At 44.2% G+C, this 242,069-nt stretch overlaps 6 protein-coding genes across 10 annotated transcripts; 1 reads left to right on the top strand and 5 right to left on the bottom strand.

The window, feature by feature from the left end:
• Window positions 1–27,885: 27,885 nt before the first annotated feature.
• Window positions 27,886–61,917, top strand: LRRC38 (leucine rich repeat containing 38; the record flags this gene model as incomplete). The annotated part of the gene is made up of 2 exons (XM_082424871.1): window positions 27,886–28,528; window positions 60,448–61,917. The coding sequence occupies 2 exons, from the start codon at window positions 27,886–27,888 to the stop codon at window positions 60,699–60,701; spliced, it is 897 nt and encodes a 298-aa protein (XP_082280997.1). The 3' UTR covers window positions 60,702–61,917.
• A 54,285-nt stretch (window positions 61,918–116,202) lies between these two features.
• On the bottom strand, window positions 116,203–183,336 carry LOC309639717 (PRAME family member 8-like). 3 transcript variants are annotated; one of them, XM_082417305.1, is made up of 5 exons: window positions 179,625–183,336; window positions 120,933–120,960; window positions 119,700–120,019; window positions 118,682–119,254; window positions 116,203–117,669 (listed from the first exon to the last, which is right to left on the bottom strand). In XM_082417305.1, the coding sequence occupies exons 3-5, from the start codon at window positions 119,984–119,986 to the stop codon at window positions 117,111–117,113; spliced, it is 1,419 nt and encodes a 472-aa protein (XP_082273431.1). In that variant the 5' UTR covers window positions 119,987–120,019; window positions 120,933–120,960; window positions 179,625–183,336; the 3' UTR covers window positions 116,203–117,110. The 3 variants fall into 3 exon arrangements, with proteins under 3 accessions (XP_082273431.1, XP_082273429.1, XP_082273430.1); XM_082417303.1 differs by lacking the exon at window positions 179,625–183,336 and adding an exon at window positions 135,858–135,869 and having other exon boundaries at window positions 120,933–135,779; XM_082417304.1 differs by having other exon boundaries at window positions 119,700–120,960.
• On the bottom strand, window positions 137,358–146,494 carry LOC309639683 (PRAME family member 15-like). 2 transcript variants are annotated; one of them, XM_082417218.1, is made up of 4 exons: window positions 141,462–146,494; window positions 140,381–140,700; window positions 139,340–139,912; window positions 137,358–138,316 (listed from the first exon to the last, which is right to left on the bottom strand). In XM_082417218.1, the coding sequence occupies exons 1-4, from the start codon at window positions 141,657–141,659 to the stop codon at window positions 137,758–137,760; spliced, it is 1,650 nt and encodes a 549-aa protein (XP_082273344.1). In that variant the 5' UTR covers window positions 141,660–146,494; the 3' UTR covers window positions 137,358–137,757. The 2 variants fall into 2 exon arrangements, with proteins under 2 accessions (XP_082273344.1, XP_082273345.1); XM_082417219.1 differs by having other exon boundaries at window positions 140,381–146,494.
• On the bottom strand, window positions 154,433–165,231 carry LOC309639773 (melanoma antigen preferentially expressed in tumors-like). Of its 2 annotated transcripts, XM_082417429.1 has the most exons (3): window positions 158,960–165,231; window positions 157,991–158,300; window positions 154,433–157,539 (listed from the first exon to the last, which is right to left on the bottom strand). In XM_082417429.1, exons 2-3 carry the CDS (start codon window positions 158,275–158,277, stop codon window positions 156,963–156,965), a joined length of 864 nt encoding a protein of 287 aa, XP_082273555.1. In that variant the 5' UTR covers window positions 158,278–158,300; window positions 158,960–165,231; the 3' UTR covers window positions 154,433–156,962. The 2 variants fall into 2 exon arrangements, with proteins under 2 accessions (XP_082273555.1, XP_082273554.1); XM_082417428.1 differs by having other exon boundaries at window positions 157,991–165,231.
• Window positions 172,577–212,487, bottom strand: LOC309658869 (uncharacterized protein). Its single transcript, XM_082457960.1, has 7 exons — window positions 204,855–212,487; window positions 203,843–204,415; window positions 202,271–202,815; window positions 190,415–190,422; window positions 178,504–178,814; window positions 177,479–178,051; window positions 172,577–176,463 (listed from the first exon to the last, which is right to left on the bottom strand). The coding sequence occupies exons 1-7, from the start codon at window positions 205,208–205,210 to the stop codon at window positions 175,890–175,892; spliced, it is 2,940 nt and encodes a 979-aa protein (XP_082314086.1). The 5' UTR covers window positions 205,211–212,487; the 3' UTR covers window positions 172,577–175,889.
• A 2,793-nt stretch (window positions 212,488–215,280) lies between these two features.
• LOC309639713 (PRAME family member 15-like) lies at window positions 215,281–240,267 on the bottom strand. Its single transcript, XM_082417292.1, has 5 exons — window positions 236,337–240,267; window positions 235,413–236,295; window positions 234,113–234,432; window positions 233,110–233,682; window positions 215,281–231,977 (listed from the first exon to the last, which is right to left on the bottom strand). The coding sequence occupies exons 3-5, from the start codon at window positions 234,397–234,399 to the stop codon at window positions 231,404–231,406; spliced, it is 1,434 nt and encodes a 477-aa protein (XP_082273418.1). The 5' UTR covers window positions 234,400–234,432; window positions 235,413–236,295; window positions 236,337–240,267; the 3' UTR covers window positions 215,281–231,403.
• Between the last annotated feature and the right edge of the window lie 1,802 nt (window positions 240,268–242,069).

The following is a 242,069-nucleotide window of genomic DNA, read 5'->3' on the forward strand; positions in this document are numbered from 1 at the left end:
CCATCCAACAGAACGGGCACTTTTTCTGGTGGAGTGTGGGTAGGGATGCCCCACCAAGCTGCACACCCCACACTTCCAGGGAGCATCATTCACATAACCTACTGTCCCTTGAAGTAGTGCTCTGGTTAATTGCAGTGGCCCTGAGTTGAGATTCACTGCCTTAATGAAGTTATTCAAAATATAGGGGCAAGAGGGCAAAAGGAGCTTGAGGAAGGAGGAGAGAAATTGTCAAGTGTGGGTACCACCTGGCCAGGTAAGGTTCAATGCCCACAGTGAGGAAGCTTTGAAAAGGAAACAACTTATACCAGTTTTCTATTTCTGCGTAACAAATTACCCCCAAACTAACTTAGCAGCTTAAAACAACAAACTCTTATTATCTCACAGGTTCTGTGGGTCAGGAATCTGGGAGTGGCTCTGCTGGGTGGTTCTGACTCAAGATCATTCTGGGGGTCGCAGTCGCCATGTGGGATGGGGCTGCAGTCATCTGGGGCTGGAGAACCCACGTGCAAGCTCACTTCCGTGCTTGTTGGTGGGAGGCCTCAATTTCTTGCTGACCATTGGTAGGAGGCCTCAGCTTGAAACCAAGCAGGACCCTGTGGGGCTCCTGGGCATGGAAGCCTTTCTGTGTCCCCCGTTTCTTGATTGTAGGGAATAGACTCCAGCCTCCATGACCTTCCCTGAGTTCCAAAGGGCAGATTCGAACAGTTGCTAATCAGGGAAGGGAGGGAACGCAGAGACAAGGGAGGAGCAGTCGAGAAACAATAGTGCAGCCTTGGTGCAGGGTCCTGGTTCCTCCTCAAAGGATACACATAACAGTAGCTTTGAGCTCTTCCTCGGAACTAAAACCCCCAACAACTGGAAGATGAACTACTTAATGAAAAATTTTTCATTCGAGAGAGAAGGTCATAGTTTGCTAACCTTGAGAAACACAGCTCATCAGGAGACCACCTGAGACCAGATTAAAAGAATGCAGGCCCTGCACACACTCTGATCCTTATTAGCAACCCCACCCTTGAACCATTCCTATGATACTCCGCACCAATCCCTCCAAGTTGGGACATACGGTTTTTGAGGTCATGAGCCCACTGAGCCCTTTGCCTGACAAAGCAATAAAGCTATTCTATTTCACTCCAAACTCTGTCTCCTGGATTCAATTCAGCACTGGTGCACAAAGGCTGAGTTTTCAGCATCAAGTTCTTTGCCATGTTGCAAAGCTCACTATAGGCAGCCTGAGTGTCCTCACCAATGGCAATTGGCTCCCCCCAGAGAGTGTTTTGAGAGAGAGAGAGATCTGAGATGGACACTGTAGTCTTTTTTTTTTTTTTAATAAATTTATTTATTTTATTTATTTTATTTTTGGTTGCGTTGGGTCTTCGTTGCTGCACACGGGCTTTCTCTAGTTGCCGTGAGCGGGGGCTACTCTTTGTTGTGGTGTGCAGGCTTCTCACTGCAGTGGTTTCTCTTGTTGTGGAGCACGGGCTCTAGGCGCGCGGGCTTCAGTAGTTGCGGCACTCAGGTTCAGTAGTTGTGGCTTGCAGGCTCCAGAGCGCAGGCTCAGTAGTTGTGGCATACGGGCTTAGTTGCTCTGTGGCATGTGGGATCTTCCCGGACCAGGGCCCGAACCCATGTCCCCTGCATTGGCAGGCGGATTCTTAACCACTGCGCCACCAGAGAAGTCCTGACACTGTAGTCTTATAACTAATACCAGAACTGACATGCCATGAGCTAGTGGTCACAGGGACCACCTCAGTACAGTGTGGGAGGGGCCACAAAGGTGAGAAATCCATGAAGGGGACCACTAGGGGCTGTCTTGGAGGCCAGCTTCCACACAGCTGTAAAACAGGAACACCAGCATCCTTAGAAAATCAACATGCAAAGCCAGTAATTGCTCCCCTAGCTTGGGCTCCCCAGACTCTGCAGGCCTTGGGGGTTTTCGGTAGTTGAACCCTTTCGTGCCTGATACATGCTCCATGGATGGGCTTCACTCTTGTTCGTTTCCAGTTGAGCTCTGAGTGGTGGGGTCTTTGTCTCGTCACCCATTTAGCCTCGCCCATGCTGTTTTGAAAGCCAACAAATTCCATCAATGGTTTGGAAACGACATCTGAAAGGCAAAAGGAGTGACTGGTTTCTCATCTTCCTGAAGGCCTCTGGAGAAAAGAATGTGTTAGAATCTGGGACCTTGTTCTGTTTCATGTAGCAGCTGAGGTTGTTTACATTGGGGGTATTGCTTGTTTGCTTTCTTACTTAAGACCTTTAAACCAGGTATCTGAGGTGGAGGGGGAAATATACCAAACCTAGGGACATCCAGACCTGGTTTGAATCCCAGCTTTGCTACTTCCATTTCATGAGCATGGGTACGTTACTTAATCTCCCTAAACTTTATTATTACATTAAAAAAATGGAAATAATGATCTAGTTCACAGAACCATTGTGGGAATTAAATTAGATATCATGTGAAAATGCCTCACTTGGTGCCCCAAACTTAGAACCTACCTAGGAAATGGTGGTTGACATGGAAACTATTGTACCATATAGAGAAATAACCCTAGCTATTTTATTGCATGCTTTTCAGCTTTTTTGAAATGTAACTTTTTTAATATAAGAAAATGGTCAGTTTTAGCTATAAAAGTGATCATGTTAAAAGGTTTTAGCTGTGGTTTTATTACATCCTAGAACTTAAAATTTTCTGTGGACCCATTTTTTTTCAAGGATGGTATTGGGAAAAGCATGATTTAGGTCATAAAAATTCCAATTTGCAGTTAACTTTTCAGGAACACATCTCTTCCCTAAGATGAGGAGCATGTGTATCCCAGATGAATTGAAAAGTTCCCTGTTCCCTTTTTGTCCCTTCATTCCTTCATAATCAGACACTACTGTAGTGTCTTTTGGCAAAATAGCTGCCTGTCTACAGGTACAATTTCTCAGAAACACTTGCCTCAAAAATTGTTTTTCTGAGAGTCTCATCTGCAAGGTGCTTTCTCATCAAAGATACATTCCTATTTTCAAGGCAGCAATTCTGCTTTTTTTTCCTTTTTTTAATATGCATTGTCATTCTGTGCAGAGGGTTCCCTCCCTGAGTTCTACACTTCAGGATATTGAAAGTCGCCGTAATGCCAAGGCAAGTGTCACCCATCAACAGCTCTGGAATAACTAATCAGGAGTGGGAGATGGAGCATCTCAATGCAGAGTTCATTTTCTGCTCTTTCAGGGCTCGTGATGAAGCTGAGAAAAAGGCCTTGAGTCAACCTCTGTGTTGGGGTGTGTGTGTGCCTTGCATTTGAAGGTGGAGGGTAGACTAGATGTCCAGAGGGACTTTGCCTGTAGGGTCTGGAAATGGAATGGGAAATTGGTAATTAGGTGTCATTTCTTATGAAGCATTTCCCTTTACCTCTTCCCATATTTTCAGGTGATAAAAACCACCCTCCACTGGGGTCTTTTGCTCCCTAAAGAATCAGACAGCTAGCCTCCTAATAGACTCTGGAGAATTTCCAAATGCAGCATCTCCAGTCTGATTTGAGTGACTCTGCCTAAGTGCGTCTCACTGAAACCCAGTGATGCTTAAGAGCGTTTCCATGATGAACTAGCCACTGAAGACTAGAGTTTAGTGACTGTTGAGAACCAAGGACTCACACCTGTGGCTCAGAACTGTGTCTTCCACTGCCTTCCTCTCCTTCTGAGTTCCTGTTCTAGGGCTGGTTTAGGGCTCTGCGTGCACAGAGGAGGTGCTCAGTAAATGCTTACTGACTGACATGGTTCTTTACACACACACATACATAGCTCGTTTAGTTTAGTCTATTCCTTTCCTTGAGTGATTGTAGGTTTAACTGTGTCCACTCACCTTTCCATTCCACCACCTGGTCACTTTCTAAAAATTAACTAATTAATTAATTAGTTAGTTAATTTTTGTCTGCATTGGGTCTTCGTTGCTGCGTGTGGGCTTTCCTCTGGTTGCGGTGAGCAGGGGCTACTCTTCATTGTGGTGTGCGGAATTATTGTGGTGGCTTCTCTTGTTGTGGAGCACGGGCTCTAGGAGCACGGGCTTCAGTAGTTGCAGCACGTGGGCTCAGTAGTTGTGGCTCGTGGGCTCAAGAGCGAAGGCTCAGTAGTTGTGGTGCACGGGCTTAGTTGTTCTGTGGCATGTGGGATCTTCCCGGACCGGGGATCGAACCCGTGTCCCCTACATTGGCAGGTGGATTCTTAACCACTGCACCACCAGGTAAGTCCCCACCTGGTCACTTTTGAGGTCTGTTCCACTTCATTCATCAACAGACCCAAATGTACCTCGTCTGTAAACTGCTAGGGAGAAGGTTTGTATCAATGAAAAAACTCATCAAAAAGCTCTGAGAACTCTTCCGCCCCTTAGAGGCAAAGCACAGTTATATAGGTTTTTGAGACAGAGGGCTGTACATTAAATGGCGTAGATAGTTTGCACAATCCAGATCTGTAAGTACAAAGGTGTGAGTCACGATGACCCCTTTACAAGATCAAGAAGGAATGTTATTTTTTAAGGAGTTGTCTTCTTGGTCCTTAGGAGAATATTGCTTTTTATAGTTGAGCAGGTATTTCTGCCGATGGGGAGGTTTGGTTGATGCGTAATGCAGATACACAACAGCCGAGGGGAGAGAGGGGGCCAAAGGGCAGAGAAAATTTTCCTATGTTTAAATTTTTCTTGTCTTGCCATAAGATATTGTTACTGAACTCAGGTTTTATTGCTCACAAAAGCCAGTGCTCAAGAATCACGTATTGGTTGGGAAGGAAAGGCTGCTTTATTCAGGAGGCTGGCAACTGGCACCTTGTTCACCTTGGTTTCTCTGGGAAAGAGAAACCAGAAGTGAGTGTGCTTCCTGGGACATCCCTGAATTCAATTTCTAATCTCATGAGCAGATTGCAAACTGCTAGTTATTAATTTCATGTTTTCTTTACTTGGTTAATTTACTAAGAATTAGAAATCAGTGAAGGGAAAGATTATAACGAACTCTCTCTTGTGTCTCTGGTGTGTTTTCTCTGACATCACCCAATTCTCCAATTCTTTGGACACCAACAGTGTGCCCAGATATTCAGTTCAGTTCCGACACTATCCACCTGGAGTTCTTGAGTCTCACCTGAATTTCTGACTGACGGGCTGTAAATCCGGGGTTCCCATGACTCCCTCAGGTTTGACAGTTTGATGGAACATCTCACAGAACTTAAAAAAACGCTTAAGTTTACCAGCTTATTATAAAGGACAGCTCAGAAGTAGCCAAATGGAAGAGACGCATAGGGCAAGGCATGGGGAAGGGTGTGCAGAGCTTCCTTGCCCGCTCTGGGCGCACCACCCTCCCAGCACGTGATGTGCTCACCAACCCAGAATCTCTCTGAATCAAAGTATTCAAGAGTTTTTATAGGACTCAATCTCTAGCCTCTCTCCCCTCCCAGGAGGTCAGTGGCGGGGCTGAAAGTTCCCACCCTCTAATTACTTGGTCCTTCTGGTGACCAGCCCCATCCTGAGGCTGTCTAAGGGTCCCACCCTAAGTCATTGCATTAGCACCAACTCAGGTGTGATCTAAAGGGGCTCGTGTCAGAACTGAATTGAATGGGAAAAGAACTGGAGAACTGTGTGGTGTCAGAGAAAACACACCAGAGATATAAAAGAGGGTTTTGTTACGAATAGCAAAAGATACTCCTATCACTCAGGAAATTCCAAGGGTTTTAGGAACTCTGTGCCAGGAACTGGAGACAGAGGCCAATATCCAAAGGTGATTTTTTCAGCCCTCTATACGTGCAGCTTACACTGGGGATGGTCTTTCTAATTGTTCCCACTGTTTCCCCAGGACCTCTTTAGGTCAAGAGCACTGACCACAACTGGTCTGAGATTGAAATAATAGTGAAGTTGCTGGTTCCTGTCAACTTAAAAAATATGCACAACCTAAAAGTTGAGGGTTATGTTTTATTCGGTGGGAATTTTTAGGACTTTACACCCGGGAGACAGCATCTCAAGTAACCCTGAGAATTGCTCTGAGGAAGTGAGGGGGAAGCCAAGATATACAGGAGTTTTGCAACAAAGGGCAGGTAGTCAGAACATCAAAAGATTATTGTTAAATTGAAGAAAACCAGATATCCCAAGTTAAGGAATTTAGCGCTTTTCTATATATGGGAAAATGCAAGTGTCTGGGCTCACTGAAATCATTGCTCTGATATGCACCTCAGCTATCTGGGGCCAGTATCGTGTGTTTTCTTATCGTGAGTTTCCTCAGGGCTCACCATGGGGAGTGGCTGCAGTCTGTCTGATGGCTGCTAGGTGGCAGGTGTTCTTTCCTTCCTGAGTTTCCTCAGGGCTCAACGGCTCATATTGGAGGGCTGCAGGTCTGCAATTGCTGATGACTGTGGCGTCCTTTGTTTACTGATATGGCAGGAAATATTCCATTTCTCATTCCAATGGAGGTGGTATCTATTGTTTGCTGTTATTGTTGTTTTTCCAGTTGTGTGAGGCAGAAAACCCAACTCAAACTTCAAATTGCCTCAAGAAAAGTAGGACTTTATTGGCTCATGTAACTGAGAGGCCCAGAGAGACTGCACATCGTCTCACTGGCCCTCCACTCTGCTTCCCAACAATTCGTCTGCAAGCTCCACACTGGTTCAGGGCCCTGCCTGCACCCAGAAGGTGCTTAATAAATACTCACCATGGCCACAAAATGGTCCCAGAAACTGCAAGCACCACATACTCACACCACAACATCTCAACAGAGGCTGGGAGAGGATGCTTCTCTTTCCCACAAGCCCCAGCAAAACAACCTCTGGCATCTTCTTGGAGCCAATTGAGTCATGTATTCAGGACCGAACCAGTCACATGGAGATGGGGTGTGGTCTGTTAAACTGTTCATGACACTTGTTAAAAAAGAAAGGCAGGGGCTTCCCTGGGGGCGCAGTGGTTAAGAATCCACCTGCCAATGCAGGGGCCACGGGTTTGATCCCTGGTCCAGGAAGATCCCACATGCCGCGGAGCACCTAGGCCTGTGTACCACAACTACTGAGTCCGCATGCCACAACTAGTGAAGCCCATATGCCTAGAGCCCGTGCTCCACAACAAGAGAAGCCACTGCAATGAGAACCCCGTGCGCTGCAATGAAGAGTAGCTCCCGCTCGTCACAACTAGAGAAAGCCCGCACGCAGCAACGAAGACCCAAAGCAGCCAAAAATAAAATAAATAAATAAATTTAAAAAAGAAAGGCCGACTTTATTCAGGACTGCGGCAATAGGTATAGGGACTGCTCCCATGGGGTTTTGCAGCAGGGGAGAGAAATTGTGCTCAGCTCCCAACACAGCAAGGAAAAGTGGGAATTTATAGCCAAGAAGCAGGGGCCAGGGGTGGTCAGTGGATGGAAAATTACTGAGAGGAAGCATCAGAGTTAAGGGGGGATTCTGGGTAAACTGACCTCACAGGATCTTGCTGAAATCAGGCCAGGGTGATCGGACATCACCTGGGGGATGGTGGGGGGGGGGGTGAGGAATTTGGTCAGATATCGAGAGTGAGGGTTCTGGCTAAACTGACTTAGCAAGATTCTTGCTAAAATTAAGCTCTTGAGGACATGCCCAAGGACAGGACCTGGTGGGAAAAGAGGTCAGAGGAACCTGACTAGAATTTGGTCAAGAAGAGAATCTTTTCAGGTCAGTGCCCAAAACACAAGTCTGAGAATGGGGGAGAGGCTGATTTCACCAACAGGAAAACTCTCTCTTTTTTTTTTAAAGGATTTTTTTTGTTTAATTATTTATTTATTTATTTATTTTTGGCTGTGTTGGGTCTTCGTTTCTGTGCGAGGGCTTTCTCTAGTTGTGGCGAGCGGGGGCCACTCTTCATCGCGGTGCGCGGGCCTCTCACTGTCGCGGCCTCTCTTGTTGCCGAGCACAGGCTCCAGACGCGCAGGCTCAGTAGTTGTGGCTCACGGGCCCAGTTGCTCCGCGGCATGTGGGATCCTCCCAGACCAGGGCTCGAACCCGTGTCCCCTGCATTGGCAGGCAGGTTCTCAACCACTGCGCCACCAGGGAAGCCCAGGAAAGCTCTTGGGAAGAGAAGAGAAGAAGGGATGGTGGGGTGACAATCAAGTGTGTCTACGACGGGGATGGAGCCAATGCCCCAACCTGCAGAAGAGTGACGCTCGGTCTCCTGACCTGCTGGGCTGGGAGGCGGTTAATGTGAGTTTGTTTCATCTATTTACCTGGCACGGCCACCCATTAGAAGGTACTGTTACCCAAAAACTGGATTCGCCTCTTGGTGGGTGTCGAGCCAAAAGAGACAACCAAGCCAAGATCAGGAGAAGGAAGGATTTATTCCTTGCAGCGAGTAAGGAGAACACCAGGGGTCTTTCCCAAAGCAGTGTCTCCCCTAGCAGAAAAATTGGGGAAGTTTTAAGCTAAGGGTACATGCATACTCATGAAGGGGCTTGGGCAGCAGGCAGAGTCCAAGCTTTGGTTGATTGAAGTCACGAGGGTCAGAAAAGGTCACCATCCTCATCCCTCAGGTTCCAGTTGACCTGGTGATTGGGCACCTGAGGGCGGTTTAAATTCTGCAAAATAGCTCAGAGAATAGCTTTAGGCTCACCATCACCACTGAAACAGAAATGGGAGTCTTTATAGCTGATCTGTTATCTTTGCTATCGTTACTTCTTTTGCCTGATAACAGTTTGTTCTTTTATTCCCTTAAGATCATTTTTACTGAGACCTGTTTCAGGTTAAGGATTGTGGCCAGGCTTAGATCACAAAATGGCTTAGGCAAAAATGGCTTCTCTTCTGTCAACAAAGCCATGTCTGGTTCTCTTTCTCCAGGGGCCACCCCCTCCACCCTATCTGTTTACAGAACCCCAGGAAGGGATGTTAGGTATCATCTAGCCTAAGAGTGTCATTTCAGAGATGAGACCGAGGGCGAGAGAGCTTCATGACTTGCTTAAGATAACAGTGAGGGGGAGGCTGCACTGACCCCAGAACACAGATCTGCTGGCTCAAAGTTCAGAACTCTGTCTCCTGCCTGGAGCTAGGTGAACAATGATAACAAGTGGTCCCCCTGGAACCAGCTCCTGCCTGCTCCCAAGAACCAATCATTAAATGATCAGGAATTTTGCAAGCCGGTGGTAAACACAGCCATTATTAAAAATTAAATGCTATAAACTTACAATTAAATAAATTATATCAAAAATGAAGGCAATTGCAACTGTTCATAGCAGCACTATTCATAATAGCTAAAAGGCAGAAACAACCCATCCACAGATGTCCTTTCACAGATGAATGGATATATGAAATGTGATCTATCCACATATGGGATGGAATATTATTCAGCCATGAAAAGGAATGAAGTACTGACATACAATACCATATGGAAGAACTTTGAAAACATTATCCTCAGTGAAAGAAGCCAGACACAGAAGGCCACATATTGTATGATTCCCTTTATATGAAGTATCCAGAGCAAGCAAATCCATAGAGACAGAAAGCAGATTAGTGGTTGCTGCAGTCTGGGGGTGGAGGTGGGGGAGTGGTGATGGGAAGTCCTGCCTGATGGGTGTGGGGTTTCAGTTGGGGTCCTGAGAAATTCTGGAACTAAATAGTGGTGATGGTTGCATAACACTGTGAATGTACTTAATGCTACTGAATTGAACACATTAAAATGATTTTTTTAAAAAGGCAATAAATACTCAAAACATCATTTTCTAATTAGTTAACTACATTTTACTATTATCTATGCTTGGGAGGTTATTTATATCTCAGATGTCTGCATGGCAGAAAGTCTATTAAACAATGTTCTACTTACTCTACATTTCTCCGCAGCTCCACACTCAGTAATGTCATGCTGGTTGCTAGATGTTACCATGATTGGAGTATTTGTACCACAGAAATTGGAAAACATTTACAAATCAGGGCTTACTTGGCTGGGTTTTTGAAAAATGCATAGACTTAAGAAAGTGATGGGAAAACATAACGCAGATTCAACTGAAAAGGGTTTTGCGTCTGTGGTTATGATATTGAGACCAGCCAAAAAAATTAAGGAAATATTTTAGTTTAGGAAAACAGTTACCTGATTCAGCAAAGAAGTTGCTTACATGATCAATGGAAGTCTCAACATATACCTTCATTGTTTAACTTTTATTTTAGTTACTAATGCAAATGAAGAGATCAATCAATATCCACGCTAGAACTATACCCAACGGCCAACTACAGGAGTGACTGCTTTGCTGAATCAGATAGTGATCAAGAAGTTATTTGTAGTCTGATTTTGCCAAATTATGGTTGAATTGCGACCAGAGGTTTGCTACAGCTCAAGAGTTCTATAAAAATCAGTGAAAACATTGAGAATTAGTTGGGTGTATGGAATTTACAAGAAAAGGTATTGCATAATTTATTAGTAGTAGTAAATTGTGTGCTCTACATCCTTTATGTCAGCAAAATTTTAACTCGTTTATGCATAAGTATATTTGGAATATGTTTTTTCTGGAGAGGCAGATGGTTAAACACTTACCAACACATCACTGGCTACAACACCTTTCTAACATGATAGGGCCCAATTTAAATGGGCTAAGCACTTCAGAGTCCTTCAAATGTGATAATCCCATTAGAGCTATCATAAATTATCATCAAGACTCAGAAACAGAATGTTGGCAGCACTGAGAATAAGGGGGGCTGGTATTTCTTGGAAAAAGTAGGATAAATTGAGTAAGAGACTTCTTGTTCAGAATTGGTTCAATTTATTTCCACCTGCCAGTTGAAATATCATTTTCTCCACTCAGAGAACCAATCTGCAGTATATTCTTTCAATCTTGCCTCCCAGAGTTCAACTGGGAAACCAAGTTGTTTGATGTTTAAATGAATAAGCAAAATGACATTTGTTTAGAGTATGTTGCAGAAAATTCAGAACAAAATATTTTGGTATCCCCCAAACCTATGGGTTCCTTGTATGCTTGTCAAGAGAAGTACACAGTCTTCTAGGTAAGTAAGCTGGTAGGATTCCCACCAAAGGACCGGTACAAAGTGCTCCAAAGGGCTCAGAACTCATCTGATTTATCATGCCATCCAAGGAAGGGAACATTTTCGGTGAAAAACAGGTTTGTCCGACTTTTCTGCTCTTTCATACTTGAATGAACGATGGATGGATCACAATTTTCAGGGGCTCAGGAAAGAGAGGACCCGATATTTGATTATTTTAGAAACAATCAGGAGCTTCACAAATGTTATCCCATCTAATCCTTGTGGCAAACTTGAAAGGAGGGTGTTATTGAGATACTGCATGTGAGGTGAGGAAACTGGGGCTCAGAGAGAGAAACTAATGGTCTAGCCTCAAGCAACTTTAGGAAAAATCAGATTTGAACTCAGCCAGGAGACAAGCAAGGGCCAGCGGGTAAAAAGGAGAGAGAAATAGCACTATGGATTTTCTATTGATTACTGATGCCTAGAGATGAAGAGGGTTGCTCTGGGCAGGAATGGTTTAAACTAACTCCTGTATAGCTTAGAAAAGAAAGTAAGAAAACGTGGTCTGCACTGATTAGGCTGCTGGGAACAGAAGGAAGGCTGAGCAAGGAGGTGGTGAGGCTCAGGGAGGCTTGATAAATACCATCCCTTGTCCCGACCTGAGTTCTGGATCAACTGAGAAACAAGAGAACCGTCAGTGGACAGAGGTCTGGAACATTCTCTTTATTACTAAGACTTCGGAGAAGGTGGCTTAAATCTGAGAGCAAGTGGACATCCCACATGGAAACAGGCAGACGAAGGTGCCAGGTATGTGCAGAGCTGAGCCAGTTTGGTGCTGCCTCTGTAAACCCCCAGCTTGGAGGCGCACAGATCCCAGGGGAGAGCAAGGGGAGGGGCTGGGTTAGCCAGACTCAGTTTCTCCAAGCTGCTCTTCTTCCTCTGCGGGGGATGGGTGAACCCACTGAGGACGGCTCCCTCCAGGTCGCAGGAGACATTGCCCACCATCAGCCGCTGAGGGCTGTGGCCACCATGGCCTTGGCTGGTCTGTGTGTTGCATGGCCCCTTTCTTAGCCAGCCTTGAATCTGCGGCTCACCTGTCACGTGACAATGTGCATTCCAGCAACTGGAACTGGAAAGGAGCAAGTCCCTTCCCACCTGCACAGCCCGGGAGCTGAGGAATGATTGTGTATTCACCTTCTCAGCACTTCCTCTCCATCTGCTTGGGAGGGTTCTGTCCTTTCTGGGCTTTTGGGATATCAAATTGGGACCATGAGTAGAGAAAAGCAAGAGACAGGACAGGAAAGGACAGAAAAGGCGAGCGGGCTGAGGCTTCAGAGAGCGTGGAGAGTGAGGGATTTGGAGTGTGGAGCGTTCTGGAACAGCTGTGCGGATTTTTGCTTATACGTGGAATCTAAAAAAAAAAATGGTACAAATAAACCTATTTACGAAACAGAAATAGAGTCACAGATGTAGAAAAGAAACTTATGGTTACCAAGGGGGAAAGGAGGGGGAGGGGATAAATTGGGAGATTGGGATTGACATATATACACTACAGTATATAAAATAGATAACTAATAAGAACCTACTATATAGCACAGGGAAGTCTACTCAATACTATGTAATGACCTACATGGGAAAAGAATATAAAAAAGAGTGGATATGTGTATATGTATAGGTATAACTGATTCACTTTGCTGTACAGCAGAAACTAATACAACATTGTAAATCAACTATACTCCAATAAAAATTAATTAAAAAAAAAAAAAGAGAGAGAGAGTTGGGGAGAAGAGAACCAGAGAGAGATTTCTAAAGAGCTGCCCTGGCGTGTTACTTAGATCCCCTTTAGTGTCACTGCAGAAGCAGCAGCAAGGACTGAACCTGTAATGTACTTTCAGGGACAGGATGGTGCTTCTTTGAACTTGACACCATAGAGCCTCTTTACACGTATTGCTGGCTTATAACTGGAGTGCCCTAGATAGTACAACGACAGGCCTCTACGTGCCAGGAGCTGATGGTTAGGGTGAGTCTTGGAATCTCTCCTTACAAAGCTCAAGGTTTCATGCGAGAGACAGACAGGTGAGCAAATAATTGTAACTCAGTGAGGCTAGAGTTGCATCTGAGGATTTACCAAGGACCAGGAGGACACAGGTGAGGGAAGGAGCCATTCTATCCTGGAGAGCAGTGCAGGTGGAAGGGGGCCCTAGGAAGGAGGTAATACAGAGCAGGGAAGAGCATTCAGCATGGAGATAACAGCGGGATAGAGGCACAGAGGGCCAGTGGCCAGTGTGTTTAGAAGCAGGAGGGAGGGTGGCTGGAGATTAGGGTGGAAAGACTTCCCAGGATGAGGTCACGTCTGAACACTGAAGGCCTCGATATGTGCTCAGACTTCCTCTAAGGACAAAAGTAAGCCATCAAAAATTTTTATTTCGATTTCAGTACCCTTTTCCTCATTATAAAATGCCAGTTAGAGATAAACAGTTTTATTTTATTCTTTTTTCTCTGTGTGCATGTCTGTACAACAAAATTGGGACATAATGTTTTGTAAACTGCTTATGTTCACTTAATATTTTCCATGTCACTGAATAGTCTTCTAAAATAAGATTTCTAAGAGCTGCATAGCATTTCGTTAGGTGGACATTTATGTAATGAATCTTCTATTGTTGGATATTTGCCATGGTCTGAATGGTCCCCCATCAAATCATATGTTGAAATACTAATCCCCAAGGAGACAGCCTTAGGAGGTGGGACCAGTGGGAGGTGATTGGGTCATGAGGGTGGAGCCCTCGTGAATAGGATTAGTGCCCACAGAGCTCCCAACCCCTTCCACCATGTGAGGACATAGCGAGAAGAATGCCATTTATGAACTGGGAAGCTGGTCCTCCCCAGCTATGGAACTTGACCCTGTGGGCACCCTGATCTCAGACTTCCAGCCTCCAGAAATGTGAGAAATCAATTTTGTTGTTTATAACACCACCCTCCCACTGCCCACTGCCCTGGTCTCTTGTATTTTGTTATAGCATTCCAAATGGACTAAGACAATATTTCAGATTGTTTCTAAAAAATTTATGTCATTATAAATAACAATGTAATGAACATCTTTGTGCATATCTCTTGTCACCAGAAGGCTATAGGCAAAGGTCAGCTCTCTTTTGAAAGATCACAGCGATAGGAATGTCAAATGTGATTTAGGTTGTGGCAAAGCCTGGAGACAAGAAACCAGTTAGGAGAAGAAATGTTTTACAACCACCGAGAATGTGAGGACAACATTCCCAGACCAGGACTGTGGTCAGCTGGGAAGCAAAAGGATACAAGGAAAATATGAAGCAAATCTCCAGGACTTGGTGTTAATGGCTTGGGATTGAGGGAGAAGCAGCAGCCAGGGATATAATAGTGATAATGGTGGAGACGATAATAATAATAATAATAGAACTCACACTTATCAAGGGTTGCTCTAAGCTTATATTATTTCTTTCCACCCTCACACAACCCTCTGAGGGAGGTACTATGATTCCCATTTTACAAATGAGGAGAACGAGGCACAGACTATTTAAATAACGAGCCAAGATCGTATAGTTAGTAATCGACAACCTGGGATTCAAATGCAGGCAGGGCGACTGCACAATCTGCCAGCTTAGCTCTGTGCTCACTGTCTCCACCCGGCCGTCCCAGCCTGGACCACACGTGATGGAAGCGGTCCGGCTAGCACGAGAGAGGAGGCATGGGGAAGAGCAGGCCTGTGGGCATTTTATCCCCAAATGGAGCACAAAGTCTCCATGGCCCTGAACCAGCTCGTAAGATACTTGTTCACCCCACCGAGGGCAGAGCCTAGTAACTGGTTTGCATAGCAGGTATTAGGTAAAGATTTGTCCAACGAGTGCATGGCCAAGTGACCAATGATGGGCTCTGCCCAGAAACCAGGTGTTGCTGGAGGAAGACAACTCCTGACTGGGACCAGCTGGGCTGCGGACTGGGTCTGCAGGAGTCCAAGTGTATCTGCAGAACCACATTCACGGAGCGCCACCAGACCAGAAGACTCAGGATGCAGCGGTGGGCAGCTCGCCGCCCAGCTGCCCCAGGGCTGTGGCTCTCACTGTGACGGCGGCCGGGATGAGATGCCGCAGAGGGAAAATGCCATCAGCCAAGCAGTTGACAGGTAACTTCCAGCATCTCCCTGCATCTTTGCCTTCCTTTCCTGCCCCTACCTCCTGCCAAGGAGTGGGGGTCAGCCATAGTTGAAGTAGGCAGTCACTGGAAATGCAGTGACCTCCAGGGACACCCAGGAGCTTCCAGCCCCCAATCCCTCCACCCCCTCATCACTGCTCCGTCTTCATCTTCCCCTGGCTCAGATTCTGCTCTTTCCAACTCCACTGGGCCAGCTAGAGTGCTGCTTCCCGAAGCTCCGGCTGTCCTTACCAGTGTCAATATTGGCCATTTCCTTCTATGTGCTTAACTGTTTTCCTTACATAAACTCACACTTTTAAACCCGATTACCGACTTCTGCTTTGTGGTAAACAGTAAGATCTATGAAATGCCTAACTTATCCAGTGAGGATCAGGAAACGCAGGGCTGTGGGTCTCTGGGGTTCAGAGCACAGGTCAGTGGGATTGCGGTGGGCAAATCCTCCCTCCATTCTCTCCCTTATGTCTTTCTGTCCTCTCATCCCCCACGATCAAGACCCTAGTTCAGGACTCCATCATCACTCTTGTTTTAAATAACTTTATTGAACTATAACTTACATACCACCAAATTCACTCATTGTGACTGTCCAACTCCATGATTTTTAGTAAATTTATAAGTTGTGCAACCATCACCATGATCCAGTTTCAGACTATTTTCACCACTCCAAAAAGTTTCCTCATGCTTGTGTGTGTTAATCCCCACTCCTACCATTTTCTGTGGGCAGATCTGCTTACTGTCTGAAGATTTGCCTATTCTGGACAATTCATGTAAATGGAGTCATACAATATGTGGTCTTTTGTGTCTGGCTTCTTTCACTTAGCATAATGTGAGGTTCATCCATGTTGTAACATGGACCAGTAGTTCATTATTTTTTTATTTTGTTTTATTTTTTTTTCTGCATAGGGTCTTAGTTGTGGCATGCGGGATCTTTGTTGAGGCATGCGGGATCTTTTGTTGTGGCACTCGGGCTTCTCTCTAGTTGTGGCGTGCGGGTTTTCTCTCTTTAGTTGTGGCGTGCGGGCTTAGTTGCCCTGCAGCATGTGGGAATCTCAGTTCCCCGACCGGGGGTTGAACCTGCGTCCCCTGCATTGGAAGGCAGATTCTTTACCACTGGACCACCAGGGAAGCCCCTCATTATTTTTTTATTGCTAAGTAGTATTCCATTGTATGGACATACTGCACTTTGTTTATCCATTTACCAGTGGATGGACATTTGGGCTGTTTTCAGTTTTGGGCAATGATCAATAATGATTCTGGGAGCATTAGCTTAGATGTTTGGGGGGTAGACTTACCTTGCTCTTTCTCTTGGGTAGAGTCCTAGGAGTGCTGGTGACATCATCACCCCCTTGAATTACTGTGAAAAAGTCTTGCCTTCCCCCCAACTCAATCTCTATGCTGTTCCCACAGTCATCTCTCTAAAAGGCACACCCAGTTATGTCTCTTCACCCCACTGAGGGCAGAGCCTAGTACCCGGTTTGCATAGCAGGTATTAGGTAAAGATTTGTCCAACGAGTGCATGGCCAAGTGACCAATGATGGGCTCTGCCCAGAAACCAGGTGTTGCTGGCGGAAGACAACTCCTGACTGGGACCAGCTGGGCTGTGGGCTGGGTCTGCGGGGGTCCAAGTGTATCTGCAGAACCACATAAGCAGAACAGAGTCCAGAATTCTGACCTCAAAATATACAGTGGCCTTCCTGGTGCAGCCTGCCCTCCCCTCTCAAGCCCCTCTCTCATGTTGGGGATCAGGCCAGGTGGGGGTGTCACTGTGTCCCCAGCGTTCAAGTCCATTTAGAATGAATGCACTCAGTCAGTATTGTTCGGTGAATGCATGGAAATAGCAACTCTGTGATCAGAGCTTTTAAAATGCTTGTACAAAAACTCAGAGATTGACCACCAGACCCTGGGACAGCTGCAAAAGAAGATCCAAAACCAGTGTGGTAGGAATCAGGAGGCCTGGGTTACTTTCCAGCACTGATTTTAGAGGTTTAGTAAGGCTTTCTCAAACGTTCATGGCCAAATTCTAAATTATTTCATAAGACCTCTATGTCTTTATGTACACAGCTCCCTCTTTCTGGAACATATTTTCCTTACCTGGAACAGATTCCCAATCTGCTTGGAGAATTCCCGTTCATCGTTCAAAACCTTAGTCAGCTATATGTGTAGTAACCGAATCACTTTGCTCTACACCTGAAACATTGTAAATCAACTATACTTCAATAAAAAAACAAAAACAAAAAACCAAAACCTTAGTCAGGTGTCACCCCTTCTGTGATACCTTGTCTGATCCTTTCTATCCAGGTAGAATTATCATTCCCTTCTTTTGCCATATGATTGTATTTTGTACACAGTTTTATCATTGTTTGCTCTACAAATCTTTTGCTTGTATGTCTGCATACAACACTAAGCTACCTGTCAAGGTATCTGAGGGAACCACGCCCCATTTGCCTTTTTAAAAAATTTTATTTATTCATTTATTTATTTTATTCTTGGCTGCGTTGGGCCTTAGTTGCGGCATGCAGGATTTTTCGTTGTGGAGCACTGTCTCTTTGTTGCGGCGTGAGGGCTTCTCTCTAGTTGTGCCGTGAGGGTTTTTTTCTCTCTAGTTGTGGTGAGCGGGCTCCAGAGTGCATGGGCTCTGTAGTTTGTGGCACGTGGGCTCTCTAGTTGAGGCACACAGGCTCAGTAGTTGTGGTGCGCGGGTTTAGTTGCCCCACGGCATGTGGGATCTTAGTTCCCCGACCAAGGATCGAACCCGCATGCCCTGCATTGAAAAGCAGATTCTTTACCATTGGACCACCAGGGAAGTCCCCCCATTTGCCTTTTTATTCCAATTCCTTAGCACAAAGGAGTTCAATGTAGTTTATTTTCTAACTGAACTCATCATTAAGTCTCAAGTTCCCCCGTTGTCAAAGGCGGATGACAGTACCTGCCCTACCTACCTTAAAGGCCTTTTAAAAAGAGAGTAAGATGACTGATAAATAAAAATACCTCAATAAGAGGCATGAGGGACTCTATGAAGGTCAAATCCAATCACCTCTTGCTTAGCCAGAGCCCCTGGTTTCTCAGCTGGACGGGAATTGACTTTGGTTCAGGGAGTGCTTGGAACTCCCTAAGCCTCACCCTCACTGCAAGCATGGGTGTTTGTTAAGGAGAGTGATTAAGAGCTCACGATGGTCTAAAAACATGACCCTCCAGCCCCTTCCCCTGCTTTGCTTTTCTTCACTGTGCTCATCACTCTCTGACATTATCCAGTAGAGTCATTTGCTTGGTGGGTGTGGTTCCACGGCAAAGGCGGCTGGTCGCCCACCTAGATCCATCCTCTCCTCCTCCTTGGTCCCTGGCCAGACCCTGGTCCCTAGCTCCTCTTGAGGTTGGATGTGGCCAGGCTTTCACTCCCAGAGAGGAAACGGAAGTGATGGTTACCTTCCCCTCCCCCACCCCCAGCCTGGGCTTTAGCTGGGGTGGCCCCGGCATGTTCCCTTCCACCCTCCTTGACAGCTACACAGACGTGGCAGCAGCCCAGCTCCGCTCAAGCAGGAGAGGACAGCCTCGTATGTGCTCATCAGAGCAAGGACTTGGAAGGAACCTGGGTTCTCCCCAGTGACCGGGTGGAGCGGGGCTGCCCACCAGTCTGGGACACACATCTTAAATTACTACTGCTTGAGAGAGATTCACTTCTTTGTTCTTTAATTTTTTTTTTTTTTTTTAACTTTCTGGCTGCATCCCACGGCTTGCAGGATCTTAGTTTCCCGGCCAGGAATTGCACCCAGGCCCCAGCAGTGAAAACACCGAGTCCCAACCACTGGACTGCCAGGGAATTCCCTCTTTGTTCTTTAATTTAATGAATGTTGGTTGGTCTCTTTGTTCAGCAATCCAGCCTCACCTTAACTAACATATCCTGATGCTTTCTAACAGCTGGGACTTTGTCTTTGTTCACTGCAGTGTTCCTAGTGCCTAGAATAACACCTGGCTCATAGGAGGTGCTCAAACTAATATTTGCTACAGAAACGAACTGAGCCAGACTGCCCGTGTTTGAGTCACTAACAAGACATTTGACCTTAACCCCATGGAACTCAGTCTCCTCACCTGTAAAATGGGGATAGTTATTGGACCTTTTTGATTACTGAGATTAATATATTTAGAGCTCATAGAGAAGTGCTTAAGACACAGTAAGCACTCAGTATGTGTTAGATATTGTTAGCATGATTATTGCATAAATGTTGTGTTTTCCTTTGATGTTTTCAGTAATTCTGAAAACAATTTCATGTTAAATTAGAAGAAACTTCAGGGATAAAGAAGCCATGGCAGCTTGGATAGTAGATGTGTCCATATCTGCCATTGGCTGGCACAGATGAAGTGGATTTACCCATTAATTGTTCATTTCGTGAACTAAGTGTGATGGCTTTGGGAAATGCATGCATGTATGTATGCAAATTACATGCAAATCCACATAAAAATAGCCTGCTTTGTGCCTCCGCATTTACTAGAAAGAATTCTGGTGGCTTTATACTCTGTTCAGGTTATGTCACGTTCCGTTCCTCATCTGCACTCTCAGAAAGACACACCTGGCTGGAAGGAGGGAGGCGTGCGCAGGTGGATGTATGCCTGTGGGGTTGTGCGCACCTCTGTGGGATGGAGGGCAGAGGTGGCTAGTGAGGGCAGCTGAAATACTGCTCTGCAATCAGATATATGTGGCTGGTCCAAAATAAACTTTAAAATTCCAGGCTCTGAGGCCCTATATCCAATCAGTCAGCTGTCCATGTAATCAACAGCCATCTAACCACCACCCATTATTATTAAACAGCTCCCTTTAGACCACAAGAGCTGCAAAAGGAGCACAGGAAACTTGTTCCTGGAGCGGGAATGTCAGATATCCTTGGAATTCCCCAGCCGTGCAAGCTGAGTAATCAGTGAGCTATCTGAGGCTCAGTTTCTGTAAAATGGACACAATGACGCATGGCCTGTGTACCTGACAATTGCTTTGAGGATCAACTGAGATTATGGGTGTAAAGGGGCTTTGCAGTCCTGTGAATGGTTAATGAGAGGCCTTGGGATCACCATCATTATTACTGGGGAAGGAGGATGATTTGCAGGGAGCAACTGCCACGGGGCCACAGAACAGTGTTTAGTATTTATGGGGCTGAATGAACAATTCTGTAGTATAATTACAGAGACTCATACCTCTTGAGCTTTCCAAAGCAATTCAGACTTCAAATAGTCTTCGCCCGATTATCATTCCACATGGCAGAATCATTCATTCATACAGGCATGCACTCATTTGTTCTTCTAGCAAAGACATTGAGCATCTGCCCTGGGCAGGGTCCTGTGCTGGGTTCCAAGATTACAAGATGGAAGAGACACGATCTTTGCTCACAAGGACCTTCTCCTGCTGTCCTTGTTCCTAAGGACCTTTTTCCTTACACCAGAGCTCACTAACCGTCCAGCAGGGGAGACAAACATGTCATCGATAAATGCCACACCACATGCAAGGGACAACGATAGAAGCCTGGGGAGCAAGAGAGTGAAGGGGGCTGCACCTCGGAAGGTCAAGGCCACCTGGAGAAATGCATGGTGTCTTGAAGGGCAAGAAGGAGCCTGCCAGGTGGACCGGCAGAGGGAAGGCTGCATGCCAGGGTACAGAGCATGAAGCCACACGGTCACGTGCTCCAAAATCGGATTTGGAAAATATGGTTAATGGTGTCAAGCTGTACCTTTTCCCAGTCACATCAATCCAGGCATCCCTGACTCCTCCAAATGCCTGTGACATTTATAAACTCATAAGGCTTGTTGGCAGTTATCATACACAGCGAGTCCTTGAATTGTCTGCTCTCTGCTGCTGCTGTGTGTCCCGCCTCTTCAAAGAGATTGTGAGTCAGCGGACAAATGAGGCTTTCTATTCTATCTTTAGCTCCCCAGAACCCAGGTCAATGCCTTTCTTGTGAATATTAAGCAGGCAAAAGACGTTTGTTGCAGGAGGCATCCAAACGGATGACAGTGTCAGGATGCTGCTACTTTTGAACATCCACTTGGATGTTGTGCCACATGCTAATTTGTACATTATCTCATTTAATCCTCACAGTAACCCTAAGAGGTGGATACTATGAGTGTCTATTTTACAGATGAAGCAACTGAGGCTTTGAGAGATTACTTGCAGAAGAGATGCAGTCTAGAAGTGATGGAAGTAGGATTTGAATGCAGGCTGACTGGCCCAAGGGCTGATGCTTTTAGCTCTGACTCTACCCAAATTTACTGCCCCTATTTCAGTGTGCTTAATAAAGCAGTGTGAATTGGAGTTTTCAGGCTGACAGGGAAGTCCTGAGCTCTAACCAAATTGTGATTACCTCTTCCTATGGCTGCCTCCTCAGCCAGGGGCTCCTTGAGCATGGGGCTCTGCTTGCTTCATCCTTGTACCCCCATACCTAGCATAGCACCTATTCTCCTGGGATGGATAATAAGGGGACCAGGAATTTGTTCAGAGCAACTCTGGAAGGCTCCCTGGAGGAGGCCAAGTTTCCTTGAGCCAAACTTGGAACATGGTGAGAGGCAAACTGGAAAGAGAGTGCATGTGAAGGCTTGAAGGTGGATGTGTTAAAGCGATTTATGGGGTACTGTGGGCTTTGATGGAGTAGAGAGGAGCTAGAAATATGTTGGGGGGAGCCCCAAACACCCAGGCTACTTCAAGGGTACAGCTGGCACACTTTGTGCTCCACACATGAATCCCTCCCCCTCCATGGGCCCAGAGCCAAGGCCATCTTTGGAGGGATGAAGGTCCTTGCTCCCCCAAGGAGGTAGATAGGCATCTCCAGGTGAGATACCACTGGAAGCTGTTGAGAAACTTGTGGCCTAGTTGAGAAGCATCATTTGTAGGTGGCAATTAATTAATTAAACATTTTTCAAATGTCTATTATATTTTTGGGGTGATTCTAGGAACTGGGACAATGTAATGGTTCTCATAGAAGTTCTATTTTAGTGCCAGGAGGTAAAGCAAGTAAGTAAACTAACAAGCAAGCTAGATAATATCAGGTGGTAACAAATGTTCTGAAGAAAATAAAACAAGGTGGTAGCACAGAAGTGATGGGGGGGAGAGGGAGGTCAGTGGAGGCCAGTCAGAGGAGGTGACATTTGGGCTGAGAAGACCCGAATGACCAAATGGCACCAACCGTGCCAAAAACTGGGGGAGGTGGGGGCGGGAAGTATTCCAGCCAGAGGGCACAGCACAGGCAAAGGTCCTGGGGTTGGCACAAACATGGTGAATTAGATGTATGAAAAGACCAGAGTGGCTGGAGGGTGGTGAGCCAAGGGGAGAGGGGTCCAAAATGGGGTGAGAGAAGCATGTGGGGCCAGAGGATGCAGGGTCTGGTGGGATGATTTTATTCCAAGTGCCAAGGTGTATTAGCTAGCTGTTGCTACGTAACAAATTCCCCAGAAATTTAACAGCTTAAACAAAACACATTTTCAATCTCACAGTTTCTGTGGGTCAGGGGTCTGACGGGCCTTTGCTGGGTCCTCTGCTTAGGGTCTCTCACAGGTTGCAACCAAAATGTTTGCTGCTCTTATGTGGTTGTTGGCAGGACACAGTTTCTCATGGGCTGTAGATCTGAGGCCACCTTCAGTTCCTCACTATGCAGGCCACTCCAACACGGCGGCTTGCTTCATCAAAGCACACAAGCCAAAGAGGCAGCAGAGTGAGTCTGATAGCAAGATGGAAGTCACCGTCTCTTGTAAACTAATCATAGAAATGGCATCCGTCACCTTGGCTAAATATGTTAGAAGCAAGTTATGGGTCCTGCCCTCACTCAGGGAGTACCAAGAGGTGGGGATCACTGGGGGTCATCTTAGAAGTCTGCCTACCACTCACAGGAAGCCACTGGGGGTGTCTGAACTGGGAGGTAACATATTTTCAAAGGCTCACTTTGGCTTTCTTGAGTGTTGGGAGCATGAGTGGGGAGCATGACTGTTCCCTTGTTGGGAACAAGGCTGGAAGCAGGAAGGCCAGCGGGACTTCTGTAAAGGACGATGCCAGTTTGGACTAAGGAGGTCCCAGTGGAGGCAGAGACATAGCACCAAAGGGCCTGGCTAGTGGACAGGAGGTGGGTGTGAGGGAAGAGGAAGCAGGGATGAGTCCCGAACTCGCTGGAGAACACGTGCCTCCTGCCTGTGGGATGGTGGTGCCCTTGACTCTTGGGACGCGTGCTCTGTGTTTTTCTCCTGGGAGAGACAGGGTGGCAGTATCTCCATCCTCCTTACCCAAGGTCACTCATTTGCTGGATGGCTGGCCAGCATTAGGAGCACCGGCTGTGAGCAGAGAACAGATGTCTCCTTGTGCCAGGCTGAGGGACTGACCCCATGTCCTTGGTCTCATTGGTCTGCCCACGCTCAGGCCAACCAAGCCAGGATGCTGGAAGCTGCTCACCTATAACTGTGCTCACAAAGTCAGCCAGAGCTGGAGGGGTGGGGATGTGTGTGTGTGTGTGTCTGAGAAATGCTACATTTGGAATAAGGTTCAGGGCAGGGAGAGTTACTAAACCTAATCCTAGAATGTCGAGCATCCCTAGCAAATACATTCCAGATAAACACTTGTAATTCTTTACCTAAAGAATACCACTTCCATTAAAGATTTACCTGCTATATGTGAAAAAACAAAGAAATAATTATGTGGCCATTTATGATGTCAAGACTCACTGCTAAGCACTTGATAGATCTCATTTAATCCTCATAACAACCCAGTGAAATAGGCACTAGTATTATCCCATTTCATTGATGGGAAAACCGAGGCTTAGAGAAATTAAGCAACTTGCTCAAGGTGACAGAGCCAGGGAACAAGAGAACCAGGTTTGACCCAGGTCTGTCTGACTCCAAACCCATGTTCTTAAGCACGAGTACCACCCCGCCTCCATTGAGGCTGGTTAAGGATTCGTTTCCTAGTACCAGGGGTGAAACAGGGGCAGGAGCTTTTCTTCTAAAAAGTGGGTCCAGCCTTGCCAGAGGAGAGCAAAACAAAAGCAAGTTTTATGGGAGGAGACAGAGCTGCTGCCTTGAGAGAGGAAGGGTTCAGCTCTCACCAGTACAAGCGGTGGATGGTGCCCCCTGGTGGTGGTGGTGGAGAAGGGCAGTGGGTGGGAACAAATTGGAGTTTAGGGTTTGCCAGTTAGTGGGGGGACAGATACAGGGCAGCGTCCTCGGGGCAGAGAGCCGGTTCCACTGAGTCAGCCTGCCCCCAGGCAAAGGGCCAGAGCACGTCTCCCTTCCTGGGGCCCACGGGGTGCCAGGTCAGCCAGGCACTCATCACAGGTGACACATGCCAGTAACCCAAGTGACATCACCAAACACCATCCACAGTCTTATCATTCAAACCTAGCCTCTGCACCTAAATTCAGATTCCTGCACATACCATACTGGCATCATCTTGTTTACAATTTAGGGCCTAGGATTTGGGCTAATTTAGAGGCAAGCAAAGGGGAAGACCTCACGCCCGGTTTGCTTTTGCTTAGGGACCAGCCACCACGTGGGGGATTTCCTGCGGACCCCACCCACGTAGCTCCCCAAGGCCCAACCTCAGGGGGAGTCAGACAGGGGCCACTTACAAGATAAGATAGGAGGTGCTCTGTAGCTCAGGGAGCATAGAAGAGGGGTGAGGGATTCTGCTTGGTGACTTGGGGAAGGTTTTGAAAACATCAGGATACCTCGGATATTGGCCCCACCCCTGTTCTGAACCTCTTGATCAGGCATCACAAAGTGTGTTGACTCTGGGAATAAATACAGAAATGGAGCCGATAAACTGAGTCTCTGAAGGTGTCTCTCCACATCACCTGCAGTGTTTTTCCTCAAGCTGTAAGAGGTCTCCTTCCCAGGGAGGCAGCAGGGTGAGTGGGGTGGCAGGGGAGCAGGGTGCCTGTGTACTATTTCCAGCAGCCACCACTGACTCATGGTGTGACCTTGCTGAGGTCACAGCTATGTCTTCCTTGTTGGGGGAAAATCAGAGGTGGCAAAGCTTGCATTTTCCCAAGGCATGGGAGTCTTGGAATATGGGGGGCCTCCCTGCTCGCCACGAACCCCAGCCATGTCTGCTCCTTCTGCTATTCAGGAAAAAAGCCTTTCGATTTGGATTCAAGGCACTTTGGGGGACACAGAGCAAGAAGCAGGGCGTTCCTGCCACAGCAAGACGGCCACTTTTATATGCAGTGTCTCTCCAAACACTTCTCAGCTCACGTTCCAAACCAACATTTCCCCACGTGGCCTTCACACTGGCTGTGGAAGGGGAGAGGGAAGGTACTTTCTCTCTAGTTTCAAGATGAGGCAATCAAGGCCCAGAGTGTCATTTCTCAACATTTTCATTACTGGGGATCCCTTTGATTATTTTACAACCGTGCAACCCCCTGTTCTGCAGGCCCTTGCTAAATGCTCTGAATTTATTAGGTAGAAATTCATCTGTTTCCATTAATCAAAAAGTCACCAGTTTCTCCTCAACACAAAAGAACTAGGGCTATCACTGAGTTCATTGCCAAGAACTGCGGCATTTGCTGTGGGTTACCTCCTCATAGGAAAAGGCCCAATTTTCACCAGAGTTTTTGAAATTCTGAAGAGTTGATCCTCAGGGGGCCCAAGGATCCCCGACTGGGAAGTATTTCCCTAGAGAGATCGAGTGGCCTGTGAAAGGTTCTGTGGCCAGTGGTAGGGCCAGGACCAGGTCCAGGGCCCTGACACTCAGGCCAGGGCTCCAGCCAACCAGACCACTTGGCAGGGAGGTATGGTGCTCTCAGACACACAGGCGCAGGGGGGCATGTGTGTAGGATGGCAGCCCAGCCAAACGCAGATGCCCTGAGCACCGATGTTAGGGGCTCAGACGGGTAAGGAATAGGTTCCCCTCAGTACTAGAGTGAGGCGCCGGAGCCAAGCCTGAGGCTGGAGGGGTGGAGGGTGTAACAGATCATTCCAGGGTGTTCCTGGAGAGTTGTAACGGGGGGACCTGTTTGTTCTGCCACCTGCCTTTGCCTTGATACTGCAATAATGCATTATTTATGCAGCCTGGGGTGTTCACCCACTCTGGGACGATTCAGACGTTTCCCCCAGACCTGCCTCATCAAAGGGATGAGACCAGAATGGGGGCTGAGCCCTTGCAGCTGGGGATGACAAAGACAAACTGGGGACCCTGGGAGAGTGGGGACACAGACAGGAGACTCAGGAGGTCTGGTGAGGAGGCCTGGGGTGTAAGCAGGACCCCAAGTGCCTCAGAGCTTCCCTCAGGGCTCTGTACCCCTCCTCACCCAGGGCTCTATTGAGCCCTTGGCTCAGTCCCAGAAGCTCAGGTTTTTGATCCATCGGAAGGCATCAAGCTGCGTGTACCTTTGGAAAAAGGCCAGGGCTTAGCTTTGTGGCTTCAGAATTCAAGGCTCCATCAATCTGCATGGGGCCAGGGGCCAGGGCAGGGGCTCTGGGGGCCTGTTGCCCAACAGCTGTTCCTGGGTTATTTTGGTCCAGGGGGAGCTTATCAATTCCAGGACACTTGGACCAAAATAGCCAACAGCAGGACAATCTCTTGGTGGCTCTGTGGGGACTTCTCCTTAGAAAAGTTTCTAAATGGGGCTGGGAAGGGAAAGGAGTTTGACTTGGGGGTTGGTGAAGGGTCTGAGGCTAAACATACCCACTCCTTGCTGTCCTGCCAGCCTTGGCACCTCCCTGACCACCTTCCTTGGGGAACAAAGCTGGGGGTTTGTTGAGGATGGAGTAGAAATTAAGAGGGAAAAGATCATTTTTAAACTTTGTTTCTTGCCTCTGTGTTCCTCCCCCAAAGCTGGTGTCATACATATTACCTTTTCCCATCTTACAGATGGGCCACACGGGGTCCAGAGTGTGGAAGCACTGGAACTGAGGCCACACAGCTGGGAACCCTGGCCTCTGAGGGTGCGTCTCGGCTGGGCCTCGGTTAGATCAGCAGTAGATCCGCGCCCGGGTGGCGGCCAGTTCCCCGACAAACTCAGGGCCAGCGTGGAAACGGCTGACTGGCCCCTCGCTTTCCTTCGGGCCACAGCGGGGACCCTGGCAGCGCCCACTGGTTGACCCCGCCTGCCTCACTGAGATGGGTTAAGCGCCGGTGGAGGAAAGGAGGAAGGAAGACCAGCCACCCTGGAGCTCCCTGGAGCCCTCTGGAGCCCCGCCCAAGCCCGGATCAACAGCCCCTGGCGCGGCCCCCGAGAGCCCGCCGGGAATGCCCTGGCGCAGAGCCAGAGGGACCCAGGTCGCCCTCCCTTTTGCAAGGGCTGGCTGGCGCGGAGAGCGCGCTTTGGCACCAGGCGGGCGCGGGAGTGCGGGGCGCACGACCCTGACACGCCCTCTGAAATCCACTGGGGCTGGGGGCGCTTGGTCACTGAACTCGGTCGCCGAGTGTTCCGCGCCAAGTCCGCGCGACAGGTCTTATTGCCCGGTGTCGGAAATGAGGTGCCCGGGCGGGGCCGAGTTTGGGACGGCCACTCCGCCACCCCTGCCGCTCCCGCCTCTCTCCCGGGATTTTCCGGCGGGTTAATTTCCTGTTCGGGTAAATCCTTCGCGAGTCCCTCGCCCCTCCCTCCCCGGAGCTCCCCCTCCGCCCGAGCCTCCCGGGCTCCCCTAGTCGGTCTGCGCTGCGCCCCATCGCCCCCGCGCGCCCGGGCGCGAGCCCTCCCCGCCCCGGCAGCCCTCCGGCTCCCCGCGCCTGGCCTCCGGGACCCCGCGCGCCGCCCCGCGCCGGGGCTCGGCCCCGGAGCCGCGTCCGCGTCGCCGCCGTTCGCGCGGGTCCCGGCTATGCGCCCCCGCGCCGCGCCCCGCGCCCCCGCCGGCGCCGCCGCCGCGCTGGGGCTCTGCAGCCTCCTGCTGCTGCTCCCGCCAGGACCCGCGTGCCCCGCGGGCTGCGCCTGCAGCGACCCGCACACCGTGGACTGCCGCGACCGCGGGCTGCCCAGCGTGCCCGACCCCTTCCCCCTGGACGTGCGCAAGCTGCTGGTGGCCGGGAACCGCATCCAGCACATCCCCGAGGGCTTCTTCATCTTCTACGGCGACCTGGTCTACCTGGACTTCAGGAACAACTCTCTGCGCTCCCTGGAGGAGGGCACGTTCAGCGGCTCGGCCAAGCTCGCCTTCCTCGACCTCAGCTACAACAACCTGACCCAGCTGGGCGCCGGCGCCTTCCGCTCGGCGGGGAGGCTGGTCAAGCTGAGCCTGGCCAACAACAACCTGACGGGCGTGCACGAGGCCGCCTTCGAAACGCTGGAGTCGCTGCAGGTGCTGGAGCTCAACGACAACAACCTGCGCAGCCTCAACGTGGCCGCCCTGGCCGCGCTGCCTGCGCTGCGCACGCTGCGCCTGGACGGGAACCCCTGGCTCTGCGACTGCGACTTCGCCCACCTCTTCTCCTGGATCCAGGAGAACGTGTCCAAGCTGCCCAAAGGTGAGCCTGCCGGCCGGACCGGGAAGCGGGAAGGAGTGAGGGAGAGCGCGGGGAGAGGCCGGCAAAGGCCGGGAGCCTAGGGCAGCGAGCGGCCTCGCGTTGAGCCTGGAAGGGGAGGCCTGGGCGCTCACGGCCACTGCCCTGGATGAGACTTGCTCCCGGTGTAACCCTCCCAGGTTCCCAGTCTGAACTTTTCCTGGGACTCTGCTAGGGAAGGGGAGTGGGGAGGGACACATCTGGAATCCTCTGGAGATTCTGGGCCTTGTTGCCCGGCTTTCCGCCCTGTTTCTCCAACAGTGTTCGGGACCTGGATTTCCGAGATCACCTTGTGGGGCTTTGGGTCCTAGTACCGGTGGATGTGGGTTATTTCTGGGCCCCTCGTAAGTGGAAGACACCCTAGTCTGTGGGCAGCAGCTCAGCACCCATCTTACTACACTGAGCGTGGAGGGAGAGCTCGCCAGCTCTAAGCGCTTCTGTCACCTGAGTAGGTCTTCGTCTCTCAGCTCCCAGTTTGCTCCTCTGTCTAACAGGGGTGAGAATATTCCCGGTGAAGGAAAGCAGCAGCCTGCTAAGAGTCAGTCATGCAGTAAAGGTTTGCCGTTCAGTAGCTTTTCAGCCCAGACGTGAAACTGCTGAACAAAATCTTGTGGGCTGGGGCACCCTTTGCTTGCCTGGTGCACTTTCCTGGCAGTGACATGGACATACATCCCCACGTGGCAAACAGGAACATAAGGGCACAGCAGGTAAGAGACCCTGTGAAGGCCAGTGGGAAGGAAGCAAAGGCAGAGCTGAGAAGAGGGGACCCCAGCATCCATAAGGATGAGCCCCAGGACGGGCAGCAGGTGAAATGCCCCTACTTTCAGTGGATTCCAGGCTTCCGCTGGTGAGCGTGTGAGCGTGGGTCCCAGCAGTGACCTTTCAGAGCCAGACCCCACCTCCCACCTTGACCCCGAGGGTTTGTCAGAACAGGAACCAGAGCTGAAAGACCCACAGTATAAAAGGTGACATAGATGTGGACTTATCATGGGTAAATATATATTTTTTCCATTTATTGAGAATTCAAAAACGCTGCCCATCTATATCCTGAAGTCCTGTGCTCGCTTATTCATTCTGTACTGTCACCAAGCACAAATCCCAGGCATAGGGGCTGTCACTTCTCTGCAGACACGGGCCCCTGAGCTGGCACTTTAAGCCCAGGCTGGCTCTCCCACATGAACAAGTCCTAAAAAGATCTGACCTGCAAGGTACAGAGTCGCCTAACTTTAAACTTTGCCTTCATTCACTCCCCAGACCCTCCCCACCAGAAGACAGGAAGGTCCAGATGCAGACCTCACTGTTGAACGGGGGTTCCCCTTGGTTCTGATGGCTTCTGCCTTCGCTTCTTGGTAGAGCTGGCATCGTGAACCCCAGTTGTCAGTTGAGGTGCTATGATTGGCTCCCACCAGCATTCACTCGAGGGCTAGGTGTTATGGGTCAGGAGCTGTGGATGTCAGTCTCAGTTCTGCCATGGATGGCTGTGACCTTGACCAGGACAGGTATCCTGTCTGGGCTTCGGTTTCTTCATCTTTAAAGTACTTTGGTTGACCTCTGAGGCCTCTACAGAGCCCTGGATTGGAAGGTATACACTGGAGTCCTGGCTTAACAACCGGGTGACTCTGGGAAAGTTCTTTGAACCTCCTTTTCCTGCTGTGTGAAATTGGGACACAGTAATGCTGACCAATCCATCTGACCAGTGATCGTCAGGATAATGTGGGTAAATGAAAAAGCAAAGAATATAAAATGTTATCCTTCCTACTGTCTGTAATATAGGAAAGCGAAGAGCCACCAGATGAGGATGTGTGGCTGGGGGTAAGGATGGAGAGGTCCAGAGCAAGAAACAGTGTCCAGGCCCTTGGGAAGGGTTGGTCTCATTCAGGGGGAAGAGGATGGAGCCAGCAGCAGGGCAGCATGGGGGCTTCCGGCATCTCATGGGGTGAAGCACCAAGAGCAGCTCTGACCTTGCTGCCCATGTTCTGTGGCCACAGCAGTGTCCCGAGCTCTGTGAACCGAAAGTGGGGTGGTGTGGAGCACCTAGCCCAGGGCTTGATGTGGGAGAGCTGAGTTCCCGTGTAGACTCAGATTATGACCCTAGACAAGTCCCTGACCTCTCTGTGCCTCCGTTTCCCTGCCTCTAACTTCAGACTGAAGATCAGAGTCCCACAGCATGTTTGCGGCGAGGGTTGTACGAAGTCAGCTCTGTCAAGGGCGTGGTAATCTTAGCAAGGAGTAGGTGATCGCTAGGTGTCAGTCACTCCCTTCCCTCCTCCTCCTGCATTCGGGCCTCTCATAGTTTCATAGATGCAGCAGGCAAGGGGGCCAAGTGCCCAGACTCTGGCACAGAGCTGCTTGGTTCAAATCCTGCCTCTACTTCTTACTAGTTGGGAGGATGAAAAGGGTATTATCTATAAAGTACTTAGAACAGTGCCTGACACACAGTAAGTACTAATAAGCATTAGTGCTGTTACTTTTACCCCGTTTTCTTTAGAAGGCCCAGAGAGGTGATGGGAGTGACTTGCCCAAGGTCACAAGGAGAGTTAGAAACAGCTGGGAGTGCACCAGGACCTCCTGGCTCCCCCCCACCCGCCCCTGGCCATGCTGACCACCCACTTCCCACCAAGGAAAGCCAGGCACCACGGGGCACAAGCTTCAAGGCTTTCTAGGCAGGCACCCAGGGGAGGGAATTCAGAGGAAGGAGCAGAGGGGACCCACCCTCATTGTCTTTCCTTCACCTCCCCTGTCCCTCCTCCCCCAGAGAAGCAAACTGAACAGAGCAAGTGACCTTGACTAGCTCTGACAGCACAAAAAATGTGATTGTTTGCCAGCGAGCCTTCTCGCTGATGGGAGCGCTCAGTCACCCGTCGAGAGCAGCCGGTCCCCTCCGTGCGGTTCCTCAGGGCTCGATTGGGAAGGGGGCACGGAGGCATCTGGGTCTGAGGTCTCAGGGGGAGCCGGCCTGCTGGTGCTGGGTCTGAAGGAACAGAACAAGGGGACGCCTGCCAGAATGCCCACTGGCCAACTTAGCAACAACAAGCAAGCAAACAAACCCCAAACAAGAAAGCAAACAAACAGAACTCCAGGATGCCTAATTCACTCTGAATTTCAGATAAACGAGGCATAATATTTTAGTATAAGTCTGTCCCGTGCCATGTTTGGGATGTTCTCACACACAGGATTACTTGTTGTTTTTCTGAAATTCACGTCACTGGCCGTCCTGTGTTTTACCCGGTGGCCCTACCTTATGGTGGCGGTTAGTGGTTTACAAGTGCCATCTGTACCTTCACCCACAACTTACCCAACAAGAAGCAAGCGAGGTGCAAAGAAATGAAGTGGTTTGCACAAGGTCACATCGTTAGTGACTGACATGAGCTTGCACTCAGGAGTGTCTGACCCCACCCCTAATTCTTTCTGGAGGGTGAGAATAGCCCCAGCCCTGTCCGACCATCCCCGACTCTCATGGGTGACAGCTGACCTTCCAGCCCCAGATTCTGTACCTGGTCAGGTGCTTCTCCCCGTAGACAGTAGGTCCTGGGCCAAGTGGGACAGTATGCCATCCAGGGAACAGTGATCATCCCTCTTTCAGCAGAAGGGCTCCAGACCTGGAAGCAAGAGACCTGGGAAGTCACTCAAGTGACCAGCAGGATAGGGAGGGAGAGATGGGGAAGGTGTGGGGAGACAGGGAAGCATCAACACCTTCTCAGCAGACAGTGATCTTTAAAAAGCCCTCCAGTTCCTCGCATTGCCTTCCCTTTGCAGCAGCCCAGTGAGGTGGGTAGGGGGTGAAAACACACGGGTGATGAGAAACCTGTGTGCTGATCACCTAGGGAGCTTGTTTGACATGCAGATTCCTGGGCCCCCAGACCTACTGAATGTGTGCCTGGGGGGAGTGAGGCCCGGGGGTCTGCATTTTAATTCCCCCCACCCCCAGCCCCTGAAAGGGGCTTGCAGTGCACACTCACTAAAGCTTGAAAACCCGCGCTGGAGGGAGAAGTCATTTTGCTGCAGCTGTGGAAATGCGGTGTGACGTTATATGACTTTCCTGTCTCTCTGTGTCTCAGATTTTTCTTTGGTAAACAAAGGAGTATGGGTAGGAGGATTTTAAGGTTCCTTCCAACTCTGAAGTCCTATGGTTTCAAGGGAAGGGAAGACTGTCTGTGTCTTAAGGGTTGGGAAGTTGAGGCCTGGGGAGACCAGGTCCCTCCAGCGACCCCTCTGCTGGAATCCAGGTGGCCGTAGTCTCTGTGCGGTAGGGAGGGGGCAGAGCACTCAGGCAGCCCGGGGCTGTGGGCTCACAGGACATCTCATGTGTCCCAGCCTCGAGCCTGGAGCCTCAGGCAGGAAAGGCCACTGGGTATGAGGAACCGTAGCCGGCAGGCAAGGGGCTGTCTCTGTGCTCAGAGGTGCATGGAGTCAGCAGGCTTCCCCGGGGACACAGACCACACCGAGCCCTGAGAGTGTATAGTGGGAGAAGCCCGAGCAGGAGCCGGGGCCTGGGGGTGAGGGGTGCCGAACAGTGAGGCACCTTCTGTCACCTCCCTTTGCAGCCGTGGCTTCGTGTGGCCTGCAGGACACAGCCCACAGTCCCAGGGGAGAGATCTGAGCTGCAGCTGGGACCTTGACAAGGGAGGTTGTAGGGAGGGAAGGGCTGGGAGAAGCGGGGACTGGGGGAAAATTAAGCACGGCTGCATGTCACGCCTTGAGTCTGCTCACCCTGGCCCCTTGGGTGGGTACAAGCCTCCGAGACAAGGTCCACTGTGGTGCCTGGAGCACCTGGGCATTCTGTGGCTCAGCCCCTGCAGGGTGGACCCTGCAGGCAGCGTCCTGTCGAGGAGGGGGTTCATGGCAAGTGGGGCGCCCACCAGTTATCTCACTAACCCTGCCTGCTTAGCAGGCCAGACTCGCGGCCTTCTGGGGGAGCCTGCCCCCCATCTCCCAGTAACTCCACCTCCCTTTCCTGACGTCAGATGCCGTGAGGGCCTGGTTTGGTCAGATGAGTGGGGACTTGTTGTCATACTGACTAAAGAAACAGTAATTCAGCCAAAGGGACACAAGTTGATGCTTGCCTGGAGGTCACACAGGTCCTTTTCTCCCAGGTGACTCCAAGGTGACTTGTTTTCTTTGAAAATAAAAGCATTTTATTTTTCTGATGATAAAATAACAGGTTCTTTGTAGACTTGGGAAATGTAGATAAATATCATGAAGAGAATAAAAACCACCCAGAATCCCACTGCTACGAAAGTTTTACTGTGTTTAGTTCTGGTTGTATTCTTATGCACATATATATATTTTAAACAAATTGGTATTATACTATATAGCTTATTACTGACTCTTTTCCTCTTACTGAGTTGTGAGAGTTACCTGTCATTATAGCTCTTTGAAAATTTAACTTTTTATGGTCATGTGAGAGGTCATGTTATATGACTAGTCATTGAACCTGTTGTTGGAAATGTGCATTGTTTTCTTTCTTTTTTGTCTATACACGGTGCTGAACTGAACATCCTCATTCATGTAAATTTGTGGACATCTCTGGTTACTTCTTTGGGGTGGATTCTTTGAGGTGGAATCGCCAGGTCAGAGTCTATGGTTATTTTAAACCTCTGGATACATTTTTGCCTAATTGCACCCCAGACAGCAGGCTCTGTTGGCAAATAGAAAGTACCTGTCTCACCGTGCCTTTCCCAGGTTTATGTATTGTTATTTTTAAACATGCTTTCCAATTTAATAGACAGAACAATGACATCCCCTTATTGCTATAGTTTGCATGATTTGCTCGCCAGCGGAGTGGACCTCTCCCTTGTGTTTATACACTTAAGAGAACCATGTTCCTGGCAGAGGTTGATTGAAGTCTCGCTGGCTCTTGCAAGTGGCCTCCTCCAGCAGTTGACAGGCCTGTACATGTCCTGGTGCCATAGGCTCATGTGTTTTTAACTTGTGTCTTAATTAGAGTTGAGTCCCCAGTGTCACCTTTCTCACCATCCCCAGTGTCCCAGCCAGGTGTCAGCTCTTACAGACACCACGATCTGGAGTCCGGGGGAGAGTCAACTGCAAACATGGCCTGAGACAACCCTGCCCTCCCTGGAGAGCCCCACCCGGTCCTGCTACTCTGTCCCAAACGTTGGATCTTTCTGGAAATGTCACCTTCATCCTGCTGTTCTATCAATTAACTCAAAGGGCGACCTCATTGCCGGGCTCGTGGACAGAGGACCTGCCTTCCTGCCCAGCTAGGACAGCCCCGGGAGAGCACAGGCAGCTGGGGATTTGCTCTGGAGAGGCCAGTGTCACTGTTACCGGAAGCTGACAAGCTGCCATCTGACTCCGATACCCAAAGGCTTAGGCCTTTCAGCCAAGTGGCCGTCCAATGCCCGCTGTCCCAGAATCCTGTGGTCTCCGAGGTAGCTGGGAATGAGGTGCTTGGCAGGCCTTGTCACCTTCAGGCTGGCAGTGTGATGATGGCCCAGAAGGACCTCCTCGTGGGTGGGTTGTCGCGAGGACTGGAATTGCGTGTGTTCACGGTTACGTGAGCCAAATCGTATCCTGAACTTGGTCACTGTAGGATAACAGCAGAGTGTGTCAGTCCAGTCCTGGGAGTGTCCTGGGCTCCTGCCCTCAGGTCTTTGCCCAGACGGTGCCAGCCAGGTCCCCGATTCTTCCCTCCCGCCCTTCCCAACCTCTACTTCTCTACCTTTCTGGTTTTTACTTAGCCTTCCAGCCTCCAACCCTCTGGGCCTCGAGGCTGGGTTGGGAGTCTGGCCTGTGTGACCTCATTGGATGCTGTGGTATCTCTATGGCCACTACTTGAACTTGCCAGTTCACAGGTCTGGCCTGTTTGGAGGACACAAACTGTGTCTTTTTCTCCTTGAATCCCCAGCAGCTGGTGCAGTATATGGCATGTTTGGAAACCTTCTGGTGGCTTCCGCTGCACTTAGAACAAGCCGGCTCCCTCCTGTGTCCCACGTGGCTCCATCCCCACACCAGCCACGCTGGCCTTCCTCTGTCCCGTGAACACGCCCGGTGCCAGGGACCAACCAGGGCCTCCTAACTTACGGCTCCCTCTCCTGCTAAGACGTTTCCCACCCCAAGTGGCTGCGTCTTCCTCATCATCACGTCCCCAGGAGATGTCCCCTCCTCAGAGAGGCCTTCCCTGACCACCCCGCCCAAGCAGTCCCGTCCCCACCCTCTCATCGTTGTCATATCTGCTTGTTGTGTCTGTGGCGTCTCGCTCACTAAGTCCACATTATCTCGTTCACAAGTCTTGTCCCTCTAGAAACATGAGCTCAATATCAGCACGCTCCCTGCCGTGTCCCTAGCGCCTGGGGCCATGCCTAGTGTAGAAGGGGCTCCGTGAGGCAGTAAGCATGTGTGAATGAGTGGATGAATGCACACTCCCGAGGGCTGTGTCACAAGGGCCATCGGGGGGACAGGCCAACATCGCTGGCCTTGGCTTTTGTCCCCACCAAATACCCCGTCTCCGACTTTGGTCAGCCAAGGATATCCAGATCAGCTTTTAGCAAAGACAGAGGCCCAGAACGGGGGTTCTCTGAGCTCCTTGCGCAGATCTGTGTGATCCTGGTCAAATCCCGAGCCTCGGGCTCTCCACTGTGAAGGCGGGAGGGAGCCAGCTGCGCCTGCCCCATCTGTTGGAGCAGTGCTGGCGAGACGGCGGGGCGGCCATTCGTTCTGGGGGTCTGTTAGCCTCTGCTCTGCGAGGTGCAGTGAGAATGGCTGGTGGGGAGAATTCAGGACACTGAGGCCGCCGATCTCAGTTTACCCCGATGAATCGAAAACCAGCTGCCTCTGACATAAGCAAACCGAAGGGTGTCTTGTAAGCATGTGGGTGTCACCAGGAACCCAAGTCCTGAACAGTCAGGTCTCAGGGAGCTCGTGGCTGAGACCCGAGAGGCTGCAGGGAACACAGCGCCTCCTTTTTTCACCCTCTGCTTCTCACACTTCTTTTACCCCTCTTCATATACTGATGGGCTTGCTGTATTTTTCCATCCATGTGGCCAAAAATGCGCTGCTCCATTCACGAGACCAGCTGAGGCTGGGCGAGACTGTGCTGTCTTGGTCCCAATTTCCAGGTCCTGGGAGGGGGCTCTGGGGGGCGGAGCTTAGGGATGGGGGCTGGGCAGGCCATGCACTGGACATCCAGCTAGGCAGCCGTGACCGTGGTCGAGCTTCCAGTGAACTGTCTGACGGCAGATAAATCCCCCGACATTCCTGGGCCCTGGTGTTCCCTCTGTCAAATGCAGGTGTTAGCATCTGCCCTTTGACCTCGAGCGATATCATGGGAAGGTGCTCAGAGTGCCTCCTCCAGCACTGCACGTAGAGGCTGTTCTTCTCTTCGGTATCCAATTCCTAGAAATGTGCATGCAGGTTTACAAATCCCACCGGATTTAAGCCTTTTCTGTCAAATCCCAGATGTCTACAACCCGCGTAGACGGGCATTATCTGTGTGTTCACAGCCCATCCTCCCAGTGGCTCTCAGCCTGGCCCCTCTGCTTCAGAGGCTGCCCATCAAGGAGCCCCCGGGTGCCTCATCTCTTCCATCCTCTGGGCTGGTCATGGGATAAATGCCAAGGGCAGAAGTCAGGACCTTGAGGGAGCTGTGGGTCACTCGGGACCCAGAGAGCTAGGAATCGGGGTCCCTGTCCCCATTTCCTTGTTAGCCAGCAGTCGACCTGTGTCATGTCCTGTTTCTCAGTTGCTCTAGATCATGAGTGGTGACCCCAGATGCCCCTGGGAGCTGTAGGTGGGAGTCATCAGAGAGGGTGGGGCAGGAGGAGAACCACATGCACATGAGAAGCAACTTAGGGCACCGCGCTGGCCGGATTCCCCGGAACACGGGGAATTCCTCTCCCCAGCCACCCGCCCTAGACCCTGGGGCTAGATGACCTCGAAGACCTCCTCTAGCTCTGAATTTGGCTTGCTCTGTGCCCTCCCCAGCCAGCCTCCTCCAGGTCGTGGGATGAGAGGGTCTGGAAGCCGCTCGCCCCCAGCTCCCAGCACAGGTTTCCTGGGTGGGTTCCCTTGGCATATAGGCCCAATCATCCCGGTAGCTCTCTTTCAAATCAGTAGGTGCAAAAGTATGTTCCTCTCTTCTCCCTCTTCATGTGAAGAAAAGGCCCTCCCCTCACATTATTAGAAAGAATGGCATTGCTTTTGCACAAGACACCAATGAGGTGATGTCTCTTTTTAAACATAACCAACATAAATGGTCGTCTGCATCAGAAATGAAGATGTCACATGGTCCCATTGAGGGGCTGAGAGCTTAGAGCTGACAGTCGGGACACCCTGGACCTGCTGCCACCTCCTTGACCTGGGCAGGTCACCTGACTTGTCTGGGCTGTGGTTCCCTCATCTGTTACCCCGAGGTTTATTTGGAAGATCAGGGAAATCCTGATGTAAAAGAGCTTTAGGAGAAAATGGGGGCATGCAGAATAACTGTCTTGAAGGATGAAGTTTTATACTCACAGATCTCTAGAAATAGGAAGAGTGGAAGCCGTGCAGGGCCACACTTGGAAGCACTAGGGATGGTCAGGAGACAGAAGGAATGAAAGGAAAAACAGGTGAGAGTCTTTATTGTGGTTTTTGCAGGAAGGAATGGGCAAGGCAGGGTAAGCAGAGGAGGCAGGTTAAGGGTTGGCTAGTTTGAATAATTTCAGGAGGCTCTGGCTAAAAGGGTGATCCTTAGCTGTCTAGTACCTGGCCCTGCGGTGATTTAGGGCAGGGAGATAGTGTCTCGGACTGCAAGAACCTGATAAAAGGAGGTGGGTGGGGTATGGACTCGGGTTGGTAGCTTTGCATGTCGAGGGTTTACTGTCTCTAGGAACTGGCCAACCCCGGGAGGGACAGTCCATCCCCGGTGGCAAGGCCCCAAGATGCCAAAGCTAAATAAAATATAGAATGTAAAAATCATGATTAATACAAGGGTCATTGCAGATATAATTGAGCAGGATGAGGTCATTAGGGTGGGCCCTAATCCAGTATGACTGGTGTCCTTATAAAAAAGGGGAGGTTTGAACACAGATGGACACAGAAAAAAACACCAGATGAAGGTGAAGGTTGAGCTCAGTGATGCATCTACAAGCCAAGGAACGCCAAAAATTGCCAACAAACCACCGGATGCTAGGAGAGAGGAAGCAGCCTCTCTCTCACAGCGCTCAGAAGGAACCAGCCCTGCCCACACCTTGATCTCAGACCTCTAGACTTCAGAACCATGAGACAATACATTTCTGTTGTAAAGCCCCCAGTCTGTGGTGCTGTGTTACGGCAGCCCTGGGAAGATACCGCAGGAGATAATGATAACCACCCTCTTTGCCAGAGGCAGGGGGATGGATTTGGTAGCCTCCAAAATGGCATCCAGCCCTTGGATTTTATGATGTCAAGAACCAATTGCTTCACTTCCTTTGCACGTGGGAAAATAAGGTACTAAAGGAACAAATCGGGCTCTTGTTTATGTAGTTGAGGGTTGTCCCTGCTTCCTGCCCTGAGCAGGCTGTTCCCATTGGCTCCATTTATTGCGTGTCTACTATGTGCCAGGCCCTGAGCTAAGCGCTCCAGGGCAGCTCCACCCGGTAGAAATAGAATTCAAAGCACGTCTAGAATCTTAAATTTGCTAGTAGCCACATTTAAATAAATCAAACGAGTAGGTGAAATGAATTTCAGTATTTTATTTAATCCAGCATATCCAAAATGTTATTCTTTCAACTTATCAATAGAAAACTCATTCATGAGATATTTTTCCATTCTTTGTTTCATACAAAGTCTACAAAATCTGGGTGTGTTTTATACTTACAACACATCTAAGTCCAGACTGGCCGTGATCAAGTTCTCAACATGTGGCTGGTGGCTACTGTAGTGGACAGTGTAGCTCTAAGTCTGTGAGTGTCTTTCCAAAGAGGTCAGTGCCAGACGCACCCCATTTTACAGGTGAGAACTCCAAGGCACAGACAGGTTAATGTAACTTGGCCAAGGTCACCAGCCAAGAAGTGATAGAGGGAGGGATGAGCCAGGGTCTTTGTCACCAACCATTGCATGGCTTCTTAAATATCATGTCAGAACCAGGTCCTTTATCCGCAAGCCCACCCTCTCAGGTCCACAGCTCCTGCTTTAGGTGCAGAACCAAACTTAGTGAGTCTTGCCAACTCAGAACCTTGACTTGGAGGAAATCAAAGGTGACTTGAACATATTAGTGGAAACCAGAGTAGACTAAACACCTGTTGAAAGCAAGTTCAACTCCTACTTTCTGCTCTTCTGAGAGCTTTTTCTGGAACAATGACCCCTCCCTGCTTGCCAGACAGATATCAAGTCATGTCCTTCCTCTGCTCAGAACTCTTCAGTAACTCCCATGTCACTGAGATTAGAAGCCAAGGTTCTTCCAGGGGCTTATAAGCAGCCCCCCACCCCCATGATCTGACCTCCTCCTTTCTTTCTGGCCTAATTTCCTACTACTCCCCTTTCATTCACTCTGATCCAGGCACCCAGACCCCTTATTGTTCCCCAAACACACCAGGCATATTTCAACCTCAGGGCCTTTGCACTTGCTGCTCCCTCCACCTGGAGCACCCTTTCCTGATGTCCACATGACTTTCTCCCTCATTCCTTTTAGCCGCTTGCTCAAATACCATTTTCTCACCAAGCCTTTCCTGCCAGCCCCACTGAATCCTGAGACCCGCCGCTTCCAGCTCTCCTTCCCTCCCCACTTTGCTTCTCTTTCTCCGTAACACCTGTCACCATCTGCTGCATAATACATATTACTGATTTACTCGTGGTCTGTCTGGTTCGCCTCACTAAATTGTAGTCACAAATGATTTTTTCACTGTTTTTACCCCAGAGCTGGCCTATATTAGGTGGTCGATATATATTTGTTGACTGAATGAATGACTCAGTGATGGGTGCTAACACAAGGTAAAGGGGAGAAGAGCAGAGAGGAGATGGCCTCCAGAACCATTGGCCTTGCTTAGAGAAAACAGTTTGGTAAACTAATTCTCAGCGTTAGTGTTAGTGACTTGAGGGTTAACCAGGAATAAATACAGTAAAGGCAGAAGGAAGGGACCTCTGCTCACTATGGAGGCACAGTCTGTGTAGAATTTCAGATGCGGGGAGGCCTGGAGGGAAGGTCGGAGCCCCCAGGCCTCATCAAATTGCAGCTTGTAAGCAGTTACCTGGGCTTCCTGTCTGTTGGAAATTGCCAGAGACTCTTTGTATTTGGAGAATAAAACCATACTGACATAGAAAAATGGATGTTTAAAGACAGACGTGGAAGGACATAGGCCCTGTCTCCTGATGTCTGAAGAGCTGTCACTGAATGTGAGAAACTTGTTTTGGCCTCCGAAGATGGACCCACGGTTGCGAACTACAAGGAGACTGATTCTGACACTCTATAAGGAGGAACGGCCAGCTGGTGGGCTCTGCAAATGGCCCCGAATTACTCTGATCTCCGTTTCCATCCTCACATCTCCTCTCTGACTCTGACCTTCCTCCCTCTTATAAGGACCCTTGTGACTACATTGGACCCACCTGTACAATCCATGCCCTGAACTTAATCATATCTTCAAAGGTAACATTTTCTCAGATTCCAGGGATTAGGACGTGGTCATTTGGGGGGCATTTTTCTCTCACCACGGGGAAGTACCTTCACTTCACTTCCCCTGGCCGGTTTCTCCACCTGTGAAAGGAGAGGGTCAGATAACGGTGCATCCTCTCCACCTGCACAGGTTGTTTCTAACGACCACCCCCCCCAAACACCGCACCCTGAAGTCACTTCCCAACAGCCCACAACTCTGGCCCCAGTGACAGCAGTTGCCACAGTGCCAGGACCTGCTGAAAACTGCAGGGTGAAGGTGTCTGCCACCGGGATCCTGGGACTCCCCCTGGTCCCCGCTGCCAGAGGAAGCATAAATCTAAAAAAAAAAAAACCGAGCCTGGTTCCTGACTTCCCAGAAAAATCAGAATTTCTGTGTTGGTAAATTGTTTCGGAGCCATCCGGGGCATAGAGAGAGCTTTATGGGTTGAGAGGGAAGTGCCAGCGCTCGTGGGAAGACGTGCTGGAGTGGTTGTCACAGTAGCACAGATGGGGCAGCTATCAGGTCACTCCGGAGAGAGGCAGGCAAGTGAAGTCCAACCAACGACCCATATGTGAGTGAGCCTGGTCAAGACTGAGGACACCGTGGTGTCGTGGAGAGAGGATGGGCTGTGGTGACAGCCAGGCCTGCCCTTAAATCCAGACCCTCACAGACGAGTTGTATGACTTCAGGTAAGTCACACAGCTTCTTAGAGCCCCAGTCTCTGCATCTAAAACCTACCCCACGTTTGCATCCATGTTCTAGCAGCATTATTCACAATAGCCAAAAGGTGAAAGCAACACAAGTGTCCATCGATGGATGAATGATAAACAAAATGTGGTCCATCCATACAACAGAATATTATTCAGCCTTAAAAGGAAGGAAATTCTGACACACGCTACAACATGGATGAACCTGAGAACATGATGGTAAGTGAAAGGGGCCAGTCATAAAACGGCAAATACTGTGTGATCCCACTTATCTGAGGCGCCTTGGAAGAGGCAAATTCATAGACACAGAGCTGTGGTTGCCAGGGTCTGGGAGGAGGGAAGAATGGAGGATTAGTGTTTAATGGGAACAGGGATTTAGTTTTGCAGAACGAAAAGAGTTCTAGAGATGGATGGTGGTGATAGTTGCACAACAGTGTGAATGTACTTTATGCCACAGAACTGCACACTTAAAAATGATTAAGATGGCAAATTTTACGTTATGTATACTTTACCACAAAATTTAAATTAGAAAAATGGGACTACAAAAAAATACTCCAAAGCAGGCATCCCAGCCTCGGCACTATTGGCATTATGGGCTGGCTAATTCTTTGCCTTGGGGGTCATCCTGGCACTGTTGGGTGTTTAGTAACATCCCTTCTTCTACCCACTAGATGCCAATAGCACCCCACCTAGTGTGAGAACCAAAAATATCTCCAGACATCGTCAAATGCCCACTGAAGGGCAAAATCACCCCCAGATGAGAACCACTCTTCAAAAGGGCTGTGGAGAAAGAGGAGTAAATGACACGGAAATGGTGAAGTACTTATCGTAGTTCCCGGCAAATGATGAGTTTCAATAAATATTACTTCCCCATAGAACGTCATCTTCACAGTGAAATCTGAGGGGCCCGCTCAACACACACACCCCTCCTCACCCCCAGGACGGCTTCGTCCAGCTGGCCAGTGAGCCCACTGACAGAGAGTAACTTGGGACACTGGGTGCTCAGAGGGGCGGGTCTAAGGAGGGAGGCCCAGTGGGTGTCTCTGAGCAGCGTGGAGCGTCAGTCACCATGAGCAGTGGGAGGTACCAGACTCACGGGGCCAGCCTTAGACTTCCTCATGCTGGCCTTGCCGGAAGGTTCTAACCAGTTCATCAGTTACAATAACTAGACACAGGTTGGTATCCTCAGCCCAGGGCCCAATTTGCAACAGATGTCTGTAATGGATGATGGAAGTGGCAGCGCTGGTGGTGATGGTGGTAGAAATGGTGGAGGTGGGCATCAAGGTGGAGATGGCGGACGTGGGGAGGTGGACATCAGGGTGGAGATGGCGGACGTGGGGAGGTGGGCATCATGGTGGAGATGGCGGACGTGGGGAGGTGGGCGTCATGGTGGAGATGGAGGATGTGGGGAGGTGGACATCAGGGTGGAGATGGCGGACGTGGGGAGGTGGGCGTCAGGGTGGAGACGGCGGACGTGGGGAGGTGGGCGTCATGGTGGAGATGGCGGACGTGGGGAGGTGGGTGTCAGGGTGGAGATGGCGGACGTGGGGAGGTGGGCGTCAGGGTGGAGATGGTGGATATGGGGGAGGTGGGCGTCAGGGTGGAGATGGTGGACACGCGGAGGTGGACGTCAGGGTGGAGGTGGAGGACATGGGGGAGTGGGCATCATTTTGGAAATGGTGGACTTGGCCGAGGTGGACGTCACGGCAGAGATGGTGGATGTAGCAATGGTGGTGATGGTCAAGATGATGGCAGTGGTGGTGACAGTGGGAATGCTTGCAAGCTTCCCAGAGGATAAAAGTGTAAGCTGTCAGGATCATCTCTGCTCATTTCTTCCCGGGGGAGGACAGTGTGGGGAAGCGCATTGTGAGTCAGTCAGTTTTCCATGCTCGTGTGTGTGACTAATGTCAGTGTCCTGAGGTTCGGGGTGGGAGTCAGGCTGGAGCGGAGGACAGCAGACACAGGTCCAGCCCTGGTGCAGGGTCCACTCTTCCGTGCTGCGCTTCTACAGGACATGCTCTGCGGAGCCAGGACCAAGCAGGTGCCCTTGACCCAATGCTGCAGATGCGTCTTCCTCTAGTAGAAATCAGCTGATTACTTAATCAGGTGAAGTGTCTGCCGGCTGATACAGTGAGGAGAGCTGGGAATTTTCCCCTATGTGGTGATACTTAATGAAAGTGGTGGTAGGGAGCAAAGATCAGCACTATAAAAAATGTGAGCTGGTGTTCCCCGGCTTCCTGCTCCCCAGAAGCATGAGCAAGCCCTGCCTGCCATCTGTGATGCCCCCTCGTGCAGTCTTCCTGTGTAACACGAAGTGGCTGCAGCAGGGGCCACAGCACGTGCAACTCCAGGTGCTTGTAGTGAACTAAGAACCTGATGCCTCAAAAGAGTACTAAACGGGGAGTCAGGAGACCTGGGTTCTGTCCAGACCCCATGTGACCTTAGACAAGTTGTATAACTTCTCTGGGCCTCTCATCTGTAAAGTAAAGGAGAGAGGTTGGGGAGGGGTATTAGCTGTCCAAGGCACCTTCAAGTCTAACTTTGTATGATGCTGTGAAATCAGGAGGCTGAAAGTCTGGCTGTGCATGTGAAAGAACCAAAGCTGCTGCTTTCTCCCGGTCCTTTGGGTTTGGGTTCCGGAAGGCTGGCAGGGAGGGCCTGGCTGGGTGTTTCACCAGCCCAGGCTGAGCCCTCTTACTCCAATGAGCAGAAGAGGAGGGTGGAAGAGCCAGTGGAGAACTCCGGGCAAGCGCAATGGGACCGGGCTTCCCTGGTGGCGCAGTGGTTGAGAATCTGCCTGCCAATGCAGGGGACACGGGTTCGAGCCCTGGTCTGGGAAGATCCCACATGCCGCGGAGCAACTGGGCCCGTGAGCCACAACTACTGAGCCTGCGCGTCTGGAGCCTGTGCTCCGCAACAAGAGAGGCCGCGACAGTGAGAGGCCCGCGCACTGCGATGAAGAGTGGCCCCCACTTGCCGCAACTAGAGAAAGCCCTCGCACAGCAACGAAGACCCAACACAGCCAAAAGTAAATTAAAAAAAAAAAAAAAGAGCCATGGGACCACCAGCAGCGGTCCTGGACAGTGTCCTTCCTCTGCATGTGGGACAGGGAAGCCCCTTCCCTGGGAGTTGTAGCTCCAGCAGTGAGCTGGGTGGAGGGGATCAGCCTGACTCTCTCCCCAGTGCCTCTTGTCATCAGGGCCTTCTCATACTTTGGTAAGACTTGCGAAGCTCTTAGCACAGGTCTTGGACGGGCACTTTACAGAAAAACAACTCCAAGTGGGTGGTGAGCACGCTGTACAATGGTCAGCTCTCCTGGTAATCAGAGAGATGCAAACTCAATCACCAGTGTGCACTTTTATGGCTTATCAGGTTGGCAAAGATGAAAAAGTGACAAAATCCATTGTTGGCGTGAGTTCAGGGAGCCTCACACAACCTCCAACTTGGCAGAATGTGTCTTGGGGAAATAATTAAAAATGTGTACGTGGTACTCATAGCAGCTTTGCTTCTAGTAAGATAAAAACTGGAAACATTCTGTGATTGGGCAAGTAAATCATGACTCATCTGCACAATAAAATACCCTGTGGTCATTACAAACGATGTTTGATGGTTATATTGGTGGAATGAAAGATGCTCCCAGAATGGTGATCCACCAGAGTGGCGGAGTGTATTTCTACTCTGGGGATTTATGTACATGCACACACAGAAGGAAAAATCTAGCAAGGTGTAAGCCAGTGTGTTAAACATGTATTTATGAGTTCCTTTATCCTGCTTCTTTTTGTTTACTTCTATTGTTTCAGTGTATACAGAGGCTTTGCATAATAAGTGGAATTAGGAAAGCAAAAATATATTTTTAATGACAAAAAGCGCTTAGGAGAGCCTGTCATTAGGCAGTTCCCGAGAGGCCAGATCAGGGGAAAGGCCCCAAGAGAGCCTCTGGCTGCAGGCCTGTTTGTTGGCACGGGCGAGAGATTAATCTTAGTCTGCCTTCTGCTGTGTCACCATCTATTTCGGGAGAGTGGCAGCAATTCACCCTCTCTGGCTCAGGTGTCAGCTGCTGGGGAGAAGTCATCAGTCAGGGGGAGAGGGCCAGGAAGGGCGGCAGCAGGCAGGGAGGCAAGCCACCCCACACGAGGAATGGCCCACCTCTTCGGAGTGTGCCTGGTGGAGAAGAAAGATCTAGTTCTGAAGCAAAGGAGCGGCGAACCACGTTCTGCCTGGACCTAAACGAGCCAGAGCCCACTTGGTTTTAGTGGAAGGTCAGTCTGTGTTGGAGGAAGACCCCTAACAAGACAGAAGGTAGGAGCTCAGCTTCCCATCAGTCGTGCCTGTTGCCTGGGTTGTCTCCCTAGGAGGGGAGATGGGTTGCACAGAATCAACCGCACTTCCTCGAGAGCCTGGAACCACCAAACACGTGGTTCTGTGGGACAGCAGGGCAGAGTGGGATGATTTGTGACTGTGGAGCAGGGGCTGACAGGACAGGTGTCTGGCTCAGCCTCGAACTCTGTTTTCATATAATCCATTGGTTAATTGGGCCTCTTGACTGTAAACAACAGAAGCCAGCTCTGGTTAATGTAAGCCAGAAAAGGACTCATTGCAGGTATGTCAGGTAATTCACAGGACTGAAGAGAAAGCTGGGGAAGCAGGCTCAGAAAAGAATGAGGCAGCCCTGGGAGTCTGGAAAGCAAAAACCAGTTGAGGAGTTCTCCAGGGTGGGGCTGCTGAATTGAATGTGCTCCGGCCATACTTTTTGGTCAGACCACTCAAGATTCAGTGTATTGGGACAGAGAGACGCTGGTGAGGGGCCATGCATTTGAAGAAAGTCGCACTAAGACGTACCCACAGGATGAGAGGTGATTGCCCAAAATGAAATCTGGGAGCAGACTCCAAATGAGGAGAGATGGAGGTGGGAAGCTGAAGGACGACCAATGACTGTTACACATGAGACACCTGGACCGGGTTGAATTGCATCCTTCAAAGGGATACGTCCAAGCCCTAATGCCTGGAACCTGTGAAGGCGACCTTATTTGGGAAAACAGTCTTTGTCCATATAACTGAGTTAAGGATCTCGAGGTGAGATCTTCCTGGATTTAGGATGGGCCCTAAATCCAATGACAGGTGTCCTTATAAGAAAAAGAGAGAGATATGAAAGAGATACAGAGCAGAAAGCCACATGAAGACAGAGGCAGAGATCGGAGTGATGCTGCCACAAGCCAAGGAATGCCACGAGCCACCAGGAGCTGGAAGAGGCCAGAAAGGATTCTCCCCTAGAGCCCTCAGAGGGAGCCTGGCCCTCTGGCACTTTAATTTTGGACTTCCAGCCTCAGGAACTACGAGAGAACGAATTTGTCTTAAGCCACCTGGTTTGTGAAAATTTGTTACCGCCGTCCTAGGAAATACGACAACACCCAGACCCTTTAGAATGACCTCTCCCCATGGAGTACTCTGGGCTTGGGCCACCCCTGGAGGTGACGTGGGTTCCAAACTGGGTTTACAAGTTTCCTATGAAGCTTTGTCTTAAGTCTGTGACTCACTGGGTCTCAGTATCCCCACAATAACTTGTGCAAGCATTTTTAAGACAATAGGGGAGGGTAATAGCTAACAGCATAGGCTCTGGAGTCAGACCGCCTGACTCCGAATCCTGGCTCCATCATTTCTCAGCTGGAGAACCGGAAGCACGTCACAGAAGTAGCATTCCGTTTCTTTGTCTGCTGACCGGGGTCACTGTAGTACTAGCCACAGTGCTTGTTTTATGGATTAGAGGAGTGTAGACAGTGCAGTGCTTAGAAGACTATCCAGCATTCTGTGTTCTGCTCCACCTGTGTCCAAAGAGCGGTGAATGTTTCCACCTCCCAAGAGGGAAAAGCACGGGAGAAATACATACAGCTTCTTCCTCCTCCTAGCGAGCTGCAAGGTATATGGCGATGAATTTAGGGTAAAGGACTTCTGTCCTGCAAGGGAGGGACCTGTGCTTGTCCAGCACCATCAGCCATTAGGTGGGATGGACGGTCTGTTTGGGGAGGTGGTCTAGGAACCCCTCTGTGGCCACGCAGCTAAGCCACACTCTCCAATCCTGTCTTTATTCATACATCATTCAAAAATACTTTTGGAAGTTCTAGGTACTGGGAATACAGCAGGGAACAAAACCAAAAGCCCGACCTCCCAGAGCTGACAATTGAGTGGAGGGGGCAGGGAAGCAGGAAATAAACAGATAGATACACATATACCATGTCAGGTGGTCCCATAGAGAAAAATAAAGCCAGGTACAGGGGATGGGGAGTGATCGTGGGGCTGGGGAGAGCATCTCTGATAAAGTGACATCATCTCTGATAAAGTGACATCTGAGCAGAGACCTTAAGGAAATAGAGTGAGCCAGGCAGAGGGAACAGGTGCAAAGGCCCTGAGGTAGGCCTGTGCATGGGGTGTCTGAGGAATGGCAAGCAAGGTGGAGTGAGGGGTTTGCGGAAACAGTGGTAAGGATCGTGGATTTCACTTTGGGAAAGATGAGGAGCCTTAGTGGCGGTGGTGGTGGGAGGTGTTGAGCAGGAGAATGATGGGATATAAGCTTTTCTGTAAAAGACTCATTCTGGCTGCTGAAGGGAGAATTGGGGCAGCCAATAGGGTAGACACAGGAAGACAGTGTAAGCTCCTGCAGTTTTATCAGTAACAAAACTGACGTTCTCACCTATTTCCTCTGAGTCCCATGTCTCTCAATCATTCAGTTCTAAACTCAGGGCGGGAACTGAGTTATCTATTGAACCCACTAGCTATTACTAATATTATTTCAGAAATCATGTGTAATAAATAGGAAGAGGTCTCCGCGTCTTGGATGCACTTCACTGAAGAAGACAGAGAAATCACAAAAATTGATAGCTCCTAACATTTTTGCCACTAAAGAACGTATTGTATTAATGTTTCCAGACCCTGAGTTTGAAAGATTTTTCTACCAAATTGCATGTTTGAGTAAATAGCCCCTGCGGCCTTCTCACAAACAAGTGACTGATTGGCCTTTTGACAACTGGTCCTTGCTTACAGAACCCCAGCCCACCTGCAGGACCCCGGCTGGGAACCATGCACCAGGATCCTTCTCACCCAGATATTTCTGAGTTGTTTTAGATTTTCCCAGTTTTCCTGATGTTCGTGTGCTGTGTGCCAGGCCCTGAGCTGGCAGCTGTGTCTGCAGACGTGAGAGACACAGGCCGCCCCGTGGAGGAGTTGACTTTTTTGGAGGAGGTGTGGGGGGCCAAGAAGGGAGGGGTCTGATTCAGGGGAAGGGGGAACACAGGAAGCATTCAGGGCAGGCTTCCCAGAGGAGGTGTTTCCTGGGTTGAGTTTTGAACAGGAGTTGGCAAACTTTCTATTAAGGGCTGGATAGTAAATATTTTAGGCCTCGTGAGCAATAGAATCTCTTGCAACTACTCAAACTTGCCATTGTAGCTCGAAAGCAGCCTTAGATAATGTGTAAACCAGTGGGTCTGTCTGTGTTCCAATAAGACTTTATTTACAAATACATATGGGAGAGGGAAGGAAGGGCGATTTGGGCCTGGAGCTGTAGTTTGCAGCTGTACCTCTGGTCTTGAAGAATAAGGAAGCGGTCCCCGGGCTCTTGTTCCAGGTGGGATAGAGAGTACGGAATATGATGATGCTTCCCAAATGTGGCCCTTTATCAGTGGTCATTTCTTTCCAGGCAAAATGAGAGCAATGAAGGCACTGTGGTGAGTGTTTTTTAAGGCCAATGTATTAACTGATTTGCTGTTATCCTGCCTTTCTTAACTTTAATGGTGTACAAATGTTCTCTCTTTTATAAAATGATGATGGCATGTGTGTGTTTAATGTCCTGAGAAGAATTATCAGCTGCAGCCCTGTGTCAGTCTCCTCTAATTTCTTATTTTTAAAACAATTTTTGCCATTATGTAAAAGTCAAAAGCCTGAGGATCATAGCTGTAGACTCTAGGCTTCCGAGAGATATTAGTCACAGGCGGATGGTCTTACCCTAAACTTATACCCATGCCTTGCAATCCCTGGCTGCCTCTGGGATGCAGGACAGGCAGAAACCCACTGCCCCAGGGGGTTACAAACTCACATGCCTGCACAGGGGCCAGCAGGTGACATGAATGAGTGAGCAGGCTCACAGCATGTGTCCTGTCTCATTAGGGCAGCCTGACGGTTGTCTCCATGTGACAACATTGCCTTATCTGCTGATTTGAATGTTTTTTTAGATTCTTAAGATAAAAGACCACTATTGTTGCTTTGACCAAAAAAAAAAAAAAAAAAAAAAAATCTTCTGCAGCCTGAGCCTGGCTCAGGGTTGCCATCCTTTCATCTCTTAATCCAGATTCTCGGATCCTCAGATGCTCCATCAACTCCACACGCGGCCACTGGACATCAGCCAGTGGCAGCCATTTGGGAAGATATTGTATTTGGGGGGCGCTATTCTAGCCCAGGAGGGCGCCTGTAATGTCATTCTCACCCACACTTCCAGATTCCACCCGGGCCTCTTGCCTGCAATGCCTTTCTCATTCCTCCCCAGTAATCCCCTGAACTCAAAGGTACGTGTTCATTCCATAAATAGGGATGCGTATTACCAGACCTTCCACACACCCTGGCTCTTCATTCTCTGAATTTGTAAAGCCCAAAGTCGATTCTCAGTCATATATTGTCTTCCTTCCCCATTGCTTGATGTATTTTAGTTTGGGCTCCTCTGTCAGATTATAAGCTTCCTGAGGCTGAGGATGTCAATTTCTTCAGCATTACAGACAACATAGAGTGACGGGAAAAACTCAGGCTTTGGAGTAAAACAAACTGAGAGGATAGTTTGAATTTGGCCTTCCCTATTTAACAGTACGTGAATTGCCAAAGATTTCTGAGACCTGCTTCCTCAGCTGTGAATTGAGGATAATGCTGCTCACCTCCCAGATGGAGGTCAACTATAAATGACGTGTGTTAAGGGGCGTGCACCGCATCAGAACATAACAGGTGCTCAATAAATGCTACCCACCCCCTGCACACACATTCTTCCCAGCTTAGGGCATGGATGAAGGCTCAGGAAGTAGTAGGTGAATGATACTGGATTGGGAGATACGCCTAGTCTTCCTTTTCAGAAATCTGTCCAGCGTGCCTCTGGGTCTCCCCCAGGGTTTCTCAGCCCTGTTTTCTACCCAGGTTTGACTTACCTGGGACCAGCCTTTTGCAACATGGCTGCTAATCCTTGATGAAATGCCCCATGCAGGCTGTTTAGGAGACTATGGCCTTCATTTAAAAAGAAGGAGCAGGCCAATAAACACGTGAAAGGATGCTGGATATCACTAGTCAGTAGAGAAATGCAAATCAAAACCACCAAAAAGATGAATACTACTTCACTTCCATTAGGATGGCCATTTTTTAAAATGTAAAATAACACGTGTGGGCAAGGATATAGGGAAATTGGAAACTTTGTGCACTTTGTGTTTTTTTAAATATTCATTTATTTATTTTTATTTATTTGGTTGTGCTGGGTCTTAGTTGTGGCAGGCGGGCTCCCTAGTTGCAGCTCCAGGGCTCCTTAGTTGATGCTCACCAGCTCCTTAGTTGTGGCAGGTGGGCTCCTTAGATGCAGCTCGCCAGCTCCTTAGTTGTGGCACACGGGCTCCTTAGCTGTGACATGCAAACTCTTAGTTGCGGCATGCATGTGGGATCTAGTTCCCTGACCAGGGATCGAACCCGGGCCCCCTGCATTGGGAGTGTGGAATCTCATCCACTGCGCCACCAGGGAAGTCCCCCCTTGTGCACTGTTTATGGGACTATAAACTGTGTAACCATAGCGGAAATCACTATGGTGGTTCGTCAAAAATTTAAATGTAGAATTACAATATGATCCCGCAATTCCACTTCTCAGTTATGTACCTAAAAGAATTGAAAGCAGAGACTTCAACAAGTCCATTGTATGCCAAGGTTTATAGCAGCATTATTTACAATAGCCAAAAGGTGGAGACAACCCAAGTGCCCATCAGTAGATGAATGGATAAACAAAATGTGGTGTCACCATGCAATGGAATATTATTCAGCCTTAAAAAAGAAAGAAATTCTGATACATGCTACAACATGGCTGGACCTCATAGACATTATGCTAGGTGAAATAAGCCAGTCACAAAATGACAAATATTGTATGATTCCACTTATATGAGTAGGCAATTCGTGGAGACAGTAGGGAGTGGTTGCCAGGGGCTGGGAATGAGGCAAGGGGAGTTACTGTTTAATGGGTACAGAGTTTGGGGGATGACAAAGTTTTGGAAATAAATAGTGGTGATGGTTGTACATCATGGTATATGTACTTAATGCCAATGAATTTATACACTTAAAAATGGTTAAAATGATAACCATTATGTTATGCATATTTTACCAAAAATTTAAAAATACAAAGAATAAGAAAGAGAAGGAAAAGGAAAGGGAGAAGGAGGAGGGAGGAGATGGAGGAGGAGCAGAGAAGGAGCCTCCACCGGCTCTATAGTCAGGATGACTCTGGACATGCAGATCTTTCTGACATTGCGAATCCTTAACGAGTTCCACCTCCCTATCTCAGATGTCTTGAGCAAATAGAGGAAAGGAGAGTTTCATTTAAATTTCTGCCTTAGCCTAATGTAATTAGAGAAGCATCTCTCTTGCTGCTGCTGGAAGTGTAAAGAGCACTGTGATGGTTGATTTTATGTGTCAACTTGACGGGGTCGTGGGTGCCCTGATATTTGGTCAGACATTATTCTGGGTGTGTCTGTGAGGGTGTTTTGGGATGAAATTAACACTTGAATCAGTAGACTGAGTAAAGCAGATGACCCTTCCTAATGTGGGTGGGCCTCATCCAATCAGTTAAAGGCCTGATTAGAGCAAAAAGGCTGGTCCTCCTTCCAGTAAGGGGGAACCCCTCCTGCATGACTGCCTAGGGCTGGAACATCAATTCCTTCTTGCCTTCGATTAGAACTGTAACACTGGTCCTCCCTGGGTCCTGAGCCAGTGGGCATTCAGACTGTAACTATACCACCAGCTTTCCTGGGTCTCCAGCTTCCCGACTGCAGATCTTGGGACTTGTCAGCTCCATAGTTGCATGAGCCAATTCCTTATAATAAGTATCTCTGTGTATACTCATCCTATTGGTTCTGTTTCTTTGGAGAACCCTGACTAACAAAGGCACCCTCATCAGATACCTGGAGTCAGGCTTGGGCACAATTTGAAACCTTGAAAATCTGAATGACACTAACAGTGGCTTTTTCAAGCTTGAATGGTGGCCAGGCACCCTGGTAAGAGCTTTTCAGATACTCAGATACCCCTCATTACATACTCACAGCATCATCACAAGGCAGTGCTTGGGGAGACAGGGCCTGGGCCAGGGTCATAGGATATCAGGAGGTAGAGCCAGGGCCCCCCCCGGGGGTCTGTTCGAACACTCACAGGATGGTTTCCCTCCACATCTGCACTTCACAGTACCCACGGAGCACGTCTCCTGACCAGGGAGAGGCTATGCCAGCACCTTGACCTTTCCAGGCTATGCCAGGTCAGGGCCTGGGGACCAGGAGGGTTGCTGGAGAGTTCCAGAACATCTCTTTAAAAGACCATTGCAACAAAAAGAATAAACTACCTAGGAATAAACCTACCTAAGGCAACAAAAACCTGTATGCAGAAAACTATAAGACACTGATGAAAGAAATTAAAGAAGATACAAACAGATGGAGAGATATACCATGTTCTTGGATTGGAAGAATCAACATTGTGAAAATGACTATACTACCCAAAGCAATCATCTACAGATTCAGTGCAATCCCTATCAAACTACCAATGGCATTTTTCACAGAACTAGAACAAAAAATCGCACAATTTGTATGGAAACACAAAAGATCCCAAATAGCCAAAGCAGTCTTGAGAAAGAAAAACGGAGCTGGAGGAATCAGGTTCCTGGACTTCAGACTATACTACAAAGCTACAGTAATCAAGACAGTATGGTACTGGCACAAAAACAGAAATATAGATCAATGGAATAGGATAGAAAGCTCAGAGGTAAACCCATGCACATATGGTCACCTTATTTTTTATAAAGGAGGCAAAAATATACAATGGAGAAAAGACAGCCTCTTCAATAAGTGGTGCTGGGAAAACTGGACAGCTACATGTAAAAGAATGAAATTAGACTGCTCCCTAACACCATACACAAAAATAAACTCCAAATGGATCAAAGACCTAAATGTAAGGCCAGACACTATAAACTCTTAGAGGAAAACATAGGCAGAACACTCTATGACATAAATCACAGCGAGATCCTTTTTGACCCACCTCCTAAAGAAATGGAAATGAAAACAAAAATAAACAAATGGGACCTAATGAAACTTAAAAGCTTTTGCACAGCAAAGGAAACCATAAACAAGATGAAAAGACAACCCTCAGAATGGGAGAAACTATTTGCAAATGAAGCAACTGACAAAGGATTAATCTCCAAAATTTACAAGAAGCCCATGCAGCTCAATATCAAGAAAACAAACAACCCAATCCAAAAATGGGCAGAAGGCCTAAATAGGCATTTCTCCAAAGAAGATATACAGATTGCCTACAAACACATGAAAGGATGCTCAACATCACTAATCATTAGAGAAATTCAAGTCAAAACTACAATGGGGTATCACCTCACACCCATCAGAATGGCCATCATCAAAAAATCTACAAACAATAAATGCTGGAGAGGGTGTGGAGAAAAGGGAACCCCTTGCACTGTTGGTGGGAATGTAAACTGATACAGCCACTATGGAGAACAGTATGGAGGTTCCTTAAAAAACTAAAAATAGAACTACCATATGACCCAGCAATCCCACTACTGAACATATACCCTGAAAAAAACATAATTCAAAAAGAGTCATGCACGATGTTCATTGCAGCTCTATTTACAATAGCCTGGACATGGAAGCAACCTAAGTGTCCATCAACAGATGAATGGATAAAGAAGATGTGGCACATATATACAATGGAATATTACCCAGCCATAAAAAGAAACGAAATTGAGTTATTTGTAGTGAGGTGGATGGACCTAGAGTGTGTCATGCAGAGTGAAGTAAGTCAGAAAGAGAAAAACAAATACCGTAGCTAACACATATATATGGAATCTAAAAAAAAAAAAAAAGATTCTGAAGAACCTAGGGGCAGGACGGGAATAAAGACGCAGACCTACTAGAGAATGGACTTGAGGACACAGGGAGGGGAAAGGGTAAGCTGGGAGAAAGTGAGAGAGTGGCATGAACATATATACACTATCAAATGTAAAACCGATAGCTAGTGGGAAGCAGCCGCATAGCACAGAGAGATCAGCTCTGTGCTTTGTGACCACCTAGAGGAGTGGGATAGGGAGGGTGGGAGGGAGGGAGATGCAAGAGGGAAGAGATATGGGAACATATGTATATGTATAACTGATTCACTTTGTTATAAAGCAGAAACTAACACACCATTGTAAAGCAATTATACTCCAATAAAGATGTTAAAAAAAAAAAAAGAAAGAAATGCTTTACACCATAAAAAAAATTAAAAAAACAAAGACGCTGCCTGGAGGAGGGAACTTGTTCTGAGGCACTGGGTGAGGCTGGTGCAGCCTTAGGTCTCCCTGCCTGGGAAGGTGGGTGGGACCGCATAGTGGCTGGTGTCAGTCTAGGCTCTGTCTGTTTCCTGGCGGTGTGGCCTTGGGCAAGTCACTTGACTTCTCTGTGTCTCAGTTTGAACATCTGTAAAGTGGGGATGACTAGAGGCTCCTCTTTGGGTTGGCCTGAGGATTCAGTGAGCTAATGTGTATAAAGCCCTAAGAGCAGGGCCTGGCACACATGAAGTGCCCCATAAATACTGGCTCTTGTTCACTATTCTTAACTCAGACACCTGGGGAGGTGGGCTCAGAAAAGGAGGGAGAACATTCCAAATCAAGTAGGGGCATCACATGGACTCCCCTCCTCCCCTCCACGTGCTCATGACCACCCATCCTCCCTCTGTCCCTCTGGGCCTCCCCCCAGAGACCCCTACCCCGCACTCTCCTCGCAACTTCTCTCTGGCTTTCACTGGACCTCTTGTGCGACTTCTCACTCGCTCTCCTAAAATATCACTATTTATGCTTGTGTCCTGCTGCCCCTATTAGACCTAAGTTCCTTGAGGCCAGGACTGCGTCTTCCTCTTTTTTTCTCCTCCCTCTTTCCCTCCCTCCCTCCACACCTCCCCCCACCCCCCACCGCCCGCTTCCTGCCCTCTTTCTTTTGTCCTTTCTTTCTCTCTCGCCTTTCTTTTCTTTTTTTGGTATCTAGCATTAAGCCTTACCCATTTTGCTTAATGCATGAATTAAAAAGCCATTTAACAACTAAATGTCGGCCTAGTAGCTAAGAGCAGCCCTGCCTTAGAAGCTTACCTACTTAGCTGAGCATTTCATTCTAAAGCAGCGGTTCTCGACCAGGGAATTCTGTCTCCTTCCCCGACCTCCTCCTGGGGACGTGTGGCGCCGTCTGGAGACATTATTGATGGTCACACTGGGTGGGGGTGCTAGTGGCATCTAGTGGGTAGAGGACAGGGATATGATAAACATCCTGCAGTATATGGGACAGCCTCCTACCTCAAAGAATTATCCAGGCCCGAACGTTGGTAGTGCCGAGGTTGAGAAACCCTGGTCTAGAGTAGCTCCTGCAGGAGAGAAGAGGGGACCCCAAAGTCAGATTACTCCAACTCCTGAGTTCTGCAGTCGGCCTTGACTGTGTCCTTAGAGCAGCCGGCAGCGGTGCCCTGCCCCCTCTGCTGGGTCCTGCTGACTGTCATTTCTCTGCCCTTTGTGAGCTACGAAAACCCATTAAGTCAGTGTATCTTGTGATGGCTCCAGTGAGCGTGGGTCCAGAGCCTCCCACTCCTGGTGGGCTTGTGTGCGGTGTTTTCCAAGCAAGCCTGTTTCCTCTAGCCACAGAGAAATGTGAGATGACAGTTTCTAAAAGTGTCGCTTTGTAAAAATGCCAGGCATAATCTCAAGGGACAAAGAACACCGTAGAAATCAGAATCGACTTGAGGAGTCGTGGCCAGCAAAAGTTGGATTTAAATGGCAGGCTCTGTGGGCTTCTGTTGTTTTGTTGGGGTGGTGTTTGCCAGTTAATGCAGCTCATTGAAAAAAGGACTTCTAGACCTTTTCTCTCGGTAATAATGACCTGTTACGGGTTTGAAAATGGCAAATACTATCTTTGTTTTAGAAACTGCCTGAGCTTCATGTAGTCCAGTGGTGTCCATCTTTTTTATTTTTGTAACATCTTTGGCTGGCGGGGAGGGGTGGGGTGGATGTTAAGAAGAGGCAGGTCAATTGATTTTCCTGCTTTTCCATTGAAGAAAATAATGTCTGCAAGGGAACCCCACAATAACTCTGTCATAAAGCTCTCCTGTTCTGTTCAAATGCATTTAAAATGCTCAGAAGTAAACAAAGTTTGGCTTAAGAAAAGAAATAGTCAAAAACGTAGTCAAGTGTAAACTGGAGAAACCTGCAGAGCTTTGGTCCAGCTAATTCCTTGGATATCTAAGGTAGGCATCCATTCGGGGAGAGGAGGGAACGTGTGTGCGTGTGGTTGCTGAGCAACGGTTCCCATGGGGAGAAGAGCATCAGTGGGTTGGCTATAGACTACATAAAAGATGGGTCAGGACAGAAGGAAGGAGGAAGCTCAGTCATTCTTCCTCCACCTTCTGTTTCTGAGCTAGAAGGAAAGATACGCAATAAAGACCCAAAGGGTGGTGGCAGGATTGCTGTGCAATTAGCAGGGCTGCTCTTTGCAGAACAGAAACCAGCTAATTAGTGAGGTGTGAGGAATCATTCTGACTTTCAGATTATGTTGGATATGGGTTGAAGGCAGCTTTCTGAAACCAGGAAGCACTGAAAAAGAGAATAATTGAAGGTTTCCTGAGAACTGAAAGGACGCCAAGGATAAACAGAAATTGCAGGCAGGTGAGCTTAATGTCAAAACGGTGTCTTCACATCCCTGTGAAGCTGTGTTGCTGAAGGCAAGGTGTGTAAATTCTCTGTGCTTCAGTTTTCTCATTCATAAAATGGGTGTAATAATAGTTGTTGTGAGAATTAAGAGTTAATATGCATATAGAACTTAGAACAGTGTTTGCATGTAGTAAGTGCAATATGAATGTTAGGTACTATTACTTTATTTTTCTCTCCTCTTCCAGATCAAAAACAGGTCTGACCTTTTTATGCATTTTAATATCATGCATTTTCTTATATTCGAAGTTTGTGAAATTATGACAGTAACTTGACTTTGTATGTAGTTCATATTGTATATCCATCAGGATGTGCAGATTATGCTTGATAACGAACAGTCTTTAGAGCTTAATACTAACACAAGTCTGTATCTTTTGTTCTTGTCCAGTGAGGATTGTTGTTAGTCTACTAGGGTTGCCATAACAAAATACCACAGATTGGGTGGCTTAAACAACAGAAACTTATTTTATCACAGTTCCAGAGGCTAGAAGTCCAAGATCTAGGTGTGTGCAGGCTTGGTTTCTGCTGAGGCCTTTTTTCCTGGCTTGCAGATGGCCACCTTCTTGCTGTGTCTTCACATGGCCTTTCCTCTGTGCACACACAAAGAGAAAGAGAGAGCTCTCTGTTATCTCTTCCTCTTCTTATAAAGACACCAGTCCTATTGATCAGGGCCCTAGCCTTATGACCCCATTTAACCTTAATTACCTCCCTAGAGACCCTATGTCCAAATATAGTCACATTGGAGGTTAGGGCTTCAACATATGAATTTGGGGTGGGGGGAGATACAATCCAGTCCATAACAGGGTTGGGGGTGGAGGTGGGCTGCCTTTCTTCATACTATTTATTTGAAGACCCTGGTTCTCAAGGACTTCATCTCAGCACATGCCCATCTCTCCCACCCCAGCTCATGCTGAATTCCCCTTGGCTCACTCTGATGCCCCAGCTGCACGGTTCCCCGAACTCCGAGTTCTTTGCCAGCTTCCTTCTTCTCTACCTGGACTGTTCTTCCATAACTGCTTCCATCTCATCCTTTAGACCTTAGCTGACCCCCTATCTACAGATGGTCCTTTGTCCCAGGCAAGCCTCAGCTTTAGGCTCCTACGAGTAAGTAGAAGGGGTAAAATTCACCAGCCTGCAATTCTCGTAGCTGCCCTCCCATTTCACTTGATGGCAGATGAGGTACCCCGAGAGGAACAGCTAACTGATAAAGGAGCAGTCATACAGCGGTATCTCTAAAATGCCATAAATCCATTACACGAGGAACATGTCCCTCACCCCCAGGTGACCGACAACTGCTGTCACCACCACTCCTCTTGGTGGCAGCCACGGGAAGATGGCGTTGGCTTCCTGTGCCCCTGGCCCCTGTCTTCCTGGCTTTCCTCTCCAGCCCCACACCTGCTTTCTGTTCCGTTTGGAGGCACAGTGGCTGCAGGCCAGGTCTCTGGAGGCAAACTGTTTGAGTCAGAGTCGCCACTTACTAGCTGTGCCGCTTTGGACAAGTTACTTTACCTCTCTGAGCCTGTTTCCTCATCTGTAAAATGGGGATGATGGCAGGACCTGTCTCACGGAGTTGTGAGGATTAAACAATTTATCATGTGTGAAGTGCTTAGAACAGTGCCTGGCCCATGGTAAGCTCTAGATTGCATTTATTGCTGTTGCTAAGAAGCACTGTTTCAGCACATACCCAGATGTAACATTTGTTTTGACCTGTGGATTTGAAACTTCTTTTTAAATTAGCCAAACACTTTTCAAGTGAGATCTTAAAGGGAACCTCAATATATAAAACAGAGTTTACAAGGGCTCTTCTGGGTGTAGTGGGGTGGGTGTCCCAGGAACTCTCTCAAACCCCTCACAGTCTCTCTCACCAACTAGAAGATAATGTTTCTCACGTGTGCCTCGTGGGCCAGCAGCATCAGAATCACCTGGTTTTTAAAAATGCAGAGGCTGGGGTCCCAGTGCAGCCTGCTGAATTGGATTCTCCAGGGGGCGGAGCCCGGGCATCTGGATTTCAGTATAGTCGTCAGGTGACTCTCAAGCACAGAGGAGCTTCATGCAAGCATCATACCTACATATTTATTTTCCCCACTCCTGCCAAGGGAAAACCCTTCTACGGTAGTGAGTGGAGTTTCTACAGTGCTACACTGATCCTCTGTTCAGTTTCTCCTGGGTGGCAGTGGAAAGGAGACTGGCATTCTTCTTGGAAAGCTGCCTTACAAACTGGAGGGTACTGCCATTGGTTGGCACTGCCCCCTCCGCATCCCACAGCCTTGCCCTGCCCTCTGCCCTGAGGGCGCTGGGTATTACCAGATCTGGATTACGGTCTACAGAGCTTCTAAACCCTTAAAAGATTAGGCTCCCTTCCATCACCACCTTGAGTGATTCAAAAATCAAGAGTGCCATGCTTTAAAGTAAGGGAGACCAGCACATTCTGGTTTCTTCCATGTGATTACCCTGAGGTTTTTGAAAACGTTTAAATTGCATTCAAGTCAACTTTTTCCCCCTTTTGTGTTTGGGGGCACGCGCCTGCTTTGCACCTGGTAAGCACTCCCCTTGCTAACTTGTAGGCAATCCTGGGCTGCAGCCTAAACCGCTCTCTCATTCTGCCTGCCTTTCTCACAGGCCTCGACGAAATCCAGTGCTCCCTGCCCGTGGAGAACAGGAGGATATTCCTGCACGAGCTGTCGGAGGCCAGCTTCAGCGAGTGCAAGTTCAGCCTCTCGCTCACAGACCTGTTCGTCATCATCTTCTCTGGCGTGGCTGTGTCCATCGTCGCCATCATCTCCAGCTTCTTTCTGGCCACCGTGGTGCAGTGCTTCCAGAGGTGCGCCCCCAACAAAGACACTGAGGACGAAGACGAGGATGAGGACGACTGAGCCACCCGCACCCCTTCCTCGCTCTCCAGAACCCCAGCCCGTGGCTCTCCTCCAAGGGAAATGCTGGAAACGGAGAAGAATTGACCATCAGTGACCGGAGCAGCGCCTGCTCTGAGCCTTGCCCCCTGGGCGCACCCGCTGAGACCTCTGATCTCAGAGTTTAGAATCTGCAGAGCGAAGGAGCCCAGGAAGGATTCCCGGAGGAGAGCCTGCCTCTCGGCTTGAGGTGCGTGTGGGGAGAAGATGACCGAGTCAGGTTTCAGAGCCGACAGCTGAAAACAGCGCAGGGGATGTGAAGACTGGCAGCTCTCACCTGCACAGATGACTTTGTGCCGTCCATTTCTCTGACCTGGACCACAGGACCAGGCAGCTTCTCCTTCCTCCTGAGAGGCAGCAACCTAGACGGTGGGGATTGGAGTTCAGGTCCGTCTCCATGGGAGCAGGACTTCTGCCCCTTCTGGAATAGGCTTTGGCCATCTTAGGGTGTTACACAGAGAACAACCCCACATCTGGCTAAAATGGCACCGAGGAAAAAGCTAAGACCTGGCCAAAGGGTGTTTGTTGTTATATTTTGGTGAGCAGGTCAGAAAAACATTTGTTGACAGAACTCCAACCCTGATCCTCATCCTAAGAGGTAGCAACTGGTAAAGGAAGAACAGTTGTTTTTGTACAATCGTGATGGCCTTTGCTCAGAGTCACTCTTCCCTCTGAAGTACAGCCAAGTTGCTTCCATCTTGCCCCGCCACCTCCTTCAGCCTTGACTCCCCCCTCAACTGAATAACGCCTGTTCATTCTCTGTGCTGGCACCGTTCCAGACTTGTCATCTCCGGAACTTGTGATAAACTTTCCTGGAGGCCAGGATTCCAAAAAGCAGGTTATATCGGACCAATAAAATGTTAAAAAAAAAAACAAAAAAAACTGGGACTTGGCTTCTGAAAAACCTCCATCAGTGGCCTTAGGGTGTGTGTGACATTCTTTGGAGCATAGGCTGTGACAGGCAGTGTTTTCCAGGATGTGGACTGCAGCACTTTGATTCAGAGACAGTATGAAACAATGCCATGCACCCAGCAGGTTGATGCAAGATGATGGGTATCAGCAGTGTCGGACCTTGCTGGGGACTGACACTTAGACGAGGGGCTGGTGAGAAGCTCCTGGGATATTTGGGGAAGCATCTCTCCGTTGTCTCCCATAATATATTCCTTATGTTTCTTCCTCATTGCTCTCTTGCATCTTTGCCTCCACAAATAATTACTGAGTGCTTGCTAAGTGCCCTGGTCCAGGAATTGTGGGTACACCTTCCGGAAGGAAGGTGGGGCCCCGGCTCGCTTGGGCCTCAATAATCTTATGGGTAGAATATAAAACAAACAAGTAAACAAAACTATAATTGCAGGTAGTGATAAGCGCCATGAAGGAAATAAATGAGGCCTTGTGACAGAGAGTAACTGGGAAGGGCCAGTCAAGAAGGATGGATAGGTGTATTAGCCAGGGCTCTCTAGAGAAACAGAACCAATAGGAGCTCTGTCTATCTATCCATCTAGATTATAAGGAATTGGCTCAGGCAGTTATGGGAACTGAGAAGTCCCACAGTCTGCAGCCAGCCAGCTGGAGACCCAAGGAATGCTGGTGGTGCACTTCTGATCTGAGTCCAAAGGCCTGATAGCCAGGAGAGGCAATGGTTAAGTTCTAGTTTGAGGGCAGGAGAAAACTCAGCTCAAGTAGTCAGGCAGAGGGGGAGGGAAGGGGGAGGGAGAGGGAGGGAGAGGAGGGGAGGGAAGGAGGGAGGGAGAGATGGGGAGGGAGATAGAGAGAGAGAGAAGTTCCTCCTTTCTCCGCCTTTTTGTTCTATTCAGGCCCTCGATGGATTCGGTGCTGCCCACCCACTTTGGGGAGGGGGATCTGCTTTACTCAGTCTACAGATTCAAATCCTAATCTCATCCAGAAACACCCTCACAGACACACCCAGAAAGAATGTTTAACCAAGTAACCGGGCACCCTATGACCCAGTCAAATTGATGCATAAAATCAGCCGTCGCTCGGGGGCCTCTGATTGGGTCGTTTTGAGCTGAATCCTGCCTCCTTCTCCCACCTCCTTGCTTCCCTCTCCCCTTCTCTCCTTTCCTCCTCTTCCACCCTCTGTCTCGACTCTTCTTTGTCCCCTTCACCCTCGAGGAGACTCTCGGTCACCTTTCTAGCCCCCAGCATTGCTGGCTCCAGCGGAGGAGACCCCTGGCTCAGAGGGGCTGTCTTCTCAGAGTCGCTGGGCAAATGGAGAAGTGGGCCAGCATCTTCCCAGACTCCATGGCAACCTCCGTGGGCCCCACCCTCAGTGCAGGTAACGCTTCCATTGAGGAAACAATATAGGCAAACCAATTGGTCATCACGAACCGTTAGGTGCTGCTCGAATTCCTGTCGAAAGGTTCCAGCCATCATTTGTACTTTATTGTGAATGAAGGTTCCTGGAGACAGTTTTCAATCAGGAGAGAGAACTGCGCTGATGTTGGGCCATCATAGGGGAGATAGATAGAAAAGACCATGGAGTAGGGGGCCGAGGGCTCAGAGGCTGGGAGTTTGAGACACGAAGCAATCTAACACCAGCACCTCCCCAGCCTGGCCACAGACTCAGCTGAGACTTGTGTGGGGTTGGCATTGCGGTCTGTCTTCACAGTCTCCAATCGCCATTCCCGGGAGCATCCTACCAGGGACACAACTAAAGGCCCTGGATCCAACTGGGCCCCCACCAAAGGCACACTGTGTTTCTCCCAGAATCCTAGGGAGGTGGTACCCCAAGTTGTGGAAACAGCACTAGACCCTTGTTATAATAGGTCCTGGTAGATGAATTCCCTGTTAAGGAGTCTATTTTAATCCTTCGGTCCACCTCAAGTGGTTCACTGTGGTCAGCAGGCTCAGCTCTTTGCTCGGAAGACACACACCCTGCAGAGTGTAGGGACCGGTGGTCATTTACTGAATGAATGAGTGAGCAGGGGAGGGGCCCCCAGGCTTGCTGGGTGCCAATTAACCATCATTTGTGCAGACTGCAACCTAGAGTTTTGAAAAGAACATGATTTGAGGGAAGAAGAAGAGTTTTTAAGTATTGGCAGTTGAAACAATCATCTCCTGGATATAAAGTTCCTGTGAAACACTGGGGACATGGGGACATTAGGGACATCTGTGGTCAAACCCAAGGAAATATATTGGCCAGGAGCCACAGCTCAACTGGGGAAACGCCTTTGAGAAGTGACATTGCACAAACAGTAGGTGATGATTTAGTGCTCTCTGTTGCTGTAGCATCTCAAGTTATTATTAACAACAATGGTAATGCTGCATACCAGTTGAGGGCCTCCTGTGCTCCGGACATCCCCCTCTCCCAGATCTCCACTAGTGTCATTTGGGTCTCGAGTGTCACCTCCTCAGAGTCACTCTCATCACGCCATCCTGTGTTATTTTTTGCACAGCATGTACCATGGTGTGAAGTTATCCCACCTGTTTCTTTACATGTTTATTGTCTACCTTTTCTGGACTAGAACATGAGCTCCCCTAGGGCAGGAACTCAGGCCCTTTGTGTCTCCAGCGTTTGAACAGTAGTGGCACAACCAGTATGCATGTGGGGTGAGAGAGCAAACAAATGAATTCCAGGCACAGTACTAGAAACTCTGCAAACCTGAGCTCTACTTAAGCATCCTCACAACTCAAGTGGAGAGCTGCTATCATCCTCTTTTTGTCGACTGAAAAAAACTGCGCAACCTAAAAACTGAGAGATATGTTTTATTCGGTGGGAATTTTTAGGACTTCAAGCCGGGGAGGCAGCATCTCAAGTAGCCCTGAGAACTGCTTCAAGGAGGCAACGGTGGGGAGCTAGGATATATAGGAATTTTGCAACAAAGGGTAGGTAGTCTGAACGTCAAAATATTATTGTTAATTAAAGAAAAGCAGACCTCTCGAGGAATTTAGTACTTTTCTATATATGGGAAGATGGAAGAGTCTGGGCTTACTGAAATTATTCCTTTGATATGCACCTCACCTATCTGGGGCCAGTATCCTGTGTTTTCATATCCTGAGTTTCCTTGGGGCTCACCGAGGGGGAGTGGCTGCAGTCTGACGGCTGCTAGATGGCAGGTTTTCTTTTCCTTCCTGAGTTCCCTCAGGGCTCACCAGCTCACCATCGGCAGTGGCTACAATCACTGATGACTGTGCATCCTTTGTTTACTGATATGGCAGGCAATGTTCCATTTCTCAATTTCATAGGTGAGGAAACCAAAGCTCAGAGAAGGTGGTGGACGACAGGACATGACAGAGCCAGACAGATTTGCAGCCGTTGGACTCCAAAGCTGTGCTCTCGGTTATAGTAATAGTTCACGTGTATCGAGAGCACTGTCCATGCTAGATGCTGAACCAAGCCCTTTGTGCAACTCACCCCTGTAAGGCAGTATATTCGTCAGGGTTCTCCAGTAGGATGTGCATATATATATATATATGAAGGGATTTATTTTAAGGAATTTGCTCATGTGATTGTGGAGACTCACAAGTCCACAATCTGCAGGATGGGCCAGCAGGCTGGAGACCCAGGGAAGAGCCAGTGTAGTAGTTCAAGTCTGGAGGCATCTGCTGCACACACCCTCTTGCCCAGGGGCGGTCAGTCTTTTATTCTATTAAGGCCTTCAACTTATTAGATGAGGCCCACCCAAATTATGGAGGGCAATCTGCTTTACTCAAAGTCCACTGATTGAAATGTTAATTTAACCTAAGAACACCCTCATAGAAATATCCAGAATAATGTTTGACCTCATGTCTGGGCACCGTGGCCCAGCCAACTTGACATGTAAAATAAACCATTACAGGCAGGTACCATTATTGTCTCACCTTTATGGATCCATCACCTCCATGTGGTTGTTGAGAGATCTGATTTGGTCTTGGGAATAACTTATACCTGGTGGGACAAAGCTAGTTAGTGATGGAGTAGGCTTTGTGCTCTGACCACTGCATGCCCTCTCTCCACCCAACTGCATATTCTCTTCTTGGGTCAGCAGGAGCTGGCCTGGCAGGGACAGAACAGAATGGCACATTTCCTGGGGTTGTATGCTAGACTCCAGGAAAAGCAACTTGCACTTGCTAGGTGCACCCAGAATGAGTTTATTTTAAGCCTCAAATTCAATATCTCAGACCCAGGAGAATCAAAACTACCAAAGTATCTTGTCTTACCATCTTGCTCTCCTTAAGATCTGATGACCAGAAGGTTCTGGCAGCATCACAAATGAATTCATCTCATCGTGAACACAGCAGGAACCACCAGTGTGGCCCTTGGACCTGGGCAATGGGCCCCTATTTGGGGTCCAGTGCTTTAGAGGGCCCTGTTCCAGCTCTCCTCCAGTTGTCCTCTTCCTCTGGGGTAAAGAATCTGTGAGGCCAAGGGCACACACCCACCCAGAACCAGTGCCCTATTTTAGCACATCCTCAGGGTCCCAGAATTCTCTGCACAAATGACCCCAAGCTCGGGGGTGGGCCCCTTCCCGACATCCCTCCTCCAGGGTGAACTGAGTGTCCAGGCAGTGGATGTTGGCGGGGCATGTGAACAGAGGCTGGATGTGTAGGCTGGGGCATCCACATATGGGTACACAAGACCCCTAGAGGCTCAGGATGGAGCCAGGGCTGGGAAGAGAAAGGGGAAGGTCCTATACGGCTCAGCTCCCCCACACTGCCATATTCTGGTACAGATTTCCAGAAATTCAAGAATCATCATTTAAACCTGGGTCTTCCAAGTCATTAAGAAGGTATTTTTGTCAAGGTAGCTGGGTGGAACGTTTTCTTAGCAATTTATCTTTATGACTTATGAATGTTTAGATATAGGTGTGTGGAGGGTATTTGTACTCTGGTCCTGGCTTCACAGGTGGTACAGGTAGGCCTGGGTACCACAGTAGAGACCAAAGGGTGGCCACACACCCTCGCTCTGGCCCTAGAACTGAATATCGCTTCTTCCCTACGGGGCTGGTCCACAGGAGCCTTTATACAGAAAGGCTGAAAAATGCATGCACACTGACTGCTTTCACCAGTGATGGAGAGGTTTGCACTGAACATCCATGCTTCCCCCTCTCCATCCACCCATCTTCCTCCTTCTCCCCCCTCCCTCCCCCTCCTCCTCTTCCTTCTCCTCTGCCCACCAATGCTATAGGCTTGAACTCTAGGTGCAGTCAGTGGCTGGAGATAGGTGGTTTTTACACCTTTATTGCACTTAACTGGACCCTGGAACACATCAAGGCTCTATTTCCTTAACATCTCACCACCACCGACTGAGTCAGCTGCAGGCCCTGGGCCTTGGCCATAAAATTGTTTTTAGTGGTCTCTAATGGCCTTGAAAGTTAGGTGATTTATTATTTGCAAAGTGGTCTACTCTCACCAAAACCTCCCCAAAGCAGACCCCTGTGGATTTCATTTGCCTGCAACCAACAAGGTAAGCTTGTTCTTTAAGACTCCAGGCTAATAAACACACATCCAAACTTTACATTATTTTTCCACATAAAAGAATTTTTAAAAACAGAAAGGAACATTGTTCTCTGTTGTTTGCAAACGTGATCCATTTTCTGAAAACATGCCTTTCCAGGGTATAAGTGAGACAGCCTTGGAAAAAATACAATGTGCTATTCTGGTAAAATGTTGCTCTCTGGAGATCTTTGGTACCAGAGCTAGGAGTGCTTTTCCAGTACAGATCCACCACCCCCAAGTGAGCCCCTGACTGTGAATAATCAGAGTGAGGCAACCGCACGTCAACCAGCCTCAAAAGGAGCCCTCGGGGGTGGAGGGTCAGTCTCCAGTGAAGTGTCCACCTATCCTCATAGCTGATGCCCTGGGCTGTGCCAGGGACCCTCTGGGAGCCTCAAGCCCTCCCCTGTGAGCAGAGAAACACTGACTTGTTGGCAGAGTTGATGAGAATACAGTGAAACGGTGGGAGGGACACTTTCCCTCCTCTTCCAGAATCTTCCTGCAGAATCCTTGAGCATTCATAGAAGAGGGTGCTGTCTAAAGAGAACAGTAGGATCAGAGCTCGAATCCCAGCATCAGATAACAGGAGCTGAGTTCCAGCAGTCTGAAGACCTCAGCAGGTATCACAGGAGCTCAGTTCTCATTTCTACATGTAATCAGCCCCCAGCCCCACTGCCAGTGACCTAACAGTCCCAGCTGCATCTGGGGCTCATGAGCCTGCATAAATGTCAGAGGCCACTTTTGCTCACATGTGTCCAGGGTCCACTCACCAGGAACACACATGAGGCCACATCAGTACTCAGATTATGTTGTCCTGGTGGATCCTGCCAGCCTGACTGCAAGTCAGCAGAAGTACCACCACCCCAGCCTATCCCCCAGCCCACAGACACTATGTATTTATGGGAATGAGGAGCCTCTCTCAGGCTCGAAATCCAGCGTGAACTGGCATCCGCCAAGCATCCATCACATCTGCTGAGGGTTTGCGCTTGCCTTGGGCAGTGTGGCCTCCACCAGCCATCCGGTGGCTCCTTGGGGGGCCCCTCCCCACACCATCCCTGCCCTGTCCAGCTTTTTAATCCCAGACTGCCATCCCTCACTCACCCTGCAGAACCACAAAGTATTTCCCATGGAAATGGGGACAACGCCCCAGGTGTGGGGTCAGACTAGACCGTAGGCCAGGCTTAGAACCAGACCCCCTGAGAGCCTCCCAGTTTCCCCATCTCTCCAGCCTCCTCCCTCAGGTTTCCACTCAGGTTTATCAACATGAGCAAATAGATTCCCTGGGAAGGGCTGCCACCACCTGCAGCCACGGCAACCAGCCAGCTTCCGAACCAGAGAAGGCTCAGGTAGGATGGGGATATGGACATCAAAGCCATTCAGCACCTACTTTCCTTCCTGATTGATGGGGGAGGCTGCAGATTCTGCTGAGACTGAGGGAAGCCCTGGGATCTCCACACCCTAAGAGCTGCCTGAGAAGGTAAGAAATGCAGGGGCAGTTTAAGAAAACTGAAATTGTATCAAGTATCTTTTCTGACCACAACGCTATGAGACTAGATATCAATTACTGGAAAAAATCTGTAAAAAATACAAACACATGGAGGCTAAACAATACACTACTTAATAACCAAGAGATCACTGAAGAAATCAAAGAGGAAATAAAAAAATACCTGGGAAAAAATGACAGTGAAAACACAATGACCCAAAACCTATGGGATGCAGCAAAAGCAGTTCTAAGAGGGAAGTTTATAGCAATACAATCCTACCTCAAGAAACAAGAAACATCTCAAATAAACAACCTAACCTTACACCTAAAGCAATTAGAGAAAGAAGAACAAAAAAACCCCAAAGTTAGCAGAAGGAAAGAAATCATAAAGATCAGATCAGAAACAAATGAAAAAGAAATGAAGGAAACTATAGCAAACATCAATAATACTAACAGTTGGTTCTTTGAGAAGATAAACAAATTGATAAACCATTAGCCAGACTCATCAAGAAAAAAAGGGAGAAGACTCAAATCAACAGAATTAGAAATGAAAAAGGAGAAGTAACAACTGACACAGCAGAAATACAAAGGATCATGAGAGATTGCTACAAGAAACTCTATGCCAATAAAATGGGCAACCTGGAAGAAATGGACAATTTCTTAGAAAAGCACAACCTTCTGAGACTGAACCAGGAAGAAATAAAAAATATAAACAGACCAATCACAAGCACTGAAATTGAGACTGTGATTAAAAATCTTCCAACAAACAGAAGCCCAGGACCAGATGACTTCACAAGCGAATTCTAACAAATATTTAGAGAAGAGCTAACACCTATCCTTTTCAAACTCTTCCAAAATATAGCAGAGGGAGGAACACTCCCCAACTCATTCTACAAGGCCACCATCACCCTGATACCAAAACCAGACAAAGATGTCACAAAGAAGGAAAACTACAAGCCAATATCACTGATGAACATAGATGCAAAAATCCTCAACAAAATACTAGAGAACAGAATCCAACAGCACATTAAAAGGATCATACAGCATGATCAAGTGGGGTTTATACCAGGAATGCAAGGATTCTTCAATATACGCAAATCAATCAATGTGATACACCATATTAACAAATTGAAGGAGAAAAACAATATGATCATCTCAATAGATGCTGAAAAAGCTTTTGACAAAATTCAACACCGATTTATGATAAAAATCCTCCAGAAAGTAGGCATAGAGGGAAACCTACCTCAACATAATAAAGGCCATATATGACAAACCCACAGCCAACATCGTTCTCAATGGTGAAAAACTGAAACCATTTCCACTAAGATCAGGAACAAGACAAGGTTGCCCACTCTCAGCACTATTATTCAACATAGTTTTGGAAGTTTTAGCCACAGCAATCAGAGAAGAAAAGGAAATAAAAGGAATCCAAATCGGAAAAGAATAAGTAAAGCTGTCAGTGTTTGCAGATGACATGGTACTATACATAGAGAATCCTAAAGATGCTACCAGAAAACTACTAGAGCTAATCAATGAATTTGGTAAAGTAGCAGGATACAAAATTAATGCACAGAAATCTCTTGCATTCCTATACACTAATGATGAAAAATCTGAAAGAGAAATAAAGGAAACACTACCATTTACCATTGCAACAAAAAGAATAAAATACCTTGCTTAAGGAGACAAAAGACCTGTATGCAGAAAACTATAAGACACTGATGAAAGGAATTAAAGATGATACAAACAGACGGGGAGATATACCATGTTCTTGGATTGGAAGAGTCAACATTGTGAAAATGACTATACTATCCAAAGCAATCTACAGATTCAATGCAATCCCTATCAAACTACCAATGACATTTTTCACAGAACTAGAACAAAAAATTGCACAATTTGTATGGAAACACAAAAGACCCTGAATAGCCAAAGAAATCTTGAGAAATAAAAACGGAGCTGGAAGAATCAGACTCCCTGACTTCAGACTATACTTCCAAGCTACAGTAATCAAGACAGTATGGTACTAGCACAAGAACAGAAATATAGCTCAGTGGAACAGGGTAGAAAGCCCAGAGATAAACCCACGCACGTATGGTCACCTTATTTTGATAAAGGAGGCAAGAATATACAGTGGAGGAAAGACAGCCTCTTCAATACTTGGTGCTGGGAAAACTGGACAACTACATGTAAAAGAATGAGATTAGAACACTTCCTAACACCATACACAAAAGTAAACTCCAAATGGATTAAAGACCTAAATGTAAGGCCAGACACTCTAAAACTCTTATAGGAAAACATAGGCAGAACACTCTATGACATAAATCACCGCAAGATCCTCTTTGACCCACCTCCTAGGGAAATGGAAATAAAAACAAAAATAAACAAATGGGACCTAATGAAACTTAAAAGCTTTTGCACAACAAAGGAAACCATAAACAAGATGAAAAGACAACCCTCAGAATGGGAGAAAATATTTGCAAATGAAGCAACTGACAAAGGATTAATCTCCAAAATTTACAAGCAGCTCATGCAACTCAATATCAAAAAAACAAGCAACCCAATCCAAAAATGGGCAGAAGACCTAAATAGACATTTCCGCAAAGAAGATATACAGATTGCCTCAAACACATGAAAGAATTTTCAACATCACTAGTCATTAGAGAAATGCAAATCAAAGCTACAATGAGATATCACCTCACACCCGTCAGAATGGCCATCATCAAAAAATCTATAAACAATAAATGCTGGAGAGGGTGTTGAGAAAAGGGAACCCTCTTGCACTGTTGGTGGGAATGTAAATTGATACAGCCTTTATGGAGAACTGTATGGAGGTTCCTTAAAAAACTAAAAATAGAACTACCATACCACCCGGCAATCCCACTACTGGGCATACACCCTGAGAAAACCATAATTCAAAAAGAGTCATGTACCACAATGTTCATTGCAGCTCTATTTACAATAGCCAGGATGGAAGCAACCTAAGTGTCCATCGACAGATGAATGGATACAGAAGATGTGGCATGTATATACAATGGAATATTACTCAGCCATAAAAAGAAATGAAATTGAGTTATTTGTAGTGAGGTGGATGGACCTAGATTCTGTCCTACAAAGTGAAGTAAGTCAGAAAGAGAAAAACAAATACCATATGCTAACACATATATATGGAATCTGAAAAAAAAAATCGTTCTGAGAACCTAGGGGCAGGACAGAATAAAGACACAGACTTAGAGAATGGACTTGAGGAAACGGGGAGGGGAAAGGGTAAGCTGGGATGAAGTGAGAGAGTGGTATGGACATCTATACACTACCAAATGTAAAATAGATAGCTAGTGGGAAGCAGCCACATAGCACAGGGAGATCAGCTGGGTGCTTTGTGACCACCTAGAGGGGTGGGATAGGGAGGGTGGGAGGGAGACGCAAGAGGGAGGAGATATGGGGATATATGTATATGTATAGCTGATTCACCTTGTTATAAAGCAGAAACTAACACACCATTGTAAAGCAATTATACTCCAATAAAGGTGCTAAAAAAAAGAAAAGAAAGGAAAAGAAAAAAAAATGCAGGGGCAGGACATCCCCACCTGGTGGCTCTGAGCTGGCACTGTGGATGTCTCCCGCTGCCCCATGGTATCCTCTGTCCCCAGAGATGCTCCATGAGGTCAGAGCCAGTGGGTCACCATCACTAAACGCCAACCCTTGACCAGGCCTGGCAGAAAGGAGCCCTCAACTGTCGCCTGAACAGGGGAACACACACTTTCCCATCTGAAGAGGGCCACACCATGTGGCCTCCCTCAAGGAAGGAAGTCCAAGAGAGGGAGGAGGTGGGACAGAGTCCAGGCTGGGGTCCAAGCCAGCTTATTGCACTTGACCTACAGCCACTGAAATGGTCCTAACAGAGTATTTGGGAGGAGTATTACTGGAGCATTAAAATAGCAGAGTAATAAAAGTTTCTGGTACGTGAGTACCAGGGTATGCACGTGAGTATTGGGAGGACAAGCAAGCTGGTCCTCAGACTGTGTGGTGCTGCTGTGAGTGGTCCCTGAGTTTGCTGACTTCTCCCCCTCCCCCCACCCAGGTCCCCATCACTCGCTCTTTTCAGCCCCTTGGCTTCTTCAGTCAAGGGCCCTTGCAGTTGGCTGTCCCCTCATCCTGGGATGCTCTCCCCCTAGATCTTTTCTCCTTCTTGTCATTTAGCTCAAAGGTCACTTTCTCAAAACGTCCTTGCTGCCCATCCCAGCTGAAGAAACCCTTACCTGTCACCCTCTAACCCATTATCACCCTGTTTCATTCTCTTCACAGGACTCGTTGTGTGGGCTTCTCAGGTTTTGTTTGCTTGCTTGTGTGCTGTTTCCTCCTCTCCGGATTGTAAAGTGCAAGGACAAGGTCCATGCTTGTCTTGTTTGTCTTGTATGCCCAGAGCCTAGCCCTGTTGTGGGTTTGGCGGGAACCTGATAAACATCTGTGAAGTAGATGGATGAGGTGGGTGGGTGGATGGATGGATGGATGGATGGGAAGGTGGATGGATGGGTGAGTAGGTGAGCAGATGAATGGATGAGTGGGTGGATGGATGGATGAGTGGGTGGATGGATGGATGAGTGGGTGGTTGGATAGATGAGTGGATGGAAAAATTTCCACCATTTCTAAAGACTTGAAAACCACACATAACGTGTGAGGAATACAACCAAGGAAGGATTTATAAGACATACTGAGTGCGTTAAAGTGCTTCTTCACCTTGCAGAGGGCACAATTCTGAGCCTTGGGCTGCAGTAATGTCAGGAACCACTTGTATTTCCTTCCTTAGCAGTTGCCCATCTTTGTTGTAGCTCTGAATCCTTCCCCTCTGCCCGGTGTGGGCTGCTGATTATGGATGCAAACCCCCAGACTTCACAGCTTGCCTTTAGTCTGAGAGCCGGGAGAACAAGCCCCCCTCAGATCACCGCATCCTGCGGGGCGATGGCGGCGGCTGCCTCTTCTCCTCTTTGGACCCTCCCCCCTCCCCACCCCCCACCCCGTGTTCGCCTCTCCTTGGCATGACCAAGCTTGGCATTGGTGGCTGGGTACTGAAAGGTTTCCATTCGTGACCACCCGACCCCTAATTACTTCCATTAATTACTTGGACAGCTTTCCCTGCAAAAAGGACTTACACCCAGGGAGGGCAAGAAGAGGCTGTTTTTCACCTGCCCTTGCCCACCACCTGCCTCAAGAGGGAGGAAGCTGTGTACCGTTCAGGTTATTCACTTTTCCAGAGATTTGCTCTCAAAGGAGATCAGTCTGTCACTTTGATGAGTTCCCTCTAAGAGCTTATTCTCTCACTAATTCTGCACCTTCTAAAGTGCTTGATTGCTTGTTGGGGAAACAAGTGTGATGGCAGGAGAGGGAGGGGAGAGCTGGTGCAATGTGGAATTAACCGACTCATTGATTTCTGGTCCCTGCTCTCACTCCCACATCCCGGGAAAGGCCAGCATGGGGCTGCCCAGCCCGGGACAGAAGTCCAAGTGGGGCATTAAATGCCTGCAGCTCCCATGCCCCTCAAACCATCATCTGACACATTTGTCAAACCTCACTTCTCTCTGGTTCTAAAGAGAGTGTAACAGGCTCCCAGGTTGTCTGGTTTTTCACCTTCCCCTCATTTCCCCCAGTTTGTTCTGTCTAAATCCACCTTGTCTTAGATGCTTCTTCCTTGGGACTCATTCATTCATTTAAACATTCATTAATTCATTCAACATTTCTTAAGTGTTTCCCCCTGGCCAGGCGCTGGACATACCGCAGCACAGGACAAACAGGCTCTCATCACCGGCAGTTTTCCATCAGAGAACACAAATAAAACAAGTGATCACAATAATGTGATAATTTTCTCCAGGGAGTGCCAGTGCCTGGGGAACCCAGAGCAGGGACCAGCTCAGGGTGAGGGGCCAGGAAAAGGGTCCCTGGTGAGAACTAAGGACTCGGTCCAAATCCCTGCACTGGGAGAGGACCAAATCCTAGCAGGGCTTCTAGGAGCATAACGCCTTGTCCCTAGGAAGACCCTAGCCCCCCATCCAATGCCTGCCTGGGCAAACTCCAGGCCGCCAAGAAAATTTACTACTGTTCTAGCCAACACGAGACATAGACTCCAATCTCCATTTCTTAGAGATCTATTAAAAAGGGCTTACAACTGTTAATCTTTCCTCTGTCCCTTTGAGATGTATATGTATCTCCTACAACTCAGGGGTGCCTTCTCTAGGGCCTGGGGAAGATTCCTTTGAAAAGTAATTATCAGGAAGATAGGGCCTCTCTCCCAATCTCCTGGGAGAATGGAATCCTGACTTCCATAGTTGTCAGCTAGCAGACACAGCTGTCCTAACCGTATGGACACTGACCAACCCAAGAAAACCAGACATCTCAAGTTAATGAATTTCGCACTTTTCTATGTGCGGGAAGATGCAAGAGTCTGGGCTTACTGAAATTATTCCTTTGATATGCACCTTAATTACCTAGGGCCAGTATCCTGTTTTTCTCCATTCTGAATCCCCTCAGAGTGCACCGTTGGGGATGGCTGCAGAGGCTGGTGGCTTGATGGCCTCAACATCTTTTGTTTACTGAAATGGCAGGCGACATTCTTTGTTCACACCGACATTGCAGTGGGTTGGGGAGGGACACGTGCTGTGGCATCACCAGATGCAGTTTCGGGTTAGTTAGGCTTTGCCCATCCTTACGTTCCTGCTGGGGCTTCGCCTAACAGCTATAGCCTTCTCTAGTGCTTACAGTTGTACTGTTTTTTTAATTAATTAATTAATTAATTTGGTTGCACCGGCTCTTAGTTGCGGCTTGCCAGCTCCTTAGTTGTGGCACATTGAAGCCACCACCTGGGAGTCACACAGCCCTCTCCCCAGGGGTGTGCTGGAACAAGGGCTCACGGAAAAAAGTACTGGTTTGTAGCATTTGCCGATTTCCCCAGTGTAAATAGTCCCCCCTTGGCCAATTTCAAGCTCCCAATGTGATGTCACTGAACTAGTGCAGTTGGTCTCACCAGCTGATAGGAGTTGACAGCAGCACATCACCGCTTTCCTCCCCAAGGTCCCCCAGACCAACAGCAGTGATTGATGCGGAGAAGGTAGTCAGGGGTACAGAAGCCCCCCTCCTTTGCCTCAAGGTGGGAAGGGTCCTGGGGGTCAGGTCGTGCTCCCTGAGGACATGCCATAGCTAAACTTCTGCTGAAACCAGACTTGTGTTCCTTCCCCTTACTACTTCTGCTTCCCTCACTCCCTTACTGGTTTCTTCCAAGGGCTCTCACTCGATAAATCACATGCCCACAGACCCCGGTCTCAGGCTCGGCTTCTAAGGGTCCCAACCCATGACAGGCCTCTTCGCCAAGCGGTGGCCCAGATCAGGCTCTGTCCTGAGGTTGGCCGGGAGGTCTCCCCACCTGCATACCGGTTTCTGAGAGTGGCAGGGAGGGAGGACATGACCATCCCTGATATTTGTGAGGTGGTCAGAATAGCCCTGTGCTAGGAAGCTGGAAATCTGGGTCCTGACTCCACTGCGGACCCTGGACAAGGTCCTTCCACTGGATCTTCTTAACTCTCACCAGGAGAAGGACGGGTGCTGACTCCATCATGCCAAGAAGCTTTGAAATTCTTGATTAGGCCCCATTCGTGGAAACTCGGGTTCCTTATGCCAGGTGGGGGTGCTTTCTTCTTTAACAAACACCTCTGGACAGTCTGTTATCAGGTGAGGGGGGGAAACTGTGTTCTCGGGCAGGATTTCTCAGCCTTGGCACCACTGAGATTTGGACTGGATCATTCTCTGTCGTGGAGGCTGTCCTGTGCCCTACAGGATGTTGAGCAGCACCCTTGGGCTGTGCCCACTAGATGCCAGCAGCTCCCTCCTCAGTTGTGACAACCAAAAATACCTCCAGACTCTGCCAGAACATCCCCTGGGGGCCAAAATCATACCCCCAAATCTATGAACCTTGAAATGCCATGGCCACTTGTCAAACTATGGTTAGGAGACCATATGGATTGAATTCCCCACAAACCTCTTTACCCTGAAAAAAAAGTCTATTTATATCATACTTTCCAATTACATGTGCGTAGAAGTGTACAAATATATTTCCTCTTATTTTTCTTAAAGTTGTCATTACTATCATTATTATTTTAAGGGAAGGAAAGGAAAACTACATCGAATTCTTTTTCTGGGGACACATCAGTTTTGCTTTACCTCCCTCCCCTTCATGACTGTGTCCCCTCTCAACCACTGTCTTTAGATGGAGGCAGTTCCCTCTGAATCACTTGGTTTGTTCTCACTGCTATAAGCAGAAGCTCCTACAAGACCTAAGGGTGGGAGAAGCAAGCAGAAGTAGCAGAAATGTGGGAGGGGGCAGCAAGTCACCATCCCTGGGGGGAGAGGCTCATAACCAAACCCATCAGTGACACAGCACTTTCAGCAGGTCCTAGTTGAGTGGCAGGTTCCAAGGGGTCCTTCAACATGGGGGAACCCCAGAGCCAGAGCGCCTGGCAACCCTCAAAAGATGGCCCATTATAAGCAGTCACTTTACATCCCAAATAGAGTCCCTGAAAGCCAGACAGAGGAGTTTGGGCTCATTATGTAATGCAGTAGGGAGTCACTGAAAGTTCTTCATCAAGGGCATGGTGACACCGGCTAACATGCTCCAAAGTAGGAAGGATCCTGACATTCGCTGAATCTCTAGGCTTTCTGATGCCTCTCCAGCTTACAGCAAACTCTCCTGACAGTAATGAGACGGTAATTAGAGGAGGAAGTGCTCCCGGGCCATCCATCAACTAGACAGAAATGATCATGTAGTCAGTTCCTGGGAATTTCCTGAACGTCACGTTTGTATTGTAAAGTCCTTTCCCATCCAGGGCAGAGTCTAGGGGAGCAGGTGCTCTTAGCAATGGGGGTTCTAAGGGAGCAGGCAGCTTACTACAGGTGGAAGTGCTGATGGGCGCCCTTGGTCAGTGTCTGTCTGGACTGTGTCGGGCTGGCCTTTCCCCACTGTGAACAGCATCGGCTTTGTAACCCCGGCTCTGCCGTTCCAACCAGTGCCTTCCCAGCACGCTGATGCGTGGGGCCCAGGGACTTTCTCTGTAAGGAGAGGATTTCCTCAGACTAACCAAAAGAGACAGGCGTAAGTGGCACCCTGGATGAGGCCCTTGGGAGGACATCTCTGCCTTCCTGAGGCATAGTGTCTCAATTCTACTGGATCCTCCTGAGTGACAGGGAGGTTGCTTCAAACAACTACACACACACACACGCACACACCCCTTATTTAATCCTCACAACATTCCCATGAAGGAGGGATCATTAGGCTCATTTGACAGATGTGAAAAACAGCTCAGAGAGGTTAAGTGGCTCCTCCAAAGCTGCACAGCCAGCAAGTGGGCTTGAATGCACTTCTGTCTTGAATTCAACCCCAGTTTTCCCTCTTGCCCCATCCAGGCAGAACAGAGAGAGTTGGAGTTAAGACGAAAACCAGGATGGAGGTGGCAGGGTAGAAGATTATGCTCAGAGAGGTCATGCATCCAGCTCCGCTGAGCAGAGGAGCCCAGAGCCCCCCTCCTACCCTCTCTGGCTCCACAATCTGCCGAGGGGCCTCAGGAAAAGTGAGCAGGCCTGCTGCCTGGGGCCTCTAGGGCTGAGCTGCAGAGTGGGTGGTCGGCCTGGGGCTGGCTGCGCTGCGGGTGAACAGTTATATATAACCGAGGATTGATTGCCACTGTCTCTCTGCCCTCCGTCTGCCCACTCAAGAGTGGTATCCTTCATCTTTACACAAATCCGGCAGCTGGCAGCCTCGCCCTGCACCACTGCCCTAGGCCCCAGGTACTGGCCAGCATGTCCCTTCACACGGTGAAGGGTGCTGGCCACGGTGGAAGGAAGAGGAAGACATTCACCTTTGGAAAAATATAAAAACAACAGACGGCGAAGGCAGAAAGAGCTTATGTTGTTTCATGGGGAAAAGAAAGACTTGGAGGAAACACTGAGATGGAAGCAAAATTAGCATAGCTGTGGGACCCTCAGAACCAGCAGGTAGAAAATAATGGCTTTGAATGATTCTAAGTATTTCTTATCATCGGTATTTTGCCCCCCACGTGGAATGGGCTGCCTTGCCCACTGGATTTCCCATGGGGTTTGACCATTGATGATTGGTGATGTGGTAGGGTCCCTGTTGGAGCCTCACTAGTAACATTTCGCAAGGCAACATCCATTCTATTTGGGCTCTGTTCTAATTGTTAGAAACCGCTCTCGCTTGTAGGGAGAGGAAGGGGAGTCATGGACTAAGAATTCACATTGCTCAGATCTCTTCCAACCCTGGGACGCTTCAAGTAAAATGGCTACAAAAGGTATGTCCTAGGGTGATGCTGGCTCTGGATGGAGAAGATGAAAAGAATAATGATAATAATTACCTTTTGAGCTCTTACCACGTGCCAGGTACTTTCCACACATTTTTCAAATCTCTGTGACAGACAGGTCACATTATCTGTGACATAGATATTATTGTGTTTTTCCCTTGGGGACATTGATGCTCAGACGGAAAGCCACGTGCCCAGTGAGATGCAAGAGTCAGTGGTCATGTCTTTCCCATTATGCTGCCCCGCCATCAACATCAAGAACCATCCAGAAGCTAATAGCTCTGGATGGGATGGGCAGGGAGATATAATTCCTCTGTAACAGTGAGTTCTTGATTAGAAACAATTCCTTGGGCTTCCTGGGATGAAAGGGGGACCATGTCATCTCTACCAATGATTTTCAACTGTATTTAGTTTTAGCAAAAAAAAAAAAAAAAAATTAAAAAAATCTCCAAATAGAACCTGACATGGAACCCTTGATGCAAGTGGGCTGTGAAGAAGCCCAACAGCGTGGGATGCCCTGTGATGGGCCGCCCAGCACATCCTTGTTGCCTGGCAGGTGTGTTCATCACCGTTTGCTCCCTGATATTGAAGAAGTCAGCAGTATCACCCATGAATGGTCCTGGTGGGGCTCATTTGTGTACCCACTACCTCCCTAGCACAAGCTCCCCCTTCTGGGCACCTGGCTGCCTAGGGCCACCTCTTACCTGTTCTCCTGCCTCCTCTCTCCTCCCACATCCTATTTCCCCAGGTCCTGTCCCCAGATCACCATTTGCCAAGCACAGAGAGGCACACAAGAACCTCCCAAGACTCTTTCTGTAAAGGGTCAGGCAGTCAACATTTTAGGCTTTTCCAGCCACTTGCTGCCTCTGTTATATAACTTTCTTGTTTTTGTTTCTTTTGTTTTTACAACTCTTCAGAAATGTAAAAACCATCATCAGTCCACAGGCCAGGCCTGAGAACAAGTGTGGGCTAGATTTGGGCTGTGAGCCATAGTTTGTTGACCCCTGGCTTAGAGAATAAATTACAGTTTGAGCTTGGCATTCAAGGCCTCCTGTGATCTTCTTCAAGCCCTTTTTTGAGCCTTATCCCATATTACTGCCCTTCCCTTTCCTACACACCAGCCAAACTAGAGCGCTCACACTGAACCACACAAGCACTCCCACCTCTGTAGTGCTCCCTTACATCTTCTACCTGGAAATCCATCTACCAATCTCTTCCACCCGTCGAAATCCTACATCTCAAATGCTATCTCCTCCATGAAGCTTTCTGGATCCTCCTCCTCAGGGCGTGTTGCACATGACTGTGAACGTCATCCCCCAGAGTTGTACAGTGCACAACCTGTGCAACCAAATGTAGTAGCCTGCCCTGCCCCCAGATGCAAATTACTTCTCCTTTCTCTGAACTTAAAAAAATATACTTTTATTTTAAGAAGTATTGTTTCTACCTAGATTCAGAGTTTTCCACACAGGGGTGTTCAAATCTCTAGCTCTTCTGTCTTTTACTACACTATTCTCTTACAGAGTTTACCTCCTAAAAAAAAAAGTACCTGGGATGTGTCCACTTCTCTCTTCTCCGCTTTCCGTGTGGCTGATGGCAGTTTCTGAAAATGGCTGCAATGACATCTCCCACCTTATATGGCCTTCTGCAATGTGACTTTGTCATGCTTCCATCAAGAGGTGGGGTCCATCAAGAATGTGAGGGATCTTGAGAGCTCTGAGGAATAGACTATGGGGAAGCCATGCTGGGCTAGTTCCTGGAGAGGAACTTAACTGGTCTGGCAGGCTCTGCTTCCTGCCTCTTTCGAAGCAAGCATGATATAGAAGTTCAAATCGCCTAGGACCACCAAGCAGTGGGAAGCCCAGCCCACTGGGAGGAGGAGGAACTGGTGGGTCACATGGAGAGAGAGAAGAAGAGGCCAAGAGCACCAAGGAGCCAGAGAGGGGAGACAAGGAACCATCTGGACATTCCAGCACCATGGACACCTCATGGCGATACTTGGCCACAGACACTTGGTCCCAATTGAGCTGATCAAAGCTCCCCAGATGAGACTCGGGGAAGCAGAGACGGTGGTTCCTGCTCTACCCACCTGAATTCCTGAATAATGAGCACCAAAAAAATGGCTGTTGATTTGACATGACTGAGCTTTAGTTTGTTACACAACCATAGCCAGCTGGCACATCCCCCATCCTAACCTGCGCCAACATCATCTCTTGGCCTTCCAGAACCTATTAACTGGGCTCCCCTCCAATCTGTCTTTCACTGAGGCGCCAAAGCCATCTTAATAATCGGATCACACTGCTTCCTGCTTAGAAACCTCAAAACCTTCCAAAGCTTTTCCATTAGTCTTAGAGCAAATCTGAACCCTTTACCATGGCCTCCGAGGGCTGGTGAGCCTGTTGCCTCTCCAACTCACCTCTCTTGTGCCAAGAACTGCCCCAGCCACATTCTCTCAGGTCCTGGAATATGCCGGGTTTTTCCTGCTCCGGGGTTTCAGTACAAGCTCTTCTCCTGGCCTGGCCTGCTCTCCCCAGGTGCTGAGAGGGCTGGCTTCTCATCAGTCAGCTTGAGCAGCAGGTCCCCAGAGAGGTCTTCCCTGGCCACTGGATCCAAAGTAGATCCTCCCGTCTGCCCCCCTCATATCCTCTGCCTTACGAGTTCCTCATCTCGTCTCCCCTGAGCTCTTTCCCACATCTTGTGATTGCTTTGATTTTGATTTGCTTGATAGTCTGTCTCTTTTGGTAGAACATAAGCTTGTGAGTACAGGAACAGCATTTGTCTTGACCACTTGCAGCCCGAGTTCTGGACACAATGCTGGTCAAGGAGCGGATGCTCAGTTTGTAGAATGAATGAATGAATGAATGCCAATCCTCAAGGCCTGGCTCAGGCCTAACGCATCTCTGGAATCCCGCAGGGCTTAGCCGTTACCTGACTCTCAGCAGATATTTGCTGAACAGACGTGGTGATACCCTCATATAGATTCTACATGTGCCCCTTCTGTGGGAGCTGGGTGGGCAGAGGGGTGGGGAGATGGAAGACAATTCTCATTTTCCCACCCCTTGGGGTAACCTGAGGGGGCATCTCAGTCTTCAGAAGGGTCCTAGGTGAGGGGACAGAGAGCTGAAAGTGGTGGTACTGCCTCCATTCAATGAAATCTGGGGGAAAAGAATGAGTGATGCGATCAGCCTAGGCTACTCTTGAAACCCACATTGTGACATGAGTAAGGCAGACAAAGGCTTCCGGCCGCAGGTCCCACACCAGAGAGATCCATAAAGAATTATATTTACAGTAGCCAAGACATGGAAGCAACCTAAATGCCCATCAACAGATAAAGAAGATGTGGTATATATATATACAATGCAACATTAGTCAGCCATAAAAAAAGAATGAAATAATGCCATTTGCAGCAACATGGATGGACCTAGAGATTAGTGAAGTAAGTCAGAAAGAGAGACAAATACCACATGATGTCACTTATATGTGGAATCTAAAATATGACACAAATGAACTTATCTATGAAAAAGAAACAGACTCACAGATATAAAGAACAGACTTGTGGTTGCCAAGCAGGAGGAGGGATGGGGGAAGGAGGGAGTGGGAGTTTGGGATTAGCAGATGCAAACTATTATACATAGAATGGTACTACTGTGTAGCACAAGGAACTATATTCAATATCTTGTGATAAACCATAATAGAAAAGAAAAAAGAATTGCTGAATTGAAGGTTCTCAAATCATCATGCATTTGGCCACTTGATCAAGGTTGACAGGAGAGAGCCCAGAAGTGGGAAAACTACTCTCTCCCAGATCCTCAGGTTTCCTGGAGGAAGACATTGGCTCTCCACACCTTTGGCGCACACTTCCTCCCCTTTCTCCTCCCTCCTCTACCTCCCCTCTTCTCCTTGCCTTCCCCCTCCATCACCTCCACCCTCATCCTCAAAGCCTGCAACTCAGTTTGCGTGGGTCAGTTCAAGTGGAGAGGGTGGCCTGGAGTGCCCGTCTGGCCGTAGATCCAAGCCACAGTCTCTGGTCACAGTGTTATCAGAACAAAGCCAACATTTGGACCTGCAGTCTCCTAGCTCCTGCATCTTCTCGCTCAGTTCTGAATATGGGGGTAGGGGGAAGAGGCATGACCCCTCAAGTTATTACCCCTCAAGTCTCAACAACAACAGCATCAGCAACATGTATTGAGCGTCTACATGGGCCAGACACGGGGTCACTGCTGGGTCAGCGTTGATGAATAAGATGGGTGAGGTCTTATGCCCTCCTGGAGCTGACCTTCCAGAAGAAACAAGAATGCACATCATTTCAAATTGTGATATGTTTGTTCTGTGGAGGAAACCAATAGGGTGAGTGATGGGGAACAGCAGAGGTGATCAGGGAAGGCTTCTTTGAGGCGGTGACATTGAAGCTGAGACCTGGAGGATGAGAAGGAGCAGGTCTAGTAAAAGGGGAAGGGGGTGGGGGAGGTGTAGGAGAGGATTCCAGACAGAGAGGAGAGGTCCCCTGCCTGTCTCCTTCCACTGCCCCCACCTGCCAGAGCCAAGGTTATGCAGTCCATTGAAGCTCCTGCACCAACTCCCACCCAGCCTCCGGCAGTGGGAGATTTTACCCAGAGACAGAAAGGCCACCTCTGTCTTGTTTGGAGGTGAGTTAATGTCCCCTGTAATGTGCCGTGGAAGGTGACAGCTCTTTGATTTATCTCTCGCTGACATTCCTCCCAATCGGTGACAAGGCAGCACCTAAATAGACCTGAAGTGCATTTGGAGAAGCCCACTTGCATACGTATTTACTCAGGAAGCAGAAACTGCTCCGGACAAAGAAGAAACGATGCGATAGCAAAATGAATTGTTGAGAAACTGAAAGGGTTTGGCCAAAGCCGTGTACAGAGGATGGATGCAGGACAAGTTGCCAGCTTGATTACTTATTTATCACACTGACTAGATTCTCTTCAAGACAGCCTCATTGAATAATAATATGGAAGATCAATTTTGAGCTTCTCTGCAAAACAAAAACAAAAACAAAAGAAAAAAACCCCACCACCTTTAATTGGTATTTTATAAATAATGTTCCTTGATTATACCAGAATACAGATTTGAACCTCCAGTGCTATCTGAATTAGGCAAAATAGTGGTTTTTTAATGCTTGTTTATATGGAGCACTAGAGTAACATTCTAAAGTGCCTTCAATTTTTATCTTTCCCTCTGACCTCGGAAATGGCATTTGCTTCCTCAAAGCTACCTTTTCCCTTTGACTTTCCTGCATGACCCTGGCAGATAAAATCGCTTTATATCTTCTCTTTCCCTTCTTTGTCTTGCTCATTATCTTGGATTTACTTCTTTGTCCCAAATAGAGACAATCACAAGAAAAACTGAAGGACTCATACCAGACTTGGTGAATTTGTGGGTTATGCTCTGTTAACCAAAGGATGAAAAATAACATAACTTTGCCTCACTTAAGGAAAGAACAAAGGGAAAAAGGTAGTAAATCTTTAAAATGACCTCTCGTTTTGTTATCATGTCTTTTTTCTGGAGGGAAAAAGGGTCTAACGAGGTTGAAGACTTTTCAGAGAAGTACAGCGGCCATCATTAAAGCCAACGCAGTTTCTGCACTAACTTTCTCCCTCAAGGGAGCAAAGAGGGATTTGAATTTTCAAGGAGGTTGAGCCCTCCATCTGTAACCACATCAAAGTGGGTCACAGATCTGCTCTAACAGATTTCACTGTCAAATAAGAAGCTGGCGCCAGGCCCAGCCCATGATGGAAAGTTAATAGAATAGTTCTCATCCTGGAGCCTTTGGATCGCGTGGAGATGTTGGGGACATGAAAGCAGGCCACAGTGTTAAGTGGAAGAAAAAAATGTCATGTTTTGACAGCGAGTTAACTATCAGACAACCTCTCCCACTGCCCGCTCATGAATATGTATATGTTTAAAGAGCAGTTGAGTGAGAAGTAATTACCTCCAGCACATTCCTCGGTTTTCTTCAAGTGTCTTCTTGAAACGCCATCTCCCTTTGGCACTTCACAGCTTTCTCCAACAGGCTGAGTGCCCAGGTCCTAAATTCCTGGAGCAATGCTGACTATTGGCATTGTCGTCATAGTCTTTTGTCCTGTGAATCTGATGTCTACCTCTCGGTCACTCAGCAGTGCCCTCAACTAGAAGCAGGTTTCGTTAGGTGTAGTGGGCTGTTAGAGTCCCATCCAGACCCCTGTGCTGGGCACACTCATCCCCAGCTGCTGTGAGGGTTGATGACCTATGCTCCTGCTTCTTCTAGAGAACCACCCCCAGCAGAAGTAGAGCTCTCTTGACAGCCCTGACCCAGGCATCCCACAGCCATGACTCACTGACACAGGAGAACAAAAGGCAGCCCCCTGGCCTCCAGTTGGGATCCACACTGTGATACACTCCCAGCTCCAAATCACCCCCACGTGCTGCGGGGGGCGGTGGGGGGGGAGGTCAGGTGGAATCGTGCTCCAGCCAGGATCTTGTCCTTGCTTGGCTCTTCCCCTGCGTTGTCCCGTGTCCCTCATGCTCTTCTCCTCCCCCAGTCAATCCTCTGTGCCTTCATCCCTGTGTTAATCTCTGCTTCTAGGCAATGGGACCTAAGACATTTGAATATGCAGGTACCCAAAAGTCACCAACAAGGCACACTGACCAACAGAGAGAAAACTCATCTTCATTATCTTTGCAGAAAGGCTTTTGCACTTGAAAGCACGGAGCCTGACGATGAACATCTAGGGCGTTTTCTCATCACATGGGGGGATTGCAGATTGCAGCTGCAGCTCTGTTCACGTGGGGAATAAGTAACTTTCTCATAAGTAAACTCTTCTACCAGTAATGGCTATACAGTAATATGAGACTGAGTGGGTCAGGATTGGACATGGCTGGAGGATAGTGGCAAGGGTAACAAACAGCCAAGGAGGTAAAAATGGGCATCTCCGACAGTGCTTGCACTATTTTGGGGAGTAGATTCAGTAGTGGTCTGAGAACCTCAGAATGTACCCAGTCCCTGATATCTCTATGGAAATCTCCATAGTACCATTGCTTATGTTTGTATGATACATATGTTATACCTAAGGTAAAAATTCTGGCTTATGAAAGCATTAGCAGAATCATTTAACATCACTTGAGTTATATGGTGAGCGTTAAATTTTATAGGTTCAGAAAAGTTTTTTTTTTTAATGCATTTTAAAAAATTTATTTATTTATTTATTTCTGGCTGTGTTGGGTCTTCGTTTCTGTGCAAGGGCTTTCTGTAGTTGCGGCGAGCGGGGGCCACTCCTCATCGCGGTGAGCGGGCCTCTCACCGCTGCGGCCTCTCCTGCTGCGGAGCACAAGCTCCAGACGCGCAGGCTCAGCAGTTGTGGCTCACGGGCCCAGTCGCTCCGTGGCATGCGGGATCCCCCCAGACCACGGCTCGAACCCGTGTCCCCTGCATCAGCAGGCAGACTCCCAACCACTGCGCCACCAGGGAAGCCCAAGTTTTTTTTTTTTTTAATAAAGAGCATCTTCCAGAAACCTACAGCAAATATCATAATTAATGGTGAATCGACAGAAGCATTATGAGCTATGTGCATTAATATGTCTTTGCTATTATTCAATATTGCACTAAGGGTCCTAGCCAATTTTACAAGAAAAGAACAAATAAATAATAGGTATAAGGCAAATAAATAATAGGTATAAATATTTGAAATGAATAATGTAGATGATACGATTGCCTACATAGAAAATCCAAGAGAATCCACCAGTAAACTTATTTGAACTAATATGTCAGTTCAGCAAGATGGGTAGGTACCAAATTAATGTACACAAATCAGGACCTCTCAGACTTCCAGTTCTTGAACAAATACCTAACTACAAGTTTAGGAATATTGGATAAACTATAATACAAACTGCTTTTAATGCATAGCTGAACCCATAAAAGAAAAAAGGAAGTATTTAAATTCTGGAAGGAAATGGAGCTTGAAACTAGAGTGGTGAGAAAGTGAACTAACAGAATGTCTGATGGGGCAAAGGAGAGGTAGTGCAAGGAATCATTATGGGCCCAGGAACCTAAGTGCCTGGGTTTTAAGACCCACATGGGGGATCAGTAGGAAACTAGTCTGCAAAAGACAGGCAACTGGAATTAATATCACTACATAAAGCTGCACCATCAAGATCTTACCTTAAGTGAAAGAATGGATTCTGGAAGTCCACCTGCCACTGTGGGAATGGTTCTGGGTGGGGAAAAATTGTCTCCCCTCATAAATTCAATCATCCAGCCTGTTCCTTAGGAAGGTTTGCAGCCTATTTTATACTCACTATGTGGTCTAGAAAACTCCAAGATGAGAAACATAGTTAAAATTTGTCCCATGCCGCTGACATCACTGGGACACTTGAAAAACACAAGAGCAAATGACCTTGGAGGATGATCCAAGAGCAGGAGCTACGAGAAATTCCCACAAATAAAGCCTGGTGAAGATGAGCCCACAAACCAAAATTAAAACACTCATTCTAAAATATTCCTCCAAGAGTCAGGGTCAGCAAACCATAATAATCAGGAGGATTAGAACCCTGGAAACTACAGATAGAACAATCTGGAAAAGGCTCTAGAATAAGATTTTAGAAATAAATAAAAACATAAAGGAATTGAATGCTTAAAAAATACTAGTTTAAAAAAAAAGACAAATTTTTAAAAATAGAAGCAAGTAGAACTCTTTGAAACTCTTCATCTGAGAGATAAAAACTAAAAATTTCTCAGAATTGGTAAAACACACCAACCCTCAGATTCAGGAAGCCCAATAAATCCCAGGCAGAATAAAGGAAAATAAACCCATACCTAGATAAACTATATGAAATCCAGAACACCAAAGGCAAAAAGCTTATCTTAATAGTGCCAGAGAGAAAAAACAATTACCTACAAAGGAATGGCAGTTTGCCTTACAGCTGGCTTCTCAACTCCACCAATGGAAATCAAAAGTCCTTCAAATAGGAGTAGTATCTCCATATCACTAAGAATGTAATTGTCATCTTAGAATTCTAAATTCAGCAAAGCTCATTCAAGAATGAGGTGGAATAAAAGCCTTTTAAGATGAGGATTGAGAGAGTTTCCCACCTTTAGCTCTACTAAAAAAGAAAAATCTCATCTATAAAAATGTCTGAGATTCAAAAAGGAATAGTAAGTAAAGAAATTTAAAAACAGGCTGTTAATCTAAACAAATTTCAACTGTATAAAACAGAAATAATGACAAGGTTGGGATACAAAAATAAGGGCCAATTAAAATCCTAAAACCCTAGCCAACAATGTAATGTAATGTAAGAAGGGAGAGGGGTAATTGGCATTAAATTTTTTCTATTGTTTGGAAGGAGGATATCGGCATTAATTTTATATTTTACTTCTTTTCTTTTCTTCTCTCTTCTTTCTTTTTTATTTCTTCTTTTCCCTCCCTTTCCCCTTCCTCCATCTTTCAGAATTGAACTATTCTAGATTCTTCATTCATGGCTCATTATCATAATTGGTCCACAAGAGGCCCCTCTCTTGCAAGTATATGTGTATACATTTGTATATATTCCCTTTTATTCCCCTTATTCCCTTCCACTCCCTTCCCCACCATAGATAACTACTGTACCATTTGATCTAGCTTTAAATTTGCATGTGTCCTTATAAAATATATAGTGTCATTTTGTGTGTGTATTTATTTTAATTCACATACATGGTATAGTACATAGTGCTACAGACAGCTTGATCCTACAATTAGCTGCCCAATCCAGAAACACTCTGGAGAGTGAACAGAAGTGCTGTTATTATTAATACTTCCAGAACAACAGGGAAACCCTGTTGGACCTATAATCATCTTAACTGTAGACCTTGTTCTTTTACTTAGTTTTTTTCACTTGGTAGCATATTTTTAAGATATAATAATGACAATGACAATAATATTACTTGCTTTATGGAAAACACCTTTGCAATTCTGTAAGGTAGACATTGTTATTATCCCCATTTAATGGGTGCGTGAACTGAAGCACAGAGAGATTAAGCAAATTGTACAAAGTCACACAACCAAAGAGGACTGAGCCAGGTTTGAACCTAAATTAGTCAGTCTGGCTCTGGAGTCTCTGCTATTAACCATAATACCATAGCTGCCTCTGAATACAAAGAGAATATTCTGAGGGCCTTTGTCAGGACTGGTTGCATAGTGGTGAGCATAGCTGCCTTCCAACTGTTCTGAGGGTCTTAGTTCATAACTCAGGGGGAAGGTAGCTAAGGTTCCTACATTGCATCTGATTTTTTTTTTTTTTTAAGAGATATGCTCCCTGTACATTCACAGTAATTATTTTGGAATCTAGTCTTTGTTTTCAGATTCCTGGGGGTTATTTTTCTTTTTTTTTTTTTAATTTTTATTTATTTATTTTATTTATGGCTGCATTGGGTCTTCGTTTCTGTGCGAGGGCTTTCTCTTGTTGCGGCAAGTGGGGGCCACTCTTCATCACGGTGCGCGGGCCTCTCACTATCACGGCCTCTCTTGCTGTGGAGCACAGGCTCCAGACGCTCAGGTTCAGTAATTGTGGCTCACGGGCCTAGTTTCTCCGCGGCATGTGGGATCTTCCCAGACCAGGGCTCGAACCCGTGTCCCCTGCATTGGCAGGCAGATTCTCAACCACTGCGCCACCAGGGAAGCCCCGCATCTGATGTTTAATATGAGTTTTTGGTATATGACATTTCATTTTCCAAGAATTTTTATTCAAAAATAAGGTTTGATTTCTATAAAATTCTTTTCTGAATTTTTTAGGAAACTATACTTTTCCTTCTTTAGTCTGTCATTGTGAATTATGCTGATAGATTTTTCAGAGATTGTCTTATATTCCTAGAAAGAACTTTAATCATGATATATTACTTTTTAATACACTGTTGGATTCAGTTAGCTGAATTAAGAATTTTTGCCAAATGGGCCTATAATTTACTTTTCTTCTAATGTACTTATTCAGCTTTGAAATATAAGTTACAGACAGCCTCATAAAATTAATTTCACAGTTTTCTCTGTATTTTCTGGAACAACTTGTGTAAGGCAGGAATTTCCCAAAGGTGTGGAAAAATCACATCAAACATCTGAGCCTGGAGGTTTGGGGGAGGGAAGTCTCATTGATTACCGTTTCTATTTCTTTAATTTGTCTATTCCAGTTTCTGTTTCTTCTGGCACCAAAATTGTCATTTCATATTTTTCCAGAAATATGTCCTTTTTGGTCTTGGTTTTCAAAACTTATTAACATATTGTTGTTAATATTTTTATTATAACACATTTTATTATGAACTATACATACAAACAAGACTATATGTAATTTATATGCACATGCACACACACACACACACATATATGTATACAGTTGAAAAAAATAATAGTAAAATGAAGGCCCATATGTATGCATCACCCATCTTAGGGCTGCTGTGTGTCCCCATCCCTCCCTTCCTGCCAATTCCATGCCCCTATATCTCTTCCAGTGATTTAAGAGAGATTTATTCCAGGAATGCAAGATTGGTTTAACATTTGAAAATCAATCAGTAGAATTAACCATTTCAATAGAATAAAAGCAAAAAAAAAAAAAAAAACCATATGATCATCTCAATAGAAAAGCAGGAAAAGCATTTGATGAAATTCAATTATCCATTCATGATTTTTCTAAACTCTCAGCAAAATAAGAATAAAATATAATTCCTCAATATAATAAAGGCCACTATGAAAAAATCTATAGCCAAATTCATACTTAATTATGAAGGACTGAATCCTTTCTCCTTAGGCACAAGGTACAGATGTGTACTCTCACATCTTTTATTCAACGTAGTTCTGTGGTGGCTCTACCCATTACAACAAGGCAACAAAAAGAAAGAAAATCCACACAAATTGGGAAGGAAGAGGTAACAGTCTTTATTTGCAAACAATATGAATATCTACAAAGAAGAGCTTCCAGAATCCATGCCAAAACTACTAGAACTAAGTGAACTTAGCAAAGTCACAGGATACAAGGTCAATCGATAAAAATCAATTGTGTTTCTATGCTAGCAACTAGCCACAAACAACTGGAAATTGAAATAAAACTTCCATTAACAATAGCATCCAAAATATGAAATACTTAAGGGTAAATTTAATAAAATATGTTCAAGACCTGTACACTGAAAACTATAAAACATTGTTGAAGGAAATTAAAGTATAGCTGAATAAATAGAGAGATACATCATACTCAGGCACTAAAAGACTCAATATTGTTAAGATGTCAATTCCCTCTAAATCTATAGATTCAATGCAATCCTAATCAAAATTCCACCAGATTTTTTGGTAGAAATTGGCAGACTTATTCTAAAATTTGTATGGAAATGCAAATGACCATGTTTAGCCAAATCGATTTTGTAAAGGAAGAATATTCTGGAAGATTCATACTACCTGATTTCAAGACTTAATACAAAACTGCAGTAATTGAGACAGCATGGTGTTGGCAGGAGGATTAATGGACTAGAATAGAGAATCCATAAGTAGACCCACACATATGGAAAATTTTGATAAGGTCCCAAGGTAATTTGATGGGGAAAGAAAAGTCTTTTCAATAAATGGTGCTGGAAGTAACTGGATATCCACATGGGAACAAAAAAAATATTAAAACTTGCCTCATGCCATACATAAAAATTAACTTGTAATGGACCACAGATCTACATGTAAAAGTTACAACGATAAAATGTCTAGGAAAAAATTTAAAGTCTTTGCAAGCTTGGAGTGGACAAAGATTTTTTCAAATAGGCCACAAACTCACAAATGATGAAAGAGAAAACTGATAAATTAGACTTTATTAAAATTAAACATTTTTAGTCTTCTAAAGACACCACTAATAAAATAAAAAGACAAGGCATAGACTGGGAGACAACATTCACAATACATATATCGAACAAGGATTTTTATCTGGACTATGTTTAAAAATTCTTGCAACTTAATAATAAGAAAAAAATTGGCCGAAAAAATTGAACACAAAAGAAGATATACAAATGGCAATTAAGCACATGAAAAGTGCTCAACATCATTAATTATCAGGGAAATGTAGTTTCTTATAAAGGTAAACATAAGCTTATTGTTTGACCCAGGAATCCCATTCCTAGGCAGTTACCCGAAAGAAATGAAGTGATATGTCCACACAAAGAACTGTACATAATGCTCACAGCAGCTTGTTTTATAACATTCACAACTAGAAACAACCCAATTGTCCACAAGGAGATGAATAGATAAAGTGTGTTATGTCCATACAATGGAATACTACACTGCAATAAAAAGAAAGAAACCACTTATACACACACAATGTAGGTTGTTCTCAAAAGTATTACGTTTAGGGCTTCCCTGGTGGCGCAGTGGTTAAGAATCTGCCTGCCAATGAAGGGGACACGGGTTCGAGCCCTGGTCTGGGAGAATCCCACATGCCGCGGAGCAACTAGGCCCGTGAGCCACAACTACTGAGCCTGTGCGTCTGGAGCCTATACTCGGCAACGGGAGAGGCCGCGACAGTGAGAGGCCCGCGCACCGCGATGAAGAGTGGCCCCCGCTCGCCGCAACTGGAGAAAGCCCTCGCACAGAAATGAAGACCCAACACAGCCAAAAATAAAATTAATTAATTAATTAATTTAAAAAAAATAAATAAAAATTTTAAAAAGTATTATGTTTAGTCAAAGAAGCCAGACACAAAAGACAACATACTGTATGATTCCATTTATATGGCATTCTAGAATGTGCATCTATGGTGACAAAAAAACCCCCACATTAATTGTTACTGGGGGCCAGGGTAGGGGTGACTGACAGCAAAGCGTACAAAGGAACTTCTGAGGGTAATGGAAATGTACTATGTCTTGACTGTGGTGCTGGTTTCACAGGTGTATACCTTTGTCAAAACTCATCAAACCGTAGACTTTATTTTTTTTATTTTTATTTTCTACATACATACAAACACACGTTTTATTGGACAGACTATTAAGTGGTCACAGCCCACGTGTTCACATACAATATGATATGTACGCACATCCCCTTTACACTGTGCAACTATAACAACTCAATGGCATATTTTAAAGAATGCTTTCATTGTTATTTAAATATGTATGTTCTTTTTTAAAAAACATCTTTATTGGAGTATAATTGCTTTACAATGGTGTGTTAGTTTCTGCTTTATAACAAAGTGAATCAGCTATACATATACATATATCCCCATATCTCCTCCCTCTTGCATCTCCCTCCCTCCCACCCTCCCCATCCCACCCCTCTAGATGGTCACAAAGCACCGAGCTGATCTCCCTGTGCTATGTGGCTGCTTCCCACTAGCTATCTATTCTACATTTGGTAGTGTATATATGTCAGTGCTACTCTCTCATTTTGTCCCAGCTTACCTTTCCCCCTCCCCGTGTCCTCAAACCCATTCTCTACATCTGCGTCTTTATTCCTGTCCTGACCCTAGGTTCTTCAGAACCTTTTTTTTTTTTTTTTTTAGATTCCATATATATGTGTTAGCATACGGTATTTGTTTTTCTCTTTCTGACTTACTTCACTCTGTATGGCAGACTGTAGGTCCATCCACCTCACTACAAATAACTCAATTTTGTTTCTTTTTATGGCTGAGTAATATTGCATTGCATATATGTGCCACATCTTCTTTATCCATTCATCTGTCGATGGACACTTAGGTTGCTTCCATGTCCTGGCTATTGTAAATAGAGCTGCAATGAACATTGTGGTACATGACTCTTTTTGAATTATGGTTTTCTCAGGGTGTATGCCCAGTAGTGGGATTGCTGGGTCGTATGGTAGTTCTATTTTTAGTTTTTTAAGGAACCTCCATACAGTTCTCCATAAAGGCTGTATCAATTTACATTCCCACCAACAGTGCAAGAGGGTTCCCTTTTCTCCACACCCTCTCCAGCATTTATTGTTTATAGATTTTTTCATGATGGCCATTCTGACGGGTGTGAGGTGATACCTCATTGTAGCTTTGATTTGCATTTCTCTAATGATTAGTGATGTTGAAAATTCTTTCATGTGTTTGTTGGCAATCTGTATATCTTTCGTGAAATGTCTATTTAGGTATTCTGCCCATTTTTGGATTGGGTTGTTTGTTTTTTTGATATTGAGCTGCATGAGCTGCTTGTAAATTTTGGAGATTAATCCTTTGTCAGTTGCTTCATTTGCAAATATTTTCTCCCATTCTGAGGGTTGTCTTTTGGTCTTGTTTATGGTTTCCTTTGCTGTGCAAAAGCTTTTAAGTTTCATTAGGTCCCATTTGTTTATTTTTGTTTTAATTTCCATTACTCTAGGAGGTGGATCAAAAAATATCTTGCTGAGATTTATGTCAAAGAGGGTTCTTCCTATGTTTTCCTCTAAGAGTATTATAGTGTCCATTCTTACATTTAGGTCTCTAATCCATTTTGAGTTTATTTTTGTGTATGGTGGTAAGGAGTGTTCTAATTTCATTCTTTTACATGTAGCTGTCCAGTTTTCCTAGCACCACTTATTGAAGAGACTGTCTTTTCTCTATTGTATATCTTTGCCTCCTTTGTCATAGATTAGTTGACCATAGGTGCGTGGGTTTATCTCTGGGCTTTCTATCCTGTTCCATTGATCTATATTTCTGTTTTTGGGCCAGTACCATACTGTCTTGATTACTATAGCTTTGTAGGATAGTCTGAAGTCAGGGAGCCTGATTCCTCCAGCTCCGTTTTTCTTTCTCAAGATTGATTTGGCTATTAGGGGTCTTTTGTGTTTCCATACAAGTTGTGCAATTTTTTCTTCTAGTTCTGTGAAAAATGCCAGTGGTAGTTTGATAGGGATTGCATTGAATCTGTAGATTGCTTTGGGTAGTAGACTCATTTTCACAATGTTGATTCTTCCAATCCAAGAACATGATATATCTCTCCATCTGTATCATCTTTAATTTCTTTCAGCAGTGTCTTATAATTTTCTGCATACAGGTCTTTTGTCTCCTTAGGTAGGTTTATTCCTAGGTATTTTATTCTTTATGTTGCAATGGTAAATGGGAGTGTTTCCTTAATTTCTCTTTCAGATTTTTCATCATTAGTGTATAGGAATGCAAGAGATTTCTGTGCATTAATTTTGTATCCTGCTACTTTACCAAATTCATTGATTAGCTCTAGCAGTTGTCTGGTAACATCTTTAGAATTCTCTACGTATAGTATCATGTCATTTGCAAACAGTGACAGTTTTACTTCTTCTTTTCCGATTTTGATTCCTTTTATTTATTTTTCTTCTGTGATTGCTGTGGCTAAAGGTTCCAAAACTATGTTGAATAATATTGGTGAGAGTGGGCAACCTTGTCTTGTTCCTGATCTTAGTGGAAATGGTTTCAGTTTTTCACCATTGAGAACGATGTTGGCTGTGTGTTTGTCATATATGGCCTTTATTATGTTGAAGTAAGTTTCCCTCTATGCCTACTTTCTGGAGGATTTTTATCATAAATGGGTGTTGAATTTTGTCAGAAGCTTTTTCTGCATCTACTGAGATTATCATATGGTTTTTATCCTTCAATTTGTTAATATGGTGTACCACATTGATTGGTTTGCATATATTGAGGAATCCTTGCATTCCTGGGATAAACCCCACTTGATCATGGTGTATGACCCTTTTAATGTGCTGTTGGATTCTGCTTGCTAGTATTTTGTTGAGGATTTTTGCATCTACGTTCATCAGTGATATTGGCCTGTAGTTTTCTTTTTTTATGATATATTTGTCTGATTTTGGTGTCAGGGTGATGGCGTCCTCGTAGAATGAGTTTGGGTGTGTTCCTCCCTCTACTATATTTTGGAAGAGTTTGAGAAGGATAGGTGTTAGGTCTTCTCTAAATGTTTGATAGAATTTGCCTGTGAAGCCATCTGGTCCTGCGCTTTTGTTTGTTGGAAGGTTTTTAATCACAGTTTCAATTTCAGTGCTTGTGATTGGTCTGTTTATATTTTCTATTTCTTCCTGGTTCAGTCTCGGAAAGTTGTGCTTTTCTAAGAATTTGTCTGTTTCTTCCATGTTGTCCATTTTATTGGCATATACTTACTTGTAGTAATCTCTCATGATCCTTTGTATTTCTGCAGTATCAGTTGTTACTTCTTTTTCATTTCTAATTCTTTTTATTTGAGTCTTTTCCCTTTTTTTTTTTTTTTTTTTGAGGAGTTTGGCTAATGGTTTATCAAGTTCGTTTATCTTCTCAAAGAACCAGCTTTTAGTTTTATTGATCTTTGCTATTGTGTCCTTCGTTTCTTTTTCTTTTATTTCTGATCTGATTTTTATGATTTCTTTCCTTCTGCTAACTTTCGGTTATTTTTGTTCTTCTTTCTCTAATTGCTTTAGGTGTAAGGTTAGATTGTGTATTTGAGATTTTTTCTTGTTTCTTGAGGTAGGATTGTATTGCTATAAACTTCCCTCTTAGAACTGCTTTTGCTGCATCCCATGGGTTTTGGGTCATAATGTTTTCATTGTCATTTGTTTTTACGTAGTTTTTGATATCCTCTTTGATTTCTTCAGTGATCTCTGGGTTATTTAGTAGTGTATTCTTTAGCCTCCATGTGCTTGTATTTTTTACAGTTTTTTTCCTGTAATTGATATCTAGTCTCATAGTGTTTTGGTCAGAAAAGGTACTTGATACTATTTCAATTTTCTTAAATTTACCAAGGCTTGATTTGTGACCCAAGATATGATCTATCCTGGAGAATGTTCCATGAGCACTTGAGAAGAAAGTGTATTCTGTTGATTTTGGATGTAATAGCCTATAAATATCAATTAAGTCCATCTTGTTTAATGTGTCATTTAAAGCTTGTGTTTCCTTATTTATTTTCATTTTGGGTGATCTCTCCATTGGTGAAAGTGGGGTGTTGAAGTCCCCTAGTATTTTTGTGTTACTGTTGATTTCCCCTTTTATAGCTGTTAGCATTTGCCTTATGTATTTAGGTGCTCCTATGTTGGGTGCATAAATATTTACAATTGTTTTATCTTCTTCTTGGATCGATCCCTTGATCATTATGTAGTGTCTTTCATTGTCTCTTGTAATAGTCTTTATTTTAAAGTTTAATTTGTCTGATATGAGAATTGCTACTCCAGCTTTCTTTTGATTTCTATTTGCATGGCATATCTTTTTCCATCCCCTCACTTTCAGTCTGTATGTGTCCCTAGGTCTGAAGTGGGTCTCTTGTAGACAGCATATATATGAGTCTTGTGTTTGTATCCATTCAGCCAGTCTATGTCTTTTGGTTGGAGCATTCAATCCATTCACATTTAAGGTAATTATCGATATGTATGTTCCTATGACCATTTTCTTAATTGTTTTGGGTTTGTTATTTTAGGTCTTTTCCTTCTCTTGTGTTTCCTGCCTAGAGAAGTTCCTTTATGATTTGTTGTAAAGCTTGTTTGGTGGTGCTGAATTCTCTTAGCTTTTGCTTGTTTGTAAAGGTTTTAATTTCTCCATCGAATCTGAATGAGATCCTTGCTGGGTAGAGTAATCTTGGTTGTAGGTTTTTCTCTTTCATCACTTTAAATATGTCCTGCCACACCCTTCTGGCTTGCAGAGTTTTTGCTGAAAGATCAGCTGTTAATCTTATGGGGATTCCCTTGTATGTTATTTGTTGCTTTTCCCTTGTTGCTTCTAAATTTTTTTCTTTGTATTTAATCTTTGATAGTTTGATTAATATGTGTCTTGGCGTGTTTCTCCTCGGATTTATCCTGTACGGGACTCTCCGTGCTTCCTGGACTTGATTATCTGTTTCCTTTCCCATATTAGGGAAGTTTTCAACTATAATCTCTTCAAATATTTTCTCAGTCCCTTTCTTTTTCTCTTCTTCTCCTGGGACCCCTATAATTCGAATGTTGGTGCATTTAGTGTTGTCCCAGAGGTCTCTGAGACTGTCCTCAATTCTTTTCATTCTTTTTTCCTTATCCTTCTCTGCAATAGTTATTTCCACTATATTATCTTCCAGGTCACTTATCCGTTCTTCTGCCTCAGTTATTCTGCTATTGATTCCTTCTAGAGAATTTTAAATTTCATTTATTGTGTTGTTAATCATTGTTTGTTTGCTCTTTAGTTCTTCTAGGTCCTTGTTAAACGTTTCTTGTATTTTCTCCATTCTATTTCCAAGATTTTGGATCATCCTTTCTGTCATTACTCTGAATTATTTTTCAGGTAGGCTGCCTATTTCCTCTTCATTTGTATGGTCTGGTGGGTTTTTACTTTGCTCCTTCATCTGCTGCGTATTTCTCTGTCTTCTCATTTTGTTTAACTTACTGTGTTTGGGGTCTCCTTTTTGCAGCCTGCAGGTTCGTAGTTCCCATTTTTTTCGGTGTCTGCCCCCAGTGGGTAAGGTTGGTTCAGTGGGTTGTGAAGACTTCCTGGTGGAGGGGACTGCTGCTTGTGTTCTGGTAGATGAGGCTGGATCTTGTCTTTCTGGTGGGCAGGACTGTGTCCGCTGGTGTGTTTTGGGGTGTCTGTGCCCTTATTATGATTTTAGGCAGCCTCTCTTCTAATGGGTGGAGTCATGTTCCTGTCTTGCTAGTTGTTTGGTATGGGGTGTCCAGCACTGTAACTTGCTGGTCGTTGAGTGTAGTTGGTCTTAGCTTTGAGATGGAGATCTCTGGGAGAGCTCTCACCAATTGATATTACTTGGGACCAGGAGGTCTCTGGTGGTCCAATGTCCTGAACTCAGCTCTCCCACCTCAGAGGCTCAGGCCTGACACCCGGCCAGAGGACCAAGACCGTTTGAGCCACACGGCTCAGAAGAAAAAAAGAATAAATAAATAAAATAAAGTTATTAAAATAAAAATTTTATTAAAATAAAAAACATAATAAAAAAAGGAGAGAGCAACCAAACCAATAAACAAATCCACCAATGATAACAAGCATAAAAACCAGAAACTAGTCCATCACATACAGCAAACCCCAAGTCTACAGTTATTCCCAAAGTCCACTGCCTCAATTTTGGTAATATTCATTGTCTATTCAGGTATTCCACAGATGCAGGTTACCTCAAGTTGATTGTGGGGATTTAATTCGCTGCTCCTGAGGCTGCATGGAGAAATTTCCCTTTCTCTTCTTTGTTCGCACAGCTCCTGGGGTTCAGCTTTGGATCTGGCCCCGCCTCTGCATGTAGGTCGCCCTCTGGCATCTTTTGGAAAGTCTGAGGTCTTCTGCCAGCGTTCAGTATGTGTTCTGTAGGAGTTGTTCAACATGTAGATGTATTTTTGATGTACTTGTGGAGAGGAAGGTGATCTCCACGTCTTATTCCTCCGCCATGTTGCAGGTCCTCTATGAGATGTACATTTCTATGCATTCTTACTTTATATATATTAAAATTACTACTTTGGAAGGAGTTCAGTGGAAGAAATACTTCACATTAAGTACAAAGACGCCACTGTGTACAAATAGCATATGGAATATTTTTAAGTTTTTATTTAGAAATCCTAACTAGTAAAATCACAAAACTACAAAGTGTTTGAGCTATAATCTAAGTGCAGAAACTAACTACTTAAAATGTCAAGGAATAAAATTCCAAACAGTTTTTCATTAAAAAGAAAATCTGCTTCTTAAGACATTTAAAAATGATATAAACCAAAGCACACACAAAAAGTTTGGGAATAAGGTAAAACTACACTTAGAGGCAAAACCAAAGCCTTAAATCTGTTCATCTGAAAAGAAAGAAAAAGGATGACTCTTTTTGCCATCCTGAGCTGTAAGCCACCATTCAAGACCCACTGACCATGGGTAAGATGAGGGTGTCCTTAGCTGAGGTTGGTAACTCACTAGCTCTGAGGTGGTTGGCAGGGTGCTTTGACCTCAGACACTTTGTAGAACCCCGGCAGTGACTGTACATCTCTTCTTTGGTGCCTGAGGCTTTTATAGACCTTTCTAATCATTTCTTCCCTTTTCCAGCAACTAACTTCCAATTGGAAAGTGATACTTGATTAGATACCAGAATATCCAGCAGGTTAATCCTGATACTTATTTATCTTTCTCCAGATTGATTAAATCAGATTTTCATTTCAGGAAAGAGAAATACTTAGGTTGGAGGGGAAGTCAAAACACATTCCTGGATTCACTCCACAAACATTGATTGAGTTTTACTAATACAGACAGTTGTAGCCCTGGGTGTGATCAGGGAAGGGATTAGTCTGTTCCTGACATTGGACAGAAAAAACAAAACCGGAAAGCATCATTGTTGGGGGACCTTTGGCCATGTCAATATTATCAAAACGTTCTAGAAATAAAACATCTTCACAGGGACAGTGGTGTTACCCCAAAGAAAACAAAATAAACTTCTCCGTGTATCAAGTTGTCACTCAAGTGTTATGTTGGAATAATAGCAGATGGCGAGCTTATTCAGGGAGCAAGGGCAGTGCTTTTGGGGATGTGGTTGGTCCTCCAGGCTTAAGTCATGGCTTCTCTGATGAGGAGCAGTTCAAAATCACAGTGAGAGTGACTTCCCTGGTGGTACAGTGGTTAAAAATCTGCTTTCCAATGCAGGGGACGTGGGTTTGATCCCTGGCTGGGGAAATAAGATCCCACATGCTGCAGGGCAACTACGCCCACGTGCTACAACTACTGAGCCCATGCACCACAACTACAGAGCCCACGTGCTCTGGAGCCTGCAAGCCAAAACTAGAGAGCCTGCATGTCACAACTACTGAGCCCGTGCACTCTGGAGCCCGTGCACCACAATGAAAGATTCCGCCTGCCGCAACTAAGACCCAACACAGCCAAAAAATCACAGTGAGAAATGAGAGTGGGGTCGGGCAGCGTGGAGCTGGGCATTCCTAAAGGGACCCTGTGAATGACTCAAGACAGTGTAAAATATGGTTATATTCTTTCTCAAATATGATTATATTGTTTCCCGTTGTTTCCCAGGAGGGAGATTAAAAGATTTTTCTCTGGGTGCAGTTTAGAAACTAAAGGGTTGGGCTAAGAGGAGACAGTGTCACCTTTGAAGGTGTTTCCTCCCAGAAAGATAGTATCAGACTAGCAAAACCATTTGAAAGACTAAACCTGAGAATGTGAGCAGAGGGAGAGGTGACCAGCCCTGGGAAGTGAGACATTCCCAAGTCTGAGAACCACTGATGGAGGTGCTGTGGCATTTTGGGAACTTGGACCAGGGGGAGAAATAAACATGGATCAGTCACACATAACCCCGTCCTCATCATGGCAGCTGCTACCAGAAGTTATCTTCCAGGTGCTTCCCACAGAGGATGCTTCTCAGAGGGCAAATAACACCAGCCGTTTTCCAGGGGCCTTGGATGTGGAACCATAATCCAACTGGCCCCTTTCCAAGTGTATTTTGATAATTACTGTTTCCTCAAACTTAGGTAAGTTCAGTACAGATTCTGATCAAGGTGACGCCGTTAGGCACAGAAATAGAATCTGTTTCCCCTTCATATTAAGCACTGTTCACAAATACCAACACTTTTCCCACACAAAATTCAGAACTTATATTTAATGTTTAATGGTCTGCCATGTTCGGGGATGTCTCCCACCCTGGACTAGATCACATGGAGATTTTTTGAAGTTCCGGACCCTAAGAAAGTGAGACCCTCCCTCTATCCCCAGGATTTATTATGCTTCTCTCTCCCTGCTCTATTTAATGTGATGCCCAAATGATTTTTATATACCACTGGTCACCAAGACTAGGATTCTTTGAAGAGTGTTCTCCATCTTGATAACTTTCTGGAAGATTCCTTTCACCACATTTCTAACTCTGGTAGGGCCTTTGCGTAAAATTGGGTTAAACTGAATTGCACTCAATAGACATTTTAACTCCCAGGCCACCAAACACCTTTACTAATAAGCTGCAATAGAGTGAGATTAGTAACAATGATAATCATCAACATCTCTGTTTATTGAACACAAACTGGGTGAGCAATGGTGCCAGTACATTTTTTTAACACTACCTCAAATAACCTTCACAGAAAATGTAAAGTTCTCTGCTTTTTTCCCAATTGTTAGGTTGGTGGATTCCCGGCTGGCCTTGGGAGAGGAACCTGCCCACTTCTACCCAGTGAATAACTGGTAGATTCCCTCAGGTGAGTGGTTCAGAAGGTCACCGGAATTGTCAGACAACCTAAGTGTTAGGAAGGACTGACAGACAGACTTCACGTGACATCAGTGGAAATGGGGAAACTGCAGACTCCAAGCTGAGGATGTTTCTATGGGATCCCAGCTTCCATGAGATCCAACTAGGTAGGAAGGGTCAAAGTGTTGGAATGTTCTAGAAGTTATAAAAGCCCAGCAACCTCCCTTCCCCCTGAGGCTGGGGACCACCTCTGTCCTCCTTCATTGAGAGCCTGTTTGCTCTGGGGACACACTGGGTTTCTAGGAGGAGGGAGCACATGTGCACAGAGGTGCCATCCTTCCTGCCCAATTCTGGGCCAGCAGGACTCCCAGGGTATGGTGAGAAGCCTGGGTTTGGCATTTCTATCCTGTCCTGATTCCCTGTCCTCATGACCTCGTTTGCTGCCCAGGTCAGAGCAACTGTCTGAGCCCACCAGGGGGACATCCTGATCCCCTTCTCCAGTCAAAGGGTCTGAAGTGAGATTTCAAAACATCTGTTCCTGGGTCCCTGCTTTGGGTTTTAGAATATTTCTGTGCCTCCAGTTCCCTCTCCCAGCATGAACTGACTCAGGAGTCCTCTCATTCTGCAGCCCACCAACATCACCTCTCCTGGAACCTGAAGCCTGGCTTCAATGTTGGGACACCCTTCCACTGGGATCAGCAGAAATCAAGGAGTTCTTCTCAAGTTCTACTGAGTTATTATGGAAATATGACTAACCCCAAGGCATAGGGTTTCCCTGCTGCATTTCTGGGTCAACTGAAGCACCCAGGAATGCTGGAGGTTGACCCCTCCTGGGTTACAGAGGTGGACCCTGACTCCTCTGGTCTTCCTGGAGGTGACAGCTGATGGGAGACCCTGGGGACCAGTCCCCTACAGAGGCTCTCCCCTCTGTGGCTCTCTTGAGCCAGTCCTTGAGCTGACAAAGTTCTCCTCAGGCCCAGTTAGCCTTTTTTCTTTCCCAAGTTAGATCTCTGCTGGCCCTGAAATGTCTTGCCCTCTGTGCCTTTTAAAATGTCCAGGTCCCTCTGTTGACCCTCCTTGCCCCCTCCAGTACTTAACAAGGTCTGGCTACACTTCAGATCCACTATCTTGCTATAAACAAGGAGCTGTTGATCTTTCTTCCTCATCAATGAAGATTTGATGATGACATCACCCTGAGTCCAGACAATACCAAAGGACAGGCTTGTAGATACCTGGTGGGTGGGGATGATGTCTGTGACTCTCACCTGGCAGGATTGGGCCACAGAGAATGAAGGAAGGGAGAGGTGTTACTGAGTCAAAGCTCATACTGCTCACCGCATGACAGGCTAGAAAATTGAGAGACAAGTTGCTGGGGCAAGGAATAGTGACTTTACTGGGAAAGCTGGCTGACAGAGAAGATGGTGGACTCATGTCCCAAAGAACCATCTTGCCTGAGTTAGAATTCAGACTTCTTTTATATTAAGGGGAGGCAGTAAAGTCGAACATTTCCTGGTTCTGTTCAGACTCTGGAGGGGATGTATTAATTTCTTCCTTCCTGTAGTCATTCACAGGTGGGCCTGGTCAGGATGTTTTCTGTGAGCTAAACAAATCAGCTTAATGCTCACTACCTGGATATGTGCCATTATGTATAATTTAAGTTTATAGGCAACATTGCTTTAGTGATTCACTTGTAATAGAATGCAAAAGTTTCCACCCTGTTACAGAGGGACAAGAGGAGGGAATGTCCATAGGAGCTGGTGTGTTGCTCAGAATAATGGGGAAGGAGGGAAATCACAGACAGCCTGGAGGCCATGTCCTCTGGCTGTCACAGAGCTGTGTCCTTTCAAGTCTTGGGACTTGTGTCTAGATCACTGTGGGTCACTGAGGGCCTGGATTTGGGGTTGTGAGTTCCCAATGAACTGGATTTGCTTGCCCTGACCTGCATTAGGCTCCAGTGGCTGCCCCCACCCCCTGCCCAAGGGCATGGAGTCTGACCAGTGGACAGTCTGGAAAGAGAGAGAGTGAATAGCATCCATTGTGGATGCAAAGATGAGGGGCAGGTTAGGTGGAAAGTGGAGGGTCCCCATCTTGGCATTTAGGCCAGGAAAGGATGCTCTTTGGAAATTTTTAAGTCTAGTCTCCTTACTCATGACAGCCTCCAGACTTTGAGAATTGTGCTTTTTAGGAGGATGTCTTTCTCATCCAAGTGACACCAGATTGCCTACTTTGATCCGTAGAAAGGTCATGGGAGATGAAAGTCAAACCAAGACCTATTGGTTGCCTGGCACAAAAGAAGGAGGAGCACAGTGGCCTCAGGGGCACTGGCCTCCTTTTGTGGGAAAAATCTTCTAATGTCAGGGTTGAGGACCTGCAGAACCCCCTGAGGGCAGGGGCTCTGTGGACAAGTTCCCTGGGATGTCCCCAACACATGTGACACCCCCTAGTACTCAATATCCAATAATGCCCCCTCACATCTCTCTCCTTGATTCATTTAAAGCTTTTATTTATTCTTTCTATAACTGAAAATGTGTACCGTTTGGACCTATATCATCCCATTTCTCCCTTCTCCAGCCCCTAGCAACCACCATTATATTCTGCTTCTGAGAAATTTCTTTTCTTTTCTTTCTTTCTTTTTTTTAGATTGTACTTGTAAGTGATACCATATGGTATTTGCCTTTCTCTCTCTGGCTTACTTCTCTTAGCATAAAATCCTCCAGGTCCAAACATAATTTTACAAATGGCAGGATTTCCTTCTTTTTATGGCTGAATAATATACCATTATGTATATATACCACTTTTTCTTTATCTATTCATCCATCAAAGGACATTTATGTTGTTTCCATATCTTGGCTATTGTGAATAATGCTGCAGTGAACATGCATGTTCAGATATCTCTTCAAGTATCTAATACACCCACAGTGACTATAGCTATTAATATAATATTGTATAGTTGAAATTTGCTGACAGTGGATCTTAAGCATTCTCACCCCCCCCCCCACACACACACACACAGAGTCAACTATGTGGTGATGGATATCTTAATTATCCTGATCTTGGTAATCACTTCACAATGTATATGTATATCACATCATCACATTGCACATTTGATATATCTACAATTATATTTGTCAATTATTACTCAATTAGAAAAATGCATTTACTGAGTATCTAGGGTGTGCCAACTGCTATGCTGGGTGATGGAGAAACATCCAATGAATATAACATGGTCCTACTCTCATGTTATCCCATATGTACAAACCTCACATTCTATTGAGGCAGACAAAAAAATCACATAATCAGAAAAATAAATTTAATACAGGCAGACCTGTACCTAGACTACAGTATTTCAGAATGAGCCCCTCTGCCCCCAAATGTGCTACTTTGGTATGCATATTATTTTGAGCTGTAGGCAATCAAGACCCAGCAGACTGAAACAAACAAAGAAAACCTTTTACCTCTCTCTGAACTACCTAAATAAATTTAGAAGGGGGGCCTGGGCCAGAGAGAGAGCTATTACCAAGAGATAACTTTATCTGAATGAAGTATCTATATGGCAGGACAACTATCTAATTACCAAACATCTGCTCTTCTGTGAATCACCCTCCTGCCCTCTGAAGCCCAGGCCCCCATTCCGTGTCCTGAGATCCCACATAAGCCTCAACTGCTTGGCTTCTCCTTGGTCTTACTGTGCTTGTGGGATGCCTGAACATTCCCATTTAAACTTCTTTTTTTCCTCCTGTTAATCTATCCTATGTCAACTTGATTATTAGACCAGTTGAAGAACCTATAAGGGTAGAGGAAACATGTTTCCTCCCCAACAATGATAAAAATGAATGTGCAAACTGAAACTACAACCCAATCTTAATAATCAAAAAGAAGAACTATGGTTAGTTCTTTAAAAAATTTAAGAACTTTCTTGCTGTGGTTATAAATATATAGGTAAATGAAAACTAGTGCTTAGTACACTGTAATTTAAAACATTTAGAGCTAAAGTATTTTGTTTCTTTGTGAGAAAATTACCAAGAGTAGTGTGAAAGGGTGACTGCCTTCTTCTTATGGCATAACTGATGACAGGGAGCCAACATCTCTTCTATGCTTTGGAAATTGTCATCCTCCTTTCTAAGTCTGGATCAGCCTCCCACATTTGGTCTTTCGTCCATCTGATATCATGGGTTCTGTGAGTGTGAAGGACAACTATTCCTTAAAAGGCTAAATTCCCTAATGACTTTCAGGGAAAGTCTTTTAAAGACAGGAGACTGTTGTGGGGTGGATGATTAGCTCCTGGACATTCTTCTGATTGGCTGATGGTGATATAATTGGGAGTCAGCATCATCAACCTTCTGGTTCCAACTGGTCTGTGGTGTATGTGCTTGTGGTCTGGATACAATTAACTTCTTCCACCTGATGGGAGGTTCTGTATGTGCAAAACAGCTCAAAGGCTATGGCTCAGAATATTATCTGTAGCTTGTGAGGGGGAACTAAATGTTCTTTACTTTGTTTAATGGCTAAAGTATTATTATTTTGTCTTGCTTGACTGTTTTCCTTTGTTTCTGCATTTTCTCATATTTTGTTATTCAATTTATTCTTTGTAACTTGGGGAAGTCCTAGGAGGCTAAAGATTTTCTACAAACAGGAGGCAGGAGGGGAATATGGTGGGGATCTGCCCCGAGAGGGCCTCAGAGAGTCCTGCTTGCTTACACTTTCATGTACAATTTATAGGTACAAATAGAACACAAGTGCTATTTCTTCCATATCCAACTTACTTATGTTATCAGTAGCCTGCTAATGTTGACTTTCCCCAAATTTGCATTGCAGTGCAAAATAACATTTGGCTATAAACTGATGTTAAAATGTTCCATGCACCTGCAGTTATAGACATTTACTTCCTCACCGGGCTTCTTGTTCAGTTGTGGGACCACAAGGTGATAGAGACACAGTCCCTTCCCTTTATGAGATAATCTCCAACAGGTAAGATTGTCAAGATAGAAAAATAATTGTAATACATAACTTTTCATATGATCCAGCAATCTTGCTCCTTGGTATCTACCCAAATGAGTTGAAAACTTATGTCCACACCATTGTGCACACCGATACTCATGGTGGCAAACCAAGAAAGCAACCAAGATGTTGTTCAGTAGATGACTAAATAAACTCTGGTATGTTCAGACAATGGAATGTTATCAAAACATGAAAAGACATGACGGAAACTTACATGTATATCATTAACTGAGAAGCCAATCTGAAAAGGCTATATACTGGATGATTCCAATTATATAACATTTTGGAAAAAGCAAAGCTCTGGGGAAATAAAAAATACAAGTGGTTGCCAGGGTTGCAGGAATGGAAAGATAAATAGCAGAGTAAAGAGGATTTTTATGGCAGTAAAACTACTCTGTAGGGTATACAATTATATATTTGCCAAAACTCAGAGAATACACAACACCAAGGGTGAACCTTAGTGTGAACTGTGAAATTTGGGTGATAATGATGTCTCAATGTAGATTCATGATTTATAATAAATCTACTCTGGTGGAGATGTTGATAGAGTGGCTGTGCATATGGTGGGGGCATGAGTTAAATGGGAACTCTCTGTAATTTCTGCTGTTTCACTATGAATCAAAAATTGCTCTAAAAATTAAAATCTGGGGCTTCCCTGGTGTCGCAGTGGTTGGGAGTCCACCTGCCAGTGCAGGGGACAGAGGTTCAAGCCCTGGTCCGGGAGGATCCCACATGCCGCGGAGCAACTAGGCTCGTGCGCCACAACTACTGAGCCTGCACTCTGGAGCCCGCGAGCCACAGCTTCTGAGCCCGCGTGCCACAACCGCTGAAGCCTGTGCGCCTAGAGCCCGTGCTCCGCGACGGGAGAGGCCGCAGCAGTGAGGGGCCCATGCACCGCAGCGAGGAGTGGCCCCCGCTCGCCGCAGCTAGAGGGAGCCTGCGTGCAGCCACGAAGACCCAACGCAGTCAAAAATAAATAAATAAATAAATAAATAAATAATAAAATTTTAAAATAAAATCTACTATTATAAATATAATTGTAATCCTTCTAGCTCTAAAATTTTATTAATTTAAATGTGTTCTAAAGGAGAAAAAATTAATGCTCATTGTTTGTTTTTGGCTGCGTCAGGGCTTAAGTTGTGGCCCTTGGGATCTTCCTTGAGGCACGTGGGATCTTTCGTTGCAGCGCGGGCTCTTTGTTGTGGCACACGGGCTTCTCTGTAGTTGTGGTGTGCAGGTTTTCTCTCTCTAGTTGTGGCCCATGGGCTTAGTTGCCCTGCGGCATGTGGGATCTTAGTTCCCCAACGAGGGATCAAACCCATGTCCCCTAAGTTAGAAGGAGGATTCTTTACCACTGGACCACCAGGGAAGTCCCAATGCTCATTGATTTTTAAAATCAGTTTTTAAGTCCTATTTGTTTTGAGACTCCAAACCAAGTTAAACATTGTTTTAAAACCCACATGCATTCTTTAAAATACTAAATTTCCTTTATAGTTTTATAAGAACATTTATATCTTTAATATTTAAATGAATCACAGCACAATTATTTAGTCAACTAGCATTTACATAACAGCAGATTTTTTTTAAAATACTGAACTGTGCTGTCCTGTCTGCCAAACAGGCCAAATTTATATCCTCTGGCCTGATCAACCAGCAGGTGGCCTACGAGACTTGAGGCTCAGAATGTCTATAACTAGAGATGAATCCAATCACTCCTATGTCCATGCCCAACCCTCCCTGCACTGGCTACTAGAGCAGCTTGGTAAATAATGATTCATTGGTGGCCACATGTAAATGCTGAGACACATTTCATGTCCTGGGTTTGTTCTCCTCCCTGTTGTAAGGAATAGAGGGTAAGCTAGAGGGATAAAGAATCCTGGGGGCTTCTGCTATGAAGGAAAAGACTCATTTAATAATGTCTTACTGTTTGCTAGGTTGGGTGCCAAGCCCACAAGTGCATCATCTCATTGGATCCTACAAAAATCCCAGAAACTAGGTTTGTAACATTGTCTTTCTTTCACAAGAAAACTGAGCTTTTACCTAAGGTCCCCCCAACCCTATATCCCCTCCCTTACTGAGTCAACAACACCAGCCCATGAATCCTCAGCAGGGAGCTTTGCTGTGAATGCCCTTTGCTAGGGTCACTATGATGGTTAAATTTTTTGTGTATGAATATTGCTGTGCAAAAAAATGATGGTAAAAAATGAATTCTGGATGAGGGTGTTTCTGGAAGAAATTAACATTGGAAACAGTAGACTGAGTGAAGAGATCTGCCCTCATCAATGTGGGTGGGCATCATGCAATCCTTGGATTCTGAATGAAACAAGGAGGGCAAATTCTCTCCTTCTCTCCCTTCTTATCCATGAACATCAAAGCTTCTGGCTCTCAAGCTTCCGTACTGTGAAACTTAAACCAGTGGTCCCCTGGTTCTCAGGTCTTTGGCCTCAGACTTGGAGTAACACCATCAGCTTACTTGATTCTCAGCCTTAATCCTCAGTCTGAGTTATACCACTGGCTTTGTTGACTCTCTAGTTTACAGACAGCAAGCTGTGGGACTTCTCAGCCTCTGTAATCATGCAAGCCCATTCCCATAATAAATCTCCTTTAATATACATACAGGTGACCCTGGAAAACACTGGTTTGAAATGGTCAGATTCACTTACACACAGAGTTTTTCAAGAGTAAATATAGTTCTACAGGATCTAGTTAGTGGAACCAAGGATGTGGAAATGAGGATACGGAGGGCAGACGATAAGCTATATGGGGATTTTTCAACTGAGAAGGGGGTGGTAACCCTCACTAACACATTGCTCAACAATCAGATGTACGCTACTTGTTACTCAGGAGAACCCTGACAATACAGTCTTACCACAGGCAAGGAGGTCACATACACCCACAAGTGTTTTGTTATACATTATACATCCTGATTATCTGATGGCAAAACATGCTATTCTAGTCTTCCCTAGTGGTGAGAAATAGGAGGTTTTATGGGAATAAATTCAGTCTCTCAATATAATCTAGCCCCTGAAAGGATATAATTTTTTAAAAATAAATTTATTTATTTATTTATTTTTGGCTGTGTTGGACCTTTGTTGCTGCTCTCGGGCTTTCTCTAGTTGCAGTGAGTGGGGCTTCTCATTGTGGTGGCTTCTCTTGTTGTGGAGCACGGGCTCTAGGCGCAGAGGCTTCAATAGTTGTGGCATACAGGCTCAGTAGTTATGGCTCGCAGGCTCTCGAGTGCAGGCTCAGTAGTTGTGACACACAGGCTTAGTTGCTCCGCGGCATGTGGGATCTTCCCAGACCAGGCTCGAACCCATGTCCCCTGCATTGGCAGGCAGATTCTTAACCACTGCGCCACCAGGGAAGTCCTGAAAGGATATAATTTTTTTTTAAATGTCTTTATTGAAGTATAATTGCTTTACAATGGTGTGTTAGTTTCTGCTTTATAACAAAGTGAATCAGTTATACATATACATATGTTCCCATATCTCTTCCCTCTTGCATCTCCCTCCCTCCCACCCTCCCCATCCCACCCCTCTAGGTGGTCACAAAGCACCGAGCTGATCTCCCTGTGCTATGTGGCTGCTTCCCACTAGCTATCTATTTTACATTTGGTAGTGTATATATGTCCATGACACTCTCTCACCCTGTCACATCTCACCCCTCCCCCTCCCCATATCCTCAAGTCCATTCTCTAGTAGGTCTGTGTCTTTATTCCCGTCTTGCAACTAGGTTGTTCATGGCCTTTTTTTTTTTCCCTTAGATTCCATATATATGTGTTAGCATACTGTATTTGTTTTTCTCTTTCTGACTTACTTCACTTTGTATGACAGACTCTAACTCCATCCACCTCATTACAAATACCTCCATTTCATTTCTTTTAATGGATGAGTAATATTCCATTGTATATATGTGCCACATCTTCTTTATCCATTCATCTGTTGATGGACACTTAGGTTGCTTCAATGTCCTGGCTATTGTAAATAGAGCTGCAGTGAACATTTTGGTACATGACTCTTTTTGAACTATGGTTTTCTCAGGGTATATGCCCAGTAGTGGGATTGCTGGGTCGTATGGTAGTTCTATTTGTAGTTTTTTAAGGAACCTCCATACTGTTCTCCATAGTGGCTGTATCAATTTACATTCCCACCAACAGTGCAAGAGTGTTCCCTTTCCTCCACACCCTCTCCAGCATTTATTGTTTCTAGATTTTTTGATGATGGCCATTCTGACTGGTGTGAGATGATATCTCATTGTAGTTTTGATTTGCATTTCTCTAATGATTAATGATGTTGAGCATTCTTTGAGGTGTCTGTTGGCAATCTGTATATCTTCTTTGGAGAAATGTCTATTTAGGTCTTCTGCCCATTTTTGGATTGGGTTGTTCGTTTTTTTATTATTGAGCTGCATGAGCTGCTTGTAAATATTGGAGATTAATCCTTTGTCAGTTGCTTTATTTTCAAATATTTTCTCCCATTCTGATGGTTGTCTTTTGGTCTTGTTTATGGTTTCCTTTGCTGTGCAGAAGCTTTTAAGTTTCATTAGGTCCCATTTGTTTATTTGTGTTCTTATTTCCATTTCTCTAGGAGCTGAGTCAAAAAGAATCTTGCTGTGATGTATGTCATAGAGTGTTCTGCCTATGTTTTCCTCTAAGAGTTTGATAGTGTCTGGCCTTACACTTAGGTCTTTAATCCATTTTGAGTTTATTTTTGTGCATGGTGTCAGGGAGTGTTCTAATTTCATACTTTTACATGTATCTGTCCAATTTTCCCAGCACCACTTATTGAAGAGGCTGTCTTTTCTCCACTGTATATGCTTGCCTCCTTTATCAAAGATAAGGTGACCATATGTGCGTGGGTTTATCTCTGCGCTTTCTATCCTGTTCCATTGATCTATATTTCTGTTTTTGTGCCAGTACCAAAGTGTCTTGATTACTGTAGCTTTGTAATATAGTCTGAAGTCAGGGAGCCTGATTCCTCCAGCTCCATTTTTCGTTCTCAAGATTGATTTGGCTATTTGGGGTCTTTTGTGTTTCCATACAAATTGTGAAATTTTTTGTTCTAGTTCTGTGAAAAATGCCAGTGGTAGTTTGATAGGGATTGCATTGAATCTTTAGATTGATTTGGGTAGTAGAGTCATTTTCACAATGTTGATTCTTCCAATCCAAGAACATGGTATATCTCTCCATCTATTTGTGTCATCTTTAATTTCTTTCATCAGTGTCTTATAATTTTCTGCATACAGGTCTTTTGTATCCTTAGGTAAGTTTATTCCTAGATATTTTATTCTTTTTTTTGCAATGGTAAACGGGAGTGTTTTCTTAATTTCACTTTCAGATTTTTCGTCATTAGTGTATAGAAATGCAAGAGATTTCTGTGCGTTAATTTTGTATCCTGCTACTTTACCAGATTCATTGATTAGCTCTAGTAGTTTTCTGGTAACATCTTTAGGATTCTCTATGTATAGTATCATGTCATCTGCAAACAGTGACAGCTTTACTTATTCTTTTCCGATTTGGATTCCTTTTATTTCCTTTTCTTCTCTGATTGCTGTGGCTAACACTTCCAAAACTATGTTGAATAACAGTGGTGAGAGTGGGCAACCTTGTCTTGTTCCTGATCTTAGTGGAAATGGTTTCAGTTTTTCATCATTGAGGACAATGTTGGCTGTGGATTTGTCATATATGGCCTTTATTATGTTGAGGAAAGTTCCCTCTATGCCTACTTTCTGCAGGGCTTTTATCATAAATGGGTGTTGAATTTTGTCAAAAGCTTTCTCTGCATCTATTGAGATGATCATATGGTTTTTCTCCTTCAATTTGTTAATATGGTGTATCACATTGATTGATATGCGTATATTGAAGAATCCTTGCATTCCTGGGATAAACCCCACTTGATCATGGTGTATGATCCTTTTAATGTGCTGTTGGATTCTGTTTGCTAGTATTTTGTTGAGGATATTTGCATCTATGTTCATCAGTGATATTGGCCTGTAGTTTTCTTTCTTTGTGACATCTTTGTCTGGTTTTGGTATCAGGGTGATGGTGGCCTGGTAGAATGAGTTTGGAAGTGTTCCTCCCTCTGCAATATTTTGGAAGAGTTTGAGAAGGATAGGTGTTAGCTCTTCTCTAAATATTTGATAGAATTCACCTGTGAAGCCATCTGGTCCTGGGCTTTTGTTTGTTGGAAAGTTTTTAATCACAGTTTCAATTTCAGTGCTTGTGATTGGTCTGTTCATATTTTCTATTTCTTCCTGGTTCAGTCTCGGCAGGTTGTGCATTTCTAAGAATCTGTCCATTTCTTCCAGGTTGTCCATTTTATTGGCATAGAGTTGCTTGTAGAAATCTCTCATGATATTTTGTATTTCTGCAGTGTCAGTGGTTACTTCTCCTTTTTCATTTCTAATTCTATTGATTTGAGTCTTCTCCCTTTTTCTCTTGATGAGTCTGGCTAATGGTTTATCAATTTTGTTTATCTTCTCAAAGAACCAGCTTTTAGTTTCATTGATTTTTGCTATTGTTTCCTTCATTTTTTTTTCATTTATTTCTGACCTGATCTTTATGATTTCTTTCTTTCTGCTAGCTTTGGGGTTTCTTTGTTCTTCTTTCTCTAATTGCTTCAGGTGCAAGGTTAGGTTGTTTATTCGAGATGTTTCCTGTTTCTTGAGGTAGGCTTGTATTGCTATAAACTTCCCTCTTAGCACTGCTTTTGCTGCGTCCCACAGGTTTTGGGTCGTCGTGTCTCCATTGTCATTTGTTTCTAGGTATTTTTTGATTTCCCCTTTGATTTCTTCAGTGATCACTTCGTTATTAAGTAGTGTATTGTGTAGACTCCATGTGTTTGTATTTTTTACCCATCTTTTCCTGTAATTGATATCTAGTCTCATAGCGTTGTGGTCAGAAAAGTTACTTGATACGATTTCAATTTTCTTAAATTTACCAAGGCTTGATTTGTGACCCAAGATATGATCTATCCTGGAGAATGTTCCATGAGCACTTGAGAAAAATGTGTATTCTGTTGTTTTGGGGTGGAATGTCCTATAGATATCAATTAAGTCCATCTTGTTTAATGTATCATTTAAAGCTTGTGTTTCCTTATTTATTTTCATTTTGGATGATCTGTCCATTGGAGAAACTGGGGTGTTAAAGTCCCCTACTATGATTGTGTTGCTGTCATTTTCCCCTTTTATGGCTGTTAGTATTTGCCTTATGTATTGAGGTGCTCCTGTGTTGGGTGCATAAATATTTATAATTGTTATACCTTCCTCTTGGATCGATCCCTTGATCATTATATAGTGTCCTTCTTTGTCTCTTGTAATAGTCTTTATTTTAAAGTCTATTTTGTCTGATATGAGAATTGCTACTCCAGCTTTCTTTTGATTTCCATTTGCATGGAATAGCTTTTTCCATCCCCTCACTTTCAGTCTGTATGTGTCTCTAGGTCTGAAGTGGGTCTCTTGTAGACAGCATATATATGGGTCTTGTTTTTGTATCCATTCAGCCAGTCTGTGTCCTTTGGTGGGAGCATTTAATCCATTTACATTCAAGGTAGTTATCGATATGTATGTTCCTATTCCCATTTTCTTAAATGTTTTGGGTTTGTTATTGCAGGTGTTTTCCTTCTCTTGTGCTTCTTGCCTAGAGAAGTTCCTTTAGCATTTGTTGTAAAGCTGGTTTGGTGGTGCTGAACTCTCTCAGCTTTTGCTTGTCTGTAAAGGTTTTAATTTCTCCATCAAATCTGAATGAGATCCTTGCTGGGGAGAGTAATCTTGGTTGTAGGTTTTTCTCCTTCATCACTTTAAGTATATCCTGCCACTGCCTTCTTGCTTGCAGAGTTTCTGCTGAAAGATCAGCTGTTAACCTTATGGGGATTCCCTTGTGTGTTATTTGTTGTTTTTCCCTTGCTGCTTTTAATATGTTTTCTTTATATTTAATTTTTGACAGTTTGATTAATATGTGTCTTGGCATGTTTCCCCTTGGATTTATCCTGTATGTGACTCTCTGTGCTTCCAGAACTTGATTAACTATTTCCTTTCCCATATTAGGGAAGTTTTCAACTATAATCTCTTCAAATATTTTCTCAGTCCCTTTCTTTTTCTCTTCTTCTTCTGGGACCCCTATAATTCAAATGTTGGTGCATTTAATGTTGTCCCAGAGGTCTCTGAGACTGTCCTCAGTTCTTTTCATTCTTTTTTCTTTATCCTGCTCTGCAGTAGTTATTTCCACCATTTTATCTTCCAGGTCACTTATCCTTTCTTCTGCCTCAGTTATTCTGCTATTGATCCCATCTAGAGTATTTTTAATTTCACTTATTGTGTTTTTCATCGTTGCTTGGTTCCTCTTTAGTTCTTCTACGTCCTTGTTAAATGTTTCTTGCATTTTGTCTAGTCTATTTCCAAGATTTGGGATCATCCTTACTATCATTATTCTGAATTCTTTTTCAAGTAGACTACCTATTTCCTCTTCATTTGTTAGGTCTGGTGTGTTTTGACCCTGCTCCTTCATCTGCTGTGTGTTTTTCTGTCTTCTCATTTTGCTTAACTTACTGTGTTTGGGGTCTCCTTTTTGCAGGCTGCTGGTTTGTAGTTCCCATTGTTTTTGGTGTCTGTCCCCAGTGGCTAAGGTTGGTTCAGTGGGTTCTGTAGGCTTCCTGTTGGAGGGGACTAGTGCCTGTGTTGTGGTGGATGAAGCTGGATCTTGTCTTTCTGGTGGGCACATCCACGTCTGGTGGTGTATTTTGGGGTGTCTGTGGCCTTATTATGATTTTAGGCAGCCTCTCTGTTAATGGATGGGGCTGTGTTCCTGTCTTGCTAGTTGTTTGGCATAGGGTGTCCAGCACTGTAGCTTGCTGGTCGTTGAGTGAAGCTGGGTCTTGATGTTGAGATGGAGATCTTAGAGATTTTTGCCATTTGGTATTACGTGGAGCTGGGAGGTCTCTTGTGGACCAGTGTCCTGAAGTTGGCTTTCCCACCTCAGAGGCACGGCCCTGATGCCTGGCTGGAGCACCAAAAGCCTTTCATCCACACGGCTTTTGGGAGGTGTGACATTTTCTGCCAGCGTTCAGTGGGTGTTCTGTAGGAGCAGTTCCACGTGTAGACGTATTTCTACTGTATCTTGATGAGGAACGCCACGACGCAACGATGGCGTGACCAGAAGTGCTCTATAATTTTTAATGAGGTATAAAAACACTAAAACCATGTTACATGCCTGTATGATTTTAGTAGTTTGCTAAAAGAAATTTGTATAACTTCCCTGATCCAACTAGATTAATTCAGGAAGGACCATTACTCACCATGGGTCCAGAGGTTCAGCTTATCTGCAGTGTGGATGACCCCTTCCAGAACTGGGAGCCATGCCTTGTGCAGTAAAGCCCATTCCCCCTACACTGAAAAGTGAAGAACTGAGACTTATGGACCCACCAAGAGAAGCATGAGGACTGCTCACGTCCAGGGTCATGGCCTGAGCCAGAAGTGAGGGCCCTGCCAAGAGTTCTTCACTCCAGTGGCTCACTGACCACTGAATATGTTCCTCTTTGTGTGTATTAACCCACTGAACAGCCACAGAAATAAGCAAGGAAGTAAGAGATGCCCCAGACTAAAGAACTGGCAGGAATGGTAAGATTAGAGATCATAGACAATTCAGAGCCATTTTTTTCTTCCATCAGTATCTGGAGATTCCTGCAGTATAAACTGAGAAATCAGGATAATACAGCAGGGAGGGCAGCAGTCAGTTTACACTGAGGGTCTCTTTATTTCTGACCATTCGTTTACAACCATCTACCCAGGGATAACTCCAACACGTGGGTCTCAAGACTCAATCCACCTCCAGAAATTTAGGTTCATATTTCTAACTCTATAAGACACATTTCCCCAAAAGGCCTATTACCTGTCAGAGTCAACTTTTCCCTCTGCATTCCTGCACCCTCCCTTAATCACTTTTTCTTCTCCCATTCACATTGAGCAGATGTCTGAAACCATGGCTCTGTTTTCCCTTCATGATGGAACTATGTCCTAGATATCAGTTTCCAAGTGCTCAGAAGAAAGCTTTTAGATGCACCCAAGTAGTTAGGGGTATTTCAGAGGTATATGATGGGCTGGGGATGATAGAATATGTTATCTCCACAGTGCAGACAGGGGCTGGAACTAATCCAGATGATCCTGGGATGTCCTAAGACTCTCAGAATCTCAAACAGTTCAGCCTGACACTGGGCAAATTTTCCCAGTTGGAGGATCCCCTGAGAGCTGTAACTCTCCTGAGGGACAGGATACAGCTCTTGACTTAAACTGGGCAGCCCGGAGGTGTGTCGCAGCAGCTTCTCCATGATGGCCATGGAGATGAGGTTTCCACGCAGGCTGAAGAACATGAGCTGAGAGCAGCGGCTCAGGGATTGCAAGATGGCTTCGAGGTGAGAGTCCCTGATCCCACATTGCTCTAAATACAGTTCCTGGAGGGTGGCTGCAACTTTCTCCAACAGAACTGGGAGGAGCTCAGGACTAGAGTAGGTCAGGGTGACGCCACTCAGATCCAGGCCCTTTAGCTGACTGATGTTCGGACACTGGGACAGATGACTCAAGTCTGAATCCGAAAGGAGGCAGTGAGTTATTGCAAGGTTGTCCAAGGGGGTCATCAGGCACCTGGGGAGAAACAGAGCAATTAGGTCTTAGAAACCGATGTGGAAGTTGACCTCAAGTAGGGAGACAAGTGATTTGCCCAAGCCCAAGGTTAGTCTGATCATCTGATAATGATCAATACCCAGAATGCCCCGTCTCATTTTAACCTGAGTCCTTTCACCTTCCTGTGTGACTGAGTCAAGTTGAAAGCTCTCTTTCCTCATTAGTCAAGCATACAAAAACTTACTACACTTCTTATGAGAATGAACAAAGATAATGGAGTACACTAGAACACACTCAGGGGAGAGCCTGACACCTTGTCTCAGTAAAGAGTGGGCATCACTGAATTTTAATAGTAAGATACATACATAAAATGCTTCCTACTCAGGTTTCCTTCAGCCCATGTTTGGCCCACAGGCACGCATATCTCAGGCCAGGTAAGCCTTGTGGTTGACGTGTATAGTGGACAAACCAGGGCAAGATCTCACAACATCAACTGAGGTTGCCAGTCTGCAAGAGCTCAGTTACATTCCTGCATCATCTGCAAACCATCTACCAATTTTTATTCTGCTTTAGGCTCCTGCTCTAGTATGATCATCTCCAGAATCTCTCATTATCCATATATTAATTACCTTATCAGGAGAAAAAAACAACCTTTTACAAACAGGGAATTTGAGACAGGCTCATTGTGGTCACAACACTGGTGAGCACAGAGCTTCCATTTAGAAATGCTCAGGCCTGATGGAGTTTTCCCTCTTCAATGCCCCCTTCCCTTAGTTATTTTCCTAATTCATCTAAACCAAGATATCTCTTCCTAAAGAAGAAATCATATACCCACACCACTAGATCCTAACCCCTAGTCTATAGCTTCCTAGCAGGGTGTCCCTTTCTAGAGCCTCTGTCCCAGTTTGGGCCCCTACCTTGATTTGGGTGGTTATGTGATACCACAGTTCAGGATAGAGAGAAGCAAAAGGGACAGTGCTTTTGATATTCTAGTGTTGTGTTCGCTGTTACCTGGCCAATGGTGCACACTCACCTGAGTATCTGGTCCAGGCAGCCTTCAAGGTAGGAGGGAGATTCCAGATGGAGATCCCGGAGGTGGTGCAGCCTAAGGAACTGAGAGGTAATCTGGGCAAAGTGTTGCTGTTCCTGCTCCCCAGGTGCAGACAGGTGGATGTGGGAGAGAAGGAGTCTCTGCACATTACTCATCTGGCCCAGGAAAGGAGCAAACATGGCCAGGGTGGACAGATGCCAGGTGCAATTCACTTGCACCTCCTGGATACAGTCCAGCTGCACCATACTGAGGACCTTCCTAGTATTTTCCATGGGAAATGAAAGAATCCTCAGCTTCTTACAGCACAGGTGTATGGAAGCTTTTCTCTGCTCCACCCACCTGATGAGGTAGGTGAGGAATCCATCCAGGGTCCTCTCCTTGAGATGAAGTTCTATGAATACCTCCAAGGGAGCCACGGGCTGTTTTGTCCTTGACCTGTCCTCAGCCACTTGTGCCATCAGTGAGCTTGAACATCCATGGGCCCTGTCTCCAGACCACATTTTCCAGAAGTCCTGGCTGGTATTCCTTAAATCCAGCACCCGCAGTTTGCACCTCCTGTGGGAAAACAGCAGATTGGCAGCTATGGTTTAAGTTCCACACAAAATGAAAGCACAGTCTCAGAATTTAGGCAACACTCAGACTTCCCACCTGAGCTTTTACTTCACATCCCTGACATCACCTGCTTTCTTGCCCTCTTCTTCCCTCTCTGCCTCACATTCCTCCATCTCCTTTCCCCTTCCATCCTTCCTGGCTTTCTACACCTATTACCCTTACGCATCCCTGGCTGAGACACGTACTTTCAGGCTCCCCTGCATCTTAGGCACTCCTACACTCCTGGAAGGCATTTCCCAAAATGAGCTCAGCAATGGCCAAGTCTCTGTGTTTCTTCATTGGCATCATCAGAAGCCTCTGTTCCATCCCTTGTCCATCCACTCTCCTGACTTCAGCTTTCTCTTCAGGGCTGCCCTAAACCTTACTAGACTACCTTGATCAGACTCACCTGGGATGATCTTTCTGGGCAAGCAGGACATCAAGCCCATCCAGCACTGCTTGTAAGGTTCCCAGATGAGGCATCTTCATCAGGCCCCCCAGAGGCAGGCGGACAAAGGGCCAGGCTTGCACCATGGCCTTCAGGGTCTCGCTGTATCTCCCATAGAAGGCCTCCATGAACAGTGGGGGGAAGAGCTCTGTGGGCAGATCCTTCAGAGCCGTGATGGCCGAGCCCTCATCCCTCAGCAAGCTCATTCCCGCCAGGTCCAGGAGTCTCAGGGGGTCCTGGACACTCATCGTGACTCTGCTCCTAAAGGAATCCTGTGGAAACTTGCAGGGAACAAGGAATCTTTCTCAGGTTAAGCATGATCACCCCTTACTCGGTCTCCCCACCCTTCAGAAGAACCAACTCAGAGCCAAAGTCACTGCTCTAGCAGTGGTGGAAGAGCTTCAGTTTAGCAGAATTCCACTCTGGGCTCAGAGGGCCCAAAGCCATAGCTCTGCCCCTATGGGCACCAGAACAAGCTTCTCACAAGTACCAAGGAGGAAGAAACCCAACCACTCGTCCATCCATTTCTATTCACTGCTTTGCTCAATTAGGTTGCACTGAAAAGTGGGTACCATGAGCCTGAAGGCTGACCCCAGTATTTTTGGGGGAAAACCTTTCAGACCACCACTTAGGGCCCTAAAACTATGGGAATAGGAGCATCTTGTGGCCCAACACAGACTCCAATCTCAGTTTCCACAGTTAACTGAACAGGGAAAGATGAAGCAGATATGCCTAAAATGAATGCCGTTTGTGCAAACTAAATCTTTTTCTTTCTTTTTTTTTTTTTTTTTAATCTTTTGGCCACACCACAAGGCATAGGGATCTTAGTTCCCCAACCAGGGATTGAACCCGTGCCCCCTGCATTGGGGGCGTGGAGTCTTAACCACTGGACCACCAGGGAAGTCCCTGTCCAAACTAAAGCTTTTTAATATAAAACAATAAAATTCCAAACAGATGTTTTCATAAAAAATAAAATCTGGTTGGTTAAGATATTTTTAAATGATATAAACAAAAGTACACATCAAGATGTTTGGGATTAAGGCAAAATTACACTTAGAGGCAAAATCAAAGCCTTACATTTGTACATCTGAAAAGAAAGAAAATCTCCCTGCCATCCATAGCTGCAAGCCACCATTCAAAGCCTGCTGACCATAGAGAAGATGAGAGTGCCTTTAGCTGAGGTCTGTCACTTACCAGCTCTGATGTGGCAGGCTGCTCAGAGCTCAGATGGGGTGGAGAACCCAGGCAGCGACTCCAGAGAAAGAAGTTTCTGCATATCTTCTTTGGTGCCTGAGGCTTTTATAGGCCTTTTTAATCACATCTTCCCCCTTTGCAACTACTACCATCCAATCAGAAAGCGATGCCTGATTAGATTCCAGACCGTCCATCATGTTAATCCTGATTGGATCTTTGCCTATAACCAGATGAATTGATTGAATCTGGTATTCATTCAGGAGGGAATAAATGGGGGGGAGGGGATTCAAGGACTCAATCATTGATTCACTGCACAAACATTGATTGAGTTTTACTAATAGGGTCAGTTATAGCCTTGGGTGTGAGACAGGGAAGAGATTATTGGTTCCTGACATTGGAAAGATAAAGCAAAACTTGAAAGCATCATTGTTGGGGAATCTTTGGCCAGATCAACTTAATCAAAATGTCCCACAATTAAAGCGACTTCAAAAACACGTTGGGGTCATTCGCAAAGGAAACAACATAAACTCCTATCTGTATCAAGTTGTCACTTAGATTTTACATCAGAAACATAGCAGATCATGAGCCTATTCAGGGAGCAAGGGAAATGCAATTGGAGATGTCCATGGTCCCCTAAGCTAAAGTCAGGGCTGCTCTGAAAGAAGTCAGGTCAAAATCACAATAAGGAGTAAGGGTGGGGACTGAGCAGTGTGGAGTAGGTCATTCCTAAAGGCACCCTTTGAATGACCCAAACAGTGTGAAATATTTTTTTTTCTCTTGGGGAAGAGGGAGACTAAAAGACTTTTCTCTTGGTGGAGTTTAGAAATTAAAAAGGGAAACAGTGTCATGTTTGGGGTGTTTCCTTCCAGAAAGATGAGATCAACACAGCAAACTGGCATGAAAAGACTAAATCTGAGAATGTGAGCAGAGGGAGAGGCTGTGAACCCTGGGAATTCAGGCATTTCCGAGACTGAGAGCCACTGAGGGTGGGCACTGTGGGCTGTTTGGGAACTTGGACCCAGGGGGAGACATGAACATGGATAAGTTGCACTAAACTCTGTCCTCATCGTGGCAGCTGCTACCAATAAACATTTTCTTTTAGGTTCTTCCCACAGAGGACGATCCCCGATGGCAATTAGCCACAGCCTTTGTCCAGGACCTTTGGCAGCTGAACCACTACCCCATTGGCTCCTGTCCAAGTATATTCTGATAATTACTATTTCCTCAAAATTAAGAAAGTTCAACACAAGTTCTGATCAAAGTGACACCATTAGGCACAGAAATAAAATTTTGTTCTTCTCATATTAAGCACTGTTCAAAAATACCAACACCTTTCCCTACAAAGTTCAGAAGCTATATTTGGTGTTTAATGATCTGCCATAGTCAAGGATGACTCCCACCTTGGGTTTCATCACATGGAGATTTTTTGCAGTTTCAGGATGCAAAGAAAGTGTGACCCTCCCTCCACCCCTAAGAGTTCTTCTTGCCTTCCTTTCCTCCATTCACTGTGATGTCCAAGTAATTCAATTATAAAACTGCCAAAGAAGGCTAGGAGTTTTGAAGAGTGTTCTCCACCTTGGTATCTTTCCGGAAGATTCCTTTCACCACATTTCTGCTATGGGTATAAATAGCCTTTGCATAAAATTGGGGTAAACTGGATTGCACTCAATAGACATTTTAACTCTCAGGCCACCAAACCCCTTTATTAATAAGCTGCAATAGAGTGAGATCAGTAACAATGATAATCATCAACCTCTCTGTTTATTGAACACAATGTGGTGAGCAATGGTGTCAGCACTTTTTATCCACTACCTCAGTTAACCTTCACAGGAAATGAAAGGTTCACTGCTCTTTTCCCATTTTTAGGCTGGTGGATTCAGGTGTGGGCTTGGGAGAGAAACCTGCCCACTTCCACACTGTGAATAATTGGTAGGTTCCCTCAGGTGAGGGGTTCAGAAGGCCCCCTGAGTTGTCAGACAACCTAAGTGGTAGGAAGGACTGACTGACAGACTTCAGGTGATGTCAGTGTAAATGGACAAATAGCAGAGTCCAAGCTGGGGATGTCTCTATAGGATCACAGCTTCTGTGAGATCCAAGGAGCTATGAGGGGTCAAAGTGTTGGAATGTTCTAGAAAAAAGCTCAGACCTCTCCCTTCCCCCTGAGTAGAGTGTAAGCTCCTCTGTCCACCTCCACTCAGAGCCTGTTTGCTCAGGGGACACACTGAGCATCGAGGAGGAGGGAACACAGGTGCATAGAGGTGCCGAACTTCCCACCCAGTTCTGGGCCCAGCGGGACTCCCAGGGTCAGGTGAGGAGCCTGGATTTCGCATTTCTACCCTGTCCTGATTCCCTGTCTTCATGACCTCATTTGCAGCCCAGGTCAGAGCAGCCCTCTGAACCCATCAGGGGCACGTCCTGTCCTGCTTTTCCAGTCACAGGATCGCAAGTGAGATTCCAAAACATTGCTCCAGGGTCTTTGTTCAGGGGTTTAGAATGTTTCTGTGCATCCAATTCCCTTTCCAGCATGAACCAACTCAGCAGTCCTCTCTTTCTGCAGCCCATCAACATCACCTCTTCTAGAAACTGGAGCCTGGCTACAATGCTGGGACACCCTTCCACTGGGATCAACAGAAATCAAGGAATTCTGCTTTAATTCCTCTGAGTTATTTTGGAGTTTATGACTAACCCCAAGGCATAGAGTTCCCCAGTGCTCCTCTGGATCCATTGAGGCACCCAGGAATGCTGGGGGGAGACCCCTCCCAGGTTATAAAGGAGGATCTTGACTCTTCTGGTCTTCCTAGAGGTGACAGCTGATGGGAGGGCCTGGGGACCAGTCCCCTGCAGAGGCTCTCCCCTCCGTGGCTCTCTTGTTCCAGCCCTTGAGCTGACAAAGTTCTTCTCAAGCCCAGTAAGTATTTCTTCTCTCCCAACTCAGATCCCTTCTTACCCTGAGATGTCTTGTCCTCTGTGCCTTTTTAAAAGTTCAGGTCTCTGTGTTGACCCTCCTTGCCCCCTCTAGTTCTCAACAGGCTCTGGTTCCACTCTAGATCCACTAATATCTTGCTATAAACAAGGAGCTGTTGCTCTTTCTTCCTCATCAATAAAGGTTTGATGGCAACATTACCCTGGGTCCAGGCAATTAATCCCGAGGGACAGGTTTGTAGAGACATGTTGGATGGGGAGGATGTCTGGGACCCTCTCCAGGTGGGATTGGACCATAGGGACTGAAGGAAGGAAGAGGGAGAGGGCAGAGAATTTCCAGAGGAGCTGCTGCAGGGCCCAGAATGAGGGGGGGAAAGAGAAATGGCAGCTGAGCAGGAGACATGTCCTCTGGCACTCACAGGGCTGTGTCCCTTCAAGCCTGGGGACTTGTGTCTGAGGTCATTGGGAGCACTGAGGGCCAGTGCTTGGGGCTGGGACTTCCCAAGAGACTGGATTTGCTTGGCCTGACCTGCATTAGGCTCCAGTGGCTGCCCCCAGCCCCAGCCCAAAGTCACAGGGTCTGGCCAATGGACAGTCTGGAGAGAGAGGGTAAATAGCATCCATTCTCGATGCAAAGACGACGAGCAAGTTAGGTGGGAAGTGGAGGGTCCCCGTCTTGGTATTTAGGCCAAGGAAAGGGTTGCTCTTTGGAAATTTTGCCATTTAGTGTCCTCGCTCAACACAGCCTCCATACTTTGAGAATTGTGCTCTTCAGGAGGAAATGAGAAAGAAGGAGGTCTGACACTGTGTCTTCGTCATCCAAGTGACACCAGATTGTCTACTTTGACCCGTAGAAAGGTCATGGGAAATACAAGTCAAACCAGGATCCATTGCTTGCCCAGCACAAAGGAAGGAGGAGCGCAGGGACGACCTGCAGTGGCCTCACGGGCACTGGCCTCCCGTTTGTGGGAAAACTCCTCTAGTGACCAGGGTTGCGGACAGCAGGAACCCATCGAGGTGGGGACTCTGTGGGCACCTTCACTGGGAAGTATCCAGCACACATGACACCCCCTAGTACCCAACACCCAATATTGCCCCCTCACTCCTTTCTACTTGATCCATTTAAATGTACTTACTTATTCTTCATATAACTGAAAATTTTTACCCTTCTCCCCATACCCCTTGGCCGAGTGCCTGGCAACCACCATCCTATTCTCTGTTTCTGTGAAATTGTTCTTTTCTTTTTGGATTCTACATATAAAGATTGCATATAATAGTTGTCTTTTTCTCTCTGGCTTACTTCACTTAGCATAATGCCCTGCCGCTTCATCCATGTTTTCCCAAATGGCAGGATTTCCTTCTTTCTATGGCTGAATAATATACCATTATGTACCTGTACCACCTTTTCTTTATTCATTCATCCATCAAAGGACATTTAGGTGTTTCCATATTGTGGCTATTGTGAAAAATGTTGCAATAAACATGGGTGTTCAGTTATCTCTTCAAAAATCTAAGACACACACAGTGACTATAGTTAATAATATAATATTGTATAGTTGAACTTGCTGAGAGTAGATCTTAAGCATTCTCACTACACACACAAAAAGAATTAACTATTAGGTGATGGATGTCTTAATTATCCTGATCTTGGTAACCTTTTCACAATGTATATGTGCAATATATCACATCATCATCATTGTGCAATTTAAATATCTACGATTATATTTGTCAATCATTACTCAATTAGAAAAATGTATTTACTTAGTATCTAGAGTGTGCCAACTGCTACTCTGGGTGTCGGGGAACCATCCAAGAGTGAATGTGACCCACTCTTACGTTAGGTCACATGTACAGACCTTACATTCTATTGAGGTAGACAAAAAACACATAAGCTGAAAAATAAATTTAATACAAGCAGAGCTGTACCTAGACCACAGTAGTGCAGGAGGGTGAAGGGATTAAAAACACCACCCCCCAAATGTGCCACATTGGTATGCACATTTTTGGAGCTATAGGCAATCAAGACACAGCCAACTGAAACAAAGAAAACCTTTTCCCTCTCTCTGCACTACCTAAAAGAATTTAGAAAGGGGGCCTGGCCAGAGAGAGAGTCATTACCAAGAGATAACTTTATCTGAATGACGTACCTGTATGGCTGGACAAATATCTAATTACCAAACACCTGCTCTTCTGTGAATCACCCTCTTCCCCTTTGAAGCCTGGGGCCCCTTTCGCATTCTGTGTCCTGAGATCACACATAAACCTCCATTGCTTGTCTTCTCCTGGGATCTCACTGTGCTTGTGAGACTCCCAAACATTCCCATTTAAACTTCTTTTTTTCTTGTGTTAACCTGTCTTATGTCAACTTGATTATTAGATCAGTTGAAGAAAGTAGAAGGTTAGAGGAATTATTCTTCCCCAACAATAAAAAAATGAATGTGCAAACTGAAACTACAACACAATCTTAATAATCAGTAGAAAAAATTATGATTATCCTCTGACCTTTAAAAAATTTAAGAACTCTCTTGCTGTGATTATAAATATACAGATAAATAAAAACTAGTAAACTACCATTGACTTAGCACACTGTAATTTAAGATGTTGAGAATTAAAGTGTTTTATTTCCTTGTGAGAAACTTATCAAGAGTCGTGTGAACAGTGACTGCCTTCTTCTCATAACTGATGACAGGGCGTCAGCATCTTTTCTATGTTTTGTAAATTGTCATCCTCCTTACTAAGTTTGTATCAGCCTCCCACATTTGATCCTTTGGACTTCCAATGTCATGAAATTCCCCAAGCGTTCTGTGAGTGTGAACTTTCTGACGAGTGTCACCTCGTTTGGGGCTTCTTCATTCTTTTCTTCACACACTTTCCTCTTTCCTGCATCTCTGGGAGATACGGGGTGTGAGCCTGAGAGGAACAGAGGCCATGGGGAGAGGGGATCCCTTGACTGGTTCAAGGTCACACGTAGGAAAATGGAGGGAGAAGGGTCTGGATTTACCTGCATTTTATCCACATGAGGGGCCTCACCAGTGCAGGTTGGCTCCATCTGAAGGAGAAAGGTCCTGGATCAGCAAGTCCCTGGAACAGCAAATGGGAAACATTCCTAACAGTATTAGTGTGGTGTACCTGATCAAAGCTGGTTTCTGTTTCCCGGTGGAAACTCACAGGACCGTGGGGATCAAGGACCAGATTGACCAGGGAGTTGGGAGGAGTTTGTTTCCTTGGGCTGGGAACCCAGGGGGTCGGGGCAAGGCTTGAGGCCACACCCACTGGACTCCGGATCTCTGGAAGGGAGAGGATGAGACGCTGAGACCAGGACCCACACCAGGACCTGCAGGGCAGGTGAGCCCTTTCCCTCTATCAGGTGCAGAGTCAGAGCCAGCTGGCTCTGGGGTCCTCACATATTCCTGTGTCCCTCCTCTAGAGAAGTCTCAGCTGCAGGACAGCTGCACCTGTCCCTGTGCAGGAGAGGGCCCCAGCACCCACCTGGGTGCAAAGTCCATAAGGGGACCAGAGGCATTTGGCAGTGGGTGGGGGAGTGCGGGAGAGGTTGTCTCCCCGGCGCTTTCTCCTCCCTTGAGTTCACGGCAGGTTTCCTTCCCTACAAGTCCTCCTGGGATACTTGCACCTGGGAGTCAGGCCAGGGTCAGCCAAGGTCCAGTGTGGAGGAGAGCTCTACTTAATATTCTTTCATAACCTATATGGGAAAAGAATCTGAAGAAAATAGATACATGTATATGTATAACTGAATCACTTTGCTGTACACCTGAAACTAACACAACATTGTAAATCAACCATACTCCAATATAAAATAAAAATTAAGTTACAGAAAAAGATGAACTGCATAGTAGTAAATTATATCCCAATAAAGAGTTTATATTTTTTAAATGAGACACTTCACATTACTTTAAAAAATTTTTTATCTATCTATTTATTTATTTATTTATAGTTTTGGAAAACATAACATCTTTTGGTAAAGCTGTGTTATTTATGTCATGGGTTGGTATTGTGATGCATAATTGAATTGATAAATGAGTTTTAAACATTTTCCCATTGTAACTAGCATGACAAATATTGATAAATATAACCCAGATACTCAAAAGCTCTTTAGGATCATCGATATATTTTAAAAATATAAAGGCATCTTGAGACTGAAAATTTGAGAACAGTGGCTCTAGGAAGAAAATTTACCAATAATGAAAGCAGTGGTTTTTCCCTACTGGTAAGAAAAGTGAAGTTCCTTTCCCCCTTATACTGCTATTTAATCCTGCACACACCATCCAAGTGCGCGTGTTATGGTCTGTGTGGTGAGGGTGAGCTCAGGCTGGTACGGCCACACTCTCTCTACTGCTTCTCCGCTGGCTGTCATAGTTTACACAGCTAAGCCAGTCAGACATGCAAATATTTGTGGGTTTTTCTTTTTCACTGTAAAAGCCCTGTCTCCTTATATTTTTTTTTCATTTTTCTTTCGGCATATTTTCCTAGAAGAATTTTTCCAGTTTTATTGAGGTATAATTGACCTATAACATTGTATTCCTTTTCCAGTGTACAACATAATGATGTAACATGTATACATTGTGAAATGATCACCACAAGAAATTTAGTTATCATACATCACATCACATAAATATAAGTTTTTTTTCTCATGATGAGAATTTTAAAGATCTACTCTCTTTGCAATTTTCATACACAGCATACAATGTTTTTAACTTTTGTCACTGTGCTATGACAGACACATTACATCCCCTTGACTTATTTATTTTGTAACTGGAAGTTTGTACCTTGTAACCACCTTTATGTCTTTCCCCATAGGTCTTTCTTTACTTATTTCACTTAGCATAATGCCGTCACGGTCCGTCCATGTTACCGAAAGTGGCAGATTTTCTTTCTTTCTTATGGATGTATGGGTGAGTAATATTCATATATATATATATATAAATAAATACATTCATATTTTCTCCATCATCCATTGATGGACCCTTAGATTGTTTACATGCCTTGCTACTGTAAATAATGCTTCAGTGAAACTGAGGCTGCAGATATTTTTTGAGATACTGATTTCATTTCACTCATATATCTACCCAGAAGTGGAATAGCTGGATTATATGGTAGTTGTATATTTAATTTTTTGAGGAACCTATGTACTGTTTTCCACAGTGGCTGCATCAGCTTACATTCCCAGCAACAGTGTTCAAGGGCTCCCTTTTCTCCATGTCCTCATCAACACTTGTCATCTCTTATCTTTATAACAGCCATTCTAAATGTTCTGAGGTGATATCTCCTTGTGGATTTTTTTTCTCTTTTTTAAAATTTTTATTGGAGTATAGTTGATTTACAATGTTGTGTTAGTTTCAGGTGTACAGCAAAGTGAGTCAGTTATACATATACATATACATATGTTCATTCTTTTTCAGATTCTTTTCCCATATAGGTCATTACAGAGTATTGAGTAGAGTTCCCTGTGCTATACAGTAGGTTCTTATTAGTTATCTTTTTTACATATGGTAGTGTGTATATGTCAATCCCAAACTTCTAATTTATCTCTCCCTACCCATTTCCTCCTTGGCAACCATAAGTTTGTTTTCTACATCTATAACTCTATTTCTGTTTTTAAAATAAGTTCATTTGTACCATTTTTTTTAGATTCTACATATAAGTGATATCATATGATATTGGTCTTTCTCTGTGTGACTTACTTCACTCAGTATGACAATCTCTAGGTCTATCCATGTTGCTGCAAATGGCATTATTTCATTCTTTTTTATGGCTGAGTAATATTCCATTGTATATATGTACCACATCTTCTTTATCCATTCCTTTATCAATGGACATTTAGGTTGCCTCCAAGTCCTGGCTATTGTAAATAGTGTTGCAATGAACACTGGGGTACATGTGTCTTTTCGAATTATGGTTTTCTGCAGATATATGCCCAGGAGTGGGCTTGCAGGATCATATGGTAGCTCTATTTTGAGTTTTTAAGAAACTTTTATGCTGTTCTCCATAGTGGCTATACCAATTTACATTCCCACCAACAGTGTAAGAGAGTCCCCTTTTTTCCACATCCTCTCCAGAATTTATCGTTTGTAGATTTTTTTCATGATGGCCATTCTGACTGGTGTGAGGTGATACCTCATTGTAGTTTTGATTTGCATTTCTCCAATAGTTAGTGATGCTGAGCATCTTTTCATGTGTTTGTTGGCAATCTGCATGTCTTCTTTGGAGAAATGTCTATTTAGGTCTTCTGCCCATTTTTTGATTCAGTGATTTTTTTTTTTTGATATTGAGCTGTATGAGCTCTTTGTATATTTTGGAGATGAATCCCTTATTGGTTTCTTCATTTGCAAATATTTTCTCCTATTTTGTGGGTCGTCTTTTCATTTTGTTTATGGTGTCCTTTGCTGTGCAAAAGCTTTTAAGTTTAATTAGGTCTCATTTCTTTATTTTTGCTCTTATTTTCATTACTTCATGAGGTGCATCAAAAAAGATCTTGCTGCTATTTATGTCAGAGGGTGTTCTACCTGTTTTCCTCTAAGAGTTTTATAGTATCCAGCCTTACATTTAGTTCTTTAATCTATTTTGAGTTTATTTTTGTGTATGGTGTTAGGGAATGCTCTAATTTCATTCTTTTACATGGAGCTGTCCAGTTTTCCCAGCACCACTTACTGAAGAGACTGTTTTTTCTCCATTGTGTTGATGTACTCTTGCCTCCTTTGTCATAGGTTAGGTGACCATTGGCACATGGGTTTATCTCAGGACTTTCTATCTTGTTCCATGGTTCTATATTTCTGATTTTGTGCCAGTACCATACTGTCTTGATTACTGTGCCTTTGTGTATAGTCTGAAGCCAGGGAGTCTGATTCCTCCAGCTCCGTTTTTCTTTCTCAGGACTGCTTTGGTGATTCGGGGTCTTTTGAGTTTCCATACAAATTGTAAGATATTTTGTTCTAATTCTGTGAAAAATGCCATTGGTAATTTGATAGGGATTGCATTAAATCTGTATGTTCCTTTGGGTAGTATAGTCATTTTCACAAAATTGATTCTTCCAATCCAAGAACATGGTATATCTCTCTAATTGTTTGATTTCTTTCATCAGTATCTTATAGTTTTCTGAGTACAGGTCTTTTGCCTCCTTAGGTAGATTTATTCCTAGGTGTTTTATTATTTTTGCTGTGATGGTAAATGAGATTGTTTCCTTAATTTCTCTTTCTGATCTTTCATTGTTAGTGTATAGGAATACAAGAGATCTCTGTGCATTAATTTTGTATCCTGCAACCTTACCAAATTCATTGACTACTTCTAGTAGTTTTCTGGTGGCAACTTTAAGATTTTCTATGTATAGTATCATGTCATCTGCAAACAGTGACAGTTTTACTTCTTCTTTTCCAATTTGTATTCCTTTTATTTCTTTTTCTTCTCTGATTGCCATGGCTAGGACTTCCAATACTATGTTGAATAAGAGTGGCGAGAGTGGACATCCTTGTCTTGTTCCTGATCTTAGAGGAAATGCTTTCAGTTTTTCACCATTGAGAATGATGCTTGTTGTGGGTTTCTTGAATATGGCCTTTATTATGTTGAGGTAGGTTCCCTCTATGCCCACTTTCTGGAGAGTTTTTATCATAAATGGGTGTTGAATTTTGTCAAAAGCTTTTTCTGCATCTATTGAGATGATCATATGGCTTTTATTCTTTAATTTGTTAATATGGTGTATCACATTGATTGATTTGCGTATATTGAAGAATCCTTGCATCCCTGGGAAAAATCCCACTTGATCATGGTGTATGATCCTTTTAATGTGTTGTTGGATTCTGTTTGCTAGGATTCTATTTTGTTGAGGATTTTTGTGTTTATGTTCAACAGTGATGTTCGTCTGTAATTTTCTTCTTTTCGTGATATCACTGGTTTTGGTATCAGGATGATGGTGCCTTGTAGAATGAACTTGGGAGTGTTTCTTCCTCTGCAACTTTGTGGAATAGTTTCAGAAGGATAAGTGTTAGCTCTTCTCTAAATGTTTGATAGAATTCGCCTGTGAAGCCATATGGTCCTAGACTTTTATTTGTTGGAAGCTTTTTAAGCACAGTTTCAATTTCATTACTCGTGATTGATCTGTTCATATTTTCTATTTCTTCCTGGTTCAGTCTTGGAAGGTTGTACCTTTCTAAGAATTTGTCCATTTCTTCCAGGTTATCCATTTTATTAGCATATAGTTGCTTGTAGTAGTCTGTTATGATCCTTTGTATTTCTGTGGCATCAGTTGCGATTTCTCCTTTTCCATTTCTAATTTTATTGATTTGAGTCCTCTCCCTTTTTTTCTTGATGAGTCTGGCTAAAGGTTTATCAATTTTGTTTATCTTCTCAAAGAACCAGCTTTTAATTTGATTGATCTTTGCTATTGTTTTCTTCATTTCTATTTCATTTATTTCTTCTCTGATCTTTATGATTTCTTTCCTTCTACTAACTTTGGGTTTTGTTTGTTCTTCTTTCTCTAGTTGCTTTAGGAGTAAGGTTAGGTTGTTCATTTGAGTTGTTTCTTGTTTCTTAAGGTAGGATTGTATTGCTATAAACTTCCCTCTTAGAACTGCTTTTGCTGCATCCCATAGGTTTTAGGTTATGTTTTCATTGTCATTGCGGTATTTTTTGATTTCTTCAGTGAGTTCTTAGTTATTTAGCAGCATGTTGTTTAGCTTCCATGTGTTTGTGTTTTTTTACAGTTTTTTTTTCCTGTAATTGATTTCTAATCTCATAGCGTTGTGATCAGAAAAGATGTGTGATATGAGTTCAATTTTCTTAAATTTACTGAGGCTTGATTTGTGACCCAAGATGTGATCTATCCTGGAGAATGTTCCACGTGCACTTGAGAAGAAAGTGTATTCTGCTGCATTCTGGTGGAATGTTCTATAAATATCAATTAAGTCTATTTGGTCTAATGTGTAATTTAAGGCTTGCGTTTCCTTATTTATTTTGTGTCTGAATGATCTGTCCATTGGTGTAAGTGGGATGTTAAAATCCTCCAGTGTTATTGTGTTACTGTGAGTTTCCCTTTTTATGGCTGTTAGCATTTGCCTTATGTATTGAGGTGCTCCTATGTTGGATGCATAAATATTTACAATTGTTATATCTTCTTCTTGGATGGATCCCTGGATCATTATGTTGTTTCCTTCTTTGTCTCTTGTAACAGTCTTTATTTTAAAGTCTATTTTGTCTGATATGAGTATTGTTACTCCAGCTTTCTTTTGATTTCCATTTGCATCGAGTATCTTTACCATCCCCTCACTTTCAGTCTGTATGTATCCCTAGGTCTGAAATGGGTCTCTTGTAGACAGCATATATACAGGTCCTGTTTTTTTATCCATTCAGCCAGTCTGTGTGTTCTGGTTGGAGCATTTAATCCATTTACATTTAAGGTAATTATTGATATGTATGTTCCTATTACCATTTTCTTAACTGTTTTGGGTTTGTTATTGCAGGTGTTTTCCTTCTCTTGTGCTTCTTGCCTAGAGAAGTTCCTTTAGCATTTGTTGTAAAGCTGGTTTGGTGGTGCTGAACTCTCTCAGCTTTTGCTTGTCTGTAAAGCTTTTGATTTCTCCATGGAATCTGAATGAGATCCTTGCTGGGTACAGTAATCTTGGTTGTAGGTTTTTCCCTTTCATTTCTTTAAATATATCTTGCCACTCCCTTCTTGCCTACAGAGTTTCTGTTGAAAAATCAGCTGATAACCTTATGGGGATTCCCTTTGTTATTTGTTGCTTCTCCCTTGCTTCTTTTAATATTTTACTCTGTATTTAATTTTTGTTAGTTTGAATAATATGTGTCTCAACCTGTTTCTCCTTGGGTTTATTCTGTATGGGACTCTCTGTACTTTCTGGAATTGATTGACTATTTCCTTTCCCATGTTAGGGAAGTGTTTGACTCTAATCTCTTTAAATATTTTCTCAGACCCTTTCTCTTTCTCCTCTTCTTCTGTGACCCCTATTATTCGAATGTTGGTGTGTTTAATGTTGTTCCAGAGGTCTCTGAGACTCCTCGTGTCATTTCATTCTATTTTTTTTATTCTGCTCTATGGCAGTTATTTCCACCATTCTATCTTCCAGCTCACTTATCCGTTCTTCTGCCTCAGTTATTCTATTGATCCCTTCTAGTGTATTTTTATTTTCAGTTATTGTGTTGTTTATCACTGTTTGTTCTTTAGTTCTTCTAGGTCCTTGTTAAACATTTCTTATATCTTTTCGATCTGTGCCTCCATTCTTTCATCAAGATTTTGGTTCATCTTTACTATTATTATTTTGAATTCTTTTTCAGGTAGATTGCTTATCTCCTCTTCATTTAGTTCTTCTTTTGGGTTTTTATTTTGTTCCTTCATTTGCAACATGTTTCTCTGTTTCTCATGTTTTGTCTAACTTTCCGTGTTCATGGTCTCCTTTCCGCAGGCTGCAGGATTGTAGTTCCTCTTGCTTCTGGTGTCTGCCTCCTGGTGGGTGAGGTTGGTCCATGGGCTTATGCAGACTTCTCAGTGGGGGATGACTGTTGCTTGCCCTCTGGTGGGTGGAACTGGGTTTTGTCCCTCTGGTGGGTGGAACTGGGTCTTATCCCCTGGTGGGCAGGCTGTGTCAAGGAGTGTGTTTTGAGGTAGTTGTGAGACCAGTATGACTTTATGCAGCCTGTTTACTGATGGGTGAGGCTGTGTTCCTGTCTTGCTGGTTGTTTGGCCTGAGGGGTTCCAGCTCTGGAGCCTGTAGGCTGTCGGATGGGGCCAATTCTTGGTGCCAAAACGGGGACATCTGGGAGAGCTCACACTGATCAATATTCCCTGGGGCCTCTGGGGCCTGTGTCCTTGCCCCCACAGTGAGTTACAGCCACCCCCCACCAACCCAGGAGACCCTCCAGGACCCCTAGTTAGGTCTACCCTGGTTCCTATGGAAGTATTGCTTTGTGCTGGGTCACGGTGACTGTGAGTTCTTGTGTGCACCCTCCAAGAGTGGAGACTCAGTTTCTCCCAGCCCCGTGGAGCTATTGCACTCAGGCCCCACTGGCCTTCAATGCCAAATGCTCTGGGGGTTCTTCCTTTCAATTCCTGACCCCCAGACTGTCTTGGAGGGCATTTTTTTAGGTGGGAATGTTCCTGTGTAGCCAGCGTGGGTTTAATATGTTTTGGTGTGAGGGCTGTTTTTAATATGTATATCTGCCTCCTCTTTCCTCAGTGTATGCTGGCTATTATCCCATTGATAGAAGGTGTGACTGATGTTGTGGTGACCTGAGCCTGCACTGGATATTGAAAGGGGCCTCCTCTTTACTCTGTGGTTGTCACGACCCTGTCAGGGGCAGGGCTTGCTCCATAGTTGTTGGAGTAGAGGCCCCCAAATCTGTTTCTGAGCTATGTTTCTGATCTGTGATGTGAGGTAGGTGGGATTGGAGGGCTCCCACTGGGAGAGAAGGCACTGAGTTTGCCTCCTCTGGAGGTGTTCACCTGTGAAGGTACTCTGTTGTCACTTTTCACCCCTTGTGCTGGCCAACAAATTACGGTTTTTGGAACAGCTCTCAGCCCCACCTAACTGTGGGTTTGCCGGCAATTGGTCCTGATGTCTGTCAGGTGTTGTTTACACCAGGCTACCAGTGCAGATCCACGGAAGTCAGGTCCCAGGACTGCAGTAATCATGCACCTGGACCTGCTATGGGAGCTATGGTGGCAGCTCAGATTCTGGCCTAAACCAATCCCCATGTGTACATGTCCACAAAGACCACAGCTGCTAAAGCTAGACCAGTCTCAGCTGCAGGAGCACTCGTTTGTTCAGATGTTCTGCAGGCGCTGAGTTTACAAAGCCAGCCATGTGTGTGTAAATCCGTGGTTCCTACAGTTGCACAGAAAGATTTCAGCTCTTCTTCCTTAGTTGCACGGCCCCTGGAGCTCCGCTGTAGTTTCAGCCCCACCTCAGTTGCAACGAGAGATTTCAGCTCTTCTTCCTTAGTTGCACGGCCCCTGGAGCTCAACTGTGGTTTCAGCCTCACCTCTGCTTGTCAGCCTCCCACCAGCATCAGCTCCAGATGCTGCCCCAGAGCACATGTGCCCACCCAGGTGGACAGTGGAGGCGGCATCAGGTGGGGAGTGTGAGCCTGCTCAGGTGGGAGCTGCTCCTTGTGCCCATGGAGGCAGGGGTCAGCATGTGGGGAAGAGGGCTCCCATGGGGGGCCCGCCCCTTGTGTGCAACTCAATAGTGCCACCCTGCTTTTATGGTGGTCCAGGCTTCTTCCACGAACATTCCTGGTTGTGGAGCTCCTTACTCCTGTCCCTTCAGGCTGTCTCTTTGCAACCAACAACAGTCCCCTCACTGTGTTTGCTCTCCAAACCCCACGTTCCAGAACCCAGACTCCATCCACAATAGCAGACACACATCTCAGGCTGGGGTGTGCAGGGCCGTGGCATGGACCCTCAGTGTAGGTCTTACTCTGTCCTGCCTGCCACAGACCTGTTGCTGTGCTGTCCTCTGAGCCCCCAAATCTTCCTTTCTGTCCCAACTGATCTTCCTGCCAGTGAGGGGGCTTCCCTGGGTGTAGGAACCTCTCCTCTCCTTTAGGTTCCCCCCCAAAAGGTGCAAGTCCCATCCCGTTTTCTCTTTTCTTTTTTTTTTCCTTTTTTCATCTTACCTGGTTGCCTGGGTATTTTTCTTGTCCTTTTAGGTGTCCAAGGTCCTCTGCTAGTGTTCAGCAGGTGCTCTGTGAGAATTGTTCCATTCGTAGATGTAGTATTGATGTACTTGTGTGGAGAGGTGAACTCCACATCCTCCTATTCTGCCATCTTGACTCCACATCAAGAGGTTTTAAAGGTCCTTGAATTTGATTAATGTCTAAACTATTATTATTTGTCTTGCTTCACTGTTTCCCCATTTTCTTTTATTTTCTGATTAAATTTATTCTTTGGAACTCAGGGAAGGCCTAGGAAGCTAAATGTTTTCTACAAACGAGAGGCAGGAGGAGAACATGGGGGGATCTGCCCTGGGAAGGCCTCATAGTGTCCTGCTTAGTTACACTTTCATGTATAATTTACATGTACAAATGTATTGACCACAAGGTCTGTTTCTTCCATATCCAATTAATTTATGTAATTGGTAGACAGCTAATGTTGATTTCCCCCAAATTTGCATTGCAGTGCAAAATAACATTTGGGTATAAACTGATGTTAATGATTTCCATGCACCCCCAGTAAGAAAAATTTACTGCCACACCAGGCTTTTTTTTTCAGTTGTGGGATCACAGGGTGATAGAGACACAGTCCCTGCCCTTTATGAGACAATCTCTAACAGGTAAAATTGTCAAAGGAGAAAAATAATTGCAATGCACACCTTTTTTATATGATCCAGCAATCTCACTCCTTGGTATCTACCCAAATGTGTTGAAAACTTATGTCCATATCAAATGTGCACACAGATGCTTATAGCAGCAAGCCAAGGAAGCAACCAAGATGTCCTTCAGTAGATGAATGAATAAATAAACTCTGGTATATTCAGTTTGCTGAGTTATAAACTGAGAAAACTGAATAATACATCATGGAGGGCAGCAGTCAGTTTATACTGAGGGTCTCTTTATTTCTGACCATTTCTTTACAAAATCCACCCAGGGAGAACTCCAACATATGTGTCTCAAGCTCGAATCCACCTAAGGAAATTTAGATTCATATTTCTGACTCTATAGGACACATGTCCCCAAAAGGCCTATTACCTCTCAGAGTTAACTTTTCCCTCTGCAATCCTGCACCCTCGCTTAATCACTTTTTCTTTTCACATTTACATTGAGCAGATATCTGAAACCATGGGTCTGTTTTCCCTTTACAATTCAACTATGTCCTAGATTTCAGTTTCCCAGTGCTCAGAACAAAGCTTTTGATAGATGCACCCAGGTAGTTAGGGGTATTTCAGCGGTATATGATGGGCTGGGGATGATAGACTGTGTCATCTCCACAGTGCACACAGGGGCTGGAACTAATCCAGATGGTCCTGGGACGTCCTAAGACTCTCAGAATCTCAAACAGTTCAGCCCGACACTGGGCAAGTCTCCCAGGTTGGAGGATCCCCTGAGAGCTGTAACTCTCCTGAGGGACAGGATACAGCTCTTGACTTAAACTGGGCAGCCCGGAGGTGTGTCGCAGCAGCTTCTCCATGATGGCCATGGAGATGAGGTTTCCACGCAGGCTGAAGAACATGAGCTGGGGGCAATGGCTCAAGGCAGGCAGGATGGCCTCAAGATGGGAGTCCATGATCCCACACTGATCTAAGTACAGTTCCTGGAGGGTGGCTGCAACTTGCTCCAACAGAACTGGGAGGAGCTCAGGACTAGAGTAGGTCAGGGAGATGCCACTCAGATCCAGGCCCTTTAGCTGACTGATGTTTGGACACTGGGACAGATGGCTCAAGTCTGAATCCGAAAGGAGGCAGTGAGTTATTGCAAGGTTGTCCAAAGGGGTTGTCAGACACCTGGAGAGAAAAAGAGGAATTATGTCTTAGAAACTGGGGTGGAAAGTGAACTTAAGGTGGGAGACAAGTGATCTGCCCAAGGCTAAGTTTGGTCTCACCATCTGATAATGATCAATACCCAGAATGCCCAGTCTCATTTTATCCTGAGTTCTTTCACTTTCTTTGTGTGACTGGATCAAGTCCACAGAACCTTGAAAGCTCTCTTTCCTCATCTGTCAAAAGGGTACAACATACTCCACATTCTTTTGAGGATGAATGAAGATAATGGAATGCACTAGAATATGCTCAGAGGAGAGCCTGACACCCTGTGTCAATCAAGAGTGGGCATCACTGAATTTTAATAGTAAGTGACATACCTAAAATTCTTCCTACTCAGGCTTCCTTCAGCCCATGCTTGGGCCACAGGCACCCATAACTCAGGCCAGGTGAGGCTTCTGGGTGACATACATAGTGGACCAACGTGGGCAAGATCTCACAACATCAGCTGGGGTTGCCAGTCTACAGGGTCTTAGCTACATTCCTGCATCATCTGCAAACCATCTTCCAATTTTTATTATCCCTTTGGCTCCTGCTCCATTACTGTCATCTCCAGAATCATGCATTTTCCATATATTAAGTACATTATCTGGAGCAAAAAACAACCTTTTACAAACAGGGTATCTGAGAAAGGCTCAATGTGGTCACAAAACTGATGAGCACAGAGCTTCCATTTAGAAATGTTCAGGCCTGATGGAGTTTTCATTGTTTAAGGCCCCCTTCCATTACCTATTTTCCTAAGTCATCTAAACAAAGATATCTCTTCCTAAAGAAGAAATCACGTACCCACACCCACTAGATCCTAACCCCTAGTCCATATCTTCCTAGCAGGGTGTCCCTTTCCAGAGACCCTATCCCAGTTTGGTCCCCTACCTTGATTTGTATGGTTATGTGATACCACACTTCAGGATAGAGCAGCAAAGCGGACAGTGTGTTTCACATTCTAGTGTTGTGTTCGCTGTTACCTGGACAGTGGTGCACACTCACCTGAGCATCTCATCCAGGCATCCTTCAAGGTAGGAGGGAGATTCCATACGGATATCCCGGAGGTGGTGCAGCCTGAGGAACTGAGAGGTAATTTGGACAACATGTTTCTCCTCCTGTTCCTCAAGCGCAGGCACATGGATGTGGGAGAGAAGGAGTCTCTGCACATTACTCATCTGGCCCAGGAGAGGAGCAAACATGGTCAGCGTGGACAGATGCCAGGCACAATTCACTTGCACCTCCTGGATACAGTTCAGCTGCACCATACTCAGGACCTTCATAATATTTTCCATGGGCATTGAAACGATCTTCAGTTTCTTACAGCACAGGTGTATGGAAGCTTTCCTCTCCTCCACCCACCTCATGAGGTAGGTGAGGAATCCATCCATGGTCCTTTCTTTGAGGTGAAGTTCTATGAACACCACCAAGGGAGCCAAGGACTGCTCTGCCCTTGACCTATCCTCAGCCACTGGTGCCATCAGAGTGCTTGAACATCCATGGGCCCTGTCTCCAGACCACATTCTCCAGAAGTCTTGTCCAGTATGCCTTAAATCCAGCACCTGCAGTTTGCACCTCCTGTGGGGAAACAGCAGATTGGCAGGGATGGTTTAATATCCACACATAATGAAACCACAGTCTCAGAATTTAGGCAACACTCAGACTTCCCACTTGAGCTTTTACTTCACATTCCTGACATCACCTGCTCTCTTGCCCTCTTCTTCCCTCTCTGCCTTACCTTCCTCCATTTCCTTTTCCCCTTTGATCCTTTCTTGTTCTCCACTTCTAGTACCTTCCTTCTAATGATGCTTAAGCATCACTAGAAGGAGTTGGGGCATGTACTTTCAGGTTCCCTTGCATTTTAAGCACTCCTACACTTCCGGAAGGCATTTCCCAAAGTGAGCTCAGCAATGCCCAAGGCCTCTGTGTTTCTTCATTGGAATCATCAGAAGCCTCTGGTCCATCCCTTGTCCCTCCACTCTCCTGACCCCAGGTGTCTCTTCAAAGACTCCCCAGACCCTACCAGGCTACCTGGATCAGACTCACCTGGGGCGATCCTTCTGGGCAAGCAGGATATCAAGCCCAGCCAGCACTGCTTGTAAGGTTCCCAGATGAGGCATCTTCATCAGGTCCCCCAGAGGCAGGCGGACAAAGGGCCAGGCTTGCACCATGGCTTTCAGGGTCTCACTGCGACTCCCATAGAATGCTTCCATGAACAGTGGGGGGAAGAGCTCGATGGGCAGATACTCCAGAGCAGTGATGTTTGAGGCCTCATCCCTCAGCAGGCTCATTCCCGCCAGGCCCAGGAGTCTGGGTGGGTTCCAGACACTCATCCTGACTCTGCTCCAAAAGGAATCCTGTGGAAACTTGCAGGGAACAAGGCATCTTTCTCAGTCAAGCATGAACACCCCTTAATCTGTCTTCTCACCGGCAGAGGAACAAACTCATAGCCAAATCACTGCTCCAACAGTAGTGGAAGAGCCTCTGTTTAGCAGAATTTTACTCTAGCCTCTGTGGGCACAAATCCATAATGCTGCCTCTACAGGAACCAGAGCAAGCCTCCTTCCAAGGAGGTAGAAAACCAACGACTTGCCCGTTCATTTCCATTCACTGCTTTGCTTAATTGTATTGCACTGGGAATTGGGTACCATGAGCCTGAAGGCTTACCGTAATCTTTCTGGTGAAAACTTTTAGAAAATCACTTAGGTCCTTAAAACTATGGGAATAAGAGCATTACATGGCCCAACACAGCCTCCATCCTCAATTCCCACTGTTAACTGGGCTGGAAAAGATGAAGGACATACCCTTAAAATGAATGCTCTTTTGTGTACAAACTAAATATTTTAAATGTCAAGAAATAAAATTCCAAACAGTTAGATGTTTTCATTAAAAGGAAAATCTTCTTGGTTAAGATAATTAAAAATGATATAAACCAAAGGACAAATCAAAATGTTGAGAATGAGGCAAAACGACACTGAGAGGCAAAACCAAAGCATTCAATTTGTTCATCGGAAAAGAAATAACTAAAGAAACCCCTCTCCCTGCCATCCTGAGCTACATGGCACAATTCAAGACCAGCTGACCATACATAAGAGGAGAGTGTCCTTAACTGAGGTCTATAACTTACCAGCTCTGATGTGGTGGGCAAGGTGCTCAGTCCTAAGACCGGGTGGAGAACCCAGACAGTGACTCCAGAGGAAGAAGTTTCTGTATCTCTTCTTTGATGCCTGAGGCTTTTATAGGCCTTTCTAATCACGTATTCCCCATTTCCAACTACTAACAGCCAATCAGAAAGCGATGCCTGATCAGATTCCAGACTGTCCATCAGGTTAATCCTGATTGGATCTTCGCCTACATCCTGATGAATTGATTGAATCTGATTTTCATTCAGGAGGGAATAAATGGGGGTAGGGGATTCAAGGACTCAATCATTGATTCATTGCACAAACATTGATTGAGTTTTACTAATAGGGTCAGTTATAGCCATGGGTGTGGGAAGAGATGATTGGTTCCTAATACTGGACAGAAACAACAAAACTAGAAAGCATCATTGTTGGAGAAACTTTGCGCAGATCAAACTAATCAAGATGTCCAACAACTAAAACATTATAAAAATATGGTGATGTCATTCCCAAAGGAAACAACATAAACTTCTATCTGCCTCAAGTTGTCACTTAAGTGTTATATAAGAAACATAGCAGATCATGAGCCTATTCAGGGAGCAAGGGAAATGCAATGGGGGATATGCTTGGTACTCCGGGCTTACGTCAGGGCTTCTCTGAAGCAGGTCAGGTCAAAATCACAATGGGAAGTAAGGGTGGGGACTGGGCAGTGTGGAGCTGGGCATTCCTAAAGGGACACTGTGAATGAATCAAGACAGTGTATAGTATGGGTATAATTTTTTTTTCTCTTGGGAAAATGGAGACTAAAAGACTTTTCTCTGGGTGGAGTTTAGAAATTAAAAAGGGAACCTGTGTCATGTTTAAGGTGTTTCCTTCCAGAAAGACAGTATCAGTACAGCAAAGTAGCATGAAAAGACTAAATCTGAGAATGTGAGCAGAGGGAGAGGCTGGGAGCCCTGAGAAGACAGGTGTTTCCAAGTCTGAGATCCACTGAGGGTGGGCACTGTGGGCTGTTTGGGAACTTGGACCCAGAGGGAGACATGAGCATGGATAAGCTGCACCAAACCCTGTCTTCATCGTGGCGGCTGCTACCAGTAAACATTTTCTTTTAGGTTCTTCCCACAGAGGATGCTCCCAGATGGCAATTAGCCCCAGCCATTTTCCTAGGGGCTTGGCAGCCAAACCATAGTTGCATTGACCCCTTTCCAAGTATATTTTGATAGTTAGTACTTCCTCAAAATTAGAAAAGTTCAACACAAATTCTGATCAAAGTGATGTCATTAGACACAGAAATAAAATCCTGTTCTCATATTAAGCACTGTTCACAAATACTAACACCTTTCCCTACAAAATTCAGAAGCTATATTTGGTGTTTAAGGATCTGCCATGTTCAGGGATAACTCCCACCCAGGGCTGCATCACATGAAGATTTTTTTGATTTTTCAGGATACAAAGAAAGTGTGACCCTTCCTCCACCCCCAAGCATTCTCCATGCCTTTATTTCCTCCATTCACTGTGATGTCCATGTAATTCAATTATAAAGCAGCCTAAGAAGACTAGGAGACTTGAAGAGTGTTCTCCATCTTGGTATCTTTCCAGAAGATTCCTTTCACCACATTTCTGCTATGGGTATAAACAGCCTCTGCATAAAATAGGGATAAACTGAATTGTACTCAGTAGACATTTTACCTCTCAGGCCAGTAAACACATTTACTAATGAGCTACAGTAGAGTGAGATTAGTAACAATGATAATCATAAGCAACTCTTTTTTATTGAACACAAAACTTGGTGAGCAATGGTGTCAGCACTTTTTATCCATTACCTCAAATAACCTTCACAGGAAATGAAAAGTTCACTGCTCTTTTCCCATTTTTAGGCTGGTGGACTCAGGTGTGTGCTTGGGAGAGAAACCTGCTCACTTCCACACTGTGAATAATTGGTAGATTCCCTCAGGTGAGGGGTTCAAAAGGAACCTAAACATTAGGAAAAACTGACTGACAAACTTCACATGATGTCAGTGTAAATGGGCAAATAGCAGAGTCCAAGCTGGGGATGTTTCTATGGGATCCCAGTCCATGAGATCCAAAGATATAGGAGGGGTCAAAATGTTGGAATGTTCTAGAAATTTAAAAGCCCAGCTGTCTCCCTTCCTCCTGCGTAGAGGAAACCTCCTCTGTCCACCTCCACACAGAGGCTGTTTACTCAGGGGACACACTGGCTGTAGAGGAGGAGGAAGCACATGTGCACAGAGGTGCCATCCTTCCTGCCCAATTCTGGGTCCAGCAGGACTCCCAGAGTCCGGTGAGAGTCTGGATCTGGCATTTCTAGCCTGTCCTGGTTGCATGTCCTCATGACCTTGTTTGCTGCCCAGGTCAGAGCTACCCTCTGAACCCATCAGGGGGACGTCCTGCCCTGCTTTTCCTGTCACAGTATCCCAAGTGAGATTCTAAAACATCTGCTCCTAGGTCTCTGCATAAGGGTTTAGAATATATGTGCATCCAGGTCCCTCTCCCAGCATGAACTGACTTGGAAGCCCTCTCTTTCTGCAGCCCACCAACATCACCTCTCCTCGAACCTGGAGCCTGGTTACAATGCTGGGACACCCTTCCACTGGGATCAGCAGAAATCAAGGAACTCTTCTCTAATTCTACTGAGTTATTTTGTAGAATATGACTAACCCCAAGGCATAGAGTTTCCCTGCTGCACTTCTGGATCCGTCGAGGCACACAGGAATGCTGAAGAGTGAACTCTCCTGGGTAGCAGAGGAGGAACTTGACTCCTCTGGTCTTCCTAGGTGTGACAGGTGATGGAGCATCCTGAAGACCAGTCTCCTGCAGAGGCTCTCCCGTCTGTGGCTCTCTTGGCCCAGTCCTTGAGCTGACAAATTTCTCCTCAGGTCCAGTAAGCCTTTTTTTCTCTCCTAAGTCAAATCTCTTCTTGCCCTGAATGTCTTGCTTTCTGTGCCTTTTTAAAGTCCAGGTCTCTGTGTTGACCCTCCTTGCCCCCTCCAGTCTCAACAGGGTCTCGTTCCACTTTAGATCCACTAATATCTTGCTATTAACAAGGAGCTGTTGCTCTTTCTTCCTCATCAATAAAGACTTGATGACAACATTACCCTGGGTCCAGGCAATTAATCCCAAAGGACAGGCTTGTAGAGACATGGTGGGTGGGGAGGGTGTCTGGGACTCTCTCCAGGCAGGATTGGGCCACAGGGAATGAAGGAAAGAAGAGAGAGGAGTGCAGAGAATATCCAGAGGACCTGGTGTAGAGCCCAGAGTGAGGGGGGGTGGGGAGTAGAGAAATGTCAGCCTAGCAGGAGATCATGTCCTCTGGCTCTCACAGGACTGTGTCCCATCAAGTCTGGGGACTTGTGTCTGAGGCCACTGGGGACACTGAGGCCCTGGATTTGGGACTGTGAGTTCCCAGGGTCTGGATTTGTTTGCCCTGACTGGCATCAGGCTCCAGTGGCTGCCCTCACACTCATCCCAAGGGCACAGTGTCTGGCCAGCGAAGAGGCTGGAGAGAGAAAGAGTGGTGAGCATCCAGTCTGGATGCAAATATCAGGGGCAGGTTAGGAGGGAAGGGGAGGGTCCTCACCTTGACATTTATGCCAGAGGAAGGGATGCTCTTTGGAAATTTTGCAGTTTTGTCTCCTCACTCATCACAGCTTCCAGACTTTGAGAATTGTGTTTTTCAGGAGAAAATGAGAAATAATGAGGTCTGTTACTGTGTCTCCATCATCCAAATGACAGCAAATTGCCTACTTTAATCCTTATGAAGGTCATAGGAGATGAAAGTCAAGCCAGGACCCATTGCTTGTCCAGCACAAATGAAGGAGGAGCACAGGGACCTGTACTGGCCTCCCTCTTGTGGGAAAATCCTCCAACGTCCCGGGCTGAGGACTGACAGGAGCTTCTGGCGGTGGCGGGGGGGAGGGGTGGGAGACTCTGTGGACAAGTTCACTGGCATGTCTCCAGCACATGTGACACAGCCTAATACTGTTACCCAGTATTGCCCTCTCACTCTTTTCTCCTTGATTCATTTAAAAGTATTATTTTTTCTTCTCGTAACTGAAAATTTGTACCCTTTGACGTATTTCTCTCCATTCCCTCTGGCCCAGCCCCTGTCAACCACCATCTTATTCTCTATTCATGAGAAATTGCTTTTCTTTTCCTTTTTTTGAGTCTACGTATAAATGATACGATGTAGTATTTGTCTTTCTCTCTCTGGCTTACTTCACTTAGCATAACGTCCTCCAAGTCTATCCATATTTTCACAAATGGTAGAATTTCCTTTTTATGGCTGAATAATATGCCAGTATGCACATATACAACTTTTCCTCTATTCATTCATCCATCAAAGGACTTTTAGGTTGTTTCCATATTGTGGCTATTGTGAATAACGCTGCAGTGAACATGGGTGTTCAGGCGTCTCTTCAAGGATCTAGTACATTCACAGTGACTACAGTTAATAATATAATATTGTATATTTAAAATTTGCTGAGAGTAGATCTTATAAGCATTCTCACCACACGCACAAAAAGAGTTAACTATGAGGTTGTGGATGTCTTAATTATCTTGACCTTGGTAATCATTTCACAATGTATACGTATATCACATCACCACATTGCACACTTTAAATATCTACAATTATATTTGTCAATTATCATTCACTTAAAATGTGTTTACTGAGTATCTACAGTGTACCAACTGCTATTCTGGGTATCAGGGAAACATCCAATTAATGTGATATGTCCCACTACCATGTTATCTCATATGTACAGACTTTATATTCTATTGAGGCAGACAAAAAACACATAAGCTGAAAAATAAATTTAATACAGGCAGATGTGTACCTAGACCACAGTAGTGCAGGAGGGTAAAGGGATTAAAAAAGAGCCCTTCCCAATGTGCAACGCTGGTATACTTATTGTTTTGAGCAGTAGGCAATCAAGACACAGCAGACTGAAACAAACAAAGAAAACATTTTACCTCTCTCTGAACTACTTAAAAGAATTTAGAAAGGGGACCTGGGCCAGAGAGAGAGTTATTATCAAGAGATAACTTTATCTGAGTGATGTATCTGTATGGCAGGACAAACATCTAATTACCAAACAAATTACTAGCTCTTCTGTGAATCACACTCTTCCCTGTTGAAGACCTGGCACTCTCTCCCATCCCGTGTCCTGAGATCACACATGAGCCTCAATTGTTTGGCTTCTCCTTGGGTTTCACTGCACTTGTCTGACTCCTGTAGGTTTGTAATTAATTTTGTTCTTTTTTTCTCTGATTAACTTGATTATTATACCAGCTGAAGAACATTGAAGGTTAGAGAAAACATTTTTCCTCCCCAACAATGATAAAAATAAACATGCAAACTGAAGCTACAGCACAATCTTAATAATCAATAGTAAAAATTATGATTATTACATGACCTTTAAAAAAGTTAAGAACTCACTTGCTGTAGTTATAAATATATAGGTAAATGTAAAAACAGTAAAAGGAATATTTATTTAGTACACTGGATTTTAAAACTTTGAGAATTAAAGTGCTGTATTTCTTTGTAATAAACTTATCAAGAGTAGTATGAGCAGGGACTGCTTTCTTCCCATGGCATAACTGACAACAGGGAGCCAACATCATTTCTATGCTTTGTAAATTGTCATCCTCCTTTCTAAGTTTGGATCAGCCTCCAACATTTGATCCTTCATCCTTCCGATGTCATGAAATTCCCGGAGAGTTTCGTTAGTCTGAAGTTTCCAGCCCGTGTCACTTCCTCCGAGGCTTCTTCATCTTCTCTTCAGATACTTTCCTCCTTCCTGCATCTCTGGGAGAAGGGGGGTGTGAGCCTGAGAGGAACAGAGACCATGGAGAGAGGGTCACCCTTGACTGGTTCAAGGTCACATGCAAGAAAATGGAGGGAGCAGGGTCTGAATTTACGTGCTTTTTATCCACATAAGGCACCTCACCAGGTTGTCTCCCTGTGCAGGTTGGCTCCTTTGAAGGAGAAAGGGCTCTAGTCAGCAAGTTGCTGGAACAGCAGGAGGGAAACATTCCTACCAGTATTAGTGTGGTGTATCTGACCAACCAGAATAATATATATTGTATATTATTCACATTTTCCCCATCATCCATTGACAAGCACTTAGACTGTTTCCATATCTTGCTACTGTGAATAATGCTTCAATGAACTGGGGGTGGAGATATCTTTTTGAGAGAGTGATTTCATTTCCTTCATATATATACCCAGAAGTGGAATTGCTGGATCAAATGGTAGTTCTATTTTTTATTTAAAGTTCACATCCATGCTGTTTTCCATACTGGCTGCACCAAATTACATTCCCAACAACAGTGCAGGAGGGTTCCCTTTTCTCCACACCCTCATCAACACTTCTTGTCTCTTGTCCTTTTGATAACAGCCATTCTAAATTTTGTGAGGTGATATTTCATTGTAGTTTTGATATGCATTTCCCTGATTAGTGATGCTGAGCATTTTTTCAAGTACCTGTTGGCCATCTGCATGTCTTCTTTGCCAGAATGATATTTAGTATGAATTGTGAGGTCAGAAACATGCAGTCCCCTGCAAATAGGCAGAATGTAGAGAAATATGGGATGCAGGTGAACTTGAAATGTGTTTTCTGTAGGATAAGGCAAACCAGGCAGAAATTGTGGTCTGGGCTAGGAGGGTAACTCCCCCTGGAGGCCTCTCCATGGTGGGACTCAAGAGACTCTGTTCCAATCCCTTGGCTCTGACCCAGAACCATACACCTAGCCTGGTGGTGCCTGAACTGGTCACCTGCACTGCAATTTTATTATTGTGGATTACTCTTGGGACATACATTCCCTCCTGGAACACCACAAAAACAGCAATTCAACAAAAGTCACTGGTCTTGGGAAGTAAATTATGTCCCCTGAACTTATTAATAGAAGCACAGATCCTCGTCTCTATAACTGAAATTTCATCCTCAGCACCCCTAGATCTCACTGTGCACAGTCATTGAGGCCACCTCAGAACACTTCTCATCCATGTTCTCAGGACACAGTTCTTCAGACTTTGGAAAAGTGGACACATGAGGAGTGCTGGGATGCTGCAACATTGTCCTCAGGGATGAGTCAGCCCCAAACTCCCATCCTCCATTCCTGTTAGCATCATTGACCCCCTGTGCAGTATTCTGATGCCACCTCTTTTTTCAGGAGCGCCTCGTACCAGCCTCTGTCCATTGAAGAGAGGAAACTGCATGAAGGTGACTCAGAGCCCAGGACCCAGGATGTGGTTGACAACTAACCCAGACACAGCCCAGTGTGCTCTCCTGCATAAACATGAATGCTCCTCTGATGGAAGGTTCTGGAGAAGAGCTTTAGGTCCACCCTGAGGCCAACTGTTCTCCAGTTCCAGCTCTATTTCCATAACCCCAGCAATCTGACACCATTCCAGAGGGGATTGAATTAGACGTTCCTCACTCAGTAACACTTTTGGTCTTCTTTTAAGCTTTTGACCTTCCAAGGCCTGTCCCTAGTCCAGTGTCCTATCCTCTCTCATCTGGCTACCTCTGGGCTTCACCCCTTGCCCAGTTGTCCAGAAGATCTTGGGTCTCCAGCCAGAAACTGACACAAACAGATGTAAAGATATACCATGTTCATGGATTAGAAGAATCAATATTGTTAAAATGACCATACTTCCCAAGGCAATCTAGGAATTCAGTGCAACTCCTATCAAAATAACAATAGCATTTTTCAGAGCACTAGAATTATTTTAAAATTTGTACAGAAACAGAAAAAGACCGCAAATAGCCAAAACAATCTTGAGAAAGAAGAACAGAGCTGGAGGTATCATGCTGCTGCTTTAGACTACATTGCACAGCTACACTAATCAAAACAATATGGTACTGGCAAAACAAACAAACAAACCCAGAAACCTAAAAATATGGAACAGAATAGAGAGCACAGAAAAAACCCAACACACTTATGGTCAATTAATCTATGACAAAGGAGGCAAGAATATACAGTGGAGAAAAGACAATCTCTTCAATAATTGGTGCTGGTAAAATTGGACACCTACATGTAAAAGAATGAAATTAGAACATTTTATAACACCATATACAAAAATAAACAAAAAGTGGATTGAAGACCTAAATGTAAGGCCAAAAACCACAAAACTTCCAGAAGAAAACTTAGGTGGAACACACTTTGGCACAAATCATAGCAATATTTCTTTTGATATGTCTCCTAAAGCAAAGGAAACAAGAGCAAAAATAAACAAATGTGCCCTAATTAAACTTAAAAGCTTTTGCACAGCAAAGGAAATCATGGACAAAATATAAAGACAACCTGCAGAATGGGAGAAAATATTTGCAAATGATATGACCAATAAGGAGATAATATCCAAAATAATATATAAACAGCTGATACAACTCAACAGCAAAAAAAAAAAAAAAATGGGCAGAAGACCTGAATAGACATTTTTCCAAAGAAGACATACAGATGGCCAACAGTCACATTGAAAGATGTTCAGTGTTGTTAATCATCAGGGAAATGCAAATAAAAAACACAATGAGGTATCACTTCACACCTGTCGGAAGGACGATCATCAAAAAAACCACAGATCACAAATGTCGGCCAGGGGTGGAGAAAAGGGAACCCTCATTCACTGTAGGTGGGAATGTGAATTGGTGCAGCCACTGTGGAAAACAGGACAGAGGTTTCTCTAAAAACTAAATATATAAATATCATATGACTCAGCAATTTCACTACTGGGTATATACCTAAAAATCCCAAGTACAATAATTATAAAAGATACATGCATCCCAATATGCATAGCAGCATTATTTAAAAAGCCAAGATATGGAAGCAGCCAAAGTGTCCATCAACAGTTGAATGGATAAAGAAGTGGTATATTCCACACACACAATGAAATACTACTCAGTCATAAAAAAGAATGAAATTTTAACATTTGCAACAACATGGATGGACTTGGAGTGTATTATGTATAATGAAATGTCAGACAGAAAATATAAATACTGTACGACATCACTTATATGTGGAATCTGAAAAATAAAATAAACTAGTAAATATAACAAAAGAGAAACAGACTCACAGATATAGAGAACAAACTAGTGTTTACCAGTAGGGAGAGGGAAGGGAGAGGGGTAAGATAGGGTTAGGGGATTAAGAGATACTAAGTACAATGTATAAAATAAATAAGCTAGGAGTATATATTGTACAGCACAGAGAATATAGCCAATATTTTATCATAATAACTATAAAAGTAGTACAAACTTTAAAAATTGTGATTCAGTATGTTGTACACCTGAAACTTATATAACATTGTACTTCAACTATACCTCAATTAAAAAAAAAAAAAGTAAAGCAGCTCAGCCTACTGATAGAAGCACTGGAGGATGATTTGAAATCCAGTGACATTTTCTTTTCCCCCTTTTCGCTAATTAAAAAAAATAGAATATAGTGGTGAGCTTGACATAAGTTGATGAAAATTATCTTCCAAGAGGATGAAATGGATAATTCAGGAACAACAGGGCTATATACAGGGAGAAAGCATTGAGAAACCAAAGAGAAGCTTTGGGGACTACAAGGATTTTTATTACTCTATGGTTGGCAAGAACAACAAAACATTGGAACAACCTAAATTTACATAAGGAGGCAAAGTATTAAAATGCAGGTCATTCATTTTATGGACTACTATATGCCCGCTGATATGAATGAGGACTGATCCTTAAGACCCACCCTTAAACGTAAAAAAGCAAGATGATCTGAATCACTAAGACACCGTTTCTATAAGGGAAGCTGAACCAGATATTAGCACATGCAAAAATAAATGTACAGAAAGTCAGAGAGAAGTCTGGAAAGTACACTAAACTGAATTCTCTGGAGAGGGACCTGGGATGAAGAGGAAGTTCAGGGGAGATGTTTCTTCCATCTGTGTTGTTGGGATGTTTTACATTGAGAGTATAGTCCTGTCTTACTTGGGCAAAACCAACAAAAGTATGGGAAACGAATGAAGGTTTCTTTTGTTACTGAACCAAACTCGGGCCCACTGATCTGTGTGCAGTGAAACCAATCTACTGATACTGAGAGTGTTGAAGGAAAGTGTAGCATTTATTGCAGGCACCAAGCAAAGAACAGGGGCAACTATTGCTCAAAAGGCCCAAATTCCCTGATGACTTTCAGGAAAAGATTTTTAAAGACAGGGTGAGAGAGAGTGTTGTAGGGTGTGTGATCAGCTCATGGACATTCTTCTGGTTGTTGGTGATGATGTAAACAGGAATAAATATCATCAAGCTTCTGCTTCCAACCCCTCTGGTCTCTATGTGCTTGTAGTCAGCCTGGAGTTCACTTCATTCAGTGTTTTCAAAGTAGCTCAAGGATATGGCTCAGAATGTTATCTATAGCCCTTGAGGAGGAACTAAAGGTCTTTGAATTTGTTTAATGGCTAAGCTATTATTATTTTGTCCTGCTTGATTATTTTCCTTTGTTTCTGCATTTTGTCATATTTTCTGTTTATTCTTTGGAACTCAGGATAGACCTAGGAGGATAAAGGTTTTCTATAAACAAGAGGCAGGTGCAGAACATGAGGGGGAGTCTGTCCTGGGAAGGGCCCATAGGGTTCTGCTCAGTTACACTTTCAAGTACAACTTATATGTACAAATGCATTGACCACAAGTGCTATTTCTTCCATATCCAATTTATTTATGTTATTGGTAGACAGCTAGTGTTGACTTTCCCCAAATGTGCATTTCAGTGCAAAATAACGTTTGGCTATAAACTGTTGTTAAATATGTCCATGCACCCACAGTTATAAGCATTTACTGCCACACCAGCCTTCTTGTTCAGCTTCAGGACCACAGGGTGATAGAGACACAGTTCCTGCACTTTATGAAACTATTAATGTTGTTGATGAAAATTCAATTAACTCTCAAGTTAAGAAGAAAAAAAAGGGAATTTTATTTGAGCCAAACTGAGGATTATAACTCAGGAAGCAGATTCTCAAAAAGCCCTGGGAACTGTTCCATGTGTTAGAAGTCAAAGGCATAGTAATATACATTTTTGAGTCAAAGGATCATACATCAAAATGACATCCTGATATTTTACATAAAGTTCACCAAGGATACATAGTCCAGGTAAGCACATACAAAGTGAGCAGCAAATCACCATGAACCCCTACAGAGCTGGGAAAGAACACTATTCTTTTAAGAAGTTACATTGCTAACATCAGAAGAAAAAAAAATTGATCTTTAATGTTGAACAGGCACTCCCATCTTTGAGGAGCTCATTGCATATTAGGTAGGCAGGAGGCCCAAACAAACACATAGAGAGACTTTTATGTTTAATTTTTTTCTTGTCCTGCCTTAAAATATAAATTTTATTTCATCATTGTCTAACAGGTAAGTTTGTCAACAGAAAAAATTTTAATACGCACCCTTTTCATATGATCCAGCAGCCTCGTTCCTTGGTATCTACCCAAATGAGTTGGAAACTTACGTCCAAACCAAACATGCACACAGATGATTTTAGCAGCAAACCAAAGAAGCAACAAAGCTGTCCTTCAGTATATGAGTGAGCAAATAAACTGTGGTGTATTCAGACAAGGAATGTGATCAAAACATGAAAAGACATGGAGGAAACTTAAATATCTATTACTAAGTGAAGGAAGTCAATCTGAAAAGGCTACATATGTATGATTCCAGAAATATGACATTTTTTATTTTTTAAAAATTTTAATTGGAACATAGATGATTTACAATGTTGTGTTACTTTCTGCCGCACAGCAAAGTGAATTAGTTCTACATTTACATATATCCATTCTTTTTTAGATTCTTTTCCCTTATAGGTCATTACAGAGTATTGAGTAGAGTTCCCTGTGCTATAAAGTGGGTTCTTACAAGTTATCTATTTTATATATAGTAGTGTGTATATGTCAATCCCAGTCTCCCAATTAATCCCTCCCCCACCTTTCCACCCTGGAAACCATAACATTGTTTCCTACATCTGTAACTCTATATGACATTTTGCAAAAGGCAAAGCTCTGGGGAAAGCAAAAATATCAGTGGTGGCCAGGGACTTGGGGGTGGAAAAGATAAATAGGCAGAGCAAAGAGGATTTTTTTTAAAAATTTTTATTGGAGTATAGTTGATTTACAATGTTGTGTTAGTTTCCGGTGTACAGCAAAGTGAATCAGTTATACATATACATATATCCACTCTCTCTCTCTCTCTCTCTTTTTTTTTTTTTTAGATTTGTTTCCCATATAAGCCATTGCAGAGTATTGAGTAGAGTTCCCTGTGCTATACAGCAGGTTCTTCTAAGTTAGGACAGTGAAAATACTCCATATGATACTACACTAGTAGATACATGCAACTGTATATTTGTCAAAATCCATAGAACGTACAACTCTTAGAGTGAACCTTGGTGTAAACTATGAAGTTTGGTTGATAAGGGTGTCTCAATGTAGATTCATGAATTATAAGAAATGTACTCTTCTGGTGGGAGATTTGGATATCCATGGAGGCTGTACACGTGGGGGCAAGAGACAAATGGGAACTCTCTGTACTTTCTGCTCAATTTCACCGTGAATCTAATAAAACTGCTCTAAAAAATAAAGCCTACTTTAAAAAATATAATTGTGGGCTTCCCTAGTGGCGCAGTGGTTAAGAGTCTGCCTGCCAATGCAGGGGACATGGGTTCGAGCCCTGGTCTGGGAGGATCCCACATGCCGCAGAGCAGCTGGGCCCGTGAGCCACAATTGCTGAGCCTGCGCGTCTGGAGCCTGTGCTCCGCAACAACAGAGGCCGCGATAGTGAGAGGCCCGCGCACCGCGATGAAGAGTGGCCCCCGCTCGCCGGAACTGGAGAAAGTCCTCGCACAGAAACGAAGACCCAACACAGCCAAAAATAAATAAAAAAATAAATAAATAAAATATATATATATAATTGTAATCCTAGCTCTAAAATTTTATTATTCTAAATATTTTTAAAGGAGAAAAAAATCTCATTCATTGATCTTTAAAATCAGTTTTCATGTCTTATTTGTCTTGAGATGCCAAAGGAAGTTCAACATTTTTTTAAAAATCCGCATGCATTCTTTACAAGTACTAAATTACCTCTATAATTTTCAAAGAAATTTTGTGTATTTAATATTCATATAAATGTGCAAATATTTAAACTCAACTAGTATTAACAGGACAGCAAAATTTTTAAAAAGTACTGACGTATACAGTCCTGTTTACAAAACTGATTTATATCCTCCTGTCTCTGATCTACCAGCTGGTGGCCTAGGAGACCTAAGGCTCAGAATGTCTATCACTAGAGATGAATCCAATCTCCCCTATGCCCTCCCTTCCTCCTCCCTGCACTGGCTGCTAGAGCAGCTTGAGTGAATCATGATTCACTGGTGTCCACATGTGAAAGGTGAGACCCATTTCAGACCCTGGGATTGCTCTCCACCCTGTTGTAAGGAATAGAGGGTAAGCTAGAGGAATGTAGATACTGAGGTTTCCACTAGGAGAGAAAAAGAAGGGAAAGACTCATTTAATTATCTCTTAGTGTATGCCAGCTCCAGGGCCAAGCCCTCAAGTGCATTATCTCATTGGAACTTACAAATGTCTAGTGAGCTTGGTTTGTATCATTATCTTCCTTTTGCAAGGTAACCGAGGCATTTGCTTAAGGTTCCTCCACCCCTATATCCACTCCATCCCTGGAGCACCAACACACTGAATTTCCCATCAACTCCTTGAGTCAACTTTTCCCCTTCAATCTTGTACCCCTGCTGGATCACCTTTCCTTTTCATGTTCACATTGAGCAGATGCCTGAAACCATAGGTCTGTGTTCTCTTCACAATGCACCTATATCCTAGGTTTCAGTTTCCAGTGCCCAGAAGAAAGCTTTTCATAGAGGCAACCAACTAGGGAGGGACAAAACAGCAGTACATAATGGTCTTCTCATGACAGAATATCTCATTGCCCCAGCGAGGACAGGGGCTAGAGCTAATCCAGATGGTTCTGGGCCGTCCTAAGTTCCTCATAATCTCAATCTGCTCAGCCTGAAGCTGGGCAAGTCTCCCTAGGTGTAGAATTCTCTGAGAGCTGTAACTCTCCCTTGGGGCAGGATACAGCTCTAGAATTAAACTGGGCAGTCCATCAGTATGACGCAGCAGCTTCTCCATGATGGCCATGGAGAGGAGGTTCCCACACATGCTGAAGGTCCTGAGCTGGGAGCAGTGGCTCAGGGCAGGCAGGATGGCCTCAAGTTGACAGTCCATGATTCCACACAGATTTAAGTCCAGTTCCTGGAGCGTGGCTGCAACTTTCTCCAGCAGAACTTGGAGGAGCTCAGGACTAAAGTCAGTCAGTGTGACACCACTCAGATCCAGGCCCTTTAGCTGACTGATGTTCAGGCACTGAGACAGATGTTTCAAGTCTGATTCTGTAATCAGACAGTGAGTTATTGCGAGGTTCTCCAAGGGAGTCTTCAGGCACCTGGGAGAGAAACTGAGGAATTAGGTCTTGGAAACCGGGGTGGAAGGTGACCTCAAGGTGGGAGATAAGTGATTTACCCAAGGTCAAGGTTATTTTGACCATCTGATAACAATCAATACCGAGAACGCCCAATCTCATTTTAGCCTGACTCCTGTCATCTTCTTTGTTTGGCTGAGATAAGTACACAGAACCTTGAAAGCTCTCTTTCCTCATCAGTCAAGCAGGGTACAACATACTCCACTTCCTTTTGCAGATGAACGAAAATAGTGGAATTCACTAGAACATGCTCAGAGGAGAGCCTAGCACAGAGTCTCAATCAAGAGTGGGCATCACTGAATTTTCATATTTAGAGTCAAAACAAACAAAAAAATCCTCTCAAATCAGGGTGCCTTTAGCTCACTACTTGAGCCCCAGGTGCCCATATCTCTGGGCCAGATGAGGCTAGAGGGAGACATGCACAGAGATCCAACCTGGACAAGATCCCACATCATCAACTGGGGTTTCCAGTCTGCAGGGGCTCAGTTACATCCCTGCATCATCTGCAAACCACCTACCACTTTTTATTTTGCTTTTGGCTCCCCATTCCTTACCACCAGCATCATGCATTTCCCATATATTAATTACCTTATCTGGAGCACAAACAACATTTTACAGATGGGGAGTTTGAGACAAGCTCACTGTGGTCACAAAATGGTTGAGCACAGAGCTTCTCTAGAAATACTCAGGTCTGAGGTTGTTTCCCCTCTTCAGTGCCCTCTTACCTGTTTTTTTTTAAAGTCACCTGAACAAAGACATCTCTTCCTGAGAAAGAAATCACAAACACTCTGATACATCTGAACCCTCCAATCTATAGCTTCCTAGCATGGTGTCCCTTTCCAGAGCCTCTATCGCACTTTGTCCCTCTACCTTGATTTGTGTGGTTATGTGATGCCACACTTCAGGATAGAGCAACAAAGGAAACAATGCATGTGACATTCTAGTGTTGTGTTCTCTGTTACTCGGTCAGTGGTGCCATCCTCACCTGAGCATCTTGTCCAGGCGACCTTGGAGGAAGGAGGGAGATTCCATACGGATATCCCGGAGGTGGTGCAGCCTGAGGAACTGAGAGGTAATTTGGATGACGTGCTGGTCCTCCTGTTCCTCAAGTGCAGGCACATGGATGTTGGAGAGAAGGAGTCTCTGCACATTACCCATCTGGCCCAGGAGAGGAGCAAACATGGCCAGGGTGGACAGATGCCAGGTGCAATTCACTTGTACCTCCTGGATACAGTCCAGCTGCACCATACTCAGGACCGTCATAATATTTTCCATGGACATGGTAACAATTTTCAGCTTCTTACAGCACAGGTGTATGGAACCTTTTTTCTTCTCCACCCACTGCATGAGGTAGATAAAGAATTCATCCATGGTCCCTTCATTGAGGCAAAGTTCTATAAACACCTCCCAGGGAGCCAAGGGCTGCTCTGGCCTTGACCTGTCCTTAGCCACTGGTGCCATCGATGAGCTTGAGGACACATGGACATTGGATCCAGACCACATGCTCCAGAAGTCCTGGCCAGTATTCCTTAAATCCAGCACCCGCAGTTTGCACCTCCTGTGGGGGAAACAGCAGGTTGGCAGGGGTGGTTTAAGATCCACACTGAATGAAACCACAGTCTCAGAATTTAGGCAACACTCATTTCCCACATGTGCTTTTACTTCACGTTCCTGACATCACCTGCTGCCTTGCCCTCTTCTTCCCTCTCTGCCTTTCTTTCCTCCGTCTCCTTTCCCCCTTCCATTCTTTCTGGTTTTCTACTTCTGGTACCTTTAATCATCACTAGAAGGCTGTGGGGGCATGTTTTTTCAGGCTCCCCTGTATTTTAGGCACTCCTACACCTCCAGAAGGCATTTCCCGAAGTGAGCTCAGCAATGTCCAAGGCCTCTGAGCTTCTTCCTTGGCATCATCAGACGCCTCTGGTCCATCCCTTGGCTATCTACTCTTATGACACCAGCTGTCTCTTCAACAATGTCTAGGACCCTACCAGCCTACCTGGCAGACTCACCTGGGGCAATCCTTCTGGGCAAGCAGGACATCAAGCCCATCCAACACTGCTTGTAAGGTCCCCACATGAGGCATCTCCATCAGGCCTCCCAGAGGTAGGCGGACAAAGGGCCAGGCTTGCACCATGGCCTTCAGGGTCTCACTGCGTCTCCCATGAAAGGCCTCCATGAACAGTGGTGGGAAGAACTCTGTTGGTAGATCCCCCAGAGCAGCAAAGGCCAAGGCCTCATCCCTCAGCAGGCTCATTCCCACCAGGTCCAGGAGTCTGGGTGGATTCCAGATACTCATTCTGATCTTTTCCAAAAGGAAACCTGTGGAAGCCATCAGAGAACAAGACATCCTTTTCAGGCCAAGCATGAGCAAGCCTCCATTGTCTCCCCACCCTTCAGAGGGACTTAGCACAGTGGTAGAAGAGCCTCAATTTTCCCCAATTCCACTCTAGGTTCAGTGGGCACAAAGCCATAACTCTTTCCCTACTGGCAGCAGAACAAGTATCTCCCAAGTACCGAGGAAAAGGAAAGGCAACCACTAGTCCATCCATTTCCACCCACTGCTTTGCTTAATTCATGTCCCAGTGGTAAGTGTGTACCATGAGCCTTAACAATGTCCCTTCTCTTTCTTGGGGGAAAACTTTCAGACCATCACTTAGGGCCCCAAAACTATGGGAATAGGAGCATCTTGTGGCCCAGCACAGCCTCCATCCTCAATTCCCACAGTTAACTTGGCTGAGAAAGACAAAGGAGATACCCCTAAAATGAATGCTATTTGCACAAAGTAAATATTTTAAATGTCAAGAAATAAAATGCCAAAGAGATACTTTTCATTAAAAAGAATATCTGCTTGGTTAAGACATTTAAAAATAGTATAAACCAAAGCACAAATCAAAGTATTTGGGATTAAGGCAAAATTACACTTAGAGGTAAAACCAAAATCTTAAATCAGTTTATCTGAAAAGAAATAAGAAACCTACCATATCAAGCTGCATGCCACCATTCAAGACACAGAGATCATGGGTAACATGAGGGTGTCCTTAGCTGAGGTATGTAACTGACCAACTCTGATGATATTGGGGGAGGCAGGGTGCTAGGACCTCAGGCTCCTTGGAAAATCCAGGAGGTGACTGGATTCTGCATCTCTTCTTTGGTACATGAAGATTTTATATACCTTTCTAATCACAACTTCCTTCTTTCCAGCTACTAACTTCCAATCAGAAAGCATACCTGATTAGATTCCAGACTGTCCATCAGGTTAATCCTGATCGGATCTTTGTCTGTCTCAAGAGGAATGGATTGAATCAGATATTCATTCAGGAAAGAGAAAGAACGAAGGAGGGGTATTGGAGTCAAAGGCACGTTCCTTGATTCACTCCACAAATACTGATTGGGTTTTACCAATATCAATAGTTATACCTGTGGGTATGAGCCAGGGAAGGAGTTATCTATTTGTGATATTGGATAGGAAAAACAAAAATTTAAAGCATCAGTGTTGGGGGATCTTTGGCCATATCACAATTATCAAAATGTCCCAGAATAAAAACAGCTTCATGAAGACAGTGGTGTTGTTCCCAAAGGAAACACAATAAATCCATCCCTGTATCAAGTGTCACTTAGGTGTTATGTCGGAAACGTGGGAGATCATGAGCTTATTCCGGCAGCAAGGGAAGTTCTTTTGGGGATGTGGTTGGTTTTCCAGCCTTATGTCAAGGCTTCTCTGAAGGAAGTCAGGTCAAAATCACAATGAGAAGGGTGGGGCTGGGCAGCATGGAGCTGGGCATTCCTAAAGGGACCATGTGAATGAGCCAAACAGTGGAAAACATAGTTGTTGGGTTTTTTTTTCTCCTGAGAAGGGAGAAGATTTAAAGGTTATTCTCTGGGTGGAGTTTAGAAATTAAAAGGGAGTGGCTAAGAGGAGGCAGTGTCATCTTTGACGGTGTTTCCTCCCAGAAAGTTGATATCAGCACAGCAAACAGGCATGAAAAGATTAATCTGAGAATGTGAGCAGAGGGAGAGGCTGTGAGCCCTGGAAAGTCAGAAATTTCCAAGACTGAGACCCACTGAGGGTGGGCACTGTGGGCTCTTTGGGAACTTGGAACCAGGGGGAGACATGAACATGGTCAGTCACAAATAACCCTGTCATCCAGGGGCAGCTGCTAAGAAGAGATATTTTCCTTTAGGTTTTTCCCCCACAGAGGATAATTCCCAGATGGCAAATAGCCCCACCCATTTTCCAGGGGTCTTGGAAGCTGAACTATAGTCCCATTGTCCCCTTTCCAAGTATATTTTGATAATTACTGTTTTCTAAAATTTAACTAAGTTCAGCACAGATTCTGATCAAGGTAATAGCAATGGGCACAGAAATAAAATTCTGTTTTTCTCTTCATATTAAGCACTGTTCACAAATACCAACACCTCTTCCAAACAAAATTCAGAAGCTGTATTTGGTGTTTAAGGATCTGCCACGTTCAGGTATGAGTTCCATCCCAACTACACCACACAGAGATTCTTTTGAAGTTTCAGGACACAAAGAAAGCTGGACCCTCCCTCCACCCCCAGAATTTTCCATGCCTCCCCCCACCACATTCAATATGGTGCCCAGACAATTCTTGTATACCACTGGCTGCCAAGGCAAGGATTATTTGAAGATTGTTCTCCATCTTGGTATCTTTCCTGAAGATTCTTTTCACCATATTTCTACCATGGGTATAAATGGCTTTTACATAAAATTGGGCTAAACCAAATTGTGCTCAACAGACTTTTAACTCCCAGGCCATCAAGCACCTTTATTAATGAGTTGCAGTATAGTGAGATTTGTAGCAACAATAATCATAACCATCTCTGTTTATTGAACACAAACTGGTTGAGCAATGGTGCTGGCACTTTTTATCCACTAGTTCAGATAACCTTCACAGAAAATCTAGAGGTCACTGCTATTTTTCTGCATTTTTAACCTGGAGGATTGGGGTTTTACTCAGTAGAGGAATCTGCCCACTGCCATGCAGTGAATAACTGGTAGATTCCCTTTGTTGACGGGATCAGAAGGAACCAAGGAACCCTGAGTTGTCAAACAACCTAAATTTTGGAAAGGACTGACTGAGAGACTTCACTTGAATGTTAGTGGAAATGGGGAAATTGCAGTGTCTCAGGTGGGGATGTTTCTATGGGTTTGCAGCTTCTATGAGATCCAAAAAGACCACTGTTTTAAAGTGGCAGGTTGTAACTAATTCTCTGAAGAAAACTCCAGGGATGAAACGGAAAGGTACAAAGCTGGGCAGACTCGAAGTTGAGCATCTCTGGGATATTTGGGAATTTGCGGGATACTGGGAAGGAGCTTTCTTGCCTGAGCAGTAATCAACTGTGGGAGCTGTGTCAAAGAAAACCAGAGACAGACACAGGTTTATATGGTAAAGGCAAATTTTATTCAGGATTATTGCAACAGAGGAAAAGATACACCAGTATGGAACTGGTCTCCATTCACAATACAATGAAGACGTTTGGGGATTCACAACCAACAAGCAGGGGGTTTTGTGGCTGGAAAATTACTATGAGGAGACTTCAGTTCTGGGGGAAATCTGGCTAAACCAGTGTAACGGGATTCCTACCGAAGGCTGTCCAGGGTGATCAGATTCCAAGAGTGGGGAGTGAGGAATTTTGATCAGATATTATTGGAATATCATGTATCAAAGATGTGGATTCTTCTAAAACTGACTAATCAGGGTTCTTCCAAAAGCTGGATTTTACAAGGATGTACACAGATGGGCCTATCAGAATGTCAGGAGACTGACTTAGAGTTTGCAAGTGTACATGCCAGTTGAGGGGATCGTGTTGGAGCCATGGGTGCATTGTGCAAATCCTGATGTAGTGAAGAGCTTGGCCAACTTGAGAACAGGAAGAAAGCCACTGAGGCTGGGCAAGGAGGGTGCAGGCAGTTCAGGAAGGATCCATCGGAAGATTTTCATGATCTTATTAATTCTTTCCCTACTGGTGAAGAAAGTTAAGGGAAGATTGTTTTATTCTTATATTGTTATTTATTCTGGTACACACCATCCAAGCACGCCTGGTATGGTCTGAGTGGTGAGGGTTAGCACAGGGTGATACAGCCTCACTGTCTCTATTCCTTCTCAGTTTGTTCTTTTAAGTTTATACAGCTAAATCAATCCTAAGTGCAAATATTTGTTTTTCTCTTTTCCATTGTAAAAGCCTTGACTCTTTTCTTTCTTCAGTTTTCTTTTGGCATATTTTCCTAGAAGAATTTTTCCAGTTTTATTGAGATATGATTGACCTCTTTTTCGGTGTACAACATAATGATTTGATATATGTATACACTGTGAAACTATCACCACAATAAGTTTAGTTCTCATCCATCACTTCACATAGTTAAATTTTTTTCCTGTGGTGAGAACTTTAAAGATCTACTTTCCTAACATTTTTTTTCAAGTACACAATACAGAATTGTTAACTTTTGTCACTGTGCTATACATTACATCCCTATAACACATTTATTTTATAACTAGAAGTTTGTACCTTTTGACCGCCTTTATTCATTTCCCCATAAGTCTTTCTTTGACTTGTTTCACTTAACATAATGCCCTAATGATCTGTCCATATTGTTGAAAATGGCAGGATTTCCTTCTTTTTTATGGTTTTAAGCCTGAATAATATTCATATATATATATGAATATATATGTATTATATATATATTCACATTTTCTTCATCATTCATTGATGGACACTTAGGTTGTTTCCCTTTCTTGGCTATTGTAAATAATGCTGCAGAGAACGTAGGGCTGCAGATATCTTTTTGAGAAAGTGATTTCATTATCTTCATATATATACCCAGAACTGAAATTGCTGGATCTTATGGTACCTCCATACTGTTTTCCACATTGTCTGCACATTCTTACATTCCCAGCACAGTGGCTACACAAGGGCTCCTTTTTCTTCACACCCTCATGGTCACTCGTTATCTCTTGTCCTCTTGATAACAGCCATTCTAAAAGGTGTGAGGTGATATCTCCTTGCGGTTGTGATTTGCATTTCCCTGATTAGTGATGCTGAGCATCTTTTCAAGTACCTGTTGGCCATCTGCATGTCTTCTTTGCCAGAATGAAGTCAGCAATGGGCAGTCTCCTGCAAATAGGTAGAGTGTAGAGAAATACAAGATACAGGTCAACCCAAAGTGTGTTTTTCTGTAGGATACGGCAAACCAGGCGGAGAACTTGGGGTCTGCTGTGGGGAGTAGTTCCCCTGGAGGCCTCTCAACAGTGGGGCTCAAGAGACTCAGTTCCATCCCCTGGCTTCAAGCCAGCCCGGGAGTACCTGAACAGGTCATCTGTTCTGCCCTTTCGTTATTGTGCTTTACCCTTGGAACACACACTGCCTCCTGGAATGCCACCAAAAAAGCAAATCAACAAAAGTCGCAAGGGTCTTGGGAAGTAAATGCTGTCCCCTGAACTAATGAATAGAAGCACAAGAACTCATCTATAGAGATGGAATTTCCTCCCAAGCATCCCTGGTTCTCACTGTGCACACTCACTGAGGCTACCTCAGAACTCTTCCCATCCCTGTTCTCAGAACACAGTTCTTCAGATCTTGCAAAATCAGGCTCATGGGGAGGGTTGCAAGGTTGTCGTCAGGGCTGCCTCAAATCCCCAAACTCCCATCCCCCATTCCCGTTAGCATCACTGACCCTCTGTGTAATATTCTGGTAAGGAAGGAGGTGGCTCAGTCCAAGACACAGAAAGTTCCTTGATAACTGACCCGGACACAGTCCAGTGTCCTCTCCTGCACAGACATGGGTGCTGGTCTGATGGGAGGCCCTGGAGAAGAGCTATAGGCCCATCCTGAGGCCAACAGCATTCTTGTTCCAGCTCCATTTCCGTAACCCAGAGAGTAGGGCCATCCCACAGGGGACTCAGTTAGACTTTCCTCTCTGTCTGACACTCTTGGTCTTCTCCTAAGCTTTTGCCCTTCCAAGTCTTTCCCCAAATCTACTATCCTGTCCCCTCTCACCTTTCTTCCTCCAGGCCTCACCCCTTGCCCAGCAGTCTAGATGATCTTGCATCTCCAGCCACCAGGGGACACTGTGGGCCCAGAATTGGCTGCAGTGCAGGGTTCCAGGAGGGAGACGAGAGAGATTGCATGACCTTGAACTAGGGGGCAGCCAGGGAGTGGAAGCTGGGGTGATGGGGGGAGACTGCCCAGGCAGGGGCTTGTTAGGAGACCCTGGAATTTTGTAAGTAGGGTTGTGACATAACCTGATGGGTGTTTCCCAGCCCCCCTGGCTGCTGTTGGATAGTGTCCTGGGGGAGTTAACAAGGACGCAGGGATGCCAGCAGGAGAGCCTTGGTTGCTCCTGGCGGCAGATCCTGGCTTGCACTTCAGGTACCTTGGGGACAACTTCAGGGACACTTGGAGGCAGAATCAGCGGCACTTTGCTCTTAGAGTGAAGGTGGGGCATGAGGGTAAAACAGGGGGTGACGGACCTCCTAGAGCCTCGCGGTGACTTCTTAAAACTGGGAGGAATGGGAAAGGAGCAGGTATGAAAAAAAGGTAAAGAGTCTGCTGGGCCATGTTATTTTTCAGATGATTACATCGTTTTATGAGAAAAAGATGAAGTACAGAGTAACACCTGAAATATATATATATAAAATCATACATATTCTTATTCAAGAGCTATTTGCAAATGCCTCCCATGGACTTGATATCTATCCGTGGCGTTGCAGTTCTGTGGGGTGCAAAGGGGATTATAGGCCCTGCAGGTTCAAAGCCAGGCTCCTGACTAAGGTCAATCTCTGGCCCAGAAAAACAAAGTCATGTGGTTTCTTTTCTGTCGTCTTCAGGGTCACTGTGGGTCAGGTCAGAATGCTATGCAGGACATTTTTGTCTCCATATTAGGGGCTGCAGGGTGGCACTCCAAAAGCCAAATGTGTCCTACAGACATGTTTTGGGACAATGTTTTAACAAATAAGATTTGCGGCCAGAGGTTAAAAATCAAGTTTTGTCTCATAATTTACTCCCCAATATCCCTTGAAGAAAAAATCTTAAAAGAAAAATGTAGCATCACTGAACCCACATCCCTAAGGGGTCTCACTGGGCATGAACTGCAAAGCAGCTTCCCTGATGTGGGGACCCGTGCCCTCCAGGTCTCCATGGTCCCTGCCTGTAATCCTTCACGCACCCCCTGCCTGGCCCTGGGTTCTGTGGGGTTTGTGTCTCATGTAGGAATATGCCCAGGCAATTTGACCTGAGACTGGGAGAGAAGGAAACTGTTCACCCACTCCTGCAGTGGGCAAAGGGTAGGAAGACCCCAAAGTGGGATTTGGGGAGCTGGGCTACACAAACTGCAGCTATCCAAGTTGTTCCTACGCCAGTGACTATGGGAACCTTAGTTCAAGAAAAAAAAAATCTAGCACAAAATCCAGATTCAGGAGTATATCTGGAACCTACAGTGAACTGGGGACCTCAGAGAGAGTTTCTTTTCAGACAAGGAACCGGAGACCCAGAGCGTGAAATGTGCCAGCAAGAAATGTCTGACCAGAACTGGGACCTCGGAGTGAGCCCCACAGGGTTTGCAGGTCAACACGGCTATGCCTTCAAATTCATGCATGAATTATCTGAGCATTGGCACACACGAGTTCACCAACAGCCTCCAGATGTTTGCCAAGAAGAAATAGAAAATCGCTGGGGGCAGGGGGCAATCAGGTTTTGACTTATTTTCACATCTGCTCCCATGAGTTAGCGCCAATCACACAAACCCTGATCCTGAAGCCATAGCCACCTGTAAATTGGTGTCAAATTGGCCACCAGGGGGCTTGTGCCAGCCAATGGGCTGAACTCTAGGGGGTCACCCAGGCTTGGCTCCTAAGGTGCTGGGTTCCACAGTCAAACCAACACATCTTGGCAGAGGGATCAGCTGGCAGGTTACTGGACGCTGCTGCAGAGCTGGGTCGTTCCCTGGGGCCTGGCTATTTATGCCTGTGGTCTTTGAATGTCAAGAAACAGCTGCTGCCGTTTTTGGAGGATTTATTCTGCAACAAGTTCTGGGCTCAGTGTTTGTGTCTGAGTTAGAGATTATCATGGTACCCATTCAATAGGGGAAGACATAGATTCAGAGAAGGACAGAAACTTCTTCAAGGACACACACCAGTAAGTGTTAGAACTGGAATTCTGTCCCGTCTGTTTGTCAGTGCTCTTGAATATTGCACTATGCTGCCCCAGATCCTGGCAATGCACTGCTCACCTTAACATTTGTAATAAAATTTTGGAGTCATTGACTCCTCCCTTGCTGGAAGACCTGAGAGAGAATCTGGTCCAGATATTTACTACCTTGTTTTAACCACAGAATCTATCATTCCAAAGAAATTGCACAGATTGGAAAATAAAAGTAGAGCAGTTCAGCCCATGGATACAGGAACTGGAGGATGAGATGAAGTCATGTGAGGATTTTCTTTTCTTCCTTCTTGCTTTTTTTTTTAATGGAAGATAGTGGAGAGCCTGTCAGAAGTTGATGAAATTGATCTAAGATAAGATAAAATGAATAATTTAGAGAGATGAAGAAAACATTGAGAAATCAAAGAGAAGCTTTCCTGAGCATAAGCATTTTTGTAGTATATGGTTGGTAATAACAACAAGAACAAAAATGGAACAAACTTAATTTACACGAACAGGCAAAGGGTTAAACTGTGGACCATTCATTTTTATGGAATACAGTATGCAAGTTAATACGAATAAGGACAGATTTTTAAGACCTATCCTTAAGTGAAAAAAGCAAGATGATCAAAGCCACACTAAGACATCTTCTCTACAAGGGAAGACAAACCAGATATTTCTACATGCACGTATAAATGTATAGAAAGTCAGAGAGAAGTCTGCAAAATACACGAAACTTTGCCCTCTGGAGAGGGGCCTGGGATAAGGAGGAAGTTCAGTGGAGATGCTTGCTCTATCTGTATTATTGGAATGTTGTACATTGAGAATGTGTCTTGTATTGCTTTGGGCAAAACAAAAGAAAGTATTGAAAACAAAACTTTTCTTTCATGTACATTTACACGTACAAATATATAGACCACAATTGCTGTTTCTTCCATATCAACTTATCTATGTTATTGTTAGCCAGAAAATGTTGATTTTGCACAAATCTGCATTTCAGTGAAAAGTATCATTTGGCTATAAACTGATGTTAAAGATTTCCACACACCATGCAGTTCAGGCTTTGTGTTCAGCTGTACTACCACAGTGTGAGAGACACAGTACCTGCCCTTTATGGGACAATCTCTAACAGGTGAGATTGTCAAGGTAAATAATTGTAATACACACCCTAATCATACAATCCAGCAATCTCACTCCCTGGTATCTACCCAAATGAGTTTAAATCTTATGTCCACACCAAATGTGCACACAGATGCTTATAGCAGCTTTATTCATAATTGCCAAAACTTGGAAGCAACTAAGATGTCCTTCAGTAGGTAAATGAATAAATAAACTGCAGTATATTCAGACAATGGTATGTTATCAAACCATGAAAATACTTGGAGGAACCTTAAATTTGTATTAATAATTCAAAGAAGCCTATCTGAAAAGGCTACATATTGTATGATTCCAACTATGTGACATTGTGGAAAAGACCAGTCTCTGGGGACAGCAAAAGAGATCAGTGGTTGCCAGGGAATGGGGGAGAGGGAGGGATGAAAAAGAGCAAATAGGACTTTTACGGCAGTGAAACTCCTCTCTATGATATGATGATGGATACATGTCATTATATGATTGCCAAAACCCGTAGAAACTACACTGCCAAGAGTGAACCTTAATTTAAACTATGGACTTTGGGTGATAATGATGTGTCAATGTAGGTTCATCAATGTAACAAATGTACCAACCTGGCGAGGGAAGTTTATAGTCCTGAAAGCTGTACATGTGGTGGGGTAGGAGTTAAATGGGAACTCTTTGTACTTCCTGCTCATTTTCAAGATGAACCTAAAACTGTCCTAAGAAATAAAGTCTACTGTAAAAAAATATAATTGTAAACTTTCCAGCCCTAAAATTTTATTATTCTAAATTTTTTTAAAGAAGAAACCATTCTTGTTCATTAATGTTTAAAATCAGTTTTAAAGTCTCATTTGTTTAGAGGCTCCAAATCAAGTTAAACTTTTCCTAAAAGTAAACATTCATTCTTTAAAAGTATTAAATTTACTTTATAATTTTTTTCTTAACATTTTTATTGGAGTATAATTGCTTTACAATGATGTGTTAGTTTCTGCTGTATAACGAAGTGAATCATCTATATGTATACATATATTCCCCATATCCCCTCCCTCTTGTGTGACCCTCCCACCCTCCTTATCCCACCCCTCTAGGTGGTCACAAAGCACCGAGCTGATCTCCCTGTGCTATGCGGCTTCTTCTCACTAGCTATCTATTTTACATTTGGTGATGTATATTACCATATGTCCATATGTTCATATATACACTACCACTGTCTAACTTTGTCAAAGCTTATCCTTCCCCCTCCCCCTGTCCTGAAGTCCATTCTCTAGTAGGTCTGTGTCTTTATTCCCGTCTTGCCCCTAGGCTCTTCATGACCTTTTTTTTTTTTTTTTAGATTCCATATATATGCGTTAGCATACGGTATTTGTTTTTCTCTTTCGGACTTACTTCACTCTGTATGACAGACTCTAGGTCCAACCACCTCACTACAAATAACTCAATTTTGTTTCTTTGTATGGCTGAGTAATATTCCATTGTGTATATGTGCCACATATTCTTCATCCATTCATCTGTCGATGGACACTTAGGTTGCTTCCATGTCCAGGCTATTGTAAATAGAGCTGCAGTAAACATTGTGGTACATGACTCTTTTTGAATTATGGTTTGCTCAGGGTATATGCCCAGCAGTGGGATTGATGGGTCGTGTGGTAGTTCTATTTTTAGTTTTTTAAGGAACCTCCATACAGTTCTCCATAGTGGCTGTATCAGTTTACTTTCCTACCAACAGTGTATGAGGGTACCCGTTTCTCCACACCCTCTCCAGCATTTATTGTTTGTAGATTTTTTGATGATGGGCATTCTGACCAGTGTGATATGATATCACATTGTCGTTTTGATTTGCATTTCTCTAATGATTAATGATGTTGAGCATTCTTTCATGTGTTTGTTGGCAATCTGTATATCTTCTTTGGAGAAACGCCTGTTTAGGTCTCCTGCCTGTTTTTGGATTGGGTTGTTTTTTTGATATTGAGCTGCATGAGCTGCTTGTAAATTTTGGAGATTAATCCTTTGTCAGTTGCTTCATTTGCAAATACTTTCTTCCATTCTGAGGGTTGTCTTTTCGTCTTGTTTATGGTTTCCTTTGCTGTGTAAAAGCTTTTAAGTTTCATTAGGTCCCATTTGTTTATTTTTGTTTTTATTTCCATTTCTCTAGGAGCTGGGTCAAAAAGGATCTTGCTGTGATTTATGTCATAGACTGTTCTGCCTATGTTTTCTCTAAGAGTTTGATAGTGTCTGGCCTTACATTTAGGTCTTTAATCCATTTTGAGTTTATTTTTGTGTATTGTGTTAGGGAGTGTTCTAATTTCATTCTTTAACATGTAGCAGTCCAGTTTTCCCAGCACCGCTTATTGAAGAGGCTGTCTTTTCTCCATTGTATATGCTTACCTACTTTATCAAGACACATATTAATCAAACTATCAAAAATTAAATACAAAGAAAAAATATTAAAAGCAGCAAGGGAAAAACAACAAATAACATACAACGGAATCCCCATAAGGTCAACAGCTGATCTTTCAGCAGAAACTCTGCAAGCCAGAAGGGAGTGGCAGGACATATTTAAAGTGATGAGAGGAAAAATCCTACAACCAAGATTACTCTACCCAGCAAGGATCCCATTCAGATTTGATGGAGAAATTAAAACCTTTACAGACAAGCAAAAGCTAAGAGGATTCAGCACCACGAGACCAGCTTTACAACAAATGCTAAAGGAACTTCTCTAGGCAGGAAACACCAGAGAAGGAAAAGACCTACAATAACAAACCCAAAACAATTAAGAAAATGGTAATAGGAACATACATATCGATAATTACCTTAAATGTAAATGGATAAAATGCTCCAAGTAAAAGACATAGACTGGTTGAATGGATACAAAAACAAGAACTGTATATATGCTGTCTACAAGAGACCCACTTCAGACCTAGGGACACATACAGACTGAAAGTGAGGGGATGGAAAAAGATATTCCATGCAAAGGGAAATCAAAAGAAAGCTGGAGTAGCAATTCTCATATCAGACAAAATAGACGTTAAAATAAAGACTATTACAAGAGACAAAGAAGGACACTACATAATGATCAAGGGATCGATCCAAGAAGAAGATATAACAATTGTAAATATTTATGCACCCAACATAGGAGCACCTCAATACATAAGGCTAATACTAACAGCCATAAAAGGGGAAATTGACAGTAACACAATCATAGAAGGGGACTTTAACACCCCACTTTCTCCAATGGACAGATCATCCAAAATGAAAATAAATAAGGAAACAGAAACTTTAAATGATACATTAAACAAGATGGACTTAATTGATTTTTATAGGACATTCCATCCATAAACAACAGAATACACTTTCTTCTCAAGCGCTCATGGAACATTCTCCAGGATAGATCATATCTTGGGTCACAAATCAAGCCTTGGTGAATTTAAGAAAATTGAAATCATATCAAGTACCTTTTCCGACCACAACGCTATGAGACCAGATATCAATTACAGGAAAAAAACTGTATAAAATACAAACACATGGAGGCTAAACAGTACACTACTAAATAACCAAAAGATGACTTAAGGAATGAAAGAGGAAATAAAAAAATACCTAGAGACAAATGACAATGAAAACGATGATGACTCAAAACCTATGGGATGCAGCAAAAGCAGTTCTAAGAGGAAATTTTATAGCAACACAATCCTACCTCAAGAAACAACTCAAAAAACAACCTAACCTTACACCTAAAGCAATTAGAGAAAGAAGAACAACAACAACCAAAAAAACCCTAAAGTTAGCAGAAGGAAAGAAACCATAAAGATCAGATCAGAAATAAATGAAAAAGAAATGAAGGAAACAATAGCAAAGATCAATAACACTAAAAGCTGGTTCTTTGAGAAGATAAAAAATTGATAACCCATTAGCCAGACTCATCAAGAAATAAAGGGAGAAGACTCACATCAACAGATTTAGAAATGAAAAAGGAGAAGTAACAACTGACACTGCAGAAATACAAAGGATCATGAGAGACTACTACAAGCAACTCTATGCCAATAAAATGGACAACCTGGAAGAAATGGACAAGTTCTTAGAAATGCACAACCTTCCGAGAATGAACCAGGAAGAAATAGAAAATGTGAACAGACCAATCACAAACACTGAAATTGAAACTGTGATTAAAAATCTTCCAACAAACAAAAGCCCAGGATCAGATGGCTTCACAGGTGAATTCTATCAAACATTTAGAGAAGAACTAACGCCTATCCTTCTCAAATTCTTCCAAAATATAGCAGAGGGAGGAACACTCCCAAACTCATTCTACGAGGCCAACATCACCCTGATACCAAAACCAGACAAAGACGTCACAAAAAAAGAAAACTACAGACCAATATCACTGATGAACATAGATGCAAAAATCCTCAACAAAATACTAGCAAACACACTCCAACAGCACATTAAAAGGATCATACACCATGATCAACTGGGGTTTATCCCAGGAATGCAAAGATTCTTCACTATACGCAAATCAATCAATGTGATACACCATATTAACAAATTGAAGGAGAAAACCCATATGATCATCTCAATAGATGCAGAGAAAGCTTTCAACAAAATTCAACACCCATTTATAATAAAAACCCTCCAGAAAGTAGGCGTAGAGGGAACTTACCTCAACATAATAAAGACCATATATGACAAACCCACAGCCAACATTGTCCTCAATGGTGAAAAACTGAAACCATTTCCACTAAGATCAGGAACAAGACAAGGTTGCCCACTCTCACCACTATTATTCAACATAGTTTTGGAAGTTTTAGCCACAGCAATCAGAGAAGAAAAAGAAATAAAAGGAATCTAAATCAGAAAAGAAGAAGTAAAGCTGTCACTGTTTGCAGATGACATGATACTATACATAGAGAATCCTAAAGATGCCACCAGAAAACTACTAGAGCTAATCAATGAATCTGATAAAGTAGCAGGATACAAAATTAATGCACAGAAATCTCTTGCATGCCTATACACTAATGATGAAAAATCTGAAAGTGAAATTAAGAAAACACTCCCATTTACCATTGCAACAAAAAGAAAAAAATACCTAGGAATAATCCTACCTAAGGAGACAAAGACCTGTGTGCAGAAAATTATAAGACACTGTTGAAAGAAATTAAAGATGATACACATAGATGGAGAGATATACCATGTTCTTGGATTGGAAGAATCAACATTGTGAAAATGACTCTACTACCCAAATCAATCTACAGATTCAATGCAATCCCTATCAAACTACCACTGGCATTTTTCACAGAACTAGAGCAAAATATTTCACAATTTGTATGGAAACACAAAAGACCCCGAATAGCCAAAGCAATCTTGAGAAAGAAAAAGGAAGCTGGAGGTATCAGGTTCCCTGACTTCAGACTATACTACAAAGCTACCGTAATCAAGACAGTATGGTACTATCACAAAAACAGAAATATAGATCAGTGGAACAGGATAGAAAGCCCAGAGATAAACCCACGCAGATATGGTCACCTTATCTTTGATGAAGGATACTTTATAATTTTTAAAGAACATTTATACCTTTATTATTTATAGAAATCACAGTGCAATTATTTACTCAACTAGCATTTACATAATATAAGATTGATAGGGACAGAGTAAAGGGACAACGTAGGTAATTAAATAGTTAATCCCACTAGGGGACTAAGTAAAAAAAATATATGGGGGACCCCTGTAAGTTAATGATCACTTACAAAAACAGGTTTGCTTGACCACAAAGCCAAGCAGGCGTGCTTAGCAACAAAACCATGCAACAGAAACATGAGACATGCCCCCAAACAATAAAAAAATGGTGGCATGAGACCCACATCCTGCCCAGTGAGCTCAGTAAGTTAATGACCCCTAGGACATGCTCTCTGCCCACATGAAAAACAATAATATATGGAAAGGTGGCATTGCAAAGTGAAAGACCCTCATTGTACTGAGACCTAAAATAATTTTTCCATAGTGCCATAACAGTCCAGGCTTGACCATGTAGGGACAAGAAAACTCCCCTGTCCAACCTGGAGGAGGAGCTGATGATGGAGGCATGACGTCTACTCAAGAATGCAGAAGAAGGTTGTCTTTTCTTCCTCCCCACTTTTCCTTTGATTATAAAACTGTAACCCACTAAGTTCTCCAGGGCAGCACCCTGTTGCCCACCCGCTTGTAAGCCTCACAATCATCCTATCCTAATAAATCACTTCTTATCTATCACTTTGCCTCTCACTGAATTCTTTCTGCATGGAGGACATAAAGAACCCGAGCTCTTCAGAGCCCCCCCCAAAAAGCCACATAGCCGTTTCAAGATTTTTTAAAAATACTGAATTATATAATTCTGCTTGCAAAACTAATTTATATCCTCTGGTCTGGTCTACCAGTAGGTGTCTACAAGTTCTGAGGCTCAGAATGTCTACCTAATAATCACTAGAGATGAATCCAATCTCTTCTCTGTCCCCCTCCCTGCACTGGCTGCTAAAGCACCCTGGGTGAATCAGGATTCTTTGGTGCCACAGGTATAAGCTGAGTCCCACTTCACACCCTGGATTCTGCTCTCCTTGACGTTGTCAGGAATAGAGGGTAAACTAGAGGATGAAGATAGTGGGGGTGTCCACCAGGAGGGAAAAACAAGGGAAAGACCCTATTGCTGAGCTCTTACTGCATGTCAGGTCCTGTGCCAGGCCACCAACTAACATTGTCTATCGATTCGTGCTGAAATCCTGTAACTTGAGTGTGCGCCATTATCTTCATGTTACGGGGAAAATGAGGCCCTTGCCTAAAGTCCTCCCACCCTTATATCCTATTCCTCCCCCGAGCCAATAACACCAGTCTTTGATTTTGTAACGAGGAGTCTTCATTTGGGTGCCTTTTGTTTAGGGTGACTGTGATGGTTAATTTTGAGTCACCTTGGAGAAGGAATGCCCAGATATCTGGTAAAACAATAATTCTGGGTGTGTCTGGGAGGGTGTTTCTGGAAGAGATTAGCATTTTAATCCATAGACTGAAGGAAGAGATCTGCCTTCACCAATGTAGTGGGCATAATCCTATCCTTTGGGGGCCTGAATGGAACAAAAAATCCAATTCTCACCTTCTCTCTATTCTTGCCCATGAACATTGAAGCTTGTGGCTCTAGAGCCTTCATACTCTGAACTTACACCAGGGGACCTCTCGTTCTCAGGCCTTCAGCCTCAGACTTGGAATAACACTGTCAGTTCCACTGTTTTTCAGCCTTAAACTTTGGTCTGAGTTATACCATCAGCTTTGCTGGTTCTCTAGTTTACAGACAGCAGACTGTGGGACTTCTCAGCCTCTGGAACCATGTAAGCCCCTTCCCATAATAACTCCCCTCTAATATATAACTATATATACAGCTGACACTGGAAACATGGGTTTGAACTGCTTGGGTCCACTTACATGAAGATATTTTTCAATAGTAAATATAGCACTAAACCATCTGAAGTTGGTTGAATCCGAGGACGTGAAACTGTTGATGGGGACAGCAGACTATGAGTTGTATGAGGTACATAACAGGTATTTGTTATATATCCTGATATGCTGATGTCAAAACATTCTATGCCCGTTTTCCATAACGGGGAGAATCAGGAGGTATTAAGGGAATAAAGTCAATCTCTAATTGACATGAACTAGTCCCCCCAAATGGTATAATTTTTAACACACTATAAAAATACTAAAAACATGTTACATGCCTACATGGTTTTAAAATTTTGCCAAAAGGAATTTGGATGTCTATACTGGCCACAACTAGGTTAATTCAAGAAGGACCACTACCCACCAATGACAGGCATGGGTTGGTGAGGACCAGAGGCTCAGCTTAGTTGTATAGATAACACCTTCCAGAACCATGGGCATTGCCTTGTGTAGTGAAGCTTTTTCCCAGCACATACAAAGACCGGAAACTGAGACTAAAGGGCCCACCAGGAGAACAATGAGGACTACTTATGTCCAGGATCGTAGCCTGAGTCAGCAGTGAAGACCCTGCCAAGAGCTCTTCATGCTATTGGCTCATTGGCGACTGAGTATGTTCCCCTTGTGTGTATTAACCCACTGAACAGCCACAGAAATAAGCAATGTGGTAAGAGATGCCCCAGATAGACTAAAGAATTTGCGGGAATGGTAAGGTTTCAGATTATAGACAACTCAGTGCCTTTTTTTGGTTGGATTTTTTTTTTTTTTTTTTTTTTACCAGTAACTGAAGATTACTGAGGTATAAACTGCAAAAACAGAATAATACATCATGGGGGGCAGCAGTCGGTTTACACTGGGAGTCTCTTTATTTCTGACCATTTATTTACAGCCATCCACCCAGGGATAACTCCAACATGTGCATCTCAAGCCTGAACTTCCTTCCAGAAATTTAGATCAATATTTCAGACTCTATAAACACATATTCCTGAATGTCCCATCAACTACCTGAGTCAATATTTCCCCCTGCAATCCTGCACCCTTGCTGGATCACCTTTCCTTTCCCCATTCACATTGATCAGATGTTGGAAACCATGGGTCAGTTTTCCCTTCAGGAGGCACCTTTGCCTAGATTTCAGAGTCCAAGTTCTCAGAAGAAAGTTTTTGATAGAGAACTAGGCAGAATACCAACTAGGCAGGGGTATTATAGCTGTATACAACAGGCTCGGGATGATAGAATGTGTTTTCTCCACAGTGAGGACAGGGGCTGGAGCTAATCCAGATTGTTCTGGGACGTCCTAAGTCTCTAAGGATCTTCAACAGCTCAGCCTTAATCTGGACAAGTCTCTCTGGGTGGAAATCTCCCTGAGAGCTGTAACTCTCCCGAGGGGCAGGGTACAGCTCTTGACTTAAACTGAGCAGCCCGGAGGTATGTTGCAGCAGCTTCTCCATGATGGCCATGGAGAGGAGGTTCCCACACATGCTGAAGGTCCTGAGCTGGGAGCAGTGGCTCAGGGCAGGCAGGATGGCCTCAAGTTGGGAGTCCATGATCCCACACAGATCTAAGTCCAGTTCCTGGAGAGTGGCTGCAACTTTCTCCAGCAGAACTTGGAGGAGCTCAGGACTAAAGTTGGTCAGAGTGACACCACTCAGATCCAGGGCTTTTAGCTGACTGATGTTCGGGCACTGGGACAGATGTGTCAAGTCTGATTCTGTAAGCAGGCAGTTGGTTATTGAGAGGTTGTCCAAGGGGGTCTTCAGGCAGCTGGAGAGAAACCAAGGAATTAGGTCTTGAAAACTGGAGTGGCAGGTGAACTCCAGGTGAGAGAAAAGCCCAAGGTCAAGGTTGTTCTGACCATCAGATAAAGGTCAATACCCAGGATACCCAATCTCATTTTAGCCTGAGTCCTTTCATCTTCCTTGTGTGACTGGGTCAAGTTCACAGAATCTTGAAAGCTCTCTTTCCTCATCTGTCAAGCAGAAAAAAATTTACTCTACTTCCTTATGAGGATGAATGAAGATTATGGCATGGACTAAAACATGCTCAGCGGAGAGTCTTACACAGAGTTTCAATCAAGTGGCACCACTGAATTTTAATATTGGGAGACATGAAACTGTGGTTTAATATTGGGGGACACGAAAAAAAGTGTTTTCAACTCAGGTTCCTTCAGTCCATGCTTGGGCCCCCAGCACCTGTATCTCAGGCCAAGTGAGAGTCCTGGGTGATAAGCATAGAAAACCAACCTGGACAAGTTCCCAAATCATCAACTGTGGTTTTCCAGTCTACAGGGGCTCACTTATACCCCTGCATCACCTGCAAATCACCTACCCCTTTTTTTAATCCTTTTGGCTCCAGCTCCTTAACCATCCTCTCCAGAATCATGCATTTCCCATATGTTAATTACCTTATCTGGAGCACAACACAACTTTTGCTGAAATGAATTTGAGACAGGCTCACTGTGGTCACTAAACAGGTGAGCACAGAGCTTCTCTTTAGAAATGTTCAGGTCAGCTTACATATTTTACTAGGTCATCTGATTAAAGATAGATATCTCTTCCTAAGGCAGAAATCACAAAACCTCCATTGATAGATCTGAATGGTCTAATCTGGACCTTTTTAGCATGGTGTCCTTTTCCAGAGCCTCTCTGTCCGTTTAGCCCTCTACCTTGATTTGTGTGGTTATGTTATACCACACTTCAAGATAGAGCAGCAAAGGAGACAATGCATTCACATTCTATTGTTGTGTTTATTGTTACTCAGCCAGTGTGGCCACACTTACCTGAGCATTTGGTCCAGGCAACCTTCAAGAAAGGAGGGAGATTCCATATAGAGATCCCGGAGGTGGTGAAGTCTGAGGAACTGAGAGGTAAATTGGACAATGTGCTGCTGTTCCTGCTCCTCAAAGGCAGACAAGTAGACATGGGAGAGAAAGAGTCTCTGCACATTACTCATCTGGCCCAGGAGAGGAGCAAACATGGCCAGGGTAGACAGATGCCAGGTGCTATTAACTTGCACTTCTTGGATACAGTCCAGCTGCACCCTACTCAGGACTTCCTTAATGTTTTCCATGGACGTTGTAATGATCTTCAGCTTCTTACAGCACAGGTGTATGGAACCTTTTCTCTGCTCCACCCACCTGATAAGGTCGATGAGGAATTCGTCCAGGCTACTTTCCTTGAGGCGAAGTTCTATGTGCACCTCCAGCGGAGCTGACGGCTGCTTTGCTCTTGAACTGTCCTCAGCCACTGGTGCCATCGATGAGCTTGAGGACACATGGACATTGGATCCAGACCACAGCCTCCAGAAATACTGTCCAGTATTCCTTAAATCCAGAACCTGCAGCTTGCACCTCCTGTGGGGAAACAGAAGATTGGCAGCGATGGTTTAAGAGCCACACATAATGAAACCACAGTCTCAGAATTTAGGCAACACTCAGACTTCCCACGTGTGCTTTTCCTTCACATTCCTGACATCACCTGCTGCCTTGCCCTCTTCTTCCCTCTCTGCCTCACCTTCCTCCATCTTGTTTCCCCTTCCATCCTTCCTGGTTCTCCACTTCTAGTACCTTAAGCATCACTAGAAAGATGTGGGGGCACGTTCCTTCAGGTGCCCTTTCATCTTAGGTACTCCTACATTTCTGGAAGGCATTTCCCAAAGTGAACTCAGCAATGGCCAAGGCCTCTGAGCCTCTTCGTTTGGCATCATCAGAAGCCTCTAGTCCATCAGCTGGCCACCCACTCTTATGACACCAGCTGCCTCTCAAGGATGTCTAGGACTCTACCAGGATACCTGGATCAGACTCACCTGGGGCGATCCTTCTGGGCAAGCAGGACATCAAGCCCATCCAACACTGCTTGTAAGGTCCCCCGGTGAGGCATCTGCATCAGACCCCCCAGAGGCAGGCGGACAAAGGGCCAGGCTTGCACCATGGCCTTCAGGGTCTCACTGTGTCTCCCGTAGAAAGCCAAAATGAACAGTGGTGGGAAGAGCTCGGTGGGCAGATACTCCAAAGTGGAGATGGCTGAGGCCTCATCCCTCAGCAGGTCCATTGCTGCTAGGTCCAAGAGTCTGAGTGGGTTCCAGACACCCATGCTGACTCTGCTCCAAAAGGAATCCTGTGAATATTTGCAGGGAATAAGTCATCCTTCTCAAGCCAAGCATGAGTAGAGCTTCATGTGTCTCCTTACCCTTCAGAGGAACCAATTCAGGGCCAAGGTCACTGCTCCAGCAGCAGTGGAAGAGCCTCCGTTTATCCAAATTCCACTCTGGGCTCTGTTGGCACAAAGCCATAGCTCTGCCCCTTCTGGCACCATAAGAAATGTCTCACAAGTACCATGGAGATGGAAATATCAACCACTAGCCTATCCATTTCCATCCATTTCTTTGCTTAATTATGTCTTGCTGGGAGGTGGGTACCATGAGCCTGAAAGCTGACCCCAATCTTTTTTTGGGGCAAACTCTCAGATCATCACTTAATGTCCTAAGACTATGGGAATAGGAGTGTTATGTGGACCAACACAGCCTCCATCTTCAGTTCCCACAGTTAACCTGGCTGGGAAAGATTAAGGAGATACCCTTAAAATGAGTGTCATTTGTGCACAAACTAAATATTTTAAATGTCAAGAAATAAAATTCCAAATAGATAGATGTTTCTCATTCAAAAGTAAATCTTGTTGGTTAAGATATTTAAAAATGATATACATCAAAGTGCAGATCAAAATGTTTGGTATTAAGGCAAAGCTACACTTAAAGGCAAAACAAAAACCTTTAATCCATTCTTTGAAAAGGAAGAAAAAGGAAAATCTCCCTGCCATCCCTAGCTGCATGCCATCATTCAAGACCAGATTACCATAGATGAGATCTGGGTGTCCTTAACTGAGATTGTTAACTTACCAGCTCTGATGTGATTGGCAGGGTATTCAGACCTCAGTTCTGTTGGAGAACCCAGGCAGTGACACCAGAGCAAGAAAATTCTGCATCTCTTCTTTGGTACCTGAGGCTTTTGTAGATCTTTCTAATCACATCATCCCCCTTTTCAACTACTATCTTCCAATCAGAAAGTTATACCTAATTAGATTCTAGACTGTCCATCAGGTTAATCCTGATTGGATCTTTGTCTTTCTTCAGATGAGTTGACTGAATCAGATATCCATTCAAGAAAGAGAAAGAATGGGGAGGGGGGGGGGTGGCAAGAGAGTCAAGGAATCATTTCTGATTCACTCCACAAACATTGATCGAGTTTTACTAGTATGGACAGTTGTAGCTCTGGGTGTGAGACAGGAAGGGTTTAATCTCTTCCTGAATGAGAATAATAATACCAAAAGCATTATTTTGGGGGGATCTTCAGCCAGATCAAAATAATCAAAATGTCCCAGAATTTTAAAAACTTTCTAAAGACAGTGGTTTCTTTCCCCCCAAAGCCCCAATATAAAGAAGTCCTAAGGAGGAGATATGGGGATATATGTATATGTATAGCTGATTCACTTTGTTATAAAGCAGAAACTAACACACGATTGTAAAGCAATTATACTCCAATAAAAAGATTTAAAAAAAAGGTCCTTGTGTCAAGTTGCCATTTAAGTGTTATGTGGGTAACATAGCAGATCATGAACTGATTCAAGGAGCAAGAGAAATGCAACTGGGGATGTGTTGGTCCTCCAGGCTTAAGTCATGGCTTCTCTGATGGTGGTCAGGTAATAATCACAATGAGAAGTAAGGGTGGGGGTTGAGGAGTATTCAGCTGAGTATACATTAAGTGACCCTGTGAATGACCCACACAGTGTAAAATATGTTTGTTTTCTTCCCTATTTGGCAGGCTTGAGATTAAAATTTTTTCTCTGGATGGAGTCTAGAAATTTACAGGGAGTAACTAAGGGAAGACAATGTTATCTTTGAGCTCCTTACTTCCCAGAAAGATGGGCTCAGCTCAGCAAATTGGCTTAAAAACACTAAATCTGAGAATGTGAGTGGGGAGTGAGGCACCCAGCCCTGGGAATTTGGACATTTCCAAGTCTAAGAGCCACTGAGGGTGGCGCTGTGGGCTTTTGGGAACTTGGAGCCAGGGAAAAAGTAAACATGGGTCAGTTGCAAATAACCCTGTCCTCATCATGGCAGCTGCTACCAGGAGGTATTTTCTTCTAGGTTCTTCCCACAGAGGATTCCCAGATGGCAATTAGCCCCAGCCACTTTCCAGGGGCTTTGGGAACCAAACCATAATCCCATTGGCCCCTTTCCAAGTATATCTTGATAATTCTTGTTTCCTCAAGCTTAGCTAAGTTCAACACAGGTTCTGACTGAGGTAATGCCATTAAGCTCAGAAATAAAATTCTGTTTTTCTCCTCATATTTAGCACTGTTCACAAATTTCAACCCATTTCCCTCACAGAATTCAGAAGCTCTATTTGGTGTTTAAGTGTCTGTCACTTTCAGGGATGACTCCCACACTGGGCTGCATCACAGGGAGATTCTCTTAGAATTTCAAGACACAAAGCAAGTGAGAACCTTCCTCAACCCCAAAGAATTCTCCATGCCTCTCTTTCCCCCATTCAACGTGATGCCCAAACATTCATTCATTCATTCATTCATTCATTCATTTATTTATCTATTTATGGCTGTGTTGGGTCTTCGTTTCTGTGCGAGGGCTTTCTCTAGTTGTGGCAAGCGGGTGCCACTTTTCATCACGGTGCATGGGCCTCTCACTGTCGCGGCCTCTCTTGTTGCAGAGCACAGGCTCCAGATGCGCAGGCTCAGTAATTGTGGCTTACAGGCCTAGCTGCTCCGCCGCATGTGGGATCTTCCCAGACCAGGGCTCGAACCCGTGTCCCCTACATTGGCAGGCAGATTCTCAACCACTGAGCCACCAGGGAAGCTCCCAAACATTTCGTATATACCACTGGCCACCAAGGCTGGGATTCTTTGAAGGATGTTCTCCATCTTGGTATCTGTTGGAAAGATTCCATTCGCTACATTTCTATCCTGGGTATAAATGGTCTTTGCATAAAAATGAGGTAAGCTGGATTGTACTCAATAGACATGTTAACTCCCAGCCTTTCAATTGTCTTTATTAATGAGGTGCAGTAGAGCGAGATTAGTAACAATGATAATCATAAACATTTCTGTTGAACACTCACAAGGTGGGCACTTTTCATCCACTTCTTCAAATAACCTTCACAGAAAATGTAAATGTCACTGCCCTTTTCCTTATTTTTAGGCTAGTGAACCCGGTTCTGGGCCAGGGAGAAGAAACTGCCCACTTCCAGGCAGTGAGCAATTGTAGGTTCCCTCAGGTGAGAGGCTCAGAAAGACCCCACCACCACCACCACTGAGTTGTCAGACATCCTAAATGTTGGGAAGGACTGACTAACAGACTTCACATGAAGGTCAGTGCAAATGGAGAAATCCATAAGGACAGACAGTACATCAGTGGTTGTCAGGACCTGAGAGGTTTGTGAGAAAATGGGGCATTACTCTCAGTGGGTACAGAGTTTCACTTGGGGGTGATGAAAGTGTTCTCAGATTGTGGTGACATATCTGCAATTCTGTGAATATACTAAAAAACACTGAACTGTGTGCTTGAATTGGATGGATTGCACGATATGTAAATTTTATCCCAATAAAACTATTATATATTTTTTTAATGTGACCCTTCACACTATGGTTTTTTTTTTAATTTTGGAAAACATAACTACTTTTGGTAAAAATGTATTATTTATATTCACCTGTAATGGGTTAGGAGTTGTTATGCATAATTGAATTAATAAATGAGTTTTTAACATCCTCCCACTTTAATTAATATTGAAAATGTTGTAGATATAACCCACATACACAAAAGCTCTTTGAGATCCTCAATACATTTTAAGAAGATAAAGGAGTCATGAGATCAACAATTTGAGAACTGCAGAGCTAGGAAAAAGTTTAGCAGAAATGAAAGCAGTGGTTTTTCCCTACCAGTGAGAAAGTTAGGTGACCCTTCTTTCCATGTTTTATTGTTATATAATCCTGCACACACCACCCAAGCAGACCTGGTATGGTCTGAATGGTGAGGGTTAGCACAGGGTGACACAACCACACTTTCTCTGCTCCTTCTCAGTTGCCTGTCTTAGTTTATACAGCTAAACCAATCAAAAGCGCTAATATTTGTTATTGTCTTCTTCATGGTAAAACCCTTGTCTTCCTCATTTCTTTTTTCTCTCTTCCTTTTGGCATAATTTCCCAGAATAATATTTTCCAGTTGTATTGAAATACAATTGACATATAACACTGTATTTGTTTTATGTGTACAAATGAATGATCTGATGTGTGTATATATTGCAAAATGATTATCACAATAAATTTACTTAACATCCATCATGTCACATCGTTGCAAATTTTTTTCTTGTGGTGAGAACTTTTAAGATCTACTCTCTTGATCATTATATAGTGTCCTTCTTTGTCTCTTGTAATAGTCTTTATTTTAAAGTCTATTTTGTCTGATATGAGAATTGCTACTCCAGCTTTCTTTTGATTTCCATTTGCATGGAATATCTTTTTCCATCCCCTCACCTTCAGTCTGTATGTGTCCCTAGGTCTGAAGTGGGTCTCTTGCAGACAGCATATATACAGGTCTTGTTTTTGTATCCTTTCAGCCAGTCTGTGTCTTTTGGTGAGCGCATTTAATCCATTTACATTTAAGGTAATTATCTATATGTATGTTCCTATTCCCATTTTCTTAAATGTTTTGGGTTTGTTATTGTAGGTGTTTCCCTTCTCTTGTGTTTCTGGCCCAGAGAAGTTCCTTTAGCATTTGTTGTAAAGCTGGTTTGGTGGTGCTGAACTCTCTCAGCTTTTGCTTGTCTGTAAAGGTTTTAATTTCTCCATCAAATCTGAATGAGATCTTTACTGGGTAGAGTAATCTTGGTTGTAGGTTTTTCTCCTTCATCACTTTAAGTATATCCTGCCACTCCCTTCTGGCTTGCAGAGTTTCTGCTGAAAGATCAGCTGTTAACCTTATGGGGTTTCCCTTGTGTGTTATTTGTTGTTTTCCCCTTGCTGCTTTTAATATGTTTTCTTTATATTTAATTTTTGATAGTTTGATTAATATGTGTCTTGGCACGTTTCTCCTTGGATTTATCCTGTATGTGACTCTCTGTGCTTCCAGGACTTGATTAACTATTTCCTTTCCCATATTAGGGAAGTTTTCAACTATAATCTCTTCAAATATTTTCTCAGTCCCTTTCTTTTTCTCTTCTTCTTCTGGGACCCCTATAATTCGAATGTTGGTGCGTTCAATGTTGTCCCAGAGGTCTCTGAGACTGTCCTCAGTTCTTTTCATTCTTTTTTCTTTATTCTGCTCTGCAGTAGTTATTTCCACTATTTTATCTTCCAGGTCACTTATCTGTTCTTCTGCCTCAGTTATTCTGCTATTGATCCCTTCTAGAGTATTTTTAATTTCATTTATTGTGTTTTTCATCGTTGCTTGGTTCTTCTTTAGTTCTTCTAGGTCCTTGTTAAATGTTTCTTGCATTTTGTCTATTCTATTTCCAAGATTTTGGATCATCTTTACTATCATTATTCTGAATTCTTTTTCAGGTAGACTGCCTATTTCCTCTTCATTTATTAGGTCTGGTGTGTTTTTACCTTGCTCTTTCATCTGCTGTGTGTTTTTCTGTCTTCTTATTTTGCTTATCTTACTGTGTTTGGGGTCTCCTTTTCACAGGCTGCAGGTTCATAGTTCCTGTTGTTTTTGGTATCTGTCCCCAGTGGCTAAGGTTGGTTCAGTGGGTTGTGTAGGCCTCCTGGTGGAGGGAACTAGTGCCTGTGTTCTGGTGGATGAGGCTGGATCTTTTCTTTCTGGTGGGCACATCCACGTCTGGTGGTGTGTTTTGTGGTGTCTGTGGCCTTATTATGATTTTAGGCAGCCTCTCTGCTAATGGATGGGGCTGTGTTCCTGTCTTGCTAGTTGTTTGGCATAGGGTGTCCAGCACTGTAGCTTGCTGGTCATTGAGTGAAGCTGGGTCTTAATGTTGAGATGGAGATCTCTGGGAGATTTTCTCCGTTTGGTATTATGTGGAGCTGGGAGGTCTCTTGTGGACCAGTGTCCTGAAGTTGGCTGTCCCACCTCAGAGGCACAGCCCTGATGCCTGGCTGGAGCACCAAGAGCCTTTCATCCACACAGCTCAGAATAAAAGGGAGAAAAAATAGAAAGAAAAAAAGAAAGAGGATAAAATAAAATAAAATAAAATAAAGTAAGAAAATAAAATAAAGTTATTAAAATAAAAAATAATTATTAAGAAAAAAAAATAAAGAAGTGCTGGTTCATCAGATGCATAGGTTTCCCAGTCATTATTTCAAAAGGAGACAATTGATGTTTATTGAAGGGGGTCGACCTCAGGTTAAGGAGTACCAAAGGAAGAGGTTTTGGCCCTGGAATATTAAATACCTCTCAAAATCCAGCCAATTGTATTTTAGTTGTGCTACTGTTCCTTTCTACTAAGCCTTAGGTTTGAGGGTGATATGCACAGTGAAAATGTTACATTTTCGGCCAAATCTTACAAATGGATTAAATAATCTGTCCAGTAAAATGGGTTCCCTGGTCACTACACAACTCTGAAGGAGTTCCCCAAACTGGAATATTCTTTCCAATGGTAATTTGCCTATGTTAAGGCCATTGCTCATCTGCAAGGAAATGCCTCCACCTAGTGTGAAAACATGTATACCATTACCAGGATGTATTTGTAGCTTTGAGAGGAAGGCACCTAGATAAAGTCCAGTTGCAAAACTTCAGAAGGTCCCTTGGGGAGGGGAAAGTGACCTTGAGAACCATGAAGGAGTTTACCAGGATTACATTTAGGACAAATAGAACATGGGTCATAAAACTTATGGGCTATAGTGAGAGAAGTTCTTCAAATATATTGCTTCCAGGTGCCCAATGGGTCAAGGAATGTACATGCTGGAGTAAGGGTATTGGGGTATTTATAGGTATTATAGGCCTTTTATTTGGTCCAAACCTCATTTGTGATATGGGATTGACAAATCCCCCTTTTTTCTTCCAGGTTTACTTTTCATTTTCTGAAACAAGTCCTTGAGCCTGCAAAGGAAATTTCCTAACGGTTTCATAACAGTTATGTCTGAGCAGAGGACATCTTCTAAACTGGGCAGAGGTAAGGCTTAAGACAGCTTGTTTAGCTGCAGCATCAGCCAATCAATTTCCTTTGGCTTCTGTTGAATCATATTTTTTTTTGGAATGTCCAGGTATTTTAATGATAGCCAGCTGTTTGGGCAATTGAATGGACTTTAATAGTTTTGAGACTAACTGTCCATTCTTTATAGGCTGGCCAGAAAAGATGAGAAATCCTCTCTGTTTCCATAGCATTCCAAAATTCTGAGCTACTCCGAAGGTATAGCAGCTGTCAGTATAAATATTTGCTCGTTGATCCTTGACTAATTGACAAACCCTAATTAATGCAATCAATTAAGCTTTTTGGGTCAATTTGGTGTCCAGTAAATAAGAACTTCTGATTATTTCTACTATGGAAGTTATTGCATACCCAGCTTGATAATGTCCCTGCTCATCCTTTAAATAGGATCCATCTGTAAACCGACTTAAATCAGCATTAGCAATGGAACTTCCTGTAAGTCAGTCCGAGGAGTAAGAAGATAGTCAGTTAGCACAATGCAATCATGGTTATTGTCATCTTGAGTTGTGGGAAGTAAAGTTTCGGGGTTAAGTCTATGAAAACAAACCAAAGTAATATTGAGTGAAGAGAGTAACAATACTTCATAAGAGGCCAATCAAGTCACAGAATATTTTTGAGTATGATGAGAATTGAAAAGAGATTCAACTGAGCGAGAAACATAGAGTAAACTCCATTATGAGTTCTGCAGTAGCTTTGCATAAGAGATATGTCATTGATATAGCCCTCATACAGCAATTAAACATATGGATTATAACATCCTATGAGTTGGAGGTTGTCACAATGCCACTGAGTTAATACACCCAGGGCATTTCCTCTATCTTCATGCACAAAGAGGAAAAATGGTAATTTATCATTAGGATGGCCTAATGCTGAAGCCTGGGCTAATGCAGATTTTAAAGCATTTATAACCTTTTCTCTTTGCATCGTCCTTTCAATTGGGTCTAGTTGGTCAGACCTAAGTCATGCATAGTTTGGGCAATGAGGGAATAAATTGGTACCCAATTATGTCAATACTTGGTTAGACCTAGAAATCCTCTTTGTTGTTTGTTTTGGGAAATGAGAAAGCTAGGATTCCCTTAATTCTTTCAGAGTGAATCAATAACCCTTCTTTAGATATTAAATGACCTAAATATTTCACAATTGATAAGTAGAAATGTAATTTGTCCTTGGACACCTTATACCTCATAGAAGCTAATTGTTGAAATAGGTGAATAGTGTCTCTTTGAGAGTCCTGTTCAGTTCTAGAACACAAAAACAAATCACCTGCCTATTCAAATAAAGCAGAGACATTAAGAAAGTGTACACCAGCTAAATCAGCTTTAAGTGTTTGAGAAAAATCAATAGGGCTCTCAGTATAGCCTTGTGGCATAACCGTACAGGTACACTGACAATCTTTGCATGTATTGTTTTCTTGTTCTACTGGAGTACTAAATGATGCACTACATAGGTCTGTTACTGAAAAATAACAAGTATCTGCTGGAATGGCTGAGAGCAGAGGGTGAGGATTAGGAATCTCAGGCTGGTGAGGGATCACAATGTTATTTATAGCTCTCGGGTTCTGAACAATCTCCAGCCTTTTCCATTTGGCTTTCTTACTGGTAAAATGGGAGTATTACAAGGACTGGTGTAAGGAATTATAAGTCTTTCTTAAGTAATTTCTGAATAATGGGTCTTATTTCACTTAATGCCTCTGGTCTGAGTGGCTATTGTCAGATATTGGGTAGAGGCTTGGAATTATCAATAGTTACTTTAATAAGAATAGCTATTTTAGTTTTCCCAGTACCTGATGAAAGAAGGTGACCATAATTCCTCAGGCATTTGTAACAGTAAATCATTAACTTCCTCTTGATTTGTCTGAATTTTCATTTTCATAACCATCGATTTATCAGTAATTCTCTTCTGATCTGCACCTACATCTTCTAAATCTAAAATCATTTCACCTTATTAAATGCCTCTAAAACTACTTTTCCTAAGAAATGAATTGGAACACATTTCACCAAAAGGAACACGTGTCTTTCTGTGATAGTTCCTAGCTGAAAAGTTATTAACTCTGATTTTAAAACCTGCATAGAAAAATTTTAAACCCCTATAATTTGAACAGATTGATTATTCTGAGGGAGAGGGCAATGAATAAGGGAAGGGTTAAAAACAGATAATGTATCCTCCTTGTCTACAAGAGCTTTAAAAGTTTCTACTCTAGTTGTTATTTCAATTTCCCCTAAGGTATTCATGAAGAACAGGGGAATGCCCTCTCACAATCCTCAAAGGGTTCTGATTCCTTTTTAATTTTGCCTGTTTAAAGTCTCGCTTGAATTTGTGGCAAACTCTTTTTAAATGTCCAGGTCTCTCGCAATAAAACAGGTGCACTCCTCTCAAGCCCGGCTGGAACTTGGGCAGGTTAGTTTTGGAAGGCCCCCAAACTGCTGTATCTGTACATTCATAATTTTGGCAGTTCTTTCATCTTCTCATTTCTGTAAGGTTTTAGAAATTTGCCAGCAATTGTGATAAGGGCATTAGTATGCACGGTAGTACAATAAAGTTCATGTCTTTTATTTTTTATTATTTTGTTTCTTTTCTTTTCTTTTTTTGGCTGCATCGGGTCATAGTTGCGGCACACGGGATATCTGTTGAGGCGTGTGGGATCTCTCCTTACGGTGCGTGGTCTCTTCGTTGGAGTGCTCAGGTTTCTCTCTAGTCATGGTGTGAGGTTTTCTCTCTCTAGCTGTAGGGCACAGGCTGAATAGTTGTGGCACGTGGGCTCAGTTGCCCTGCAGCATGTGGGATCTTAGTTCCCCGACCAGGGGTCGAACCCACCTCCCCTGCATTGGAAGGTGGATTCTTTACCACTGGACCACCAGGGAAGTCCCATAAAGTTCATGTCTTTTAACTAATCTGGACAATTCTTCATCTAATCCTTCTAGAACAATGGACTTTAATATTGGATCATTCTGATGGTTCAAGGAATTCTCTGGATCAATGCCAGAGTGCTGTTTGTATGTCTTTTCAAACCTTTTAAAATAATCAAAAATAGTTTCTCCTGGCCTCTGATTGTGTTGATGGACCTTGGCCCAATCTATTTTCTGAGGGAAAATTTTGGGGATAGCCTGATATAAGTCTTGGGCTTTATATAAATTTCTGGTGATCTGTAGCCTCATGTTTATAAAAATCCTTCATAGGTGTCTTTCAGTTTACGTCTTGGAGCCATTCTTTTGCTCAATGAGCTGGTACAAGTCTGAATATCCAGGCTCCTGAGTTCTTAATGTAAGATCAAATTCCTTAGCAAAATCTAAAGGATCATGTAAAGGATTTGGAAAATCCTTAGTTAATTTCCTAAGTCCTGTCCTTGTCCAAAGGATATAAGTAATGGCAGTTCTCCCCTCTGCTTGTGCCCTTTAAGGGAGCTGCCATTACCTTGGAATTCCTTTCATTTTCTACAGTGGACCCAATTATTTTTTTTTCTCTTGGTGGGAGGGAGGGCAGGAAGGTCAGGGCTGGGGAACTCATAGAGGAGAGGATATAAAGAAGCCTGAGAAGGAGGTTGAGGATAAAGTTGTAGAAAAGAAACATTGGATCTGAGGCTTTTTCTAATTTAGCCACCATTTCTAAAAATTTTCACTTTGTTTCTTGCAAGGAAGCCATTTTATTATTCCCTTATTGAGGCTTCCAGGTAACAATTAAAATATACCTCCCATTTTGGTTGTTTGATTTTATAGCTGGCTTTTTTTAATTGATCATGCAAATAAATCAATTCAGATAAATCAGAAATGTCCAATTTTGGCCATCTCAGGGAAAAGTTATCTTTGGTCAGATTTTCCCATTTAGTTAAATACTTGCAAGTGTCTGTTCCGTAAGTATTATATCTAAAATTACCTGGTGTTTCCATAGGTGGCTATCCCTCTGGGAGCTGTTTGGCTTTCAAGGCACAGGTTCCCGTTATTCATTTGGTAGTCTAATTCAGATATGAAATATGATCTGAACAAATTTCTAGGAAAATGTGATGGATTGGCTATGTGCTGCTTCTGAATCTAGCTCACAATGAGTTACTTTTGGTTCAGCTCAACTGTCTTAATTGTCTTCTTTTCTCCCTCTGACAGTCTAAAACTGCCATGGGTGCCTGGGACACTAGGTGATCAGCATTTTTATGTCCCGTGGCAAGCAGAATTTACTTAATGATTGTAGCGGGATCCTCTGTGGGACTGTTAAATGTCATGAGATTGATCCTCAGACACTTCAGAGCTAGGTTCTCAATTGCCTGAGAATGCCTTGTGGCCAGAAGGGGCAGATGTCACATTTTCTTTGGAGCTGAGCAGGTACAGTCTCTTATTTCAATAGCAAATAGTTTGTTCTGACCGTATGATAATTTGTTTTCAATTTAAGCCAAAATTAAAAAAGATTTTATGTTTCTGTAGGCTTCCTACCCAGATCCTCCTAGGTCCCCATTTTGGGAAATTCATAGGTGTCTCTTAAGATTCCAAGTTAAAGCAAAAAACATTTCAAATGAAATTCAGGATGTCATTTAAAACAGGTATCAGGAGAACTCACCAAAGCACCTGAGGAGTATGAAGAAGCCACTGGAGCCCAAAGGTCCCATGCTGACACCAAGTGCCGATTTGGGGTAGACTCCAGGTATCCTCTGGTGGGTGTCTGTGATATCCTGCCAACTATGCTAAGAAGATGTTGACAATAAGTCAAATAACAAACAAACTAAGAAGAAAGAAAAGAGATTTTTATTTCAGCCAAACTGAGGATTATAACCAGAAAACAGATTCTCAGAAGCTCTGAGAACTCTTCCATTGCTCAGGAGGTAAGATGCAGTTTTATACATTTTTGTGACAAAGAATTTGTGTATCATATTGACCTGTTACTATTGTACATACGTTCTTCAAAGATTTTTTTTTTTGGTCAGTCATGTATGTACAGAGAAAGCCTTTGATCAATGTGATCCCCTTTACGAGTGAAAAACATTAATCTTAAAATTGAAATGCTGGGCTTCCCTGGTGGCGCAGCGGTTGAGAGTCTGCCTGCCAATGCAGGGGACATGGGTTCGAGCCCTGGTCTGGGAGGATCCCACATGCCGCAGAGCGGCTGGGCCCGTGTACCACAACGACTGAGCCTGCGCGTCTGGAGCCTGTGCTCCGCAACAAGAGAGGCCGAGATAGTGAGAGGCCCGCGCATCGCGATGAGGAGTGGCTCCCGCTTGCTGCAACTAGAGAAAGCCCTCGCACAGAAACGAAGACCCAACACAGCCATAAATAAATAAATAAAATAAATTTAAAATTGAAATGCTGGCATCTGAAGAAACGAACCATTGTTCTCAAAGGTGGAGCAGAAAAAAACATGATTTTTTCCTCTTCGGGTTACAACATAATGATTTGATATATGTATATATTGCAAAATGATTACCACCATTAATTTACTTAACATCCATAACCTCATATAGTTACAAAACTTTTCTTTCTCCTGATGAAAACTTTTAAGATCTACTCTCTTAGCAACTGTCAAACACACTATAGAGTACTATATACAGTATATCCCCATGACTTATTTTTTTAATAACTGGAAGTTGGTATCTTTTGACCACCTTCATTTATTTCCTACATCCTCCCATCCTGCCTCTGGCAACCACCAATCTGTTCTCTGTATCTATGATTCTATTTTTCTTAGATTTTACATATAAGTGAGATCTTACAGTTTTTGTCTTTCTCTGACTTATTTCCCTTAGCATAAAGCCCTCAAGGTCCATCCATGTTGATGCAAATGGCAGGATTTCTTACTTTTTTATAGCTGAGTAATATTCCTCTATATTAATATATCACATTTTCTCCATCATCCATTGATGGGCACTTAGGTTGTTTCCATATCTTGGTTATTGTAAATAATGCAGCATTGAATATGAGGTTCCAGAAATCTTTTTGAGATAACGAGTTAATTTCCATATTTCCCTGGTGTTAACAGAATTTGTAGGGATAAAAGTGAAAATATGACATGAGAGACTTGCTCTGAATAAGAGGGACTAGATTCCTCCCACTCAGTCGCAGCTTTCTCTGGAAACTGAAAAATTTGTGGGAGTGGTGGAGGCAGAGTCCTCATACTGTGCAGTGGTCCCATAGGGAAAACCATTCATTAATTAAAAGACTTGCTCATCCTCAGATCATGCATATGAATCAACCATTCAGTGATCTGAGCTCCCACAGTGGTTTTAGATGGCCAGAGGGAGAAACAAAGACACATAAGACAGTTGAAATCACTCTACAGTGACACCTACAGGAGGTAAGCTCACAAGCGGCACACTGTCTCACCACACAATTTCTTTAGTAAATTTTATTCCCAACAAATTCAACTTTAAAATGGGAAACAAAGTCTCTCAATTAGAGAAATGAGGGGTGTTAGAAAGCCAACCTCCGACTAACACCCGAGCCTGATTCACTTATAATATGCATGGAGCTTACACTTGCAAGCAACTACTTACTTGGGGAAATTATATTAAGGGAGATCTCAATTTTAGATGACCAAATGGGGTTCTTTTGACATTCCAAATTTGATAGTTTTGCACACACAGTCAGGAAAAGCCAGCTTGATAAAATATCTTTTCAGAATCCTAAAGTTACAGAAACAAAAGCCCTTCTAGGAGTAAGTTGCTTTTATCTCCCCATTTCTTTGAGAGGTAAATGTTCTATCTGATTTTCTTAGGTGTTTTTTTTTTCCTCTGGGTTTTGAGAGCTTGGTCTCTGCCATCCAAAAGGTACACATATTGTGTACATCTGACAACCGGTCAAATAGACTGGGATTCTGAGCAGCATTATTGGCTGTGCCAACTTTCAGAGGCCTTTGTCATCTTAACCTTTGTTTCATCCACCTACACAACAAAGACTTTTTACTTTCTTAGACTATTTTTAGGAGTAAACGTTCTAGACCTTGTGAAGGCTACATCCTTTGCATTGTCTTCAGGGGACTACTCGTGCATCTTACTTCTTTAAATTGCTATTAAAATATCAGTACTACTGGAGGGAGCTTCAAGATGGTGGAAGAGTAAGACGCGGAGATCCCCTTCCTCCCCACAAATACATCAGAAATACATCTACACGTGGAACTGCTCCTACAGAACACCCACTGAATGCTGGCAGAAGACCTCAGCCCTCGCAAAAGGCAAGAAACACCCCACGTACTTGGGTAGGACAAAAGAAAACAGAAAAACAGAGACAAAAGAATAGGGACGGGACCTGCACCAGTGGGAGGGAGCTGTGAAGGAGGAAAGGTTTCCACACACTAGGAGCCCCTTCGCGGGCGGAGACTGCGGGTGGCAGAGGGGGGAAGCTTCGGAGCCACAGAGGAGAGTGCAGCCACAGGGGTGCGGAGGGCAAAGCGGAGAGATTCCCGCACAGAGGCTCGGCGCCGAGCAGCACTCACCAGCCCAAGGGGCTTGTCTGCTCAGCCGCCGGGGCGGGCGGGGCTGGGAGCTGAGGCTCGGGCTGCGGTCGGATCGCAGGGAGAGGACTGGGGTTGGCGGCGTGAACACAGCCTGAAGGGGCTAGTGCGCCAAGGCTAGCCAGGAGGGAGTCTGGGAAAAAGTCTGCAGCTGCCGAAGAGGCAAGAGACTTTTTCTTGCCTCTATGTTTCCTGGTGCGTGAGGAGAGGGGATTCAGAGCGCCACTTAAAGGCGCTCCAGAGACGGGCGCGAGCCGCGGCGATCAGCACGGACCCCAGAGACAGGCAGGAGACGCTACGGCTGCTACTGCCGCCGCCAAGAAGCCTGTGTGCGAGCACAGGTCACTCTCCACACCGCCCCTCCCGGGAGCCTGTGCAGCCCGCCACTGCCAGGGTCCCATGATCCAGGGACAACTTCACCGGGAGAACGCACGGCGCACCTCGGACTGCTGCAATGTCACGACGCCTCTGACGCCGCAGGCTCGCCCCGCCTCCTCCGTACCGCTCCCTCCCCCCGCCTGAGCGAGCCAGAGCCCCCGAAGCAGCTGCTCCTTTAACCCCGTCCTGTCTGGGCGAATAACAGATGCCTTAGGCGACCTACACGCAGAGGCGGCTCCAAATCCAAAGCTGAACCCCGGGAGCTGGGCCAATAAAGAAGAGAAAGGGAAATTTCTCCCAGCAGCCTCAGAAGCAGCGGATTAAAGCTCCACAAACAACTTGATGCACCTGCATCTACTGAATACCTGAATAGACAACGAATCATCCCAAATTGAGGAGGTGGACTTTGGGAGCAAAGATATATATATATATTTTTCCCTTTTTCTCTTTTTCTGAGTGTGTATGTGTATGCTTCTCTGTGTGATTTTGTCTATATAGCTTTGCTATTACCATTTGTCCTAGGGTTCTGTCTGTCCGTTTTTCTTTTTCTTTTTTTTTAACTTTTAAAAATTTATTCCTTAATAATTATTTTTTATTTTAATAATTTATTTTATTTTATTTTACTTTACTTTATTTTATCTTCTTTCTTTCTTTCTTTCTATTTTTTCTCCCTTTTATTCTGAGCTGTGTGGATGAAAGGCTTTTGGTGCTCCAGCCAGGCATCAGGGCTGTGCCTCTGAGGTGGGAGAGCCAACTTCATGACACTGGTCCACAAGAGACCTCCCAGCTCCATGTAATATCAAACCACAAAAATCTCCCAGAGATCTCCACCTCAACTCCAAGACCCAGCTTCACTCAACGACCACCAAGCTACAGTGCTGGACACCCTATGCCAAACAACTAACAAGACAGGAATACAACCCCATCCATTAGCAGAGAGGCTGCATAAAATCATAATAAGGCCACAGACACCCCAAAACACACCACCAGATGTGGACCTGCCCACCAGAAAGACAAGATCCAGCCTCATTCACCAGAACACAGGCACTAGTCCCTTCCACCAGGAAGCATACACAACCCACTGAACCAACCTTAGCCACTGGGGACAGATACCAAAAACAATGGGAACTACAAATCAGCAGCCTGCAAAAAGGAGACCCCAAACACAGTAAGTTAAGCAAAATGAGAAGACAGAAAAACACACAGCAGATGAAGGAGCAAGGCAAAAACCCACCACACCTAACAAATGAAGAGGAAATAGGCAGTCTACCTGAAAAAGAATTCAGAATAATGATAGTAAAGATGATCCAAAATCTTGGAAATAGAATGGGGAAAATAGAAGAAACATTTAATGAGGACCTAGAAGAACTAAATAGCAAAAAAACAATGATGAACAACACAATAAATGAAATTAAAAATTCTCTAGAATGGATCAGTAGCAAAATAACGAGGCAGAAGGATAAGTGACGTGGAAGATAAAATAGTGGAAATAACTACTGCAGAGCAGAATAAAGAAAAAAGAATGAAAAGAACTGAGGACAGTCTCAGAGACCTCTGGGACAACATTAAACACACCAACATTCGAATTATAGGGGTCCCAGAAAAAGAAGAGAAATAGAAAGGGACTGAGGAAATATTTGAAGAGATTATAGTTGAAAACTTCCCTAATATGGGAAAGGAAATAGTTAATCAAGTCCTGGAAGCACAGAGAGTCCCATACAAGATAAACCCAAGGATAAATACGCCAAGACACATATTAATCAAGCTATCAAAAATTAAATACAAAGAAAAAGTATTAAAAGCAGCAAGGGGAAAACAACAAATAACACAGAAGGGAATCCCCATAAGGTTAACAGCTGATCTTTCGGCAGAAACTCTGCAAGCCAGAAGGGAGTGAAAGGACATATTTAAAGTGATGAAGGACAGAAACCAACAACCAAGATTACACTACCCAGCAAGGATCTCATTCAGATTTGATGGAGAAATTAAAACCTTTACAGACAAACAAAAGCTAAGAGAATTCAGCACCACCAAACCAGCTTTACAACAAATGCTAAAGGAACTTCTCTAGCAGGAAACACAAGAGAAGGAAAAGACCTACAATAACAAACCCAAAACAATTAAGAAAATGGTCATAGGAACATACATATTGATAATTACCTTACATGTAAATGGATTAAATGCTCCAACCAAAAGACATAGACTGGCTGAATGGATACAAAAACAAGACCCGTATATATGCTGTCTAAAACAGACCCACTTCAGACCTAGGGATACATACAGACTGAAGGTGAGGGGATGGAAAAAGATATCCTATGCAAATGGAAATCAAAAGAAATCTGGAGTAGCAATTCTCATATCAGACAAAATAGACTTTAAAGTAAAGACTATTACAAGAGACAAAGAAGGACACTACATAATGATCAAGGGATCGATCCAAGAAGAAGATATAACGATTGTAAATATTTATGCACCCCACATAGGAGCACCTCAATACATAAGGCAAATACTAACAGCCATAAAAGGGGAAATCGAAAGTAACACAATCATAGTAGGGTACTATAACACCCCACTTTCACCAATGGACAGATCATCCAAAATGAAAGTAAATAAGGAAACACAAGCTTTAAATGATACATTAAACAAGATGGACTTAATTGATAATTATAGGACATTCTATCCAAAAACAACAGAATACACATTCTTCTCAAGTGCTCATGGAACATTCTCCAGAATAGATCATATCTTGGGTCACAAATCAAGCCTTGGTAGATTTAAGAAAATTGAAATCATGTCAAGTATCTTTTCCGACCACAACGCTATGAGACTAGATATCAATTACAGGAAAAAATCTGTAAAAAATATAAACACATGGAGGCTAAACAATACACTACTTAATAACCAAGAGATCACTGAAGAAATCAAAGAGGAAATCAAAAAATATCTAGAAACAAATGACAATGAAAACACGACGACCCAAAACCTATGGGATGCAGCAAAAGCAGTTCTAAGAGGGAATTTTATAGCAACACAATCCTACCTCAAGAAACAAGAAACATCTCAAATAAACAACCTAACCTTACACCAAAAGCAATTAGAGAAAGAAAAACAAAGAAACCCCAAAGTTAGCAGAAGGAAAGAAATCATAAAGATCAGATCAGAAATAAATGAAAAAGAAATAAAGGTAACAATAGCGAAGATCAATAAAACTAAAAGCTGGTTCTTTGAAAAGACAAACAACATTGATAAACCATTAGCCAGACTCATCAAGAAAAAAAGGGAGAAGACTCAAATCAATAGAATTAGAAATGAAAACAGAGAAGTAACAACTGACACTGCAGAAATACAAAGGATCATGAGAGATTACTACAAGCAACTCTATGCCAATAAAATGGACAATCTGGAAGAAATGGACAAATTCTTAGAAATGCACAACCTTCCAAGACTGAACCAGGAAGAAATAGAAAATATGAACAGACCAATCACAAGCACTGAAGTTGAAACTGTGATTAAAAATCTTCCAACAAACAAAAGCCCAGGACCAGATGGCTTCACAGGCGAATTCTATCAAACATTTAGAGAAGAGCTAACACCTATCCTTCTCAAACTCTTCCAAAATATAGCAGAGGGAGGAACACTCCCAAACTCATTCTATGAGGCCACCATCACCCTGATACCAAAACCAGACAAAGACGTCACAAAAAAAGAAAACTACAGACCAATATCACTGATGAACATAGATGCAAAAATCCTCAACAAAATACTAGCAAACAGAATCCAACAGCACATTAAAAGGATCATACACCATGATCAAGTGGGGTTTATCCCAAGAATGCAAAGGATGCTTCACTATACGCAAATCAATCAATGTGATACACCATATTAACAAATTGAAGGAGAAAACCCATATGATCATCTCAATAGACGCAGAGAAAGCTTTTGACAAAATTCAACACCCATTTATGATAAAAACCCTCCAGAAAGTAGGCATAGAGGGAACTTACCTCAACATAATAAAGACCATATATGACAAACCCACAGCCAACATCGTCCTCAATGGTGAAAAACTGAAACCATTTCCACTAAGATCAGGAACAAGACAAGGTTGCCCACTCTCACCACTATTATTCAACATAGTTTTGGAAGTTTTAGCCTCAGCAATCAGAGAAGAAAAAGAAATAAAAGGAATACAAATTGGAAAAGAAGAAGTAAAGCTGTCAGTGTTTGCAGGTGACATGATACTATACATAGAGAATCCTAAAGATGCTACCAGAAAACTCCTAGAGCTAATCAATGAATTTGGTAAAGTAGCAAGATACAAAATTAATGTACAGAATTCTCTTGCATTCCTATACACTAATGATGAAAAATCTGAAAGTGAAATTAAGAAAACACTCCCATTTACCATTGCAACAAAAAGAATAAAATACCTAGGAATAATCCTACCTAAGGAGACAAAGACCTGTATGCAGAAAATTATAAGACACTGTTGAAAGAAATTAAAGATGACACAAATAGATGGAGAGATATACCATGTTCTTGGATTGGAAGAATCAACATTGTGAAAATGACTCTACTACCCAAAGCAATCTACAGATTCAATGCAATCCCTATCAAACTACCACTGGCATTTTTCACAGAACTAGAGCAAAAAATTGCACAATTTGTATGGAAACACAAAAGACCCCAAATAGCCAAAGCAATCTTGAGAAAGAAAAATGGAGCTGGAGGAATCAGGCTCCCTGACTTCAGACTATACTACAAAGCTACAGTAATCAATACAGTATGGTACTGGCACAGAAACAGAAATATAGATCAATAGAACAGGATAGAAAGCCCAGAGATAAACCCACGTACATATGGTCACCTTATCTTTGATAGAGGAAGGTAGAATATACAATGGAGAAAAGACAGCCTCTTCAATAAGTGGTGCTGGGAAAACTGGACAGGTACATGTAAAAGTATGAAATTAGAACACTCCCTAACACCATACACAAAAATAAACTCAAAATGGATTAAAGACCTAAATGTAAGGCCAGACGCTATAAAACTCTTAGAGGAAAACATAGGCAGAACACTCTATGACATAAATCACAGCAAGATCCTTTTTGCCCCACGTCCTAGAGAAATGGAAATAAAAACAGAAATAAACAAATGGGACCTAATGAAACAAGACGAAATACAACCCTCAGAATGGGAGAAAATATTTGCAAATGAAGCAACTGACAAAGGATTAATCTCCAAAATTTACAAGCAGCTCATGCAGCTCAATATCAAAAAAACAAACAACCCAATCCAAAAATGAGCAGAAGGCCTAAATAGACATTTCTCCAAAGAAGATATACAGATTGCCAACAAACACATGAAAGAATGATCAACATCATTAATCATTAGAGAAATGCAAATCAAAACTACAATGAGATGTCATCTCACACCAGTCAGAATGGCCATCATCAAAAAATCTACAAACAGTAAATGCTGGAGAGAGTGTGGAGAAAAGGGAACCCTCTTGCACTGTTGGTGGGAATGTAAATTGATACAGCCACTATGGAGAACAGTATGGAGGTTCCTTAAAAAACTAAAAATAGAACTACCATATGACCCAGCAATCCCACTACTGGGCATATACCCTGAGGAAACCATAATTCAAAAAGAGTCATGTACCACAATGTTCATTGCAACTCTATTTACAATAGCCAGGACATGGAAGCAACCTAAGTGTCCATCAACAGATGAATGGATAAAGAAGATGTGGCACATATATAAAATGGAATATTTCTCAGCCATAAAAAGAAATGAAATGGAGTTATTTGTAGTGAGGTGGATGGACCTAGAGTCTGTCATACAAAGTGAAGTAAGTCAGAAAGAGAAAAACAAATACCATATGCTAACACATATATATGGAATCTAAGAAAAAAAAAATCATGAAGAACCCATGGGCAAGGCGGGAATAAAGAAACAGACCTACTAGAGAATGGACTTGAGGATATGGGGAGGGGGAAGGATAAGCTGGGACAAAGTGAGAGAGTGGCATGGATATATATACACTACCAAACGTAAAATAGTTAGCTAGTGGGAAGCAGCTGCATAGCACAGGGAGATCAGCTCGGTGCTTTGTGACCACCTAGAGGGGTGGGATAGGGAGGGTGGGAGGGAGGGAAATGAAAGAGGGAAGAGATATGGGAACATATGTATATGTATAACTGATTCACTTTGTTATAAAGCAGAAACAAACACACCATTGTAAAGCAATTATACTCCAATAAAGATGTTAAAAAATAAATAAATAAATAAATAAAAATAAATAGGTCATAGCATAGGGAATATAGTCAATAATATTGTAATAACTTTGTATGGTGACAGATGATAACTGGACTGATTGGGGCGATCACTTTGCAATGTACAAAAATATCGAATCACTATGTTGTACACCTGAAACTAATATTATAATGTCAGTCAATTATACTTCAATTAAAAAAAAAAGAAAGAAAAAAATTTAAAAAATAAGGCTCGGATTCACCAGGCTGGGTCACTACTGGGCATGTGCACGCCTGTGGAGCCACAGTCTCCCCTCAGCCTCCACAAAGCTCCTCCAGTCCATATAAGCGGGGGTCCATTTCACTTTCCCTGCCCAGCATCCTCCCAAAAATAAAATAATTTAAACAATTAAAAAAATAAAAATAGTGCTAGTAATAGTCCCTATTTCACAGGGTTTTGTTATGAAAGTTGATGGGTTGATATTTGTAAATTACTTACAATATTGCCTGTAGTTAGTGCTTTATAGACATTTACAAAATAAAATAAAATGAGAAACTTTTTGTCTGAAAAAAAAATCAATACTACTCATCAATAAATCCTTAAATTGGAGAAATTTCTAAATTGGAAAAATTTGGAAAACTTTTATAAAGAGCTAATTTATTGATATCTATTAAAAAATTAGAAATTGGATTTAAAAAAAATACATATATGTAATGACTAACCTAAGATGTCCCTTAGTTTAAAACAAATGAAACAAACAAAAATCGGTTTGGAAAGATTTATTTACGGTCTCAACTTCACCTAATGGTTCTTACAGATGCTAATATTAATCTTCATTTTCCACAAAACCTTTCTTCTTTCTCTAAGTCCTGCAACAAGTTGATAAAGTATACCTTTGTAAACAAAGATGAAGCATTTAATCTTTTTCTCTCTACATGATTTCCCCAGAATTTGGCTTCTCCAGATGGCTCCCCTGTGGACTTGATGATTTATTGCAACCAGATTAAAACTCATTATATTAATCATGGTTTAATTTGTTCTTACTTGTTTTCAAATTACTTTTGTCTTGTGCCTCTCTCCACTGTACTACAAATTTATAAATGTAACTAGCTGTATAACTTATATCCCATCTACTTTATAAAATTATTGTCTCCTGCACTACCCAATGTGAAACCAGGCATCTGACATAGCTAAACATCTTGAGGCCATCAATCATATACATAACTCTACAGAGAATGTTTGTAATAGTGCAACTCTAGATAAGAGAAGAACGAACAAGGGAAATATTTCCAGCATCATAATAGACTACTAAAACAGGAGATCCAGGGAATTTTAATAAATATGCTATTACCAGATCTGGAGCTGGTTGAATCTGAGGGTGCAGGGCTGAGGATGCAGATGGCCGACTATAAGTTATATGCTGTATATTACAGCTATTATATTATACATCCTGATATGCTGATGTCAAATCATGCTATATTAGTCTTCCTCAATAAGAAGGACCAGGAGGTGTTAGGGGGATGAAGTGAATGTCTTATTGACATGAACTAGCCTCTAAAAGTTATAATTTTTAAATGTGGTATAAACATAATAAAACCATGTTCCATGCCTGTCTGATTTTAGTATTTTTTGGTAGGAATTTGCATGTCTTTTCCAGCCACAACTAGATAAATTCAAGAAGGACCAGTTCCCACCCATGACAGGCATGGGTTGTTGTGGACCAGAGAGGCTGGCTAATCTCTCACTGCAATGGCTCACTGACTACTGAGTATGTTCCCTTTTTTATTTGTGTTAACCCACTGAACAGTCACAGAAATAAGTAAGGAGGTAAGATATAACCGAGAAGAATAAAAGAACTGGGGAATGATAGAATTTCAGATCATAGATAACTGAATGACTTTTTTTTCCCCCCCATCAGTAACTGAAGATTCCTGAGATGTAAACACAGAAAACAGGATAATATATCATGGAGGGCATCTATCCATTTACACTGAAGATCTCTTTATTTCTGAACATTTCTACAACTGTCCATCCAAGGATAACTCAAACATGTGTGTCTCAAACTGAATCCTCCTCCAGAAATTTAGGTTCATATTTGACTCTATAAACACATGTCTAAAAGTCCCATCAGCTTCCCAAATCAACATATCCTTCTGGAATCGTGCACCCCTGCTGGATCACCTTTCCTTTTCCCAGTCACACTGAGCACATAACAGAAACCATGGGTGTGTTTTCCCTTCATAATGTACCTATGTCCTAGATTTCAGTTTCCAAGGGTTCAGAAGAAAGCTTTTGATAGAAGCAACCAACTAGGCAGGGTATTACATCATTATATACTGGGACTTATGTGATCACATATGTCAATGCCACAGTGAGGACAGGGGCTGGGGCTAATCCAAATGGTCCTGGGATGTCCTAAGTCTCTAAGAATCTCCAAAAGCTCAGCGTGTAGAAGGGCAAGTCTCTCCTGGTGGAGAACACCCTGAGAGCTGTAACTCTCCCGAGGGGCAGGATAAAGCTCTAGATTTAAACCAGGCAGCCCATCAGTATGACGCAGGAGCCTCTCCATGACAGCCATGGAGAGGAGGTTCCCACACATGCTGAAGACCCTGAGTTGGGAACAGTGGCTCAGGGCAGGCAGGATGGCCTCGAGTTGGGAGTCCATGATCCCACACAGGTTTAAGTCCAATTCCTGAAGAGTGGCTGCAACTTTCTCCAGCAGAACTTGGAGGAGCTCAGGACTAAAGTTGGTCAGGGTAACACCACTAAGATTCAGGCCCTTTAGATGACTAATGTTTGGACACTGGAAGAGATGCGTCAAGTCTGATTCTGTAAGCAGGCAGTTGGTTATTGAGAGGTTGTCCAAGGGGGTCTTCAGGCACCTGGAAAAAAAAAGAAAAAACAAGCAATTAGGTCCGGGAAACCAGACTGACAGGTGACCTCAGGTGTGAGGTCAGTGACTGTCCCAAAACCTAGGTCATTAGTACCATCTGGTAAAGCTCAATATCCAGAATGCCCACTCTCATTTTAGGCTGAGTCCTGCCATATTCTTTGTGTGACTGGGTCAAGTACATAGAACCTTGAAAGCTCTCTTTTCTCATCTGTCAAGCAAAGTACAACATACTCCACTTTCTTAGGAGGACGAATGAAGATAATGGAATACTCTAGAACATGCTCAGAGGAGAGCCTGACACAGAGTCACAATCAAGTATGGACACCACTGAATTTTAGTACTGGGAGATGAGATAAAAAAGATTTCAACTCAGATTCCTTCAATCCATGCTTGGGCTCCAGATGCCTATATCTCTGCCCAGGTGAGGCTGTTGGAAGACATGTAGAAACAACCAACCTGGCCAAGATCCCACAACATCCACTGGGGTTGCCAGTCTTCAGGGGCTCACTTACATCCCTGCATCATCTACAAACCTTCTATCAGTTTTTATTATCTTTTTGGCTCTGCTTCATTACCATCATCTCCAGAATCTTGCATTTCCATATATTAATTACCTTATATGCAACACAGACAAACTTTTTCAGCCTGGGGCTTTAAGACAGGCTCACTGTAGTCATAAGTTGGTGACCACAGGGTTTCTATTTAGAAATGCTCAGGTCTGATGTGGTTTTTCCTCTTCAATGCCCCCTTCACTTACCTATTTACCTAAGTCATCTGATCACAGATATCTCTTCCCAAAGAAGAAATCATATACACAACTTCACTAGATCTATACCCCTTAATTTATACCTTTCTAGCATGGTGTCACTTTCCAGAGCTTCTGTACTAGTTGGTCCCACACCTTGATTACTGTGCTTATGTGATACCACACTTCATGGTAGAGCAGCAAATTAGACAATGCATTTGGTATTCTAGTATTGTGTTCACTGTTACTCAGCCAGTGGTGCTACCCTCACCTGAACATCTGGTTCAGGCGACCTTCGAGGAAGGATGGGGATTCCATATGGAGATCCCGGAGGTACTGCAGCCTGAGGATCTGAGAGGCAAACTGTAGAAGATATTGATGGTCTTGCTCCTTGAAGGCAGACACATGAATGGGGGAGAGAAGGAGTCTCTGAACATTCCTCATCTTGCCCAGGTGAGGCGCATACATGGCCAGGGTGGACAGCTTCCAGGTGCAATTCACTTCCACCTCCTGTACACAGTCCAGCTGTACTATACTCAGAACTTTCTTAATATTTTCCTTGGGCATTGAAACAATCTTCAGCTTCTTACAGCACAGGTGTATGGAGCCTTTTCTCTGCTCCACCCACCTGATGAGGTAGGCGAGGAATTCATCCAGGGTCTTTTTCTTGAAACAAATTTCTATGAATACCTCCAAGGGAGCCAAGGGCTGCTTTGTCCTTGAAATGTCCTCAACCACGGGTGCCATCAATGAGCTTGAGTACACATGGGCTCTGGCTCCAGACCACATGCTCCAGAAGTTCTGGCCAGTATTCCTTAAATCCAGCGCCCTCAGTTTGCACCTCCTGTGGGGAAATAGCAGATTGGGTGGGATGCTTTAAGATACACACTGAATGAAACCACAGTCTCAGAATTTAGGCAACACTCAGAATTCCCATCTGTGCTTTTCTTTCACATTCCTGACATCACCTGCTGTCTTGCCTCTTCCCTCTCTTCCTCACTTTCCTCCAGCTTCTTTTACTCTTCCATCCTTCCTGCTTCTTCACTTGTAATATTGTTAAGCATCACAGTAAGGAGGCTAGGACACATTCTTTCAGGTTCCCCTGCATCTTAGGTACTACTACACTTTTGTAAGGCATTTTCCAAAGTGATCTCAGCAATGCTCAAGGCTTCTGAGCTTCTTCAGAAGCCTCTGGTCCACCCCTTGGTCATTCATTCTCCCTGACACCAGCAGTCTCTTCCAGGATACATAAGACCCTGCCAGGCTAACAGGATCAGACCCACCTGGGACGAACTTTCTGGGCTAGCAGGACATCAAGCCCATCCAGCACTGCTTGTAAGGTTCCCTTGTGAGACTTCTGCATCAGGCCCCCTAGAGGCAGGCGGGCAAAGGGCCAGGTTTGCACCATGGTCTTCAAGGTCTCCCTGCATCTCCCATAGAATGCAGCTATGAACAGTGGTGGGAAGAGCTCCGTGGGCAGATACTCCAAAGAGAAGATGGTCAACGCCTCGTCTCTCAACAGGCTCATTGCTGCTAAGTCCAGGAGTCTGGGTGGGTTCCCAACACTCATCCTGACTCTGCTCTGGAAGGAATCCTGTGAAACTGCCAGGGAACAAAGCATCGTTCTCAGGCCATGCATGAGCACACACTTGTCTGTTTCCCCACCCTTTAGAGGAATCAACTCAGGGCCAAAATCAATGCTCTGGCAATGGTGAACCAGAATGGAAGAAACCCAATTTTTCTGGATTCCAGTCTGGGTTTGGTGGGCACAAAGTCATAGCTCTGTCCCTTCTGGCGCTAGAGCAAGAATCTCACAAGTACCAAGAAGGAAGAAAGGCAATGAGTAACTCATCCATTTCCATCCACTGCTTTGCTTAATGCAGTTCCCCCTTGCAAGTTTGTACCATGCAACTGAACAAGCTGGCCCCCTTGTTTCTAGGGTGAAAACTTTTAAACTATCACTTAGTACCCAAACTATGGGGACAGGAGTTCATGTGGAACAGTTTCCATCTTCAGTCCCCAAAGTTCGTTTTCTGGGAAAGATTAAGGAGATACCTTTAAAATGAATGCCAGTTGTGTATAGAATAAAAACTTTAAATGTCAAGAAATATCATTTCCAACAGTTAGATGTTTTTCATTAACAAGAAAAAAGTGCTTGATAAGACACTTAAATGATATAAACCAAAGCACAAATCAAAATGTTTAGGATGAAGGCAAAACTACACTCTGAGGCAAAACCAAAGCCTTAAATTTGTTCAACCCAAAGGAAAGGAAAAGGAAAACTCTCCATGCCATCTCAGACTGCATTCCACCATTCAAAACACGCTTACCATTGGTAAAATATCCTTAGCTGAGTTTGATAAGTTACCGGCTCTGATGTAGCTGGCAGGCTGCTCAGACCTCAGACTTAGTGGAGTATCCAGGCAGTGACTCCAGAGTGAGAAGTTTCTGCATCTCTTCTTTGGTGCTTGAGGCTTTTATAGAACTTTCTGATCACATCCTCCCACTTTCCTACGACTAACTTCCAACCAGAAAGCACTACCTGAATAGATTCCAGAATATCCCTCAGGTTAATCCTGATTGGATTACTGTCAATCTCAGATGAATTGATTGGGTCAGACCTCCATTCTTGAAAGACAAAGAATGAGGGGGTGGGGGATGGAGTCAAGGATTTATTCATTGATTCACTCCACAAAATTGGATTGAGTTTTACTAACATGGACAGTCCGGGTGTGAGAAAAGGAAGGGATTATCTGTTCCTGACGTTATACAAAAAGCAAAACCAAAAACAATGTCTTGAACACATCATTGTTGGGAGATCTTTGGTCAAATCAAAATTATTAAATGTCCCAGAATTAAAGCAGCTTCATAAAGACAGTGGTGTTATGTCCAAAGGAAACCAAAAAAAAAATCCTATTTGCTTCAAGTTGTCACTTAGGTGTTATATTGGAAACATAGCAGATCACGAGCCTATTCAGGGAGCAAGGGGAGTGCAACTGGGGATGTGGTTGGCCCTCCAGGCTTAAGTCCTGGCTTCTCTGAAGGACCTCTGGTCAAAATCACAATGAGAAGTAAGGGTGGGTGCTGGGCAGTGTGGTGGTGGCCATTCCTAAAGGGACCCTGTGAATCACTCAAACAGCATCATATTTATTTTTTTCCTCTTGGGGAAGAGGGACATTAAAGACTTTTCTTTGGGTGATATTTAGAAATTAAGCAGGAGTGGCTAAGAGAAGACAGTGTCATCTTTGAGGGTGTTTCCTCCCAGAACGTTGAGATCTGGACAGAAAACTGCCACGAAAAGACTAAATCTGAGAATGTGAACAGAGGGAGAAATGACCAGCTCCGCGAAGCTGAGAGATTCAAAGCTGAGAAGCTGAAAAGCTGAGACATTTTCAAGTCTGAGATCCACTGAGGGTGGGCACTTTGGGCTCTTTGGGAACTAAGAGCCGGAGGGAAAATAAATGTGGATCAGTCCCTTCTAACCTTGTCCTCAACATGGCAGCTGCTACCAGTAAAAGTTTTATTTTAGGTTCTTCCCACAGAGGATGCAGCCGAGATGGCAATTAACCCCAGGCATATTCTAGGGGCCCTGGGAGCTGAACCATAATCCCACTGGCCCCGTTCTAAGTATTTTTTGATACTGTTTCCTCAAACTTTGGTAAGATTCTGACCGAAGTGACACCATTAGGCACAGAAGTAAAATTCTGTCCTTCTCTTCATATTAAGTACCGTTCAAAAATAACAACACTTTCCCCCCCAAACTTCAGAGGGTATATTTGTGTTTAATGATCTGCCACGTTGAGGGAGGTCTCCCGCCCTGGGCTATATCACACGGAGATTCTTTTGAAATTTAAAATCATAAAAAAGGGAGAACCTTCCTCCATCCCCAAGAATTTTCCATGCCTCCACCTGCCCCCATTTAATGTAATGCCCAAACCATTCTCATATACCGCTGGCCACCAAGGCTAGGGTTTTTGAAGTGTGTCCCCCATCTTGGAATCTTTCTGAGATATTAAATTCACCATATTTCTACCCTGAGTATAAATGGCCTTTGCATAAAATTGGGTTAAACTGGGTTGTACTCAATAGAGATTTTAACTATCATCTTTATTAATGAGCTGCAGTAGAGTGAGATTAACCATACATGCCTGTTTATGGAATAAAAATTGGGTGAGCAATGGTGCCAGCACTTTTCATCCACTATTTCAAATAACCTTCACAGAAAATGTAAACTTCACTGCTCTTTCCCATTTTTAGGCTGGTGGATTCAGGTCTGAGCTTGGGAAAAAAACCTGCCCACTTCCACCCAGCTAATAAATGGTAGATTCCCTCAGGTGAGGGGTTCAGAAGGACCCCTGAGTTGTCAGACAACCTAAGTGTTAGGAAGAACTGGCTGACAGACTTCACGTGATGTCAGTGAAAATGGGAAAATTGCAGGGTCCAAGCTGCTGATGTTTCTACGGGATCCCAGCTTCTGTGAGATCCAAGGAGGTGGGAGGGATCAAAGTGTTGGAATGTTCTAGAAATTATAAAAGCCCAGCACCTTTCCTTCCCCCTGAGTAGAGGATACCTCCTCTGTCTACCTCCACACAGAGCCTGTTTGCTCAGGGGACACACTGTGTGTCGAAGAGGAGGGAGCATACGTGCACAGAGATGCCGTCCTTCCCGCCCAATTCTGGGCCTAGCGGGACTCCCAGGGTCTGATGTGAATCCTGGATTTGGCATTTCTACCATATCCTGGTGAGATGTTCTCATGACCTTGTTAGCTGTCCAGGTCAGAGCAGCTCTCTGAGCCCATCAGGGGGACGTCCTGACTCCCTTCTCCAGTCACAGGATCCCACGTGAGATTCTAAAATATATGCATCCGGGTCTCTGCATAATGGTTTAGAATATTTCTGTACATCCATTTCCTCTTCCAGAATAAGCTGGCTCAGCAGTCCTCTCTTTCTGCAGCCCACCAACATCACCTCTCCTAGAACCTGGAGCCTGGCTACAATGCTGGGACACACTTCCACTGAGATCAGCAGAAATCAAGGAATTCTCAAATTCCACTGAGCTATTTTGGAAAATATGATTAATCCCAAGGCATAGCATTCCCCTGCAGATCCATCAAGGCACCCAGAAATGCTGGAGGGCAACCCCTCTCGGGTTACGGAGGAAGATCTTGAATCTTCTGGTCTTCGCAGAGGTGACAGTTGATGATGGGAGGTCCTGAGGACGAGTCCCCTGCAGAGGCTCTCCCCGATGTGGCTCTCTTAGCCCAGCCCTTGAGCTGACAAAGTTCTCCTCAAGCCCAGTAAGTCTTTTTTCTCTCCCAACACAGATCTCTTCTTGCCCTGAGTTGTCTTGCCCTCTGTGCCTTTTTAAACATTCAGGTCTCTGTGTTGGGTCTCCTTGCCCCCTCCAGTACTCAACAGGGTGTGGTTACACTTTAGATCCACTAAAATATTGCTATTAAAAAAGGAGCTGTCACTCTTCTTCAATAAAGATTTGATGCAAATGTCCCACTGGATCCAATTCATCTCAGAGGACAGGTTTGTAGACACAGGGTGGGTGGAGAGCAGATATGGTCTGCTGACTCTCTCCAGGCAGGATTGGGCCACAGGCACTGAAGGAAGGAAAAGGGAGGAGAACAGAGAATATCCATGGGAGCTGGTGTGGGGCCCAAAATGAGGGAGAGGAGGGAAATGGCAGCTGAGCAGGAGATCATGTCCTCTGACTCTCACAGGGCTGTGTCCCTTCGTGTCTGGGGACTTGTGCCTGAGACCACTGGGGGCACGGGTGTCCTGGTTTTGGGAGCTGTGAATATTACCAAACCAATCTTGGGTCTGCTTGCCCACTCTTAGTAAAGCCAGTCTACTGGCACCGTGTCGTGGTAAGAAAAGTGCAGTGATTATTTCCAGGCCAAGGAAGCAGTACAGGTGGCAATGCCTTAAAGGCCTGAATTCTTAGATGGCTTCAGGGAAAGGTTTTTAAAGACAGGGTGAGGAAGAGCATTTTTAAGTTCATGATCATCTCCTGGACATTCTTCTGAATGGTCGGAGTCAACATCATCGACCTTCTGCTTCCAACTGGTCTGGAATCTACCTGCTCCTGGTCAGCATACAGTGAACTTCTTCAGCCTCATGGGAATTTCAGTATCTGCAAAACAGCTCAAAGGATATTGCTGAGAATATTATCTATAACCCTTGAAGAGGAATTAAATGTTCTGGACTTTTTTTTTTTAATGGCTAAACAATCATCATTTTGTCCTGCTTGAACGTTTCCCTTTATTTTTGCATTTTCTCACTTCTCTGATTAAATTCATTCTTTGGAACTCAGGGAAGGCCTTAGGAGGCTAAAATTTTTCCATAAACAAGAGGCAGGCAGAGGACATGTAGAGGAGTCTGTCTAGGAAGACACCATAGGGTCCTACTCAGTGACATAAGTTCAAAAGGGACTGGCTTCTATTGCCCTGACCTATATTAAGTTCCAGTGGCTGCCCCCAACCTCTACCCAAATGGCACAGAGTCTGGCCAATGGAGACTGGAGAAACAGAGTGGTGAGTATTCATTCTGGATGCAAAGATGAGGGGCAGCTTAAGAGGGAAGTGGAGGGTCCCCACCATGGCATTTAGGCCAAGGAAAGAGATGCTCTTGGGAAGTTTTGCAGTTTACTCTCCTCACTCATCACACCCTCCAGACTTTGAAAATTGTGCTTTTCAGGAGGAAATAAGAAAGAATGACATCTGGCACTGTGTCCCTGTCATCCAAGTGACACTAAGTTGCCTACTTTGATCTGAAGAAAGGTCACAGGAGATGAAAATCAAACCATGACGCATTAACTGCCCACCACAAATGAAGGAGTAGCCCAGAAGCCCACAATGGACTCGGGGGCACCGGACTCCCCTTGTGATAGAAATCCTCTAATGTCCATGGCTCAACACTGGTATGATCCGGGGGGTGTGGGGACTCTGTGGACACAGTCCCTTGGCTGTCTCCAGCACACGTGAAACTCCCCCAACACACAACACCCAATATTGCCCCCCACTTCTCTCTCCTTGATTCATTTAAAAGTATTCATTTTCTTATAATTGGATAATTGTAAACTGTGACCTATGTCATCCCATTTCCCCCTTTTCTGACTCCTAGAAACCTCCATTATATTCTCTGTTTCTATGAAATTGTTTTTTTTAAATTATTCTACATATAACTGATACCATATAGTATTTGTCATTCTCTCTCTGACTTATTTCACTTAGCATAATGTCCTGCAGGTTCATCCAAGTTTTCACATATGGCAAGATTTTCTTCTTTATATGGTTGAATAATATACCTTATATATATACCACTTGTTCTTTATCCATTCTTCCACCAATGGATGTTTAGATTATTTCCTTGGCTATTGTAAATAATGCTGCAATGAACATGGATGCTCATATATCTCTCAAGGATCTAATATACTCAAGGTGACTATAGTTAACACTATAATATTATATACTTGAAAGTTGTTGAGAGGAGATTTTAAGCATGCCAACTACACACACAGAAAAAGTTAACTATGTGAGCTGTGGATGTTTTGATCATCTTGATTTTGGTAATAATTTCACAATATATATGTATATCAAATCATCATGTTCACTTAAAATATATACAGTTATATTTGTCAATTATTCCTCAATTTAAAAGGAAAATTACTGAGTATCTAGTATGTGCCAACTGCCATTCTGGGTGAAGGGGCAACGTCCAATGAATGTGACATATTCCTCTCTCGGTTACCTCGAGGTACAGATTTTACATTCTATTGAGGCAGATAAAAAAAACACATAAGCTAAAAAATACCTGTACCTAGACCACAGTAGTGCAAGAGGGTGAAGGGGCTCAGAACTAGCCTGCCCAGAGTGTGCAGCTTTGACATGAAAACTGTTTTGAGCTGAAGGTAATAAAGACCCAGCAGACTCAAAAAGAAATATTTTACCTCTCCCTGAACTACCTAAAAGAATTTGGATAGGGGGTCTGGCCCTGAAAGAAAGCTATTATGAAGAGAGAATTTTATCTGAATGATGTATCTGTATGATAGGACAAGCATCTAATTACCAAACACCTGCTCTTATGTGAATTACCTCTTCCCCTTTGAAGTCTGGGGTCTCTGTCCCATTCCGTGTGCTGAGATCGTGGAGAAGCCTCAATTGCTTGGCTTCTCCGTGAGTCTCACTGTGCTTGTGGGGCTTCCATTTAAATTTGTTTTTCTCCTGGTAATGTCTTATATCAACTTGATTATTAGACTAGTTGAAGAACGTCGAAGTGTAGAGGAAAATGCTTTCCTCCCTAACAAAGATAAAAATGAATGTGCAAGATGAAACTACAACACAATCTTAATAATCAAAAGGGAAAAAAAATCTATGATTATCCTGTGACCTTTTAAAAGGTTAACTCTCTTGCTGTGGTTATATATATATAGGTAAATGTAAAAGCAGTAAAAGGAATATTTATTTAGAACACAGTATTTTAAAACACTGAGAATTAAATTGTTTTATTTCTTTATAATGAATTTATCAACAGTAGTGTGAGCAGTGACCGCCTTCTTTTCATGGCATAACTGATGACCAGGAGCCAACGTTATTTCTATGCTTTGTAAATTGTCATCCTCCTTTCTAAGTCTGGATCAACCTTCCACCTTGGATCCTTTGTGTTTCCAATGTCATGAAATTCCCCCAGAGTTTTGTTAGTCGGAAATTTTTGGACTGTGTCACTTCATCTGGGGCTTCTTCAGAGTTTCCTTCACACACTATCCTCCTTCCTGCATCTCTGGGAGAAAAGGGATGTGAGCCTGAGAGGAACAGAGGCCATAGAGAGAGGGTCACCCTTGACTGGTTCAAGATCACACGCAGGAAAATGGAGGGAGAAGGGTCGGGTTTTACATGCTTTTTATCCACAGGAGGTGCCTCACCACATTGCCTCACTGTGTAGGTTGCCTCCACTGAAGGAGAAAGGGCTCAGATCAGCAAGTCACTGGAACAGCAGGAGGGAAACATTCCCACCAGTAATAGTGTGGTGTATCTGATGAAAACTGTTTTTTTCATTCTGGGCAGAAACTCACAGGATCCTGGCGATCAGAAATCAGTTGGTCCAGGGAGTTGGGAGGAGTTTCTTCTCTTTGAGCTGGGAAGCCAGGGGTGGGGGGCAGGTTTTGAGGCCACACCTACTGGACTCGGGAACACAGCGAGGAAGAGGATGAGGGGCTGCCTCAGGACTCCCCCATAAGACCTGCAGTGCAGGTCACCCCTTCCCTTCTATGAACTGCAGAGTCAGGAACCAGCCAGCTCGGGGGTCCTAACACATCCCTGAGTCCCTCTTCTAGAGAAGACTCACCTGCAGGACAACTGGCCCTGGCCCTCTGAAGGAGAGGTCCCCAGAATCCACCTGAGTCTGAGATCGATAAAGGGGGACACAGGAACTTGGGAATTGGTGGGCGGAGGGAACATGTCCGGAAGGACTGCACCTATTACCCTTCCCCATTCACTGAAGTCACAGCAGGTTTCCCTCCTTCCAGGTCCTCTAAGGATTCTTGCACCTGGAACTCAGGCTGGCTCAGCCAGCATCTTATGGGGAGGGGGATGGGTGCAGAGCTCTCATGTGTCATTTCAACTTTTACAAGTCTCTAAATGAGGGCTCTCTCCCAGTGGTCTCATATTCTCTTTGAATATGAGGGAGTCTTGGGAAACCCAAGACTTTTACCTGCACTCCTTCCTGGCAATGGCCAGGCAGGGATTTGTGGACTTTGGTTTTTCCCTGTCACGGGGTCCACTCCATCCTGGAGGGTCATGACAACTTCTAAGTGTGTCTACATACATTCTAACGTACAAGTGAGGTCAACCCCATTCCATCTGGATTATTACATAGCATAGCTGGTCAAAAGCCTCCATTTTTCTCACCTGGGAGCTACAGCCTTGACACATTCAACAAACATTTGTCCTTGAGTGACTGCTGAGGCAGTGACACAGGCCTCAGTGACTCTGGCTCACAGACTGAAGCTTTAAAAATGCAAACAAGATGGATCAGTTTTTAAAGTGAAAAGTCTTACTAATTTTCTTATGAAAATGCAGGGGCTCATATGGAAAGCTACAAAGGCAGGCAGGCCCCAAGTTGGGTCACTCTGGGTATTTAGGATATTCAGAAGTGCTTTTCTGCTTGAGGAGAAACCAGCTGTGAAAGTACAATCAAAGAAGACCAGAGAGGGACAGAGGTTAAAGTGCGGAAGGCAAATTTGATGCAGGACTATTGCAAAAATGGAAGAGAGACCCAGTAAGGAACTGGGCTCCATTCAAAATACAATAGGGACAAGCGGGGATTTACAGCCAGGGAACAGGGGTGTAGATGGATGGCATATTACTGAGAGGAGACATCAGGACTGAGGCGGGGTGGGATTCTAGCTTAATCAACCTGACAAGATTCCTACTGCAGGCAGCCAATGATGACCAGATACCAAGAATGAGAAGTGAGAAATTTTGATCAGATATTGTGGATGATCAGATATCAAGGGTGGAGTGGGCAGGTAGCTCTCCCTTGAAGTTTCTCAAACATGCGACCCAAGAGACTCTACTTCATCCCTTTTTGCAAACCAGACTGGCACACCCAGCCTGGTGGCTTCTCAAATGGTCATCTGTGCTCCTATTTCATCATTGTGTTTTACACTTGGAACACACTGCCTCCAGGAAAGCCACCAAAAAAACCTAGTCAAAAAAAGTCACAGCGGTTGTGGAAAGTAAATCATGTCCCCTGCACTTATGTATAGAAGCACAAGTCCCCGACTGTATAACTGGAATTGATACTGAGCCCAAGCTTGTACTGCTCGCCACACAACAGACCCAGAAACTGAGAGATGTGTTGTTTGTGCAAAGAATAGTGAGTTTATTTGGAAAGCCGGCAGACCAATAAGATGGTGGACTAGTGTCCCAAAGAACTAAGTTCTCTGTATTACAATTTAGGCATCTTTTATAATAAAAGGGGAGGGGTTAAGTTCTGGTTCTGGCCAGATGCCAGAGGGGATGCGTTAATTTCTTCCTTTCTATAGCCATTCAAAGGTGGGCCTGCTCAGGGTGTTTCCTATGAGCTAAACAAAGGTATTTTAGCTTAATGCTCATTAAGGGTTCCAGACACTGGCCATTATATAACAGAATGCAAAGGTTCTTTCCTATTACAGAATTTCCATCTTCTCAGGACACAATTCTTAATAACTCGGAAAAGTGAACATATGGGGTTGGCTGAGATGCTGCGACTTTGTCCTCAGCCCCATCTCATTGGATTTTACTAAATATCCCATAAACTGTGTGTGCATCACTATCTTCATTTTAGGGGGAAACTGAAGCTCTTGCCTAAGGTCCTCCCAGCCCTATATCCCCTTCCTCTCCGGAGTCAACAATACTAGTCTCTGAACCCTTAGCAGGAAGCCTTCACTTTTTTTTTTTAATTGGAGTATAGTTGCTTTACAATGTTGTGTTAGTTTCTACTGTACAGCAAAGTGAATCAGCTATACATATACGTATATCCCCTCTTTTTTGGATTCCCTTCCCGTTTACGTCACCACAGAGCACTGAGTAGAGTTCCCTGTGCTGTACAGTAGGTTCTCATTAGTTATCTATTTTATAAATAGTATCAATAGTATATATATGTCAATCCCACTCTCCCAATTCATCCCACCCCCCTTTCCCCCTTGGTATCCATACGTTAGTTCTTTGCATCTGTGCCTCTATTTCTGCTTTGTAAGTAAGACTGTCTATGCCAATTTTTTCAGATTCCACATATATGCATTAATATATGATATTTGTTTTTCTCTTTCTGACTTACTTTGCTCTGTATGACAGTCTCTAGGTCCATCCACATCTCTACAAATGACCCAATTTTGTTCCTTTTTATGGCTGAGTAATATTCCATTGTATTTATGTACCACATCTTCTTTATCCATTGATCTGTTGATGGACATTTAGTTAGTTTCCATGTCCTGGCTATTGTAAATAGTGCTGCAATGAACATTGGGGTGCATGTATCTTTTGGAATTAAGGTTTTCTGTGGGTATATGCCCAGCAGTGGGATTGCTGGGTCACATCATAGTCACTATGGAGAACAGTATTTTTAGTTTCCTTAAAAAACTAAAAATAAGGAGCCTTCATTTGGGTGCACTTTGTTTAGACCCACTGTGATGGATAAATTTATGTGTCAACTTCACTGTGACAAGGGATGCCCAGATAGCAGGTCAAACATTAATTCTGGGAAGATATTTAAGGGCATTCTAGGAAGAGATGAGCATTGGAATCAGTAGACTGAGTGAAGAGATTTGCCTTCATGAATGTGGGTGAGTATCACCCTATCCTCTTGAGGCCTAAATGGAACAACAAGGGCAAATTCCTTTTCTCTCTTATTGCCTATGAATATTGGAGTTTCTGTCTCTTGAGTCTTGAAAGTCTACAATATACATTCTGGTCCCCTGGTTCTCAGGTCTTTAGCCTTGACTTGGAGCTACACCATAAGTTCCACTGCTTTTCAGCCTTAAGACTAGTTCTGAATTATACCACAGACTTTCCTAGTTCTCTAACGAACAGACAGCAGATTGTGGGACTTCTCAGCCTCTGGAACCAGGCAAGCCTCTTCTCATAATACATACGTGTCTATATATACAGGTGAATTTCGAAAAACACGTGGTTGAACTGTTCAGGTTCACTTCTACATGGTTATTTTTCAGTAGTAAATATAGTTCTACACCATCTGTAATTGGTTGAACCTGAGGATGCTGAACTGAAGATAAGGAGGGCCGACTACGAGTTATATGCAATATATAACAGATATTTTGTTATATATTCTGAAATGCTGATGTCAAAACATGCTATACTTCTCTTCCCTGATAGGGAGAGACAGGAGTTGTAATGGGAATAATATCAATCTCTTATTGAAATGACCAAACCCCCAAAAGGATATTATTTTTAATGTGGTATGGAAATAATAAAACCATGTTAAATGCATGTATTCTTTTAGTATTTTGCTAAAAGGAATTTGGATGCCTGGCCACAACTAGATTATATCAATAAGGACCACTACTGACCCATGACAGTCATGGAATGGTGAGGACCAGAGTCTCAAGCCTATTGACAGTGTGGACAACACCTTCCAGAACTGTGGGCCTTGCCTTTTGCAGTGAAGCCTTTCTCAGCACATGAAAAGGCCAGGAACTGAGACTTATGGACCCATTGGTAGAACTGTGAAGAATACTCATGTCCAGGGTCATGACCTAACTCAGCAGTGAGGGCCCTGCCAAGAGCTCTTCACTCCAATGGCTCAGTGACATGGAGTATATTCCCCTTTTCTTGTATTAACCCACTGAATAGCCAAAGAAGTAGGCAAAGACATAAGAGATTCCCCAGACGGAATAAAGAACTTGAAGCAATAGTAAGGTTTCAGATTATAGACAATTCAATGCCTTTTTCTTCATCAATAATTGGAGATTCCTCAGGTATAAACTGAGCAAACAGAATAATATATCATGGAAGGCAGCAGTCCGTTTTCACTGAGGGTCTCTTTATTTCTGACCATTGCTTTACAAACATCCATGCAAGGATAACTCCAACATGTGGGTCTCAAGCCCGTAACCAGCTCCAAAAATTTACATTCATACTTGACTGTATAAACACCTATCCCCAAAGTCCCATCACCTCCCAGAGTCTATATTTCCAGTGCAATCCTGCACCCACACTGGATCACCATTCCTTTTCCCATTGACATTGAGCAGATATCAGAAACCATGGGTGTGTTTTCCCTTCATAGTGTACGTAGTCCTAGATTTCAGTTTCCAAGTGCCCAGAATAAAGTTTTACATAGAGGCAACCAACCAGACATGAGTGTTACAGCAGTATATAACAGGCTTGATGTGACTGCATATGTCATCACCATAGTGAGGAGAGGGGCTGAGGTTAAGCCAGATGGTCCTGGGCCATCCTAAATCTCTCAGAATCTCAAACAGCTCAGCCTGAAGCTGGGCAAGTCTCCCTTCCAGGGGAACACCCTGAGGGCAGTAACTTTCCTGAGGAGCAGGATACAGCTCTTGACTTAAACAGGGCAGTCCAACGGTGTGTCGCAGCATCTTCTCCATGACGGCCATGGAAAGGAGGTTCCCACACAGGCTGAAGGACCTGAGCTGGGAGCAGCTGCTCAGGGCAGGCAGGATGGCCTCAAGTTGGGAGTCCATGATTCCACACTGACTTAAGTCCCGTTCCTGGAGAGTGGCTGCAACTTTCTCCAGCAGAACGTGGAGGAGCTCAGGACTAAAGTCGGTCAGCCTGACGCCACTCAGATCCAGGCATTTTAGCTGACTGATATTCGGGCACTGGGACAGATGGATCAAGTCTGATTCTGTAAGCTGGAAGTTAGTTATTGAGAGGTTGTCCAAGGTGGTCATCAGGCACCTGGGGAGAAACCGAGCAATAAGTTGTTGGAAACTGAGGTGCCAGGTGAGCTCCAGGTAAGAGACAAGTGATTTCTACAGGGCCAAGGTTAGTCTGACCATCTGATGACGGTCAATACACTGATTGCCCAGTCTGGCTCTAGGTTCAGTCCTGTCACCATTGTGTGACTGAGTCACTTCACAGGATCTTGAAAACTCTCTTTCTTCATCTATAAAGCAGAGTACAACATACTCCACTTCCTTATGAGAATGAATGAAAATAATGGAGTACTCTAGGACATGCTCAGACAAGAGCCAGAGAGTTTCAATCAAGTGTGGACATCACTGAATTTTAGTATTGGTAGATGAGATAAAAAATGATTTCAGGGGGCTTCCCCGGTGGCGCAGTGGTTGGGAATCTGCCTGCCAATGCAGGGGACACGGGTTCGAGCCCTGGTCTGGGGGGAGCCCACGTGCCGCGGAGCAGCTAGGCCCGTGAGCCACAACTACTGAGCCTGCGCGTCTGGAGCCTGTGCTCCACAACAAGAGAGGCCGCGACAGTGAGAGGCCCGCGCACCGCGATGCAGAGTGGCCCCCGCTCGCCGCAACTAGAGAAAGCCCTCGCACAGAAATGAAGACCCAGCACAACCATAAATAAAAAAAAAAAAAAAAGATTTCAACTCAGATTCCTTCAGTCTCTGCTTGAGCTCCAGATGCCTATATCTCTGGCCAGGTGAGGCTGTACAGAGACATACATAAACCTACACAACGTTGAACAGCATCAACTGGGGTTGCCTGTCTGTATGGGATCACCTATATCCCTGCATCATCTACAAACCTTATATCACTTTTTACTATGCTTTTTGCTCTGATCCACTACCATCATTTCCAGAATCATAGTTTTCCCATATATTAATTAATGTAATTAATACATATTAATTATCTGGAGCATAAGACAACATTTTACAGGCAGGGGATTTAAGACAGGCTCATTGCAGTCACAAAACTTGTGAGCGTTGAGCTTTTCTTCAGAAATGCTCTGGTCTGATGTGGTTTCCCCCCTTCAATGTCCTCTTTCCTTACCTATTTTTCTAAGTCATTTGAACATAGACTCTCTTCCTAAGGAAGAAATCACAAACTCCTCATTGCTAGATCAAAACATCCCGGTCTATAATCTGTACCTCCCTAGCAGTGTGTCCCTTTCCAGAGCCACTATACCAGTTTAGCCTCCTACCTTGATTTGTGTGGCTATGGGATACCACACTTCAGGATAGAGCAGCAAAGGAGGCAGTGCATTTGACATTTTAGTGTTTTCAAGGTTTAGCGTGTTCAGTGTTACCCAGCCAGTGGTCCAACTCACCTGAGCATCTGGTCCAGGCAGCCTTCAAGGAAGGAGGGAGATTCCAGGTGGAGGTCCCAGCGGTGGAGCAGCCTGAGGAACTGAGAGGTAATTTGGACTGCTCCTGCTTCTCAAAGGCAGACAGGTGGATGTGGGAGAGAAAGAGTCTCTGCACATTACTCATCTCACCGAAGAAAGAAGCAAACATAGCCAGAGTGGACAGATGCCAAATGCCAGATCCACCTCCTGGATACAGTCCAGCCGCACCATACTCAGGACCTTCATAATATTTTCCATGGGCGTTGAAAAGATCTTCAGCTTCTTACAGCACAGGTGTATGAAAACTTTTCTCTGCTCCACCCACCTGAGGAGGTAGGTGAGGAAGTTATCCAGGGTACTTTTCTTCAGACAAAGGTCTATGAAAACTTTAAACGGGGCCAAGTGCTGCTTTGTCATTGACCTGTGTTCAGCCACTTGTGCCATTCGTGAGCTTGAGCACCCGTGAGTGCTGGCTCCAGACCACATGCTCCAGAAGTTCTGGCCAGTATCACGTAGATCTAGCACCCGCAGTTTGCACCTCCTATGGGGAAAAAGGAGATTGGTGGGGATGCATTAAAATCCACACAGAATGAAGAAACAGCCTCAATATTTGACAACAGGCTGCCCACCTGTGCTGTAACGTTAGCTTCCTGACATCACCTGCTGCCTTGCCTTCTTCCCTCCCTGTCTCACTTTCTTCCATCTCCCTTTGCCTTCCCCTACTTTCTGGTTCTCCACTTCTAGTAACATTAAGCAGCACTGGGAAGAGGTGAGGCATGTTCTTTCAGGCTCCCCTGCATCATAGGCACTCCTATGCTTCCGGGAAGCATTTCCCGTAGTGAGCCAAAGCCTCTAAACTTCTTCATTGCCATCTTCAGAACTCTCTGTTCCATCCTTTTTCCATCTACTTAGTCTCACCCCAGCTGCCTCCTCTAGAACGATCCAGATTTTACCAGGCTACCAGAATCCGACTCACCTGGATTGAACCTTCTGGGCAAGCAGGGCATCAAGCGCTTCCAGCACTGCTTGTAAGGGCCCCACATGAGGCATGTCTATCAGGTCCCCCAGAGGCAGGTGGACAAAGGGCCAGGCTTGAACCATGGCCTTCAGGGTCTCAATGCATCTCCCATGGAAAGCCTCCATCAACAGCGGTGGAAAGAGTTCTGTAGGTCGATCCTCCACAGCAGAAAAGACCAAGGCTTCTTCCCTCAGCAGGTTCATTCCCGCAATGTCCAGGAGTCTCGGTGGAGTCCAGAAACTCATCCTAATTCTGCTCCAAAAGGAATCCTCTAGATCATTCGAGGGAACAAGGCATCCATTTCAGGCCAAGCATTAGCATACCTAAGACTGTCTCCCTACCCTTCAGAGGAACCTACTCAGGGCCAAGGTGCCTGCTCTGGAAGGGGTGGAAGTGCCTCACCTAGCCTATATTACACTCTGAGCTCAGTGGGCACAAAGCTTTAACTCTTTGCCTTTGAGGGATTCAGAACAATCATCTAACAAGTACCGATGAGGAAAAAAGGCATCCACTAGCCCATTCAGTTCCATCCACTGCTTTGTTTAAGTCATGTCCCACTGGGAAATGGGTACCAAGGATCCTGAAAACTGACTCCAAACTTTATTTGGGGAAGACTTTCAGACCATGACTTAGAGCCCTAAATCTATGGGAAAAGGAGTGTCATGTGGACCAACGCAGCCTACATCTTCAGTTACCCCAGTTAACCTGGCTAGTAAAGATGAAAGAAATACCCCAAACATGCATGCCATTTGTACCCAAAAGTAGTGTTTTAAATTTCAAGAAATAAAATTCCAAACAGATTTTTTTATTAAAAATATCTCCTTGGTAAAGACATTTAAAAATGATATCAGCTGAAGCGCAAATCAAAATGTTTGGGATTCAGGCAAAACTACACTGAGAGGCAAAAGCAAAACCTGAAATGTGTTCATCTGAAAGAAATGATTTTTCAAAAACTCTTCGTGCCATCCAGAGTTCCATGCTACCCTTCAAGATTAGCTAACCATGGGTAAGAAGAGGGTGTCCTTAGCTCAGGTTGGAAACTTACCGCTATGATGGGGTTGGCGGGATGCTCAGACCTCACACCCTGTGGAGAACACAGCTGGCGAGTCCAGAGTCAGAAGATTCTGCATCTCTTCTTCAGGCTTGAGACTTCTATAAACCTTTCTAATCCCATCATCTCTCTGTCCAACTACTAACTCAATCAGTATGGTATACCTGATTAGATTCCAGACTGCCTATTGGATTCATCCTGATTGGATCTTCATTTTTCTCCAGATTAATTGATTGATCAGATATCAATTCAGGAAACAGAAAGAATAATGGAGGGGGTAATCAAGGACTCATTCATTGATTCACTTAACAAGTATTGATTGAAATTTACCAATATGGACAGTTATATTCCTGGGTTTGATCAGGGAAGGAATTGCTGGTACTTGACATTGGACAACAAAAAAACGAAACTTGAAATCATCATTGTTGGGGGAACTTTGGTCATATCAAAATTACCAAAATGTCCCTGAATGAAAACACCTTCATGAAAACAGTGGTATTGTTCCCAAAGGAAACAAAATAAACCCATCCCTGTATCAACTTGTCACCTAGGTGTTGTGTAGGAAACATAGGAGACTGTGAGCCTATTCAGGCAGGAAGGGAAGAGCTTTTGTGGATGTGGTTGGTTTTCCAGCCTTAAGCAAAGCCTTCTCTGAAGGTTGACAGGTCAAAATCTCAGTGAAAAGTAAGAGTAGGGCTGGACAGTTTGGAGCTGGGCATTCCTCAGTGGACAACATGATTGATTGCAACAAGGTAAAATAAAGCAGTTTTTTCCCTCTTGGGAAGGAGGGAGATTTAAAGACCTTTTTCTGGGTGACATTTAGAAAGTAAAAAAGAGTGGCTCAAAGGAAACAGTGTCATCTTTGAGGGTGTTTCTTCCTAGAAAGTTGGGATCAGCACAGCAAACACCATGAAAAGACTAAATCTAAGAATGTGAGAAGAGGGAGAGATGTGAGTCCTGGGATCAGACATTTCCAAGACTGAGAGCCACTGAGAGTGGGCACTGTAGGCTCTTTGGGAACTTGGAGCCAGGGAAGAAATAAACGTGGGTCAGTCGCAAATAACACGGTCATCCAGGGGCAGGTGCTACCAGGAGCGGTTTTCTTTAAGTTTTTTTCTTACTGAGGACACTTTCCAGATGGCAAATAGCCCCAGCCACCTTCCAGCAGTCTTGGAAGCCAAACCATAATCCCATGGGTAACCTTTCCAAGCGTATTTACATAATTACTCTTTCCTAAAACTTAGCAAAGTTCAACACAGATTTTGATCAAGGAGATGCCATTAGGCACAGAAATAAAATTCTGTTTTTCTCTTCATAAATAGCAACACCTTTCCTGCACTAAATTCAGAAGCTCCGTGTGGTGTTTCAGGTTCTGCCACTTTCAGGGATGACTCTCACCTGGGCTACATCACACAGAGATTCTTTTGAAGTTTAAGGTCACAAATAAAGGGAGACCCTTTCTCCATCTTCAAGAATTTTCCTTGTCTCTCTCCCCCCACCATTTATTTGATGACCAAACGATACTTATATACCTCTGCCACCAAGGTGAGGACTTTTTGAAGGGTTTTCTCCCTCTTGGTCACTTTCCAGAAGATTCCTTTCACCACATTTCTACCATGGCTATAAGTGCCCTTTGCAGAAAATAGGGTTAAATTGGATTCTACTCAATAGACATTTTAACTCCTATGTCATCAATCCCTTTTATTAATGGCCTGCAATAGAGTGAGATTAGTAACAAAGATTATCATAAACCTTTCTGTTTACTGAACATAAACTGGGTGAGCAATGGTATGGTCACTTTTTATTCACTACTTCAGATAACCTTCAGAGAAAATCTAAACATCACTGCTGTTTTCCATCTTGGGCTGGTGAACCACGGTCTCTGCCAGGTAGAAAAATCTTCCCATTTCTGTGCAGTGAATAATTAGGTGATAGGATCAGAAGGACCCCTTGAATTGTCAGACAACCTAAATCTTGGAAAGGACTGACTGAGAGACTTCACGTGATGTTAGTGGAAATGCGGAAATCGCAGAGTCTAAGCAGGGGTTGTTTCCATGGCATCACATCTTCTATGAAATCCAAAAAGGGCATTGTTTAAAGTGACAAGTTGAAACTAATTCTCTGAAGAAAACTCGAGGGCTGGTATGGAAAGCTACAAAAGCAGCCAGACTCCAAGTTGGTCATTCTCATATATGTGGGAATTTGGGGGATATTCAGAAGGACTTTCCTGCCTGAGCAGTAATCAGCTGTGGAAGTTGTATCAGAGAAAATGAGACAGACACAGGTTTATGCGGTGAAGGCAAATTTTATTCAGGACTATGACCATAGATAACCCAGCATGTAACTTGGCTTCATTCACAGTTCAACAAATGCAACTAGGGATTCACAGCCAAGTAGCAGGGGTTTTGTTGGCCAGTAAATTACTGAGAAGAGACGTCAGGTCTGGGAGAGATTCTGGCTGAACCAATGTAATAGATTTCTTGCTAAAGGCAGCCCAGCATGATCTGATACCAATAGTGGGCAGTGAGGAAATTTGATCAGGTTTTTGGGGTCATCAGATATCAAGCATGGGGATTTTTGCTGAACTGACTTATGGTTCTTATTGAAACTGGATTTTACAAGGAAGTACACAGACAATCCCAGGAGAGGATTCAGGAGCCTGAATAAATTTTGGTCAAACAAAGAACGTTTTCAGTTGAGGGGATTGTGTTGGGGCACTGGGTGGACGGTGCAAACGCTGATTTAGTGAAGTGTGTGGCCAACTTGGGAACAGGTGAAAGTCACTGATGCTGGGCAGGGAGGGCACAGGCAGGTCACGTGGGAGTTGGAATGAAGAGGGGATCCTTTGAAAGATTTCCATGATCTGATTAACGGTCTCACACTCACTGTGATGGGTGCCTGGAGATGACGTTGTCAGTGGACAAAGGAGCAAAAAGGGAGAGAGCACGACCCGCATCCTGGCCTGGACAGAGCAGTCGTGTTGGATACCCACAGAGGTGGAAAGACACAGGAGTCCCCATAGCCTTGGCAGTTTACAGGAGGCTTGAGGGTGGGTGTGGGGAAAACAGAGGAGGATGGCCGCTGGAATGCTGATTGGTCCACTGGGGTCTTGTTCTCTGTACGGTGATGGGTTGCTATGAACTGAATGTTTGTTCCCCATCCCCTACTCCTCCTGCCACACCCAAACACACGCACATCCCACAGATTCATATCTTGAAGCTTTAATCCCCAATGTGATGGCATTTGGAGGTGGTCCCTTAGAAGGTAACTAGGTTTGGAGGACGTCATGGAGATGGAGCCCCATGATAGGTTTAGTGCCCTTAGACGGGAATGAAGAGACCTGAGCTCCCCCACGCCCCACCATGTGAGGAAACTAGGAAGCTAGCTCCCTCCGCAACCCGACCATGCTGCCTCCCTGATCTCAGCCTTCCAATCTCCAGAATCATAAGATAAATTTTCTTTGTTTAAGCCACTCAGTCCATAATATTTTGCTATAGTCACCTTAATCAAGTAAAACACATATGAATGGGATAGCAAGAGTGTATGGGATAGTGTAAGCCTTTGTGGTCCCATGAATGTTTTCTTTGGACAAATCACACAAAACACAATAAGAAGGTGATGCTGTCCATAGTAGGTTAAAATAAAATACAGGTCACGTGATTGACTTTCTACTGTAATCCATTCTTATATAAAGTTCCCTATGAATATAGCAATCACTCTTTCATTCATTATTTCAGGTCATATCTTATTAATATTTACTATAATCCTGGGGTTCCACTAGGTGTAGATGAAGTTTAGGAAGTGAAAGTTACATGGTTCCAATCCTTGTGGAATTGAAACTCATCTCACAGGATTAGCAGAAACTGGAAACTAATAGAAATTCTTGAGTTTGTCTCACAGAACAGCAGAGAAGGGAACAGCTTGTTTAAAACACTCCTCTTGTAACCTGAGGTCACCTGTCAAGCTCGTCTTCATTGTTCCTGCAAATTTCATACCCTGAAATCTTCCCATACCTTAAACAATACATTACAACACTCCTTTAACTGTGACCTATAGATAACACCTCTGACATATAAGTCACTATAGTAATGGTTCTTTAAGTTGTTTTTTTCAGGTCATGGATCTAGTCTTGCCCAGTTCAAACCAGTCAAGACCAGTGACCATTCATTTGGGCCTGTGGCAGTGCACAGTGAATGACCATTTGACGTCAGAGGGCTAAAAACTGCATCCTCAGATCATGCTAATGCCACCATCGTCTGAACATGCATCCCATGTAGTAGCATGTAACAGAGATATGCCTGCACAGAGCAGTGATTACCTCACCTTTTTCCTGCCTTCAATCGCCTTTCCCTGAACCTCGACCTTACTATACCCTTCACCCACAAATATCCCTGCTCCCTTGCCTTTGAAGTGGTAGATCTCAGACTTGTTCTCTGGTCTCCTCCCTTAGCTGCCTTGTAAATTAACCCTTTCTCTGTTGCAAACCTTGGAATCTTGTTGTTTGGCTTGCTGACCGTCAGGCAAATGAACCTGGTTCAGTAACAGAATATTGCAATTCATACTTGTAAGCATCTTAGATCAGCACGCTGAGATGTCCAAAGTGTGATCATTATGATGAAAGCACCAGAGATTGCAAAGTTCTGGAAATTTTCATTATATTTCCACTCAAGTTTCTGTATTTTACTGAACATTTTCTATTGTCAGATTCTTTCCCATGACCAGTGATGAGAATAGGGGCATTATCATTTTGGAAAAGCAAGACCCGACTTACAGTGAATTAGAGAATTAAAGAGACAGAGTTTAAGAAGCTTCCATGAGGAAAGAAAAAGAGGAGTTCAGTTTTTTAGATTCCACATATAAGTGAGAACATACTATGTTTATCTTTCTCTGACATATTTCACTTAGCATAATGCCCTCATAGTTCATCCTTTTTGTGGAATATGGTAGGATATCTTTCTTTTCATGGCATAATACTATATATATAGTATATATATTATATATACTATACATATATGTATATATACACACACATATGAGGAGGAAGTTCAGGAGAGATGCTTCTTCTATCTGTATTATTGGAATATTTTACACTGAGAATGTTGTTGTTTATTACTTGGGCAAATCCAACAAAAGAATGGAAAACAAATGGAGTTTTCTTTCATAGGTAAATTACGTGGACATATGTATTGACTGCAAGTGCTATTTCTTCTATACCCTACATGTTTATATTATTGTCAGCCAGCTAACTTTGATTTTCTCCAAATTGGCATTTTAGTTAAAAATAATATTTGACTATAAACTGATGATAAAGCTTTCCATGGACTATGCAGTTATAATCTTTTACTGCCATGCAAGTCTCTGTGGGCAGTTATGGGTAGTGATTGAGACGCTGTTCCTGCCCTTTATGGGACAATATCTGTCTAACAGGGGAGATTGTCATGAAAAAATCATTTTAATAAGTATCGTTATCCTATGATCCAGAAATCTCACTCTTTGGTATCCGTCCAAATGACTTGAAACCTTATATCCACACAAAAACAGGCACATGGAAGCTATACCAGCTATACCAGCTGTTTCATAATTGCCAACACTTGGAAGCAACCAAGTTGTCGTTCAGTACATGAAAGAATCAATAAACTGTGATATATACAGAAAATGGAATGTTATCAAACCATGAAAATGCATGGAAGAACACACAGTGTCTATTACTAACTGAAAGAATCAATCTGAAAAAGGCTACATACTGTATAAGTCCAACTATATGGTATTTTGGAAAAGGCGAACTCTGGGAACAGTGAAAAAAATCAGTTGAAGTGTTGAGGTGATGAGGTGGGGTTGATGTGGATGAGGGATAATTAGGCAGAGCAAAGATGATTTTTAGGGCAGTGAAAATACTCTGTATGATACTACAGTGGTGGATACACGTCATTATATATTCGTCAAAACTCAGAATGCACAACACCAAGAGGGAACCTCAATATAAGCTATATACTTTGGTTGATGATGATGTGTCAATGTAGGTTCATGCGTTATAGCAAATGTACCAATCCAGTGGGGAATGTTGATAGCTGGGGAGGCTATGCACATGGTGGGGGAAGGATTTAAATGGAAACTCTCTTACCTTGTGCTCAATTTTACTTAGAGCACAAAACTGCTCTAACATATAAAGTCTACTTTAAAAAGTATAATTGTAATCCTTCCAGCTCTGAAATTTTATTTTTCTAAATATTTTTTAAAGAAGAAACAATTCTTTTTGAATGGCCTTTAAAATCAGTTTTAAAGACACTTTTCTTTTGAGGATCCAAATCAAGTTAACATTTTAAAAAATATCCACATGCATTTTTTTTTATTGGAGTATAGTGCTTTACAATGTTGTGTTAGTTTCTGCTGTACAGCAAAGTGAATCAGTTATACGTATACATATATCCCCTCCTTTTGGGATTTCCTTCCCACATAGGTCATTACAGAGCACTGAGTAGAGTTCCTTGTGCTATACAGTAGGTTCTCATTTGTTATCTATTTTATACGTAGTAGTGTATATATGTCAATCCCAATCTCTCAATTCATCCCACCCCCTCTTTCCTCCCTTGGTGTCCATACGTTTGTTCTCTATGTCTGTGTCTCTATTTCTGCTTTGCAAATAGGTTCATCTGTATCATATTTCTAGATTCCAATATATGTGTTAATATACGATATTTGTTTTTCTCTTTCTGACTTACTTCACTTTGTATGAGTCTCTAGGTCCATCCATGTCTCTGCAAATGGCACAATTTCATTCCTTCTTATGGCTGAGTAATATTCCATTGTGTATATGTACCACATCTTCTTTATCCATTCCTCAGTTGATGGGCATTTAGGTTGCTTCCATGTCCTGGCTATTGTAAATAGTGCTGCAATGAACATTGGGGTGCATGTATCTTTTGGAATTATGGTTTTCTCTGGGTATATGCCCAGGAGTGGGATTGCTGAGTCATATGGTAGTTCTATTTTTAGTTTTTTAAGGAACTTCCTGGCAAGGGATTAATCTCCAAAATATACAAACAGCTCATGCAGCTCAATATCAAAAAAACAAAAATCCAATCAAAAAATGGGTGGAAGACCTAAATAGACATTACTCCAAAGAAGACATACAGATGGCCAAGAGGCACATGAAAAGCTGCTCAACATCACTAATTATTAGAGAAATGCAAATCAAAACCACAATGAGGTATCACCTCACACCAGTCAGAATGGCCATCATCAAAAAATCTACATACGATAAATGCTGGAGAGGGTGTGGAGAAAAGGGAACCCTCTTACACTGTTGGTAGAAATGTAAATTTACACATGCATTTTTTTAAGTACTAAATTGTCTTTATAATTTTAAAAGACAATTTATATCTTCTATATTTATATAAGTTACAGCACAAATATTTATACTAAATGAGCATTTACATTGCAGCGATATTTTTAGAATGCTGAACACTACAGACCTGCTTGCAACACTGGTTTATGTCATTTGGTTTGATCTACCAACAGGTGGCCTAGAAGTCATGAGGCTCAGAATGTCTATCACCAGAGAGGAATGGAATCTTTCCTATGACATTCCCCCTGCCCCTTCCAGTGCTGGCTGCCAAAGCACCTTGGGTGAATGATGATTCATTGCTGACCTCATGTAAATGATGAGTCCTTTCTTCTTTCCTTCCTGTTGTAAGAATAGAGGGTAAGCTTGAGGAATGAAGAACCCTGGGGGTGTCTGCTAGCAGGGGAAAAGAAGGAAACAAGTCATTTATTGAGCTCCTACTCTATGCCAGGTCCAGCACCAAGGCCTCAACGTGCATCATCTCATTCATTCTACAGGAACCCCATATGCTGTTTGTGCCTGATTACCTCCATTTTATGGAGAAGCTGTGCCTCTTGCCTAAGATCTCCCCCAGCCCAATATCCACTCCATCCCCTGAGCCAACAATACCAGCCCCTGAATCCTCAGCAAGGAACCTTCATTTGGGTGCCCTTTGTTTATGGTCTCTGTGATGGTTAATTTTATGTAACATTGATTGTGGGTATTTCTGAGATGGTGTTTCTGGAAGAGATTAGCATTTGAATCCATCAACTGAGTAAAGAGATCTGCCCTCACCAATGTGGGTGGGCATCATCCAATATCTTGGGGGCCTGAGTGAACAAGACACTCTTCTCTCCCTCTTTCTCTTCTTGACCATGAACATAGCAGCTTTTGGCTCTTGAGACTTGAGACTCCAGGACTCACATGAGTCGTCCCCTGGTTCTCAAGCCTTTAGCCTCCCACTTGGAGTTACATCATCAGCTTTCCCAGTTTTCAGCCCTAAGCTTTGGCCTGAGTTATAAAACTGGCTTTGCTCGTACTCTAGCTTTCAGACTGTGAGATTCCTCCGTCTCTGTAACCGTGTAAATCCACTCCCGTAATAAATCCCTCCTAATATATATCTGTATATACAGATGACTCTTGAACAACATACCTTTGAACTGCTCAGATCCACTTACCCGTGGATATTTTTCTATAGTAAATGTAGCCCTACACCATCTGCAGTTGGTTGAATCTGAGGATGTGGAACTGAGGGTAGGGAGGGTTGACTATGAGTTATAAGATGTATATAGGAGGTGGTTTTTTATACATGCTGATATGTTGATAATAAAGCATGCTATACTAGTCTTCCCTGGTAGGGAGAGATAGTAGGTATTATAGGATTAATGTCAGTCTTTCAATGACATGACGTAACCCTACAAAAGGATATAATTTCTTTTTTTTTAAAATTAATTAATTTATTTATTTATTTATTTTTGGCTGTGTTGGGTCTTCGTTTCTGTACGAGGGCTTTCTCTAGTTGCGGCAAGCGGGGGCCACTCTTCATCGCGGTGAGCGGGCCTCTCACTATTGCGGCCTCTCTTGTTGCAGAGCACAGGCTCCAGACGCGCAGGCTCAGTAGTTGTGGCTCACGGGCCCAGCTGCTCCGCGGCATGTGGGATCTTCCCAGACCAGGGCTCGAACCCGTGTCCCCTGCATTAGCAGGCAGATTCTCAACCACTGCGCCACCAGGGAAACCCCAGGATATAATTTCTTAATGTGGTTTGGAAATACTAAAACCCTGTTATATGCCCATATGATTTTAGTATTATGCTAAAAGGAAATTGTATGTCTTTACTGGTCACAACTAGTTTAATTCAAGGAGGACCACTACCCCCTCATGACAAGCATGGGTTGACAAGGACAAGAGACTCTGGTTCATCTGCAGTGTGGATGACCCCTTCCAGAACTGGAGGTCTTGACTTGTGTAGTGAAGCCCTTTCCCAGCACACATGAAGGCCAGGAACTGGGACTAATGGACCCACTTAGAGAACTATGAGGACTGCTCATGTCCAGGGTCATGGCCTGAGTCAGCAGTGAGGGCCCTGTCAAGAGCTCGTCATTGACCACTGAGTATTTTTCCCTTGTTGTGTGTATTAACCCACTGAACAGCCACAGAAGTATGTAAGGAGGTCAAAGATGTCCAAGACAGAATAGAGAACTGATGGGAATAGTAGGGTTCCCGATCATAGACAATTTGGTGCATTTTCTTTCATCAATAACTGGAGATTACTGAGGTGAAAAGAGAGAAAACAGGATAATATACCATGGAGGACACCAGTCCATTTACACTGAAGGTCTCTTTATTTCTGACCATTTCTTTACAATCACCCCCCCAGGAATAATGACAACATGTGTGTCTCCAGCCCAAATTTCCATCCAGAAATTTAGATTCATATTTCTGATGCTATAAGCACATGTCCCCGAAAGTCCCCTCACCTCCCAGCGTCTACATTTCCAGTGCAATCCTGCACCTGTGCTGGATCACCTTTCCTTTTCCCATTCACATTGAGCTGATGTCTGAAATCACAGGTCTGTTTTCCTTTCATGATGCATCTATTGTCTAGATTTTGGTTTCCAAATGCCCAGAAGAAAGCTTTTGATAGATGCACCCAACTAGGCAGAGATATAGCAGTGGTAGAGAAAGGGCTCCTCTTGATAGAATGTCTTATTGCCCCAGCGAGGACATGGGCTGGAGCTAAGCCAGATGGCCCTGGGACATCCTAAGTTCCTCATAATCTCAATTAGCTCATCCCGAAGCTGGGCAAGTCTGCCCAGGTGGAGAGCCCCATGAGGGCTGTAACTTTCCTGAGGGGCAGGATAAAACTCATCACTTAAATGGGGCATACCAGTGGTGTGACACAGCAGCTTCTCCATGATGGTCATAGAGAGGAGGTTCCCACACAGGCTAAAGGTCCTGAGCTGGGAACAGTGGCTCAGGACAGGCAGGACGGACTCAAGTTGAAAGTCACTGATCCCACACTGCTCTAAGTTCAGTTCCTGGAGGGAGGCTGCAACTTGCTCCAGGAGAACTTGGAGGAGCACAGGACTAAAGTCGGTCAGCGTCACACCACTCAGATCCAGGCCTTTTAGCTGACGGATGTTTGGGCACTGAGACAGATGGATCAAGTCTGAATCTGTAAGCCGGCAGTTAGTTATTGAGAGGTTGTCCAAGGGAGTCTTCAGGCATCTGGGGAGAAAACAAGCAATTAGGTCTGAGAAACCAGGGTGGCATGAGCTAAAGTTGGCAGATAGTTGATTTGCCCAAAGCCAAGGTCCTACTAACTGCCTTAAGAAGGTCAATACCTAGAATGACCAGTCTCATTTTAGACTGACTCCTGTCATCTTCTTTGTGTGAGTGGGTCAACTTTACAGTATCTTGAAAGCTCTTTCCTCATGGGTCAAGCAGAGTGAAACTTACTTCACCTCTTTTAAATGATGAATGAAGATAATGAAATGCACTAGAACCTGCTCAGCAGAGAGCCCAACACTGAGTCTCAATCAAGTGTGGGCATCACTGAATTTGAATATTGGGAGAGAAAACAGAAAATGCTTTCAACTCAGGCTTCTTTCAGACCATGCTTAAGCCCTAGGCACCTGTATCTCTGGGCCAGTTGAGGCTGGTGGGAGACATGTATAGAGAATCAAACTGGACAAGATCCCACATCATCAACAGGGGTTGCCAGTCTGCAGAGGCTCACTTACAATCCTGCATCATCTGCAAACCATCTACCACTTTTTATTATCTGTGGCTCCTGCTCCACTACCATCCTCTCAGAATCATGCATTTCTTAAATATTAATTAACTTTTCTGGAGCAAAAGACAGCCTTTTAGAGACTGGGAATTTGAGACAAGCTCATTGTGTTCACAAACCTGGTAAGCACAGAGATTCTCTCTCTCTTTCTCTCTCTTTCTGCCATGTAGCTTGTGGTATGGTAGTTTCCCAAGCACTTGCCATGAGTGCAGAGTTCTAACCACTGGACCTCCAGGGAATTCCCCAGAGCTTCTCTGTAGAATTGCTCCGGTCTGAGGTGGTTTCCCTTCTTTAATGCCCTCTTCACTTACCTAATTTCCTAAGTCATCTGACATAGATATCTCTTCCTAAGGAAGAACCCATGTCCACCCTCAATGGATCCTAACCCCATGATCTATAGCTTTCTACTAAGGTGTCCCATTACAGAACCTCTATAGCAGTTTGTTCCTCTACCTTGATTTGTGTGGTTATGGGATACCACACTTCAGGATAGAGCAGCAAATGACACAGTTCACGTGACATTCTAGTGTCGTGTTCACTGTTACCTGGTCAGTGGCCCACTCTCACCTAAGCATCTGGTCCAGGCAGCCTTCAAGGAAGGAGGGAGAGTCCATACAGAGATCCCGGAGGTGGTGCAGCCTGAGGAACTGAGAGGTAATTTGGACAATGCGCTGCTGTTCCTGCTCCTCAAAGGCAGACACAAGAATGGGGGAGAGAAGGAGTCTCTGCACATTACTCATCTGGCCCAGGAGAGGAGCAAACATGGCCAGGGTGGACAGATGCCAGGCGCAATTCACTTGCACCTCCTGGATACAGTCCAACTGCACCATACTCAGGACCTTCATAATATTTTCCATGGGCATTGAAACGATCTTCAGCTTCTTACAGCACAGGTGTATGGAAACTTTTCTCTGCTCCACCCACCTGATGAGGTAGGCGAGGAAATTATCCAGGGTCCTTTTCTTCAGGCAAAGTTCTATGAACACCTCCAAGGAAGCCAAGGGCTCCTGTGTCATTGACCTGTGCTCAGCCACTGGTACCATTCCTGAGCTTGAGCACCCGTGAGTGCTGGCTCCAGACCACATGCTCCAGAAGATCTGGCCAGTATCCCGTAAATCCAGCACTCGCAGTTTGCACCTCCTATGGGGAACAGATTAGTGGGGGTGCATTAAAATCCACACAGAATAAAACCACTGTCTCAGAATTGACAACAGACTGTCCACCTGTGTTTTTATTTCACATTTCTGTCATCACCTGCTGACTCCCCCTCTTCTCTCTCTGCCTCACTTTTCTCCATCTCCCTTTCCCCTCCGCCCCTTTCTAGTTCTTCACTTCTAGTACTGTTAAGCGTCACAGGAAGGAGACGGGGCATGTTCTTTCAACACCCCTTGCATCTGAGGTACCCTTACATATCAGGAAGGCATTTCCCATAGTGAGCCAAGGCCTCTGAACTCCCTCACTGGCATCATCAGAACCCTCTGGTCCATCCCTTGTCCATCTACTTTCCCTCACCCCACCTGTCTCTTCCAGGAAGCCCAGGATTTTACCAGGCTATGCGAATCAGACTCACCTAGGGCGAACCTTCTGGGCAAGTAGGACATCAAGTGTTTCCAGCACTGCTTGTAAGGGCCCCACATGAGGCATGTCTATCAGGTCCCCCAGAGGCAGGCGGACAAAGGGCCAGGCTTGCACCATGGCCTTCAGGGTCTCGATGTGTCTCCCATGGAAGGCCTCCATGAACAGTGGTGGGAAGAGCTCAGTGGGCAGATCTTCCACAGCAGAAATGGCTGAGGCGTCATCCCTCAGCAGGCTTGTTCCCGCCAGGTCCAGGAGTCTGGGTGGGGTCTGGACACTCATCGTGACTCTGCTCCAAAAGGAATCCTGTGGAAACTGCCAGGGAACAAGGCATCGATTTCAGGCCAAGCAGGAGCACACCTCAGACTGTCTCCCAAACCTTCAGAAGTACCTACTCAGGCCAAGGTCACTGCTCTGGCAGAGGCGGAAGTGCCTCAATTAGCCCATATTACACTGTGGACTCAGGGGGCAGAAAACTATAACATGTTCCCTACTGGATCCAGAACAAGCATCTTACAAGTACCAATGAGGAGGAAAGGCAACCACTAGCTCATTCAGTTCCATCCACTGCTTTGCTTAATTCCTGTCCTACTGGGAATTGGGTACCAAGGAGCCTGAAAGCTTACTCCAACATTTATTTGGGAAAGACTTTCAGACCATGACTTAGAGCACTAAATCTATGGGAAGAGGAGTGTCATGTGGACCAACACAGCCTACATCCTCAGTTACCTCAGTTAGCTTGGCAGGTAAAGATTAAGGAGATACTCCTACAATGAATGCTATTTGTCCACAAAATATATATTTTAACTTTAAATTTCAAGAAATAACATTCCAAACAGATGTTTTTTATTAAGAATATCTGCTTCCGGGACTTCCCTGCTGGTCCAGTGGTTAAGACTCTGTGCTCCCAATGCAGGGGGCCGGGGTTCAATCCCTGATCAGGGAACTAGATCCCACATGCTGCAACTAAAGATCCCACATACCACAACGAAGATCCCACGTGCTGCAACTAAGACCTGGCTCAGCCAAATAAAAATATAAATAAATAAATATTTTAAAAAATAATATCTGCTTGGTGGGGACATTTAAAAATGAGATAAGCCAAAGAACAAATCAGAATATTTGAGATTTAGGCAAAACTACACTGAGAGGCAAAACCAAAACCTGAAATGTGTTCATCTGAAAAAAATGATTTTTCAAAAACTCTCTGTGCCATCCAGAGATCCATGCTACCCTTCAAGATTAGCTAACCGTGGGTAAGAAGAGGGTGTCCTTAGCTCAGGTTGGAAACTTACCGCTATGATGGGGTTGGCGGGATGCTCAGACCTCAGACCATGCGGAGACCCCAGCCAGTGACTCTGGAGCCAGAAGATTCTGCATTCCTTCTTCAGAGGCTGAGGCTTTTATACACCTTTCTAATCCCATCATCCCTCTGGCCAACTACTAACTCAATCAGAAAAGGATCCTTGATTATATTCCATACTGCCCATTGGATTGATCCTGATTGGATCTTCACTCTTCTCCAGATTACTTGATTGAATCAGATATCCGTTCAGGAAACAGAAAGAATGATGGAGGGGGAATCAAGGACCCATTCATGGATTCACTCCACAAACATTGACTGAATTCTACCAATACAGACAGTTATATTCCTGGGGGTCAAACAGGAAAGGGATTATTGCTTCTTGACATCGGACAAGAAAAAAACATAACTTGAAAACATCATTATTGGGGGATCTTTGGCCATATCAAAGTTATCAAAATGTCCCTGAATTAAAATAGCTTCATTAAGACAGTGGTATTGTTCCCAAAGAAAACAAAATAAACGTGTTTCTGTATCAACTTGTCACTTGGGTGTTATGTAGCAAGGATAGGAGATGATGAGCCTATTCAGGCAGGAAGGGAAGAGCTTTTGTGGATGTGGTTGGTTTTCCAGCCTTAAGCCAAGCCTTCTGTGAAGGTGGGCATGTCAAGATCACAGTGAGAAGTAAAGGTGGGGGCTTCACCTCTTGGAGCTGGGCATTCTTGAAGGGACCACTGAATGATTGCAACAATTGAAAATAAAGAGTTCTTATTCTCTTAAGGAGGATGGAGATTTAAAGACATTTCTCTGGGTGATATTTAGAAAGTAAAAGAGAGTGGCTCAGAGGAAAGTGTCACCTTTGAGGGTGTTTCCTCCTAGAAAGTTGGGATCAACACAGCAAACACCATGAAAAGACTAAATCTAAGAATGGGAGAAGAGGGAGAGATGTGAGTCCTGGGATCAGACATTTCCAAGACTGAGAGCCACTGAGGGTGGGCACGGTGGGCTCTTTGGGAACTTGGAGCCAGGGAAGAAATAAACGTGGATCAGTAGCAAATAACACGGTCATCCAGGGGCAGGTGCTACCAGGAGCGGTTTTCTTTAAGTGTTTTTCTCACTGAGGACACTTTCCAGATGGCAAATAGCCCCAGACATTTTCCTGGGTATTGGAAGCCGAACCATAATCCCATTGGCTCCTTTGCAAATGTATTTAGATAATTACTGTTTTCTCAAACTTAGCTAAGTTCAAGACAGATTCTGAACAAGGAGACACCATTAAACACAGAAATAAAATTTTTTTCTCTTCATAAAGAGAGAAGTTTTTTTCTCTTCTATTTGGTGTTTAAGGTTCTACCACATTCAGCGATGACTCCCACCTGGGCTACATCACACAGAGATTCTTTTGAAGTTTAAGTTCACAAATAAAGGGAGACCCTTTCTCCATCTCTAAGAATTTTCCATGTCTCTCTCCCACCCCATTTATTTGATGCCCAAACAATTCTCATATAGCACTGGCCACCAAGTCAAGGACTCTTTAAGGGTGTTTTTCCTCTGGGTCATGTTCCGGAAGATTCCTTTCACCACATTTCTGCCATAGGTATAAATGGCCTTTGCATAAAATAGGGTTAAACTGGATTCTACTCAATAGACATTTTAACTCCCAGGCCAACCATCCCTTTTATTAAAGACCTGCGGTAGAGTGAGATTAGTACCAATGATAATCATAACCATCTCTGTTTATTGAACAAAAACTGGGTAAGAATGGTGCGGACACTTTTTATTCACTACCTCAGATCACCTTCAGAGAAAATCTAAACGTCGCTGCTATTTTCCCCATTTTTAGGCTGGTGAATCAAGGTCTCTTCCAGGTAGAGGAATCTTCCCATTTCTGTGCAGTGAATAATTAGGTGACAGGATCAGAAGGACCCCTCAAATGGTCAGACAACCTAAATGTTGCAAAGGACTGACAGAGAGCCTTCACATGATGTTAGTGGAAATGCGGAAGTTGCAGAGTTTAAGCCGGGGATGTTTCTATGGGATGGCAGTTTCTATGAGGTCCAAAAAGACCATTGTTCTAAAGTGAGAAGTTGAAACTAATTCTCTGAAAAAAACTCAAGGGCTGATATGGAAAATAGCAAAAGTGGCTAGACTCCAAGTTGGTCATTGTCAGATTTGTGGGCATTTGTGGGATAATCAGAAGGAGATGTCCTGCCTGAGCAGTAATCTGTTGAGGAAGATGTGTCAGAAGAAAATCAGAGACAGACACAGGTTTACATGGTGAAGGCAAATTTTATTCAGGACTATGACAATAGAGGAAAAGATACCCCAGCTTGTGACTTGGCTTCATTCAAACTTCAACAGGTAGAAATAGGGATTCACATCCAAAAAGCAGGGGGGTTACTGGCTGGTAAATTAATAAAGTCTGGGAGGGATTCTGGCTGAACCAATGTAAAAGATTTCTTGCTAAATGCAACCCAGCATGATCTGATTCCAATAGTGGGCAGTGAGGATATTTGATCAGATTTTTGGGGTCATCAGATATCAAGCATGGGGATTCTTGCTGAACTGACTTATGGTTCTTATTGAAACTAGATTTTACAAGGAAGTACACAGACAATCCCAGGAGAGGATTCAGGAGCCTGAATAAATTTTGGTCAAACAAAGAACGTTTTCATTTGAGGGGATTGTATTGGGGCACTGGGTGGACGGTGCAAACGCTGATTTAGTGAAGTGTGTGGCCAACATGGGAAGAGGTGAAAGTCACTGATGCTGGGCAGGGAGGGCACAGGCAGGTCACGTGGGAGTTAGAATGAAGAGGGGATCCTTTGAAAGATTTCCATGCTCTGATTAACGGTCTCACACCCACTGTGATGGGTGCCTGGAGATGACGTTGTCAGTGGACAAAGGAGCAAGAAGGGAAAGAACACAACCCGCATCCTGGCCTGGACAGAGCAGTCGTGTTGGAGACCCACAGAGGTGGAAAGACACAGGAGTTCCCATAGCCTTGGCAGTTTACAGGAGGCTTAAGGGTGGCCTCCAGAGGAGGATGGCCGCTGGAATGCTGATTGGTCCACTGGGGTCTTGTTCTCTGTACGGTGATGGGTTGCTATGAACTGAATGTTTGTTCCCCATCCCCTACTCCTCCTGCCACACCCAAACACACGCACATCCCACAGATTCATATCTTGAAGCTTTAATCCCCAATGTGATGGGATTTGGAGGTGGTCCCTTAGAAGGTAACTAGGTTTGGAGGACGTCATGGAGATGGAGCCCCATGATAGGTTTAGTGCCCTTAGAAGGGAATGAAGAGACCTGAGCTCCCCAACGCCCCACCATGTGAGGAAACTAGGAAGCTAGCTTCCTCCACAATCCAACCATGCTGCCTCCATAATCTAAGGTTTCCAGGCTCCAGAATTGTAAGAAATAAATTTTCTTTGTTTATGCTACCCAGTCTATGGTATTCTGTTATAATAGCCTAAATCAACTAAAACACAGGTGCATGGGATAGAAACAGTGTACAGGAGGTTAATGTCTTTGTAGGCTCATGATTTTTTTTTGAACAAGTCACACAAAACACAATAAGAAGGCGGTGCTGAACGTAGTAGGTTAAAGTAAAATACAGGTCACATGATTGACTTTATAATGTAATCTGTTCTTGTATAAAATTTCCTATGATTATAACAATCACCCTTTCATTCATTATTTCAGGTCATGTCTTACAAATGATTATTACATTCCTGGGATTCCACTAGGCCTAGATGGAGTTTAGGAAGTAAAGGTTACATGGGCTCCATCCTTGTGGAATTGAAACCCAACTCACAGGGTTAACAGAAACTGGTAACTTGAGTTTGTCTCACAGAACAGCAGAGAAGGGAACAGCTTGTTTAAAACCCTCCTCTTGTAACCTGTCTTCACCTGTCAAGCTCTCCTTCATTGTTCCTGCGAATTGCATGCCCTGTAAGCTTCCCATACCTTAGACAATATATTACAAGAGTCCTTTAACCACCCTCTAAAGATAACACCTCTGACATATGGTTCACTACATTAATAATTTTTTAAGTTGTTTTTTTCAGGTCATGGATCTAGTCTTGCCCAGTTCAAACCAGTCAAGACCAGCGACCATTCAACTGGACCTGCATGAGTGTACAGTGTATGACATTTTTACATGAGAGGGCCAAAAACTCCATCCTCAGATCATGCTAAAACCACCATCTTCTGAACATGTATTCCATGAAAAAGCATGTAACTCAGACAAGCGTGCCCAGAGCATCTATTACCTCACCATTTCCCTGCCTTGAATCAACTTTCCCTGCACCTCTACCTCCCTATACTGTTCACCCATAAATATCCCTGCTCCTTTGCCTATGAAGAGGAAGATCTCAGACTTGTTCTCCTGTCTCCTTTCTTGGCTCCCTTGTAAATAAGGCCTCTCCCAACTGCAAACCTCAGAATCTTGGCCTTTGGCTTGCTGACCATGGGGCAAATGAAACTGGGTAAGTAACAGAATGATGTAATTCATATTTGTGATCATCTTAGGTCAACATGCTGAGATGTCCAGAAGGTGATCATTAGGATGAAAGCACCAGTGATCATAAAGTTCTAGGAATTTTCTTTATATTTCCACTGAACTTTTATGTATTTCATTGAACTTTTTCTATTATCAGATTCTTTTCCATGACCAGTGATGAAAATAAAGGCATCATCAGTTTAGAAAATCAAGAGCAATCATACAGTGAATTGGAGAAATAAAGAGACAGAGTTTAAGAAGATTTCAATGAAGAAAGAAAAAAGACGAGCTGACTTTTTTTAGATTCCATATGTAAGTGAGAACATACAGTATTTCTCCTTTTGTTATTTTTGGCTGCGTTGGGTCTTCGTTGCTGCGCACGGGCTTTCTCTAGTTGCCGCGAGCAGGAGCTACTCTTCGTTGCGGCACGCGGGCTTCTCATTGCAGTGGCTTCTCTTGTTGCAGAGCACGGGCTCTAGAGCACAGGCTCAGTAGTTGTGGCGCACGGGCTTAGTTGCTCCGCAGCATGTAGGTCTTCCCCAGCCAGGGCTCGAACCCATGTCCCCTGCATTGGCAGGCGGATTTACCACTGAGCCACCAGGGAAGTCCCATACAGTATTTATCTTTCTCTGACATATTTCATTTATCATAATGCCCTCAAAGTCCATCCTTTTTCTGGAATATGGTAGGATTTCCTTCTTTTTATGGTATAATATATATACATATATATTTATATATATATGTATATATACATACATATATATGTATATATACATATTTCTATATAGATATATCACATTTTCTCCATCATCCATTGAGGGACACTTAGGTTTTTTCCATATCTTGCCTATTGTAAATAATGCTGCAGTGAACTTTGGGCTGCCAATATCTTTTTGAGGACAGGATTTCATTTCCTTCAATATTTACCCAGAATTGGAATTGCTGGATCTTACGGTAGCTCTATTTTCACTTTCTTGAGGAACCTCCGTACTGTTTTCCACAGTGGCTGCACCAACTTACATTCCCAACAGCAGTGCACAAGGGTTCCCTTTTCTCCACACCTTCCTCAACACTTGTTATCTCTTGTACTTCTGATGACAGCCACTCTAAAGGGTGTGAAATGATGTCTCCTTGTGTTTTTTATTTGCATTTCTCTGATTAGCGATGCTGATCTTTTCAGTACCTGTTGGCCATCTGCATGACTGCTTTGCCAGAAAGATATTTAGTATGAATTGTGAGGTCAGAAACACGCAGTCCCCTGCAAATAGGCAGAGTGTAAAGAAATACAGTATGCAGGTAAACCTGAAGTATGTTTTCTGTAGGATAAGGCAAACCAGGCAGAGAACTTGGGGTCTGGGGTGGAGGGTAGCTTCTCCTGAAGGGTGGGGCCCAAGAGATTTGGTGCCATCCCCTGGCTCTGATGTTGAGCTGCACACCCAGCCCGGCAGTGGCTGAACTGGTCATCTGCGCTGCCATTTCGTTATTGTGCTTTACTCTTGGAAAACCCACTGTCACCTAGAGCACCACCAAAATAAATAAATAAATAAATAATAAAAGTCAACAAAAGTCACAGGGATCTTGGGAAGTAAATGATGTCCCCTGAATGTCTGAATAGAAGCACAAGTCCTTGTCTCTATAACTGGAATATCCTCCCCAGCACCCCTGGTTCTCACTGTGCACAGTCACAGAGGCCATCTCCAAACTCTCCCCACTCATGTTCTCAGGATACAATTCTTCACCTTCGAAAAGTAGAAACTTGGGGAGGGCTGGGATGCCGCAAGATTGTCCCCAGGGCTGAGTCACCCCAAACTCCCATCTCCCACTCCTGTTAGTGTCACTGACCCCCTGTGTAGCTCTGATGCCACCTCTCTCTCCAGGAGCCCCTCACACCTGGCCTCTGCCCACAGAAGATAGGAACCTGCAGGAAGGAGAAGACTCAGGGTCCACGACCCAGGTTGTTTAGCTTCTCCTCCTGCACAGACATGGCCAAAGGTCTGATGGGAGTTTCTGGAGTCCAGCTTTACGCCCATCCTGAGGCCACCTGCATTCTTGTCCCAGCTCCATTTCCATAACTTAGGAAGCAGGGCCATCCCAGAGGGGACTCAATTAGACTTTCCTCTATAAGTTTAACATTCTTGGTCT

This window comes from Balaenoptera physalus, assembly GCF_965194825.1.
Source record: "Balaenoptera physalus genome assembly, chromosome: 1".
Taxonomy (NCBI): Eukaryota; Metazoa; Chordata; class Mammalia; order Artiodactyla; family Balaenopteridae; genus Balaenoptera; species Balaenoptera physalus.

Bases quoted from the DNA above. Each gene is read 5' to 3' on its own strand.
- LOC309639717 (XM_082417305.1), bottom strand. From the start codon at position 119,986: ATGAGTGTCCAGGACCCCCTGAGACTCCTGGACCTGGCGGGAATGAGC. The intron at 119,255-119,699 runs GTGAGTCTGATC...GTTTTCCCACAG, and splicing joins GCCCAGAAAGATCATCCCAG to GAGGTGCAAACTGCGGGTGC. The intron at 117,670-118,681 runs GTGAGTGTGCAC...GTTTCTCCCCAG, and splicing joins TGCCTGGACCAGATACTCAG to GTGCCTGATGACCCCCTTGG.
- LOC309639683 (XM_082417218.1), bottom strand. From the start codon at position 141,659: ATGGACAGTCTGGAATCTGATCAGGCATCGCTTTCTGATTGGCTGTTA. The intron at 140,701-141,461 runs GTAAGTTATAGA...GTTCCCTGCAAG, and splicing joins TGCCCACCACATCAGAGCTG to TTTCCACAGGATTCCTTTTG. The intron at 138,317-139,339 runs GTGAGTGTGCAC...TTTTCTCTCCAG, and splicing joins TGCCTGGATGAGATGCTCAG to GTGTCTGACAACCCCTTTGG.
- LOC309639773 (XM_082417428.1), bottom strand. From the start codon at position 158,346: ATGCTTGGCCTGAAAAGGATGTCTTGTTCTCTGATGGCTTCCACAGGT. The intron at 157,540-157,990 runs GTGAGTCTGCCA...TTTCCCCCACAG, and splicing joins GCCCAGAAGGATTGCCCCAG to GAGGTGCAAACTGCGGGTGC.
- LOC309658869 (XM_082457960.1), bottom strand. From the start codon at position 205,210: ATGCATGGCCTGAGAACGATGCTTTGTTCCCTGGCAGTTTCACAGGAT. The intron at 204,416-204,854 runs GTGGGTCTGATC...ATTTCCCCACAG, and splicing joins GCCCAGAAAGTTCGTCCCAG to GAGGTGCAAACTGAGGGCGC. The intron at 176,464-177,478 runs GTAAGTGTGGCC...GTTTCTCTCCAG, and splicing joins TGCCTGGACCAAATGCTCAG to CTGCCTGAAGACCCCCTTGG.
- LOC309639713 (XM_082417292.1), bottom strand. From the start codon at position 234,399: ATGAGTGTCCAGACCCCACCCAGACTCCTGGACCTGGCGGGAACAAGC. The intron at 233,683-234,112 runs GTGAGTCTGATT...TGTTCCCCATAG, and splicing joins GCCCAGAAGGTTCGCCCTAG to GAGGTGCAAACTGCGAGTGC. The intron at 231,978-233,109 runs GTGAGAGTGGGC...TTTTCTCCCCAG, and splicing joins TGCCTGGACCAGATGCTTAG to ATGCCTGAAGACTCCCTTGG.